The sequence below is a fragment of the Armigeres subalbatus genome, chromosome 3 (assembly GCF_024139115.2).
Source record: "Armigeres subalbatus isolate Guangzhou_Male chromosome 3, GZ_Asu_2, whole genome shotgun sequence".
Classification (NCBI taxonomy): Eukaryota; Metazoa; Arthropoda; class Insecta; order Diptera; family Culicidae; genus Armigeres; species Armigeres subalbatus.
The window spans coordinates 210,690,394-210,978,751 of NC_085141.1; the positions used below are offsets into that span (position 1 = coordinate 210,690,394).

General features: G+C 41.7%; 1 protein-coding gene and 1 long non-coding RNA gene across 9 annotated transcripts; one reads left to right on the forward strand and one right to left on the reverse strand.

The window, feature by feature from the left end:
• The first annotated feature begins 8,268 nt into the window (after positions 1–8,268).
• Positions 8,269–223,490, forward strand: LOC134228091 (rho GTPase-activating protein Graf). Of its 8 annotated transcripts, XR_009983833.1 has the most exons (17): positions 8,269–8,844; positions 13,073–13,651; positions 143,983–144,140; positions 144,410–144,583; positions 182,339–182,456; positions 182,523–182,620; positions 182,683–182,806; positions 201,998–202,095; positions 202,164–202,343; positions 202,407–202,520; positions 202,588–202,813; positions 202,870–202,975; positions 203,244–203,441; positions 203,736–204,698; positions 204,746–204,840; positions 219,228–219,396; positions 219,459–223,490. XR_009983833.1 is itself a non-coding variant. In XM_062709866.1 (16 exons), the coding sequence occupies exons 2-16, from the start codon at positions 13,489–13,491 to the stop codon at positions 219,317–219,319; spliced, it is 2,907 nt and encodes a 968-aa protein (XP_062565850.1). In that variant the 5' UTR covers positions 8,269–8,916; positions 13,073–13,488; the 3' UTR covers positions 219,320–223,490. The 8 variants fall into 8 exon arrangements, 7 of the variants coding, with proteins under 7 accessions (XP_062565850.1, XP_062565849.1, XP_062565854.1 ...); XM_062709866.1 differs by having other exon boundaries at positions 8,269–8,916; positions 219,228–223,490; XM_062709865.1 differs by having other exon boundaries at positions 219,228–223,490.
• Positions 94,893–95,528, reverse strand: LOC134224834 (uncharacterized). Its single transcript, XR_009983080.1, has 2 exons — positions 95,209–95,528; positions 94,893–95,138 (listed from the first exon to the last, which is right to left on the reverse strand). It is a non-coding gene; the product is annotated as an uncharacterized LOC134224834 (long non-coding RNA).
• Positions 223,491–288,358: the final 64,868 nt, after the last annotated feature.

The window sequence follows — 288,358 nt, forward strand, 5'->3', positions numbered from 1 at the left end:
CAGCAGCTGGAAGTGGCACTCCCAACGGAAGAGCAGGTAGGCGCAGCATCTCTTGAAGATGGCTGGAGAGATATTCGATCCGCCATTGGAAGCACCGAAACCGCTACACTAGGCACTGGTATGACGGCGAATGTGAGCAGTTAGATGAGGAGAAGAATGCAGCATGGGCGAGATTACTGCAACACCGCACGAGGGCGAACGAGGCACGATACAAACGGGCGCGGAACAGACAAAACTCGATTTTCCGGAGGAAAAAGCGCCAGCGGGAGAATCGAGACCGTGAAGAGACGGAGGAACTGTACCGCGCTAATAACGCACGAAAGTTCTATGAGAAGTTAAACCGTTCACGTAAGGGCCACATGCCACAGCCCGATATGTGTAGGGACATAAACAGGAACCTTCTTACAAACGAGCGTGAGGTGATCCAAAGGTGGCGGCAGCACTACGAAGAGCACCAGAATGGCGATATGGCAGACAACGGTGAACATAGGAGCACGCGCGCAGGACATGCGACTTCCGGCTCCGAGTCTCCAGGAAATCCAGGAGGAGATCGGCCGGCTGAAAAACAACAAAGCCCCTGGAGTTGAGCAACTACCAGGAGAGCTGTTTAAACACGCTGGCGAGGCACTGGCTAGAGCGCTGCACTGGGTGATTACCAAGGTTTGGGAGGATGAGGTTCTGCCCCAGGAGTGGATGGAAGGTGTCGTGTGTCCCATCTACAAAAAGGGCGATAAGCTGGATTGTAGCAACTACCGAACAATCACATTGCTGAACGCCGCCTACAAGGTACTCTCCCAAATTTTATGCCACCGACTAACACCAATTGCAAGAGAGTTCGTGGGGCAGTACCAGGCGGGATTTATGGGTGAACGCTCTACCACAGACCAGGTGTTCGCCATACACTACCCGCCAAAAGTATGGAAGCGCAAAAATAAGTATTGCAACACCTGCTTTGAATATTGCAACACTCCGAAAAGTTTAGCATCACTCCGGAACTAACATATTCGTGAAGATTTATCGTCGGATCCATTACATTTAGAATGGTGGAACCTTCTACAAAATTTATCACGGCGATAAGTGCATTGCGAAAGAGGACAATTTAGCTCTTTGGAGTGCCCTGGCCACCAGGTAGACCGCGGATTATCCGGATTCTGAACCACGTGTGAAGTCACCGCTTAATACATCTATTCATTCTAGCGACATGCCAAATGTTCATCATCTTTCGTAATCGCAATATGACAGAAAAATCAATGCTGATTGACGCTTGCTTGACCCTTGGCGTCCTCCCAGTGGTCCTCCGGGAGTTTCGGAACATCCGGTAAAGTGGTTAAATTTTGAAATTCTTCACAGAAAGCTGCGACTTTTCAAAGCCGATTGTTGCTGAATTATCAGAGCAAAATCAATGCAAGCATCACTCATTGACCTTAGATGGCCTCCCAGTGGTCCTCCGCAAATTCCGGAACATCCGATGAAGTGGTCAATTTTTAAAATTCGCTCCAGGAAGCTGCGACTTTTTCTAAACGGTTTGAGGGAGCATTGCCAGAGAAAAATCAATGCAAGCATCACTAATTGATCCCAAGTGGCCTCGTATTGTTCCTCCGGAAGATCCGGGACATCCGGTGAAGTGGCCAATTCTTGAATCTCGTCCTAAAAAGCTGCGACTTTTTCTAAGCCGATTGTGGTAAAATTGTAGGAATTCCTCCGGAAGTCCTTCTAGGAATTCTTGCGGAAGACTTTCCAGGAATTCCTTCGGAAGACCTTCCAGGAATTCCTTCGGAAGACCTCCCAGGAATTCCAGGAATTCATTCGGAAGTTCCTCCTGGAATTCCTTCGGAAGTTCCTCCTGGAATTCCTTCGGAAGTTCCTCCTGGAATTCCTTCGGAAGTTCCTCCAGGAATTCCTTCGGAAGTTCCTCCAGGAATTCCTTCGGAAGTTCCTCCAGGAATTCCTTCGGAAGTTCCTCCAGGAATTCCTTCGGAAGTTCCTCCAGGAACTCCTTCGGAAGTTCCTCCAGGAATTCCTTCGGAAGTTCCTCCAGGAATTCCTTCGGAAGTTCCTCCAGGATTTCCTTCGGAAGTTCCTCCAGGAATTCCTTTGGAAGTTCCTCCAATTCCTTCGGAAGTTCCTCCAGGAATTCCTTCGGAAGTTCCTCCAGGAATTCCTTCGGAAGTTCCCCCAGGAATTCCTTCGGAAGACCTCCAGGAATTCCTTCGGAAGTTCCTCCAGGAATTCCTCCGGAAGTTCTTCCAGAAATTCCTCAGGAAGCTCCTCCAGAAATTCATTCGAAAGTTCCTCCAGAAATTCTTTCCAGGAATTTTTCCGGAATATCCTTCACCTTCCAGGACTGCTTCCGAAAGTTTCTCCAGGAAATCCTCAAGAAGTTCCTCTAGGAATTCCTCAAGAAGTTCCTCTAGGAATTCCTCAAGAAGTTCCTCTAGGAATTCCTCCAGAAGTCCCTCCGAATTCCTCCGGAAAATTCCTTAAGAAGTTCCTCCATGAACTACTCAAGAATTTCCTCCAGGAATACCTCCGGGAGTTTTTCAGGAAGTGTACCGGAAGTTTCTCCAGGAATTCCTCCAAATGTTTTTCCGTCCGTTCTTCCAAGATATCCCCTTGAAATTTTTGCAGAAATTCCTCCGGAAATTCCACTGGAGTCCGAAAATTCCACTAGGACCTACTCCAGAAATCCCTCAAAATCTCTACATAAATTACTTTGAGAACTATACAGAAATTTCCTCTGAATTCGTTTCTAAATACACATGGAATTCTTTTAAGCCCACCTATCTCCGATCTCCGATATTTTTTCCTGAAATTTCGCATTCCGCATTCCGCCAGAAAACCGTTTGGAAATTTTTTAGAAGTTCTTTCAGGAATTCCCAAGAAATCACCCAGAAAACCGTTCACGATTTATTTTCAGGAAATACTCTTGCAATATTTTATAGAAGTTAACCTGAAAATACTCCCAGAAATGCTCCCACTTTTTCTTCCACAAGAAGGGGCTTGTATTCCACAAGGAATTCTGCCAAAAAATGACCAGGAATTTCTGCGGAAATTACGTGGAGAATTGTTCCAGATATCCCTTTATAGATTCGTTTCGAAATTCCCCCAAAAATTTCTCAAGGTATTCTCAAGAAAAATCCAGGAATAGCTCCGGGAAATTCCCCTTCCAGAAAGATTTTACGATAGAATTTTTATGCGAATATCTGAAGGAGTTCCTAAAAGAATTCATAACGAAATTCCTGAAGGATTTTTTAACAACGTTCTTAAGAAATTCTCGAAGATATTCCTGATTTGAATCTGAAGAATTTTTTACAAAATTGTTTGAAATAATTTTGGGTGATTCCGATTTATAAACTATATCGGAAATGAGATTATATTCTGCATCATTAGAAGTGGAAAAATGTCATATGAACATGGTGGAAAATATGTATTTCTGACAGGAGTTAGACGAAACTGGAAAACTGAACTTGACTTTACTGTTAATGCTCTTTTGGAAAAAAGTTCGAAATCCATAATCCTACTGCCTACAATAGCCATCGGCGGATTACTAAGACGAATTTAAAAAAATGGACCACTTCACCGAATGTTCCAGAATTTCTAGAGGACCATCCGAGGAGAACGACTGGTTGTTATATTGAATTAGCTCTGACATTTTTACAACAAGCGATTTTCAGAATGTTGCAGCTTTCTGAGTTGAATTACAGAAATTTACCACTTCTCCGGATATTCTAAAGCTCCCGGAGGATTACTAGGTGGCCACCAGGCGTCAATGGGAGATGCTCGCATTGATTTAACTCTGGCATTACTATTACAGTCAAACCTCTATGAGTTGATGTTCTATGACTCGATATCGACTCATGGAGGCAAAATATGCCATATTGAAAAAATATTCTGGAGTTACTGTGATGGTCCCTTCAAACAGATTTTCAATGATTCTCTATTCCACGTCTCGATATTTAAACGAGTCTTCATTATCGACTCATTGAGGTTTGCCTGTACAAACGGTATAGGAAAAATCGCAGTTTTCTGGGATGCATTATAAAACCATTAAATATGACCACTTCACTGGATTATCCACTGGTCAATGAGTGGTGCTTGCATTGATTTTGCTCTCACAATGCTACCACAGACGTTTTAGAAAAACTCGCAGCTTGCTGGGACGTAATTTAAAAATTGACCACTTTACCGGATGTTCCGGATCTTTCGGAAGAACACTGGGAGACCACTTAAGGTCAATTAGTGATGCTTGCTCTGATTTTTCTCTGACAATGCTTCCACAAACCGTTTAGAAAAAATCGCAGCTTTCTGGGACGAATTTAAATAATTGGCCACTTTACCGGATGTTCCGGATCTTCCGAAGGAATACTGGGAGACCACCTGGGGTCAATTGGTGATGCTTGGATTGATTTTTCTCTGACAATGCTTCCACAAACCGTTTAGAAAAAATCGCAGCTTTCTGGGACGAATTTAAATAATTGGCCACTTTACCGGATGTTCCGGATGTTCCGGATCTTCCGAAGGAATACTGGGAGACCACCTGGGGTCAATTAGTGATGCTTGCATTGATTTTTCTCTCACAACGCTTCCCCAAACCGTTTAGAAAAAATCGCAGCTTTCTGGGACGAATATTAATAATTGACCACTTTGCCGGATGTTCCGGATCTTCCGGAGGAATACTGGGAGACCACCTGTGATCAATTAGTTATGCCTTCATTGATTTTTCCCTGACAATGCTTTCACAAACCGTTTAGAAAAAATCGCAGCGTTTTGGGACGAATTTAAATAATTGACCACTTTACCGGATATTCTGGATCTCCCGGAGGAATACTGGGAGACCACCTGGGGTCAATTAGTAATGCTTTCATTGATTTTTCTCTCACAATGCCTCCACAAACCGTTTAGAAAAAATCGCAGCTTTCTGGGACGAATATTAATAATTGACCACTTTACCGGATGTTCCGGAACTCCCGGAGAATCAGTGGGAGGCTACCACTAACTGGTCAAGCAAACGTCAGTCAGCATTGATTTTCCTGTCATATTGCGATTACGAAAGATGATGAAAACCGCATCTCGCTGGAATGAATGCATTTATTAAATTGTGACATCACACGTGTTCCAGAATCCGGAGCATCCGGATGTCCACCCGGTGGCCAAGGCACCCAGGGAGCTAAATTGACGTCCGGCCTAATGCACTTATCGTCGTGAACAATTTTGTTGAAGGTCCCATTATTCTAAATGGAAAAGATCCAATGGGAATATGGGAGTTCTGAAGTGATGCTAAACTTTTTTGGGGGTGTTGCAATATTCAAAGTAGGTGTTGCAATACTTATTTTTGCGCTTCCATACTTTTGGCGGGTAGTGTACGTCAGTGTCGTATCTGAAGGCTTTTTTTTTTTTCTCAGCCGAAACGTAATCGGATGAAACGATCATCCTTAGACAACGCGTAGCGCACACCTCAAAACTCGTCAATCAACTGAAGACCAATTTTTTCTCATTCGTCAGCCAACGACGCATATGCTGTCCAAAACCGCACCCATACAAATATACAAGTATCATTCACGCAATCCACCATTGAAGCTACAGTGTGACAACGGAAATTACTCACACGTACACAATCCTACAGATCTCCGCAAAATGAAAGCACGGAAATGTGTTTGGATGAAGAGCTTTATAGGGTGATTAGGAAAATAATTTATCAAATAAATTAATTTATTCAATAATCACTTTCATTAATAAACTAATAAAATTAATATTGTTCTGAATGTAAACTATAATCACTACAGTCAGGTATTGCAGAAATGCCGCGAATACAACGTGCCCACACATCATCTTCATTTATCGACTTCAAAGCCGCATATGATACAATCGATCGGGACCAGCTATGGCAGCTAATGCACGAAAACGGATTTCCGGATAAACTGATACGGTTGTTCAAGCCGACGATGGATCGGGTAATGTGCGTAGTTCGAGTTTCAGGGGCATTCTCGAGTCCCTTCGAAACGCGTAGAGGGTTACGGCAAGGTGATGGTCTTTCGTGTCTGCTATTCAACATCGCTTTGGAGGGAGTAATACGAAGGGCAAGGATTGACACGAGTGGTATAATTTTCACGAAGTCCGTCCAGTTATTTGGTTTCGCCGACGACATTTATATCATGGCACGTAACTTTGAGAGGATGGAGGAAGCCTACATCAGACTGAAAAGCGAAGCTAAACGGATTGGACTAGTCATCAACACGTCGAAGTCGAAGTACATGATAGGAAGAGGCTCAAGAGAGGTCAATGTAAACCACCCACCACGAATTTCTATCGGTGGTGACGAAATCGAGGTGGTAGAAGAATTCGTGTACTTGGGCTCACTGGTGACCGCCGATAACGATACCAGCAGAGAATTTCGGAGGCGCATAGTGGCTGGAAATCGCACGTACTTTGGACTCCGCAAGACGCTCCGATCGAATAGAGTTCGCCGCCGTACCAAACTGACTATCTACAAAACGCTTATAAGACCGGTAGTTCTCTACGGACTCGAAACCTGGATGATGCTCGTGGAGGACCAACGCGCACTGGGAGTTTTTGAAAGGAAAGTGTTGCGTACCATCTATGGTGGAGTGCAGATGGCGGACGGTACGTGGAGGAGGCGAATGAATCACGAGTTGCATCAGTTGTTGGGAGAACCATCCATCGTTCACACCGCGAAAATCGGAAGACTGCGGTGGGCCGGGCGCGGTGAGCCGGTGGCACAGCGGGCAAGGTGGATCGATCAGGTTGAGGACGATTTGCGGATCCTCCGCAGACTGCGTGGTTGGTGAAGTGCAGCCATGGACCGAGCTGAATGGAGAAGACTTTTATGTGCAGCACAGGCCACTCCGGCTTTAGTCTGATTATAAATAAATAACAGCTGGAGGATCATAAACCTGAAATAGTTGACATTTTCAGAGTGTTAAAAAAGGCTGGATTAATTTGTTTAGTAAGAAAGCATTTGCGTATTTGTCTGTGGACTTTGAATTGAAATATTGAATTTAGATTGTTTTTGGTATTGGTTTTTAATGAAACATTTTATTTTTAAAAATGGATGAGGTAACATGATTCGGAGTTTCTTTAACTCAAGACTATAGATAATGGAATATATAGATGAGCGAAGATAAATCCTCTGTCATCTATATATTCTACTATCTATACTCAAGACCAACGTGCATAACGTGCAATAACGATGCCGGCCCCGTCAATTGACCTTTCCCGTCGAAAATTGTATTTCGTTTTATTGTCTTAGTCGATTCTTTGGGTTATTTAAGATCAACTTTCCCGTATTTCTTCAAGGCTCTAACTTTTTTAAAAATCGAGAGCAAAAACCGAAAAAGTGCTGCACGCGTGAACCGGCCTGAAAAAATTACCCATTATTTGGCCAATCTTGAAAAAAACATTTGTTCGATTTTTTCTTTAAATTTTTAAAAATACTTTGGGGCGTCAAAAAAATGTTTTTTTTTGGGAAAGTTGACCTTAAATAAAATAAAGAATCGATTAGGCAAATATACAATTTTGACGGGAAAGGTCAATTAGGATAAGAAGTGAATTTTTTAACAATAGAGGTGTTTTAGAGAAAAGTTGTGATAAGAAATGAAGTTTATGTTTAAAAGATTTATTCTTGTACTTAGTTAACCCTGATTAGTGGTTTTATAGAGATGAATATTCGTTGTGATTCGTTTTTACTACAGGTACCACTGAATCAACGCCATCTTTTGCATGAAACGTTCTTTCTTCGACTGGTATTTTTATGTTCCGTGTACTCACGAGAGTGCGTTCAATGCACCTCATTTTTTTCCAGCCGAACATAAGAACCGATTAAATCGGTTTTATGCTTCAAAAGGCAGTTGTGTTGGTGCGCCCGCCGATAGACGAATCCAAGTAAAAATAAGAAGAAGACACACGACGGTGTTAACTTTGACAGATCCTACAGCGCAGCATAGGGAGATCATTTTAAAATGCTTATAATAAATTCTAGACAAATTGTAATTAAAATCTGATTGATGTATGATACGGAAAAAGTTCCGAACTGTATGATTGATATATTTTTGCAAAATATTAAAAAAATGAGATAGCTTCCAGATATGTAATTCCGAACTTTTTTCGTACCGTACAACAATCAGATTTCAATTATAATTTGTCTAGAATTTATTACAAGCATTTTAAAATGATCTCCCTATGCTGCGCTGTAGGATCTGTCAAAGTTAACACCGTCGTGTGTCTTCTTCTTATTTTTACTTGGATTCGTCTATTGCGTGAAGGCGGTGGAATGTAATGTGACGTTTATGTTTCTTTCATCGATTCCTTCACTGCCCCATCAGCAACCAGCCAGTCAGTTCGGTTCCGTTCGTGAATGGATACGCGAGTGTTTTACGTTTAGCTCCGCGCCTGGCCGCTTGTGCAAGCATTTGGTGGTGTTGGTGTTGTTTTCCAGCCTACTGTTGTTATTCGCATTCTTTCTCAACCGTTCGTTCGGCTGGCCACTAACAGTCGTGGGGAAGAAGAGGAAGACGATAAGAAAAAAATATTGTTCGGTCGTTCAGTGCAACTACGATAATGTTTTTGCTAATTTTGCCTATTTGGCAGTTGTTGGTCAGAACCAAATCGTGTCCTGTTTGCTGGTGAACTTCGGTGCCGGAAGATAGTGTATCTGAAACCCCTTGTGGGGTCGTGAATGACCGTTGAAAAGGGACCCAAAAATGATGAATCGGTGCTGGTGATTTGCTTGCGTGAATCATAACAAAAGTGGCAGAAAAATTCCAACGAAGTGTGCTGGATCTCAATCACAGGAGGCTGTCGCTGCCTGTTGAGTTTCTTTTTCTTCTGGTGAGAGATGTTTGTTGGTAGTGTGCTGCTGAAGGTGCTTCGATGATGTTTTTTGGTGATGACGTTTTTGTGGTAAAATGACCGAAAAACTATAAGTCGATTCTGGGCTGCTGTGATCTTCACATTCCGATGTTGGAGATTGGCGCTTTGATGTTGCATGAAGAAGAAGAAGCAGAAAGATGATAATCGAAAAATTCTCCACGGGAAACCATACGAAGAAGTTTGTAAAACTCTTCTCAAAAATTCTAAAAGCAATTTAATTAAAAACGATAAGCAGTACGGGGTTGGACTTTTCTTATACTGTGTTTTAAGTGTAATATTAGAAAATAAAATTTCGAATAGAAATTGTGTGTTTATTATACAGTAGAAGGAAAGTCCAACCCCGTACTGCTTATTTTTTTTAATTAAATTGCTTTTAGAATTTTTGAGAATAGTTTTGAAAACTTCTCCGTATGGTTTACCGTGGAGATTTTTTCGATTATCATCTTTCTGCTTCTTCTTCTTCATGCAACATCAAAGCGCCAATAATTATCTTACTTTTGTTTTTACGATAGAGATGATCACGTAATTGGTGTGCAAATGTGAGTTGAATGACATTCGATAACAGAAAATGGGGCTAGCAGATTCCAAAATTTGAACAAACTCGCCAAAAATGTTCTGTGTTTTTAGAAATTAAGAACAATTCTATTGAATTTGATGTTCGACAGTACCTAAAATAAAAATTAATGCAACAATTCCAGTAGAAAATTTGTCTTTTCATCGCCATGATGGCACTCTCAATATAAGATCACAAATCGTGCATTACTTATATAAAGTATGAATAACTGATGAGCATCCCTGTTTTTTTATAATCTACCCTCACGTTACCCAATAAATCAACAATGTAGTAGGCAAGCGTGATCTTGATCGCGTTTCTTTCAAGACAAGTCCACTGATAATGATAATGGCCATTTGTATGCATCAGGTTTGAATTGCTAGCTACATCTAAATCTGTGGTTTTTTGGTTATTCAAATCAAGTAATTTATCATGTGATGCATATTTAGCAATCTCACGAGAATCAGTTTAGTTTACATTTCATCGGTTTGAAGACATTTAGTACACAGTGTCTTGATATGAAACGTTCTATACATCATCCTCAGTTAATTTGATGTACATATGAACTTTTGCATTATGTTACTCATGATTAAACATTTAAAAAAAATATACATACTCCAAAAGTTAAACTTTGCATTATACACATTAATTGCTAGAATACTTATTTTTTATATGGCTCTACATTCCAACTGGAACTTTGTCTGCTTATCAACTTGTAGATAGAAAGCTTTTCTATGATCGCCATTGCATGAGTATGCAATACTTGTGTGGCCAGTACACTATGCCGAGGGAGTCGAAAATGTTTTCCACACTGAGGAAAATGGACGTATGATTTTCAATCAAACGCCTTATGAAAATTTGCCACAAGGAATCGGTATGAATTTCAATATGTTGCCTTATGAATGATGATTTTCATTAAAAAAAAAGTAAAGCGCGGCAGACTGGGTTCGAACCGTGGACGTCGGGGTAGGGAGGCCGCTAAGTATACCACACGCCCATCGACGCTTGAATACTCGGGAAGGTAACTGCGTATAAGAAGCACTTTTTTTTTAATCTATCGTTTATTTGAAAGGCTCATTTGCCGTGAAGCGTTACAGAGCCGAAATCAAGTTTAACAATACATTTCTTGATACTTATACATAGTGTTAGTTTTGGGGAACCGAAAGACTCGCGGTTTAGTCGAGGTTAGGGAATACAATAATACAGTAGGAAAGGAAAGGATTTTAGGGTGCTTAAGTAATTACGATGCTGATGTTCACAAAGTTTACATCTGTAACGGGACAAACAAACTTTTTTTGGGAGACAACGACGAGAGGAAGACATACGGAAGGAATAAGATGCACTGTTGGTGGAATAATCAGTCGAAGATTCATAAGGCGGCAGTTATGAATTTCGATAGTCCAGTTCGCTAAGTGTAGTCGAGTTTGCTAAGTGCACCCGAAAACATCCTAGACCGAACCGAGAACTGACTTCGTCATCTCCGTCACGCCTTAGCTCGCAAGACTAACTAGAAATTCATAGACCTCTTAGAATACTTATTTATATCAAAAGATTCATCTACCATCTACCTTCATGACATCTTGTTCTTCTTATTGGCATTACATCCCCCCACGCCTCGCAGCTTAGTATTCATTAAGCACTTCCACAGTTATTAACTGCGAGGTTTCTAAGCCAGGTTACCATTTTTGCATTCGTATATCACGAGGCTAGCACGATGATACTGAAGTCGAGACAATTTCCAATCCGAAAATTGCCTGGACCGGCACCGGGAATCGAACCCAGCCACCCTCAGCATGGTCTTGCTTTGTAGCCGCGCGTCTTACCGCACGGCTAAGGAGGGCTAAGGAGGGCCCCACCTTCATGACATATAAATTACAAATTACCTTACAATCATCGTTCGATAAATAGCAGATTGAACAGAACGTAAGTTGTTGTAAATTGCTAAAGATGTTTTAGGATATTTTCAGCTTTTTCATGATTACTCGATTTTACGAAGAATTGATTTACGATTTACCGCACTGTTCCATTTTTTATTTTAAGATTTTATTCCAATGTGAATATAATGAAACGAACATAAATAGTTCTTCTTTATTTATAACTGAGCTACCTTACATGCGCGTTTACTAGGAACCCATTTTTTCAGTTTAACGAGACTTTACCCAAAAGAGGGTATTCGTCTCTCAGTAGGAACCCATTTGCTCTTCTGTAGCTATGAGAAACGTCTCCAGTTAGCTTTGGTAGTAAAGGCGTAGGACTGCCAATCTGGAGATGGCGAGTTCGATTCTCAGTTCGGCCCAGGATGTTTCTGAATGTAAAAAAACATTATTGGCTCCCAGGGCGTAGTGTATCCATTGTTCTTTTCCACATAATTACATATTGCATACTAATGCAATGGCGGTCATAGAAAAGTTTTGAATTAAAAACTGAGAAAATACTGATAGAATACAAAGTTTTAAACAGGCCAAGTTCCAGTTTGAACAGAGCAATAATAAAAAATATTGTACTTGCTTAATCCGTGGGATAAAATATTTATTTCAAAATATCAAATTTGTGAGTTTTGCAAGGTTTAGGAAACGTAGTTAATTAACAAAATTTATTTAGTAGAAATAAGGAGACTATTTTTATTTATGAAGGAATATCTCGATGTCAAATCAATGTGAAAATTAATTCAATTCAATACCACAGATAGTTGAAAGTAATCTAATACTCTTCTTTTTCTTTGTGGTTCCGCAATTGATAGCATTGTTTCGAAGAAGTTTTTAGTAATTGGACAATTGAAGGAACTTCCAATGCATGCCATTTAACCATTTTTTCCATGGTAACTGTTGTAGAGCTCTATTAATTTTGCGCCTTTTATCGAATTGTTTCAACAACAAAACGCAATATTTGGCACATTTTTACGGTATCATTAGACTGATTAAATAAACAATTATGTGAAAATATTGTTAATCTATTGTAAACAATGAAGTAATTAGTGATTTACAATTTAAAACTTTTGTTTGGTTTTGCACTAATTTAACCTATGCCGAATGACTTTTGTTCTGTCATAATTTTTAAAGGTGCTTCCTTTCTATTGAAATCTTTGGAAGAAAGTGGGAAAGAAAGGGTTAATGAATTAGCTCCTTATTTATGGAAAATTTAAATGTTTACCCTGATTGCACTATACCTCGAAATTTGAAAATCGTTTCCAACTGAAACAATTTTTGACTGCCAAGAGAATCAAACTCAACGCAGGATTAACTCATTTACAAAGCAACTGGAAAATCAAGTTGATTAAAACTCCTCTGCTCATTAGTATTTTGCATATCAAAGCATCCAATGATCAAGCATACTATTTTTTGCTTTTCATTCTCCTGCAACTAGGACATTGCCGTCTCATTGCTTAGTATCCATGAGTACTCTACTATTTATGGTATGATTTGCTTTGAAGGCGCTTATGTTATTTGCCAATACACAATAGAAACAAGTTATTATTTTTATATTCAAATTTACTTTAACATGATTATTACGAAGTTAAATTCATTAGGACCGATATTGTGTCATGTAATAATAATATCAGAATCGCGTTTAGGAAGTTTAATTGTTTTAGTTGAACATTTTTCTGTAATCTGTATTGTGTATCTATTTCTGCAGCTTAGTCAGCAAAAACTGTTGAAAATCGACAAAAAAAATCCAATCAGCCTTTTGTGACTGTATCTGCGGCCACCGGGATGGTCCGTAATGTGAGTGAGAGAATGCATATTGATTGAAGAACAACCACCAGTTGGTGATATTGGGGCCATATGTGTGTCGGGAAATGGAAGCGAAGCGACGAAGCGATGGCGTAAATAAATTCAGGAAAAATCACAGATAAGATAAGCAACATTTGCTTAGACCATCACCTCATTCACATCATTCGTGGGCCTCCATATGAGCTGGAAGTGCCGAGTTGCATGTGTGTAAATAGTTGTTGAGCAAAGGAGAGTAACCATCAATCGTGTAAAAAGAAAAAAAAGAAGAAGAAAAAGTGTAAGTGTGTGAATTACGGAACGGAACGTCGAGGCCACAATATGGTGATAGGGAAGTTACAGCCGTTGGAGTTCACGGACTGTCTGCTGGACAGTCCGGAATTCCGGGAAAATCTCAATCAGCATGAGAAGGAGCTGGAGAAAACAAGTCAACAAATAAAACGAATCATCAAGGAGGTGAAGGACCTGCTAGCCGCAGCGAAAAGTAAGTTATTTTTGAAACTGTCTGCATATTCCTATTCTGTCTATCACATAACGGTGGGCGTATTCGACGTCTGCTTTTGCAAGGTTGATAAGATTGTGGTGCAAAACGGTGGTGGTCTGTTGCTACTGTGCTGCATTCGGGGAAGTAAAGTTTTAATTGCTTGACTAAAATTCATTTCTTATTCTATTTACTAATAGTAATTTAATGTTGCTAAATTTAAAGTTCTGGAACGTTGCATAACAGGAGGAGACAATATCAATTTCTAGTCAAGAAAAAACTTTGAAATTTTAGCTTTTGGAGTTGCAGAAGACTAACAACATAAAAACGCTTTTTCAGAAAAATAGGGGAAAGTGGGGCAAGTCAACGATTGTAGCATCAGTAAGCATGATTTTCACATTATGAATACGAGGGAAGATACTCTATAATGTAAAAGGATAATGAAACTGGAGAAAACAAACTACTGAACCGATCGTCGTGACACCTCCCTCCTCTGTAAGAGGGGGCTCCCTTGCAATTGAAACAAAAATTTCTTCATGATTCGCGAACTAATCAAGCAAATGGAACCATAAGTGTTTTTGTGGTAATTTATGACGTTCTCTATGGAAGACGGGATTCTATACAAATGAAATACAATTATCTGGAAACACAAATTTGGGCGAGACAATATTCGACAATGGTCAGCTAGTCAACGAATATTTCAGGGTGAATTATTGAGTCATAAGCACAATGTGCTACTATTTTGCACCTCGCACTGTGAGTGACGGTGTGGCCAAGCGGAGGCCACTTGCGGCACGCTATCTCTGGCACTCGACAGCAGTCAACCTAGGACAATCCGTCACTCTCCAACAGGGTGTCTACTACCTGAAAAAAAACTGGAAAGGAGATTTCAATGCCCGCGGTGATCATGAGTGAAATTCTTCCAAAAGATGAAAAAATCATTAAAAATGTTTGAATAGATATACCAATCAAATTTACTAAAATTGTAGTGAACCATTAATCCATTAAGGATCGTTGTTCCGCAAAAAACCTTTTGCCATCTTCTAAAGAATTCCTGGAGAATTTCCAAAGCTATTCTTGGTGAAATCTAGGAATTTATCGGGAAATCAATTAGGGATTGCTTTGTAAATTCTTTTGAGTATTCCCTCGGAAATTGTTTAGGAATATTTAAAAAAATACTAAATTAGTTAGGATTTATCAAAGCAATTCCTGGAGGAACTTCCGAAGAAATTTCAGTTTTCCAAGGAATTATTCAAAGAAATCACTAAAAGAGTGTCCATAAGAATGATTAGCAATTTTCTAAATTATTTCTGGATGAATTTCCAAGATGAAAATCGAAAAGAATTCTCGGAGGAATTTCAAAACGAATTTCCGGACTATTTTTTGTATGGTTTCTTTAAGAAATTCCCGAAAGGGAACCTGAAGGGATTTTCAAAAAAAAGTGTTGGGTGATTTGTGAAGGATTTTCGCTAAAGGAATTCTTGAAAAAAAAAAAAGGATTCCCGAATGGATTTTTCAAAGGAGTTTCTAAAGGTATTCTTGAAGTATTTCCAAACAATTCTTAAAAGCAAAATATCCGGAAAAACTCCTCCAGGTGTTTTCTAAAGTTTTCCTGAGGATACTTCTGAATAAGTTCCTAAAAAATCCCAAGGAATTTCAAAAAAAAAAATCCGGAACATTTTCCGAAGGTTTTTACAGTTTACCAGTAATAGAACGTTAGTGGCGCTGTAACCATTGAAATTATTCTGCCAAAATATGCTTCAATAAGCTTTATAGCCTATTCAGATTACGATTAGATTATTTATCGTAATAAATATCGTGTTATAGTGGAGAAAGAAAATTGAATGTATGTGGTGGATAGCATCAGGTTGTTGTTTATCATGATATTTATGATCATAAATGGCGTAATCTGAATAGGCTATAATTTGGCCGTTTGACACTTATAGTACCGGTACCTTGGCTGCTAGGTCACAAACTAGAACAAATTAGATGTTGGTCACAAACTAGATGATGGTCACGCGATCATTATAAGGACGTTAAGCAAGCGTACGTTAGGCATAAAGGATGTTGAGCATAAAATGTCCCAAAAACAGCCCACGACATAAAGAAGGTATTATGCCTAACGTCATGTACCCAGCAATCTCATATTTTTGCATCAACACATTTCCTGAAGGAGTTTTCGTAAGAAGTTCTGAAGAAATTCCTAAACATATTTCTGGAACATTAAGAAATTGTCTTAAGTTTCTTAAAAAAACACCTGAAATAAAATTCAAAGAGATTTCCGATAGAATTCCTAACCAAGTTTCCAAAGAAATTCCTAAAAAAAATCAGGAGAATATCTGAAGAAATCAGCAAAGTATTTTATAAAGGTATTTCCGAGGGATTTTTACAAGACATCTTCTAATAAACACCAACCTAAAGGAAAAAAAATCGTAAAGGAATCACCAAATGCATCTCTAAAGGAATTTTCGAAACGATTCCTCAGAGGCGACTCGTCCATACGTTCTACCTGTTCATGGAACAGGTAACCATTTTTAGGTCAGAAGTAGGAAATTAATGTCTTGACTCTTGGTAATTAATTATTAGGGCAAATAATTTACTCAGTAAATTTTTTAAACAAAGTTTCACGTAATATTTCCAATGATTTTAACATCTAAACATCTAAAGAAACAAAATATTTCGTAGGCAGATCAAGTTAACGCCACATGCTTGGCGTACAGTCAATATGCAGCTAAATGTGTGTTTCCCCGACACACCACACACCATCCCAAAGAAAGCTTTTGCCAGTCGTACGATCCATAATGAAGAACCAACAGCAGCGCTGCCAAAAGACAAATTTTATGTTTTGCGCCATGACAAATGATTTGAAATAATTTCCTCCTTGGTATGCTCACTCGTTCTCCGCGCGCAGAGAACCAGCGTGAGCGTTGCCAGCTTTCTCCGTTTCCTCACATCATACTCTTTCGCATGCGAAGCAAGCACGTTTACATGCAAGTTCTGCTATGCGAGTCGAACCCGTTCGACGCGCTGCGAGAACAATCAACGACGCGACGCACCTTCGGTTAGACTCGATCGTAGTGTCGGGCTGTGCTTTGCCGAAAGGCGCACCGCCGTACGCTTTCGTTCATACTTCGATTATTAGAAAAAGTTTGTTTTTCTTTTTTTCTCCTGATGAATATGCAATGCATCAAGAACAATATTAAATTAATGTTTGCGTTTTCAAAAGAGACATTAAATAAAGGTTTTTTAAGAATACTTAAAATCAATCAACATAGAGAAAAAGGTATAGTTTTCACTAAATTTGAAGAATTAAATAACTGGAACACATTTCAGCTTCTAAATGTGACTAATTGGTCGTCACAATCTGGGGTCGCATCAAACAATAATTGTATACTAATTATATACTATAATTATTATACTAATAATGGTTAATAACATTTCTTTTATAGCAACAAAATATGTGAGAGTTTAAATATTAGCGGCGATGGGACCCGTGTACCCCGAATTGTGGAATGAGCCGATTTGAAAGATCTCTATTCTGAGCAATATCCAGTTATTGCCAACTGTTACCAAGTTAGATTTAAGACGATTTGCGAGAGTTTAAAATTTTAAGTGCATCTAAATTTAAAACATTTTTGTAACAAAAGAGATAAATAAGCTATTTATTGTTTTGTAAATCCTTTCTATTTAAATTGTTTTTTTTTTTCTAATATTTGGTTAAGTTGTACAAGAAAAGGTTGTAATATTAGATTAAATGCACAACTTTCATTCGAAACCACTCAGCTTGATGAATATTTTTTATCAGCATGGTAGAACAGGTGTAGCAAAAGTCCACGAGACGCCCCTGCAATTCCTTAAGATGTTTTCTAAAGTTTTAGCAAAGAAATTTTTATATTAAATCCTGGAGGAAGTTCTGAAGCAATTCTTAAAATCCGGAGGATTTTCCGATGGAATCTATGGAGAAACTTTCAATGGAATTCCTGGAGAAATTTCCTATGTGATTCCTGAAGGAATTTTGAGCTGGAGCAATTTCTGGAGGAATTTATTAGATAGTTTATAACATTGTTTTGTGAAGCCACCAAAATATTCTTTAAGATAATATTTTTCGCAATATTTACTTTTTTGAATTGATCATTTTGCTGCTAAAATCTATATATGGCTCGTTTGTTTTTGCCTGGAAATTAATGTAAAACACCTGGAAAAATCAGGGAATTTTGTTTTTACAGATGAGTAGACACCCTGTCCAAGTCTGCATGCACTACTTGTGCACAATTAAACACTTGAACCACAAGTGATACGTTGGAGGGAGTAATACGAAGGGCAGGGATTGACACAAATGGTACGATTTTTACGAAGTCTGTGCTGCTATTTGGTTTCGCCGCCGACATCAGATTGAAGAGGAAAGCAAAGTGGATCGGACTTGTCATCAACACGTCTAAGACAAAGTATATTATTGGAAGAGGCTGAAGAGAGGACGTTAGCCATTCACCACGAGTTTGAAAGGGTGGAGACGAAATCGAGGTGGTTGAAGATTTCATGTGCTTCTGCTCACTGGAGAAATTCTAAAACGCATCATGGCAGGAAATCTTACGTACTTTGGACTCCACAATACGCTCCGATCGAATAGATTTCGCCTCCGTACCAAACTGACTATCTACAAAACGCCCATTAGACCGGTAGTCCTTTGGACCTGGACGATGCTCGTGGAGCACAAATGTGCACTTGGAGTTTTCGAAAGGAAAGCGCTGCGTACCGTCTATATTGGGGTGCAGATGACGCAGCTGTCATCAGCCATCGTTCGGTAATCAACTAGCGAAAATCGTAAGTCTGCGGTGGGCCGGGCACGTATCCAGAATGTCGGACAACAACTTAGTGAAAATAGTTGTACGCTTGGCAAATATCCGTCGAATTTAAACTGCAAGATTCTTTGAAATATAATTGTTGCATATTATCTATAGATGCAGTAGAAAGAAGTTCCTTTAAATGTTGTCGCGAAAATCGCGGATTTATGTTCATTTTCTTGAAAATTGCGATGTTAGAATTTTCTGAATTTGATTGGATTAAATTCAGGATTCTAATGCTTTTATATGAGTGTATGAGGAGTAGGCAATACTTTGAGATTCAAACATATTATACCCTAATAATATTTTAGTTATCGTATAATTGTTGGTTGATATTCACTTGATATATATTTGATAGACCATCTGTTCACCTGACAAATTGATCATATTGTAATTCTGGTTACCCGAATTGTGTTTGGAAGTTAGTCCTTGTTTCCAATATTGTTGACAGTGGTTCCCATGAATGTTGTTGCGAAAATCGCGGATAATGTTTGCAATTTGAGGAACGACACTTTGTCTATTTTGCTCTCCAAGGGTGTTATTGTCTGGATCAAATACTTTGAAATTCGCACCTGGGAACGCAGAAACTGTGCTAAAGCATGCTGGATGTCGCACGTAATCTTGCCGGGTTTTAGCAACTCTGTCCACTCGGTAGAGCGACAGAGAGGCCCTTCATCTTTTCGACCTTCTGCTGCATCCAGTTCTGCTCCATAGTGACTCCCAGTACTCCAAGCTGCTTATTCCAACTATTTGCTATCTAGTCCTTTGTACTGTCATAGCTCAATTATCATCATTTCTTAGTTATAGTCTATTCAGATTACGCCATTTACCATAATCATTATCGTGTTAATGAAAAAGATAATGAGAAAGAAAGTTGAATGTATGCAAATTGGCATCTAGTTACTCTTTATCATGATATTTATTATCATAAATGACGTAATATGAATAGAACATTAAATATTTTTTTGGTTAAAAACGCTTTTGCCATTACACGATCCAAAATTCACCGTTTCTCATTTAACGAGCCCATAACACTTGAACGGTCCAAAATGTTTAACCAAAGTTACATTGCTCAAATATAACATCTGAGTCCTGAGAGTGAAATTTTTTTCAAAATGTCACTTGTAATTCGACATAATGCCATTTGTATGACTGTTAGACGCTATAGGTGCGTTCCACCTCACAATCTGATATCGCGCTCCTAAAAAAAGATTTCGGGAAATTAGATAAATGGATTGGGGGCCCTCCTTAGCCGTGCTATAAGACGCGCGGCTACAAAGCAAGACCATGCTGAGGGTGGCTGGGTTCGATTCCCGGTGCCGGTCTAGACAATTTTCGGATTAGAAATTGTCTCGACTTCCCTGGGCATAAAAGTATCATCGTGCTAGCCTCATGATATACGAATGCAAAAATGGTAACTTGGCTTAGAAACCTCGCGGTTTATAACTGTGGAAGTGCTTAATGCACACTAAGCTGTGAGGCGGCACGGTCCCAGTGTGGGGATGTAATGCCAATAAGAAGAAGAAGAAGAAGAAGATAAATGGATGCCAATGACATTTTACAACACTGCCCGTGCCTAAGCACATTACATAAATTGAGACTCCATGATATGCCATTGGTTGTTAATCCGATGATACATTGCTCGGGATAGATCAATAGGTCAATAGACGATGCAATCCCTCCGACTGGGTACTTGTATATTCAAGGAGGTGCAGAATCACGCAACTCCTATATTCCCCTCTGCTCCATTATGAATTATTTAGCGGAGGTGAGCGTGAGAGTAATTCTTCGATTTCCCCTCTTGGGAAAAAAATGTTGCAAATGCAGTTTTTTCGAAAACTAAAGCGAAAGACAACCAAATGAAGCATCCACCGGATATAGTTATATCTTCGCTATTGGATGATGTAGTTTTGAAACAAAAATCCTTCCTCCATCCAGCTGGAGACTGCTTTTTCTCCTGGGGGGTGGTAGAGGTTTTATTACTGGGGGAGGAGGGGGGGGTGGTAGGAGCACGTGGCTGTCTTTCTCGTCAATCACTGGATGACGGTAATTTGAGCCTTAAAGTTATGGATGAATAAACAGTGTTGATTATGTGCTTTTAGAAGTTTTTGCTGCTCGAAATATCATAAACCTGCGAAATGGGAATTGAAATTGTGATGCATTTTTTTTCGAACAGCATTTTCTCAATGTTTACGTTATGAATGTAGGCCCTTTTCACATGTTAAGCGAGAAATGTTTAATAATTTATGATATTCATTTTATTATACCAGAAAGCCACAGAAACGTTATGGCGTTATGCGTCGTAACTTGGATGCAATCAAAGCTTGCGTTTCAATTGTTGTACTAAAGTCGTGTACTAAATCGAGTAGAAGAGCTTGCATGGGTTGATACTTCAAGGCATTTTACGGCATGCTATAACTTAATTAGGGACCTTCCTTAGCCGAGCGGTAAGACGCGCGGCTACAAAGCAAGACCATGCTGAGGGTGGCTGGGTTCGATTCCCGGTGCTGGTCTAGACAATTTTCGACTTCCCTGGGCATAAAAGTATCATCGTGCTAGCCTCATGATATACGAATGCAAAAATGGTAACCTGGCTCAGAAACCTCGCAGTTAATAACTGAGGAAGTGCTCAATGAATACTAAGCTGCGAGGCGGCTCTGTCCCAGTGTGGGGATGTAATGCCAATTAGAAAGAAAAAATAATAACTCAATTACTATGTTTCATAACTATTTTATTATTCAATTTTTTTTTTTGAATGCGCAATTGTTATGAAATTCAATAGTGATCAAAAACGCTTTATTCTCTGTCGAATGTAACTTGTTGTGAGAGAATCGGTTTAGAATTACTATTTGAAAAATTGGCTAATGTTTTTATGGCACATGTGCACGCAGACACACACATACTCACGGACAGACAGACATTAGACATTTACTCAGTTCACCGAACTGAGTCGATAGGTATACAGTATTGACCCGATTTTGTCACTCCCCGATTTTGTCTACCCCCGATTTTGTCTACCCCCGATTTTATCACGTTTTCGACCCGATTTTATCACGTCCCGATTTTGTCACGTTTCCGACCCGATTTTGTCACCCCAAAAAATTTTGAAAATTTTAATAATTTTTTTTATTTTCGTAAATAATACCGTAAACAACATTGATTCCCATGCAATATCTATCACCGCCTGTAGCCTCTTCATAGAACTCGGCGCGTGAAGTACGTCGCTTAAAGTGTACTGCGGTGCCGGATTGAAACCAAAGTCGTGCGGAGGTACGTTGGCCCTTGTCCGGAGGGGAAAATCATCCTGAGACGCATGACATCCATCGACGCAGCTTTCTTGAGAAAATGGGAGGCCATGGCTACGGCTTTCATAGCTTGAAAGACGGAAGCGGTTTTGCCACGGTAATAGGCGCCAGGGGCGTCTCGTGGACTTTTGGTACACCTGTTCTACCATCCTGCTAAAAAATGTATCAAGCTGAGTGGTTTCGAATGAAAGTTGTGCGTTTAATCTAATATTACAACCTTTTCTTGTACAACTCAACCAAATATTAGAGAAGAAAAAAATCATGTAGAAAGGATTTACAAAACAATAAACAGCTTATTAATCTCTTTTGTTCCAAAAATGTTTTAAATTAAGATGCACTTAAAATTTTAAACTCTCGCAAGTCGTCCGAAATTTAACTTGGTAACAGTTGGCGATAACTGGATATTGCTCATAATCTGAATAGAGATCTTTCAAATTGGCTTTTCCACCATTCGGGGTACACGGGACTTATCGCCGCTAATATTTAAACTCTCACATATTTTGTTGCTATGAAAGAAATGTTATTAACCATATTATTAGTATACTTGTTTGATGCAACCTCAGATTGTGACGACCAATGAGTCACATTTAGAAGCTGTTGTCACATTTAGAAGAAGTGTTTTCCAGTTATTTAAATTTTTAAATTTAGTGAAAACTATAGTATAGTTACTTTACCTTTTTCTCTATAGTGATTGATTCTGAGTATTCGCAAAAAACATTATTTGATGTCTCTTTTGAAAAATCAAACATTAATTCAATATTGTTCTTGATGCATATTCATCAGCAGGAACAAGAAAAACAAACTGTTCCCAATCACCGACACTTCGACCGAGTCTAACCGAAAGTACGTCGCGTCGTTGATTGTTCTCGCAGCGCGTCGAACGGGTTGGACTCCTGCGCAGCATAGCAGAACTTGCCTCTAAACGTGCTTGCTTCGCATGCAAAAGAGGATGATGTGAATAAACAGAGAAAGCTGGCAACGCTCACGCTGGTTTTCTGAGCGCGGAGAACGAGTGAGCATACCAAGGAGGAATCATTTCAAAACATTTGTCATAGCACAAAACTTTGAATTTGACTTCTGGTAGCGCCAGACAGCATCTTTATTATAAATCGTACGACTGGGAGCTGGGAGCTTTCTATGTGGAAATATTACGTGAAACTTTGTTTGAATAATTTTACTGAGTAAGTTATTTTCCGTAATAATTAATTGCCAAGAAATTAATTTCCTACTTCTGAACTAAAAATGGTTACCTGTTCCATGAACAGATAGAGCGTATAGACGAGGCGCCTCTGATAGGCGCAATGGGAATCTCAGGAAACGACGCTGAACAGATTCTATTCTTTTGGCGCCGTTATTATAGTGTGGAGACCAGACCGAGCAGTACTCCAGAACAGAACGAGTTAGGCAACAGTACAACGACTTCAGGCAGTAGAACGGGCTTGGTGGTCATATGGCTACCGCTTCTGCCTCATACGCAGAAGGTCGTGGGTTCAATCCCAGGCCCGTTTCATTCCTCCTACTTTGTATCTTTTCATATATTTCTCATGTTCTAGCCATCGCTAGAACTGGAAATGGGCTTTCATACCGTTTCCATCTTCTATCCATATACCTACAACTTGATTAGTTCTAGCAGGTAACTGTTAGAATTCGAAATGAGCAAAAAAAAAGCTCGTTTCGGCATCCAATTAGTATATACTCCAACCTTTCATTACTATCACAAACCTAATCCCAGATTCCAATAAAATTCCGCATGAACTCGTGGCGAGTGCAGAGGTGTTCTCGGCTTGCAGTGGGCGAGTGACTGCATCATCAATTCCTTCCCATCCCCGATGACCGTGAGGACGTGGCCAGCGCCGTTATCGACCATCCAAAATACTAGAGCTCTCGGATTGTACACATTGAGGTTGGAGAGCAAATCCCATGCTTCCATCCATTGGTTCCCTGTTCAATTGCGATTGTTCTGGTCGATCACGGAGTAGCAACTACGAAATGCACGGTCATCAGCTCATGCTCATGCTCAGTACAACGACTTCGGACAGTAGATGTCCGTAAATTCTTCACTCAGCGAACTGGACTATCGAAATTCATAACTGGCGCCTTATTCCACCAACAGTGCTTCTTATACGCAGTTACCTTCCCGAGGATTCAAGCGTCGATGGGCGTGTGGTATACATACTGGCCTCCGGACCCCGACGTCCATGGTTCGAGCCCAGTCTGCCGCACTTAACTTTTTTTTCAATGAAAATCATCGTTCATAAGGCAACATATTGAAATTCATACCGATTCCTTGTTTGACAATACCGAAGAAGAAATCTAATATCTTTGATGCTTTGCTGACAACGTAGAAGACATGCTGCTTAAAAGTAAGTTTTGATGCTAAAATAACTCCCAGGTCCCTAACATGGTCGACTCGTTCAAGTTCCGTGTCATACAGGATGTACTTGTAAATAATTGCTCCCATTCAATTGAGCATGCACCAACTTGCAAAGGCATCTAGTTGGCGTTGCAGAGCGTGAAAGTCTTCAATAGAACAAATTCGTCTGCGTAGGAAAGCCGTGGTCCCTTGATTGCCAGAATGGCGTCGTTGAAATAGATCAGTGGTTTCAGGTGACTACCCTGAGGAATGCCTGAGGTAGTGGCAAACTGGTTCGACTGATGATCTCCAATAACCACGGTAAGGCTGCGACCGGTTAAATAGGACTGAAAACATCGGAAGAGAAACACAGAAAACAATTGATTCAAAGACAATCCAGTTGAGCAATAGCTATGCGATGATTCAATTTGTCAAAGGCTGCTGTTAGGTCGGTATAAATACCGTCCGTTTGAGTGCGATCCACCATGCTGCACCATGCACCATGTTGATGTAGGAGGTGAGGCACAGAAGATTTGTGAACATCATCACTAATATATGGTTTATAATGAGCGAGTAGATGTTCCATGATGACAAGCTCCCGAATAGCACACATGTTATATATCAGTCAGAGCAACAAAATCAATCTGAGCTGTGCTACTAGAGCTTGAACAATTTGGCAACAGCAGACAAATTACCTCATTTGCAACGACAGTCTGTTACCTTTCTTGTGGACTTAACGAGCTATGCTCTATAAACTACGTAAATATTTGAAGGTGTTGCCCACGTACAGTTTCCGGAACAAAAGTTCTTGGCAACAGGTCGTGCGATGTTCTCCACAGCATTCACCTAGCAGAGCATCGGAGAGGAGATCTCCCTCATATCTCCAGTGATGACCATCGATGACCGTTGACGACTACGATGATTAGCGATCTCTCGTTTCTTCCATAATATTTGCGACGGACGAAATCGGAGATCGTCCAGGGATGTAGTCTGAGGGATCAAGCTCATCACCGAGCACCGTATGAATTGTGTTTAAAGTAGATCTAGGTAGTAGTTTCGTTTTTTTTGTTTCAGTTTTAGCAATTGTTGGAAGATCATCCCGTTTGCTTTTCTGTTTCCTACGCCGATTATTTGCTTCATAGAATTTATGCCGGGATTTGTAAGCGGGTTGGAAGAGTTTGAGAATTTGAAGGGAGAGTAAAGTAACTTGGGAGGTGGCCAAGTTGGTGAAAACACTTGGCGCAAAGCGTCATTTAGGTTTCAGCCAGCGACCGTTCGAGTGACCCCTGAGGAGAGAAGTCGAGAGGTAGCCAGGCAAAACAACTCGACCGGTGGTCTTCCGGATTCCGGAAATGTCGCTTAAGCCACCTATTATAATTAGACTTCGAGCTAAAGCTACGAACGGTTATAAGTTGGATCTTCTAGTCGGAGTGTATTGAATCGCCACTCGAGTCTCTCCTCCCGCCGCAAATTAGAAGAGACTCACGTAGCTTTGTGCACTTGTCAATGGGAAAGAGCGATCCTCCAATTACCATGTGGTTATTACCCAAGAATTCTACAAACAACTCAAAAAACAATTTTTCGATGAAATTCAGTTCAGAGGAACTTTCACACCAGAGGAAGACCCGGAGGCACATCGTGACGTATCCTTCTTAAAGAAATAATATAAAAAGCTGATCAAAATGATCAGCCGTATTTTAAATTTTGATCAACGGCTTCGAAAGCTTTTAGCATGCCATAAATGTTGGTCTTATTTTTATCTTCGATAATTATGAAAAAATTAACAATTAAAAAAATGTTGACATCCCATTTATTCTGGGAACGAATATGATAGCGTAACAATATTTTCCACGCTTCATAGAGTTAGTCGTAAATCGTAAATAGGATATTACAGATTACTACATATTGTTATTCTTCCACTTTTCTTTTGTTTATAATAAATAGTTATGCATCAACGAGAAAACAATTACATCTTTTTCTTCGAACGCACGTCATCAAAATATCAAACAAACAAAACTTTCTTTTCGCTGATAGTCACTACTTTTCCCCGCAGAAGTGCAAAATCGAATAATGATGTACCTATGGGTACAACCAAAACAGCGAATGACATCACTGAAATGCAAACTTCCCCAAAAGCAGTTTCTCCTCTATTCACCCAGTCGAAGAAGCTCTCTCTCTCTCTGATTGGTTGATCCAATAAAAAGTCATTTAGCGATTAATAGCTAATTGTCGCGTCAAGCATTTTCGACTATTGCGCTGACGGTAAACAGCACTGGCTTCCTTCGCGTTACGGATCGGATGGACAATGGATGATCCGGTTGAGGTGGGTTGCGATGAATAAAAAATAGGCACTTGTTTTGCGACCATTGGGGATGCTGAATCAGCAAACCGCGTAAGTGTATGCAAATGATTTGACAAATGCTTGTATTGAATGCGTGACGGTCCTTTGCAGAGGTCAACTCGTATCGTTCGTCGGATGTTTTGTGAAATATGTTAATCAAAATAAATAGTTATTCAACATAAAATTTAGATTTACACAGATTTAAAAGACGAACGTTTGAAAAAGAAATTAACTGGGTCTTCGAAACCCATTAACCCATTTGAATATGTCATCTTTCTATTTCAAACTGAGATTTGCCATCCGAATTAAATTTCTGTTCATATTTTGCTAACGCTAAACAACGCAAACCATTTATCACTCACAGTTTTGGAATACGCTAAACGACAGCTCGACACTCACCGGCAACCACTTGCCTGGTGGACATATCCATACTAGTACTGAAAATTTGCATAAAAACTTTCCATCACGAGCGATCCGATTTGCGATCGTCAGAGTTACATCCGATTACGGCCTGTGCAGTAACAGACGTGAGGTTTCGGTGGCTAAGCGATATGTGCACTGAAGCTTAATTTTAATTTTCCCCACCTTGCCTCCTCTTGCTTGCTATTTTTTGGGTGCTTAGACAAGCCAACAAATTCAAAGGCGTTGTTTTTCGAAAAAAATACTTATCTTTTAAAATTGTTTTCGAATGAGCCGATTGTTTCATTACATTCATTAATTGTAATATCGAGAAATTTTGCTGACTTGAATATCTCATCCAACTTTTAATAAATATAAAAAACTTACCCTGTTAATCGATTTTTACTGAGCAGCAGCACAATATGTTTATGATTATGATTGGGGGTGTGCCGGCAAACAATTGAATGGACCAGCCTAGCTTTGTACTTCTCTCTGCAGTCGAAATCCGACGAACTCAGTACGGTACCTACATGGCCAGCGTGTGATGACAATCATCATCAGCGTCATATTGTTGGCGAGAAACCAGTAGTGGAGGCTGGCGATGGAGTTGATGGCACACTATTTAGCCCGGTTCCGTTGGTTGACACAGAGTGCGATCGTGAAATGAATAGATAATAGCGTTTCAAGGTAGTATCATGCATGTACTTTTCTTTTTTAATGATTTATTGCTCGCTTCGTTTCCGTTTCACATGGGCATTAATGCTGTGTCGTACAGGAGAGTGACAGAATACGATCATTGCCGTCAATATGCATTTGATTGGGTGGTATATGTTTGATTTCTAATAATATTTCAAGCTCGTTCCACGTAACATGTGTACGGCATTGTGAGGCTGTAAGTCGGAATGAAATAATGCAATGTTATCTATATATACTGGCTTTAAATGCATAAATGTCCTATACCAGCGGTTTTCAACCTGGGGTACATGTACCCCTAGGAGTACCTTTGCTGGCCCCAGGGGATACCTCGGACAACAACGCGTAATGGCGGATGTATTACAATTTCAATAAAAAGTATTGATAAAGTTTTGATAATTGTTAAATTTTTCAAAAAGTATATATTGTACATAACATGCATAACGATCAAAGCTCATTGAATCTTGTCCGCCACAACCAGCTAAGTGTATGAAGGGCTGTAGGACAAAAGATCAAAAGAACAAAACGTCTAGTGAGTAAATTTAAAAGAAAATCCCTCAATGTAACTACAGGCATTTTTCGATGCAAAAAAGTCCATATAATCGAATTTCCCAAAAACCGAAGCAAAAAAAAAATCTCAAAAAAAATTTTAAACTATGAAAATAGTTTTAATACAATAAAAGAAAATATCTATTTATTGCCTTACAGTGTAATCCGCATGTTTGGGCCCATTTTATGATGATTCAGAAAATTTGGATTTTTTTTATTAGATCGTAACCGTTTTAACCGTTCGCTAGTTTGCAAACCGTTCTGAGATTAAGTTAGTAATAAGACATTTTTTTAACCAGTTCATTGATTTGGTAGGCTCAGTCGTGTGTGACAATTTACGGAGCCACGAATCTCAAGTATGCTCATCCGGGCGTTTGACGTTGAAAACGGTTTTGCGCGGCGTCACGCTCGATTTAGGTTTGTTAGGGAGCATCTTTCGGATGGCCAGAGTTTCGTGAAACACGGTAGAGCGAAACAGAAGTAATAAAGACTTCATCAAGCTTAATGTGGACACAAAATTGCACTTGTTTAAAAATTATAAATACAGTGTACGGAGAGCTATATGTTCGCTTCAAAAACAAACTTTATATGGAAGCGCTGGCACTTATCCATATTCATTTTGATCGCAGCAAATTGAATTCGACGGAGATTTTTTCCCATTGTCTCCTATTGAAAATTGGCCGGATCGGACTATGGGTTCTGATGTTATGGCCTAAATACTTTATATGAAAAGTGGATATCAAAGTGGATCTGGATATCAAGGTTTATATTTTGGACTATGTACCTGGGTGCTTTTGTTATTGGCAGTCAATTTCTAACTGAACAACGGAATGAAGAGCTGGACACCGTAACCAGAAGTCACGGTTATTTTTCATTTTTTTTCATTTATTTAGTTAACATCTAAACAGATAAAACTGAATCAACAATTTGACGCCACAATGCACGGTTCGAGGCCGCATCTCTCCATCCTCGGATACGCCCCACGCTCGCCAAGTCGTTCTGCACCTGGTCTGCCCATCTCGCTCGCTGCGCTCCACGCCGTCTCGTACCTGCCGGATCGGAAGCGAACACCATCTTTGCAGGGTTGCTGTCCGGCATTCTTGCAACATGTCCTGCCCATCGTACCCTTCCGGCTTTAGCTACCTTCTGGATACTGGGTTCGCCGTAGAGTTGGGCGAGCTCGTGATTCATTCTTCGCCGCCACATACCGTTTTCTTGCACACCGCCAAAGATGGTCCTAAATACCCGTCCCTCGAGTACTCTGTGTGCTTGCAAGTCTTACTCGAGCATTGTCCACGTTTTATGCCCGTAGAGAACTACCTGTCTTATCAGTGTCTTGTACATGACACATTTGGTGCGGTGGCGAATCTTTTTCGACCGCAGTTTCTTCTGGAGCCCGTAGTAGGCCCGACTTCCACAGATGATGCGCCTTCGTATTTCACGACTAACATTGTTGTCAGCCGTTAGCAAGGATCCGAGGTAGACGAATTCCTCGACCACCTCGAAGGTATCCCCGTCTATCGTAACACTGCTTCCCAGGCGGGCCCTGTCGCGCTCGGTTCCGCCCACAAGCATGTACTTTGTCTTTGACGCATTCACCACCAGTCCAACTTTTGTTGCTTCACGTTTCAGGCGGGTGTACAGTTCTGCCACCTTTGCAAATGTTCGGCCGACAATGTCCATGTCATCCGCGAAGCAAATAAATTGACTGGATCTGTTGAAAATCGTACCCCGGCTGTTACACCCGGCTCTCCGCATGACACCTTCTAGCGCAATGTTGAACAACAGGCACGAAAGTCCATCACCTTGTCTTAGTCCCCGGCGCGATTCGAACGAACTGGAGTGTTCGCCCGAAATCTTCACACAGTTTTGCACACCATCCACCGTTGCTTTGATCAGTCTGGTAAGCTTCCCAGGGAAGCTGTTCTCGTCCATAATTTTCCATAGCTCTACGCGGTCTATACTGTCGTATGCCGCCTTGAAATCAACGAACAGATGGTGCGTTGGGACCTGGTATTCACGGCATTTTTGAAGGATTTGCCGTACAGTAAAGATCTGGTCCGTTGTCGAGCGGCCGTCAACGAAGCCGGCTTGATAACTTCCCACGAACTCGTTCACTAATGGTGACAGACGACGGAAGATGATCTGGGATATCACTTTGTAGGCGGCATTAAGGATGGTGATCGCTCGAAAGTTCTCACACTCCAGTTTGTCGCCTTTCTTGTAGATGGGGCATATAACCCCTTCCTTCCACTCCTCCGGTAGCTGTTCGTTTTCCCAGATTCTGACTATCAGGTTGTGCAGGCAAGTGGCCAGCTTTTCCGGGCCCATCTTGATGAGCTCAGCTCCGATACCATCCTTACCAGCTGCTTTATTGGTCTTTAGCTGTTGAATGGCATCCTTAACTTCCCTCAAGGTGGGTCTGGTTGGCTTCCATCGTCCGCTGAACTGACGTAGTCATCTCCTCCGCTGCCTTGACTTTCACTGCCTGTACTCTCAGCGCCATTCAGATGTTCTTCGTAGTGCTGCTTCCACCTTTCGATCACCACACGTTCGTCCGTCAAGATGCTCCCATCCTTATCCCGGCACATTTCGGCTCGCGGCACGAAGCCTTTCCGGGATGCGTTGAGCTTCTGATAGAACTTGCGTGTATCTTGAGAACGGCACAGCTGTTCCATCTCCTCGCACTCCGCTTCTTCCAGGCGGCGTTTCTTCTCCTGAAAAAGGCGGGTCTGCTGTCTCCGCTTCCGTCTATAACGTTCCACGTTCTGCCGGGTACCTTGCTGCAGCGCGACCGCCCGCGCTGCGTCCTTCTCCTCCAGAATCTGTCTGCACTCTTCGTCGAACCAATCGTTCCGTCGACTTCGACCCATATACCCGACGTTGTTCTCCGCTGCGTCGTTAATGGCTGCTTTGACTGTATTCCAGCAGTCCTCAAGAGGGGCCCCATCGAGCTCACCCTCTTCCGGCAACGCTGCCTCGAGATGCTGCGCGTATGCAGTGGCGACATCAGGTTGCTTCAGTCGCTCTAGGTCGTACCGCGGCGGTCGTCGGTACCGAACATTGTTGATGACGGATAGTTTTGGGCGCAGTTTAACCATCACCAGATAGTGGTCAGAGTCGATGTTAGCGCCACGATATGTCCTGACGTCGATAATGTCGGAGAAGTGCCGTCCATCAATCAGAACGTGGTCGATTTGTGATTCTGTCTGCAGTGGTGATCTCCAGGTGTACCGATACGGGAGGCTGTGTTGGAAGTAGGTGCTACGAATGGCCATATTCTTGGAGGCGGCGAAATCAATTAGTCGTAGGCCGTTTTCGTTCGTCAGCCGGTGAGCGCTGAACTTTCCAATAGTCGGTCTAAACTCCTCCTCTTGGCCAACCTGAGCGTTCAAATCTCCTATGATGATTTTGACGTCGTGTCTTGGGCAGCTGTCGTACTCACGTTCCAGCTGCGCGTAGAATGCGTCCTTATCATCATCAGTGCTTCCGGAGTGTGGGCTATGGACGTTGATTATGCTGAAGTTGAAGAACCGGCCTTTGATCCTCAACCTGCACATTCTTTCATTGATCGGCCACCACCCGATCACGCGCCTTTGCATATCGCCCATCACTATGAAAGCTGTTCCCAGCTCGTGTGTGTTGCCGCAGCTCTGGTAGATGGTATGATTACCTCTAAACGTTCGCACCATTGATCCCTTCCAACAAACCTCCTGCAGCGCTACGATGCCGAATCCACGGTCCTTGAGCACATCGGCGAGTATGCGTGTGCTCATGAAGTTGAGAGATTTGCAGTTCCACGAACCGAATTTCCAATCGCTAGTCCCTTTTCTTCAAAGTGGTCTTCGCCGATGGTTCTGGTCCGTACTCTCTTGTTGATTGTTCGTTGCTTATGATTTTTAAAGGCTGGCTTGCAGGGCCTGACACCAAACCCCTAAATTTCCGGAGGACCATTCCTCCTTATTTCCGGTGGACCATGGTGCACAGTTTCACAGTTTCACAGAGTCCCTCGCTGGCACTCGGACGATGATCAGCCGCCCCTAACATGGAGAACAGACGCTGTTGTGAGCCGATCCTGACATGGAGAACAGACGCTCAATAAGATTTGCACCTCCGGAGAGGAGCAAACCCCCCTTCCCTGTCAGCATACGACCATAGTTCCCACCGGGGTTGGTTACCCGATCTTCCCTAAGGTTGCTCGTATCCCGGCCAGCACCACGGGGAGGTAGGGATAGGAGTTGCTGGGTAAGAGGCTAAGGACCGCGAGATGGGGTCTATTTTATTCCTTCAGGTACGCGAAGTACCAATGGTACGCTTTACCCAGCATTTGCCGTGCCAGAAGTCACGGTTATAATGATTGGAAAATCTCGCTGAGCATATTCTTGATTATATTGTCGCAATTGAATCCTTCCTATCAATGTAAATTCATCATTAAATTCAAATAATTCTTGCTGCCTTCACCATTGGTAATTTTCTTTAAACAGCAATTCATTTAAGAACTGCTAACTTCGTTCCCGATATTCATTTTCTCTGCCTGCCTTTAAGCATCAGTATAATCCGCAAGCTTTGTGCTGAACGAACATAAATACCGGGATATTGGATAACTTTATTTTGAAAGTCTTCTTGTAGATTTTCGCGGCACTGACAGTGGGGAAAATAGTAATTTCTCACCAGGCTTTTTTTCTTTCCCGTAAAATAATTTCTCGGCGAAAATATGCATGTGAGTGAGCATTTTCTGCTCGTGAATATAAGTGAGCATTACGATCGCTGGTAACAGTCATTATAAAAACTCTTTCAGTTTCCTGGACATACTGCTAAAAAAATCAATCTCAGTGGTTCAGATTTACTGGATGGTAATGCTTCATCCGTTTTTCTACACCCAATTCCACGCACCAAAAGCAGAAAAAAGTTGTAAGTAAGGGTTTAACAGCTAAATACGGCAATCTCATTTCATCACTTGCTTCCCATACTGTCAGACTGACAAGCCGCTTCACGTTTTCTTTTATCAGAGATCACCTTCTTCTTCTTCTTCTTCTTATTGGCATTACATCCCCACACTGGGACAGAGCCGCCTCGCAGCTTAGTGTTCATTAAGCACTTCCACAGTTATTAACTGCGTGGTTTCTAAGCCAGGTTACCATTTTTGCATTCGTATATCATGAGGCTAGCACGATGATACTTTTATGCCCAGGGAAGTCGAGACAATTTCCAATCCGAAAATTGCCTAGACCGGCACCGGGAATCGAACCCAGCCACCCTCAGCATGGTCTTGCTTTGTAGCCGCGCGTCTTACCGCACGGCTAAGGAGGGCCCCAAGAGATCACCTAAAATACGTGTTATCTTTCCCCACAGATTTGTAAGGGCGTGGCCGTGGCTTTTGTTGATGAATGAAATACACAATTACAATGAAAGTTGCAATGTAAAAATGGTGAATCAATCTTAGCAGCGGACCATATGATTTAGTATGCGCTTTCATATATAGCTTCGAAAACATGCCATACTGGCCCTAATTTGCCCCAGTATACCTTAATAAATATAGAATCAATGTAAAATATGACGTGGAATATTCAATAGCTTTTCAAACCCTCAAAACACGAAAAAAATTTAGCTGAAAATTTTTTTTCCATATAATCGAGGTAAAAAGTCCATATAATCGAAGTCCATATAATCGAGGGTCCATATAATCGAGGTATACCTGTATCTGTCCGCAACCAAATTTTGAACAATATGTTAAGAATATGCAAACTGAATTTCTAAAGGTTCGAAGCCTTCAAAACTCTAGAATCGAAAGGTTCGAAAACCTTCATTTGAAGACATGAAGTTTTTTTTTTCGAAAAGTTCAGTAGCTTCGTTGTAAGAGGCTTGGAAGCCTAAGTGCATCGAAAGCCTTCTTCCAAGCAGCTCGTAAGTTTCCTATCAAGAGGCTTCGAAGTCTCCTTTCAAGAAGTTCGGAAACCTCATTTCAAGAGGCTCAGAATTTTTCTTTGAAGGGGCTCGGAAGCCTCTTTCCAAGAGGTCCGGAAGACTCGTTTTGAGAGGCTTAGAAGCATCTTTTCGAGACGCTCGGAATTCTTTTTTAAAGGGGATCGGGAGTCTCATTTCAAAAGGCTCGAAAGCGTTATTTCAAGATGATCAGAAGCCACCTTTCAAGAGATTCATTTCTAGAGGCGCATAAGCCTGTTTTCAAGAAGTTTGATATCCTTCTTTTAAGAGGTTTGGAAGTACCGTGCGGGACCGAAATCCGTACAGCACCGAAGTCCGTCCACCTCATGAGATATCAATAAATTAAAGGAGGTTAAAGGTAATTAGTGTAGGAATAATTAATCTTATCCTGTTCAGATACTTGACAGTAAGATTCTAGGGCATAGAATTGGAAAGAAGGCTTTGAAATTAAAACATCAAAAATCAAAAACAAATCTTCACCCACCAAACGCGTAGTTTGTGCCGCCATTTTGTTTTCGGGTAGAGCATAATTGCACCAAAAGTAACTGTGTTTAAATTGCTAATTACAATCATTACATAAGATAAGCGGAATGCAAATGGAAGGGATCGCTTCTCAAGGTGCGTATCGAAATATTTGCAGTGGTAGTTTAGTCAATCAGACTGTTTCAATTTAAATATTTAGTGAAGAAATAGCTGTACGGATTTTGATCCTTCGATTCGAAATCCGTCCACGGTGGACGGATTTCGAGTCAGGAGTAGTTGATTTAATTAATTATTTTATCAAGTTTTTCAAATTTTTTAATGAGTAAATGTGAAACACTTCAAAAGTAGAAGCCTTTATGCGCCTGTGTCAATGACAAACGTTTTATTTACATCCGATTCCTATTTTCTAATGACTTTTTCATATACTAAGGTGCTTAAGTGTACGGATTTCGATGCTCCACGGTATGCTCTCAAAAGGCTCGGAAGCCTCCTTTCAAGAGGCTCGGAAGCCTCCTTTCAAGAGGCTCGGAAGCCTCCTTTCAAGAGGCTCGGAAGCCTCCTTTCAAGAGGCTCGGAAGCCGCCTTTCAAGAGGCTCGGAAGCCGCCTTTCAAGAGGCTCGGAAGCCGCCTTTCAAGAGGCTCGGAAGCCTCCTTTCAAGAGGCTCGGAAGCCTCCTTTCAAGAGGCTCGGAAGCCTCCTTTCAAGAGGCCCGGAAGCCTCCTTTCCAGAGGCCCGGAAGCCTCCCTTCAAGAGGCTCGGGCCCCTCCTTTCAAGAGGCCCGGAAGCCTCCTTTCAAGAGGATCAGAAGCCTCCTTTCAAGAGGCTCCGAAGCCTCCTTTCAAGAGGCCCGGAAGCCTCCTTCAAGAGGCTCAAGCCTCCTTCAAGAGGCCTGGAAGCCTCCTTTCAAGAGGCTCGGAAGCCTCCTTTCAAGAGGCCTGGAAGCCTCCTTTCAAGAGGCCTGGAAGCCTCCTTTCAAGAGGCTCGGAAGCCTCCTTTCAAGAGGCCCGGAAGCCTCCTTTCAAGAGGCTCAGAAGCCTCCTTTCAAGAGGCTCAGGAAGCCTCCTTCAAGAGGCCTGGAAGCCTCCTTCAAGAGGCCTGGAAGCCTCCTTTCAAGAGGCCCAGCCTCCTTTCAAGAGGCTCGGAAGCCTCCTTTCAAGAGGCCTGCAAGCGTCCTTTCAAGAGGCCTGGAAGCCTCCTTCAAGAGGCCCGGAAGCCTCCTTTCAAGAGGCCTGGAAGCCTCCTTCAAGAGGCTCTGGAAGCCTCCTTTCAAGAGGCCTGGAAGCCTCCTTTCAAGAGGCCTCAAGCCTCCTTTCAAGAGGCTCGGAAGCCTCCTTTCAAGAGGCCTGGAAGCCTCCTTTCAAGAGGCCTGGAAGCCTCCTTTCAAGAGGCTCAAGCCTCCTTTCAAGAGGCCTGGAAGCCTCCTTCCAATCCAAGAGGCCTGGAAGCCTCCTTTCAAGAGGCCTGGAAGCCTCCTTTCAAGAGGCTCGGAAGCCTCCTTTCAAGAGGCCTGGAAGCCTCCATTCAAGAGGCCTGGAAGCCTCCTTTCAAGAGGCTCGGAAGCCTCCTTCAAGAGGCCTGGAAGCCTCCTTTCAAGAGGCTCGGAAGCCTCCTTTCAAGAGGCTCGGAAGCCTCCTTTCAAGAGGCTCGGAAGCCTCCTTTCAAGAGGCTCGGAAGCCGCCTTTCAAGAGGCTCGGAAGCCGCCTTTCAAGAGGCTCGGAAACCTCCTTTCAAGAGGCTCGGAACTTTGTTTAGGGGGCTCGGAAGCCTGCTGTCAAGAGGCTTGAACAATTTCAGGCAACTTTACAAAGAGCCATATATCCTGTTAGTGTTCAGGTCCGTTTTTCATATATCTTATGAGTTATGCTTATTTTCATTTACATCGGAATACCTTAATGAAAGTAAAAGTTCGAAAGGGTACCTCTCAGGAAAAAGGTTGAGAACTGCTGTCCTATATGAATAGAAAACCCAGCAAAGGTGAGGTAAATATGCAGCTACCGGCAGTATACAATTAATCAATAATCCTGTCATTCTTACTATTATATTCTGATGTGTCCTACCAATTATGAAATCAATTCTATTTTACTGGAAAGTAAACGGTCTTTGGAAGGCACACAAGCTACTCAACTTGGTTGATATATCATGTGTGCTCTTCTTCGGAAGTACCAGTCAGATTATTCGAACCATTTTTATCTGGATTGGTCTTCGATATTTTGATGACATGTCCGCAGTTTAGACTACCTATGCCATGAAATATATGTAAGATACGCTGCTCTGACATATACAATCAATTGCAGCCAAGATTAATGCCACACTTTTCAAAATTTAAACATAAGTTCTTCTAAACATACTTGACGCAACTGTTTCTATGCAGTTGTGTTTTGAATCATACTTACAGGGTCACGGTTTAGTAAAAACAAAATGACATGACTAAGTGCTTAAAACAAAACAAAATTGAAAACATGGTAAGTTTTAGTGAAAATGTAATGAAATGTGCTAAATGTTAGATATGCTATAGGCATAGAAACAAAACCATAACTAATAATTGGATATAGCCACCGCTAGCTTCTTTTCGAACCAACAGAAGCAACCAAGCAACACAAAATAGTAATCCGGAAAATATTGAAAAGCCAAATGGCCCTTGCTAGCAACGATCGAAGACGGTCGTGGACCTGTCTGTGGCTTCGGCTGGACAGCACCTACGAAACCGCCAACCGTCACATGTACAATAATACAGTTACCATTTGTGCAAACGCACTACGAATCGTCACACCGAGCGTGTCACGACTCATTAACGGTGGCGGAAAATTGAAAATTAAACACTGTCAAAGGAAACTCGGACTTTGAATTTTTTTCTGGTACGGTGGTGGTGGAGGCTTTCTCCGATTGGTGGTCGAATGGAAAGTTCGACTGCGGTTTCTCAGGTACGTGTACCCGGCGACATGCAAGTAGCGATGATAGGCGTGTGCATTTGCTCCAGCAGCAAGACTCGGAAGTACGTGCTAAATGTCGCCGTTTGTATTGTCGTGTGTCACAAATAGTAATACACACGAAACGCGACACACAAAAGGTGAATCATCGCGTTTTTTTTCTTTTGTCGATTTGCTGCCGAGCGACATGCGTTGTCTTTCGAGATTGCGTCCTCCAACATGCAGGCGAGAGGAAGAAATGAAATGATAAACCATTATTATACGTTCCATACATAATTGCCGTATAAGCCCACTTTCTTTTGTTTGGCGCACGTACTCATCTGGATCGTCAAGACATGCGATTCGATTTTTGTTTATTTTTTAATAGTGATATGAAATTCTTCGAAACGATACAAACTCTCCGATTGATGCATTATAACCCTGCATCGCAATCCGTCGTTCAGGCGAATTTAAAAAAAGTTGAAAAGTTTCACTCAAAGTATTGTTGTATAAGGTGAACTAATTTATGTCAAAAATAGCATTACAAAAATTATCCGTCCAAAGATCGGGTTGCCCTTCCGAGGGTTAATAAATTTCCATCGGCTGCGTTTCGTTTGCGTACGCATCAACTGTAGAAATCTGTATATGAATGAAACGCTCGAATGAATGAATGTTAAGGAGAAGTCATGCGATAGCATATGTAAAGGCAAAACCAGAAGGAGTTGACTGTAGCATTTCTTTGGGATATCACGGTCAGGGCTTTACAGAAGGCTGCAAGTGGAAGGAGACGAAATACACAAATGGTCTACCGTATTGGATAATTACGTGACGGAATGTCACTGACTCTGGATGAATAATGAGTATTCATATTTATAGACATTTTTAAGGCACCATTCAAGTAAACGACCACTACAGCAGACATTACAATTGCGATAAGAATTTTATGAATTGCGATTTTAGTATCATCAGAATAAAAATACATTTCAAGACTCAAGCCAGAATGGTGAATAACTACGTACATACATACATATCAAAATAAAAATACATTTAACCATCGTAGGAGAAATATATAACCTTTTCTTGATAAATGACTTGGAGCGAGGATTGCATGGTTTTCAATCTTATTAAGAATCATAAAGGGATATCCGTTTTAAACCAGAATTCTTCTTCAGCTAGTTATGGAATTCCTGCTTAACGCCGACAGAAATTCCTATATACACTGGATTTTGTTTTTACGCGATTTACATTTTCTCAATTTTTCACTCATCCTAAATGTTTAACGCATATTAATTATCATGTGATTTTTTGAAACATGTTGCGAAGAGTTTGGTGGTAAATTGAAGTCACACGATCAAAAATACGAGCGAAAAAAAATCGTGTAAAAACAAAATCCTGTGTACTAGAATTTCTTTGGTATTTCGGTCTAGAGAATTTCAGAAATGAATTTGAAATTTGACTAGAATTTTATTCTGTACGTCAAACAAGACCGAATATGTATGTCGAAGAAGCATTTTCCATCTATGTTTGAATTTCAAATTCAACAATGTTGATTAATTATTTTAGTCGATAACAAACACTGAAGAAGTTTCCAAGTAGGAAACGAAATACGTATCTGCTTGTTGATACATAAAAAAGTTAATAGTGGAAGTAAATGGAAGAATAATAGTCTTTTAACCTTTCAACAATGTTACTTTCGGCTTCTCAGTCTGAAAAATATGACGCGTTCAGGATGATTAGCCTCTTCGTTTCCTAAAAAAAATCGAATATCGATTCTTCATTTTAGGGCCCAATTGTTTGTGGCTAAGAGAGGGGGGTGGAATAGAACGCTAAGAGGAATGCCATATAAATGCATTCAAAAGAAACTTCTGTTCTAGATTTTTTTTGATTGATGACTTGTGAGGGAAGTCATATTTTTACTTTTTCTTGGAAAAGATGTTTACCTTTGATACACATGGTTATGTTTGCCATTTTAAGATGTTTTTTATGAGATATTGCGAAAAAAGATTCGGCTGCCGGTAGGGCTTGAACCCACACTATTCCATTAAGTACACGGACGTATTACCTATTATACAACAGCTGCCTTTGCGAGAAGTTGTTTCATAACCAGCTAATAACGATGGGTATCAATCAATTCTCCGTATCCATCGAATCTGCTTTGACAACATTTCACACCCTTTCCCTCTACCCAACTATGTGTATCATAATTGAACAACAGTCGGTTGCGTTTGAATCACAAACATGTGCTTCTACGACAATAGAGGCTCGCTTGCTGTGCATCCGACCAGCTACGGTGTGTAATACTGCGAAAAGAAAAAAAAGAAACGATGATACCCTGCAGTAGGAGTTCCTGGAGAAACTTCCTGAGAAATTCTTAAATGGAGGAACTTCCGAAGGAATTCCTGGACGGAATTTTGTTGGAATTTCTGGAGGGACATCTGAGGGAACCTCTGGATTTCTGGAGGAGCTACTAAATAGGAATACCTAAAGGAACTTCCGGAGAAATTTCTGGAGGAACTTCTGGATGAATCCCTGGAGCAACTTTCGGTGAAATTCCTGGAGGAGCTTTCAGATAAATTCCTGAAGGAACTTCCGGGAGAATTCCTGGATAAACTTCTTGGGGAATTCCTGGAGGAACTTCCGAAGGAATTCCTTGAGGAACTTCCGAAGGAATTTCTTGAGGAACTTTCGGGGAATTCCTTGAGGAACTTTCGGGGAATTCCTGGATGAACTTCCAAATGAATTCCTGGAGGATCTGCCGGAGAAATTTCTGGAGGAACTTCCGGAGAAATTGCTGAAGAAATAAACGGAGGAACTTCCACAAGAATTCGCAGTGGAATTCCTCTGATTTTCCCTCGGGATAATTCGCCTGAAACTCCTTGGATAATTTCCCTGAATTCACTTGAGAACTTTTTCTGATTTTCACTGCCTTACAGATACGCCGCCAGATACCGTTCTCCTGTTTACTGCCGAGTATTGCCCGAAGCACCGTACGCTCAAACACTTCGAAAGCTCTCCGATCAGCCTCCTTTAACGTTCATGTTTCATGGCCGTATAAAGCCACCGGAAGAATCAGAGTAGTATACAGCGCGAGTTTTGTTTTCGTATGCAGACTACGGGACTTAAGCTGGTTACGAAGTCCGTAATAAGCCCTATTTGCAGCTGCAATACGCCTTTTCACCTCGCGGGTAACATCATTATCGCACGTCACTAAAGTCCAAGATACACAAATTCTTCCACCACTTCAAATTTTTCACCATCCATTTCACTACCACCACCACTAATGAACCCACGTTGATTGCCAGCGACCATATACTTCGTTTTGCTGGTATTGATCGTAAGTCCAATCCTCGCTGTCTCCCTCTTAGAAGGCACAAAAGCCTCTTCCACGGCACGGCGATCAATTCCGATAATATCGATATCGTCCGCAAATCCCAGGAGCATATGCGATTTTGTGATAATGGTACCGCTTCTTTGCACACCAGCTCTCCTAATCGCTCCCTCGAGCGCTATATTGAACAGAGTGCATCACCCTGCTTTAATCCATCTAAGGTAACAAATGACGTCGATATTTCATCCGCAACCCTTACACTTGATTTCGATCCGTCCAACGTTATACGAATCAGCCGTATCAGTTTCGCCGGAAAACCATGTTCAAGCATAATCTGCCATAATTCATTCCGTTTCACTGAATCGTACGCCGCCTTGAAATCAATAAACAGATGATGTGTCTGCAAGTTGTACTCCAGGAATTTATCAAGGATTTGTCTCAGGGTAAACATTTGATCCGTCGTTGATTGGCCCTCACGAAAACCTGCTTAGTATTCGCCGCCGAAGGACTCTTCAAGCGGTCTCAATCTGTTGAACAGAATACGGGACATAATTTTGTACGCCGAATTAAGGAGGGTTTTTCTTCGGTAATTGGCGCATTCCAGTCTGTGCACTTTTTTAAATAGAGGGCAAATCAGGCCGTCCAACCAGCTAGCAGGCATTTCCTCGTCTTCCCATATTTTCGACATAATATGGTGAAGAACTTTATAAAGCTGCTCACTACCATGTTTGAGAAGTTCAGCCGGGAGCTGGTCCTTCCCCACAGTCTTATTGTTTTTCAGCTCTTTAATAGCTTCTTTAACCTCATCTAGTGTAGGCGACTGTTTGCTAGGCCCTTCTCAGCCGTGCGGTAAGACGCGCGGCTACAAAGCAAGACCATGCTGAGGGTGGCTGGTTTCGTTTCCCGGTGCCGGTCTAGGCAATTTTCGGCTTGGGAATTGTCTTGATTTCCCTGGGCATAAAAGTATCATCGTGTTAGCCTCATGATATACAAATGCAGAAATGGTAACTTGGCGGCATCCACTTCGGTTTTATCTGTCAGCAAATTCCCTTGTTGGTCGTTGCACATGGCGGGAGATGGCGCTGTTCTCCGCACGCCATTGACAGACTCAAGATGAATACACAGCTAGGTGTTCCAATCTGCCAAATTCACTATTCAGCCATCTTGGATTTTAGTATGGGAGAGCCAGCCGGTTTGTTTATGTTTTGCACCGAAAATGAATTTTTCACCCCCGCCTTCTTCTCGTCCATAAATTGGGCAGATTGAAACACCTAGCTGTGTATTCATCTTGGACAGACTCATAAAACCTCCGCATATCGTTCTGCTCCATTTTTCCTGCGCCTCCTGCAACTTCTCGTCTGTCACTCTCTGACACTCCACATCGAACCAACCCGTCCTGGGTCGCCTCTGTGCAGTGCCTACCACTTCTCCTACTGTTGTACTCACCGCTCCATGGATCGACTCCCATAGATTGTTGATGTTGTCGCTAACGTTGATTGCACTTATCCGTTCTTCAAGTTTCTGGCGGTACTCAGCCGACACTCCTTCCGCCGACAATCGCTGGGTATTGTAACGCATCGTTCGCTGTGATCTTTCGTTCGATACATTTGACAACCGTGATCGAATATTATTGACATCGAGGTAGTGATTAGAGTCAATGTTCGGACCTCTGAATGTCCGCACATCGATAACATCCGAGAAATGGCACCCATCCACCAGCATTGGTCTATCTGGTTGCAAGTTTCACCATTTGGGTGTCTCCAGGTGTGCTTTCGGATATTCTTTCGTACAAAGTAGGTGGTACTGATGGCCATCTCTCTGGCAGCAGCGAAATTTACTAACCGTAGGCCATTGTCATTGGTAGCGGAGTGAAGGCTCTTCCTACCAATTATGGGACGGAAAAAGTCCTCTCTACCGACCTGAGCGTTAACGTCTCCGATAACAATTTTCACGTAATACTTTGGGCACTCTCTATAGGCTTTACTAACATTCATAAAACGTGTCCTTCACGTCATCGGATTTATCGTTTGTCGGTGCGTAAACGTTGATTAGGCTGTAATTGAAGAATTTGCCCCGTATCCTCAACACATAGATGCGTTCGCTAATGGGTTTCTACCGCATCACTCGCTTCATCTGCTTGCTCATCACTACGAAACCAACTCCATGTTCTGATTTTCCGCCGCCACTGTGATAGATGTTATACTTGAATGCAGTGTTGGTCGTGGGGTCCACGGCTCGGAATTCATGTTCTCCGGATCTGGGCCATCAGACTTCTTGAATGGCGGCCACGTTCACTCCAACCTTCTGTAGTTCACGAGCCAGAAGGCTCACTCGTCTAAGTTCATTTAAGGTCGTGACATTCCAGGTACCGAGTTTCCAATCATAGTCCTTATTTCGTTGCCGGGTCGGTTGATAAAATAATATATATATAATGACGCAATAAGAAAACAGAACTGTGCAATAAAAATCCTATTCGACTAAATGCTGATGTCATATTAGAAATTTGGAGACAGTACTCGTCGATAGAAAATCTTTCCGCACGCGATGGCATATGAGCAAGTCAAACCACCTTCCTTTTGCCAGTGGAGATATATCAGCTTCCACACTGATATTCTTCCCTCCCCCTTCATACGGGAGCTTGGCAGAAGGAAGATCGTGTGATATGTGCCATCACAAATATTGCCCTCCGCTCGCTTTCAAATCGACTTCTATAAAAACATTCTTCATGCCTGCCGTATCCTAACGGAACTGTCAATTCAAGCAATAAAACTGGGGCATATCATCACGTTACCAATACACACAATTCGGAAACAGCGCCGGAACAGCCTTATCTTTTTTGGTTTCACTAAAATAAAACTACCAAAGGAGTGTTTATTCCACTGTTTTTTGAAGGAAATTTTAACTAGCTGTCATCAAAACAAATCTTCGCAATTCTCCAAAAAGGGCGAATTCCACAAATTTTTGTTTTTGTAAAAGTAATTTAAAAACCATGTTTACACGTTCAGGCATATCAATTGGCGAAGTGGCAAGATTACAGCTTTGACGCAAGCAGACTTGGAAGGTTTGGAGGGTAGGGGACCGGAGGCGATTCTAACATATCCGTCGGCAAGGGCGAATGACAGTTCGGCGGCAGGAAAAGACTGGTTGAATGAGGAATTCCAAAAATCCGGTGGCGGGTGTTATCGAGGGAAGAGAATCTCGTGGTGATAAACCTCTGGATTTCGGCTGGACTGCCCATTGCTTTCTATTGATCTCTTGGATTGGCTTCAGTCGGTGGTTTCGTATCGCCATGCCTCCGGGAGGTCTCCTAACACCAGCATTGGAAAGTTATTACTCCCTAAAAGGTCCGAAGACGATGGTCATTGGAGAAGGTGGATGAACGCCTGCAGATTGGCCGACTTAAAACCTTGTAGTGTTGTTAACTAATTTGTACTAGCTGGAATTTGTACATTGAGAGGTGCTCTCTACAGCTAATAGATGCACCTGGCCTGGTGAATCATTGCAAGGGAAGGTCTGATGCGTATGTACAGTTTAGTAAAGTATAACAAACTAGATTTGTCCGCGACCTACAGTTTGGAAATCTATGTTCTAGGGTTAAAGCGTTTAAGAATAATTTGTGGGCTTCACAGCCGTGCGGTTAGAGGCGTCAGTCGTCTGGGTGCATTTCTGTGCTATGGAATGTAGGTTGGATTCCCGCCCTAGTAAGGAGAAAACTTTTCGTAAAGCGGAAATACTTCACTGGTCCACTGGGTGCTGTGTAAGTGTCCTGTAAGTGTTAAGTATTCGTTCTTTGCGACCTCTGGTTGAAAACGGTGATTGGTTTGAAAATTTGTGTGCAGAGGCTTTTTGGGTCGGGGAAGGTTCTTAAGATGGTTCGAGACCCCTCCCCGCTTTGGAAAGGGGGCTCCCATACAAATGAAACAGATATTTCTGCATAACTCGAGAGCTAATCAGAGACTAAATCAATTTCAGGTGAAACGAAGTTCGTCGGGTCTGCTAGTATAAATTAAAAGTAACTGGTAATCCAGTTGCAGCAAAAATATCACGAATACTTTTGGAGGAAATAAGCCTACTTCAACAGGAATACAGCGGAATCACGTACAATTTTATTCATTTAGAGAACTCAATAGCCTTTGAGAAAAATGATGTGACTGTAACTAGTAGTACCCCACATCTGTCTCCGCCAGTGGATAAAAGCTTGTCACAAAGACATCCGCGTTTTAAGGTAACCAAAAAACCGTTTCACAAAAAGCAGCATCCTTAAGCATTAAGTATACAAAAAATCCTTAAAAAATGAATTTTAGCCAAAGCACATTGTCTTTATTGATGACCAGGTGGCAAGGTTAAGATCCCCTGCCGGTAATAATAGAAGTCACAATCCCAAAGCTCATAACCAACGAATCTGAACACTTCTGTTATACAGTCATCGAAAAAAAAACAACAACTCAGCAGAACAAACATGGCACTTCGTCAATGAAACCGATACAGCCCTCCACGACGTGAAACCGGAATCCAGTAGTTAGGATCGCTGCGGTCGACTATGAATGGAGGGAAGAAGAAAAACGATCCTCAGCGCGTCGCTTCATAAAACACATACACCATGGGCGACTGATAATATATGAGTTTGTGCTGCCGATCACTTGTGGCATCACTTTGGTGTGTTTATTCTAAACGGCCGTTACCAGCCACCGACGACGACGACAACACGTCCCGTCGTCATCGCATTGTGTGCATCGGCTTCGACAGGTACCTAACTACAAGGAAGATGTGTTATGTGACCTTGGGCGAACTTGATTCTGATGACTCAACGTTATTCTATCCAACTGTTTATTTTTTCTCAGAGTTACTGTTTGTTCTTGTCTCGATGCTGTTAAGCATTGCGGCATTTTTCGTTGTTTAGGATGGACATTGTCCTTTTTTGCCTTTCTTGTGCAGTTAAATTGTTCCAAAATTGTAGCATTACACTCCAAAAACAATATATTGCGATTATAGTTCTGTATAAAAACCTTGTAATTTTTTTCCTGCTATTTGTTTGGAATGGCCCTGCAAATTTGCTAGATTCTAATACAATCATTCTGAACAACCTTACATTTATTATATTTTTAAACAATATCTGTATAAAAAGCTGTTATAATGAATTGTAAAAACTGTTTTTTTTTGTAGGAAACTCGTACCATATACCGTATATATACCATTTGTATCATCCGTGAGAATGCAAATATTTCATATAGAAATCGCTGTCAGATTTTAAGAAACCAGATAAGACAACCAATATGTTATTTTTATCCCGATTCATCGTGAAGAAAATGGTGAACTGATCCGCAAGTATTGATGTCTTGATTTATTACGGGAAATACAGTATCACTACGAGATGAATTAATTAGTGAAAATGCGACGGCATTAGCTCAAAAACGATATAATTTGCTTACAATTACTTTTTTTTAATCATTAAAACTCACACATTAGTTCTATGTTTGTTGATAACCATTCAACGTAATTCCTGCAAGGTTAATGCAGATCACTTTATAAATTAATTACATTCAGCCATTAACAAAGATCTATTAAATTTTAATATGCAATTACTACCTGTCACCACCAGTAATCTAATCGCCCAGCGAGATTAAAAATCCCATTAACAACTAGATGCAACTGCCACACGAATTGGAAAATATGATCACTACCCGAGAGTGTGGTGTGATGGCGACACTCATCTGCTACCGCTTAGGTGACTTTAACGAGCGAGTGGAAATCCAGAAGGAAACTCGATTCGTGTTTTATTTTCCTTCCACGTGCCATATGTAATCAAGGCAGGAGCCGGCCCACTCCTTCTTTCTCTGCCAATGTGCACAGCGTCCCATCGGTAGGGAAAAAGCAAAAGTGCGTGCGATAAAACCAGAAAGTATATCATCACCACCATGCAGTCAGTGGCTGCTGACTGTACATATGGATAGATAGCACGATCACCTAATTCATTCCAATCGTACACTAATCACTGAGAAAAGTAGCAGATCTGCCCATCCCAGGCCAGACAGCGAAGATCGACCGCGGTGCCAACGACGGCGACGTAACGTTATCGATGTTTCCGTAGTTTTTTTTCCTTTCGTTGGAAAACGAGATATGGAGTTGTCCTGGTTTGTGAGATGTTTACAATTTTCTCGTCTTGTTGCTGGTTTAATTACCTTAAATGAAACTTAATTTATGGTAGGTGTGCGAATCGACTTCCGTTGAGGATAGGTTTCCATCATCATCGCTCTATAAACCAGGAAGCACTGTACATGGTGGCTATTGAAAGGGTGTATGTCAGTGGGGAATTGAAAAGATAGAGGCCTGATTTTGCGAATAATCATGCTTATATAATAGGCATATTAAGGATAAAACTTTACTCGTGTGATTGGTGAACAATTTTACTTAAGCTATGATAGCATGAAATTTATCGATTACCTAGAAACAATGCTGTGATGCTGAAAATAGATAAAACCTAAATTATTCACTTAGAATTTATATTGCCTACCATTTTGATTATAGTCATTGCAATGGTAAAACACAATTGAAATGTCCAATCTGTGCATCACTATCAGATAGATCTATCAAATAGAAAGTGCTTTTGAAAGCCTTTGAACAATATAAACTAATTGAATTCAAGTATTATATTCTATAATGGTTAGTTGAAATGTGGAGCGTATTTAATAGGCATATTTAACCTTATTTTTATTACAGATTGAAGTGTTAGAAATTGATTTACACTAGAGTAGAAATCCTAGTTTATTAGGAAGTATAATAAGGTAAAAAGCCTCCCAAATGATCCTAAATTATCTAAATGACTAATGAAAGCTTAAAATGTTTAGGATCACGCAGTGATTATCAAAATTGGCAGTTTATACCGTTTATACAGCGAATTGAGTTTCAAACAACACTAAACGTAAGCTAACTTCAAAGCCTGTGAACATCTATGTAAAATGAACTCATATTTCAGGGAAATTTGTTATGAAAATTATTATTAGGAGCCATAACACGGCATGTCCGATCGTTTTGATGTCTTTGGCAATGTTTTAGGTAATCATTGGGGCTTTGTGAAAAAAAATATACACAGTGAAAAAAAGTTCAATAATTGAAAATAAAACTTAAAAATCGATTTTCTCAAAAACGAATTTTTCAATATTTTTTTTATATGTTGTAGCAGGTAATATATGTATTTTTTTGCACAATAGGGCATAATTGAGAAATGATGGACAAAAAAGTTATATTTAAAAAAAAGTATTTTTTTTAGAAGGTCGAAATATTTTTTTTTTTTACTTTTTCATTGACTTGATTTTATGAAAATCCTACGTAAAATTTCCAATTTAAAAGGCGTACAGTTATTTTTTTCTAAGTGCTATACCGTTTCAGATAATCTATATACATAAAAATGAATTTCTGTCTGTCTAAACCTTATAGACTCGAAAACTACTGAACCTATCGGCGTGAAAATTTGTGTGCAGAGGTTTTTGGGGCCGTGGAAGTTTCTTAAGATGGTTTGAGACCCCTCTCCGCTTTGGAAAGGGGGGGGGGCTCCCATACAAATTAAAAACCAATTTCTTCATAACTCGAGATCTAATCAGAGAATCAGTGGCGTAGCCAGGGGGGTGGTTTTGGTCATAAAACTCCCCCCAGAGACATCATTTTTAAGAAGGATTTTTTTTTTCGAAAAAAAAATGTTCAGAAGCCCCCCCCCCCCAGACCAATTTTCTGGCTACGCCACTGCAGAGAATAAATCAATTTTGGGCGGAACGAAGTTCGTCGGGTCTGCTAGTGTAAGATAAAATATACCAATTTTTTAAATTATCAGCAGTCGTTTTCGAATGTTTTTATTCTACTTAACCTAGAATCAAATTGATATTTATTGAAAAGTGCTAATAATGGAGCAGTGGTTTATCATTTTTATGGTATGAGGTTGTGGAAAAAATACTTTACATCGAAAAATAAAACAAATAAGTTGTTTTTCGAAATACAACCTTAAAGTGAACCATCTTGGGAAAAAAATCAACTGTTCTAATTTTTGATATATGTCATAGCAAAAGACTAGTATAAATCGTTGCACAGTAGGTCAAGGTGGGCAAATAATAAATAAACAAAAAGACGGGTTATCTCCGAAACGTATATAACCATGTTTAGATATTTCAATACCAAACGAAAAATAATTGGTTATGCATTTGGTATTGAACTATATCATTAAGCAGAACGGTCATTAGGCCGTATGAGAAAAAAGTGAAATATGAGAAGTTCTTCCTTCACCTTACTCTTTCTTCCTTACCCCTTTTTGAATCTTTCTTCTTCTATCTGCCTTCTTTTTTTTTCTTTTTCGCTCTTCCTTTTTCTTCTTCCTTCTTCTTTCTTCTTTTTTCTTCTTCCTTCTTCTTTCTTCCTTCTTCTTGTTTCTATTTTCCGTTTTACTTCTTCCTTCGTCCTTTTTCCTTCTTGCTTCTTCCTTTTTCCTTCTTTTTTCTTCCTTCCTTCTTCCTTCATTCTTAATTCTTCCTTCTTACTTCTTCCTTTTTCCTTCTTCTTTCTTCCTTCTTCTTTCTTCCCTTTTCTTTCTTCCTTTTACCTTCTTTCTTCTTATTTTTTCTTCTTTCTTCTTTCTTTTTTCTTGCTTCTTCCCTCAGCCTTCTTCCTTCCACTTTCTTCTTTTTTCCTTCTTCCTTTTTCCTTCTTCCCTTTTCCTTCTTCCTTTTTCCTTCTTCCTTTTTCCTTCTTCTTTTTTCCGTCTTCCTTCATTCTTCTTCTTTATATTTTCTTCCTTCTTCCTTCTTACTCTTCCTCCCTGAGTTCTCCTTCCTTCTTCCTTTTTCCTTCTTCTTTCTTCCTTCTTCCGTTTTCTTTCTTCTTTCTTCCGTCTTCCTTTTTTCTTCTTCTTTTTTTCCCATCTGCTTCTTTCTTCTTTCTTGCTTCTTCCCTTTCCTTCTTCCTTCTTTTTTCTTCCGTCTTCCTTCATTCTTCTTCTTTCTTTCTTCTTCCTTCTTCCTTCTTACTCTTCCTCCCTGAATTCTCCTTCCTTCTTCCTTTTTCCTTCTTCTTTCTTCCTTCCGTTTTCTTTCTTCTTTCTTCCGTCTTCCTTCTTTCTTCTTCTTTTTTTTCCATCTGCTTTTTTCTTCTTTCTTGCTTCTTCCCTTTCCTTTTTCCTTCTTTTTTCTTCCGTCTTCCTTCTTTCTTCTTCTTTCTTTCTTCTCTCTTCTACCCAGCATCCTTTTGTAATTTTCAAATTAATTTTCTATATTTGTCCATCACTTGTCCATCCTGATCCACCTTCAATATTGAATACAAGTTCTCCGCTAAATGATATACCAAAAATTAGTAAGGTTCGGATTCGGATTTTTTCTAAGCAAAGAATTTTTTCTCCACCATCCATACCATAAAAATGGCCAACCACTACTCCATTACTAGCATTTGTCAATAAATTAACCTGTTGCGAAACTAGTTCCAACCTGAGCGAAAAAAAACGTTTTGACAGCAGATTGAAACTTTATAAAAACGAATTCGACATAAGAATGTCCCGAGGCAATTAGAAATAATTTCTCGTGAAAGTTGTATAAGGAGTTTACCGTGAATTCGAAAGATTTTTGCATGGAAAGAAGACATATTTTTTTAGAATATTTGAATTTTTTTAGAGAACATTTCGAGCGAATTAGAAAGAATATTTAGTAAAAATTGGAATAAATACGGTGGAAGCTGAAAAATAATAATTTCTCAACGAAATTTTAAAGTGTATAATTTTAAAGTAATTGTTAATAATTTATCGAGAAAAAATATTGAAGGCAAATTAAAGCAGAGAAAAGCTTCGTGAAATTTAGAGATTCTAGACATCAATTGCAATTACTTAGAGGTGTGAGATAGCTCGAGCAATACAATACACAGACTAGATCTCCGAGCAGAAAAAATCGATGGTCAAACAACAAATAAAATTCAAGAGAAAAATAAAAGTAGAGCAACAATAACCAATTGTTGTAATTACCATTTGTGCTTCTGAGCGTCATTCGTTTACCCTTAACTGCTAGTTAATGCTTGTGGCTATGTTACATACAGATTATTTATAGAGATCGCGTGAATATTTCTCAGGCCTCCGACACATGCATTGACCTCGTCGTAAACTAATTTTATTAAAAAAAACAGAATAATCCACCTAGCGGTGATGGTGCCTTTCCCGTGTATTATAAAATGTAACAAGAAAAGCAAATAAGGGAGGTCAAAATGTCACTTTAGGGAGATAGATTCAGTTATTTCCGTCAATTAACATTTATTTGCGTTCACTTAAATGCATTGCAGTTGAAAAAAAAATTTGGTTTTTGAATACTTTTTATTTTGACCCTTGGGAAAAATGGGGAAAAAATAATGTCTTTTTTTTTAAATATCCTCGGAACGCAATGGCCTATTGGGCCAATTTTCAATAGTGAAAAATGCAACCGCGTCGAATGCAACCCGTTGCCAAGCAAATCGGATAAGGCTAAGTACAAAAAAGTGTGTCTCACACACACACATACATACATACTAGAGTGGGGCGTCATGGTCATTTTTTCAAATCAATGGTTTTTCGAAGCCATTCTGGGTCCTGAACAACTGTGCAGAATTTGGGACCGATTGGTTGCTTCCCCGCTTTCCGCATCGCGTTTGAAGTTTGTATGGAAATTAGTATGGGAGAACGTATATTTTTGCATTTTTACTACTAGAGGTTAAAGTTCATCGTAAACAAAGTGGCACATTGCGTTAAAGTATAACCCAAAGGATGCCAAAAACTTTGCTGAAGAAGGCACGTTGCTGGAACGTCCACGAACAAAGTTATAACACTTCGAACATTGAGTGTTCAAACCATATGCAAAAAATCGTTTATTCTGCCAGCACTGCCGTACTACGTAAACCAATAATTTAACTGAGTGTTATTTCAAAATAATTGATCTTATAGGGCCTTAGAGCTAATATGAGCTATCCGAAATTATTTCACAAAGAAAAAAATCCTTCCTTCCTTCCTTCCAGCTACGTACCTTCTTCGGCATCTTCCAGACTATATGCTAACGTATTAAGTCACGTGATTGATGATAAATTGAAGCCGCTAAGAGCAAAAATGTAGAAAAGTACGTTTTCCCATACTAATCTCCATGTAAATTTAAAACGCGATGCGGCATGCGAGGTTGCAACCAATCGAGCCCATATTTTGCACAGTTGATTGGGGTCCCAAAACGATTCAGAAAAACCTTGATCTCACTTGATTGGATGAAGTTTGCGTTTTTCCATACAACTGCGCCCCACTCTAATACATACATACATACATACATACATACATACATACATACAGCTTGCAAAGGTCCGGACAGATCCAACAAGTGTTGGAAATGCGGAGAAGCAGGTCATTTTGCGAAAGACTGCACGCAAAGACCCAAGTGCATGCTTTGCACACCAGAGGACGGAAATGACCATCAGATGGGTGGCTACAAATGCCCTGTATATCAGAAGGCGATCGCAGGTCATCAGTAGTGGACATAATTCAGATTAATCTGAATCACTGCGATACCGCACAGCAACTATTATGGCAGTCAACAACAGAAACGATGTGTGACGTAGCGATAATTGCAGAGCCGTATCGAGTTCCTCCTGATAACGGAAACTGGGTGGCTGATAGAACGGGAATGGCTGCAATACAAGTTATGGCCAGATTTCCCATCCAAGAAGTGGTAGAGAGTTCATGTGAGGGATTCGTGATCGTCAAAATCAGCAGCGTTTACGTATGCAGTTGCTATGCGCCTCCAAGATGGACAGTGGAGCAGTTTAGCCAGATGCTAGAGCGGTTAACCGACAACCTGATCGGACGAAGGCCGGTAATTATAGGGGGTGATTTCAATGCCTGGGCTGTGGAGTGGGGCAGCAGAGTCACCAATACGAGAGGGTATATTCTCCTGGAAGCTCTGGCGAAGCTAGATGTACGACTGTGCAATGAAGGCTCCGTAAGCACATTTCGGAGAGACGGGAGGGAGTCTATTATCGATGTCACGTTCTGCAGTCCTTCGTTGATGGCGAACATGAACTGGAGAGTTAGCGAAGAGTACACCCATAGCGATCACCAGGCGATTCGCTATTGTATTGGGCAACGAAACCATGCGACAACACAGAGAAGAGTGACCGCTGAGCAAAAGTGGAAGACGAAAGCCTTCGACAAGGACCTCTTTATAGAGGCACTTCGACCGGACAACAGTTTCGAGAACGACGATGCGGCCGAACTGATAAGAAGGATGGTAGCGGTTTGTGATGCCGCAATGCCGCGAAAACTGGAGCCTAGGAGCAATCGGCGTCCAGCCTACTGGTGGAACGAGAGGCTCAGTGCACTACGCGCTGCTTGTCTCAGATTTAAGAGGAGCGCAAGGCGGCATTCCGGAAAGCTAGGACCGCATTGAAACGGGCAATCAAGATTAGCAAGCCAGATTGCTATTAAGAGCTATGCCGAGAAGCAAACGCCAATCCCTAGGGTGACGTGTACCGCGTTGTAATGGCAAAGACAAAAGGCTCGTCAACGCCAGCTGAAATGTGCACATTTATGCTGAAGGAAACCGGGAGGGTCCCTTTCTGAAACACGACCGATCACGTGGCCACCGATACCGTACGGAGAAGAAGAAGCAATTTCCGAGGGTCGGCAAGTGTCCAATGATGAGCTGGCAGATGCTGCGAAGCGCCTGAAAATGAAGAAAGCACCCGGTCCAGATGGAATACCAAACGTGGCCCTGAAAGCTGCAATTTTGGCATATCCGGATATGTTCAGAACGGTACTCCAGAAGTGCCTAGACGAGGGTAACTTTCCAGAAATGTGGAAGACCCAGAAGCTGGTATTGCTGCCAAAACCAGGAAAGCCGCCGGGACATACGGCCTCGTACAGGCCTATTTGCCTGATAGACACAGTTGGGAAACTTCTGGAGAGGATCATCCTAAACAGACTGACGAAGTGTATGGAGGGTGAGCGTGGACTGTCCAACATGCAGTTTGATTCCGCAAAGGAGTATCGACAGTGGATGCAATTCGCACTGTGCTCGAGAGTGCTGACAAAGCATCTAAACAGAAGCGAAGAGGAGATCGATACTGCGCAGTGGTTACGATAGACGTAAAGAACGCGTTCAACAGTGCCAGCTTTGAAGCCATTGCCGCTGCGCTGCATAGAATGCGGGTTCCTGAATATCTTTGCCGCATCCTGAAGAACTACTTTGAGAGCAGAGTCCTGGTGTACGACACGAACCAAGGGAAAAAGTCTATGCGTGTTACAGCGGGTGTTCCTCAGGGCTCCATACTCAGCCCAACCCTCTGGAACGGAATGTATGATGGAGTCCTGACATTGCGGCTGCCCAGGAAAGTGAAAATCGTGGGTTTTGCGGACGACGTGTCATTAACAGTGATGGGCGAGACACTCGAAGAAGTGGAGGCGTCTGTGACAGAGGTAATAGCCACGATCGAGAGCTGGATGAATGGAGTTAGCTCACCCCGAAAAACGGAGGTGCTATTAGTAAGCAACTGCAAGGTGATCCAGTGGATGGAAATCGTCGTCGGAGGACATGCGATTGCTTCGAAGCGATCACTGAAGCACCTGGGAGTGATGATCGACGACCGGCTAAATTTCAACAGCCACGTTGACTACGCCTGTGAAAAGTCGGCGAAGGCAATGAACGCAATAGCGAGGATCATGTCAAACGTTGGCGGCCCACGAAGCAGCACGAGGCGTCTGCTAGTTAGTGTCTCGTCATCGATACTGCGGTATGGGGTTCCTGCCTGGGGCAAAGCACTGCAAACCAAGCGGAACCGGGAAAAGCTGAAAAGTGTGTTCCGGCTGATGGCCATACGAGTTGCAAGTGCGTATAGAACGATATCGTCGGAGGCAGTATGCGTTATCGCCGGGATGGTACCCATTTGCATCACCCTGGCGGAAGACATCGAGTGCTACCAATGCAGAGACATCGGAAACATGAGAAAGGTGACGAAAATTCGCTCGATGGCGATTTGGCAGCAGAAGTGGGACAGTACGGAGAAAGGAAGGTGGACCCACCGGCTCATTCCAAATCTGTCGACGTGGATGAACAGAAAGCATGGCGAAGCAAACTTCTACATGACGCAGTTCCTGTCGGACCACGGATGCTTTCGGAAGTATTTACATCGGTTTGGACACACCAATTCCCCGTTATGTCCAGAATGGGAGAATGTTGAAGAGACGCCGGAGCACGTAGTGTTCTATTGTCCGCGGTTTGCGGAAATTCGTAGAGAAATGCCTGTCTCAAGGGTGGATAATATCGCAGAGCAAATGTGTCACGAGGAAAACAAGTGGAATTCGGTTAGCAGAGTCGTGACGCAAATACTGTCGGAGCTGCAGCGTAGATGGAGGCGAGATCAGCGAATAAGTGCCAATTCTGGGGAGTATTCAGCGCAGTGAGCAGTGTTTGGCTTCGGGTCGTCGCGGCGCCGGTGAACCGGAAGTTTTCTGCCAACCGGAATCGTCGGACCGACCTCGGCACTCGAACAGCCAACCTGCAGAAGAAAGAAGAAGAAAGCGATTTGGGTACGTAGGGCACCCGAGGACGATGTCGAGAAAATGCGTGAAAGCGTCCCCTGCGATAGCCGCCGGTAGTCGGGGCACCACCAGTGCGGAAGTTTCCTTCACCGGAACTGGTGGACCACCCTCGACGCCGCCGGGGGGAGTCAGGACGATTCGAGTCAAGAAGTTCGATGCATGACCGTCGAGGGATCGAGACTACGTTGCAGTGGATTAGCCAGCCAGTCGGCGAACTAGCATACGCTAGGGGCCGGAATTTTAGAAGAAGTGCATGAGCACAGACCCCCCCCCCCCCCCCGGAAGTAGTCGCAGCATCCCGTGGTCGCGGGGGGATCGAGGCAAGGAGGATAAGGGACCCGGTTTATCCGGGAGGCACATTTTTAGCAGGTCGGGAGGAGCCCATCCCTGTTCGCCTTCGAGCATAGTGTGGATGCTCGAGGTGTCTGTCGCGCAGATTTTTGATGGCCTTTAACCCTTGTAAAAAAAAACATACATACATACATACACACATACAGACATCATTGTGGCACGACCGCCGAGGGATCGAGACAACGTAGCAGTGGATATCAGAAAGTCGGTGAACTAGCCTAAGCTGGGGTCCGCAATTTTAAAAGAAGTGCATGAGCAAAGATACTTGCCCCCCCCCCCCCCCCCCGAAGTAGTTGCAGCATCCCGTGTTCCCGGGGGAATCGAGGCAAGGAGGATAAGGGAGCCGGTTTATCCGGGAGGAGCCCAGCCCTGTTCGCCTTCGAGCATAGTTTGGATGCTCAGGTGTCTGTCGCGCAGATTTTTGATGGCCTTCAACACTTGTGAAAAAAAAACATACAGACACCTCAAATGTCGAGATGAGTCGATTGGTATATAACACTATGGGTCTCCGAGCCTTCTATCAAAAGTTCGGTTTAGTAATGGTGCCTTTCTCATGCATTACAAAAATAGTAGTTTGACTATAACTGTTGAGTCCATTGGCGCATTATCAGTTGGAAAAAATAAGACAGGGTTCTCCGTTAACCCTTATGCGGCCAACAAAAAAACACACGTGGATGGCCGACAGGGTACCCGTGTTCCCATAAATTGATATTCTCATAACTTCAACAATTTTCAACCGATTTGGATAATTTTGACAGTTTTGGAAACAGAAACTCATATACTTTTTGCCCATTGTCAAGGTTTACAGCTTATGCCCATGGTTATACAAGAAATCTTTGAAGTAAGGCTTAAGAGTCTACACGCGTAACCAAAGGCCATTAAACCAGTTTCAAATATGCTACAAGCTCTTTGCGCTTCTTAGAATTGAATGTGTTCACAGTATATGCTTCGAGTAATGCAAACATCCCTGAAATGAGGTCTTAGTCATCCGAGAAATCTCTGGAGTAAAGCCTAAAGATCTACTCGCGTAACCAAAGGCCTATTATGCAAATTCAAATACGGTACATGCTCTTTGTGGTACTTAGCATAGAATGCGTTCACAGTATATGTTCCGAGTCATCCAAGAAATCTCTGGAGTAAGGCCTTAAGGTCTACACTCGTAACCACGGGTCTATGGACTTGTTTCAAAAGTGGTACATGCTCTTTGCGCATCTTGAAATCAAATTTGATCACTACATATGTTCTGCGCTATTGAAGAAATCTGTCAAATAAGTCATCTGGCGCCTTCATTGTATATATTCATGGTCATCCAAGAAAACCCTGGAAAAGGCCTTCAGGTCTACACGCGTAACCAGAGATCTTTTAGATTGTTTCAAAAGTGGTGCATGCCCTTTGTGGTACATAGAAAAGAGCGCTTTCATTGCATATGTTGATGGTCATCCAAGAAAATCCTGGAAAAGGCCTTAAGATCTACACGCGTAACCAAAGATCTTTCAGATTTTTTCAAAAGTGTTACATGCCCTTGGTGGTACATAGAATAGATTGCGTCCATTGCATAGGTTCATGGTCATCCAAGAAAACCCTGGAATAGGACTTTAAATCTGCATGGGTACCCAGAGATCTTTTGGCTTGTTTCAAAAGTGGTACATGCCCTTTGTGGTACGTAGAATAGAATACGTCCATTGCATATGTTTATGGTCTTCCAAGAAAATGCTAGAATAGGCCTCAGGATCTTCACACGTAACCAGATACCTTTCGGATTGTTTCAAAAGTGGCATATGCCCTTTGTGGTACATAGAATATACCGCTTTCATTGCATATGTTCATGGGTATCCAAGAGAGCACTTGAACAATCCTCAAGAACTTCACGCGTAATCAGAGTTCTTTCGGCCTAGTTGAATAGTTATACATGCCTTTTATTGTACGTAGAATATAATGCACCCATTTTAAATGTTCATGGTCATCCAAGAAAACCCTGAAGTAAGGCATTAGGATCTACACCAGAGATATATCAGCCTGTTTTAAATTTGCTACATGCCTCTGGGGCCCATGAATAAAATGCGTTCATGGCATATGCTGATGGTCATCCTAAAAATTTATGGAGTAAGACTTCTAGGCTTACACGAATATCTAGAGGATCTTTAATCTAATTTTAATATGGTACATGATCTTTGCGATATTAGCCCGTTTTTTCCCTCACGTTCTCGGCGTGAAGTTGTATCGTTCCAATTTATTTGCATTTTGCATTTCCAAAGCATAGACAACTTCATATTAGTGATATGAATGAAGTTTGTATACTACCTGGAACCAACAACAACAAGACAACAATAACTACTTGGAATGCTAATATATCAAGATGAGGTTTCACTTCTTGTTTATTCTTCAATAACTGCCCAGAGCTAATGACAACAACTTGAACTACTTGAAATGCAAACATATACCAATAGCCTTCCGTTCGTGGGTTGATCAACAGATCATTCCTATAAGAAGTTCATAGACTATCTAGTACCATGGCAAAAACAAAAACTACAGCAGACGTTCGATAACTGCAAGTCATTTAACTGCAATTCGATAGTTGCAACAGTTTTACAGTTATCGGACCGCTAAACTTCAAACCGATGTCAGACTCAATGACAGCTGCATTGCACTGCACATTTAGATGCACTTTTATTGCATTTAACGTCGATTGACAACCGTTTGACGTCTAGAGTGCGTTGCAGTTACCGAACGGCATTCGGTAACTGAAAAGTAAACATTTTGCAGTTATCGAACGGCTACTGTACTAGGAATGCGTACATTCACTCAGATGAGGTTGATCCGATTTTGTCACTCCCAGATTTTGTCTACCCCTGATTTTGCCTTACCCGATTTTATCACGTTTTCGACCCAATTTGCCCCAAACAATAAATATTTTCATGAAATAACTTTCACTGCCTGTAGCTTATTATGAATCATTTATGAGTACCTGTTAATAAGTTTGTAAAAAACAAAAACTGCCTCCATTACGGAGATTGATCTACAGAACTTCGGTGGGGTTTGATCCCACGAAACACGTACGCTAGACAGGTGTTTTCCTTACTAAGCTACGAAGGACCTCCGTCGTCCTCCGCAGCTTAGCGGGTACTGATGAAACCAAATTCACAGCACCAGGCATGTAACCGATTTTTTTTATTCTTTATTTAAGTGTTTTTTAAATTCTAGATTAAGTTCAACACCGAGCGCATGTAGCCGAACTCTCGCAATACATTCTCAGAACTAACTCTCTCATATATGTTTTTGTACAATGCCAACCAAGTAGGATGAGTATTTAGTATTATCTGGCTCCTACACACTTGCTTCATCACCAACGGCGCTCGATGAAGTAGGGTTGTGTGAGATTGTGCCAGTTGGTCGTCAGATCCCAACCCGACCACATAAGCGAAGAGAGATCGCCTTTCGAGTTCAGTACATTCAAAGTTAATTGCCTATGTTCCGGGTATTGAGTCACCCGGAGTGGAAATTAATTACTATGTCTGAAACTCGATTATGCATATGCACAACATGTGATAGATTAAGTTCGGAAAAGGTATTGGAGGAGTTGTTCTTCAATAACTGCATCCGTTACGGAGGTTGATCCACCGATCTTGACTCTATGGAGTTCGTAGACTACCTGGAGCCCACGACAACAACAAGAACTACTTGAAATACAAACATATACCAAGAAAGGGTCACGCTACTTGTTTATTCTTCGATAACTGCCTCCATTACGGAGATTGATCCGAAGATCTTGACTGTATGGAGTTCGTAGACTACCTGGAACTCACGACAACAACAAGAACTACATGGAATACAAACATATACCAAGAAGGGGTCACACAACTTGTTTATTCTTCAATAACTGCCTCCATTACGAAGATTGATCCACAGACCTTGACTCTATGGAGTTCGTAGACTACCTGGAACCAATGACAACAAGAACTACTTAGAATACAAACAAATACCATGAAGGCGTCACACAACTTGTTTATTCTTCAATAACTGCCTCCATTACGGAGGTTGATCCACTGACCTTGACTCTATGGAGTTCGTAGACTACCTGGAGCCAACGACAACAACAAGAACTACTTGGAATACAAACGTATATCAAGAAGGGGTCACAAAACTTGTTTATTCTTCAAACGCTGCTTCCGTTACCGAGGTCGATCCCCAGACCTTGACTCTATGGAGTTCGTAGACTACCTGGAGTCTTCGACAACAACAAGAACTACTTGGTATACACACATATACCAAGAAGGGGTCACGCAACTTGTTTATTCTTCGATAACTGCCTCCATTACGGAGATTGATCCGAAGACCTTGACTGTATGGAGTTCGTAGACTACCTGGAACTCACGACAACAACAAGAACTGCATGAAAATCAAACATATGCCAAGAAGGGGTCACAAAACATGTTTATTCTTCGATAACTGCCCCCATTACGGAGATTGATTCGAAGACCTTGACTGTGTGGAGTTCGTAGACTACCTGGAACTCACGACAACAACAGGAACTACTTGGAATACAAACATATACCAAGAAGGGGTCATGCAACTTGTTTATTCTTCGATAACTGCCTCCATTACGGAGATTGATCCACCGACCTTGACTGTATGGAGTTCGTAGACTACCTGGAACTCACGACAACAACAAGAACTACATGAAAAACAGATATATATATATATCAAGAAGGGGTCACACAACTTGTTTATTCTTCATTAACTGCCTCCATTACGGAGGTTGATCCACGGACCTTGAATGTATGGAGTGTGTAGACTACCTGGAACCAATGACAACAACAAGAATAACTTGGAATACAAACAAATACCAAAAAGGAGTCACACAACTTGTCTATTCTTCAATATCTGCCTCCGTTACTAAGTTTAATCCACAGATCTTGACTCTATGGAGTTCGTAGACTACCTGGAGCCCACGACAACAACAAAAACTACTTAGAATACAAACATATACCAAGAAGGGGTCACGCAACTTGTTTATTTTTCGTTAACTGCCTCCATTACGGAGATTGATCCGAAGACCTTGACTGTATGGAGTTCGTAGACTACCTGGAATCAATGACAGCAACAAGAACTACTTGGAATGCAAACATGTTTTAAGAAAAGGTCATTGGATGACCCGGAACATATACTGTGAAAGCATTATATGCTAAGCACCATAAAGAGCATGTACCGTTTTTGAATTTACACGATAGACCTTTGGTTACGTTAGCAGACCATAAGATCTTATTCCAGGGATTTTTTGGATGACTTAGGCCTTACTCCAGGGGTTTTTGGAGACCCAGAATATATACTGTGAACACCGACTATTCTAAGAAGCGCAATGAGCATGTTAAAAATTTGAAACTGGTTGATAGTCCTTCGGTTACGTGTGTAGACTCTTAAGCCTTACTTCAAAGTTGAGTCGGTTGAAAATTGTTAAAGTTATGAAAATACCAATTTAGTGGAACACGGGTACCCCGTCGGCCATCCACGTGGTAAAAAAAATCAGATGCCCCTCCCCACGACCCTCCTCACTGTATCAACGTGATTTTCTCACAGATGCTACATTTTATGGAGTTCTTAAATGTCACCGAGTTTCAGCTTTCAGCTATAAAAAATCATTGAAATATCACCACTCGAATTTGAAAAAGGAACACGGGTACCCCGTCGGCCGCATAAGGGTTAAGTAGATCGTCTAAGAATAAGTACCAAAGAAGTAAGCTAGACTTTGTTCTTATATATGTACATGGATCGGTATATAAACTATGGGTATATGTAGCCGTAATCTGTAAGAGTGATTAACAAAAAACATGAAAACCTGTAATTTTTATGGCAGTACGGGTCTTCTATCGAAAGTTTGTTTTTGGAACGAACATATAACCTTTCGGTACACTTAGTGTACGAGATAGACAAAAAGTGTCCAAGTTTTCATTCCGCTCAATTTTTCGTACGTAGTAGCTACTGTTAACAAAAAAAAAACGAGACTACAACCAGGGGACAAAAACGACTCGCGGATCAGAGGGCACGAAGAGTAAATACAAAGTGAAATTTCATCGCAGCATTGTTCAAACAAAATTGCTATGTCTGTTGTTGAGGACAAAATACGGTACCTTTCGTCACATCATAACAGCTCCTATTCAAATCGTAGCCGAACACACCCGGCCGTAAACCGCCGGGAAAGAATGCATGTGGACAATGTTAAACAGTGTATAAACTGTTTGGCCCCGCCACGCTGCTCGTCGTCGTCGTACACTGATCCAAGCTTCGAGCCGGAGTGGAGCATTTTTGAACGATTTCCCTCACGCGATATGTCTGTAAAATTCCAAACAGGTACACCACCGACCGCCAATGGTATGGAACTGCCCGCCGAACATCGCAGTTCTTGTGGTATGCTTTGGTTTCTCCTAAAAGTTTATTATTCCGAGCGTAGTTGTATGCAACACATCTTTCCAGTCGTAAGATTAATCAACAGTCAGTGTAACCTTTTTGTTTCCCTTTGGACGAAGTTCGTTAAACCTCTATCTGACTAAAATGTTTATGCATTCGCAACGAAAAAAAAAATCACAAAACAACCGGCTTCTCAGTTGATGGCAGAGAGAAGTTTGAAACTCTGTCTGAGGGTTCATCGTCGAGCACGATCAACTTTCTTGGCTCATGCTCAATGAGATAATTGTTGTCTGCGTCGTGCTAATTTGCCTGCTTTTACTAAGCATCAAACCGAAGAAGGCAACCTGCTTTTGGCTGATGAGCGATAGCCCTCCCTTCCATTCCCTTTGTACATTGCTTTTCATCATTTTTACGCACCAAACACAACCATTCTGCTGCAGTTTTCCGCTGTTTGGAGCTATCTGGTTGTTTTGCTATTCCGCGAGAGCGCAAAATGCATTGACCGTTGGAGGCAACCCTTTCTGCATGCCAATGATGTGCGCAATGCATAGCTTTTTTGCTAGATGCGAAACAACTAGCGTCGTGAAGTCTATCTAATGCTCGTGTTTCCAAAGTAGCCGGCAGATATCTTACATCTGTTTCGTTTGTGTGGTACAGATTGATGCTATAAATATCACGAGGAACAAAATGTTTTACTGGCGGGCGATTGCTTTCTTGAGTGCAAACTGCATCTACAGAAAGCTAATTAGAAATTTATCATATTCCGATTTCAATTGAAGGTTAATTAGGACACCTTACAGTGAGCGGACCTCGCACAACTGGGCATGATAAGTCAGAAGAATTGTGGAATGAAGTTATTTCATGCTTCGAACTTGCGAGATCGTAAAGCGGAATCGCTTACACATTCCATTTATTAATCACAACCAGATGAAATCTGCGACAACTGTTTGTTGGTAGCAGTTACCATCAAGGTAACTTAGGTAGTTGGGATTGGGACAATACTTCAGGGGAAGCTCTTACTTAGTGTGCAGAAGTTATAGATGTAAGGTGCTTCAGAATACCGAACATTGACTAGGATCACTACCTTGTAGTTGCAAAAAAATCGGGCGCGACTACCCAGCTAAATAACAGAACAATGGGTTTCAATATCCAACGCTTGGCAGTTGAAGGAGTTGCTGAGCAGTACCGCCAGAAGCAATACGAGCGATGCCAACAAATCTAGCGACGTCAACAGATTGTGGGAAAATATCCACGAAGCAGTGACTTCAACAACGCAGGAAGTGTTAGGCGCTGCACAGCAGCACCAACGAAATGCTTGGTCTGATTAGGAGTGCCAGCGAGTGACGGACGAGAAAAATGCTGCCACGTGTCGGATGCAAGTGGCACATACCTGTTGCATTAGAGAACAGTACAGTGTAGCGAAGAGAAGAATATAAACGAATCCACCGCAGAAGGAAAAAGCAGAACATAGAGAGTGTGATAGCTGAAGGAAGACATGAATAGAAACGATATGCGGAGGTTTTATGCGACTGTCGACGACGCGTGGCATAAGACTGCGTCAGTTCCCGCCATGTGCAATAACTGAGTGGGGAATTTGCTGATAGACAAGACTATGGTGGCAGCCATGCGGAAGGAGTACTTCCAAGATTTGTAGAGCGGTGAAAACGAAGGAGTAAAAAGGAGCATTAGGACAATGGACATATTCGGTTACGGGCAAGCTGTGGAACCACTAACGCTGGATGAGCTTCCCAAACTTGGAAGTGCGCAGCTGCATCAATCGATCTACTACATTATTAAAAAATATATGGGAGGATGAAGAACTGCTTACCGGCACAACTAGAGTATGCCAATTACAAACGGCCTTCGCCCTTCTGAACTCGGCGTACAAATTACTGTCAAGTATTCTGTTTAACAGACTGAGACCGCTTGGCAGGCAGGTTTTCGTGAGGGCAAATCAACGACGGATCAGTTGTTAAGCCTGCAGATCATACTTCATCCACAGCACTGCACCGCGGGAATGATGGGGTTCAGCAACTTCGCTTTCTCGACCTCTTCTAGGAGTTCTTCTTCAATTTTCACCAAGAAGGCTTCACTCCTATCTCTCAGATTCCTTGTGGGTGAGTCCTCTTTACAGCTGCCAACGAAGCCTTCCGCCCAGATAAAGCTATGTTATTTAGAATCCGGAATAATAAAACATAGATGTTTAGATGATGTCTGTATCTAGGTAACGGATTGACATACAAAAAAGCGTAATACATCAAAATGAAGGTAATTTACTGTACTTCAAGGAAAAAATATAAATGCAAATCATTTCTAGTTTTCTAGTGACAATTCGCATTTTCTTCTTTATTCCTCTCCACACCTCCGGAGACAACTTGCTTGGCACATTTTGGTCAACTGAGTCGCGTTCCGAGCTGTTTATCCACTTTTCCTAAGCTTCCGCTTCATTATTGCTCAAAATGTCTCGATGGGCCAGAACTGCGGGCAGATGGGTGGATTATTAGAGTGATTAAAATTTTGACTTTTTCGCTCCCCGGTGCTTAAACGATTGTTTTTGCTATTTTAATAGTCCTCCCAAATTTTTAGTTGATTTGAATGTAATTTGGTTGCGCACGTGCCGTTTGAAGGTTATATGAAAATTACTATGAGAATTGCCACTTATGTAAAGGATCGTTTCGTGAAGCAGTCCAGAATCTATTTGATTATATTTAACGCATTGCGATCATAGAATAGATCCTAAGCTGAAAGTCAGTTGTTGTTGCAAAGCAATCTGACTTTTGTGAGCAAAATTATAAAGAAAACAGAAATGCTCATTATTGATATTGATGTTATTCTTTTACGTGTTAAATTGAATTTCCCACAATTCAGTATTTCCCTAATAACTTTTGTTGCCGGCATCAAATCGTTTAGCAACAACGATGATATTTTCCCTTGTTAAGTTTCCTATGTTGCTAACGTATTCATATATTTTTAGATCTTAATGGGCAGTGATAGGGAACGGTTTTTCACAAAAGTTACTGTTTTCATAGTAATTTTCATACAAGTTTCAAACTACATGTGCTCAGTCAAATTACATCTGAATTAGCTAAAAATTTAGGACGAATCTTAAAATGGCAAATGCCATCGTTTAAGCATAGGGGAGCAAAAAAGTCAAAATTTGAATCACTCTAGTGGATTATGTTTTTATTCTTGAAATCTACGTTATTATCGCGGTACAACTGGATGACTTCCCGGCTGTAGTGGCAACTCGCCAAATCTGGCCAAAACTTCACGGGACCTTCATGGGCTTTCAAATCCGCCAAATTCCGCCCTGTCCATCGCACTATGAGGACTTTTTTTTCCTAAGCAATGGAGGGGGAATCTGCTCAACAGACATCCTGGGTTGTCCAGGAAGTGCGGGGTTAGGGATCACCTCCAACAGCAAACGAGGGAGGCAGGACTACATCCCCGACCCGCTAAACCGTTTCCATTGCCGCCAAGCCCATAGTCCCTTCGGTACAACCAGAAAGTAATGCTTAAAAGGGGGGGGCAGTGCACAACGCACCCTCGAGGTTAGCTGCATGTCCTTGCAGCACCGAACATCGTAACTCGCTTTTTTTAGAAGAACACCATGGTATCGTGCCAGCGCGTTGCCGGCTTTCCAGGTGGCCTTACCACGCCCTATGTCCTCGGAAGGTGAGCAGGGTCGACTTCGCGCCTGCTTCCCTCTGCACGACTGGTATCAAGAATGATGGTGCCGCGTGCACCCCAAATTGACCTTCCTGCGATAGGGCCTATTCGCCAGCACACAGAGGGACTTGCCGACGCGGTACCTACGCCTGCCCCAGCCTTGACGAGGACCCCTTTCCGTCCTCGGGCTCGGAACCCGCCCGGTTGACCGACGCCGCGAAAGCGACGATACCATGTTGTTCTTCGCGCGGCCACTTGTTCGATAAAAGGATCGAGTTCGACCACAGAGCATGACCACCGGTATGACCCATGAAGCCGACTCCGATCCCTTGGACCACCTCTTATTTGCACCTGAACTAGCCATCCTTGAGTCCACGCGCCACCTTCTGTGTAGCTCCGAGACAATTTGGCCGATAGCCGATAAAACGGCGTTCCAGCCAACTTCATCTTTACACATCTTCCGAACTAGGTTGTCCGGGGTAGTGTCCAGACCACATGTGGTAAGCATGTGGTCACACATTGCGCGAAAACGTGAGCACACGAACAACACGTGTTCCGCCGTTTCCTCTAAATCTACGCACACCAAACACTCGGGCGAGGCCGAGCAAGCCAGCTGCGTTACCTGCACTGTGATTTTGCAGCACGCTTAAACGCCGGGCACATCGAACCCCCCATGGGGTGCTTGCTGTTCACAGCTTTGCTGGAACAAATCAAACAATTGGGAGGGTTCGTGCAGCATTGTGCCTTATGTCCCTTCAATCCGCAGCGTCGGCAGAGATTGATTCTGTCAGGGCCTTTGCAGTCCCATTGCTTGTGCCCCGGTTCCAGGCACTTGAAACAAACTTCGGGTTGCTCGTATATGCCCACAGGGCATACCGACCGTCCCACCTTGACGCTCCCTAACTTGACTACCTTGGAGGCGTCCGCTGCAGATAGCCGAACCAATGCTACCTGCGTCCCTGCCGGACCTTTCCGTAGCCGAACGGCTGCGGTGGGCGTCTCCACTTCACACTGTCGCTGCAGTGCCGTGACGAGCTCTTCGACTTCGGTGATCCTCCGCCGTTTTGGAGCGGCCCCCAGGGAGCTCATCCCCTGGAGACTGTCTCCCCCGTTTTTGTGTCTGCTCCGTTGGAGGTTCGTCGGGCTTCGGCGCAGCTTCCTAGAGATAAGTGGAGTCCTTCCAATCGCCACCCACCATACCATCTGTTGGGTAGTCAGCTTACCTCCTTCGATATCGGCTAGTGGGATTCTTTCCTGCTGACTTCCAACGGGTTGGAGTCCGAGCAATTGTTTCTTTGCCTTCGGGGAACGACGGTAGGGATCCAATTCTTGTTCGGTAGATTTCTTAATTTGAACACACAACACTCCGAATTGCATTAAACTACCACAGTTAGAACAAACTACTTTATTTTATAAATTTAACTTTTAATGGTAAACAAGAACTTAACACTAAACAATGAATAATAGTTCCCGATAGAAGTCCATTCGTCCTCGACGGGCACCAAAACCAACTGACTTTCTCCCACCGAAACGCTGGTCATCTGTTGACCGATGGACATGTAGCGCAAGTCTCCCTATCTGGTCCGCAGCATCTCCAATCCATCTCGATGGTTCTCACAGTCGCAGGTATCTACTCTCGGCTTTTGCTATCTGCAACTCATATTTCACGCCGGCCGAAGGTGATCGTTCTTGATGATCCACATAGGTAGGTATGGTCGTTTACAGCGAAAGTAGTGCGAAAATCCAACTAGAGCCCTTGCCATCGACCAACAAACAGCTGGTCAGCTGTAGCAGCAGCAACGATTATATCTAATCCAGGGCTGTCTCCGGGTTGCTCAATATCACACATCCTCACCCACCCAGAAATACGCAGAATTTATGAAAGAAAATAAGAAAACCTCTTCTACGCGATGGGAAGGAGGACAGGGTACAAAAGCAAATGTTTACAGCAACGTCTCATCTTTATCGCTGTTGGTACTAGGAAATGGAAGAATACATTTTTTTCATCGGATGATTAATTTCTCTAGAAGCAGTTTTCATAGTTACTACTCTTACAATTTCGTCCTTGCCAGGGTGCACAGCGACGATTCTTCCCATTTTCCAACGCATAGGAGGCAAGTTATCATCCTTTACGACGACGAGCTTACCGACATCAACGGAAACTGCTGGCTTCCATCTCTTTGCTCTTGCTTGCAGTTGACTCAAGTATTCTCGACGCCACCTGATCCAGAAGTGCTGTAATTTCTGTTGCATCAATTGGTAACGATTCAGACGGTTCGCTGGGATTGACGTGAGCTCAGGGTCGGGAAGTGATTGCAACGATGATCCGACTAAGAAGTGTGCCGGCGTTAGAGGTTCTAAATCGTTGGGATCATCGGACATCGGTGTCAAAGGGCGGGAGTTTAAACATGCCTCGACTTGTGCTAAAAGCGTGGTGAAATCTTCTGCTGTGACCGGTGTTTCGCCAATCACTTTAATGAGATGATTCTTGGTTGACCGGACTGCAGCCTCCCAAAGTCCACCAAAATGAGGCGCGCTAGGCGGATTAAAATGCCACTGGATGCCGTCCTTTGCCAATTCACTGGTGACCTTTTCACGGTGGACTCGATCATTCAGTAGATTGTAGAGCTCTCTTAGCTTGTTACGGGCACCGACAAAGTTCGTACCGTTGTCCGAATAAATGTCCGAACACCTGCCTCTTCTTGAAGTAAACCTTTGCAACGCCTGTATGAATCGGTCCGTGGAGAGATCGGAAACCAACTCCAGGTGAACAGCCTTGGTGCAAAAGCAAACAAATACCGAAACATAGGCTTTCACTGCTGCTCGTCTAGGTGCTGATCGAATGTAGACCGGGCCAAAATAGTCAACTCCTGTTTTCATGAAGGGACGTGAAACGGAGACTCGTGGTGACGGTAGTTCTCCCATGAACTGCTGCATGGTAGTTGGTTTCGTGCGGAAACATTTTATACATTGATGAACTACCTCTCTTGCTACATTTCTTCCTCCCAGCGGCCAGAATCGTAATCTGACTGTCCCTAGCAATAGTTGTGGACCAGCATGCAATAACCGTTCATGAAAATGCTTGGTATTCTCAGACTCTTCGGAATTATTCAGCCGTCCTCCTACTCTGATGAGTCCTTCTTTGCAAATGAACGGATGAAACCATCTCAATGGTGATCTTCGTGACACAAACTCTCCTCGCAACAATACCCTTTTTTCTTCGGCGAAAACTTCACGTTGTACGTTCCGGAGTATTATATTCTCAGCTTTCAGCAGTTCAATTGTAGTTTGGAATCCGGTAGCGGACCGATCTTCCACGGGAATTCGTAAAAGCTTCATGAGACGAAGCCAGTAAGCTGTACGACGCACTAAGTCTGAATACGATGCAAATTTTCCTATATACATTTCGTTGAATTCGGCCATGGGTGATACAGCACATGCTACAACTGTGCGGCGCCTCTCTTCTTCTCCTGCTTCCTCATCAGACTCGATGCCTCCATGCCATAATTCGGGTGCTTCCTTCAGCCAACCGGGACCTTCCCACCAAAGTGCGTTATGAACGATATCTTCGGGCAGCACTCCACGTGATATCAGGTCTGCTGGGTTGTCCGTACCAGGAACGTGTCGCCAATTCCAACCCTCTGTAAGCGTTTGGATTTTTGCCACTCTGTTGGCAACGAACGTGGTCCACGTTGTTGGCGGTGATTCGACCCAACGCAACACGCAAGTTGAATCCGTCCAGAAAAAGGTTTGGACTGTCAATCTAGTTGATTCCTTCACTTTTCCGTATAGCTGTGACAACAGAACGGCACCACAGAGCTCTAAGCGAGGAATAGATTGGCAGCGTAGTGGAGCCACTTTAGATCGAGATGACAATAGCCGTACCATAGTCGTTCCACTGGAGTCTTGACTACGTAAGTAAACGCAGCCGCCATACGCCTTGCATGAAGCATCCGAGAAACAGTGTAACTCCACCAAAACTGCTCTGGGAAAGATTACACACCGATCGATTCGAATTTCATTCAAGAAAGGGAGTCCTGCATGAAACTGTTTCCAATTCTCACCCACCATTGAAGGTACGGGCTGATCCCAATCTAACCGATTACCTTCTCCGTCTACCAACGTCCAGAGCTGCTGCATGAAAATCTTGGCTGATGAAGTCGTGGCCCCAATCAAGCCAAGTGGATCGAATAATGTTGCGATCTGTGAGAGTATTTGACGTTTCGTCAAAGGAACTCCTGGTTCGATCGGTGGGACAGCAAACTGGAAACGAAGAGTATCGGTATGGGGTATCCAAGTTAGTCCTAAAGTGTTGACGGATTGCTCAGGATCCAGATTGATCCCCTTGGGATCTCGTATTGCTAGGTTTTCCTCGGGTACACCATCAAGAACTTCTGGAACATTACAAGCCCACTTCCGGAGCTTAAACCCACCGCATTGCATCATCTCCGTCAGTTGATTCCTAGTACTAACGGCTAGTTCCACTTCATCTGTACCGGTGATGACGTCGTCCATGTAAACATCCTCTTGAATTGCTCTTGCTGCGAGCGGGAAACGATCGGCTTCGTCAGCAGCCAACTGTTGAAGGGTTCGGGTGGCTAGATAGGGCGCGGGTTTTGTTCCGTACGTAACGGTGTTGAGTTCGTACACTGCAACTTCCTCCTCCGGGGCAAACCGGAATAGTATGGATTGGAGTGGCCGATCCGTTGGCCAAGCGATGATCTGCCGAAACATCTTCTCCACGTCCGACACGAGGAGCACCTGCTTTGTTCGGCTGCGTAGAATTATTGACCTCAAATCATCCTGTACAACTGGCCCTACCAGAAGTACATCATTTAAGGACACCCCAGAAGACGTTTTGCATGAAGCATCGAAGACCACCCTGACCTTGGTGGTACTACTGGCCTCCTTGACCACCGGATGATGCGGTAGAAAACATCTTTTAACCTTGTCCTCTGTAGCTTCCTCAACCTTGCGCAGGTGTCCCAATTTCAGGTAGTCGCTCCCGCAAATGAACGTCCCTTGCCAGTCTTCTTTCTGTACCAAGAAGACGTCGGAATGCGATATCCTTAGACTCGCCCAGGGTTGGAAGAACGTCCTCGTTTTTAGGTAGTGGAACAATGTAACGACCCTCTGGACTTCTCTGAACTCCCCGCTGGAAAATTTCTTCACACTTCTTCTCCTCTAGCGAACAGGTATCCGAAAATTCCACCTCCTCGCAGGACCAGAATCGCGCCATCAACTTTTCCAGATCCTTGGATGTCGAGAAGTGGCAGTTGATTTGGAGGGGTTCGCTAGGAACTGAGCACCCACCACAAACTACCCAGCCAAACACTGAGTCCGTAAGGCTTGGTAAGTTTTTACCGATTGTGATCCTTCGTCCTGACTCGAAGAATTCAAAGAAGGCCTCGATACCTAACACGATGTCGACTTCCTTCGACGTGAAGAATGCTGGATCCGCAAGCTCAATCCCTTTTGGTAGAACCCACCGCTCCGTATTGATTGAGGTTGTGGGTAGATTTGCGGTCACCTTGGGTAATACCAGAAACCTCATGTCTCGCGAGAAGTCCGAGACTCGCGAGCGAATGACTGCTTGAACCATGTGTTTGACCTTGGTAAGGACTGAAACGTCGATCTTCTTTCTGTTCACCTTCATCCTTTGTACCAAGCGTTCCGAAACGAAGTTGCTCTCTGAGCCCGAATCAAGAAGAGCACGAGCATGGTACTTCACGCCAACATCATCCTCCACGATGACCACTGCTGTCGCTAACAAAACCTGCGACGTAACTTGATTTGCCGCACCGCTCACCGAAACGCCTGTTGCTGCCATATTCACCACTGGAATAGAACTGGAACCTGATGAACCCTGGGAATCCTTGGAGTTTGAAGGGTGGCTACCCCCAGCAGCCTCTGCGACCGATGCAGTATTACCCTTCTCCGATTTGAAACAAACTAGGGTGTGGTGACGTCTTCTACAGATCCGACAGCGGAATTTGGATAGGCAATCCTTTGCCTGATGCCCCGGTCGGAAGCAATTCCGGCAAAGCCCATGGGATTTCAACAAAGCATCTTTGTCCGCCACAGAAAGTTTTTGGAATGCGGAACATTGAAATAGATGGTGGCTATCCTTGCAAGCCACACATCTTCCTGCTGATGCTTCGACCGAATTACACCTGGCCTTGGTTGTTGAAACTCTCGATTTTGCGACTATTTGTTGTGGATGAGTAACCTTGGAATCCGTCTGCCTAGGCGGAAGAGATTCCAAAACTTGGATTCGCTGGCGTAGGAATTCGATGAGGTCTGCCAGTGAGTCCTTTTTCTTGGAGGCTGAGCATTCCTCCCATGCTCGACGAGTAGACAGGTCCAATCGCATTGTGAGGAAATTCACCAACAGAAGATCCTTGTAATCGACAGGTTCCACAACTTGATCTAGTGTTTGAACGATTCGCTCAAAACCCTCTACCAGAGAACGCAGATCAACAACCGATTCTCTGCCCAAAGTCGGTAACATGAAGAAAGATTGCACCTGTTTCTTCTTCAATAGTTTGTTGTTATTGTACCTTTTCATCAACGTCTCCCAAGCTATTTGGTAATTTGCCTTGGTAATCTTCAGGGGATCGATTAGGCTTTTCGGTTCACCCTGAAGGCAACCCTTCAAATAATGAAGCTTCTCTACTTCCGGCAAATCGGTCCTCCAGTGGATGAGCGACGTAAACAAGTCTCGGAAGCTCAACCACTCATCGATGTCACCACTGAACGTTTGAAGATGAATTTGCGGTAACCTGACATGATCAACAACATTTGCTGCCGGTTGTTCGAGAAGAGACTGACCCACGGCCGAAGGGGCATGAAGGGCTTTGCTTTTGTCCAACAAAAACGATTTAGCTTCATAATATCGATCACTCATCTGCTTGCGCAACTTCCTAAGTTGATTCTCTTCGTCCTCGAACTTTTCATGAGATCGTAGCTCAACCAAGTTCTCGCTAAATCTCTCCCACAAATCGTCGATTCGCTCCAGCCGAACGTCTACCTGTGTACCAGTGATTGCATCAGAAAACTTCTAAATGAAACCAGAGATGTCGTCAAGTGAAGATCGCTTCAAAGACGATAATGTTTTCCGAATGATAGGCGTGATGATGTGTCGTCGAACAATCGGTAAAGAAAACGTTGGTGTAGTATTCTACGAGTATCCTTGCTTCGGCGAACATACTGCTCGCTTTCACTAACCTGGAAGAACAGGTACCTTTTCTTATCTAATTCCGAACCGAACCAAAGTAGCAAAGGTCCGGTGACGGCACATCAATCTTGCCTCAATTGAGTTCACTCACATTTGGATTTGTAATTCAAGAAGAGGAAATACCAGGGTGTAATATTCAAAAGTGTATGCCTCGGCAAGGCATATACTGTGGCAGCCTACCTGGAGGTACCATCAGCAGTACCGATGCAACTATGCCGAAACAAATCCAAATCACCACGAATATCCAATTTTCTCAAAGTGTGCGCAGGTTGTAGGTCGAAGAGAAATAATCGGTATGTAGTAATCGTAACGTTTGCTTCGGTAGGACATATACCGTGCAACTAACCTGGAGGACTAACAACTCCACCAACCAATGAATCAATGCAGTCGAGAATGTAACTTGGGTTTGCAGCAGACTTGCTCTAACGAGCAGTTCCAATGCAGGAATTGCGTGGTGTTAAAGAAGAGGTTGTACAGGAAATTCCATTAAAACAGTATATTTCTACTGTGCCTAGCTCGGCAGTGACATATACAGTCAATTTTCACTCACCCGGGAGGAAGAAACAGGTCGCTTCCTCTTCGATATTCACCCGCAATTATCGTCCTTCTTTGGAGAAACTGTGGTCGATTAGCTATGCGGCATGCACTTAAATGAACCGTCCGTTCGACACTGAACCGTCCGTTCGATGCTGAACCGTCCGTTCTAAGCAGAATTCAGTCGACCCTCAGCGTAGCAATGGCACCGTAGAAATTCCGTCTCATGCAACGAATACAAAACGTGCGGTCGAAAGGTTGGCGTTAGAATTTAGTAGGCCAATGCTTCGGCTGGACATACACCGAACTTTTAGTATTTACCTGGACAAGCAGATATTTCTGCTGATTCGGTGCTCCAGCGAAGATACAAATAGATGCTCCAGGCTCTGCATGCAAAAGTGCTCCAAATTCACAGCAAACTTCCAATACCAACGAGCTATGATGGCGTAGCTTATCCAGCAACAAACGTCAATTGTTCATTCCGTGCCGATAGCTTGAACGAGCCAGACGTGTGTGCTGTGTCTCATCGCGGATTGTGTTCGGTAGTGCAAGTATTGTGTGGTGCTATTCCCCCCTACGCTCCAAGGCGATCGCTCTCGGCGAGGGAAGTAGCTGCTTCTGGCGATGCCAGTGAAGCAGGCTATTGTTACTGCTGCTACCTACAGCAGCAGGCGCAGATAAGTGGAAGAGACTGCTTTATTGTTCTCCCGTCACAGAGCGGAACTAATAGAAATAAATTGAATTGATTTTTTATCTTGATATATATTCTAATAAGCTATTAGTTGTAAGTTAGCATAAGCAATAATTATCCTTCCACCTTGCGAGGTGAGAATGGAGGCAGAGACAGTAGGAGGCAATGGGCCTCCAAAAGATAGTACTCGCACACGATTGTACCATGCGGCTTCGCCTGGGCCTTGGGTTGTTTACTTTCGGCAGAAAGTGAAGAGCCTAGATTTCCTGGGCATAAAACGAGATTTGACGCGTCGTTTTACGAAGCTTGAATTCAGTCAAATCAACAGAAACAAATTACGCATCACCGCACCTACATACCAGGTGGCGAATGAAATTGCGAAAGACAAGGCGTACAATATTGAATATTTAGTTTATGTGCCCTCGCGGGAGGTCGAGATAGAAGGTGTAATCAACGCAGCGAGCCTGACTTGTAAGGATGTGCTTGCAGGAAAAGGCCGCCTAAAGAATGCCTGCAATCTACCGTGGATATTCTGGACTGCAAGGAATTGCATTCAGCAACCACGGTAGATGGTAAAAGGTATATTCTAAGTCAGGCTCTCTTCGGGTGACATTCGCCGGTTCGATGCTCCCAAAATATGTCGATATAGAAAATATGTTGTTTCCGGTGCGTCTTTTGTGCCAAGGGTATTTAATTGTACCAATTGCAAACAACTTGGTCACACTGCCGAGTTTTGTGACAACAAACCACGTTGTGCTAAATGCTTCGAAAGTCATCGGGAGGAGTCCTGTCAGCAACAAGCCACAAAATGTGCTTATTGTGGTATGGCTCCAGCCCATGGTTTGCAAGATTGCCCGGTGTACAAAAAGCGCACCCAAAAAGTGAAGCGCTCGTTGGTACAGCGCTCCAAGCAGACTTATGCGGAGATGGTTAAAGCGCAAGACTCATCCGCCGATACCACTGCAAAGCCTGCTATTTCAGCTACCGTTCAAGTAAGTGATTACTACGATTCCATTTCCATTGACGAATTGGACTCTGATGTAGCCGACATGGATGATTCTGCGGAGGTACACGTGCCCGAAAAGAGGAAGCAACCGTCTTCCCCGGGATCGCGCCGAAAGAAATCAAAAGTCATCCATAAAAGCTTGCCAAAATCTGAAGGCAATGGGTGATTATTTAAAATCCCGAAGCAACCTGTCTTCACTGCTCCTTTAGATCCTAGTTGCAGCAAGACATTCCCGCCATTGCCAAAAACCGATGTTTCAAAGAAACATCCGATTAGGACTATCAACGAAAAAAAGAATGTTACTCGCACTTCTAGAAAAAGAATTCCGTCCAAGCGAGGGTTGATCTCCTTTAAGGACCTTGTGGACCGTTTTTTGAATTTATTCAATATTCCGATTTCATTGAGGCCAATCATTGACCTCTTTATACCAACAGTGGAAAGTTATCTGAAGCAATTGACTGTTTCATGGCCCCTTCTTGCAGGAATTGTATCTTTCGATGGATAATACGGCCAATACCCAAGATACAATCACTGTGCTGCAGTGGAACTGTCATAGTCTTAAAAATAAATTAGACGTGTTCAAGTTTTTGATTCGCAATTCCGATTGCGATATATTTGCACTCTGTGAAACATGGCTTTCTTCTGAAGATGAAATCAACTTCCACGATTTTAATATTATTCGCCAAGATCGGGATGATCATTATGGTGGCGTTCTTTTGGGGATCAAAAAATGCTACTCCTTCTACAGAATTCCCATTCCGACTGTTCCCGGCTTAGAAATCGTCGCATGCCAAGTAAATGTGAAGAATAAAGATCTTTGCATAGCTTCAGTGTACATTCCTCCAAATGCCTCTATTAATCGTCGACATTTTTGGAGCGCAGTCTCTCTCCTATCATCTCCAGTATTGATATTGGGTGATATGAACGCACATGGTATTGGATGGGGCGAAACGTATGACGATTATAGAGCGCCTATTTTCTATGATTTGTGTGACGATTTCAATTTGAATATTTTGAACACTGGTGAAGTAACTCGAATAGGACCAAATGGTCAACAAAGCCGTATTGATCTGTCTTTATGTTCAAATTCACTATCATTAGATTGCACGTGGAAGGTATTTCAAGATCCCCATGGTAGTGACCATATGCCGATAGTCACCACAATTAAGAGTGGCTATCAACAATCTGAGCCAGTTAATGTTCCTTTCGATCTCACGAAGAACATTGACTGGCAAAAATTTGCATCGGCGGTAAAAATTGGTATTGACTCAACTGACACTCTTCCACCTTTGGATGAATATCGATTCCTTATTGAGTTGATTCAAAAAAGCGCACTAGAAGCTCAGAAACGACCCGTTCCAAGTGCATCTGTCATCAGAAGACCAGCCACTCCTGGATGGGATGATGAATGTACTAAGTTGTATTCTGAGAAATCTGATGCCTTCAAGGCCTTCCGTAAACACGGAAGGTCCGAGCTTTTTGAAGAGTATTTGAGGCTCGAAAGAAAACTCAAAAATCTTCTCAAGGCAAAAAACGTAGCTACTGGCGACGTTTTGTTGAGGGACTATCACGAGAAACCTCAATGACAACACTTTGGAAAACGGCTCGCAACATGCGGAACCGCATTTCCACCAATGAGAGTGAAGAATACTCCAATCGATGGATATTCAACTTCGCAAAAAAGGTCTGCCCAGATTCCGTACCAGCAGAACCGCTATTTCGAGAATCAGTAACTGATCCCGGTTCTATAGGTGGACCATTCTCAATGCTGGAACTTTCTATGTCTCTTCTTTCATCGAATAACTCTGCTCCGGGATGCGATAACATCAAATTCAATCTTCTGAAAAACCTCCCAGATATCGTAAAAAGACGATTACTTGACCTGTACAACTGTTTCATGGAGTACAACATTGTGCCACCTGAATGGCGACAGGTCAAAGTAATAGCTATTCAAAAGCCTGGGAAACCAGCGTCTAATCACAATTCATACCGACCGATTGCCATGCTATCATGCATGAGAAAGTTATTGAAAAAAATGATCCTTTCAAGAGTCGACCATTGGGTCGAACAAAATGCATTGCTTTCAAATACTCAGTTTGGATTTAGAAAAGGGAAAGGAACAAACGATTGTCTAGCGTTGCTCTCTTCAGATATTCAGCTGGCCTTTGCGCACAAGGAGCAATTGGCTTCAGTATTCTTGGATATTAAGGGCGCTTTTGATTCAGTTTCCATAGAAGTACTGTCAGACAATCTGCACAGTAATGGATTACCAGTTATTTTGAATAATTTCTTGTACAATTTGTTGTCAGAAAACAAATGAACTTCACACTCGGCACTCTGACAACTTCCAGAACTAGTTACATGGGCCTTCCCCAAGGTTCATGTTTAAGTCCCTTGCTTTATAATTTCTATGTTAAAGATATTGACAATTGTTTGGAAGAACAATGCACGCTGAGACAACTTGCAGATGATGCCGTGGTCTCTCTAAGAGGTCCATGTGCAGATGTCTTGCAAGGACCATTGCAAAGTACCCTGGATAATCTGACTGTTTGGGCCAGACATTTAGGGATCGAGTTTTCACCGCAAAAAACTCAGTTGGTTGTGTTTACTAGGAAGCGGTACCCTGCTCAACTGAAACTAAAGCTGTTGAATGATGACATTAACCAATCTTTATCTTCTAAATACCTTGGGGTCGTGTTTGATTCCAAATGTACCTGGAAACTCCATTTTGAGTATTTGATAGAAAAATGCCGGAAAAGGATCAATTTTCTACGTTCTATCTCCGGAACATGGTGGGGTGCTCACCCGGAAGACCTCATCAAACTCTATAGAACGACTATTCTCTCTGTTTTAGAGTATGGTTCTTTCTGCTTCCTCTCAGCAGCTGATTGCCACCTGATCAAATTGGAACGTGTTCAGTATCGTTGTTTGCGTATTGCCCTTGGCTGCATGCATTCAACGCATAACATGAGCCTGGAGGTGCTTGCTGGAGTCACTCCTTTAAAGCACCGTTACTGGGAGCTCTCACTTAGAATACTCATCAAATGTGGAACAAGTAACACACTTGTCCTAGATAACTTCGAAAAATGCTTGAACTGACTTGCCGTTCAAGATTCCTTAGAGTTTATCTCAACTACATATCAACAGATCTTTGTCTTCCGTGTTATAATCCATCTCGAGTTCACTTCACCAACGACAGTTCCTCCATTGAATACGATCTATCCATGAAACATGCCATTCAAGGAATACCAGATCATCTTCGAAAATATCCATTCCTCTCTTTTTCCGAAAAATATGAACATGTCAATTGCAACAACAGATACTTCACTGATGGTTCTCGTATTAACGGATCCACTGGCTTCGGTGTTTTCAATGTGACTTCAACCATCTTCCGAAAACTTCAGGAACCGTGTTCGGTTTATGTTGCTGAGCTGGCAGCAATTAACTTCGCTTTGGGGATAATTTCCAATCAGCCCGTAGACCATTATTTCATCTTCTCGGATAGTCTTAGTTCTATCGAGGCACTCCGGTCGATGAAACCTGTTAAGCACGCATCTTACTTTCTTACAAACATAAGAGAGCAGATGTGTGTTTTGGTCGAAAGATCATTCAAGATTACCTTTGTTTGGGTCCCATCTCACTGCGCAATCTACGGCAATGAGAAGGCGGACTCGCTAGCAAAGGTGGGCGCACAGGAAGGTGAGGTTTATAATAGACAACTCTCGAACAACGAGTTTTTCCCATTAGTCCGTCAGAGTACTCTTCAGAGTTGGCAAAGGAATTGGACACACAACGAACTTGGACGGTGGCTATTTTCTATAGTTCCTAAAGTTTCTGCGCGAGCGTGGTTCAGAGGTGAGGACTTAAGTCGAGGCTTCATTCGCACGATGTCGAGACTTATGTCCAATCACTATTCACTAAACGCACATCTGTACAGAATAAACCTTGTCGATAGCAACTTATGTAGGTGCGGAGCCGATTATGATGACATCGATCACGTAGTTTGGTTCTGCTCGGAAAACGACGCCTCCAGAGAGCGACTATTGGATACCCTTGTGGCCCGAGGTAAACAACCCTTCAGGGAAGTTCGAGGTGTTTTGGGAGATCGTGATGTAGTCTATATGCAGGCCATTTATGGTTTTCTTTGTTCTTCTGACATCAAAATCTAATACTTTGTTTTTTTCTTTCTTCAAAGTTTTTTTTTTAAGTCTCTGCCTGTCTGTTCCGTAGAGCTCCGTAGCTCTGGCCATCCGGAAGATGCTCCCAGTCGAACCATTCTTCGAGCACGACGACACACCACATCGTAACTGACACCAAATAACCGGATGAGCAGCTGACATTCTTTGATTATGATGATTCCTGATTTCCGAATCCTAATCCCTTCCATCCCTGAACATTGTAAACCTAACCTCGAGTCACCACGAGTACGTTGGCTTCTTCCCTTCTCTTATTAACTTCATAATAAAATGATATTGATTGTACATATCCCAAAGAACCATGGCTCCGTAAAGTGTTATACACGCCTGAGCCTACCAAATAAACGAAATTGGAAAAAAAAAAAAAAAACGTCAATTGTTCAATTATCCACCAGGTTGCGATGGCGATCCTTCAGTGTTGCCTAAGATTGGCGATGGCGAAATTCCAATTGTGTCCTTATGGTGATGGCGATGTTTCCAATGCGATGGCGATTTCGCACGCGCAACTTGGTTGGCACTGTTGGTTTCGGTGTGGCTATATCCTCCAACTGCTTCCCTGATCCGGTTCGATGGGACCAAATGTTGGGTAGTCAGCTTACCTCCTTCGATATCGGCTAGTGGGATTCTTTCCTGCTGACTTCCAACGAGTTGGGTTCCGAGCAATTGTTTCCTGGCCTTTGGGGAACGACGGTAGGGTATCCAATTCTTGTTCGGTAGATTTCTTAATTGAACACACAACACTCCGATTTGCATTAAACTACCACAGTTAAAACAAACTACTTTATTTTACAACTTTTAATGATAAACAAGAACTTAACACTAAACAATGAATTATTCCAGATGGGAGTCCATCCGTTCTCGACGGGCACCAAAACCAACTGACTTTCTCCCAGCGAAACGCTGGTCATCTGTTGACCGATGGACATGTAGCGCAAATCTCCCTCTCTGGTCCGCAGCATCTCCAATCCATTTCGATGGTTCTCACAGTCGCAGGTATCTACTCTCGGCCTTTGCTATCTGCAACTCATATTTCACGCCGGCCGAAGGTGATCGTTCTTGATGATCCACATAGGTAGGTATGGTCGTTTACAGCGAAAGTAGTGCGAAAATCCAGCTAGAGTCCTTTGCATCGGCCATCAAACAGCTGGTCAGCTGTAGCAGCAGCAACGATCATTTCTAATCCAGGGCTGTTTCCGGGTGGCTTAATATCGCACACCATCTTTAGTTCGGTCAGAACTGCACGGGCACATCAGCTTCGCGTGATACTGCATCTGGGTGGTTCTTCAATATCCGTTGTGCTGGCGAACCCAATAAGTCGACGAAGAAGAAAACCTGCGCAGGTATGTGGTTAGTGTGTAGACATGGCCGTGACCTAAATTTCGTACAACTCGAACAAATATGAATTTCTGATAAAATAGGTCGAGTAGTTCCGTTTACGTTTCTTTTAATTGGAACAATCTTTGGAAGATCATTCCGTTTACTTTTCCGTTTCGTTCCGTTCCTACATCGATTAGTCGCTTCGCAAAATTTGTTAGCGGGTCGGAAGAGTTCGAGGGGAGTAAAATAACTTGGGAGGGGTTGTTGTTGAAAACACTTGGCCCAAAGTGTAATTTGGGTTTCAGTCGCAGAAGTGTCGCTTAAGCTATCGTTTATAATTAAACCTCGAGCAGAAGCCATGCACGGTTACTCTACCGCTGAGGCACACCAGGACGGACTTGGATCAAGGAACAATCAGCCGTTAGCGCCGTCTCTCGTTGAGCAACTTCGGTAGTTCACCATTACTGCCAGTAGGCACGTCTGTTGTGCAAGATACTAATTGTCCGGCCCGAACATCAAGTCTTGGGAACTTCCTATCTCCAACCGCAAAATTGTTGAAGTGCTTGGTGTCTATCGACCGAGGTCTAACTTCCCTCCTTCACTTTCGTAGGATTAAGGGCAGCTGTAAAACCAGGTATAGTTTGCTCCGAACTCCGCTTACTGATCTGTCAGGCTATCATAGACAGTCGCCTTCTCTACGGCCAGGAATTAAACTGCCTTATCCACCGTAACCTCATCGATACCCTGTAGCCGATACTAGTTCGTGAGAGCTGCTTAAGGATTATTCTCATCCACACCTGCCGATGCCGTGTGTCCAGGGGTAGGGATCCTGTCATTCCGCCATCGTGCGCTGGCGGTCTTCTACCGCAAGGCCGCCGCATCCCCCTCTTCCACATCTGGAGATCATAGGATCCCTTTCTTTATTGAAGGGGATCGGATCCCACGCACGGTGGCTGACGCTAGTCACCCCCAGTGACTCGGGTCCACTGGCAAGGAGCGAAGAGCTCGCACTTCTCTTCAGCCACCATAAACAGCTCCATTTAGCAACGTTTTCGCAGAAGATACAATTCAGAGGCAATTAGAAGGTCGGCGGTAGAACTGGTGAAAACAGTAACTATAAACACAGGTTTACGGATGGGTCGGTTTGAAGCCATAGAGTTGTAATCGGGGCTATTGGTCCCAACATTACAATCTCGGACAGCTCTCCCAGCATTTGCAATATCTTCTCCGCTGAAGCTGTCGCGGCTTTCATTGCAGCCACGTACCCACCGAGGAAGCTTTTTGTATCCTGGTAGACTCAGCCTATCATTTCCGCACTGCAGAGCGAGCAGCCTAAGCACCTCTGGAACCAGACCATTCTCGCTAATGTAAGTTGTCTTTCAACGGTAAACAAGATTTTCCCCTTAATTTATTTGCTTACATCTCCTTGCTTGTGTCATATTCCAAGGCTTATACTTCGGATGCTTGATTTGCCCAATTGGTTGGTACTCGGATTCTGGTGGCTTTCCCTCAAACGTGATCTTCAAATGGCCTTATTGTGTGATATATGAAGCAACTTCATCCGACGGAAGTTTACAGGAAACCATCGATTCTAGTTTTTAATTTAAGATTTTGCTCAGCGGATCCATCATACGCATGGGGTGCATTACTAGCACTCACTCGCTATAACCCTTACAGGAAAAATCTTTTTTATTTAAAAATATTCTTACATTCTAAGTTATCTTCCGTATCGGCCCTTCAACTCTGCAACAGCAATGAGTGGAATTGATCATCATAACAGAGGAAATAGTCAAATACAATTAAAATTATTGTTAAACGGAACGGAATCTATCATGAACAAAAATAAATTCAGCTGTTGCATTGACGATTCGATGAGTGCGAAAAGAGGTCGCGAAGAAAAAACACAACAAGCAGAAATGCCATCAATTCCGATGTCCTCGTCGTGTCATCGTCGCGGCCAGTGCACTGAAAAAAGGTCATTTCTATTAAAACGATTCAGCTCATGATAATGGAACCCATTGAGCAAATATTTTCTCTTTTCATAAAGTTGCATGGCTCGGCTTGTCGTTTGGTGGAATTTATTGTGCAACTGTTATTGTCCAGCATAAAAAGAATTCTAATCGTGAAAAAATAATACTTTCTTGCTATCCGTGGTATTGGATTATTTCACCGACACTTTTTGTAAGCCGTTTCTAAATTTAATAAATAACTGAATCGACAATGATTGATGCTGAATATTTTCGAGTATATTTTTAAACGGGTACCTACACCTGCGTCTCCATTCGATTAGATATATTTTTGTCAACAGTACTCTTTCGATTATCAGTACTCAGGATTAAAAATCATCATAAACGTGTGCAATCTTGTTCTGTTTTTTTAGCAGCATTGTTGATGTGTGACAGTGTGCCACAAAATACGCCTGAGTGTAATTTACTCGTGTCCAATGAAGAATGCAGTTTGAGTTATGATGTGATGTATCTTTGTAGAGCTGCACCCACTCCTTTCTGTTGACATTTGTTGCAATGCACATCCATCCGGTTACTGGTTGAATACGATGCTTTCCGTAACAGCCGCAGCCGGTATATGTATGGAATAATTAAAAAAAATACGTGACATTCCATCTAATGCCTAGTTGAGATTAAAAAATGCTTCCATAGAAGGAACGGTACCTTGTGCCGGAGTTGAGTGATTACATCAATGCACATCCATATGCAACGCCGTTCTGACAAATTGCAAAGTCCCGGTCCTTAATGAACGGTTCTGACCTTGAGAAATGCCGAGCCTTCTATCCGACGACTACATACGTTGAGCCAAGTGGGCTGTTCGAAGTAGACAAGCAGACTGTCTCAATTGCCTTCCGTACATGGCTGCCGAAATGGTTTTCCATTAGCGACTCGGCGATTTCACACATTCACCTGCTATAACATCGATGACAACAACGGCGCGGTTGTGTTTTGCGTTTCAAATGTGGGACACTTGAGCACGATTCCGTTTCATTTTCAACCACTTTATACTCATGTTAACCAGCGCAGCAGATCACTGCCACCACCACCTCCACCCAGCACCATGTTGACTGTAGATTTCGAGCAAGGCAATAATAGTTATGGGGTAGCTGTGATCTATTGTTGTGCGCTTCCGTCGTAGTCTCACTCGCGGGAAATGGAAAACGATTAGAACAATTTTCTTAATTGCTCCGGGGTGAGTGCGCATAACCGATGATGGGCGCTAATGGGGGAGAGCGGAATTTCTACGCGCGCGAGCTACTGCTCAGTTACTGTATGGAACAGCTACTGTCTTAGAGATTACTCGCTTAACTTTTCGAAAGGACCCAAGTAACATTTTTCCATGAATTAATTTAAATATCGCAGTCAACAGACCAATATGAAAGCTTTTGATTGCAGTACTCAAATTAATTAATGATAAAAAAAATGTTACTTAGGTCTTTTTGAAAAGTTAAGCGAGATTACTTCTTTTTATGATTTGTGTAGCTTCGCATTGATTCTGTTGTTTTTTTTTATTAATGCTTATTTTTTTCTATCTTCCACAGGTAAGCGATGTTTTCAATTGTCGTTTTCAAACATATTACAGACAACTGGAGGTTGTGTAAGTCGTTGCAATTTAGTTCCACTAAACTTTTAGATCATAGTTATAATCATCAACCAGTAACATTGAAAGGAAAAAATAAATAATTCTGATATCTGAGAAACAATTTCATTTAAATGCCGTAATTTGAAAAAAAAATGACTTGTACACCAAATTCAACAAATGAGTAATTCTCGCTGAAACCGGGCCACTATTTGCACGAGGTTCTTAAAAATGCCTAAATTTATATTCTTTTGAAAGCTTTCGGCGAGTATATTAAGGATCCGAGTTAAATTCTACAGAAAGATGAGCCCCTCGTTAGTTATACACGAAATCATTTTAATGAACCTCTCGATTTTTGTCAATTCTTGACTCGCCAAAACTGTCATAACTCCAACATTTCTCAACCGATCATAGAGACCAGCATATCATTGGAAAGAGGAAGAGTGTATCCTCAATTTGCAATAATAAAAATGTAAGCAGCCATATTGAATTTGGCCGCCATTTTGGTTTTCTTTTTGAAAACTATTTTTCCGCCAGGTTTGCAACCACCAATTAAGAATATCAATACATCGATGGAAAGCTTAGCTTATATTGTGCATTGTGTTCGAAAATCTCAGGTGTAGGTTTTTTCTATCGAAAGTTATGTACGATTTACCAATACCAATATTGTTGAATTATTTAATACAATAACTTGAATACGGCTCCGTTATGCTCAAAACTTTTGAGCCTTTTAAATAAAATACTGTGGTAGATATGCTTTTCATTTTTGAAACATATTTGGCTTAGAATAGTGTATGAAATCAAGGAACTGACGTCGAAGTACCATATTAACCATAAAAATAATGTTCGTTGGTCAGATGGCCCTTCAAAATATAATTTGGTAAATCGAACATAACTTTTGAAAAAAAAACATACACCTGAGATTTTCGGACAAAATGCACAATATAAGCTAAGCTTTCTATGGATGTATTAATATTCTAAATTGGTGGTTGCGAACCTGGCGAAAAAATATTTTTCGAAAAGAAATCCAAGATGGCGGCCAAATTCAATATGCCTGCTTATATTTTCATTAATGCAAATTAAGGATAAACTCTTCCTCTTTCCAACGATATGCTGATCTCTATGATCGGTTGAGAAATGTTGGAGTTATGCCAGTTTTGATGAGTCAAGAATTGACAAAAATCGAGGGGTCCATTAAAATGATTTCGTATATAACTAACGAGGGGTTCATCTTTCTGAAGAATTTAACTCGGATCCTTAATATACTCGCCGAAAGCTTTTGAAAGAATATAAATTTAGGCATTTTTAAGAGCCTCATGCAAACAGTGGCCCGGTTTCTGCGAGAATTACTCAAATCAGTTATTTTCTTCTAAAACGATGTAATGGCCAAAATACTTCTTTTATAATGCACGAGAAAGGCACCATCACCGCTAGGTGGAATTATCAGTTTTTTTTTAAAGGAAAGTAATTAGTCGTTTTTACACTTTTGGAAATCCTTACAGACTGCTCTAAAGGCTACCTTGAGTTTGGTAGCGTTGACGCACTTCGTTAATCGTTGTTTGATGGTTCTGGTGGTTGAACCGTTTGTGGAAGTCGAGGAGAATAAGTTTAGTAATTGGGTGCGTTCGAGGGAGGACGATTGGTCGAGCTGCATCGCTGGTGATGTATTTGCAGGCTTGCGTTCTACCTTGAACTCTGACGACGTTTGCTTCATCCAAAAAGATGCATTGGAAAGAATGGCAATTTCATCGGCAAAGGCAGCCTTCTGGGCTTCGCGGTGCAAGAGGTTCTCGGCATTACTCAGCTCCCGACTTTGCAGTGGACCAGTGATGCGATTCTTCTTTCCTATAGAGAAATTCAGGTTGCGCACGTAGCGAAAAACGTATGCGGTAGAGCGAAGTAATTTCCGCCAATTCGAGAAGCGATGAGCATCGATTATGCACGTATTTAGCTTCACATGCAGCAACAGATGTGGACGAAGTTCTTCGGTAGTGCTTCCGATGCGATGTTTCGCTGCAGGCCAATATTCAGCAGACTTCCATAAAAACTCTGGACCGTTGAACCAGCGAGCTGAAACTGATAGATCAGTATTTGGGCTCCACTTTGTTCTCTCATCCGCCACGTTCTGCTTGCTTGGAATCCAATGCCATTCCCGGATATCTGATGATTCTAGGATCTCGCTGACCCGGAATGCAACGAACTGGCTGTAACGGCGGTGGTCGGAGTTTAGCCAACACAAAACATCCTTGGAATCAGTCCAAAAAAATCTTTGTCTAACTTTGATCGTCAGCGATCTGCAGATAGTATCTGCTAAGCGAACACCGATGATGGCAGCCTGAAGCTCGGATCGTGGTATGGATAAGAACTTAAGTGGCGAAACTCTTGTCTTGGACCCCAACAATGTACACTCAATGTTCAACCCTTCTTGATATCTGAGGTACGATACTGCGGCGAATCCCGCTTCGCTTGCGTCGACAAAGGTGTGTAGTGTGAATGTCATTGTCTTCAGATACGGATGTTAAAGAGCGATAACATCAAGGAATTTGGAGTTCTGTTATACCAGGGAGGGCTGCACACCAGATTGACCACTTCTCAAAGTGTTTATCGTTTATAGTATCGTCCCATCCGATCGAAGAGCGCCATATTTCCTGAAGAAGTGTCTTTAATACCATCAAAAAATGGCCAATAAGGCCAAGGGGATCGAAAACCATCATCAACGTTCGCAATACTTCTCGCTTTGTGGGTCGACGGTTTCCCTATAGAAGAACCTCGTCCAATCGAGTAGATATTTTGAATGTGAAGTAGTCTGAAGACGTGTTCCACCACATTCCAAGGATCTTTTCTGCCGAGTTGTCGTTGCAGAAGTTGTTCTCTGCTGCTGAAGGTTCGTTCAGCTGCTCAAGTACTCCGGAAGAATTAGATGTCCAGTTCCTAATTTCAAATCCAGCCGACGCATGTATTTTTCTCACGTCTTTTGTCAGTGCGATAGCTTCTTCCTCATATTCCACACTTAAAAGCATATCGTCGACATAGTGTCGCTTGACGATTGCTTCAACAGCGGCCGGGTGGTCCTGTTGGAACTTACTTGCGTGCAGATTCTTTACGTACTGTGCCGTGCTTGGTGAGCAGCAGGCTCCGAAGGTCATGACCTGCACAATGTACGTGCTAGGCTCAACGTCCGTTACGGTCTCTTTCCAAAAAAAGCGTTGGCAGTGTTGGTCAGCATCTCGAATTTGGATCTGGTGATACATTTCCCGTATGTTACCGCAAACTGCGATCCTGTATTCTCGGAACTGTATCAGCACTGCCAGTAATGAGGTTAGAAGATCAGGACCCTTAAGCAAAACGGTATTCAGGGAAACGCCATGGACAGTGGCCGCAACGTCCCAAACGAGCCTAGTTTTACCTGGTTTGTTTGGGTTAACTACCGGAAACATTGGTAGATACCATACTCGTAGATGTTCTGCTCGTAACTCCTCGTCGGTCAGCTTCCGGATATATCCTTTTTCAATGTGGTCTTCAATTTTCGTTCTCACCGCGTTAGCTAGTTGCTGATCGTTCTTCATTCTCCAAGGCATTCTCATCTTCTGAGCGCCATTACTCTGCTATCTGGAAGCCTAACGTTTTCGTACTTCCAAAGGAGTGCGGATTCATACCGTCCATTTCGATACTTAGTTGAGGATTCCAGAAAAGTCTGTGCCCTTTGGTCCTCTTGCGATTGAGGAAGTTTATCCGGGATGACAATTCCGATGCTGTCTAGAGAAAAGAAGTTCTTCACTGCTTGATGTCGGTCTTCCCCCGCGTACTGATTGCACTGACATACTTGGAGAGAATGGAAATTTACGGAATGTGTATTTGCTTCGACGGGTGCACAACTGCCGTAGACTGTCCAACCGAGCCGTGTTTTCACGGCTATCGGTTCGTGCGGCCGGCCTTATTGACTTTTTAACGGATGGCCAAGGTTGAGCTTGTCAAGACCTAATAGAATCCGTGGATATGCATTCTCGTATGATTCTATCGGTAAACCGGCGAGATTCCGGTATGCTTCTGCGATGTCGGCGTACTTTAATGTCTGTGGGCGTATCTGTACAGCAGATAACTGGTACTTCCTTGACGGATTTCTATTGCAGGAAATCTGTAGACTCACCCTCTGCGAAGAGTTCTCCAAGCGCTGTGAAATTCCGGTCCACTTCAAGCAAAGCGTTGTTTTTTGTCCTTTCACACCTAGTTCGTCTGCCAGATTCTGTTCCATTATGGAAAGTTCGGACCCATCATCGATGAATGCGTAGATCCTCACTGTCTTAACTAGCCCGTACAGAATCACTGGTAGGATTCGAAAGAGAAGTTTGGATTGACTTTGGTGGATATTGCAGCTCTGTTGGGTTGCTTCTGTAGTACCAGAGTTTGTTGTCGATGTTTTTGGTGCGATGGCTTGTTGTCTTTCAGCAGACATTTCCTACATAATTTGCATTCACGAACAGCTGCCCATTCGTAGCTGAATTCCAAAAACCTTTTGCACTTCACGACGTTCTGACAACCACCTTAACATACCGGGCATTGTTTCTCCGAAACGTTGGAACTTGTTTGCTTCGCCTTCGATAATTCCACAGGGATCTTGCTATAGCCGGAATCGCCATATGCATGTACGTTTAGAAAACCATCCTTCTTATTAGAACGTGGCTTCCAGTCTCCAGTGGCTGATGCCATTACTGCACTTGCATCCTCCGCTGTTGAATACATCCATGCGCTGAAACCTAACAGGTTTGGATTCGGTGTGTTCCTAGAGTATTTTGCCCAGTCAAGCTTCAATGATGATGGCAGTCTCTCGACCAGTTCGTAACGTAGCGAAGCGTTGTAGACAAAATCATTTACTTCGCAAGCTTGGATTGTTGCAACCAAGTTCTCCACAGCAAGGGCGAAGTTTACCACCGTCTCTAGACGATCGATATTCGGTGATGGTAATGCCCGCACTTTTTTCACGACTGCTTGGACAATTGCTTCCGGCCTCCCGTATAGCATCTTCAACGTGGACAGTACCCTGTTCGATCTTTGATTGATGGTCGAGAATCGATTCACTATCACTCACTATTGTTGACGACTCACTTCCGAAGTTCAGAAGCGCTTCTCCAGGAACTGCTTCTCAAGTATCTTCTCCTCTTCAATCTTCAGCAACTGCAACTTCAGCCTACTTCTCGCTTCACTTTGTCCACTTTTCTTACTGCTCCCCCCTCGGTGCGACCGGTTGAGACCATGATCCATTGGAAGTTCTTCTGGACACTCCGGTACTTGTCCGGTTCCTAGGGGTACCAACGAACGACGAACAATGGCTACACATTTGACACAACTCCAACTCTCATTTTCGACCTCCTCCGTCACCTCTACACAATCACCGTGAAACCAATGTTTGCACCCATCACACTGAATCATATTCATATTATCGGGCTCATCACACAACTGACAATTTGACTGACGAACCGGACGCGCGTCTCGTGGTGGATTGCGTCTCAAAAACCAACAGTACTACCGGCTTTATTTCCGAGATTCTCCGATGGCTCTTTTGGGATTGCACCTGTTCCCGACAGACCTTGCTTATCTACATTTACCTGGATGTTTATATTAGGACCTGCTGTATTGCCCATCGTGACCGCGACATCTGGGTGGTTACTCGTTAATACTGTCCTCGCTCCGTTCCCGGATCCGACCTTGGAATGCTTCGACATTTTTCGATTCGGTTAAATGAATTTATAAAATGTTGGAAGAATAGTCGCGACGTTCGCCCAAATTGTTGAATTCAATAATACTTTATTGAGAGAATTATAAATTCCTGTAGAAACAGAGATTTAGTTGTTCAGTGTGATCTCAAAAGTGAAAAGAAAAATAAGAGCTTACATTTAGTAATTCGCTAATCTTCTACATACAGGATCCAACTATATTGAGCACTCCAACGTTCACGTTTTTCTAGATGTTAAAAGGCATGTTCTTAATTGGTCATTTTATAACTATATGGGTGCTTCATACCGGGTTTCAAGGATTTTAACCAGTTTACTATTTTACATAGCAGTTATTACTAGTTCCTACGTCGAAATGTGGGTTGGCTAACACTTGAAGAAAAGGCAAACTATTATAGGACTCATTCTAGGCACAGACTTCATTTTTACCTTAGAATAGTACTGGAATGATATGATCACTTGTAGGAATATAACTACTATCAATAATAATTACAATTAGGTTTAGTTTAGGTAATAATTCTAGATATAGTTCACTTGCACGCTATCGGCTTCGGGTTAGATAATCGTTTTCTCCTTATCATCATGCGTGACACGGACGTTGTTATTTACTCGTCTTTGACGTAGATGACGGACGTTGTCATTTACTGGTAGCACAACGATGGGAACATTGGTAGTGTACGGTGCACAATGGGCTCGCTGATCTTAGGGCGCACTAACACGTCCATTTCTTCAGAAATTCATCCTCAACCTTACTTGGAAAATCCACCGGGCATATCTCCAAAAACTCCTCCAAGGATTTCCCTGGCAAATGGTTCAGGAATTTTTTGAAGATGTCTTCAGTAAATCCCCTGGAAGTTGCGTTGCGTTGGTAACGGAGTATTTCGTAGATTGCATACTGCTAGCTGTCATGTATATCTTTAACTTCCTTACTCCAAATGCTTATAGAATACTATTTGGGAATTAATAGCAATCCAAATGGAGGTCCGAGAAGAGAAAGCATGAAAACTACCATTGCTGGCCACGCCCATCTTCTCCGTTACAAGGAAAGGGAAGGAAATGATGATATGACATCTACTTAACAAGAGGCCAGCGACTCACCGACGCCCTCATAGATGTCAAGGAGTTGGATGGTTGAGAGGGATGTTGTACGGGAATCATCACTATAAGCAAGTGTTAACAGAATGCATTTCGTAAATACGTTGGGAGTTACGTTGCTAAGAAAGTTATTGTAACTCCGTTTTCCTTTGTCGTCCTCTTCCTGGGATGGGGCAAGGTATTTAATCTGTGCCCTGGCTAATAAGCCTAGGTTCAAGCGCCATTGATCGCTCTCTGAAACGAGATATATATACACTTGCAAACTCAATTCCCTTCTACAACAACGTTATTATATATAAAAAATAATAATAATTGTGATGTGATTATAAACGCTACGATTATGATTATTGGTTAATCTTAGCAAAGTTTTCAAAGAGATTTCAGATATGAAATATTTGAAGCAACTATTAAACCAAGAGATTGAGCAAGAGAAAAATGCAAAATGCATCAGCAATTTTATTTGTTAAATAAATGTGATCTTCTAGTTTGCCACTACATTAAGATTGATAATAAGTATTAAAATACATGGAATGGAACAGAATTTTCTGTTAAGAAAAAAAACGGTATTAAAATGTTGTTACAAAGGGAGTAGGTATATTTTATATGATGTCAAATTCTAACAAAATTGTTGTATATTTAAAAGCTTCGCTAGTTCGTTCACTTCAACAAAAATAAACTTTTTTTTCAATTATGTGATAATGCTTTAGATTCGCAACTTATTTAAAATTACTGGAAATATTGAAAATCAAGCAAATCAATGATCCAATTGATTCTAGAGTAAGTGAAAGCAGTAAAATTTTGGTCATTTTCTACACACCGGATCTAACGCTTAAATTGTTTTTTTTTGTCATTAAACAGAGGTACCAAGGAACAAACTCACCGAATTGTCGTCTTTTTCCTATATGACACAGACAAAACACTGCACTTCACTTTATAAGGCACTTGAAAAAAAATCCCTCGATCAACATATCGTTGTTACCACAGAACTCTGCGAACAGCTCCGAACTTTTCATAGTCATAGTCCGATAGTCATGTCGAATCCGATCTTCGCATTGAAGACAACCATGACATCAATCCAGTTCAATCTACGACGACATTGAGTGGCTGGAGAAGTTCTCTTTGTCTTGCGGATCGGGAGCATCGGTTGGCGTATTGGATTATTGTAAGGTTTCGAACTCTTGTTCTAAATCTGGCATCAATTATTCGTTCATCTGTAGGTTCCCACTTTGACTTCATAAGAACAGAGTGTGTCTTGGCGCGTTGTAGGAAGCCAACTCTACGATACCGGGGAGCGTGATCACCACCATGCTCCTATTCGTGCCCGTTGTTTCACGCTAAGAGTCGTTGCCGTAACATAATTTCGTATTCTAGGAAACTTTTCTAGTTTCTTCCAGATGAGTCAGTGGACAGCACTACTGATCTTGGAGCTCTTGTTGCTTATCCTACTACATATCAGTACTTGTAGTTTTAGTGATCGTCATGTGAAAGCGAAAACAGTTGCATTTTCGTTTTCAAGAGACCAAATGAAAATATAGCGGGCTCCCGGTCACCTGTCACATTACAAGCAGTCATGATGGGAATGTTGCTTAGTTTGGAAATGTAAATGTCTAAATAGTTTTAATAGATCTGTGCAAATAACGATGACTAGTCGATAAAATGATTATATTGTTCATGATTTTCGAGAAAATAACATTATTAAAGTAGAAACAGCTTGTTTATAATAGTTTAATGCGTTTTCATAAAATAAAAATCCGTGAAAATTTGACGGAATTCCTTTCATTGTTTATGTTTTCTATAAAAGCGGGAGAGTATAGAATCTGAATATCGCATGACCTCTCTTAATGAAAATTAAAATCTCAGCACTGCTATAGATACATGGCCATTGTTAAAGTTCGATCTCCAATTTCCAAAACTATTTTGTATACTGGTGGCGGAAGAAATTGGATCCACCATCTTCGGCTTGGTAATTCCATGCATAGGCTATCTGATGTGATGCTATTGTTTTACTAAATCAAAACATCGAAAGTCTCCGGTGAAAAAACAAGACTATCAATTTGTAAGCCAAACAAAAACGATTTTGAAGTTTGAACTTTTATTAAACGTTACATTACGTCAAACGCATTTAAATTCTACTCAGTTTTTGCATTCACTTAAATCGCATGAACCCATTTGTAGTATCTCGTTTAAATGCTGAATTGCAAATTCAGCTCCTACCTACTGTGGAGCAGCTACGGTTGCATAAGTGAGTCGAATTTGAATTCCGAATGCCACTGGCACCCAGCGTAGTTAGTTGCCTTCGGTGTAAGACGGATCATAAATGGACCCATTACGGTTGGGCTTCAGTCACATCTCCACCGTCAGTTGTAGTGCTTTAAGCTGCTGAGTGTCGTCGTGCCAATTATCATAATCATTTGTAGTTGGATTATATTTCATTTCCTTATCCGGCAGCTACCGGCGGAAAGATTTGTGAGGCGAATTTTTCCCTTGTTCGGTCGATACGTACTGAAATGGCAATGTGATTGCGACGCGACATCATTGCATTGTCGACGGCACGACTAGAAATTGCCCCCCTTTTACGCTTATTAAAATCATTTTTCTTGGTTAATTATTTTTAAAACGAACGCATGGCAATCGAATTGAGTTATTTCCAGTCTGAATAATTCGTCGAACGTGAGCAGCCTGTTTGTTGCCCCGCGTTCAATTTGCGCTTTCTATCATTCCGTTCAAGAACCTGAATGATTTACATTGCCAAGATGTTTTGGAGTTTAGACCTATTTGGAAATGAATAATTGTTGTACATCGACCGTTTGGGGTTCTCGTTCGATTGGTTGTTCGATTGTTGAGTGCGAGATGCTATTAATAATTGGCAAGATTGCGCAGGTTTCCCAAATGCCTATGATCCTCGATCTTTCGCTGGGGTGAATGCGTAGCAACGTGGATCTCCCTTCGATCCGTATTTCGGCCGCCAGCGTTACGTTCGATTTGCGCACATTCGTAATCGACTCAAGTGTTGTTGTTGATGTTTTCATCACGTTTGCTTTGGGATGTAGATTAATCGCGTAAAATGTAGTACGCAATGGTATAAAAATTGATTGATTCTTTATTGCTTCATGACTAGAATAATTATAATTAGGCAAAAATACTAAGTGGGGCCTTTCGTAGTTCAGAGTGGTACGTTACTGGGTTAGAATTCGGATTCCAAAAAGTTTTTCGATTTTTTAGGGCAAATAATATATTGTGCAAGCCTCATAGGAATCTTTAAAATTTCATTTAGCATGTAGCATTTTATTAGTTCGGAATAAAAACATATTTCTCACGAAAAAGTTTCAGAACATCACCTGCCATGAAAGAAATACACTTACCGGAGCCATCATCAGATAAAAAAAAATCTTATTTCTATGATCACACCTCTTTCCGAAGTAGGTTATTCCCGTCAAAGGCCACCAGCGAGCGGCATTATCGCTGCAGCATTCCTAGTGATGTTTTCAATTGTTGCCGATTCAGTTGCCATTTGCTGCCGAGGCCGTCATTGGCTGCGGTTGCTTGTAGTAGCAAGTGCCACAGCAATGCCGAGCGTCACATTATTGCTTTGTATGAATACGATCATAAATTTAGTTGTTGTTGCAGCGGGTTGGGACGGTGGGCTCTATCTGCCACGCTGTTGACTACAGTTCGCAGATGCATTCGCCGCGTGCAGCCTTGTGAGCAGTTTTTTTTTCATTAGACACTGCCGCTGAGGCTGCAAGCTCGCCACGCTTAGATCGAGATCAAGTACCGGCGCTGTGCCTAACTTGTACAGCCGATCGATCGTTGATGTTGAAATATTAGCCGAGTTGGTTGATGATGATCGTACCGAGCAGATTTTGCGAATTTGTTGGATATACAAAGTGTGTGTTTAACCAGGGGTTATATAAATTGTTAATTTCTTAAATTTCGTTGTACCATCATTCGTTGTCGCAGCGTGAGATCCTCTGCTGAAATGTAAACACCATTAATTCAATTATGTGATCCACCCTACTGCGGGTACTTGGCCGTAATCACCGTATGAAAGGTATGGAAAATAAAAACATCGAACAGGTTGTTTTGTTTGCTGTTGAGCTAATGTGCGATGTTTGATCCGTACGAGATCTGACGAAATAATGGACTCACGTGCATTCGAGAGACCTGAATTGTTGTCACTGTAGTCCGGCTTCAGCTGTTGTTGTCGTCGTTGATGTAATGGGTGTAGAACAGGTTTTTAGTACTGTCCGACCGGTCTGTGACGGGGGTTCTCTGTCGGTTAATTACCCATGTGAACTTTCAAGCGCGGCAATGTGACTCGGGTAGAGTCACTTGTTTGTTTGGGGCCCACAGAGGTTGATCATGCCCATTTAGTAGATGACGATGATGATGATGATGGTCGAAACGTTCGTGCTGGTTCGGTTCGTTAGTAGTAGATGCTACTAAGTATATGACAGTGACAGCGATCTGTTGGCTGTTGGAAACTAATTTCAGGTGAACGTTCATTAACATAGTATTCGCTCTCACTGGAAACAGTCGTTTACGTGTGAATTTTTCGTTTACGTAATTTTTTCTTTGACACCGAATACATACAACGCAACACTAATAAATTGTCGTTGAAGTCTGTAGATGTGACTATCTCTCAGTTACATACATATTTATGTTCATTCTCAGTTTGTATAAAAAAAAGGAACAAATTATGGATGCCTAACACGATTTCTATTCCAATCTGACACCTTAGGACATAGAACTTCCGCGTTGAAAAAAGACACAATTGCTATTAAGGAATTTTCAATACGAATCTAAGCAAAGGTGTAATGTGGAGATGGCGAGTTCGAGTTCGAATCTTCTCTTCCTCTTCAATGGCTGTAAATTCCAACTGGAAATCCAATCCAAACCAAATTCAATCCAAATCCAATCGAAATTCAATCCAAATTCAATTCAAATCCAACCCAAATTCAATCCAAATCCAATCCAATCAAATCAATCAAATCAATCCAAAGTCAATCCAAATCAATCAAATCCAATCAAATCAATCAAAGTCCAATCAAATCAATCAGTCAAATCAGGTCCAAATCCAATCAAATCAGTCCGTCAATCCAAATCAATCAAATCAGATCCAGTCCGGTCAGTCCAGTCCAGTCTCCAGTCCAGATCAGTCAGGTCAGTCAAGATCCAGTCCAGGTCAGTCCAGGTCAGTCAGGTCGGTCCAGTCGATCCAGTCCAGTCCAGGTCAGAGTCCAGTCCAGTCAAGTCCAGTCAGATCAGTCCAGTCAGATCCAGATCCAGGTCCAGTCCAGGTCCAATCTGAGTCCAGTCAGATCCAGTTCCAGTCCAGGTCAGTCAAGGTCCGGGTTCAGATCTGAGTCCAGATTCAGTCCAGGTCAGTCAGTCCAGGTCAAGTCCAGTCAAGTCAGTCAAGATCGGTCAGTCGGTCCAGTCCAGGTCCAGTCAGTCAGTCCAGATCCAGGTCCAGGTTCGATCCAGGTCGGTCGATCCAGGTCCAGTCGATCAGTCCAGGTCAGTCAGTCAGGTCCAGATCCAGGTCCAGTTCAGGTCAGTCCAGATCCAGTCCAGGTCAGGTCCAGGTCAGTCCAGGTCAGGTCAGTCCAGGTCAGATCCAGGTCAGATCCAGTCGGTCAGTCAGTCCAGATCCAGTCCAGGTCAAGTCCAGTCGGTCAGATCCAGTCAGGTCAGTCAGATCCAGTCAGTCCAGTCCAGATCCAGTCCAGGTCAGAGTCAGTCCAGATCAGTCCAGATCCAGTCAGGTCAGTCAGGTCAATCCAGATCAGTCCGATCCAGTCCAAGTCAGTCCAAGATCAATCCAGATTGATCAGATCCAGTCCAGTCCAATCCAGGTCAATCCAGGTCCAGTCCAATCAAATCCGATCCAGTCAGTCCAGGTCAAGTCCAGTCCAGATCCAGTCAGGTCAGTCCAGATCGGTCCAGATCCAGTCCAGGTCAGTTCAGGTCAGTCAGGTCGATCCAGTCCAGATCCAGTCAAGTCCAGTCAGAGTCGATCCAGATCCAGTCAGATCGGTCAGGTCCAGTCCAGATCCAGTCCAGGTCAGTCCAGAGTCAGTCAGATCCAGTCCAGATCCAGTCCAAGATCGGTCAGGTCAGTCCCAGGTCAGTCCAGTCGGTCGGTCAAGATCGGTTCAGTCCAGTCAGGTCAAGTCAGATCCAGGTCAGTCAGATCCAGTCCAGATCCAGTCAGGTCAGTCCAGATCAGTCCAGGTCAGTCAGATCCAGTCCAGATCCAGTCAGGTCAGTCAGATCCAGTCCAAGATCAGTCCAGGTCGGTCAGATCCAGTCAGGTCAGTCCAGGTCAGTCCAAGTCAGTCCAGATCCAGTCAGGTCAGTCCAAGTCAGTCCAGGTCAGTCCAGATCAGTCAGGTCAGATCCAGTCCAGTCAGTCAAGATCCAGTCCAGATCCAGTCAGGTCAGTCCAGTCAGGTCGGTCAGATCGGTCCAGATCCAGTCCAGGTCAGTCCAGATCCAGTCAGATCCAGTCCAAGTCAGTCCAGATCAGTCAGGTCAGGTCAGATCCAGTCCAGATCCAGTCCAAGTCGGTCCAGGTCAGTCCAGGTCAGGTCAGATCCAGTCCAGGTCCAGTCCAGTCGATCCAGTCGGTCCATCGGTCCAGATCCAGTCCAGATCAGTCAGATCAGTCAGGTCCAGATCAGATCCAGGTCAGTCGATCCAAGTCCAGATCAGTCCAAGATCCAGTCCAGTCGAGTCCAGGTCAGATCCAGTCAGGTCAGTCCAGGTCGATTCCAGTCCAGGTCAGGTCCAGGTCAGTCAGGTCAGTCCAGATCCAGGTCAGGTCAGTCCAGATCAGTCCAAGATCCAGTCCAGGTCAGTCCAGATCCAGTCCAGTCCAGTCCAGGTCAGGTCAGTCAGATCCAGTCCAGATCCAGTCCAGGTCAGTCAGGTCAGTCCAGGTCAGTCCAGTCCAGTCCCAGATCCAGTCCAGGTCCAGTCCAGATCCAGTCAGGTCAGTCCAGATCCAGTCAGTCAGTCAGGTCGGTCAGGTCCAGTCCAGATCGGTCAGTCGGTCCAGTCCGATCAGATCGGTCAGGTCGGTCAGTCAGTCAGATCCAGTCCAAGTCCAGTCCAGATCGGTCCAAGGTCAGTCCAGAGTCAGTCAAGTCAGTCAGATTCCAGTCCAGATCGAGTCAGTCCAGATCAGTCAGTCCAGGTCAGTCAGATCCAGTCAGATCCAGTCCAGATCCAGTCAGGTCCAGTCAGTCAGTCCAGATCGGTCAGGTCAGTCCAGGTCAGTCGATCCAGTCCAGGTCAGTCCAGATCCAGTCCAGGTCCAGTCAGATCCAGTCCAGGTCAGTCCAGATCGGTCAGATCCAGTCCAGATCAGTCAAGTCAGTATCGGTCAGGTCCAGTCAGATCGAGTCAGGTCCAGTCAGATCAGTCCAGGTCAGTCAGGTCCAGGTCCAGTCCAGATCAGTCAGGTCAGTCCAGTCAGTCAGATCGGTCAGATCCAGTCCAGTCAGTCCAGTCATCCAGTCCAGAGTCGGTCAGTCAATTCCAGATCCAGGTCAGTCGATCCAGATCAGTCAGGTCAGTCCAGGTCAGTCCAGGTCAGTCAGATCGGTCCAGATCCAGTCAGATCAGTCCAGATCGGTCAGGTCGGTCCAGTCCAGTCCAGTCAGTCCAGGTGGTCAGTCAGTCCAGGTCAGTCTGGTCAGTCAGGTCCAGTCCAGGTCCAGTCAGGTCAGTCCAGATCCAGTCCAGATCAGGTCAGTCAGTCCAGATCGGTCCAGGTCCAGTCGATTCAGTCCAGGTCAGTCGTTCCAGGTCAGTCAGTCAGTCCAGATGGTCAGGTCAGATCAGTCAGTCCAGATCCAGATCAGTCAGGTCAGTCCAGGTCCAGTCCAGATCCAGTCAAGTCAGTAGATCAGGTCAGGTCGGTGGAGTCGGTCCAGATCCAGTCCAGGTCAGAGTCAGGTCAGTCCAGGTCAAGTCCAGTCAGGTCTGGCCAGATCCAGGTCCAGATCGTCGATCCAGTCGGTCCAGTCAGTCGGTCAGGTCCAGGTCAAGGTCAGTCCAGGTCGGTCCAGATCCAGTCCAGGTCAGTCAAGTCAGTCCAAGATCAGTCCAAGTCCAGTCCAGATCCAGTCCAGGTCAGTCCAGGTCAGTCAGGTCAGTCCAGAGTCCAGATCAGTCAGTCCAGTCCAGGTCGGTCCAGATCAGTCAGGTCAGATCCAGTCCAGGTCAGTCCAGATCCAGTCCAGATCCAGTCCAGATCCAGTCCAGATCAGTCCAGGTCAGTCAGATCGGTCCAGGTCAGTCCAGATCAGTCCAGATCCAGTCAGGTCAGTCAGATCCGGTCCAGTCAGTCAGATCCAGTCCAGTCAGTCCAGGTCAGTCCAGATCAGTCAGGTCAGTCCAGTCAGTCAGATCAGTCCAGGTCAGTCCAGGTCAGTCCAGATCAGTCCAGGTCCAGTCCAGAGTCGGTCCAGGTCAGTCCCAGGTCCAGTCCAGTCAGTCCAGGTCAGATCAGTCCAGATCAGTCCAAGTCAGTCCAGATCCAGTCCAGATCAGTCCAGGTCCAGTCCAGTCCAGTCCCAAGTCCAGTCCAGATCCAGTCAGGTCAGTCCAGGTCAGTCCAGATCCAGTCCAGATCCAGTCAGATCCAGTCCAGGTCAGATCGTCCAAGTCCAGTCAGATCCAGTCCAGATCCAGTCCAGGTCAGTCCAGATCCAGTCCAGTCAGTCCAGGTCAGTCCAGGTCAGTCAGTCAGGTCAGTCCAGATCAGTCAGATCCAGGTCAGTCCAGATCGGTCCAGTCAGGTCAGTCGGTTCAGTCGGTCAGGTCAGATCCAGGTCAGGTCAGTCAGGTCAAGTCCAGTCAGGTCCAATCCAGTCCAGATCCAGGTCAGGTCAGGTCCAGTCCAGTCAGATCCAGTCCAAGTCAGGTCAGATCCAGTTCCAGGTCAGTCAGTCAAGGTCAGTCCAGGTCCAGTCCAGATCCAGTCGGTCAGATCGGTCAGGTCAGTCAGTCAGATCCAGTCAGGTCAGGTCCAGTCAGTCAGGTCAGTCCAGAGTCAGGTCAGATCCAAGTCAGTCCAGATCCAGTCCAGGTCAGTCCAGGTCAGTCAGGTCCAGATCCAGTCAGTCAGTCAGTCAGTCAGGTCAGATCCAGTCCAGGTCCAGTCAGTCCAGTCCAGGTCAGTCAGGTCAAGTCAGTCCAGGTCAGTCCAGATCCAGTCCAGTCAGTCAGTCCAGATCAGGTCAGTCGAGTCCAGTCAGTCAGGTCAATCAGATCCAGTCAGTCAGTCAGTCCAGATCAGTCCAGTCAGTCAGTCAGATCCAGGTCAGATCCAGTCCAGATCAGTCAGATCAGTCAAGGATCGGTCAGTCCAGTCAAGTCAGTCAGTCAGTCCAGATCCAGTCATCCAGTCCAGTCCGATCCAAGTCAGTCCAGATCCAGTCAGATCCAGTCTGGTCCAGTTCAGATCTCAGTCAGTGGTCAGTCCAGTCAGTCAGTCAGTCCAGATCCAGTCAGGTCAGTCAGATCAGTCAGTTCAGTCCAGTCCAGTCCAGATCCAGTCGGTCGAGTCCAGTCAGATGGTCAGTCAGGTCAGTCCAGTCGGTCAGATCAGTCAGATCAGTCAGGTCGATCCAGTCAGTCCAGTCAGTCCAGTCAGTCCAGTCCAGTCCAGATCAGTCAGATCAGTCAGATCCAGTCCAGGTCAGTCCAGGTCCAGTCCAGTCCAGTCCAAGTCAGTCCAGGTCCAGTCCAGTCAGGTCAGTCCAGATCCAGGTCAAGTCGGTCAGATCGGTCAGTCCAGTCAGATCAGTCCAGGTCAGTCCAGATCCAGTTCCAGGTCAGGTCCAGGTCAGATTTGGTCAGTCGGATCCAGTCAGTCCGTCGGTCCAGTCAGTCAGGATCAGTCCAGATCCAGTCAGGTCAGTCCAGGTCAGTCCAGGTCCAGTCCAGGTCAGTCCAGGTCAGTCAGGTCAGTCCAGATCTAGTCCAGGTCCAGTCCAGATCCAGTCCAGGTCGGTCCAGGTCTAGTCCAAGGTCAGTCCAGGTCAGTCAGGTCGGTCCAGGTCAGTCAGGTCAGTTCCAAGTCAGTCCAAGGTCAGTCCGATCCAGTCCAAGATCCAGTCCAGATCAGTCCAGATCGGTCAGTCGGTCAGTCCAGATCCAGTCCAGATCAGTCAAGGTCAGTCCAGGAGTCAGTCGAGTCCAGTCCAGATCCAGTCCAGGTCAGTCCAGGTCAGTCCAGATCCAGTCAGGTCAGTCCAGATCAGTCAGGTCCTAGTCAAGTCCAGGTCCAGTCCAGTCGGTCAGTCAGGTCAGTCAGGTCAGTCGGTCAAGTCGAGTCAGGTCAGTTCCAGATCCAGTCCAGATCAGTCCAGGTCCAGTTGGGTCAGTCCAGTCCAGTCAGGTCAGTCCAGTCCGATTGGTCCAGTCCGGTCAGGGTTCGGTCAGGTCAGGTCGGTCAGTCGGTCAGTCCAGGTCCAGGTCCAGTCAGGTCAAGATCCAGTCAGATCGGTTAGATCCAGATCCAGTTCAGTCAGATCGGTCAGGTCAGTCCCGGTCAGTCCAGTCTAGATCAGTCCAGATCGGTCCAAGTCAGTCAGTCGATCTGAAGTCCAGGTCTAAGTCGGTCAGATCCAGTCAGTCAGTCAGGTCAGATCGGAATTTGGTTCCAGGTCCAGTTCCAGTCCATGGTCAGGTCAGGTCAGATCCAGTCCAGATTAGTCTAGTCCAGTTAGATCCAGTCCAGATCCAGTCGGTCCAGGTCAGTCCAGGTCAGTCCAGATCCAGTCAGGTCGGTCAGATCCAGTCCAGGTCAGTCCAGGTCAGTCCAGGTCAGTCCAGTCAGATCCAGTCAGATCCAGTCCAGGTCAGTCCAGATCCAGTCCAGGTCCAGTCCAGATCCAGTCCAGATCCAGTCCAGGTCAGTCCAGGTCCAGTCCAGATCCAGTCAGATCCAGTCCAGATCCAGTCCAGGTCAGTCCAAGGTCCAGGTCCAGGTCGATCAAGTCAGTCCAGGTCAGTCAGGTCGGTCATGTCAGTCAGTCAGTCCAGGTCAAGTCAATTGGTCAGTCCAGATCCAGTCCAGATCGAGTCCAAGATCCAGTCAGGTCGGTCCAAGTCAGTCCAGGTCAGTCAGGTCCAGTCGGTCAGGTCAGTCCAGATCCAGTCCAGGTCGGTCCAGGTCAGTCCAGATCCGGTCCAGGTCAGTTCAGGTCGGTCAGTCCAGTCAGTCAGATCCAGTCCAGGGATCAGTCCAGTCAGTCAGTCGATCCAGATCCAAGTCAGGTCAGTCAGGTCCAGTCCAGGTTCCAGTCCAGTCAGGTCCAGTCCAGTCGGTCCAGAGTCAGTCCAGGTTCAGTCCAGATCAGTCAAGTCAGTCCAGGTCCAGTCCAGGTCCAGTTCAGTCCAGTCAGATCCAGTCCAGGTCAGTCCAGGTCAGTCCAGGTCGGGAAGTCCAGATCAGTCAGAGTCAGGTCCAGTCCAGGTCGGATCAGTCCAGTCGGCTTCAGTCCATGCTGATCAGGGTTCGATTCGGTGCCAGTCTGGGCAATTTTCGGATCCAGGTCAGTCTCGACTTCTGGGCAGTCCAGTGTCATCGTGTTGGCCTCATGATGTAGTCAGATGCAGGTCCAGATCAGTCCGGTTAATGGAGGTCTTAATGGAACTGAAAGTCCGATCGGCTCTAATCAGTGAGTCCAGGGATGTAATCCAGTCAGAAGAAGAGTCAGATCCAGTCCAGGTCAGTCAAGTCAGTCGAAGTCAATCAAATCCAGTCCAGTCTATCAAATCCAGTCCAGATCGGTCCGATCAGTCCAGATCCAGTCCAGATCAGTCCAAAGTCAGTCCAGATCCAGTCGATCAAGTCCAGATCCTGTCCAGTCCAGTTTAAAGTCAGTCCAGGTCAGTCAAGTCAGTCCAGATTTCGGTCCAAGTCAGTCAAGTCCAGTCCAGATCCAGTCTAAATCAGTCCAGTCAGTCCAGGTTCAGTATCCAGTCTAGTCAGTCGAGTCCAGTCCAGATCAGTCAGATCAGATCCAGGTCCAGATCAGTCAGATCCAGTCAAGTCCAGTCAGTTCCAAGTCAGTTCGGAGTCCAGATCGGTCAGGTCAGTCCAGGTTCAGTCAGATCAGTCAGTCCAAGGTCAGTCCAGATCGGTCAAGTCGGTCAGTCAGGTCCAGGTCCAGTCCAGGTCCAGTCAGATCCAGTCCAGATCAGTCCAGGTCAGTCCAGGTCGGTCCAGATCCAGTCCAGTCAGGTCGGTCAGTCCAGTCCAGGTCAGTCAGGTCAGTCCAGATCAGTCAGGTCAGTCCAGGTCAGTCCAGGTCAGTCCAGATCCAGTCCAGGTCAGTCCAGGTCAGTCAGATCCAGTCAGGTCCAGTCCAGGTCAGTCCAGATCCAGTCCAGATCAGTCAGATCCAGTCAGGTCCAGTCCAGTCCAGGTCAGTCCAGATCCAGTCCAGATCCAGTCAGGTCAGTCGGTCAGATCCAGTCAGAGTCCAGTCAGTCAGATCCAGTCAGTCAGTCCAGATCCAGTCCAGATCCAGTCCAGGTCAGTCAGGTCCAGTCCAGATCCAGTCAGGTCAGTCCAGATCCAGTCCAGGTCAGTCAGGTCAGTCCAGGTCAGTCAGGTCAGTCCAGGTCAGTCCAGATCAGTCCAGGTCAGTCAGGTCCAGTCCAGGTCAGTCCAGATCCAGTCCCAGATCCAGTCCAGATCAGTCCAGGTCAGTCCAGGTCAGTCCAGATCCAGTCCAGATCGGTCCAGATCCAGTCCAGATCAGTCCAGATCCAGTCCAGGTCAGTCCAGGTCAGTCCAGATCCAGTCCAGATCAGTCCAGGTCCAGTCAGATCAGTCCAGATCCAGTCCAGTCAGTCCAGTCCAGTCAGTCCAGTCAGATCGGTCAGGTCAGTCCAGATCGGTTCAGATCCAGTCCAGTCCAGGTCAGTCCGAGTCAGTCCAGATCGGTCAGATCCAGTCCAGGTCAGTCCAGATCCAGTCGATCAGTCCAGATCAGGTCCAGATCCAGTCCAGGTCAGTCAGGTCAGATCCAGTCGGTCAAGGTCAGTCCAGATCCAGTCAGTCAGGTCCAGTCCAGTCGGTCAGGTCAGGTCCAGTCCAGTCAGTCAGATCCAGTCCAGGTCAGTCCAGATCCGGTCAGATCCAGTCCAGATCAGTCCAGATCCAGTCCAGGTCAAGTCCAGATCCAGTCAGGTCAGTCCAGGTCAGTCCAGATCCAGTCCAGATCAGTCAGGTCAGGTCCAGATCCAGTCCAGGTCAGTCCAGATCCAGTCCAGGTCAGATCCAGATCAGTCAGTCCAAGTCAGGTCCAGTCAGTCAGTCAGTCCAGTCAGGTCCAGGTCAGTCCAGGTCCAGTCCAGATCCAGTCCAGGTTCGGTTCAGCAGATCCAGTCCAGGTCAGTCCAGATCCAGTCCAGATCAGGTCAGATCCAGTCCAGGTCCAGTCGGCCGGATCAGTCCAGGTCGGTCAGGTCCAGTCAGGTCAGTCCAGATCCAGTCCAGATCCAGTTCAGTCGAGTCCAGTCTAGGTTCTGATCCAGTCCAGGTCAGTTCGGTCAGTCGAGTCCAGATCCAGTCCAAGTCAGGTCCAGATCCGGTCAGTCAGTCAGTCCAGATCCAGTCCAGGTCAGTCAGATCGAGTCCAGATCAGTCCAGGTCAGTCCAGATCCAGTCCAGGTCAGTCCAGTCAGTCAGTCAGGTCAGATCCAGTCCCAGTCCAGAGTCAGTCAGGATCCAGTCGGTCCAGGTCAGTCCAGGTCAGTCCAGATCCAGTCAGGTCAGTCCAGGAGTCAGTCAGATCCAGTCCAGGTCAGTCAGGTCAGGTCCAGGTTCAGTATGAGTCAGTCCAGATCAGTCCAGGTCAGTCCAGATCCAGTCAGGTCAGTCCAGGTCAGATCCAGTCAAATCCAGATCAGTTCAGTCAGGTCGAGTCCAGGTCCAGTCAGGTCAGTCCAGGTCAGTCCAGATCAGTCAGGTCAGATCCAGGTCAGTCCAGGTCAGTCAGATCCGGTCAGTCCAAGGTCAGTCCAGGTCAGGTCAGGTTGATCCAGTCGTCCAGATCCAGTCAGTCTAAGTCCGAATCCAGTCCAGGTCAGTCAGTCCAGGTCAGTCAGGTCAGTCCAGGTCAGTCCAGGTCAGTCCAAGGTCAGGTCCAGATCGAGTCAGGTCCAGTCCAGGTCAGTCCAGGTCCAGTCCAGTCCCAGATCGGTCAAGTCTGAGTCCAGGTCAGTCAAGGTCCAGTCCAGTCCAGTCAGGTCCAGTCCAGATCGGTCAGGTCAGTCCAGGTCGGTCCAGATCCAGTCAGGTCAGTCCAGGTCAGTCAGGTCAGGTCAGTCCAGATCAGTCAGATCCAGTCCAGATCCAGTCCAAGATCGGTCAGGTCAGTCCAGGTCAGATCCCGGTTAGTCGGTCCAGATCCAGTCGGTCAATCGTCAGTCGGTCATATTGATCGAGTCAGAGATCGGTCCAGATCAGTCGATAGAGTCCAGTCCAGGTCAGTCCAGATCAGTCAAGGTCCAGTCAGGTCGGTCAGATCGGTCAGTCTGAGTCGGTCAGTCCAGTCAGATCCAGTCCAGGTCAGTTCCAGGTCAGTCAGTCAGTCCAGTCTAGAGTTCTGTCCAGTCCAGGTCCAGTCCAGGTCAGTCCAGAGTCAGTCCAGGTCAGTCCAGATCCAGTCCAGGTCAGTCCAGATCCAGTCCAGGTCGAGTCAGTCAGAGTTCAGTCAGTCCAGGTCGGTCCAAGATCAGTCCAGGTCGATCCAGGTTCAGTCCAGGTCAGTCCAGATCGATCCAGTCAGGTCAGGTCAGATCGGTCAGAGTCGGAAGATCCAGTCCAGATCAGTCCAGATCCGGTCCAGGTCAGTTCCCAGTCAGTCAGGTCAGTCAGGTCGTCCAGGTCAGTCCAGAATGGTTCAGTCAGTCCAGTCAGTCAGGTCAGTCAAGATCCAGTCCAGGTCAGTCAGATCCAGTCCAGTCAGTCAAGTCCAGTCCAGATCAAGGTCAGATCCAGTTCAGTCCAGATCAGTCCAGGTCAGTCCAGATCCAGTCAGGTCAGTCCGGTCCAGTCAGGTCAGTCCAGTCCAGTCAGGTTCTGTCAGTCCAGGTCAGTCAGATCCAGTCAAGTCAGTCAGGTTCAGTCCAGGTTCAGTCCAAGTCTAGTCCAGATCAGTCCAGATCCCAGTCAGTCCAGGTTCGTTCTGTCGGTCCAGATCCAGTCCAAGATCAGATCCAGGTCAGTCAGGTTCAGTCCAGATCTAGTCCAGGTCGGTCAGTCAGTCGATCCAGTCAGTCAGTCAGTCGAGTCAGTCAGTCAGGTCGAGTCCAGTCCAAGTCGGTCCAGGTCCAGTCCAGAGTCCAGGTCCAGTCCAGATCAAGTCAGATCAGTCCAGGTCCAGTCAGATCGGTCCAGGTCAGTCCAGGTTCAGTCCAAGAGTCAGTCCAGGTCCAGTCCAGTCAGGTCAGATCCTGTCAGGTCCAGGTTAAGTCCAGTCAGATCCAGTCCAGGTTGGTTCAGGTCAGGTTTGGGTTCCAGGTTGATTCAGGAACCAGTCCAGGTCCAGTCTAGATCAGTCCAGGTCCGTTCCAGATCCAGTCTGGATCGAGTCTAAGTCAGTCTGGATCCAGTCTAAGTCAGTCCAGGTCCAGTCAAGGTCAGTCCAGATCAGTCAGGTATGGTCCAGATCAGTCCAGATCTAGTCCAGGTCAGTCCAGATCAGTCAGGTTCAGTCCAGGTCTAGTCCAGATCCAGTCCAGATCCAGTCCAGGTCAGTCCAGATCCAGTCCAGGTCAGGTCAGATCCAGGTCCAGGTCAGTCCAGGTCAGTCCAGGTCAGTCCAGATCAGTCCAGGTCAGTCCAGGTCAGTCCAGATCCGGTCCAGATCCAGTCCAGATCCAGTCCAAGGTCAGTCCAGGTCAGTCCAGATCCAGTCCAGGTCAGTCCAAGGTCAGTCCAGTCAGTCAGATCCAGTCCAGGTCAGTCCAGGTCAGGTCCAGATCAGTCCAGGTCAGTCAGGTCAGGTCCAGTCAGGTCGGTCAGGTCCAGTCCAGATCCAGTCAAGTCGGTCCAGATCCAGTCCAGATCCAGTCCAGGTCCAGTCCAAGTCAGTCAAGATCCAGTCCAGGTCAGTCCAGTCCAGTCCAAATCAATCCAAAGTCAGTCAGATCCAGTCCAATCCAATCCAAATCCAATCCAAATCCAATCCAAATCTAATTCATTTTTTTTTATTCAGACTAAGGCCGAAGTGGCCTGTGCGGTATATAAGAGTCTTCTCCATTCGGCTCGGTCCATTGCTACACGTCGCCAACCACGCAGTCTACGGAGGGTCCGCAAGTCATCTTCCACCTGATCGATCCACCTTGCCCGCTGCGCACCTCGCCTTCTTGTGCCCGTCAGATCGTTGTCGAGAACCATTTTCACCGGGTTACTGTCCGATATTCTGGCTACGTGCCCGGCCCATCGCAGTCGTCCGATTTTCGCAGTGTGAACGATGGATGGTTCTCCCAACAGCTGATGCAATTCGTGGTTCCTTCGCCTCCTCCACGTACCGTCCGCCATCTGCACCCCACCATAGATGGTACGCAGCGCTTTCCTTTCGAAAACTCCAAGTGCACGTTGGTCCTCCACGAGCATCGTCCAGGTCTCGTGTCCGTAGAGGACTACCGGTCTAATGAGCGTTTTGTAGATTGTCAGTTTGGTACGGCGGCGAACTCTATTCGATCGGAGCGTCTTGCGGAGTCCAAAGTACGTACGATTTCCAGCCACTATGCGTCTCCGAATTTCTCTGCTGGTATTATTTTCGGCAGTCACCAGTGAGCCCAAGTACACAAATTCTTCTACCACCTCGATTTCGTCACCACCGATGCAAACTCGCGGTGGGTGGCTCACATTGTCTTCTCTTGAACCTCTTCCTATCATGTACTTCGTCTTCGACGTGTTGATGACTAGTCCGATCCGCTTAGCTTCCCTCTTCAGTCTGATGTAGGCTTCCTCCATCTTCTCAAAGTTACGTGCCATAATATCTATGTCGTCGGCGAAACCAAATAGCTGGACGGACTTATTGAAAATTGTACCACTCTAATCCCTGCTCTTCGTATTACACCTTCCAAAGCGATGTTGAATAGCAAACACGAAAGACCATCACCTTGCCGTAACCCTCTGCGGGTTTCGAAGGGACTCGAGAATGCCCCTGAAACTCGAACTACGCACATCACCCGATCCATCGTCGCTTTGATCAACCGTGTCAGTTTATCCGGAAAACCGTGTTCGTGCATTAGCTGCCATAGCTGGTCCCGATCGATTGTATCATATGCGGCTTTGAAGTCGATGAATAGATGATGTGTGGGCACGTTGTATTCGCGGCATTTCTGCAGTACTTGACGAATGGCAAACACCTGGTCCGTGGTGGAGCGTTCGCTCATAAAACCCGCCTGGTACTGCCCCACGAACTCCCTTGCAGTTGGTGCTAGTCGACGGCATAAAATTTGGGAGAGTACCTTGTAGGCGGCGTTCAGCAATGTGATTGCGCGGTAGTTGCTACAATCCAGCTTATCGCCCTTTTTGTAGATGGGACACTCGACACCTTCCATCCACTCCTGCGGCAAAACTTCCTCCTCCCAAATCTTGGTAATGACCCAGTGCAGCGCTCTAGCCAGTGCCTCACCACCGTGTTTAAATAGCTCTCCTGGTAGTTGGTCAACCCCAGGGGCTTTGTTGCTCTTGAGCCGGCCAATCTCCTCCTGGATTTCCTGGAGATCCGGAGCCGGTAGAATTATGTTCTGCGCGATCTCCCAGGTCCATCACTATACCGCCATCTTCGTCTGCCACATCGCCATTCAGGTGTTCTTCGTAGTGCTGCCGCCACCTTTGGATCACCTCACGCTCGTTCGTAAGAAGGTTCCCGTTTATGTCCTTACACATATCGGGCTGTGGCACGTGGCCCTTACGTGAACGGTTTAACTTCTCATAGAACTTTCGTGTGTTATTAGCGCGGTACAGTTGCTCCGTTTCTTCACGGTCTCGATCTTCCTGCTGGAGCTTTTTCCTCCGGAAAATCGAGTTTTGTCTGTTCCGCGCCTGTTTATATCGTGCCTCGTTCGCCCTCGTGCGGTGTTGCAGCAATCTCGCCCATGCTGCATTCTTCTTTTCCACTAACTGCTCAAATCCAAATCCAATCCAAATCCAATCCAAATCCAATCCAAATCCAATCCAAATCTAATCCAAATCTAATCCAAATCCAATCCAATCCAAATCCAATCGAAATCCAAATCCAATCGAAATCCAATTCAAATCCTATCCAAATTCAATCCAAATCCAATCCAAATCCAATCCAAATCCAATCCAAATCCAATCCAAATCCAATCCAAATCCAATCCAAATCCAATCCAAATCCAATATAAATCCAATCCAAATCCAATCCAAATCCAATCCAAATCCAATCCAAATCCAATCCAAATCCAATCCAAATCCAATCCAAATCCAATCCAAATCCAATCCAAATCCAATCCAAATCCAATCCAAATCCAATCGAATCCAAATCCAATCCAAATCCAATTCAAACCAATCCAAATCCAGTCCAAATCCAATCCAAATACAATCAAAACCAAATCCAATCCAAATGCAATCCAACCAGTCCAAACCAATCCAAACCAATCCAAACCAACATAAACCAATCCAAACCAACTCAAATCCAATCCAAACCAATCCAAACCAATCCAAACCAATCCAAATCCAATCCAAACCAACCAAATCCAATCCAAACCAATCCAAACCAATCCAAACCAATCCAAACCAGTCCAAACCAATCCAAACCAATCCAAATCCAATCCAAACCAATCCAAACCAATCCAAACCAATCCAAACCAATCCAAAGTCCAATCCAAACCAATCCAAACCAATCCAAACCAATCCAAACCAATCCAAACCAATCCAACCAATCCAAACCAATCCAAATCCAATCCAAATCAATCCAAATCCAGTCCAACCAATCCAAATCCAATCCAAACCAATTCAAACCAATCCAAATCCAATCCAAATCCAGTCCAAACCAGTTCAAACCAATCCAAACCAGTCCAACCAATCCAAACCAGTCCAAATGCAATCCAAACCAATCCAAATCCAATCCAAACCAACACAACCAATTCAAACCAATCCAAATCCAATCTAAATCCATTTCAAACCAGATCCAAACCAATCCAAACCAATCCAAATCCAGTCCAAATACAATTCAACCAATCCAAATTCAATCCAAATCCAATCCAAATCCAATCCAAATGCAATCCAAATGCAATCCAAATCCAATCCAAATCCAATACAAATCCAATTCAAATCCAATCCAAATCCAATCTCAATCCAATCTCAATCCAATCTAAATCCAATCCAAATCCAATCCCAGTAAATTCTTTTTAAAACACAATCCGAAACTATGATTCCATTCCATACTCAGTGGAATCCAAATACAATCCAATTCAATCTTAATTCAATTATATTTCAAAACAAAATAACAATTCCAAATTAATTTGAAGCAATTAGATAATTTTAATTAATTTTGTGCAGTTCTATCATGTTTATGACCCATTTTCGACATTGCAATAGTTTGTTGACGATGTGAGATTTTTTTGTTAGATTTGAAAAAAAATGAGAACTCTGCATTTCTTGTTCTCAAGCTTAATGCAGAAAAACCCTAGCGGGTTTAACCGTAGCATGTGTCGCTTGAACTCAAATTTTATTATCATAAACTTTTGATCAATATAATAACGTTGTGTTATCATATCAATTTTGTAGATTTTTTTTCTATCAAATGGTCACACCTTTAAGTAATCCATATTCGATGGGGTATTATTACGCTATTTTTGCTACCTGTTATCATTCACTGGTTAGATCATGGTGTTGACAGTAATGACAGGAAAACGGTAATGTGAAAACTTACTGAAACGTAAATAATTACGCTCTGGATCGCAATTCCTGTGGTATGTGTCTGTGCAAAAAAAAAAAAACTTCACGGTGACGAGAACTGGCTATCTAGACGAGCAGATGGGTAGGGAGCACTTCATATCGTGGCAACTACACGCTGGTGCGGCGATGATGATGGCATTGCGCGATGGCAAACCCCTTCAATCAGCACGAGCCAAATGCCTTCCTTGGCAATGGATGCTAACATTTAGTTGCACACCTTCGCAATTGTACCTCATGGGAAGTGACGTGAGTGATTGGATGTTCTGCGTGGTGTAGCGAAATAATAAATACACCTGTGCCAAATCGGTTCAGTTCCACATAATTATGTTATTATACCCAAATTTAATTGAAAGTATCACGAGATTTATTTTTTAATACATATGTGCCTAATAACCGACTGACCCGTATCAGGCCAGGGGCCGTGCACAAATCACGTAACGCTGTAGGGAGGTTTTGCGTCAGGTGATGTTACATAACTTTGAAATTGGAGCACAATTCAAAGAAAAATTTCTTCTACGGTAGAAAATAGGATAAAAAAACAACTCTGGCTCATAACTTGTATACAGTATAGGATAAATTTCCAATCGGTGATCGGATCAAAAGCTCGATTATTGTTGTGCAGTTTATTATTTGAATGTACCTACATGTACAGCAAGTTATTATTGAATATTTGTCACACATTAGTCATAGTTGCAAAAATTTGGTCACTATAGCTCCAGCGAATTCGAACTTATCAGGTTGGACTAGTAATCGATCACACCAAGTCAAGTGTGTTTCCATCGAATGCAACCAATCATTTTCAGCCTCAAAGTTCAAGTTTGTGGCGTGCGTTGACCGCGATGAGTCGGTCGGACGAACGGTCAGTCGGTCAGATGGTCATCGACGTATCCAACTTCATTCACCGCCAACATCATCATCATCATAATTATTATGTTCGTCGTCAGGTGGATCATAAATCTCATAAACGGCCATAAATGGTATCAAGCGATCATTAAGTAGGAGCCACTCCCCGCATACGTATTACATAACTTGGAAATTTACATTCATCGATTGTGCCACTCGGGTTTGGCTTCGATTCCAATCACTAGCAGCATAGATATTTTTTTTGTAAAACTCGACTCCTAATGGGTAACGAACGCTGAGAGAAATATTTTCGGTGTTTTTCCTTATTGCATCAACAATAAGTCAGTGGGAATTTCGTTTTTCTTGTCCAATTATCCTGACAGGGTATGTATTTTTTTACCTTTTGAAGTCTAAAACCTATGCTTCACATAAGTAATTCATCGTATTGTTATTCTGCGGAAATCTTTGGTTTAACATAAGAAGATCTGAGTTCAATATGGTGCAGCGCAAGAAGGACAATACTGCAAGCCGGTGGATTAGTCAGATTTGTTTCTATACTGACTTTCTTTCTTGCAATAATCGGCTCCGTGGGACTCAATCATTTGCTTCATTTGCTCGACTATGAGCAATTCATCGGTCGATTTCCGCGAGCCACACCAGTGTGTCTATTAGCGTTCACGGTCATTAAAGCAAGTGATTTTCTATGGCGATAGCTCTGTTGGGTATCCGCCACTAGGAAAGACCTGCTGCAAAAGATCTCTCAATCGGATTTAATGCAGCGTTCAGCGTAACTCCGTGGTGAGAGTGTTTGCGGAATAAACAAAAACTGCGCGCAAAGACAAAAGGTTATAACATTTTTTTTTCAATTTTGTTTGGTTGTAAGACTATGTAATCGACGGCAGCTCCTTGTTCGTTTATTTAATACCAGAAAGCTATTATTGTGCTTTTAAAAATGGTTTTGATACAAGAATTGCACATGTAATAAACTACGCCATTGATTTCAATTCCTCTGTGTCATGTGATTCAGGATTAAATTGACCGTGATGCGATTTCTCAACAAACTATGCTTATCATTTACAATATAATCTAATCTGAGCCAATCTAACCTAATCTTAAACATAAATACGTAACCAGCACAAATAAAGCATGCTGGAAGAAATTGAGATGCCTGATGACTATTTATTTGTTTGCCTGGATTTTCTTAGGATCTGACGTTTGTATATTTTCAATATGGATGAATCCAACAAATCAGTTATAATTGGGAACACTCCAGTTCGTTCGAATCCTGCCGGAGACTAAGACAAAGTGGTGGGCTTTCGTGTCTTTTGTTCAATATTGCGCTAGAAGGTGTCATGCTTAGAGCCAGGGTACGATTTTCAACAGATCCAGTCACTATGTTTGAAACTCTGAAACTCGATTTATGCATATGAGTAATTTCTCGCTACGAGTAGGCCACTATTTGCACGAGGTTATCAAAAATGCCTAAATTTATGTTCGTTCGGAAGCTTTCGGCGAGTATATGAAGGATCCGAGTTAAATTCCTCAGAAAGATGGACCCAGGACAACCCTTCGTTAATCATTCACGAAATCACTTTTATGGACCCCTCTATTTTTGTCAATTTTTGACTCACCAAAACTGTCATAACTACAACATTTTTCAACCGATCTGAGAGGTCAGCATCTTCTTCTTCTTCTTATTGGCATTATATCCCCACACTGGGACAGAGCCGCCTCGCAGCATTAAGCATTTCTCGCTTAACTTTTCAAAAGGACCTAAGTAACATTTTTTTCATGAATTAATTTGAATAGCGCAATCAACAGAAAAACATGAAAGCTTTTGATTGCACTACTCAAATTAATTCATGAAAAAAATGTTACTTAGGTCCTTTTGAAAAGTTAAGCGAGATTTCCTCAGTTATTACCTGCGAGGTTACTAAGCCATGTTACCATTTTTGCATTCGTATATCATGAGGCTAACACGATGGTACTTTTATGCCCAGAGAAGTCGAGACAAAAATCGGCACCGAGAATCGCACCCAGCCACTCTCAGCATGGTGTTGCTTTGTAGCCGCGCGTCTTACCGCACGGCTAAGGAGGGCCCCTTAAGAGGTCAGCATACCGTTGGAAAAAAGAAGAAGTATGGCATCAAGTAGCAACAATAAAAATGGAGGCAGCCATATTGAATTTGGCCGCCAACTTGGATTTATTTTTGAAAACTATTTTTAACTCATTGTTGGAAAGCTTTGTGTCCAAAAATCTGAGGTGTATAATATTTTTGAAGGCCCATCTGACCAACGAACAATATTTTATGGTTAATATGATACTGCGACGCCAGTTCCTTGATTTCATACAATATTTTACGCCAAATCTGTTTTGTAAAAAAAAAAATTCAAGAATCTTGGTATTGTAGAGTTCTTTTTATAATTTTGAACATTTTTCATAACATATCATCAATGAAAAAGAGGTCTTGATAATTTGTTATAAATTTGAAAAATTTAAATTTGGAGAATTTTTTTCCAGCGCGTTAGGAAATTCAATTTTGTACAAATTTATTAAAGAAACAGTGATCCAATAGGAGGAATTGTCGCCTTGGCTTTTTTGACGTAGGACTACGACTGTCCTTCTTATATTGGGGTACACTTCACGATTGCAAAAATCGAGGATCGTCACGAAAATATGATAGACTTTAAACTTTAATATCTCAGCCGTTTCTCGATACATTTTCAATTTTTTTGGACCATTCGATCAAGGATAAGTTAACGCTTGTTTTTTATTTATATGAAAATACTAATTTTTAACTATTTATTATCGATAATTGATAAAAAGTTGAGAAATATGTAAATTAATCAATCACGTACATGCATCACTAGCACATACATTAAAAATCAATCATTCGCGGGTTTGGATCTAATCCTCAGTTTGAACAAGATTTCACGCAGTGCGGACGCATCAAAGCAATCGCAGCGGAGCGGACACAGCATCACGGAGACGCTGGTAACATTTTCAACGGAAATCCATCGCATTGGTGGTGGTGCTCGGTGTGTTGCTGCAGATCATTCAACCTCAACGAACCAGCATTTCATATGTAAAAAGTGTTGGCCATAAAAATACCACTGTGGTGATCCCACACCGCCAGTGCCGATGCTGAACATTTATTACAAATTGTGGTTTCAGTTAGTTGGAAAGGCGCATTGGGAAAAGGAAATTGGTTCTTCTCAGGACCAACATTTTATGGAATTATGGAAAGAAAGAGTTAATGGCGAAAATGGACTGTTTCGGTGGCATCGGGTTTGGCGTGGTAGCTTGGTTGCTGTTAGTGTCCCATCCATTCAAATTTACTGCATCATCTCCCTTTTAAAACCGCATCAGCGCTTTTAAAACCGCTATTTACGATTGAATTTTGCACTTTGAATAAAGTTTATTTCGGATAGTCGGATCAACCTTCTTTTGTATAAAATGGTGGCTTTTGTATAAAATCAATGAAGACGCCACCTCAGTGGAAACTATCTACAGCAACCTCCCATCGGTGAACGTCGCTCGGACAGACAGATGCCAAGAGATAATGTTTGGTTATATGAAGAAACTTCATTTTTTTTTCACTTATAATGCGTTTTCCAACTAGGACTCTTCGCTAAAAGTGTAGCGTGCCTTGTTGTGATTTGTTTTACGTAAAACCTATTTTAAAAAAATCTTTTATTTAATTTTGTTGTTGGTTTTCTCCCGCTTGCAAGTCAGTGGCAAATAACATTCTCTAAACGGCCAGTTGTTTGCGGAATCCCGGATTGGCTCGCGCACGCCGGAAAGCGGCTTTCTTATCTAATGAAGTTATTCCATTAGCCCCGCCCCTTCATTAATCGATATGAGTGCAAATTATATTTACACCCATATCAGAACACAAAAGGGCGGGGCTAACGGGCTTAATTTATTGAATACAAGAAAGCTGCTGTCCGGCGCGCGAGAGTCATTTACATCTTGATTCCACAAAGAGCGGTTCGACAAAATTTGATGCAGCGGAGCGGACACAGCAGCACGAAGGCGTGGGTAGCAGTGACAATGCTGAAAATTTATTCCAAATGGTGGAGGCTTAGCGAAAAATCATCGAGTGGCGGTCGGACAATTTCAACGCAAGGTGCTGACAAGCGTTTGGATGCAGTTAGTTATTGGAAAGACGCATTGGGAAAAGAAAATTGGTTCTTCTCAGGACCAGCATTTTATGGAAAGAAAGAGTTAATTGCGAAAATAGATTGTTTCGGTGGCATCGGGTTTAGCGTGGTAGCTTGGTTGCTGTTAGTGATTCCATCCGTTCAAATTAATTGCATCATCTCCCTCCGCCGCGCTATCAAATTTGCTAGTTACGATTGAGTTTTGCACTTTGAAGAAAGTTATATCGGATTATCGAATCAACCTTCTTTTGTATAAGGACCTGTTTGGAGGACACCGAAATAAAGGAGAAATAAACAGAATCAGAAGTGGCGTGAAACCAAACGCAAATTTGCAACGTTTGGTTTTCGCCCGCGATGTAAGCGTACGTGGCAAAGCAAGGACTGTGATGTCCCCGACTGAAAGACAGTCGAGTGGCTTCAGCGGCCGATGAGTCATGTTAATTCCACGGTTAGAGACTCAAAGTCCATCCAACTGGAAACAACTATTCGACTTTCTGTCAAGAATTTTGTAAGCCGTTTCGACAAGAAATTACGGGTCTCGTTCACGTATTTTGCCTTCCAAGGCATAAACTGATTCATATTTGTGAATCAAATGAAAAAAATGATTGAAAAATTCGCGAGCAGCCGTGACTATGTCCAAGGGCTGACGATCCCTCCTCAGGCCATCTGCGAGTTGCGGGGCTTGCCTAGGATGTGGTGGGGTTTGATAATGGGCCCTGTTAAATTCTTAAAAAAGCTGCATGTATCCGCAAGAAGGCCTCACCAAAGCGACCGTGTGCCGCTCAAAGCGCACAAGCCCGAGTCCTGGTGTCAAGTAGGACACAAAGCAGACCTGACACGATGGCCCTTCGACGAGACAGGAAGTTTACGCAGGCCCAATAAGCCGCCTGGAAAACCAATCATTACGAGCAAAATAAGAGATAATACGACTCGATATAATCGGCAAAGACGACGAATAAAGGATCACGATTGGAAGCTTGGAACATGGAACTGCAAGTCGCTAGGTTTCGACAGGATGATCTACGATGAATTACATCCCCGCAACTTCGACGTCGTGGCGCTGCAGGAGATTTGCTGGACAGGCTGGAAAGTGTGGAAAAGCGGGCATCAAGCGGCTACCTTCTACCAAAGCTGTGGCACCACCAACGAGCTGGGAACCGGCTTCATAGTGCTGGGTAAGATGCGCCAACGCGTGATTGGGTGGCAGCCAATCAACGCAAGGATGTGCAAGCTGAGGATAAAAGGCCGTTTCTTCAACTATAGCATCATCAACGTGCACTGCCCACACGAAGGGAGATCTGACGACGTGAAAGAAGCGTTCTACGCACAGCTGGAGCAGACATGCGATGGATGCCCACTGCGGGTCGTCAAAATCATCATCGGCGACATGAACGCACAGGTAGGAAGGGAGGAAATGTATATACCGGTCATCGGACCGGATAGTCTGCACATCGCATCGTATCAAATGACAACGGCCAACGATGCATAAACTTCGCAGTCTCCCGTGGAATGGTAGTCCGAAGAACTTTCTTCCCCCGTAAGAATATCCAGAATGCCATATGGAAATCACCTAATCAAGAAACGGAAAATCAAATCGACCACGTTCTAATCGACAGTAAATTCTTCTCCGATATCATGAACGTACGCACTTACCGCAGTGCGAATATTGAATCCGACCACTACCTCGTTGCAGTATGTATGCGCTCAAAACTCTCGGCGGTGTACAACACGCGTCGGAGTCCTCCGCCGCGGTTGAACATTGGGCGGCTATAAGACGGTAGACTAGCCCAAGACTACGCGCAGCAGCTGGAAGTGGCACTCCCAACGGAAGAGCAGCTAGGCGCAGCGTCTCTTGAAGATGGCTGGAGAGATATTCGATCCGCCATTGGAAGCACCGCAACCGCTGCACTAGGCACTTTGGCTCCGGATCAGAGAAACGACTGGTATGACGGCGGATGTGAGCAGTTAGTTGAGGAGAAGAATGCAGCATGGGCGAGATTGCTGCAATACCGCACGAGGGCGAACAAGGCACGATACAAACAGGCGTGGAACAGATAAAACTCGATTTTTCGGAGGGAAAAGCGCCAGCAGGAAGATCGAGACCGTGAAGAGACGGAGCAACTGTACCGCGCTACCAACGCACGAAAGTTCTATGAGAAGTTAAATCATTCACGTAAGGGCCACGTGCCACAGCCCGATATGTGTAAGGACATGAACGGGAACCTTCTTATAATGAATGGTGGTGGCAGACAACGGTGGCGGTATGGAAATTAACCTAGGAGCACGCGCGCAAGACATGCGACTTCCGGCTCCAAATCTCCAGGAAATCCAGGAGGAGATCGGCCGGCTGGAAACAACAAAGCCCCTGGAGTTGACCAACTACCAGGAGAGCTGTTTAAACACGGTGGTGAGGCACTGGCTAGAGCGCTGCACTGGGTCATTACCAAGATTTGGGAGGTGGAAGTTTTGCCGCAGGAGTGGATGGAAGGTGTCGTGTGTTCCATCTACAAAAAGGGCGATAAGCTGGATTGTAGCAACTACCGCGCAATTACATTGCTGAACGCCGCCTACAAGGTACTCTCCCAAATTTTATGCCGGCGACTAACGCCAATTGCCAGATAGTTCGTGGAGCAGTACTAGGCGGGATTTATGGGTGAACGCTCTACCACAGACCAGGTGTTCGCCGTACGTCAGGTATTGCAGAAATGCCGCGAATACAACGTGCCCACTTCTTCTTCTTCTTATTGGCATTACATCCCACACTGAGACAGAGCCGCCTCGCAGTTTAGTGTTCATTAAGCACTTCCACAGTTATTAACTGCGAGGTTTCTAAGCCAGGTTACCATTTTTGCATTCGTATATCATGAGGCTAGCACGATGATACTTTTATGCCCAGGGAAGTCGAGACAATTTCCAATCCGAAAATTGCCTAGACCGGCACCGGGAATCGAACCCTGCCACCCTCAGCATGGTCTTGCTTTGTAGCCGCGCGTCTTACCGCACGGCTAAGGAGGGCCCCTCACAACGTGCCCACACATCATCTATTTATCGACTTCAAAGCCCCATATGAAACAATCGATCGGGACCAGCAATGGCAGCTAATGCACGAAAACGTATTTCCGGATAAACTGATATAGTTGATCAAAGCGACGATGGATCGGGTGATGTGCGTAGTTCGAGTTTCAGGGGCATTCTCGAGTTCCTTCGAAATGCGCAGAGGGTTACAGCAAGGTGATGGTCTTTCGTGTCTGCTATTCAACATCGCTTTGGAGGGAGTAATACGAAGGGCAGGCATTGACACGAGTGGTATGATTTTCACGAAGTCCGTCCAGTTATTTAGTTTTGCCGACGACATAGATCTAATGGCACGTAACTTTGAGAGGATGGAGAAAGCCTACATTAGACTGAAAAGGGAAGCTAAGCGGATCGGACTAATCATCAACACGTCGAAGACGAAGTACATGATAGGAAGAGGCTCTTAAGAGAGGTCAATGTAAGCCACTCACCACGAGTTTCTATCGGTGGTGACTAAATCGAGGTGGTTGACGAATTCATGTACTTGGGATCACTGGTGACCGCCGATAACGATACCAGCAGAGAAATTTGGAGACGCATCATGGCAGGAAATCGTACGTACTTTGGACTCTACAAAACGCTTCGATCGAATAGTGTTCGCCGCCGTACCAAACTGAGTATCTACAAAACGCTTATAAAACCGGTAGTTCTCTACGGACACGAGACCTGGACGATGCTCGTGGAGGACCAACGCGCACTTGGAGTTTTCAAAAGGAAAGTGCTGCGTACCATCTATGGTGGGGTGCAGATGGCGGACGGTACATGATGGAGGCGAATGAACCACGAGTTGCATCAGCTGTTGGGAGAACCATCCATCGTTCACACCGCGAAAATCGGAAGACTGCGGCAACGGACGGCAATCCGGTGAAAATGGTTCTCGACAACGATCCGACGGGAACGAAAAGGCGAAGTGCATAGCGGGCAAGGTGGATCGATCAAGTTGAGGACGATTTGCGGACCCTCCGCAGACTGCGTGGTTGCTGAAGTGCAGCCATGGACGGAGCCGAATGGAGAAGACTCTTATATACCGCATAGGTCACTTCGGCCTTAGTCTGAATAATTAAATAATATAATGCTAAAGCGTTGCCTCTTCCAGGTAAGACACTTATCGGGAACCAACCTTATGTTCCGGCTATGGAACAAATTCGTATTTCGTCAGCCTAAGGGATTCGTTCCAGAGCGCCGTCGAGGGAGGGAAACATGCGGTCCTAGTTTCTCTGGACAGCTCGAAGGTGTTTCACAGCACCTGAACACTCTAGTGCTTAGACAGCTGGAGTGGGTTTTTTGGGAACAATTTGACTTTTATACGGAACTTTTTCTCTGACCAGTTCTTCCGGGTGCTTATTGGCAACTGTCGATCCAGGACATAAATGACATATTCAAGAAGAGGCTAGGGACCAACTGAGGTCTGTTCTGTCGTTAACTTTGTTCCTTTTTGCTATGAATGGAGTTTTCATCTTTCTCTATGTCGAAGATATTCTACTTGTAGTTGTTTGAGACGTAGTTGTTTTTAACGCCGTCCAGCGATGGATCTCCTCCGTGGGTGTCACCATGTCGGCCAGTAAAAGTGCTCGTGGATATGTATGCAATTGTTGCCACCGCCTTTCCGGTCCCAGTTTAAACTGAACACACATCACCCACATTTATTTAAAGACTTTATTATAGTGTTTTTAATCAATTCTATCCCACTACTTCTGCGGTGGCCCCTTTCGATCTTCATGTGAGGTTTGGGGGCTTCTAAACTGGATAGAGAACGTTTTATGCAAGTACAAAGTCCCGGAAGCCAATTATGGCATCCTAATCAGCATTAGGGATGCCCTTGCCGATTAGCAGTCCTATTCTACTTCTTAAAAATGTAGGACTGTTCTACTCAATTCGATACTGCGTTTTGTGGGAAAGAAAAAAGGTCTGATAAGAAATAACCATTTTCCCTCACTACCGACTCTAGTACAACTCATTCTCATGAGCTCGTAAGTTCGAAAACAGAATCAATCAAATCCTCAGCTGGAGCCGTATGCATTCGGTTCAATTACACTGCATGGTGCTGCATAGTTCTCTGTTGTTTTTTTTTGTATCCTGTCGAGGCTTAAGCACTGCATCAGAGCCCCTCGTTTGGTTGGTCGACAGTCAGCGTAGGCTATTGGAAATTAAATCCGCACGATTGCCGTGCGGTTTGGATAGATTGACTTTCTCCAGATCAACACCACCGCAAGCAAACAGAGCAAGCAGAGTAGGTGCCTTCGATGCAGACAGACAATCAGCGAGCCAAGCGACCGTGCATGTTTCAATTAACTTGGCAAGCTAAGCGCAAAGAAAGAGGATCGAATTAAGTCTGAACGATTGGCTCTCCTCGGTGGTTGCAGCAGGGGTGGTGCATTTATCGCATTTATCATTTTCGTGCAAAAGTACTGCCAACGTAGCTACTTAGTCATTATGGATTTGTTTTGTGTTGACGTTTTCATGTTGATGCATCACGTTCTCAAACTGAGCTCTGCAAGATGGATGTTTTCGTAGCGGGGTATGTTTAGCATGAATCTTTACCGACGTTTCATCTGTTGCTGGTAATTTCATCTTTAATATTCATCGTCGTCAATGGCTCTACATTCCAACTGAAACTTGGCCTGCTTTTTTTTTTTTTTTTTTTTTTTTTTATTTAATTTATTTATCATTTGATAATATACATAAACACTTAACATTAATTCATCTTCTTATTCACCTATGTCTAACTTTAATCCACAATGAACAATTCTTTTTAAATTCCGAAATATTTCTTGCACTTTTAATTTCATCTGGTAGCTGATTATACATCCTTATTCCATTATAATAAACCGATTTTTGTGTACTTGTCATTGTGAATGGAACAACTCGTAGATCGTCAATCTGTCTAGTACTATATGTATGTATATTTCGTCCACATGTAATAATATTCGTCAGGTATTCTGGCAAGAGATTGAATTTTAATTTATAAACCATTGTCAGTACGTTAAATATAATTCTTTCTTTGATCGAAAGCCATTGTAAGGCATCTAACATGCACAAGACAGGAGTGTATTTATTACAGTTGAGAATGTGCCGCATAAATTTGTTTTGTAATCTCTGTAATCTCTTCAGATGTGTATCACTGGCAATGAATAATACGGAAGAACAATAGTCAATATGTGGTGCCACCAGAGTCTTGTAAAGAAATATCTTACTCCAAAATGTCAACTGGCTTTTCAAACGGACTAACATTCCATATTTTCTGCAACTTTTTAAATTAATTTGACAATGTGTTCTTTGAATACTAATTTGTTGTCAATGTAAACTCCTAGATATTTAAAAAATTTAACACGTTCAATTTCTGCGTCAACAATGTTAATTTTTAATTCGGAATAGTTCAATTGTTTTCTGTTACTTATAATCATCACTTTTGTTTTTTGAACATTTAATTTAAGTTTTTTAATTTTCAGCCACTTGCTTAGCAATTTAATATCTTCCCTTATTTTTCTTATTGCCACCTTCTCATCTTTTTCTCCAATGAACAGAACTGTGTCGTCAGCAAACAAATTAATGTCACAATGACGGATGGCTTTCTTCATGTCATTAATATATAAAATAAATAAAATTGGTCCTAGAACGCTGCCTTGTGGAACACCAAGAGGTACCAGTTTCGGTGCTGAAGAAGCCTTCCCATATTGGCATACTTGAGTCCGATTGGATAAATAGGATTCAAACCACTTGAGAACGTTTCCTCCAATTCCATATTTTCTCATTGTTTTTAACATTATCGATCTAGATATAGTTTCAAATGCACGCTTGAGGTCCAAAAAAAGCACAATAATGGTTTTCTTCTCTTCTATCATTCGCTTCCATTTGTACAATAATAAATTCAAGGCAGATTCACAAGAATGGTTTTGTCTAAATCCTGATTGCTCACTTATTAAAATGTTATGTTCGTTCAAATATTCAAGCAGTTGCTCTTTTACAATAATTTCCAACAATTTTTCATAAACGGGTAGCATATTAATAGGCCTAAATTCCTCCGCTTTTGTAGTTCCATTCACTTTAGGTATCGGTATTACTATTGATTGTTTCCAACTACTAGGGAACTTACCCTGAATAAGAGACTCATTAATTATGTCCAGTAGATATTGTCCCGTTATTTCTAAAGAATCTTTGAGTACTTGTAAATTGACATTATCTATGCCTGAAGAACTACCTATTTTTCCAACAGCCTCACAAAGATGTTCATACGATATCTGATGGAACATATTCCAACTCTCAGGAAACTGGTTGCAATCATTCTCAAAACAGTCTTGCACATCTTCTATAGTATTATTAATTATTTGAATACTATCTAAGAAATAGTCGTTGAATTTTGTACAAATGCTTTTCAACTCACTGTTCTATGTATTAGCATCTACACAGTTATTAATTGAGAGCTTCTCATTGCCCACCAATTGCATGTTTATGTATCTTGTGTGGCTATTTCCATGGAGTCGAGAATGTGTCCTACTCGGAAACATCCTAGGCCGGATCAAGAATCGAACTCGCCATCTCCGGATTGACAATCCTACGCCTTTGCTCGCAAGGCTAACTGACTCATCTTTAATATCATTGCCATTTCTTACATAATTGTTGTAAGGCTCCAAGCCTGCATTGCAGACAGAGAAACATAAAAGTGATTGTAGTCTTTTATAAGTCGTGCATATTTACTACTAATTAACATCCAGGCTTAACGTCTTCTTGCAAATCAATTTCAATAATGCAACGTTCTTGCCAGTGAATTCTCTTCATAATCATGGGTTGTTTACAACCTGAATCTGACAGACGGATACCAGCAAAGTGACTGTGTTCTTATTGCATTGTTTGTTTGCCGTTACGCGATGGAAAGATAAAGTTGTGATGTAGTGACTGGTATGTTGCATCGCATTTGTTCAACTTTAGCGCACTCCTAAGCTCAAGCCAAGCTTACATTAGCGAACACCGGATAATTGCAACTCAATATCGAATCATTGAACTAGATTTACAATCTTCACCCTTCTCAGTACCCAGTGCGGGGACGACGATCGGTTCGTAGGAGCTGTGCCGGGAGGTGGTTTTGTGGTTTGTGCTGATGCTGAAGCGTTGATCGACTTGTGCACAGTCATAGTCACAGTCACATGATATTAGTCGGCTGCGATCAAGCGCAACATTACTTGAAAGGTTTCAGTTTCAGACCGCGGACACTTTCGGATTAAATCGTTTTGAGGTTTGAGGAGACATTTTGGAGGACGAGAATAGAATCGGGTTTATGTAATGATGAAAGGCAGTGGTTTGATATTTGTTCTATGTTGTATCATGTCTCATGGTTTGTTTGGAATTCGATTAAGTGGTCTTATTCATTCTTGTTGATTTTGTGATGTTTCTATACATAGAACCATAACAGGTGCTCCCAGCAGGTGTTGAAGTTTTTTGCTTACTCGATAATTTACGATGCCACTAGTTTAAACTTAACGCACCTTAGCACTAGCTTAGCTTAGCTTAGCTTGATTGACCGTACCCATCGTAGTTGCTAGTCGTGATTGGCCGAGAAACAACAAATAATGCACAGCTCACCAATTGAATAGTTTTCTCGGGCTTAGAAAGCTATTCTCGCTATACATGCTTCGGAGTCAATTAGGATAAGGGGAGGAAAATTAGTTCGACACACATTGCTACAAGAGACCGAAGAATCCTCTGCATCTCCATGAGCGCACTGGAAAGAAATAGTATGTTAGTTGGGAAGGAAATATATTAGAAATCGCCTTGGTAGGCAACTAATTATTTCTTTTGAACGACGCCATATTCATGATGATTCAAAAAACGGAAAAGCTGATTAACTTTATTACCGGCCGCGCAATGCAGAGCACAATATTTCGGCAGATCGCGCGATCGTTCTGCTGTCCGAAATAAGAGAAAACACGCACTCACTTAACCCATCTTAGGACTAGGCTACAGAAGTCTTCTTTGGAAGGTTGTACCGCCCCAAATTATATGTCTCAAATATCGGTCACTTCGAAATATACGGATAGGTTGTTTCTCTAACTGTCCCAATGCGTACTTTATCTTTTTTTTTAATGCACCTCGTTTTCCCTTTTGATGCATTGATAGTCAATTTTATCAGAAACTTTTTTTATTTTTCTGTGTGCTTGCGGAAGAGGAAAAGGAGGTCGAAAACATTCGTTTGAATCCATCTTTCGATTAAATCCAAAGTATCAAAAATAAAAATAAGGACTAGATTTACAGTTATTGTTTCTTCACTTTAATAAAATAATGATAAAAATATTGGTTTTCTTATGTGTTTACTGAGGAAGGTAAATGTGGTTACTATTTGCAGTTAAGTATGAACTAATTCTACTCGGTCTAATGGTATATTCGTCCAAAGAAATTTCCAGTTTTGGTCAAAAGGCTTTTAGCCGAATAACTTGGCGAAACGGCCGCGGCCCTTTCCCGTCCAAACATCTATTTTATACGAAACATTGTTTGGAGTTCAACAGGAAATCCTTCGGGATTTTTTAAGTCGAGTTCTTCGATTTTTTTTTAATTCCCGTAGGAAACTCTTTGAGAAGTTGGTCGAAATTTGTATGGATAATATTTTAAAGTTTTCATTAAAATTGTTTGGAATTTACTTGGGAAGATTTTCGGTATGTGCACTTAAATGCTTCAAAATATCCAGGGGAAATTCTTCCAAAATTTAACGGAAACTTACTCGGGATTTCATAAAGAACATTTTCGGAATTTCGAAGAAATTTTTCCGGGTTTTAACCAGGAAATCCTTCTAAATTTCCACTGAAATTTTAAAATTGAAAGATTTTAAAATTTTACACTTTGAATTTTAAAAATTTTAATAGGGGGAAAGACGGCTTTGGCATGTTTTGTTCTATTATTGGCAGGGGGGTTTTTGTCGACCAAATTTTATGAAATTTGGCCACAATATTCTTTGATATGCAAAGAATGTTTAGGCCAAATTTGAGCCTAGTCAGTCATAAAAAAACCCCTGCCAATAATAGAACAAAACCTGCCGAAGCCGTCATTCCCCCTATTTTAAAATTATGAAATTTCGAAAAAAAAATTGTATTTATACCTTTGAATTTTGACGTTTAAAAATTTTAGTATTTTAAAGCTTATTTTTCAAACTTGAAATTTTAAAATTATGAGTTTTTGAATTATCATATTTTTAAATTTGTTATTTTAAAGTTTGAAAATACTAAAATTTTGAAACTTTAAAACATGGAAATATTAAAATTTTCAAACTTTGGGATTTTAAAATTTTGAAATATTGAAAACTGTATACCAAAATTTAAAGATCTCAAATTTTCAAAACTTTTAAATTCAATCTTAATAGCAAAACTTAAATCGTCAACTCCCAGATAATTTAAATTCAAATATTTTAATATAGTAAAATAAATAATATTTTAAAAATTTTAAAATTTCCGGATCGTTCAATTTTAATATATCTATATATCTAGACCAACATTAGAAAAGAGCGTACCAGCCAAATATTATCCCTTTCGATTTCTCGTGTACATGTGGGCTACGTGGCCGTGCGGATAGCGACGTCAATCGTCTAGACGCATGGACTATGTAGCGTGGGTTCGATTCCCACTCAGGTAAGGAGGAAACTTTTCGTGATCGAAAAATTCTCCACCGGTCCACTGGGTGTTATGTGTCCTGTCCGTTGTCTAGGTGTTAAGTGTTCAGTCTGCACGGCTTCTGGTCGAAGAAGGTGTTCCTGTCTTAAAATGCGAAGCTATATACATAGACAAGAATTGGAAAGACTGAATTTTGGCGATTACGCCCTTATCAAATGTTGTTCTAGATATATAAAACACAATGTTTGTATATTTGTTTGTATGTTCCAGCATAACTTCTGAACCCATTGGCCGATTTCAATCAAATTTGGATGTGCACTTAAATGCTTCAGAATTTCCCCGGGAAATTCTTCAAAATTTCAACGGAAACTTACTCGGGATTTCAATGGGAACATTTTCGGAATTATGAAGGATTTTTTTCGGATTTCAACCGGAAATCTTTCTAAATTTCCACAGAAATTAAAATCTTGGGATTTTAAAATTTTATACCTTAAAATTTTATACAGGTATACCTCGATTATATGGACTTTTCCGATGCAGTACATATTCACATATGAGTTTTCATAACATTGTAAATTAATGTCCAAGTCGGGTGGCTTAATCCTCGGAATATAGGCAATTAACTTTCATTGAACTGATTTATCTTAAGGCGATCCGCTTGCAACACGTTGTTGTAGATGAGGATTCTTACAGTGAACTTAAATGAATGTGAATTAGGAGTCTCATCCACCTATCAGTGCCATTTTTACCAGTGCCAATTGCATCTATCAAGTATATCAAGGTTTTAAAATAAAGTGCTGTGAATATTTGGACACTGGGACAGAGCCGCCTCGCAGCTTAGTGTTCAAAGCACTTCCACAGTTATTAACTGCGAGGTTTCTAAGCTAGGTTACCATTTTTGCATTCGTATATCATGAGGCTAGCACGATGATACTTTTATGCCCAGGGAAGTCGAGACAATTTCCAATCCGAAAATTGCCTAGACCAGCACCGGGAATCGAACCCAGCCACCCTCAGCATGGTCTTGCTTTGTAGCCGCGCGTCTTACCGCACGGCTAAGGAGGGCCCACACTATGTACGTATGTTAAAACAGGATCGTATTTTCCGACGGGCTTCGAAACTCTAAAACGTTCTGGGTACATAATATCAAAACCGGGTTTTTGCAAGTTTTAATTTCGAACTAAAATTATTGGCAGTTCACTTCTAACTGAACACCGGAATGAAGAACTAGACACCGCAACCAGAATTCACGGTAATAATGGAAAATCTAACAGAGCATATTCTTTATTATATAGTCTCAATATAGTATTCAATATCTATCAATGTAAAATTGAAATAATTCTTGCTGACTGCACCATTGGTAATCCTCTTTAAACAGCTATTCATTTGAGAACCGCTAACTTACGTTCCGATAATCAATTTCTCTGCCAGCCGTCAAGCCTCAGTATAATCCGCAAGCCATGTGCTGAACGAACATAAATACCGGGATATTCAATAACATTTTTTAGAAGTTTTCTTATAGATTTTTAAGTTTTTTACAGTTCAAATTATAATCATGTTCGTCCAGAAAAAGTAATGTCAGATTTGAAGACAGGGTTCGTACTTTTCGTTTCTGTGAGACAAAAACAAGTGGGTCGTAGGTGAACTATTTTGCAAAGTTTTTTGCGAGACACATCTTTCACTCGCTACTTTTTTTTTCTCTAGGATAAGAATGAAAGATGAACGAAAATCGTGCCTTCTTGATGATTTTTTTTCATCGTTCTTACGCTTCACTCATATTTTGCGAAAATTTTGGGTCCGCATTTATAAAAAAAGACCGCAATTGGAATCGAACCTGCTTATAGAAGATTGGTTATTTGCTCCACTAAGGCAAACATTGGTGAAAGCACGAAAAGGTTAAGTGAGAAAACGATCAAATCAACTTTTCGCGGCACTGACAGTGAGTGAAAAAATAGTAATCCCTCACTAGGCCTTTTTTTCCTTCCCGCAAAATGATTTCTCTGCAAAAATATGCGTAAGTGAGCATCTTCTGCTCGTGGGAGCATAAGTGAGCATTACGATCCCTGGTAGCAGTAATTGAAAAAAAGCTCTACCAGTTTCCTAGACAAACTGCTCACAAAAATCAGTCTCAGTGCGTCAGATTTGCTGGATGGTAATGCGTCATGCGTCCTTCTATACTCAATTCCATGCACCGAAGGTTGGAAGCGAAGATCTAACAGCTAAATACAGCAATCTCATCTCATCTCTTGCTTGCGCTTTCATATATAGCTTCGAAAACATGTAGCACTGGCCCTAATTTACCGGGACCCATAATGACATTCTAGAATGCGCGAAATGTTCTGAAGTTCAGCTCGTAAAACCTACGCAACAACGGCCTCGAAAATGTTTTCGGCAGCTATCAAAACCCTTCCCAACAGATCCTTGGATACTTGCCAAGAAACGTTACGCCAAAACGTTCTTGAGTTCAGGTCGTCAGATCTACAATCAGGTAGAAGCGCAAATGCTTGTTTCAAATCAAGCTGAGGTCGTCCTGCTCGGTTCGAAGAAATCAAATGACTTATTGGATTTTTTTTACCTGCTTCATAATGACATTTTAGAATGCGCGAAATGTTCAGAAGCTCGGCTCGTAAGACCTACGCAACATCGGCCTCGAAAATGTTTTCGACAGCTATCAAAAACCTTCCACACAGATCCTTATTCCTTAGATACTTGCCAAGAAACGTTATACCGATCTTTCTGCATTTCAATACACTGAAGGCCATCCAAAACGTTCTTGAGTTCAGGTCGTCAGATCTATAATCAAGTAGAAGTGTAATGCTTGTTTCATATCAAGCTCAGGTCATCCTGCTCAGCTCAAAGAAATCAAATGACTTATTGGAAATTTTTCTGCGTGCTCCATAACCACCTGAATTCAAGAACGTTTTGGATGGCCTTCAGTGTACTGAAATGCAGAACCCAAGTAGCACACATGTCCCACATAGATTACTGCAACGGATATGCGACTAGATTTGGTCACTATCAAGTTGCTGCAACCATTTTAGTCTGACTTGTGCTGCTCGGGAAAGGTCGATATAACATTTCTTGGCAGGTATCCAAGGATCTGTTGGGAAGGGTTTTGATACGCAGTAGAACGATACGCAGAAGAATTTCCAATAATTCATTTGATTTCTTTAAACTGAGCAGGGCGACCTGAGCTTGATTTGAAACAAGCATTGCGCTTCTACTTGATTGTAGATCTGACGAACTGAAATCAAGAACGTCTTGGATGCCCTTCAGTGTATTGAAATGCAGAAAGATCGGTATAACATTTCGTGGCAGGTATCCAAGGATCTGTTGGGGAGGGTTTTGATAGCTGTCGAAAACATTTTGGAGGCCGTTGTTGATTAGGTCTTACGAGCCGAACTTCAGAATATTTCGCGCATTCTAGAATGTCATTATGTAGCAGGTAGAAAAATTTCCAATAAGTCATTTGATTTCTTTGAACTGGGCAGGATGACCTGAGCTTGATTTGAAACAACCATTGCGCTTCTACTTGATTGTAGATCTGACGACCTGAACTCAAGAACGTTTTGGATGGCCTTCAGTGTATTGAAATGCAGAAAGATCGGTATAACGTTTCTTGGCAAGTATCCAAGGATCTGTTGGGAAAGGTTTTGATAGCTGCCGAAAACATTTTCGAGGCCGTTGTTGCGTAGGTCTTACGAGCTGAACTTCAGAACATTTCACGCATTCTAGAATGTCACTATGGGGTACGCAGAAAATTTTCCCATGATCTCATCCTTTTGATATCTCTGAACTAAGTAAGCACAATTAGGTTTATTTCGTGATGAGATTTTAAGAAATTCATATATGTTCCGATTTTATCACGCTCCGATTTCGTCAACAAAATTATTCCGTTTTTATCAACAAGAAAATTCAATCTTTTTTTTTTAGAGATTTAGCTTTTAAAATTAAATAACTTAGGTTAGTGTCTGGCCAAATGTTGTATTTATAGTATTTCAAGCACTAGCGGTAATAAAGCCGTAACTAACAAGACAAGGTTTCTTTTCACCGACTTTCCCCCATCGAAATAAAAGAGACAAGACATCTTGAAGATGCGGATTTGTTGGCACTTTATTACTTCATGACGAATTGTTATTGTTATCTGGCGTTCTGATATAACTGAAAAATTGTTGAGAAACTTTTTCGGATGTTCTAGGCCATCCAAACTGTTCTGGAGTACATATCCTCGAATGCATTAGGAAATATGTCTACAAACAAAATCTCCTAAGCTGGGATTTATGTCCAAAAATATCTTTGGGATCATAAGACACAAATTGATCGAGTTTTAAATAAACGTGAACTATTTCAGGGTCTCCAAAACGCGCTGGAGTTCAGAACATGTGATTAACCTGATCAACCAAGCCTTGAACGACTTATTCGTGCATCGTTGAACATCTTAGCCGGTACATTGAGCCGATAAGATTTCAATAATTACTTTTACACGCAACTGTAGGCCTTTTAGTTTCTCCAAAACATCCTTGAGTTCAAATCAGTTCAGAACATGTGATCTACCCAATCCTGAACGATGTATCTATTCATCGTTGAACATCCCAGCCCGTCCATTTAGCCGATAGCATTTCACTTATTATTTTTACAAGCTACTACTGGCCTTTTCGGTTGATCAAAACGTCCTTGAGTTCAGAACATGTGATCTAGTTGCTCAACAAAGTCCTGAATGATGTACCTGTGTATCGCTAAACATCCCGTCGAGCCGATAGAATGGTAATTATTACTTTTACAAGCTACTACAAGTCTGTTCTGTTCTTTAAAATGTCCTGGAGTTCCGAATATGTGATCTACCCGTTCAACCAAGTCTTAAATATTCGTGCATAACATCACAAACATTCCAGCAGTTCCATCGAGCTAGTAGGATATCACTTAATTATTTTACAAGCTACAGTGAACCCTCCATGATTTTTTGTTCTAAGACTGTTCTGTTTGATATCGAATCGTTGGAACAAATGATGCCATACAACAATATTTTCACGGTTAGATTGATAGTCTTTTCGAACAATTTTCCAAGAATTTCTGTTCCACATCTCTATACTGGGGCTGCGAAATGGTGAGTTGACATCCGGGAAGGGGCGCCTAACATAGCTCTGGTCCTCACAAGTTCCAATACTCACGCTTCCACGGGTCTTCCGATGACAATTGACCGCCAGCTAAGGGTTGCGTACTTAGCTGGTAGTGCAGCCTGGGCACTGTTGTCCTTCTGACATCAGCTAGAGTGAGAGGGTGCGTCCTGTGGGGTCTGCCTAGGATGTGGTGGGGTTCGACAGTGGGCTCTGTTGAACTCCCATAAAAAGCTGCATGTGTCCCCAAGCAGGCCCTATCAAAGCGACCGTGTGCCGCTCAAAGCGCACTAGCCTAGTCCTGGTGTTGGGTGGGACTTTAAACAAATTTGACCCGACTGACCGAGCGTCTGTTCACCAAGGAGGTGCGGCCCCAACAGCGTCTGTTCTGGCATCCAGCGGCTGAGTATGAAATGCTATTCCCCGGAAGCTATACCTAAGATGGCAGCCCCATCCCGGTGGATAGGGAACCTTGGGCCAACAACCTATTGTTCCCGAAACATAAATTTGTTCGAGAATCCGAAAATTGAAAGAATACGGACTGATTTTACGGCGACGGCTCTTAGCGCGAAACAACGGACACGAATAGGAACATGGAACGTTTTAACCCTAGCCCAGCAGGGTAAATTGGCACAACTTGCCAATGAGGCACGCCGCATGAAGCTTGAGATCCTGGGACTGAGTGAAGTCCGTTGGCCAAACTTTGGAGAACACGCTCCCCGGCATCGCGGAGTTGGCTTCCTACTAAGCGCTCAGGCACACTCTGCGCTTATGAAGTGGGAACCTATAAGTGAAAGGATAATCGTTGCCAGATTTAGAACACGGGTCCGAAACCTTACTATAATCCAATGTTATGTGCCAACCGATGCTGCCGACCTGCAAGACAAAGAGAACTTCTACAGTCAACTCAATGCCGTCGTAGATAGAATTCCGAAGGGTGATATCAAGATCTGTTTGGGCGACTTCAATGCGAAGATCGGATCCGACAACTCGAACCATGAGCGCATTATGGGACGCCATGGTCTCGGAGAAATGAGCGAAAACGGAGAGCTGTTCGCAGAATTTTGTGGTAATAACGACATGGTGATCGGGGGATCGCTCTTCCCTCATCGACCGGTTCACAAGGTCACGTGGGTCTCCCGTGACGGCTTTACAGATAATCAAATCGACCACATCTGCATCTGCCGAAAATGGAAACGGAGCCTTCTTGATGTACGGAATAAACGTAGTGCCGATATCGCGTCTGATCATCACCTCCTCATCGGCGAAATACGCCTGCGCATTGCGCGGATTCGTCGGCAGGAGGAAAGAGTTGGACGACGATTCAACACACGCCGACTGGAAGATGCCACGGTGAAACGGTCCTTCGTTGAAGAATTGGAGACGCGTGCTGCAGATATTCCGGAAGGTGGCAGCGTGGAAGACCAATGGACCGCCATCAAGAATGCCTTCATCACCACCAGCGAGAATAATCTGGGCGAACTACGCACCCAGAGAAAACAATGGACCACCGATGAGACCTGGAGAAAGATAGAGGAGCGAAGAGAAGCCAAAGCCGCGATAGAGCGATCGAAAACCAGAGGAGCCAAAGTCTTAGCCCGTCAACGATACGCGGCTCTTGAGAAGGAAGTAAAACGCTCATGTCGACGGAACAAGCGAGCGTGGGCAGGCTCTCTGGCCGACGAAGGAGAGAGAGCCGCCGCAACTGGGGACATTCGCCTCCTCTACGATATCTCACGACGCTTAAGCGGGGCGAAGATGAATGCAACGATGCCTGTGAAAGACGCGAATGATCAGTTACTGACCAGCTGAAACGCTGGTTCGAGCACTTCGAACAACTTTTTCAAGTGCCAGCCAGGCCATCACCACCTCGGCATGATCTGCCTAGGATCCGACGTATAACACGCGTCAATACCGAAGCTCCATCACTGCTAGAGATTCAAACAGCCATCCAAAGCATGAAATCGAATAAAGCCCCAGGGGTCGACCGCATATCAGCCGAGATGCTCAAAGCTGACCCCATGACATCCGCTCAACTACTGCATCGTTTATTTCGTAATATCTGGGACACCGCAACTTTCCCGGTCGACTGGATGCTTGGTATCTTAGTGAAGGTGCCCAAAAAGGGTGACCTGACTGTATGCGATAACTGGCGAGGCATTATGTTGCTGTGTACCGTTCTCAAAGTTCTGTGCAAAATTATCCTAGCCCGGATTCAGGAGAAGATTGATGCGACTCTCCGGCGGCAGCAAGCCGGATTCCGTGCCGGAAGATCCTGTGTGGACCATATTGTCACGCTCCGCATCATTTTGGAGCAGGTCAACGAATTCCAAGAGTACCTTTACTTGGTATTCATTGACTACGAAAAAGCTTTCGACCGTCTCAATCACGAGAATATGTGGGGCGCCCTGAGACGCAAGGGAGTTCCTGAGAAAATCATCGGCCTCATCGAGGCACAGTACGAGGCCTTCTCGTGTAGAGTGCTGCACAATGGGGTCTTGTCCGACCCTATCCGGGTCGTAGCTGGTGTAAGGCAAGGATGTATTCTATCACCGTTACTGTTCCTCATCGTAATCGACGAGATTCTGGTAGATGCGATTGACCGTGAACCAAACCGCGGGCTGTTATGGCAGCCTATAACCATGGAGCACCTAAATGACTTCGAATTGGCGGATGATGTTGCACTCCTCACGCAACGGCGCTCTGATATGCAGAGTAAGCTCAACGACCTTGCCGAGCGCTCCTCTTCGGCAGGTTTAGTCATCAACGTCAACAAAACCAAATCGTTGGATGTAAACACGGTGACTCCTTCCAGTTTCACAGTAGCCGGGCAACCAGTGGAGAATGTTGAAAGCTTCCAATAACTTGGTAGCCAAATGGCGTCAGACGGCGGTACCAAGATCGACATAGGCGCACGGATCAAGAAAGCAAGGGCTGCCTTTGCGAGTTTGAGAAATATCTGGAAAAACAGGCAGATTAGTGAACGCACCAAAATACGAATTTTCACCTCTAACGTGAAATCTGTGATGTTATACGCCAGCGAAATATGGTGTGTATCAGTGGAGAACACTCAACGGCTGCAGGTGTTCATTAACAGATGCCTGCGGTATATAATTCGGGCCTGGTGGCCTCACAACTGGATCTCAAACAACGAGCTCCATCGTCGTTGTCACCAGAGGCCGATAGCAACAGAAATTCGGGATCGGAAGTGGGGCTGGGTCGGCCACACTCTACGTAGGGGCGAAACGAAATCTGTAAACAAGCATTAGACTGGAACCCAGCGGGACATCGCAGCAGAGGCAGACCCAGAGGCTCATGGCGGCGAAGCCTCAATAAAGAAATAAAAGAAGTCGACCGAAATCTAACCTGGAAACAGGTTAAAGCGATAGCCGGGCAACGCTCAGGATGGAGATCTTTCAAGTCGGCCCTTTGCACCACCGGAGGTGTACAGGACCCATAAGTAAGTAAGTAAATCTCTATACCGACTGTATTACATCTCTTCAAAACGTCATGGATCTCAGAGCATTTCAATAACGAATTTTCCAAACGACTTTGACTTATCCAATGATCCAACTTATAAATGATGTTAGATATGATACCTCAGTCAGTCAATTTAGCTTATATGAATTCAATAATCACTTGTACTAACCATTGCAGGGCTTTACGGTTGGCTTAAATATTCTAGAAGTCGTATTGTTTTATGTAATCATTCAAGTCCGTTATACGCCTCAACAAAAAAGTCCGCAGCTAAATTGCTCGACACAAACACCTCCTTAGTTATTGTGAATCTAGTAGATATCTTGATCTTAAATCAAGATCATTTTGAACTTGGGAACGTTTTGGGATACCTTAAACATCATTGAGAAAACTGGATTTAAATGATGCGCATGTGCCTATTGGACTGGATTGTGTATATGTGATGATGAAGACTTTGCATAAGGCTTGCTTGATTTGGTAGAGACCGTGGGCTGAATTCGAGAACGCTTTGGAGAATCTTGAACATCTCGTATTCCAGAAAACTGATCACTGTCTCAACGATCAAGATTACTAAACTTGATTGAGTGTTCAGATTTATTAAACAATGTGGTATAGGATCCAAATATTTCAGATTCATCTGCAAGCTGTCAGAAGCAAAATCTTCCCAAGGTTTTGGATATCTAGGTCTTCAGGGTATAGTCAAACTTGATCTCCAATATTTTTCCTGAGTAGCCGACATCCTGATGAACATTTTTGCTGAAGAAACTGGGGACCTAGCTCTCTTCGGTGATTTTTCACAGCCAATCTCAAACGCTGGGCATATATGACCCATCCGTCCCGAAAGGGTTAAGGAGGTCAAATATTTTCAAATTTATTGTTATGTTATCAACGGATGTCACCTTATCCTAAGGAAAGTCCATAAATTACGTCACGCTTTTAGTGGGAGGGAGAGGGTTTCTAAAAGTGTGACTACTCATATCAATTTATAAGAAATTTCATACAAAAAGCGGGACAATAAATGGAGAAGGGATTGGAAATGATTATTTTTTCGCAACATCATTTATGGATGTTCCCTTGATGCAATCCTTACTTGCCAGTCACCATTGATGATCAATATACAGTTACAATGTCTTTTCACTAACCCTTGCCTCCCACTAGTATGTTCACGTGGCTTATGGACAGTCCCTTAGCATTTAAAAATGTTAGAACCTGAAAATCTCACATTTTACCAGCAACAAATCATTTTTACCAAATTTAAAGTAAAAAAGTTTTAGTCTAAGAAAATTATTCCAATTTTGTCACTGTTCCGATTTTATCAACTGAAACTCACGGACCGTGTTGATGAAAACGGAACATACCTGTATGACCATAACTGTTAGATAAGGGATATGGCTTCGAATATAATTACAGTAATTATATTAATCAGATAACGTGAGAATGGGAACGTTCAAAATTACTTCTACTTGATATATTTCATGTATTTACTTTATTTTATGACGCCAGAACTTTATTGCATTTCCTGATTTTGCAAAAAAAAACTTGCAATTCCAAGCAAGGCCGGGTACATACAGCTAGTATCTCATAAATTATTATAAAATATTAAAACATCCAAATTTATAGGCATTGAAACTTCAAGTTTTATTCAGAATTTTTAGTTTATAAATTTTAATGTTCTAAAATCTACAATTTTTCAAAACTATAATGTCTTAAAACTTAAGGCTTGAGGCTTTTGAAAATTTCAAATCTCTAAAATTTCCAAATTACAAAATTTTAATTGCCATCAATAGTCTGCCAATAGTCACTGACGGTGGATCTACCGAACTCCCACGGAGAATTCTTTGCGGTAAAGGTTGTTCTTGAGCTTTTTACGGCGACTCGCCACAGTTCACTCGAAAAAATGACGAACATTCTTCCTCGAATTATTCCCCGTTACAGTTTTGCTCAACTTTCGGTCCTTGTGCAATTTTTGCTGTATGTTGTCATCACTTGCTTAATGGCTCTGTTAATCGTATTCCATAGGACTGACTGACACCATCCTTAGATTTTTTAGCATAAGAAATATTAGAAAGTCAGATAAAATACAAGTTCCATTGAAGAAATGAGTTCGGATCATCTGTTGAAATTGTACATTTACGTAAATATTTACTTATCTTTTTATTTATTAACTAAGATTGCAACTTTCAATGTCAAAAATACGATTCAAATGCTTTTGTATTCATATTTACTATCAGTTCCTCAACAAACAATGACGGTGCTCTATTTTATGTTACAAAATTTCAAAGACACTATCTTACCCTCTTTACATAATAACTACAGGTTGAAAAAAAAAAAAAAACTCAAACCAAAAGCTGCTCAACCGAAACGCAATCAACCTAACGTCGCCGTTCGTCAAGAATGAGAGTGAATACGGGTCGCCTGAGGTTGCGCATACCGGTTTGGGTCCGAACGCTATTTACTACAGCTACAGGTGGACCCCGTTCTTTCAACAACTCCGCCACACTGATTGAGTCGGTTGCTTTTCCTTTTAACTCACACCGGAGCTGCGCTGCACCGACTGCCGACTCTGGTCCGTTCCGTTGAATTCTTATGCTCAACTCGAACCCAAACATATAACCGATCGGCCCCGCACCACATGCCTCCGATTTGCTACCGCAATAGTAAACAAATGATCGATCAGATGTATGCTCGGGGAACGGTCCCAAAGCGAAATTGCGGGAATTCCTATCTTGCTCCTGACCTCATTTGTTTATTTTATGGACGGTTTTATGAACATCATTAGTATTAGATCCGTTGGTCCGCCGCGCGCCGCCTAGGCAGAGAAATAGTTCACATGTTAATTTTCCTTCAAGCCCCAGCTGGATTCGCCGATTTTCACTGAATGTGCTGAATCAACTATGGCTTGTTTTGATTTACGCTGATTGTGGGATATTTTTGGATGGAGTTTTACGACGCCGATGGCCGGTTGGCGCTTGGGAAAGCTTCCGATTGCACACATGGTTGGCGATGATTATGGTCATTAAATGGGATGAACATGTGTTTATACAAAGCAAGACGTCGCGTCGATTGTTTTTATGGTTATGGTTTGTTGACGCAATACAATGTAGCCCTTTTTCAGCAGCGCATGTGTATTCGAATTTTGGGCTTTGAATGCTTCTAGTACATGACAAAAATAAAACAAGTTTTTCAATTGCATTGTTCACGAATATAAGAACATCTAATAAATTTATTAATAAAAGATCCGGATGATCGAGCTATGAGCCAATCTCGTCTGTTAATGCCTTAGCACATACTCTTGAATTGGTTTTTATTGTTCGCTAGAATCGGTTGACAAAACCGACCTACAGACCGATTAAGGCACAACCAGTTTCTTTTGTGGATAATTCAAATTTAATCTTCGTATTGTGATGCCGATCACCGTTTCTCCTTGCGCTGACAAGGTTGTTGTTATTTGCTTACATGCAAACCCAGTCTGTCAGTGTTCAGCTTTAAGGCTCGACGCAACTGAACAGTTACGCAGTTCGTTACTTTTTTTTTCTTTGGTGGTGCCCAAACAGACCTATTAAATCGTAATATACCTCAAGCTCTAGGAGCACGTCATCACGTACGGTCCCACGAATCCGAATGGTTAGTAAGAGTGTGCGGGGGAGATGAGTTCCTCATCTGCACCGACCAACCCGGCACCATGAAGACTCGTGGGACGTGAATTGCGGATTTAAGCAAGGCAGACTGACAAAAAGCGCCGTCGATACTGGGCGACACGATTCGCCGGAAAGAGAAATTAGCTTATGTGTGCTTTTGCGTCGCTTCGTCGTCATTTGGAGTTGGTTTTTGCTTGTTGATCCCGTAGGCATCAGCTGAGATTTATAGAAAAGTTGTGGTGAGTGGGTAGATGATTGTATAATTACGGATCGTGTGTGTCATCTGGAAATATCATGATTGACCTACATAAAATCGTTGTGGTGTATTATGATGTGAGTCATTCATCGCATCTTTATTAGCTCTGTAGTACGACTGCTTTTTCACTAGACAGTATAACTATATTCTGATTTTATATTTAAAAGAACCAGATTAAATCACCTAGCGGTGATGGTGCCTCTCTCGCGCATTATAAAAAAGATCAATACGAAACTGTAGACATCTCGCTTAACTTTTCAAAAAGACCTAAGTAATATTTTTTTCATGAATTAATTTGAATAGCGCAATCAACAGAACAACATGAAAGCTATTGATTGCAGTATTGAAATTAAATCATAAAAAAATGTTACTTAGGTCCTTTTGAAAAGTTAAGCGAGACATCTATAATTTCTTCTTCTTCTTCTTTTCATTGGCATTTTCATCCCCACTAGGACATTGCCGCCTCGCAGCTTGGTGTTTATTCAGCACTTCCACAGTTATTCACTGCGAGGCTTTTTTTCTTTATTACCTAGACTTTCAGCCCGAGGCTGGCTCGTCTCGCACTGTGAGGCTAAATAACATGAGGCTAATACTATAATATTTTGATGTCCAGAGAAGTCGTGAAAAATTCCTAGACCGGACCAGGAATCGAACCCATCCACCTTCAGCATCGCATCTTACCGCATGTCTAAGGAAAACTCCGGATGGCAGATGCCTACGATTAAAGACACCATCCACCACCCCCTCCCCTTTTGTCAGCTGACTATGTAACTTCAGTTTATCATTGAATAAACACTGGACGAGATGGGTCTTAAAGCATATGGGACTGGGAGATACCAGGGGAAGCCTGTTCGCCTTCGGGGAAGTGAACTATGGCGCATCTCCACGAATTCTTGACTCGACTTATGAGACATTGAAGACGACCTTACTGTGGAGATCGATCGTATCTGTCAAAGGTACAATAAAGTGGTGGAATTGTACAAACTCGTCTTATGGCAAATAAATACATTCCACTAAAAGCTTAACATAATTTTCGTATATATATTAATGTTCAAACGTCACTGCATCCCGAGCAGACGAAAATAGCTCAATAATATCAAATGTTGATAAGATAGCAAAATGAGATATGGACCTGATTGATATAAGAGATAAAAGATCAGACGACAATATCAATATTTTGCACTGAAATATCACGAGGAGATCAAGTTATGCTATTTGTAATAAGTGATCAGATATCATGGTTTGTTATTCTGTTCAGGGCTTCTGCCCGGGATCCTTATTTAAAAAAGTAACAAATAGAGAAGGGCGTATCATCAAAGCCAGAATGATTTATCTAGTGATGATAGTGCCTTCCTCGTGTATTATATACGAATTATATATATTATATACGAGAAAGGCTTAAATAGCACTTTAGAGATTATTTCCATCAGTTCAATTTATTGTGCATTCATTCCAATACACCTTCACAATACCGTATATAAACTTTGGTACTTTTCTAAAACTGGCTTACAGTCATCACTAAGGATCCCGTAGCGACATTGGGGAACGTCATACTTCAGACACCGACTAACCATGTGTTCGACGGAGTTCAACACAACACAGATTTTTCAAATAGTCCAGGATAAACTACCACCGAAATTATCCGAAAATCGGGTGTGGCCGGTGCGAAGATGGGGAACGATTTGTTGATCTATGTGGCGGGGCATATTGTTCCAGGGTGCTGTTTTTTCTTCAACCTTCCTTAGCTGATATAGAGACCGAAGGCGATTCGAACGTAGCTGTTGAAGGTTTGCAGATAGAACGTTGATGAGCTTGCGGTGAGATCTATGCCAATATGGATTTTTTGGTTCCATGAATTTCCATCATTTACTTTCCCGAAACGACCTAGCCAAATATTACTCCTCGGAACTGTCATACTCATCGACCAGTGGATCACCTCATGAGAGAGTACGTGTTCCAGTTTCACGTCATGCCAAGTGTGACAAGATACGATTTACGTACGAGTAGTAGTTGCACAGCTCTGTTCCATTTGAGCTTGCCCATAGGATGCGTAAACCTAAAAGCACAAAACAAAATGTATGCAAAATAGACTATAAACGAGGCAGGAAAAGAAGGCCAGGCCACGCCGCCGCCGCATGAAATTCCTGGAAGAACTGTTGGAGAAATTTCTGGTGGAACTTCCGAAGGAATTCCTGGAACAGCTTCTGAATGAATTCATAAATACCTTTATGAGGAATTGCTGGAGGAATTTGGATGAAATTTTTAAGGAATTTCGGGAAGAATTCTTAAAGAAACTTTCCGAGAAATTCCTGGAAAAGCTTCCCCCCGATGAATTCCTGAAGAATATTCCAAACTAATTTCTAGACCTTCAGAGAAAATTCCTGGACGAACTTTCAAAGAAATTCCTGGAGGAATTTGCGGAAGAATTTTTGGAAGAACTTTCGGAGGAATTCCTAGAGGAACTGCCTTAAGAATTGGTGGCGGAATTTAGGTGGATTTTTTTTTACAAATTTTTGGAATTTTTTCAGGAGTAGAAGAATTCCTAGTGAAAATTCCAAACTAATTTCTGGAATGAACTTCCGGAGGAATTCCTGGAGAACTTTCGGAAGGAACTCATTGAGGACCTACCGAAGGAACTCCTGAAGGACTTTCTGCAGGAACTACCGGAGGAATACCTGGAAGATCTATCAGAGGGATTTCTGGTAGAATCACCGAAGGAATTCCAGGAGGAACTACCGAAGGATTTCCTGGAGAGACTACCAAAAAAATTCCTAGAAGAGCTAACGAAGGAATTTCTAGTAGAACTTCCGGAGGAATTCCCGGTGGAATCTCTGTAGGCCCTTCCGAAAAAATTTCTGGAGAAACTCTCGGAGGAGTTCATAGAGAAACTTCCGAAGAAATTCTTGGAGAAACTTCCGGAGGAATTCTTGGAGGACTTTCCGCAAACATTTCTGAAGAAACTTGCCAGAGGTATTTTCAGAGGAATTTCTTGATGAACTTCCTAACGAACTTGTGGAGGAACTTCCTGAGAAATTCTTTGAGGAACTTCTGAAGAAATTCCGGAGAAATTTTAGCGCTTGAAACTAGTTCATGCCGACCCACCCCGCTGCCGCCGCCGATCACCAATGGCGTGACGTCGCCACGGCTCTGGCTGAAAATAATCTATCATGCCGCCGCCGGTAAAATATCAATCGGCCAATTCTTGGTCTTTGTAACAGTGAGCATTGAAAGAAGTTGTCTGTTTAATGTTATTCGTTAAAATTAGTATTGTTAAAAGTGAAATAGAATGGATATGTGTGAATTAAAAGCAATCCTGTTCAACACCACAAACCATGCAATTAATGACAATGTCAAACAAACTAAAATAAATAGAAAAAGGATCACGCCAAAGGGACCTTTTTCTTTTATACCTTTTTACCAATTTCTTGACAGTGCAGTACGACGGAGGTGATTTCGGAAAAGATTGTGCGAGTGAATGATGTTCCGGCTTTGATAACGTAGCGTCATGACTTGGCGAAGTATTGCCGCCATCTTACAAGCTCAGCGTACCAGAGCAAACACTAGCCCTGTTCGCGAATAAGTTTCCTGACTGTGTAGACCCAGACGTCACAAAATAAATTGTTAAAATTGTAAACCAGTGGCATCTTCCGGATATACAATAGAAAGAGCAGCCCTGAACTCTAAGGTCTTTCACCATTCTCGTTTGCGTCGGTATCCTGGGCCTACAAACGAATCGTCAAGCCTTGTCCTTCTTGGATCACTGCGTAGATGCACACCTTTGTGTTATAGATTTGCCTGTCCTAACGCATAGACACCTCTTGGTGACAGCTCTGTTTGCATTACGCTCCTGCGAAGAAGCGAATCTTCCTCAGCTTGGATATTGGGGTGATTGAAATAGCGAAACGACCTGGTAGAATACAATCCCTTGAGTTAGACAGTTGGTGCCTTCATACGTTGCCGCGTACGCATTTGTTGGCAGTCATGCAAAATGTAAATGCGGCCGGATGAGTCTCTGACGACGGTCAATAATATGTCTTTGGCATAAATTAAGACATTGGGCGGCAAGAAACGGAAGATCCCATATATAAAGTGACCGTCAGGACCGATCCATGAGGTACATCTGTTTCCTCTTGGTAGATTATTGAAGCTTGCTTTCCGATGATGACCATAAAGGGAAGACTCCTATTGAATGTTGTGCCCTTGAAATGGCGAGTACATTTAGTTTTGGATTCCGTGAGGATTATCCTTAAAGAATTTAACGGTTGATGAAGCTTTGAAACCTCACTAGATAGGTATTTTTATATGCTTTTCTGCTAGATCTTTTTTCAGAAATTCTATTAGAATTTATCCACAACATATTTCTGTAATATTTTTGCGGTTTTTTATTATTAAATTGTTAAATGATGTAAATTGTGTGAGTATTTAGAAATATCGACCTGGAATTGAAACTGATTATCTAACTTCTCATGGTATCCATTGCGGCAGCTATATTCAGCATGAGTTTATTTTCATTTGCTGCAATTCAACGAGCCGTTTGTTGATTGACCCGTTTTCCTCGTTTTTGCCTTCACACCTCTAATGCGGATGGAAGCATGTGTTGAATTAGTTTACAGAGTCTCTGTGTCTGCACCGCACTAACATAATATCGCATTTCCGCTTTTTTCCTACTTTGCTCTTCGCAGATCTGTCCCGGGCGCAGCGAACTCTGTCCAAGAGTCTGAACGAATTCAACTTCGAGTGCATCGGCTCGACGCAAACAGACGATGAGCAGGTGATAGCAGATAGCCTCAAACAGTTTAGCAAGCTCATATCGGCAATTGAAGAAGAACGCGATAATATGGTGAGTATCTACGCGTGGCGTTCCTCTACTATCAACACTAAACACCCCCTCTCTTCTACATCATCAACTCGTTCCGGGCTTCACAATTTGTTGCTGTCGGCTTCGACGGCCGGCCGTTCGAAAGTCAGCCAATAAGGTGCAGCAGTGTAAACATTTGCCGAGCTGTGAACGAGTTGCATCATCATCCGCGCACTTGAAATGTTTCGTTTTTCATCTCCTTCCTGTTTCTCGTTTTGTTTGCTATTTCCACACACATACGCGCGGCTTAGCTGGACCGAGCCCACGACCAGATCGTTGGGCCCCTGGAGGAGTTTCGCAAGCTGCATATAGGGGGCGTGAAGGAGAACAAGAAAAAGTATGACAAGAAGACGGCCAAGTTTTGCCAGGCGCAAGAAAGGTTCCTAAACATGTCCTCCAAGAAGCCTGGAACTGCAGTAGTAGAGGTAAGTAAATCAATTTCAAAATTTTCTTTTTTTGGTCCAGTTCAGACAAAAGTACAATCTTTTAAATACTTTTGGATCACAGCTGTGTTTTTGAATTAGCTTAAATAATATTTTTATCGCGTTCGAAGTTTTGTGTGATAAATGTGTATTTTGCATTGCTGGTACACTTACAAATGGTATAAGTCATTGAATCGATAGGCTCCGCTCGACGCAAGAACCATAGAAGGTATTTGAAAATAATGAAGTGATTGTGTCATGTTGTACCTCACCTTTTTCTCCGCCACGGGAGTACTCTTAGAGCAATGAACTGACAAGTCCCAACAAACTGGAAACTCTAGATGCAATAAAGTTATTATCATTTTTACACGTCCTGCAATTTAACCGAATTTGTTTATAACCAAGTGAAAAGCGATGAAACTCTATCCCTAAATAATCAGATTTGGTCTAACGACCCTTTGTTTGCCACCCCTAGACATGCCCAATCCAATTAACCGCGTATTCACCCTACCGTCGTCGGTCGCACCCTTCTTCCTTCTTCCGGCGGGACGTGCGATTTGTGAGCACGGTCGTTATAGGAAGCCGATTTCACTGCCTCGCGCGCGTGTCACGCATTTTACCAGCTCCCATTGATGTCGTCATCAACTTCTGTGCAGTCTCAATAGGTCTACCCACACACAGTATTGACAGCTTCAATACTGCCGTCTCGATGACTTTGAATGATAAATTCGGTGCTCGCACACATTGACTGACTGACTGAACTGGTTCATCGTTGACAATGCTGGGAATAATTAGAGGGTGATTTCTATTTGGGTTGTAGAAAAATCGCATGCGCGATTTTTACTCTACCATTTTGAACTTCCACCATCTGGATTCATTCATGCCAGGATACGTAGGCGAGAACTGGCTGCTTCGTGTATTTGCCGCTCAACCTGTGCTAGCGTTTCTGGCGAATGAATCTTGTTTCAACATTGAATCGCTTTCTGTTTGCGGGGCTTTTTCTACAGTACCTTGTCGATTTTCGTACCGAACGGGTCGTGCTACTGGAATGTACTTTACGATTTCTGTGGTTGAATGACATTTTCAGTGCTGTTACAACAGGCGCGGATTTCGCGATTTTCACGTTTTTCGTGAATTTCGCGGATTTGTCGCGGATTATCTTTTCCAGAAGCGATACTTGCGGTTCCGTTAAATGCTATCGCGAAAACTGCGGATTTACATTTAGGCACTTACTTGGAGAATTCCTTTAACAATTCTTTTTTTTTACAACATTTTCGAACGATTTAATAAAATAATTGAAGGAGGAATTCCTGTATGGATTTGCGATAAGCCTGACTTTTTTACTTTTTTGAATTCCTCCAAGAATTCCTTTGGACATTCCCCAAAAATCCCTTTACGGATTCTATTGAGAATTCCTTCACGAGATCCTTTGGAAATCCCTTTGTTTACTAAAATATATCTACAGTATTAATTGCTTCGGGTGGCAGCCAATCAAGGCAAGGATGAGTAAGCTGAGGATTAAATGCCGTTTCTTCAACTATAGCATCATCAACGTGCACTGCCCACACGGAGGGAGACCCGACAACGAGAAAGAAGCGTTCTACGCACAGCTGGAGCAGACAAACGATGGATGCCCACTGCGGGACGTCAAAATCGTCATCGGTGACATGAACGTACAGGTAGGAAGGGAGGAAATGTATAGACCGGTCATCGGATCGGATAGTCTGCACACCGTATCGAATGACAACGGCCAACGATGCATAAACTTCGCAGCCTCCCGCGGAATTGTAGTCCGAAGCACCTTCTTTCCCCGCAAAAATATCCACAAGGCCACATGGAAATCACCTAACCAAGAAACGGAAAACCAAATCGACCACGTTCTAATCGACGGTAAATTCTTCTCTGACATAACGAACGTCCGCACTTACCGCAGTACGAATATTGAATCCGACCACTACCTCGTTGCAGTATGCCTGCGCTCAAAACTCTCAACGGTGTACAACACGCGTCGGAGTCGGACGCCGCGGCTTAACATTGGGCGGCTTCAAGACGGTAGACTAGCTCAAGAATACGCGCAGCAGCTGGAAGTGGTACTCCCAACGGAAGAGCAGCTAGGCGCAGCGTCTCTTGAAGATGGCTGGAGAGATATTCGATCCGCCATTGGTAGCACCGCAACCGCTGCACTTGGTACGGTGCCCCCGGATCAGAGAAACGACTGGTATGACGGCGAATGTGAGCAGTAGAGTGATTCAAATTTTGACTTTTTTACCCCCTGATGCTTAAACTATTGCTTTTGCCATTTTAATGATCCTCTTAAATTTTTAGCAATTTTGGTTGTAATTTGACTGTGCACACGTCATTGAAAGTTTGTATGGAAATTACTGTGAAAACTGACCCTTATGTGAAAGACCGTTCCGTGAGGTGGCCCATGAACTATTTAAATATAATCAACACATTGACTACACAAAATACTTCTCAAGCTGAACGGCAGTTGTTGTTGCGAAGCGATTTCTCGTTTGGAAGCAAAGTTATGAAGAAAACAAAAAGGCTCATTATTGATATTGATGTTATTTTCTTACGTGTTAAATCGAATTTCCCACGATTCAGTATTTCCTTAATAACTTTTCTTGAGAGCATCAAATCGTTTCGCAACAAAGACGGCCTGTTTCCTTGTCAAATTTCTTATGTTGCCGATGTAATTATATGTTTTTAGAGCTTAAAAGGAAGCGTTGGGGAACGGTTTTCCATGAAACTTACTGTTTTTATAGTAATTTTCATACAAACTTGAAACCGGGCGTGCTCACTAAACTTACATCCAAATTAGCTAAAAATGCAGGAGGATTAATAAAAATGCAGATGCAATCGTTTAAGCATCGGGGGGCAAAAAAATCAAAATTTGAATCAATCTAGTGAGCAGTTAGTAGAAGAGAAGAATGCAGCATGGGCGAGATTGCTACAACATTGCAACGAGGGCAAACGAGGCACGATATAAACAGGCGCGGAACAGACAAAACTCGATTTTCCGGAGAAAAAAGCGTCAGCAGGAAGATCGAGACTGTGAAGAGACGGAGCAACTGTACCGCGCTAATAACACACGAAAGTTCTATGAGAAGTTGAACTGTTCACGTAAGGGCCACGTGCCACAGCCTGATATGCGTAAGGACATAAACGGGAACCTTCTTACGAACGAGCGTGAGGTGAACCAGCTATGGCAGCTAATGCACGAACACGGATTTCCGGATAAACTGACACGGTTGATCAAAGCGACGATGGATCGGGTGATGTGCGTAGTTCGAGTTTCAGGGGCATTCTCGAGTCCCTTCGAAACCCGCAGAGGGTTACGGCAAGGTGATGGTCTTTCGTGTCTGTTATTCAACATCGCTTTGGAAGAGGTAATACGAAGAGCAGGGATTAACACGAGTGGTACAATTTTCAATAAGTCCGTCCAGCTATTTGGCTTCGCCGACGACATAGATATTATGGCACGTAACTTTGAGAAGATGGAGGAAGCCTACATCAGACTGAAGAGGGAAGCCAAGCGGATCGGATCATCAACACGTCGAAGACGAAGTACATGATAGGAAGAGGTTCAAGAGAAGACAATGTGAGCCACCCACCGCGAGTTTGCATCGGTGGTGACGAAATCGAGGTGGTAGAAGAATTTGTGTACTTGGGCTCACTGGTGACTGCCGAAAATGATACCAGCAGAGAAATTCGGAGACGCATAGTGGCTGGAAATCGTACGTACTTTGGACTCCGCAAGACGCTCCGATCGAATAGAGTTCGCCGCCGTACCAAACTGACAATCTACAAAACGCTACAAAACGCTACGGACACGAGACCTGGACGATGCTCGTGGAGGACCAACGCGCACTGGGAGTTTTCGAAAGGAGAGTGCTGCGTACTATCTATGGTGGGGTGCAGATGGTGGACGGTACGTGGAGGAGGCGAATGAACCACGAGTTGCATGAGCTGCTGGGAGAACCATCCATCGTTCACACCGCGAAAATCGGACGACTGCGGTGGGCCGGGCACGTAGCCAGAATGTCGGACAATAACCCGGTGAGAATGGTTCTCGACAACGATCCGACGGGCACAAGAAGGCGAGGTGCGCAGCGGGCAAGGTGGATCGATCAGGTGGAAGATGACTTGCGGACCCTCCGTAGACTGCGTGGTTGGCGACGTGTAGCCATGGACCGAGCCGAATGGAGAAGACTCTTATATACCGCACAGGCCACTTCGGCCTTAGTCTGAATAAATAAATAATAATGCTTCGGAAATTGCTTTGCATATTCATTCAGGGACTACTTCAAAAATTTCTTTGGAAATTTCATCGAACATTGCTTAAGGAACTCCTTCGAAAATTTCTTTAGCGATATATGCGAAAATTTCTTTGGGATATCCTTTAGGATTTTTTTTTTGAAATTCCTTTGAATTTTTTTTCAGATATTCCTTTGGAAATTATTTCAAGAAATCTTAAAGAAAGTTGCAAATTTCTTCAGTATGAAAATACCTCCAGGCATTTCATCAAAAAAATCCTTTACAAACTTCATAGAAATTTCTTTTTCTGAATCCAATAAAAAAGTCAGTCGGAAATTCCTTCTGGAACTTCTTCGGGAATTAGAAATTCCTTTGCAAATTATTGTAGGAATTTCTGTGCAAGTTTCTAAAAAAATATCTTTGGAAATTCTTTGGAAACTTCCATTGGAAATGCTTTCATGAGTTCTTTCCGTAATGCCTTAAGAAACTTCTACGGAAATTACTCCAGCAATTCCTTCGTAAAGTACTTTTTATCAGAAAAGATTTTTTTCTCAAAAATCATAAAATTTTGAAAGAACTTCTGCCACAATTTTAGAAAGAATTCCTTGGGAAATTGTGTTTGGTTTAAAGAACGGAACTCTTGAAGTAATTCCTGGAGAGCTTTTCAAAAAAATCCAGAAAATTTTTCGAAGGATTTTCCTAAGAAATCTAAGAAGAAATATCCGATGGTTTGTGAGCATCCTACCGCAGTCCTCCGATTTTCTCGGTGTTAACGATGTATGATTCTCCCAACAGTTGCTGCAACTCGTAGTGCATTCGCTTCCTCCACGTACCGTCCGCTATCTGCACCCCATCATAGATGGTTCGCAACACTTTCCTTCCAAAAACTCCAAGTGCCAGAGTGTGAATCCAGTCGGGAAAAGCGGGAAAAAACCGGGAAAATGCGGAAAGTCACGAAACCAATTGGGAAAATGAACTATCGATCAAATCATAAACATTCATTACTAAAGTTATGAACTATTTTTTTCTTGTAATGTCTTGAATAACTATCATTTGAAAATAATATGTCTGGTAATAGTGTGAGTCACCCAACAAAATTCACCAATTCTGCCGTAATCTGACAAAGTGACGTATGCGCCACATTACAACATGCATGTTTCTGTTAAAGAGCTCAATGAGTACTTCTCGTACTTTCAGTGCATCGATGTAAAAACAACTTTATCCTTGTTGCAAAATATGCACCGTCTAAATATCGCACACTGCCTGTGCTACGCGGGTGAACTCAGTTTTCCCACCCTCTTCCGCAACCACTCAGCCCACCACACCGCTGCAAACCGGTGAACAACATCGCTACATCCGCTTTGGTTGACGACCACCACACCACAACACACTGCTTGCTGGAGGCATTGGTGCTAGGATGTGTGGAAGGATCATCATAAATATTCTCGGTTTTTCACTTTCAACACATATCCTGAGTTTTTCCTCGCGTGTGACGATTTTTCACCCGATCGAAAAAGAAGTAATTTTGCACTTGGTTCCCGAGTTGGATGTCGGTCGTGTTCGCACCTGGATTCGTGAGTGCTGTGCAGAATTTCCCTCGAATTTAATCAACAGGGCAAAAGTGAGCAAGTGGAACGAGTGTACGGTCGTTGGTCGATGCTAAGAAGAAAATTCACCTGCAAATCAATCGCTTGGAAGTGTTCAATGGTGGAAAATTGTGAGGCTGATGTGCCAAGCGAACGATTACAGCATCGGGTGGAATATCGCTGCCAGGAGTAAATGTTTTATGAAGATGATCAAACTTTGAATAAAAACGGTGAACAATGTTTGGAAATCCTGCATTCGCCTGCATCAAATAGGAAGGAAGTCAATATTATTCTGGGTGCTAGAAAACGGTGTAAGAAAATTTTTCGATTATCAAATATCTGTTATATAGTGTTGTTCGAAGCAAGTGAAACTCATCATTTCCCCTTCATTTGCAAAATGGTTCATAAAAATCTTCATAATATCCATCTTCCATTGATAAATGCTAAAGTTGAAGCCTAAATGGACTTTGTGTGCGTGTGTGGGACAAGGAATTTTCTCTGCCCAAAATGAGTGTGCGTAAATATTTCCATCATCGATCAATGGAGTTCGTTCGTAGCGTCGGTCAAGTGAAGTCGAAATCATGGCAAACACGCGTCCGCGTTCTGCTATGGATATGCGACGGTATCAGTCAAAGAAAGCGTGAAAATGGCATGCCGCAAATTAGGCAGTCACTGGATCCAATTTGGTGCGGTCGGTTATATAACCCTATTATACGGTTGGTAAAATTAGCCACCCTGCCTAAAAGCGAACTCGGTGGTTCTTGTCACTGCTCCCCAATGGCCGCAAGGATGGTTGGCGTGACTTCCACTGATGACATCATACCTGGCGTGAACCTGACTGACGAACTTGGGGAGTATTAATGGTTCGAATGATTTGCATCGGTATGGGTGTGTATCCTGGCATCTGTTTGTATGCGGATGCCATTGGAACACGGCGAAGAAGCTGTTGCGAAAATGAAGAATCTCAAGCCGTACAGCTGTTCTTCGTTAGGCAAGCCAGAATGATGGAAATCTTGTTTTGAGATATAAGTTATTATCATTTGGCGTTGTCTGCAATCATTAGATACCGCATGAGGTTCCTCAAGTGGATGTCTATTATGGACTGAAAAATCGATACTTTTCTGATGTTTGGTTGACTTTGGGTTATACTCTTAACATTATTTACTATGGTTTAAGATATCTTAACCCATTTTTGGCAAAGTATCATTATATGAAATAAGCTACAATACCACCGATAAAGGGGTTTAAGTTGAAATTAATAATGTTTACACACGTTAAATCTCAATTCTAAGCAGTACTTGAGCAGTTATTCCTTTATTGGTCTTTAGAGTCTTGAACATGGAGAACTTCAACGGCATAACATGTCATAGATTTAATTCGAAAAATGTATTATTTATATAAAAAGCTACATGTATCCGCAAACAGGTCCCACCGAAGTGACCTTGTACTGCTCAAAGCGCATTGGCCCAAGTCTTGGTGTTTGGTAGGACCCAAGGTGCCATGCGGTCCGTGCCGAGGGGTTGAATGGCATGGGGTTGAAACAATTAGCCAGACAGTTAACAGAGCCTGTAATGCAGGGTAGACAACTTTTTGTGGTGCGTTACGGAGTAAGATCTACCACACTGTGCTCTAGTTCTTACTATTCTTTTTAACACTTATGAGTGATGGTCGGAAGAGAATGGAAAATTTCTACTAAAAATTTTGTCTCTGGGAATTTTTATGTCAAACCAATCTCTGTGGCTACGCCACTGGGTGGATCTGCTAGTGAAACCTCCGGAGGAATTCCTGGCGGAACTTTCAGAGAAATTCTTGGAGGAATTTTCGGAGAAATTCCTGGAGGAACTTCCGAAGAAATTCCTGGTAAAGCTTCCGGAGGAACCTCCCGCGGAACTCCTGGAGGAATTTCCAAGTTAATTTCTGGTAGAACTTCCTGAGGAATTTCTGGCGGAACTTTTGGAGGAATTTATGCCGGAACTTTCGGACAAATTCCTTAAGGAACTTCCGGCGAAACTGCTGGCGGATCTTTCTTTTGGAACTTCGGGTGGAAATTCCGGAGGAATTCCTGGTGGAACTTCCGGAGGAATTTCTAGTGGAGAAATTCATGGTGGAACTTCCGGAGGAATTCCTGGTGAAAGTTCCGGAAGAATTGCTGGTGGAACTTCCGGAGGAATTCCTGGAGGAACTTCCTGGAAGAACTTCCGGAAGAATTCCTGGAGGAACTTTCGGAGGAATTCCTGGAGGAACTTTCGGAGGAATTCCTGGAGGAACTTTCGGAGGAATTCTTGGAGAAACTTCCGGAGGAATTCCTGGAGGAACTACCGGAGGAATTGCTGGAGGAACTTCCGGAGGAATTCCTGATGGAACCTCCGGAGGAATTCCTGATGGAACCTCCGGAGGAATTCCTGATGGAACCTCCGGAGGAATTCCTGATGGAACTTCCGGAGGAATTCCTGATGGAACCTCCGGAGGAATTCCTGATGGAACCTCCAGAAGAATTCCTGATGGAACTTCCGGAGGAATTCCTGGAGGAACTTCCGGAGGAATTGCTGGTGGGACTTCCGGAGGAATTGCTGGTGGGACTTCCGGAGGAATTCCTGGAGGAACTTCCGGAGGAATTCCTGATGGAACTTTCGGAGGAGTTCCTGATGGAATTTCCGGAGGAATTCCTGATGGAACTGCCGGAGGAATTCCTGATGGAACTTCCGGAGGAATTCCTGATGGAACTTCCGGAGGAATTTCTGATGGAACTTCCGGAGGAATTCCTGGTGGATTTTCTGGAAGAATTCTTGGTGGAACTTCCGGAAGAATTCCTGGTGGAACTTCTGGAAGAATTCCTGGTGGAACTTCTGGAGGATTTCCTGGTGGAACTTCCGGAGGAATTCCTGGTGGAACTTCGGAAGGAATTCCTGGATGATCTTCCGAAGGAGTTCCTGGAAGAATTCCTAGAAGATCTTCCGGAGGGATTCCTTGAGGAACTTCCTGAGAAATTGCTGGATGAACTTCCGGAGAAATTGCTGGAGGAACTTTCGGAGGAATTCCTGGAGGAACATTGGAAGAAATTTCTGGAGGAACTTGCGGGGGAATTCCTAGTGGAACTTGCGGAGGAATTCCTGGTGGAACTTCTCGTGGGATTCCTGGTGGAACTTCCGGAGGAATTCCTGGAGGAATTCCGGATGAATTCCTGGAGAAACTTCCGGAGGAATTCCGGTAGGAACTTCCGGAGGAATTCCTGTAGGAACTTCCGGAGGAATTCCTGTAGGAATTCCTGGAGGAACTTCCGGAGGAATTCCTGGAGGAACTTCCTGAGGAATTCCTGGAGGAACTTCCGGAGGAAATCCTGGAGGAACTTCCGGAGGGATTCCTGGAGGAACTTCCGGAGGGATTTCTGGAGGAACTTCTTGAGAAATTGCTGGAGGACGTTTCATTGTTGGCTGAATCCAACGATTTCCGCTTACCCAGCTCCTATCCGTTATGGGTAATCTGAACTTCGATGAGTAGGACCTCTATAGAGAATCGTACAAGGTTTATATGTTTAGTGCTTTTAAACAATTTGGTCTTCTCGGTTCCCAATCGGCGGATTGGGAACTAGCTGATCGATTGATATTGATGAATGTGCCGATAGATTAGAAGCAAACATATTAAAAGTTCGCATTAAAGAAACGTGTTCTGAAGTAAAGAAACCATATTTTCGTGGTTTTCTTTTTAAAGTCGCGGATTTTATTTTGTAAAAAGCGGTTTATACGGATTGAAATTTGATTAGCTGTTTCAAGCTCTGCAATTCAGAATGATCTTAAATCGCTTAATTCCTACCTAAACATTATGATTAGGTGTTTAAATCAATGCTATCACTTCCAGTTTACCTTATTATGTTATACATGCTGGTTTAGGTTGATCGGCAACCAACAGTATGCCATTTTTTTCACTGATTTCAAAAAGGTTCAAACCATAATTGGATACCTTAGAAGAAAAACCCGGAACACCTCCGGTACCTATATATGTACCGATTAAAGATTCAGGATAACGATACAAAACAAAACTTGAAGAATTTATTTCGATGCCTCTAGTTTTACCAAGAAAGCATTATTTTAAGCAAAGTTATGCTTATTTGAACTTCGATAAAATTTTGCCTATCTCAAACATCTTGTCGAAGCCCTATGATTATATCATGTAGAATCATCTTTAAATCAAATTTTATAATGCTAATATGGAACCTGTCATAAATATAGACAACTTTTACGAAAATCCCTCTTAAGCATACGAGTTAAAACCAGCGAGGTTTACCAATTTGCCTCGGTTTGCGGCTTCGCCAACTAAGTTCATTGTTTCCATTTTGAAGCGGCATACCATCGCAAGTTCAAAATCCGCCTTTAAACCGGGGGTCTAAATTCCGAAAGCGAAAGTAAGAAAAACACTCCAGCGCTCTTTTGTAGGGACGGTTGTTATTTCCACCGCCAATGCGTTCCAGTCAGTGTGTGGCAAAGAAAAGGTGCAACCCAAACATGCCCACCCGCCCGGCGTCGGTCGTCGGATCCGATTGTGTTGCTCTACAGCTTTGGATCAGGGGATGAGAGTGCCGGGGTAATCAACCAAAACAATGAAGCGTCTTCCGAATGGTAATTGTTTGAACATCTTGTTATTATGAAATAGTGGGGTCTATGGCTGCCAGGTGATGTCATGGAAAACGGCAAACGATCTTCGCAGTTCAAAACAATTGCCCAAGAAGTTACCACGGTGCTCTTTTCAAGGTTAAATTATAATGGTTGCTAGACATCATTTGGCATAATACTTTGTATGGAGCGAATTATATCTACTAACGGCGAATAGCTGTACTGGTGAGACTTTTCTGCAGCCAATTTTGTTTGCAGTTCTTCTTATCGCGATTCAGGTGCCTCGACACTGATGGCGAATGGATGCTTCCCAGCAAATATTTCATTGTATAAAAGATATCCTAGTATTATCTTGGCCTTATTAAGAAAGAACCCAGTTTGTCTCGCAACCAAAATGATCGTAAAAACTATTAGATTACTCTAAAAACAATCCATTGATAGAAGGACAGATTGTTTTATGCCATTCGACTAAAAAATGTAAGATATTTGCAGGGCTGTTACAACAGTCGCGGATTTCGCGATTTTTGCGTTTTTTCGCGAATTTCGCGGCTTTGTCGCGGATTTGCTTTTCCAGTCGCGAAAATCGCGGTTCCTTGAAATGTTGTCGTGAAAATCGCGGATTTATATTCATACTGCGATTTTGGATTTTTTTAAATTGATTGGATAAAATTAAAATGCTTATGTTTATGTGAGTGTATGAGGAGTAGCAATACTTTGGGATCGAAACACATTATACCCTTATAATATTTTAGTTATCGTATGAATATGCACACGATGTTTGATAGACCACGCCGAATTGTGTTTAGAATTAAGTCTTTGATTTCAATATTTTTGACAGTTGTTTCAATGAATGTTGTGACAATAATCGCAGATTATTATTACAATTTGGAGAACGATACTTTGTCTATTTTGCTCTCCAAGAGTGTTATTGTTTGAATCAAACGCATCGTACCAGGGAACGCTGAACTGAGCTAAAGCATGCTGGTTGTCGCACGCTGGTTTTTATCAACTCTGTCCACTCGGTTGACCGATAGCGAGGCTCTTCATATACTGGATCCACTTTTGTTCCATAGTGCTTCCCAATACTCCAGGCTGCTTATCCTAACTGTAAGCTTATCCAGTTCTTTGGCCTGTCATAGCTCAATTACCATCATTGCTGCATTAGATATTTTTTCAGTTAAAATTCCTCTTTTTTTCGTGTTGTTAAAGATCATCTGCATGTCATTTGACTAATTTATCTAAAACATTTTTTTATAAGCCTAAGTAAGGCCGTTACAAATATTTTATTGGGTCTGGGTCATTTGGCATAACGCCATTTGGCATAAGGTCATTTGGCATAAAGGCCATTTGGCATAGAGTAGAGTGGGGCAAGAGTACGCACTTAGTTTTCAATCGATCATGTGGCCCTTATTAAGCAAGCTTCTGCATATCAAATCAGTGCCGATGATTTATATACTCTTCCTTTATGTTACCCAGTGTAAAAAATATTGAAATTATTGAGATTCGTTTTAGTAGAACCCTTATTGCCAGACAAGTGAAAAACGCACTCTTACCCCACCGGTGGGGTAAAAGTGCGCATCGGGTGGGGTAAGAGTACGCATTTATCCAATCATGTGCTTTAAGTATATATTGACACAAATAAGAGTTGATAACATTTAATTGATGTTTGATGAGCATATATTAGGGAATGCTTAAATATTACGTAGCTCTTGAAGGGGGAGGGGGTCCTAAAAATGTGCACTTTCATACGAAAAACCATTGTTTTTTTTTATATATACAAAAAACTACAGAGGTGAGGTTTATATCAGGTTACGCGTGGCGTATACAAAGGCATTTTCCTTAAAGAAAGTCCACCAATCACGTAACGTAAAATTTGGATATTTCATCACCCCTCCCCCCCTATCTTACACTATTTGTATGAATCCTCTAAAAATTATATGGATCCTCTCACATCTCGCAACCCCTCCCAGCTAAACGTTGCGTAATTTATGAATGTTTCTTTTGATTAAATGAAATTATTATTTAGATGAAATTGTGTTTTCGTACTATGTTTTGTTGTACAACAAGTCCTAATACAATTTCATTATTTCGCTGCAGTGCTTTGTTCGCTAAGTCCTTTCTAACACCGAATCACTTCAACTTATCCTAAAAACTTGTGATAATTTCAAATTCTGTCCCTTTTTTCTTAGTTGTGGATCTTTACGGTTTGGAAGACGTCTTATTTCGGCCAGAGATACGGGTTTGACATCATAACTTGAAGATTCATATGTGTACTTTTGCATCACCGCTTACTGCGTACTTTTTCCCCACAGTCCCAAAAATTATTCAAGTCATGGTTTTGACTACTTGGAAAACCAACCGGATTGATGTTCTGTACCATAAAGTACTCTATACAATAGGTTATCGAAATGGTATAATGTTCACCTGATTGAACGTATATATGGTAATGAAATACTAATTGCGGAAATCCTATTATTCTTAGCAAAATGATCAAAAAGTTATCTAACTCCATATCTCCCTTGTTGTTTATTCAATTCGTTTACAATTACACATGATAATAGTTGGCCAGAATACCTGTCAAACTGATGCAGTGCTGCTAGTTTATCTTTTTTTATTACTTCAAAAAATCGAAAACGTACTCTTACCCCACGCGCACTCTTGCCCCACTCTACTCTAATGGTCATTTGGCATAACGGACATTTGGCATAATTTTGAGCTGCAAGAAAAAAGTGGGTCATTTGGCATAATTTTGAACTGTGAAAGCGAAAGGGATATTTCATGTATTGTTTAGCGTAGATAAAGTAGGTCGAGGCTGTTTTCGGATAAAATTTAGACTGATGGTAGACATTTTCCGGAAAAACGAAATAACAAAAAATAACAAAACGGCAGAATGGAGGGATCACATCTACCATTGACTTATTTCGGCCACATGCCTACTTTTAAAATAGGGATTACACCATTGCTTCAATCCGGGCATGCGCCTTAAGATTGGATCAAATCCACCATTGCCTTAATTCGGGCAAGCGCCCAACTTTAAAAACTCATGCAATACACTTGTCGTAGACGAGTTACTTAAACCATCCAAGTCACATATGAGTTACTGCAACCAAATCAATCTGAATTGTGCTACTCGGGGAAGAGATCACATCTACCATTGATTTATTCCCGGCAAGCGCAAAAAAAGAGTCACATCCGCCATTGCCATAATCCAGACAGGGCCTACTTTTAAAGAAGGGATCACATCCATCATTGCCACAATTCGGGCCACACACCTACTTTTAAAGTAGGGATTATATCCACCATTATTTCAATCCGGGCAAGCGCCTACTTTTAAAGAACGAATCAAATCCTCCATTGCCATAATCCGTGCAATCACCTATTTTTAAAGAAGAGATCACATCCACCATTGCCTTAATCCGCGCAAGCGCCTTCTTTTAAAGAAAGAATCACATACACCATTGTCATAATCTGGGTAAGCGCCTACTTTTAAAGAAGGGATCACATCCACCCAGTGGCGTAGCCACGGGGGTGGTTTTGGGCATAAAACCCCCCCCCCGAGACAACATTTTTAGAACAAATTTTTTTTGAAAAAAAAAATTGTTCGGAAAACCCCCCCCAGACCAATTTTTTGGCTACGCCACTGCATCTACCATTGCCTCAATCCGGGCAAGTGCCTTCTTTTCACGAAGGAATCACATCAACCATTATCATAATCCGGGCAAGCGTCTGCTTTTTAAGAAGGGATCACATCCTCCATTTCCATAATCCATGCAAGCGCCTACTTTTAAAGAAGGGATCGCATCCACCATAGCCTTAATCAGGGGATGCGCTAGGTATCACATCCTCCATTTCCATAATCCATGCAAGCGCCTACTTTTAAAGAAGGGATCGCATCCACCATGACCTTAATCCGGGCAAGCACCTTTTTTTTGCCTTTCTCGTATACTAAGTATACGTAAAGGCTATAATTTCACTCCAAAACCAAACTTTTGATAGAAGGCTCGGAGACCCATAGTGTTATATACCAATCGACTCAGCTCGACGAATTGAGGTGATGTCTGTTTGTGTGTATGTATGTATGTGTGTGTGTGTGTATGTATGTATGTGTGTGTGTGTGTATGTGTGTATGTGTACAAATTTTGTAGACACACTTTTTGGAACTTAGCATTACCCGATTTACTCGCAACAAGTTGCATTCGACGGGGAATGCGGTCCCATTGTTTGCTATTGAAAATTGGCCTGATCGGACATTGCATTTCGGAATTATTGAAAAATCATTGTTTTTTCCCAAGGGTCCCCCCTTGGAAAAAAAATTTCAAAATCGAAAAAAAAAAAATTTTCAAGAATGGTGGGAATGCATAGTAATTAATGCAAAAACATGCAAAATGATAGAAAATATGCGATCTATCCCCCTAAAGTGCTTTTTTGACCTTTCCTATGTGATTTTTCAGTACATTTTACGATGCACGAGAAAGGCATCATCGCCGCTAGGTGGATTAATCTGGGTTTTTAAAAAGGAATCACATTCACCATTGTCATAACCCGGAAAAGCGTCTACTTTTAAAGAAGGGATCACATCCTCCATTGCCTCAATCCGGGCAAACGCCTTCTTTGAAAGAAGGATCACATCCACCATTGTCATAATCCGGGCAAGCGCCTACTTTTAAAGAAGGGATCGCATCCACCATAGCCTTAATCAGGGGATGCGCTAGGTATCACCCCAGCCAGCCAGACATCGTATATGAATGTATAAAAAATATCGCATATTGTCATGAATAAAATCACAATCGTTAATATGGATGTTCATAGTCGTCATATGTATCAAGTGAGTCGCAAAGCTATGATAACATTGAACTATTTACGACTTTGGTAATAGAATATGTATATTAGTGTGTATATAGACACACACAGTCGCATGTACTCGCAAATGTTGATTACCACCCGCACTATAAGACTTTCATCTCAGAGCTGTCAAAAATCGTACATAAGTTCGAATAAACTCGAATATGTATCGTATTGTACGTTGCTTTGTCGTATTAAATTAGCTTGACTAATAGATGATTTTATTCATGTAAGTTGTGTTTTGAACGAAAAAAAACGCGATGAAGGATATTTTGCTAAAAAATAAGCTGAAAATTATGAGAAAAAGTGGTACATACAGTCGTTTACGGAGAAAGTTTTGTCAACGTTACAAAGTTAGCTCCGTAGCAGGAAAACCGGAAGCAGACAGTATACCAGCGTCCGTCAACCAAGGCGCTCCAGAACCGATTTTTTCGGATGCCTCTTTGTACGATCCAACTGGAAATTCACCCAACATTCCAGAAACTTTGGAAGAACACGAAGGTAACATTATAGCATTTTTGCATTACGGGTTTGTAATATGTTACTCGGATAACTGGATTGTAATTTTAATAATGTTATTTAGTACGCAGTGTGAACCATTAGATTCTAATTTCCTTGTAACTATCTTTATTTCGTCATAATTTAGATTGCAGAGCAACGTTACTCAACTCAATCCGACAATGGGCTACCGACTTCCAGATATCCCATTCTGCATTACAGGCGCTAACCGCTGTTTTGAATCAAAACTTGAACCTGAACCTCCTGAAAGATCCTCGTACCCTATTGGCCACACCACGAAACTTGCACCTCGAAAAATTGACGAAAATGGTTCATACTGGCATCAAGGACTAGAAATTTGCCTCAGAATGGTTTTACAAAACATTCCACATTCTACAACCATATCACTTAACTTCAATGTTGATGGCTTACCAGTGTACAAAAGCTCAACGAAAAACTTTTGGCCCATATTGTTTAACATTCAAGAATATCCTGAAGTTAAACCGCTCGTCATAGGCATATATTATGGCATAAGCAAGCCAAAAGATGTCGCTACATATTTAAATTCCTTCATAGATGAGTTACTACAACTATTAGATTCTGGACTAACTATAAATGGGCATCGTATTTCAATCAAAATAAGGTGCTTTATTTGTGACACGCCAGCGCGCGCATTCATCAAAGGCGTAATAAATTTCAATGGCAAATATGGCTGCATAAAATGTACTACTAAAGGTACATATTCGCATATATCCAGAACCATGGTATTTCCTGACAGTAAAGCATCGAAAAGGACAGACGAACATTTCAGGGCTAAAGAATATTCTGATCATCAACGCTGTGACTCACCTCTTATCAGACTTCCTATTGATATGGTTGAAGATATCGTTGTTGCTGACTCGCTACATTTATTGGAACTTGGAGTTATGAAGAAGTTACTAACTGGGTGGCGAACTGGTTGTATGTCAATGAATACAAAATGGAGCACGTTACAAAAGAAGGAGATATCAGAACTATTGGTTGCTATACGATTTCCAAATGAAATTCATCGAAAGATGAGATCCTTAGATTTTGTTGCTCTTTGGAAAGGATTAGAGTATCGCAATTTCTTGAATTATGCTGGCATTGTTGTAATTAAGGATTATTTGCCTGAACGATATTTCAACCACTTCCTTTCTCTCTTCTGTGCTGTTCGTATTTGTTCAGTTGAAAAGTATTCAAATTTATTAGAAATAGCACGGTCCTTATTCAATGATTTTCTCGATGAATTTAAATTATTGTATGGTGTTGAATTCATGACAAGTAACATGCACAATATATGCCATGTTGTAGATGAAGTTTCCCGATTTGGTATTCTGTCAACTATTTCTGCATATCCATTTGAAAATTGTCTGCACTCATTAAAGAAAATGATCAAAACAGGTCCAAATCCACTAGCTCAGATAGCAGGTCGTATAACAGAGAACATGCAAACATACGAACCCGGCGTCGAACTTCAGCGGAATGCCTCAGCAACAACAAATAGTCAAAGACAAAACTCAGTAGACATAGAGAAAACCGTCGAAGGAAAACTGGTATTTTCTTCTTTCATACTTACAAACAACTTCAAAGATAAATGGATACTAACACATGATCAATCAATTGTAGCTTTTTCCAAAATGGTCAAGTCTGCAACCAAATATTTTGTAGAGGGCCAAGTAATTTCAAAGAAACAAAACTATTTTGAAAACCATTTGATTCATCACACTTGCAAATTTTATCGCTGAACCAGTCTTTGCGAAAAAACTGCTCATCGACGTGGATTGTATTTTTTGTAAGTTAGTTGCAGTACCCAGGAAGGAGGGTGTAGTATTTTCACCCCTTATGCATACTATACTGTAGTGATAAAATGTGTATATTTCTGTTTTCTGTCCTTAATAAAGATAAAATTACCCAAAACTTGTTTTTATTGGTTAAAAATCAACAACGTTACCATTTCATTACGTTTAAGATATATGTTTTTTGTGTTTCACATGAGTTATTCCAACATATCGTTACTTGAATTGAAATCATCAACTTCTTCATCATCATTCTCAATATCGGCCTCGATTGCCTCTCGATCCATCGTCTCATCCTGATATTCACTTTCTTCAGCACTGTCGCTTTGAAGCACATCAACTATATCTAGTGGATTTTCATGCTTGATATCTTCATTGGCTCGAACATCCTTATGTTTACGTCCCGGGCGGCATGCGGACCTGCGCAGTTGTTTATTCGAGCTTCTTGATTTACTGTAGCGGAAAAGGCGGGTTCTACAGAACATCTCCAATTGTTGAGCACTATAAGTAGGGTCTCCGATGCCAACTAGTTTGACAAGAAGTTGCAACACATTTCCAAACTCTCTGAATCCTCTTTTGGATTTTTGCCCACGACTGATTCCGGTCCACGTAAAACGGGTCCAGAACTCCCTTGTGAAAAGGCAATCGACGATGGTATAGCAAGCGCTGTCGCCATTATTCGCATATGAGTTCGGTGGAATGATCCGTGTAAAGTAAATCAGCTAAAACAAAAAAAAAACAAAATAAATGAAAATTATGTTTCAGAATTGTAGTTAATCGAACCATACATATTGTGCGCAGAGATCGTCATTTCCTAATTTAACGTTCCAGTCATGTAGCTGAGTTTCATTATCTATACGTTTGTGATTTTCAACTGGATCGTCGATTTCCGTAGGTGACTTATTCACATGCTTTTTATTCATTTCCGTCAAGGCCGCCAGTTTTGAGAAATGTTCATTGAAGCAATTTTTTACTACATCTTCTACTGTAGTTTGAATAAAATCACGAAGGTCTCTCTTCAGCTCCTCGTATGTAACGAACCCGTCGGAATCTGTAACATAAAATTAAGAGAGATACATAATTAATTAAATAGAAATCTATTTAGAGCTTAAAAGTTATAAGTGTAAAATGTGGGTACTATTTTTTGGATAGATTGGTAAAAAATATTTTTAAATTTTACATCATTAAAATGAAAATGAAAATAATTAGAAAAAAATATTTTTAAATTTATATCATCACAAGATTGTTAAAACTAAATTGATTAGTTATGGCTTGTAGGGTTGAGCAACCGCCACTAAAGTTTTTATATATTTTACTACGGCTAGGTTCAGATGATTGACCCAATCGAGCTTCACGTGCACTGTAGTGTCCATCGCAATAAAATGTTGCATAAGCAGTGGAATTCAGTATAATGCATCCGTCGGACTATTGTGGAATTGTACCAGTTTTTTTTAAAGATTGGTTGTTGTTTAGGGTACGAACGTAATTTATAAGAGGACAATTTCAATGAACCTAATAAATGCGTATTTTCAATATTTTCATTATGTACCTTACTTGGAACCTTAAAAATGTCTTTTTTTTAGACAACCAAACTAACTGCATATTAACATAGTTCAGAGTGTGAAAGTGCTCGTTTGTTATTGTCTATACTGCATGTAGTCGCATATTTGTCCCATATGAATAGGAAAACCAGCAAAGATGGGAAAAATATGCGATTATAGGCGGTACAGTCTTTCATTATGAAAATATATAAAGAAGCAAAATATCAATAAACGCGATTCAAACATCAGCATGATTCTAATTGATTGTGCTCGTATTTAGATTTCATAAAACAATACATGTGAAACAACAGTTAGTGACCTAGAATTATATTCTAGAGTGTTAACTAGACTACCAAATGATCTTACCTGTAATGGGATGGTTTGCCATGCTTGTTGTATTTGTCTCCGGTACAATGATAACTTCTTCTGCATTGCAATAATTCGGCGCCGACTGCCGCTGGTTCACCTCGTGGGTTGACACTGTATCTAAAATAGACATAAAAAACATTTAGTTTCAGGCCGCCAAAGAGAAATGAGTTACATGTATCACCATGCACATTTCCCGTTGTATGGGTTATTCTGAATTGCGTGGGTGGATGAAGCTATGTTTCACATTACGCATAAGTGGTTATCCATAAACCACGTAATATACGTTTCAAATAATTGATAATAAAAGTGAAACGAATATTTGATGATACATAGATAAACAGACGCAAAAGACAAACAATGTAACATTTGAAAATAAAGCAATTCTTTGTTACTTCATTCATGAAAATACACTGATCCCACTGGGCCACTATATAACAATAATTAGGAACTGCATTTCGCATGGTAATCAAATAGGAATCACTCATACTAGTGTTTGACCTACAATTGTGGGGTCAGTGTGGGCGTATTATGAATTTATAAGAAAAAAATGCGTTATACTGGTGTTATGTTTCTTTGTCTGTGATACATTATTAGTCTTTACAATTTAACTCACCGATAGGCATAGCGTTGATCGCTGCTTCGCTAAACAGTTCAACGGGCGACTGTATAATCGAAGGTAACTCGGACGGCATCAAAGTGTTTACAAAAAATGAAGTGGATGCTGATGTCACGACGGATGTTTCTGGAGTTCCTTGTTCCTGTAGCATCGGTGGTTGCCGCCGCAACGACTGTGACGATGGTGACTTTGCTTGAGCGAATCGTTCTCCGGGTATGATTTTACGTGTCGAGTTTAACGTATCAGTACTACAGTTTAGCGCCATTTTCGATGCAGCCACAAATAAAGGAACGTTGGGAGCTTGGATGTGTATCTTTGGCTTGACTTGATTTAACAATGGCAGTGAGTTCTGCATTTCAGGTGGCTGTGATACGAGCATCGACTGATTTCGCTGGACATTTTCGAATGGGGCTTTCAATTGAGCACTATTCACATTGATACCTGGTTGCGCAGTTCCTGATGATTGTGGAGAGAACGAATGATATTCGCCAGATGGTTTCTTGAGAGCTTTAAAAGTAAATAATTAATATCACTGATTTCCAAAACTTAATGTTTTTACCTGTGAGCATAGCGTTGTAATCCTTGGTTTTCCCGGCACTGATAGCTTTTGCGCTTTTAGCTTTTTCTTTTTCCTTCCACATCGGATACGTCTCTTTTAGCCAGATCATCTGCGGCTCTTTCTGCCGCATCGAAGTTGCGGAACTTCTTAAAAATTATTATTGGAATCCGTTTTGAAGTGCCGTGGAATTCCGCTCCACTGACACGCAGGTTTTCGATCTTTTCGTTGGACATTTTCGGCCATTGTAGAATTCCGCCCTTGATCCACGAGATCGGTACCGCCAGCACTTGAAATTTTCGGTTTTCAATGAATTGCACTACCGCGAACATATTTGAGACGATTCTTTAAATTAGGAGCTTAACCGGAAAACAAAAATTTGCGTACAGCAGAACGCGTAGGAATATTTTGATTCTGATATATTACTTTTTGATTCTGATTGACTCTTTGATGACGTTTGGTAGCAGTGATGCCAACAATATTTTTGTTAATTGTTTCGATTAATAAATTGTTCATAGAAATTAATTTATTTCATGTTTTGTATTTTTACTAAAAAACATTACAAACAACAATGTTTAACCTTCCCATATTTTTAGATTAAAAATTGAACAGATAACGATTCAACAGAGTAAAATAGATTATGTGATTTTATTGAAATTAATTCAAGATTTGATGATTTGACAACACTGATGATAGGTAAAATGTTGTCATCGTATATTTATCCATTCGATGTCAATAAATTTGGGAAAAGTCAGTAAAGTCGCATAAACACGCATATTGGTCAACGCAATCGTATTTGAATCTATTATATTCTATTCACAAACCTTAATACGATATACATGTTAAGGTTATCGTTTATATGTACAAATGAATGACACATTAAACACTATGCTGGGCCTCAAATCTTATGTTTCAAGTGAAGGCCAACATTTTGTATAATTTTAGTGATACAGTTGTAGCTTTGTGTAACCATACGTGCCTCTCAATGCAGATGTCGAGGGTTCGAGTCTCATGGAAATCATATGTATACTTCTAATATAAAATCTAAAATAAAAATTTAAAATCTTCGATGCTAAACTTGAATTTACCAGGTAGAACGAAAATTATAAAAGCTAAAATGTTTTTTTCAATTATTTTTCATTTTCTCCAAATCGTATATAACTTACAAAAATCGTATATGAGTAATTTCATGATAGTTGTATATGTGTTTATGCAAAATCGGTTAAATTAAAATCTGTCGTGAAGTCGTAATAATTGTAAAAGATTATCGTCGATATCGGATTATATGATGTAAATGGCCTCCACTTTGGTTTGTATATGGCTTATTTGAGTAGTATATCCGATTTCGTCATAGGTATATCATGCTGTAATTTCAATTTATAACTTCGCTTTACCAACTAATTTGTTGACTGGGACATCCTCCATTTCCATAATCCATGCAAGCGCCTACTTTTAAAGAAGGATCGCATCCACCATGACCTTAATCCGGGCAAGCGCTTACTTTTAAAGAAGAGATCATATCCTCCATTTGCATAATCTGGGCAAGCACCTACTTTAAAAGAAGGGATCACATCCTTCATTGCCATAATACGGCCACACGCCTACTTTTAAAGAAGGTATCATATCCTCCGTTGCCATAATTCGGCCACACGCCTACTGTTCTTCGGATGGTCAGCGGAGAAAATCGAAGTGGACTGTAAATTTAAAACTTATCGAACGAAAATTAAACACGTCTTAACCCCGCGAGTTTCAAACCCTTTTTTTATTATTTCTCTTCTTCTTCTTACCCATTTCCGCTCTAGTCGAGCAAACTCTACACTACACAAATCGCGTACCCAAAACTCTCCAATACACTGAAATTAGAGAGGGTGCAAATAATATATTGATTTACATTTTCTTATCTTATTTTAGTGTAACATCCACCCCCCGGTGAGGCAAGGCGCCTCAAACTTCCTTGGATTCACTTTGATCAATGTGTCATTCGATAGGAAGAACAGCAATCTGGGTCGTCGGACGTTTATACGTGTTAGTGCCGGTGCGGATGGTGACCACACGTACAACTCCGTCTTTTCCTGGATGTATTTCAATAATGCGACCTAACTTCCAGGTTTTAGGCGGCGTATTATCTTCCTTCATAATTACCAGCAATCCATTCCGAAGAATAGTGGGTTCGTTGTTCCATTTGCTACGCTTCTGTAGTCCAGTGATGTATTCATTCGACCACCTCTGCCAAAAATGCTGCATCCGTTTTTGTACTAGCTGGTACCGCGACAAACTTGTTTCTCTCAGGTCACCATACAGTGGTTCTGCTACTGCCGTCAATTCTCGTCCAATTAAGAAGTGCCCAGGGCTCAGCGCTTCGTAGTCGAATGGATCGTCGGTCATCTGCACCAGCGGCCTCGAGTTTAATATGCCCTCTATCTGGACCAACAAGGTGGTCAGCTCTTCGTACGTCAGGTAGCTCTCGTTCAAGGTCTTGCTCAAATGCGATTTCATACATTTTATATTAGCCTCCCATATTCCTCCTTGATGTGGTGCTTTGGGAGGATTAAAACTCCATTTAATTCCTCTCGGTTGGCAAAATTCGTTCACCTTGCTGTTCAATATCTGGGATCGTAGTTGTTCAATCAGTTCAGATAGTTCCCGTTCTGCTCCACGGAAATTTGTTCCGTTATCGGAAAACAATTCGGAAGGGTTTCCACGTCGGCCAGTAAAACGGTGGAGCGCCGCCAAAAACCATCTGTAGTTAATGAACTCACTAGTTCAAGATGTATGCATTTCGTTGCCATGCATATGAACAAACAGACATACACCTTCACCTTTGCCTTCATTCTTCCGACCTTAATTAAAAAAGGTCCGGCGTAATCCATTCCTGTTCGAGCGAAAGGTTGGGCGGCAGTAACTCTACAACTTGGTAGGTCTCCCATATACTGCTGTACATCTTTGGGATTTGTCCGAAAGCAGAGTACACACTTCCTCAGTACCCGATGAATGGTTCGTTTCGCGTTAACTGGCCAAAATTTCTGTCGAATCACTGCGAGGAGCCCATTCAAACCAACGTGCAAATGCTCTCGGTGTAAGGCTTCAATAAGCACTTCGGTGAAGTGGTTGTTCTCCGGCAAAATCATCGGGTGCTTCTGGTCCTTGGACAAATCAGAGTTTCTTATGCGACCGCCTACTCGTAGCAGCCGTTCGTCGTCGTCGAATATTGGCTTCAAATTTCGTAGTTTCCCCTTGACAGCTTGCTTCTTCTGGACAGAGATGATTTCCTCCTTGTAGACCACTTGTTGAACAATAATTACCATCGCCCTCTGCGCTTCGTTGTAGTCATCACTGCAGAGCTCTCCTGTTCTACGTTTCATCAGATTCCGCTTCGAACGGCAATTATTGATAAACCGTGTCACGTGAGCGAAAATACGTTGCAACTTGCGATAGCTGCTGTGCTTCAGAATTACATCGTATGGATCAAGAAGTTTCTTCGGTGCAACCACAGTAACTGATTGGTGCGATACGACTACTACCGCAGTTTGATGCACTGACGTTTGCTTTTTCTCTTCCAGTTGCACCATCTCAAGTTCGGGAGCTTGATTTAACACAACTGGAAAAACACTAGGACCACACCACCATTTTTCACTACGCATGAGATCTGCCGGAATACCCCGCGGGACACTAAATCCGCTGGATTATGCTGCGTCGAGATGTAGCACCATGCATCAACGCAGAACAGCCTTCGTATTTTCACTACGCGGTTTTGTACGAACACGGGAGTATTTGACTTCATCTTTTTCAACCAATTCAACACAATTTTTGAGTCCGACCAAAGCACAACCTTTGCGGTTGTCAATGCTAAGGTTTCGCGCACTTTTTTCATTTGCTCGGCTAACAGCAATGCAGCACATAGTTCAAGCCTCGGGATCGTCATCTCATCAGGTGTAGCATCCACCTTGACCTCTCGTTGTATCTCCTTCATTGGGGCGACCCTCGACTTTCCGCAAATCAGATGAACTTCTTCTTTTCCATCACATTTCACACTTCTCATATATATGCAACACCCGTATGCCATCTTGGATGCATCGGCGAATCCGTGCAATTCCATAGCAACCGTGTCATCAACAGAAATTCGCCGACTGATCCGCAATGAATTCAGGTTACATAACTCGGATCTAAATCGATTCCATATTCGTAGTTGCTCCTTTGGAATCGGATCGTTCCACCCTACGTCTTGTTGCCATAGCTGCTGCATAACAAGTTTAGCGATAAGTATTGTTGGAGCTAGTAGGCCATGCGGGTCAAACAACTTTGACATTTCAGACAACACCATTCTTTTCGTTGGAATTTCAGAGCACTCATTCAGTGGTTTCACGTGAAACAGGAATTCATCTTCGGAGGGATCCCAAAGTATTCCGAGAGTTTTAATTACCCCATTGATATCGCTGTCTTCGAATTTCAACTGTTTTTCCTGTTCGTCAACTGGGATGTCTTCGAGCAAGAATTCGTCGTTCGCACACCATTTATGGAGCTGGAATCCACCTCTTTTGAGTAGTGCAATCAAATCCTGCTGGAGCTGTTTTGCTTCGCCAAGTGTATCAGCACCAGTCATCACGTCGTCGACATAGAAACATTTCTCAGCCACTTCGCTTGCGGCTGGAAAGTCCTTCCGTTCATCGTTAGCCAATTGAACTATTACTCGTGTCGCCAGGAACGGCGCAGCAGCTGTTCCATAAGTCACAGTATTTAATTCCAATTCTTTAATCGGCTGATCTTTACTGTCTCTCCACAGGATACGTTGATACTTCCGATGAGCCTCATCAACCAGCACCTGCCTATACATTTTCGGTACATCGGCAGTGAAAACGTACTTGTGCAAGCGAAATTTCAATATAATGTTAAATAACGACTCTTGCACCGTGGGTCCGATCTCCATCACATCATTCAACGACAAATCAGTGCTGCTCTTCGCCGAAGCGTCAAACACCACCCTCAGTTTTGTGGTAGAACTGTCAGGCTTTATTACGCAATGGTGCGGGAGGTAGTAGGCAACCTCCGGCTTCTCATAATCATCACTTGTTAGAACTCGGCAATGGCCTAACGCTAGATACTCGTTTATAAATTCAACGTACATTCGCTTCAACTCCGGTTGTTTATCCAAGCGGCGCTCCAACGCCACAAATCGTCGGAACGCCTGCTCCCTGGAATCTCCAAGCTCCTCAACGGTATCACGAAACGGTAACTTCACCACATAACGACCATCCTTTGTTCTGTTGTGAGTCTCCTTGAAGTTCAACTCACATTTGTCTTCTGGCAAAAGTGACGAATCGCCTCCAAGTTCATCGATGGTCCAAAACCGTTTAAGCAATTCACACAGTTGCTCATTATTTATCTCCGCCGTACTAGCTTGAGATACTTTCACAGTTTCGATAGAAACAGTGTCGGCCACCGGTCCAGAAACAAGCCAGCCGAGTTTACTCTCCTGCAACAATGGCAGATTCGGAGATAATCTAATTTTACCTTCTTGCAACACTTCGAAAAATAGCTCCGCACCGACTAGCATGTCAATGCGACTTGGCTCGTAGAAGTTCGGATCAGCTAGCAGTATTTCCTCGGGTATATTCCAAGTCTTCGGGTCGATCTTCGTTGCTGGCAACGCACTGGTTACTCGAGGGACAACCAGATAATCCAACGACGATTCAAAGCTGGTTGTTCTGGATACCAATTTAGCACTTACTTTGTACTTCACCACAGTCTTCATTCCGTTCACTCCATCTATGGGAACTTTAGCACTCTCCTTTCGCAGCCGCAGCAACTCCGCCATTCTTGTTGATATGAAGTTCGCCATTGCCCCGGAATCCAGTAGTACACGGCACATGTGCATGTCTCCACTGGAATCGAATACCTTCACCACAGCTGTCGCCAACAAAATCTGCTTCGTCTGCATTGGAAGAATCGGGATTGTGCACTTCGCCGCAGTCAGCGGTTGAGTAGAACTGTTGTCCTGCACTGCCGCAGGTGGCTGTAAGGTTTCAGGTGGAACAATTTTCTTCTCTTCGGGATGCATTAGTGCATGATGCTTCTTCGAGCAGGTTGGGCACGTCTTGCTGTTCTTGCATGTCATTGTTCGATGTCCTCGTCGCAGGCAACCGAAGCATAATCCCAGTTGTTTCGCCTTTGTATAGCGTTCATCAATATTCAACCTTTTGAATGTCCCACATGTGTCGATCGGATGAGCGTTTCCACACGGGACATCCATCATTCTCTTTCAGAACCGTCACAGTGTGAATCTTGCCAGTGATAGTAGGCGTCTGGTTTTTCAGTGTCACAGTTTTGGTTTTCATTGTTATGACGTTTTGCTCACAACGTTCCAGGACGTGGGAATGTTTCCGCAGAAATGTGATCGTATCATTGAATACTGGTAACTTACCATGTTCGCAAGATGCTTCCCAGCTTCTTCGGGTGCTCGGGTCTAACTTCGATGTCAGCAACGCAATTATGATGGCCTCGGACATCTTGTCCATCTTGAGTTTATGAAACTCAAGAGACTCCACACGCTTAGTACAGTCGTCGATCAACGCTCGCAATTCAACAGACGATTCTTTGGCCATCGGTTTCAAATTCAACAGCTTCGTGACGTGGCCATGGATCACCATCGGAAGATTCTCATACCGTTCAGTTAGAATCCTCCAAGCGCCATCGTAATTGTTGTCGTTTAGTGTCTGCTCATCAATTGCCCTTTCGCTTCTCCTACCAATGCCTTATCTAAATAGTGGAGCTTCGTCGCTGGTGAATCCTGTGCACCGGTCTACAATATCATGGAATCTTGCTTTGAATTTATACCAGTGTTCATACCGACCATCGAACGTCGGCAACGGTGTTTGTTGCAACAACAGAGATGGTGGCATTCTATACAGTGCGCTACTGGTTTGTTCGCCGCTAGTACCAGCGCGTACATCCAAGGATACTGCATTGCGCTTCACAACGAAAAGTTCCCTTTCCCGCTTCAAAGCTGTCTCTTCTGCAACAACCTTCTCGATATCCTCGAAGTGCTGGATCATCTCACACAAAGAAATTCGAACAAACTCGTACAGTTCTTCGAATTCAATGAATTTCGGTTCGAATTCCTCTCTTCTCATGGGGTCCGTGAGGTAAATACGGTTCTGAAAGTTGTTATACTCCTCATATGCAGAATCCACTGTCTTCAAGTACAACTTCAACCCATGGTGCGTAAATTTGCTAGCATCCTGATCGGCAGCTAAAATGGCCGACCTAATACGACTCACTTTTGACTTTGCCGCCTGGCAACACTGATCTAAAGCCTCCACATTTTCCGCCATTTTCTTTTTCTTCAACCGATTTTCAGCTTCGTCCTTCTGCTCACGCACACTACGAGCCACAATGGGTAAACCGGTTGGCGTTACAAATGGCGTCGAAGGAAATAACACTTTCCTCACTTTTCCAGAATGTAGGAACATCACACCATAAGTTATTGTTCTTTTCTTCTTCTGGTTCGTTCTAGCACTTTCGAAGTTCTCCCAACTCACTATCCGATGCAACGCATGCAAACGGATTCACTTCACGTTTTACGACCGTCGCACAACTGCAGTGGTCCAACTTCACTATCCGATGCAACGCATGCAAACGGATTCACTTCACGTTTTACGACCGTCGCACAACTGCAGTGGTCCAACTTCACTATCCGATGCAACGCATGCAAACGGATTCTCTTCGCGTTTTCCGACCGTCGCAACCGCCGAAATTCGCGTCAATTCTTTCACGGTTCGCGCACAACCATGAATCAAGATTTTTCATCCACTAATCCGACATCCGGCTCGATTGGACCAAAATGTTCTTCGGATGGTCAGCGGAGAAAATCGAAGTGGACTGTAAATTTAAAACTTATCGAACGAAAATTAAACACGTCTTAACACCGCGAGTTTCAAAACCCTTTTTACATTTTATTTCTCTTCTTCTTCTTCTTACCCATTTCCGCTCTAGTCGAGCAAACTCTACACTACACAAATCGCGTACCCAAAACTCTCCAATACACTGAAATTAGAGAGGGTGCAAATAATATATTGATTTACATTTTCTTATCTTATTTTAGTGTAACACCTACTTTTAAAGAAGAGATTACATTCATCATTGCTCTAATCCGGGCATGCGCCTACTTTTGCATTGCATTGCAAATGCATTCTTTCCACGAGAGGATAATGTCTTTTTAATATTGTTATCGACGGGTGAAAGTTGTGTTAGTCACCATTTAACAAACGCAAAAATAATTATGCCAAATGTCCGTTATGCCAAAAGACCCTCACTTTTGACGCTGGTCACAATTATGCCAAATGTCCGTTATGCAAAATGACCGTTATGCCAAATGGCCTTTATGCCAAATGACCTTATGCCAAATGGCGTTATGTCAAATGACTTTATGCCAAATGGCCCGCTACCATTTTATTTGAATCATGCCCTACTGGCATTCGAAAGGTCAAGGGAAAGGGGTGGTCTTAATAAAAAATAAATAATAATATTGAAAAAATCAATAGAACTTATTATTATCGTCTTTATTTAAGAGGTTTTCAGCCCTTGGCTGGCTCACCTCTGGTATCAGAAAAAATATATATAAAGGGTATTACATATCATTTTTACAAATTTGTTATTCTAGTTGTTGTTTTTAATAAAAAAGGGAAATCTTCAGTGTTCCATCATGGATGGTGCGTATTCCGGAGGGTGTCCATTGTCGTTGCGGGGTCTATTGGGGTTCCAGGGTTAACTCGATTTGTGTTCCATTTTTTAAGAGAGTAGTCCAATTTCGTTGCCGGGTCGGTTTATTTTCGAGGGGTTCAGGTCGTGTTCCGTGGTTTCTTGAGAATAGTCCAGTTTCGATGCGGGGGTCTTCATTCGTTGGGTTGTCGTGGTGTGATACCAGGTTTTCTATTATATTCTAGTGTAGAGGTAGGCGTCTTTGAGGAAGTTGATTGTGTTCCTCTCGTCCAGCGGGTTGTTTTGCAGGGCCGAGTAGATCAATAGAACTCTTCGGATTTGCTAAAGAATGTTTTGAATATCCTCAAAATTGTCCGATTTTTTTTTGTTGCCGCTTCAAAATATTATTTTTGGGCAAAAAAAACCGATGGGGGCGACATAATTGTTTTTTTAATATTTGTATCGGCCTGACTTTATATTTTTTAATGAACCCACAATTGAGGTACCGAAGGTAAATGGCTCTAAATATAACATCTGAGGCTGAGGCTGAGAGTGGATTTTTTTTTCAATATTTGTCATTTGACATAATATCATTTGAATGACGTTTTGCCTCCGACGCCTTAGATAATTTGATATCGCGTTTCTGAAAAAAGATTTGGAGAAATGGATGCCATTGCAATGACTGCTCGCGATAGATGGATGGTTAATAGACGATGCAATCATTTCGACTGGATACCGTCGTGCAGGGCTTCTTTTGACCACTCGAGGGCTACTTTGGACATTTTCACCATTCAGGTGTCTTGGATGTCAACTTTCTGTTTCAAACCTGGTATTTTCTTTCGTTTAATCTATGTATCTGTGTATATAAAAATGAATTTTCATTTTCTTTGAGGCAATATAACTTACGAACAGATGAGCCTATTGGCAAGTTAATTAATCATTAATCGATTCGTTTGGGATCAGTTGTGTTTATATATACGAGAAGATAGAACATTTCGTTGGGAAAGTTAAACAAATGTATAGATACTATGATTTCAAGAGTTCTGAAGAAAACTATCGAGTTCAAACTGAAATCGATTTATAGTGCGACGCTGCAATAAACTATACGATTGACAAACTGTCCGAGCAAGATCTATGTCTAATATTCATTGCGTGAAACGCTAGTATCATTTGATATACTAAATGATAATAACACTTAACAATAACACTGCGAGTCGAAGCTTGGTGGTCATTAAGCACTTCCACAGTTATTAACTGCGATGTTCTTAAGCCAAGTTACCATTTTTGCATTCGTATATCATGCTAACACGATGATACTTTTATGCCCAGGGAAGTCGAGACAATTTCCAATCCGAAAATTGCCTAGACCGGCACCGGGAATCGAACCCAGTCACCCTCAGCATGGTCATGGCGTCTTACCGCACGGCTAAGGAGGGCCCTTTCAAAACATTATATGGCATAAATTATTTCATTTTTCTAACGATCAAAGTTTAGAATTTATCCGCAGGGTGGCAATAGTGTATAAGAGAGACCAGTTTGGGTCGTTATCTCGCGATCTATGAGAACTAGAAGGTTGCCATCTTCTACAAAGTTGTTCGGGGATTGGAGTCCAATATGTTGAAAAACTGCTTAGTTTGGAATTCATCCACAGAGCGGTGTTAGTTATCAATTCAGTTCAATATCTGGAATCTGTGGGACTTATGAAGTTGTCGTCTTCTCCAAAGTTGTTAGGGGATTGCAAACCAATCTACTGAGGAACCAGTCTTGTTAGATATCTCGGGATTTGTACGATTTGGAAAGTTGCCGTCATTTACAAAGGTGTTTACCTATATTGGATCCCAGGACATACGGGTCTAGAGGGAAACGAGATTGCTGATGAGCTAGCCAGGAATGGATCTAATGAAAGGTTCATTGGCCCTGAGCCCTTCTGCGGGATCTCAGACTGCTCTGTAAAAATGGAACTGAACAAATATATGGTCAGTCAAATCACATCAAACTGGAATGCACTTCCCCATACGAGCCAATCCAAAAGGCTCGTAACGATTAACCCCAAGAAAACCCAACAACTATTAGGTCTCAAATCTCAACATCTACACCGGTCTAATAACTGGACACTGCCCTGCAGATACCATCTACAAAAGATCGGAGCAATCCAAACCTCAAATTGCCGCTTCTGTGACGAGGAGAGAGAAACATCAGAACACATCCTCTGCTATTGCAGTGCACTCACCCAACGTAGGTTCAAAGTTCTCAGCAAGCCCTTTTAGGGCCTGCTGACATATCTTATCCCCAAGGACGTGGTTGGCTTCATAAAGCTAGTCTCGCCAGAATGGGGAGTCACATACTGTAACTCAGGATCTCTATTCATCAATAATAGATGGTCTTGAGTTCAGTCGATACCAAGGTATCTCAGTGACAAACATGTTACTGAGATAACTTGCGTATTTCACAGTAAAAGGGTATATCACAATAGTCCTAAAATCTGGACGCAGTGATCTTCACCCGACAAACGAGGAAGGTGTTTGGGAATTTGAGAGCAATATGTTAAGAAGCTGGTTAGTTTTGATTTTATCCGATGGGCGGCGCTAGTGTACATAGAACTAATAATTTGGTTAGAAATCTTCGGATCTGTGAGATTTTGGAAGTTACCGTCTTCTATAAAGTTGTTCGGGGATTGCAAACGAATATGGTGAAGAATTGTTTGAATACATCTGCAGGGCAGTGCCGCATGTGAGATAATTCGGGAATTGGAAATAAATATTTTGAAAATCTGTTTAATTTGGAATTCATCCACAGGGCGGGGCTCGTGTATATCAGACTAATAATTAGGTTGGATATTTCCGGATCTCAGGGATTTAGGATGTGGTCTTCTACAAAATTGTTCGAAGATTAGAAACCAATATGATAGAAAATCGTTAAGTTTGATGGAATGCTTCCGTTTGATTGCGTTAGTCTATATGGGACAACTACCAGTTCAGTTAAATATCCGTGGAAGATGACGTCTTCTACGAAATTATTGGGGGATTGAAAACCAATATGTGGGAAAACTGTTTAGTTTGAATGGAATGCGCCCATTTGGTGATGCTGGTATATACGAGACTGTCGGTTTAGTAAGCTTGCGTGTCCGATAAAGTCGATCTCAAATTGTAATCCATGTTCAATCTGCTTTTCACTTTGGTCTTCATCTGAAGATGTGTTGAAAATCCACTATTGCATAAGTAAGCAGAAGCGAACGGTATTAGAATCTCCAAAGCTTGAAACGCTGATATGGAGTTCACTTCGTATATTCCACACCAAAAGTGGCTCAAGTTTTTTTTCCCACTGAATGACCGTACAATTCGTAGTTGCTACTCCATGATTGACTGGAACTTGTGAAATTGCACAGAGAACCATGGGGATTGGCATGGGATTTGCTAGCCATTTCAATGCACACGTTTCAGAAGCTCACGTATTTCAAGTCAATAACGGCGCCGACCACGTTCATTACGTTCATATAGGAAAGGAAGGTTTGTTAGTTCGACTCTCGTTGCTACTAGAGACCGAGAACATTTCTGCATCTCCACGATTGTCTTGGGGCGTGGTATTGTGTTAGTTGTATAGGATATTTTATCTGGATTCACTGAAGGGGATTATATAAAATGCAATTAAAAACGCGCATGGAGTGCAGATGTTAGACGGTACGTGGAGAAGGCAAATGAACCACGAGTTGCATCAGCTGTTGGGAGAACCATCCATTGCTCACACCGTGAAAATCGGAAGACTGCGGTGGGCCGGGCACGTAGTCAGAATATCGGACAGTAATCCAGTGAAAATGGTTTTCTACAACGATCCGACGGAAGCAAGAAGGCGAGGTGCACAGCGGGCAAGGTGGATCGATCAGGTGGAGGAAGATTTGCGGATTCTCCGAGTTTCGTGTTATGAAACATAAAATTGCTTGCAAATATGTGCTCTGATGATCCCAACTTTATTTGCCATATTGTATATGCTATTTCTGGGGAAATTTATCCCTCTAGCGGTCAGCGGCCCTCTGGAAGATCCGGTACTTCCGTAAAATTGGCCATTTCTAAAAGTTAATCCCAGAGCTTCGCGATTTTTTCGTAAGCATCCATTCTGACAAAATGTACTTGCAATCAATAGTGAAAGTCTTCTGGGACCCCTAAAAGTCTCGGAAACGGTCCTTCAGTAGATCTGGAACATCCGTGAAAGTGATATTCCAAAAGTTCAACCCAGAGCATAGCGATTTTTTCGTAACCATCCATTCTGGCGAATTGTGAGTGCAATCAATAGTGAAAGTCTTCTGTGGTCTACAAATGTCGCAGAAACAATCCTTCGAAAGATTTGGAACATCCGTAAAAGTGGACAATTCCATAACTTCAACACAGCGATTTTTTTCGTTACCTTTCATTCTGGAAAGTTAATAGGGAAAGTCTTATGTGACCTCCAAGTGCTTAAGAGACGGCCCTCCAGGAGATCCGGTTCATTCGTAAAAGTGGTCAATTCCAAAAGTTTATCTCAGAGCATCGCGATTTTTTTATTACTGCCTATCCTGGCGAATTGTGTTTGCAATCAGAGAGAATTTCTGGAGGAATTCCCGAAGGAACTTTCGGGAGAAGTTCGGTGGAGTTCCCGGAGCAGCTCCCCGGGGAATTGCTTGATGAACTTCTGGAGGGACTTGCGGAAGAACTCTCAGAACTCTCAGGAGAACTTCTAGAGAAATGCCCTTAGGAACTTTCCAAAGGATTACTTGATGAACTTCCGAAGGGATTACCGGAGGAACTTGTGGACGAAGATTTCTCGCTTAACTTTTCAAAAGGACCTAAGTAACATTTTTTTCATGAATTAATTTGAATAGCGCAATCAATAGCTTTCATGTTGTTATGTTGATTGCGCTATTCAAATTAATTCATGAAGAAAATGTTACTTAGGTCCTTTTGAAAAGTTAAGCGAGATTTCTTGAAAAATTTCCAGAGGAGCTTCTGGAGAAGCTTCGGAGGAATTCAAGGAGGAACGCCGCCACCCCGCCGTCGCTGTTGGATTTGGCCTCTTTTACGGATATTCCGGATTTTACGAAGGAATTTTTATTATTGATAAGAAAATTATTTTGAGCTATTAGTGGAATTTATTTACTTGTCATCAGACTTGTTTGTACAATTCCATTTAGTTCCACCACTTCATTGTACCTTTGACAGATACGTTTCTGACTTTAACGGTAAGGCCGTCTTCAATGTCTCGTACTTGACTCGGCTTTTATTATTGTCATTGCATATCACGGACGATTTTCGCTATTGATTGCATACATAATTCACCCATATTAATGAAAGCGAAAATTAGCAAAGCTGTGGGACGAACTTTTGGAATTGATCATTTTCACTGATATTCCTGATCTCCCGGAGGACGATTTTGTGGACATTCAGACGTCATAGAAAATTCCAACTATTGATTGCACAATCATTTCCCCGCTATGGATGTTTTCGAAATAAAATGTGAAGCTCTGGGATAAACTTTACGAATTAATATTAGCGGATGTCCCAAATTTCCCGGAGAACCGGAGCCGTTAACAATGTTTTCTAAAAAATCGAATGCGATTAACTTTTGGTAGGTCACAGAAGACTTTCACTATTTACTCCACATATAATATACCGTTACTACATGAATGCTAACAAAAATGCTCAGCTCTGGGATCAACTTTTGGGATTAACCTATTTTACGGATGTTTCGGGTTTCCTGAAGACCGTATTGTGGTCATTTCGGGTCACAATAGACTTTCACTATTGATTGCACAATCAATTCGCTGATATAAAGATAAATATTTGCTTTGAGATGCACTTTTGGAATTGGCCACTTCTGCGAATGTTCCGGATCTTCCGGGGGACCGTTTCTGGGACATTTGGGGATCACAGAAGACATTTACTATTGATTGCACCCACAATTTGCCAGAATGACTGATAACGAAAAAATCGCGAAACTCTGAGATAAACTTTTAGAATTGGCCATTTTTACGAATGTTCCGGATCTTCCGGGGACCGTTTCTGGGATATTTTGGGGTCACAGAAGACTTTTACTATTGATTACACCCACAATTTGCCAGAATGACTGATTACGGAAAAATCGCGAAGCTCTGAGATAAACTTTTGGAATTGGCCATTTTTACGCATGTTCTGGATCTTCCAGAGGGCACTCCGATGACCGTTAGAGGGATAAATTAGCATATACAAGATAGCAAATACAGTTGGGATCATCAGAGCACATATTTGCAAGCAATTTTATGTTTCATAACACGAAACTCTAAAATTTGGTGTCAAATCGAGAAGCTCAAACAGTACCTCTTTAGTACAGGTTCCCCGGGGACTAGAGTGGTCAATTTGGATGAATCACCACATGAGCTTGTTTTAAGTACCTACAGATTTCGTTTGGTGCCTAAAGATCGAAAATCGGTTGAAATTTGAGTTTTTGTGATCGTGATGAAATCTTGGGTCCAAATGGACCCCAATGCAAAATGTGTAACTTTTCTCTAATGCATCAGGAAGGTTAAATAGATATGAATTAACTCCCAGGTCATTTTTAGAAATGATTTAGTAAAAATTGCGCTGCTCTAGGACGAATTTTACGAAATGACCATTTTTACGGACGTTCCGGATTTTATAGAAGGCCGTCTGGTGGCCACATGTGGCCGTTGTTGGAAATGATTTAGAAAAAATAGCACTACCTTAGAATTAATTGTTACAAACATCAATGAATATTTTCGAGGTAAACCGGCCCAGGGCCGCAAACCTCACTAATAAAGATAATAATAATAATAATCAATGAATAATTCATTATTGGTTACTTTTTCTCGTGCACCCTGAGCCATTTTTCAGTATTATTTATCCGAGCCGAATCGAATGATCGAGAATCGAACTTGCCATCTCCAGATTGTCAATCATACGCTTTTGCCCGCAAGGCTACTGTAGACCCCATTCCAAAGTTATGGTCTAAAAAAATCTTTTTAAAACAATATGATACATCGATAAGAAGTTTATCAAAATACTTCAACACGTGTAAATAAATGGAAATAATATACATTGATATGGTGTCGTACTCTTATTACTTTAGCATTGTTTCTGGGTTCTTCGAAACACCCCCTTCTCCCATGTAAGATTTCTTTGATACAAATGATTTTTTATTTACATTGTGCGTAAGAATACGGCAGACCCTACCATACACCCCCCCCCTCACACTCTTCCCATAAGTGCTTACGTTATATGTGTACAATCTCGATAATGGGAGTCCCCAGGAAAAGCTGTTGTTTACCATCCTTATAGGGTTTTTTTTTACGAGAAACGCATTAGTATCAAAGGTGGGTTTATCGAGGTATTTGTTTAATACCTAATTAAAAAAAAAACTGGTTTAATTGATATGATTTCAGTATGTAAGCCTCATTTCTAATCGAATGGCTCGCAACAAAAATATTTATTGTATTTTCTCAGTGTGTGTATCAGAAGTTTCGTAAAATACCTATATTTGAACTGTTTTTTGTTCATGGCAAAAGCCTGTCATATGCACTAGCTTAAAATATGAAATATATTTTGCAATCTATATACATAAAAATGAATTTCTGTCTGTCTGTTCCTTATAGACTCAGAAACTACTGAACCGATCGGCGTAAAAATCTCTGGAAGATGGGGCTTCCATACAAATCAAACTCAAATTTCTGCATAATTCGGGAACAAGAAATGTATTTATGATTGCTTGAGACCCCTCCCCGCTCAAAGGAGGGGGTTCCCATACAAATGAAACGTAAATTTTGAAAATAATAATTTTTTGGCGAGACGAAGTTCAACAAAACGAAATCAATGAATTTCAAACAACCATCCACATCATCGTGTCCTGTGTGCAGACATAAAACAATCCATCAAACATTGATTGTCGTAGACGGTGCGTATTCAATCATTTAATCTAACAACCACGTTACCGGCTCGCTGATCGCAAAACTTTGCTCGTTTGATGAAAGTTTCCTTGAACTTCCATTATTGCAATTATCTGCGCTATTCGTACGCTTTTTGTGTACTGAGTAAGTTGGTGGTTGGTGTATCTGCATGTCGGTGAAAGAAACCGACACTTGACGGGGCCGATTAATGCTTCTGTTGGGAAGGGCATTTTTTAATTCTCACTCTACAGTAGTAATAATTTCACCTAAAACGTATTCATTGGTTAGCGTTCCCTATGAAAAAATACATAAATATCTGAACTCTTATAGTAGCTGCAAGAAAGCCTATTTTCTATTTTATCAGCATAATTTCACACACATCAGTTCAGCTGGACAAGAATCAATTTACTTCAATTGTTGTACCTCCAAATTCAATTAACAAAAGTTTTATTTTTTATATTTCCAGGCGGATGCATCATTAGGAATGCTAGAAAGAGAATACCTGCAGGAATCCCTCAGTTATGTTCTGGGAATTCAGGAAGTACAGGAAAGGATAAAGTTCGAGTTTGTGGAAATTATTTTAAGTAAGTATTGTTGATGATTGCAGCATTGAAACAATTGACAACGTTCGTGTTCTCCGATTCTCATAGGATTCATATCCGATTGGCTAGTATTTTATCACCTCGGCCATGAAGTAGCAGAAGATGCCAAAGACTATCTATCAGATCTCCAACTCAAAGTTCAAAAGGTAATTGTAAATGATGATGTACACTGTAATGAATTTCTCATAAGACACTCATTTCAACTTAGACAAGGGAAAACTTTGATGAGACTCGGCAGAAAGCGCAAGAACTAAAACACAGATACATGGAGAGTAAAATGAAACCAGAGAGTGAATTCACCAAGCAGGGCTATTTATTTCTTATGGAAAAAAGTAAGTTCCAATTTTTATGCATACTTTATTTATCTCATTAAATACAGTGCAGTCAAACATGTTTGCGGTTTAATCTGTCAAATTAGAATGGAAGCTTTCATATCACTTATTCAAACCAAAGCTTAAGTATTTTGCGATTTGCGAAGAAACCAATCAAAAGCGACTAATAAAATTATAACAAAGGAAGTTATTTGTTTCAAAAAAATATTCAAACAAAATTTGTTATGAATTCGCTAGTTGTTGACATCACAAAACATGACAAAAATTCCTCTAGATGTAACACAATTACAACAGAGGTTGATACCATTATATCAATATTATAACAAATTTAGGCATAGTTATTCGATGCCAACATCTGAATTGATGTTCAAATTACCGCCAGCTAGTCATCCACAAGAAAACCAACCACGTGCCCATACCACCCTCCAGGAAAAAATCCGCCCACCGAGGAGAAAATTCTGTCTCCAGCAAGAATGTTATCGCGATCATTTAGTAATTTGCGTTCGATCATGTAGTAGTAGTAATAACTCATTCCAGAAGTTGAATTTGAATGTGTTGTATGGTGGACTTCTAGTGCGAAGGTTTTCCTACAACTCTGTATAATGAAATCTGTTAGGATCCATGTGCAGATTTCTCCAGTACATTGATCCGAACAATACATCTGGACCATTGCATTGCAGACGGACAACTACCATAACACCCTTTCCTTATTTGCTCTACATCGAAGTCCTATCTTGCCGGTGCGATGGAGGTTGCGATCAAGGAGAACAGAGGGGCTACCTAAGATCTAAATGCCAGAAGCCAAAAGCAGTTCGAACGACTGTTTAAAATTGTTGAGTGATGGAACTCCAGTATTCATTATCGAGCATCCGCAACTGAATTCGGCAAGGTGGCGTGGTATCCAACGCCGACGCCATGTCACTGCCGGATGACTATTTGCTGAGCCAGCTGAAGGACCAGGGTATGCGAGAAATACATCGGATTCAGGAGCGAACGCCTGATGGACCAGGTTATGGTTAGTTAACAAACACGCAGAACAATAATATTTACCCTCTTAGGTACGGTCATCCCGGATTTCATCAACTTCATTTGGTCCCAGTGCATGACCCGAAATTACTACTCGAATCCAATGCGCTATTACCGCTGTTGGGAATTCGGGCATACCAGTAAGAGATACACCAGTGCAGTACAGCTTTGAGGAAACTTCTCCAAGCACCTCCCAGTGGACACCACCATGATCACCGTCGATATACCAACACCCTCGACCAACCATCCTCAGTGCCCTGATCGAGCTTACTGCAAGTTTTGCAAATTCGATAACCATCCGACGTCGAGCGTCTCCTATGCCCATGCCCGGATAGAGTTAGAAGCCCGTTCTGGCTCAGGCCAAGTTGGCTCTTATGCCATAGTGGCGAATGCTAGCAAGGACCAGGAGATTGAAGAACTCAGGAAGATCATAGCAAGCTTGGAGTAAGAAAACCGTCGAAGGAAGTTAAAGGCGCAAAGTTCCAAGAATTTTCTGGAATCGGCAATAGGATTGACTCCGTACCGTGTCACGGTACCATAGAGAAACTCGTATAGAAGGTTGCCGCCCCTACTGAATCGGCTAGCTAGCTACAATAAATGGTTTAGTAAATGGTTTTACAAGGTCAGTCAGCCGTTCCTAATCAGCTTGTACATAGATTAAGATCCTATCTATCTATTATCTTCGATAGTACACAACACATCTACAACTACATGAAAAATGTGCTGGCGGATCTTCCTGAACGTGCACTTTTTGTACAAATCACAGAACATGAAAACATCGCATTAAACACCCCGAAGAACACCAATGACATAGCCCGAAATCTCTTACAACATTGCAGTATCCGGGTAGCCGGACAATTAGCCAGACAACTCCCGACGCCTGAGTTCTGCTCAAGCACTAGATACTACTCCGGGCCCGCGTCAGTCTCATCTGAGCTCCATAAATCCAGGTTCGGCATGCACTGCGATATTCTCCCCGGATCGTCTAGGAATCGCCCAACCTCCCAAACTTCTGCAGCTTCCCTTCCGATACAACATTAGCTTACTAACGGTGAACTAGCATCTGCTTCCGGTGGAGCTCTGGGGGAAGGAGTGGTTGCACTTCTTCTGACTTCAACGTGACTTCAGCTCTGTCATATTTTTCCCGTTACCTCCCCCATCTTCGGTAGTTGTGGGTCATAGACCCTGGAGCTTCTGGAACAACCCTGTAGCCATCGCACTGCAGAAAATCCACCCGCACCACTTCAGTGACGATGGATAGGACTCTGAGCCCGAAGTATCGGTTGATCACCAACGTTGTATACAACATCTACCAGTCGGTCGCTGTAGGGATTCTGAATGAAATAAATTTCTCTTTCGAAAAAATTGATGTCAACGCAAGCTTCCCTATTGTTGCTGTGAAGCTGAACTGGCCCTTCACCGTCTCCATCGCGTCGGTCTATCTCTCCAAGGAAAACGGAAAGCAACCTGCCTTGCAGAGGGAATTCGTCTATATCTGCAAAGATTTGCCATCGCCGATGAACCTTGCCACCAACGTCTGGAGTAGCACGGTTTTCAATACTTTGGGGATTAACAGTCTTGAACGACGGCTCACTCACATTTCTCAGAGGAAGTGTGAAATCAGCCATTGATATGCTATGGTTAACTGATGGTGAACCCAGAGACAGCGACCACATGTCGATATCGCTGGCCCTCGACAGCTCATGAGTAGAAGTAACCAGGAGATCACGATGGATGTATGAGCGAGCAGACTGGACTGGACAACTTCCAAGACAGGATCGAACGTGAACTGAACAAGAAGCCCCTGCCACGGTGATTGAGCTGTCGGACGTTATTCTCCGGGCAGCCAACGGCTTCATACCGAAGACCAGCCCGACCCCGGGTAGGAAAGTCCTCCACTACTGGATGTCACTGTAACCGTTCGCGAATTGTTTCAAGGTGATTTTAAAACACGGTGGCTTAAGCGCCACTCTCGAAGAGAGACCACCGGTCGTGTTTTCTATTTGCCCGACTTTTACAGACCCTTTACCTCCGGGGACTCTCGAACGGTCGCTGGCTCTAAAATTACTTACGCTTAATATTTACTTCCCCACTTCCCACCTACCTGAACTCGTTCAACCCGCTGTACTGTAAACGACAAGCAATCTACGAAGTGAACTCAAGAAACTGTAGCCACGGCCAACGCAATGGGAGTGAATTTTCCCAGCCCCGTGAAACGCAATACAATTATAGACTCAAGCTAACTTCGAATTACTACACAACATTTATTATACCATTCGGGTTGGACTACTTTAATCGGTACGGAATGGGAAAAAAGAGCTAATCATGGCCATGAAATAACAAGCTCACATACCTGCGCAGGTTTCTGCTTCTTGATGCACTGATGCGTTGAAAGTACTCCGCCGAGAAGATGGCGACGATGTCCTCCAACCAGGTTGTGGCGATGGCGGCCGATTGGGTTTGCCGCAGATGTTGCAGATTGGAGCGCAGCGATGGAGATCGATATCGAGCGATATGGCCGAGACTAAAGATGCGGAGAGAGTGGCGGCTGGACGGAAGGCTTCCGATTTCGGAATCGAGAGGTCCGGAATAACCGTTCTCTCAAGCTAGTAGCTCCCTTTCCCTAACGACCCGACTTTGCGTACCTTTCCGGTTCACCGAGCGAGGACTAAAAGGAAAACTACTAACCGTCGGTTCGGGTTCGGTCCAGCGTACGATTAGTGACGACGTACGGGGACCGCACTCTCGGGAATGATCCACGATCGACTTCATTCCTCCTCCGTTTGACTGCCTTTACATGCGGCCCTTAACGCACGCTCGAGCTCTCGATGTCCGTTGGACGAAATGGCGGGCCCTGTAGACGCCACACGTATTCCCGTACCCGACTCCGGTCGAATACTCAAAATCCAGCCCGTTGGGAAAAATTCAAATTCTCTCATCCACGATTAAAATCAAGCGCGAGTCAAAACTCACTCGACTCGTGTGCCGGAAAATCGTTCATGATTTGCATCATTGCATGATTTGTACGGAAAATCGTAGTAGGTCGCGAATGGAAGTGGACGTAAAAATTTGACGTCCTTCAATTTTCAATTTTCAAACTGAAGTTAAATTATATTAAAAAAAATCCTTTTATGTTATAAGCATAAAAAGTCGAATACGATGTTCCCCGGGAGATATAAAGTGAATAAAAAAACGACAGTGACAACAAAAATCAAGAAATCAAGTATTTTATTAACGACCGGGATCCAACTGTTCGTGCCTATCAAGATGAAAGTACGCGTAGACGTCGGCGGATTTGCAATGATAGCGTATCAAAACATAATATATGGCATACCTGCGCTGCTTCCGGAATTTGGTAACAATATGATTATGTGTGCCCATACAGGTATGTAAAAACATCAATCAATAATTTTCCAAAAAATAGTATCATTTCTCCTGAGCACTGCTGCCATATGCATATCTATGCGCTGTCTTCCGTGCTAGAGGCTTTGAATACTTCATCCGCGAGAGTCAATTCGTGGTTCAGTTTAGGATTTTCCTTTCCACTAGATAAATGCGTGGCGGAATTGATCATTAAATCGTATTTGTGGAACCTCAAAGGCGGAAAAATAACAGTTGTTACTGATTAAAAAATATGTTGAGCCCTTAGTAGAATGTCTTCACTTGTCTTACAACGAGTTAATACTTAAATTGTAGTTTTACAGGTACGTCACTAATAAAACGCGACGCGAGACAAGACATAACACTTATCGTTTTTACACTCGTCAACTAGGATTTTTTTGAATTACCTTTTAGGTCGACCGGTTTCGGGCGCGATGTTGCCCATCATCGGGACTGTGTCCAGCTGACTACTTTTCGTGCGTTGCTCGTACACGTTCGGTTGCGGTTGTTGTTGGGGAGTGTTCTTTTCGGTCGGCCCGAGGGGGTTGGGTGCGATGGGTGGCTCGTCTTCATTCATCAGCGGTTCCTTGGAGTTTGTGATGAGCGTCGACTCCCATGCGTTGAGCTGGGAGTTTTTTCTTACTGCTCTCAACAGTTTTGAATTCTCTGTTGAGAGCAGTAAGAGGAACTCCGGCTCAGCGCATGGGAGTCGATGTTCATCGCGGATTCCGGGGAGCCGCTGTTGGATGAGGACGGGCCGCCCATCGTGTCCAGCCTTTTCGGGCTGACCGGGGGGAGCATTCCCTAGCAACAGTTGCGGCCGAGCGTGTACGAGCAGCGTACGGGGGGTGGTCGGTTGGACGTGGTCCTGATGATGGGCGGCATCGCGCCCGAAGCCGGTCGACTTGAGGATTAATTTGGAAAAGTCTTGGTTGACGAGTGTGGGAACGATAAATGTTATGTCTCGCGTCGCGTTTTATTAGTGTCGTGTTGATTTTACGTTAGCATAAACCATAAAAACCAAAAGTGAAATTACAGGTACGTATTTCGTATTTCACGTTACAACAGTAAGATCGTCTTCAGTGTTTGAGTATTTATTGAATTACATGTTAATATCCACACTTTACCCACCATCTTCTATAGTCCTATTAACATTTAAAAAAATGTTTTGAACTTAAACATGCATTAGGTATCTTTTTTTTATATATTTCATTAGATTATGCACGAATGATGATACTTCCAAAATTGTATTTTAAATGTTGATTTGTGATCACTTATCATAAACGTGACTGAAATATTCTACTGTATGGGCGAGTAAATTGATAAATTGAAAAGTGAAACAATCAGTTCAGTGCAGTGCAGATTTGATCGTGTTTTGTATTGAACGTAGAATGATCGGAGATCGCGTCCAAACGTGTTTTCTTCAGTAAGCAGAACGATCGGCCGGTCATTAAAATTTTGTTGTGCTTTGTGCGGTAAGCAGAACGATCGGCCGGTAACCGAAATTTTGTTCTGATTCGTGCGTGTGAGTGAATTAATTACAAAATTAAAGTTTGAATTGCGTCCAGACATGTTTTCTTCAGTAAGCAGAACGATCGGCTGGTCATCAAAGTTTTGTTCTGCTTTGTGCGGTAAGCAGAACGATCAGCTGATCACCGAAATTGTGTTCTGCTTTGTGCGCCCTAAATAAAAAAGTTTTGTTTTCATCGATCAAAATACACGCTATACACGGCATACCGTTTACCAAAACGAACCCTGCCACACTCCCTACCCCAAATATCCAACATCCCAGTGATTTCTCGTGGAAGTGCAGATGACTCGTCGGCTTCTATCAAAGCGAGTATCACGTCAACAATTTCCTCCCCTTTCCCTAATTGACCTGCATTCGGACACGGCCGGCGCTGGTATTGCTTATGTTTGGGTCACCAGTTCTTACACATTGAAGATGATGTTAGTCCCAAACTTCATCTGTTGGTTCTCTGTGTAATTACAGCTGACCTGGCAATAACGGAGTAGCAACCGTGGGCGGTCAATCATGCTCATGCTCATGCTCATGCTCATGATTTGCATCATTGCATGATGTGTTCGTGTTCTTCTTCGTTGAATTAATCGAATTTATTTTTTTTTGCTAAGAACAATGGATAATAAATCCATACGTAAACGTAAAATACGCTTCTCTTGGATTTTGGCGCATGAGGTGTGATGATTAAAATTTGAGCATGATTCTGCCAACACTGGCCATCAGCGCCCCTAAGATGGGTAAGGGAAGTTTCACACCAAACAGCCCCGATCTGGCGAACTTTCTCTCCGTATTAAGTCGCCCGGAATGACTGCCGCCAACCAATTCGAGAGGCGAATGACAGTGAACAGTCGTCAGTTGAGCTCTGGAGACTCATCTGTATGTAGGGGGAAATAAGCTCCAACGGAATCGCGTTGTCAGTCAATGGTGTAGTAAAGCGTGGGGTGGTTTACCGGTAATACCGAAACCGGTAAAACCGGTATTACAGGCCAATTTTTGGATACCGAAATACCGGTTTAATGAAGGTCTAGAAACCGGTATTTTCGGTATTCCAATTTTCATCAAAATTTAGTAAACAAAATACTTTTTTATATGGGTGGCTAGAACTGCAAGGTGTAATTAGTGTGCTCTTAATTTTCAGACCACTTAAAGAAAAGAAAATAATAAATACCAAAAATTATTTATTATATTCTTAGAGGGAAACAATTGTTTAAATTTATCATACCATGTTGAAGAATAATTAGTTTTTGCTTTTGGAGAATCCACTCACTATAAAAACTCAGTTCTGCATGAGAGGTAAATCTAACACAACACTAAGATGCATTAGTTTCTTTTCCCTTTAGGTAAATCTGGATAACAATATTAATTTCCAAATTTGTTTATATTTTTCCCTTATGCATTTATATTTGAGACATCCAAGACATGCAGGAAAGAAATTCTTTTTCCAAAATGAAAAAAAAAATCTTTATTTTAGAACAGTTTTAGATAACGCATTTGGTAGTTGGAATTAAAAAATGACGGGCCCTGTGTGGAAATCCGACGCACTACTTTTTGAACATGCTTGCTTCTCAGTTACAGAAAAACCCAAGCGTCAGAGGTGAGCCAGCCTCGGGCTGAAAACCTCTTAAATAAAGATAATAATAATAAACCTGAGGACAGGGGCGTAAAAGATGTACCTACATGTTATAGACAAATGAGTTTCGATGGATAACGCTCCTAGGATCTGGAATCATAAATAATGGTTGCAGTGTAGTAAAACGTTATCTACATGACAAATTCTTTCAAAACTTTTTTTAGAAGCCAAATTCACTTTATGACTATTGATGTACTCATAACGTGCATTGCTCTAAATATAGCATCTCAGGCTAGAGTGTAAAATCTGTTCAAAATGACACGCGTCATTTGACATTATGTAATTTTGACTCCCACACATTAGATTACATATTTACATCATTGTTTTGTTAGACAAAGTTATAGGCAGCTTTAAGTGCTTTAAGTTTGTCATACCTCATTATTTGATATTTAGTTTCCGAAAAAAGTTCTGGAAAAATTGAACAATTAAATTCCGACGACACAACACTGAATGGTTGCGATAGTCATGATTTAATAAAACAAAACAGGAAAAATTTAATGAAATAACAAAATAAACTATACCCAATTGGTAGTTTAGGTTTTATTTCATTTTTCGCCAGATTTTATTCGCAAAATATAAAAACTGCCATTAAATCTTTACATTACACAACAGTACATAATAATTTCTCGATTGGATTTTGAAATTATATGCTTTTTCAGAACTTAAAATAAAATCTTCAGAAAATACTTCAATACCGGTATTATACCGGTATTACCGGTATCAACATCGTCAATACCGAAATACCGGTTTTCACTAAAAGTGGTCAAAACCGACCACCCTAAGCGTGACCCGGCGCTAATGGCCGATGCACTGGCTGCCCAGTCAACACAAGATCGTATATGATGTCTCATAAAATGCTAAAGTGGAGGTCATATAGGTACTTCCCCATACAATATGTACGTATATCGCCTCCACTTTAACATCTTATGTTGCATCATATTCGATTTTGTGTTGACTTGGTGACCACTTCTGACTTCAGACTTCTACGAAAAGTATCCAGTCCTGTTCCGCAAAAAAACATCTTCACCCTGCCTCCGCGACTTCAATCAGTCCTTTTCCATGGAAGAGCTGGACTTCATCTTGCAAAGAAAAATTCGCGAGACCAACCGGCGGAAGAATCGAGTGGATCTCGGGTACCCTCCCCGAACAGTGGAGATCGTCGTGCCGTTCCTCGTTAACCGAGGTTCCCACAGCGAGGCAGGGAGCGTCAAGGCTAAGATCATAGAGAGGATGGTCAACAGACGGCTTACGGATTTCTTGGAGGGAACTGGACGTTTTGATAACAGGCAACATGCTTTCCGCTCTGGGCGCGGTATCAATACATACCGCGCGTCTAGGTGAAATCTTTAGTGATGCAAGGAGTGCGGAGAAGCATGAAGATCTAGTTTCCATTGATACAGCCAAGCCCGAGTAACACACTTGTCCCAAACAAACTACATACAGCGATTGATACATGATCTGGTCATAAACAAGTTGCTGTATTCAAAAGTGGGTGAATTGTGCTACTAGGAAGGCCTATAACAGAGGAAGGCCTGCAGAAACTAAAATCCTGAGGGAACTCCGGGAATCTCCTTTAAATTCATCAAACACTTTTTATCTGACCGCTCCTTTTGAGTGCAGCTTAGAGCGCAAACATCAAAAACTGGATTGGACTGGAGTTCCCCAAGGTTTAGTCATAGCCGTCTCCCTCTCCCTGGTGACCATGGAGGAGATTGAGCAACCTACCCAAGGGAATTTCTATACAAAAGCATGCCAACGACGTCCTTCTGATTGCGGTCGGCAAGCATCCAAAGGCTCTGCGAAGAAAACGTTAGCACGAACGTATAACTGATGCCGCATGTGCCGATGCAGAGGTTCTTCCCCCGTGTAACATTTTTAGTTGTATTACGGACATGAAAACCATTATGAGCTCAACATGACTTCTTTAAAACCAGTATTATAAAACCATAATGTTATTGGGGCCATTTAGGCATAATACCATTATGGCAATTTGCTCCAAATCAATCGGCTATTTGGTAAAGTCTAAAGCCAACTACAAAAGATGCGCCTGCGGCAATCTTTCAAGCAATCGTCGAAGCAAGAGCTCGCCAAGCACTGATTGTCTCGAACTCCGGCAGCGTGTTGGCTGCGCATACTTTACCAACCAGTAAACACCCATTCAACCAAGCCATCCAAGCTGTATTCGACATATGAATTGTTAATCTGTTAATGCAAAAGAAGAGGAGGTTTTTACGCCCGTTTGAGGAAGAACAGTTCGTTCCACTCAACCAGGCTTTTCCTGCCCCTAATAATAAAAAGACAGTAACACCTCCCTAATGTGGGTCCCTGCTGCTGCTGTGAAGACCTGTGCGCCGCCGCGCCGCGCCGCCGACAATTTTGGGTCGGCGCGCCGCCGATCATAATTTTGCCACGCCGATGACTAATCGCAATGAAAAAATCAATTAACTTAAGTCGAGTCGAGTAAAGTACAAACTGAAGATGGCCTTCCAGTTGAAGACGAAATACGTATCTGTAAAGCAATACAACATGGTGGAGTTTATTGGAATAGTACTAAACTCGTCTTATGATAGTTCATAAATGGTGAAAAGGTGGAAATCGTCAGCATTCAATTTCAAATCTACCTTACGAGATGATGTCTCTAAGTCAGTGTGGTGAAATACATTGTCTGTAATAAATTTATTGGTTGATTAGTTTATGAGTTTGCATGAGGCTTCATCTAGTGGATTTCTTCTACCAAGTAGAATAACACAAACAATGTTTAACTGATCTTTGGAATTCATCTAAGCCAAGCCTTTGGCATTCAGACGAGCACCTAAACCTGTGAGTGACTTCAGAAATTATTTTTTCTCCGAAAATTCCTTCAGAATTTACATTACGAATTTCTTCAGAACATCATTTACGAAATTCTTTAGGAAATTCCTTATGGAATGTATACAAAAAAAATATTTCAGGAGTTCCTACGAAAAATAAGCTAGAAATTTGTTCCAAGACTCCTTAAGGAATTCCTCTAGAATCTCTATAATGAATTTCTTCGGAAATTGTTTATCAACACTTTTTTTAAGCAATGCTTTCGGAGATTTTTTGAGAATTACTTCGGAAAATTCTCCCATGAATTTTTTTCGGCAATTATTCCATGAATTCCTTAACCCTTAAATGCGCAATGTTGTTTTAAAACAACAAACCGAAAATACGTTTATTGTTAATAATTCCAATGGTTATTTACTTTAAAAATATTTCCGACGAATTCTAAAAAAATCGCCTTGCGCCTTTAAGGGTTAAATTAATTCTTTCAGATATTACATTATAGATTTCTTAGAACTTTTCAAGGAACTTCTTCGGAACTTCTACCAGCAATTCCTTCAAAACATTCTTCGATTATCCTTCCAGAACTTCCTGCAAGAATTCCTCCAAAAATGCTTTCACGAGTTCATTCCGAAATTCTTTAAGTAATACCTTGGTAATTTTTCAGTATTTAATGTTTATTTTTTTGTCGTTTTACTCTTTCGAAAATTCAATTAGTAACTCAATCGAAAACTATTTCATTCTCTAATTATTTTTCAAAGGATTTCCGGAAAGAAATTCCAAAAGAATTTCTTAAGAAATCTACGAAGGAATCTTGGATTTTTTTTAGATTATTTAAGGAAAGAAATCGTGAGGAGTTCTCAAATGATTTTTTGGAGAAGTTTTTGAAGAAATTTCTGCAGGGTGTAGGATAGGGTGGCTCAAATTAGTATGGGAAAAACTTTTTTCATTTTTTTTGGGCCGCCCTCTTATTCGGTTCTATTTGTTGCCTTAATGCTCTGGACAAAATTTCAGCCAAATCGGTCAATGTTTGGGCGGTGCTAAACTCATTGGAAATTTATATGGAAAAATGTATCCAGAAACATCCAAAAACAGTGATTTGCAGTTAGACGGCACAATTTACGATGAAGAATTGTGATACTCATTCAGATCGTGAAGCATTTAATTCAGAATATAGCATAGCATAGCATAGTTACGGTGTACTTCGTAGATTGGACACTAGTGATACTCATGTTTTTCTTTTGAAATCCTTATTCAGATTGCTATCAGAAATCAAGGTGGGTGTGGTCCTTGATTTCAATCTAGGATAAAAATCACAAAACCATGAGGATTACTACTCCTGGCCACGCCCACCTTCATCGTAACTTGGGAGGGGAAGGAAGTGTTGGTGTAGTACTTACTTAACGCAAGGCTCCCGACTCAGCGACACCCTCATAAGTACCACGGAGTTGGATATTGGGGAAGGTATTCGTTGGGTCAGGATTTGCCTGTAGCTGACAATGTGACCGTGGTAGATCTGTCTACCCAGCGTTACGGGGAGTGAAGCATTTAATACAGAATATTATGCTGAAAACCGCGAAAAGATTAGAGTTTGTCCTGCGAAGTTATTAGCATTTCTCTGAAGAGGGGTTTGAGCACATTTCGTTTCTTTTACCTTCGAAAAGAAATAAATTCACCCCTACAACACTCCAGTAAAATGCTAATATCTTTGCCTAAGAAACTCTAATCTTCTCGCGGGTTTCAGCATGACAACCTGTATTCAACTCTACAAGAACTGAATGAGTATCATAGTTCTTGAACGTAAATTGTGCCGTCCAACTGCAAATCACTGTTTTTCGATGTTTCTTCATACATTTTACCATATAAACTTCCAAGGATTTTAGCACCGCCCAAACGTTGACCGATTTGGCTGAAATTTTGTCCAGAGCATCAGGGCATTAAATAGAACCGAATAAGAGGGCAGCCCATCAAAAAATTTGAAAAGGTGTTTTTTGAGCCACCCTAGTATAGGAGCTTCCAACAGAATTTTCGAAGGCATTTTTAAAAGAGAACCTGAATTGATTTTCAAAAATAATTTCCGTTGGAACTGCTGAAAAAGTTTTTGGAGGCATATCTGAAAGACTTCCCCAAAGAATTGCTAAAGGAATTTCCAGAGAAATCCATAAAGGAATGTCTGCAAGTATTTTTGAAGGAATTTCATAACTAACAGAATTTCAGAGGAAATGCCTTCTGGTATGTCTGAAATAATTCCGGAAACGAATTCCAGAATGTCTTTCGGATTCTTTCGGATATTCCTTGGAATTTCCCTCAGGAATTAGTTCGGAAATTCATCCACGCATTCTTTCAGAAATTTGTTAAAGAAAACCTTGAGAAAATCGTTGAGATATTTCTCCGAAAGTTTCTCTCTAAGAACTCTTTTGGTACACCTTGCAAAGTTCTAGGGTAAAATTTCCTTAAGAATTATTGAACAGGTTCTAGAAAGAATATCCAAGAAACTCCTGAAAGATTTTTCAAAGTAACTCCTGAATGAACTTCTGATATTCTTAGATTTCTCCGCAAGTTCCTTTGGACATTCCGTCAAGATTTCGTTCAGAAACACGGATATACCTTCTGAAAATACTTTACAAACTCTTTTTGAAATATCTACGAAAAATGTTTGAGGAGTTCCTTAGGAAATTGTTTCAGAATTCCTCCAAAAACTCTCTTAAAACTCCTACAGAAATTCAATTACGAATTACTTTGGAAATTTCATCAAGTTTTTTTCTTCGAAAATTAATTGAGAAATTCCAGCGGAAGATACTTTTTGTATTTTTTTTGGAATTTCCTCTAGGGGTTCCTTAGCATCAAGACATTTTTCCTGAAATTACCTTAGGGATTCTTTCAAATATACCTTAGGCAATTTCTGAAGATTTTTTTCCAGGTAATCCTTTGAAAATTCCAACTAGTAAATTTTTTGGTTACTTTAAGAAGCTACCTACAGACACTGAGAAAACTACCTTTGTAAAGGGGAAGGGTCGTTTGGCCGAAACCCATTCAGCCGAAAGCCATTTGGCCGAATTCCACTTGGCCGAAATTTGGCCGAAAGGGTAATTTGGCCGAAAGGGTCATTTTGCCGAGAGGGTCATTTGGCCGGAAGGGTCTTTTGGCCGAAAGGGTCATTTGGCCGGAACGGTCGTTTGGCCGAATAGGACATTTGACCGTATAAGACATTTGACCGAATAGGTCATTTGAAAAGTGAGAAATTGTGAGTGAGAAGAGAAACGTCTCAATTCTCATTCCTCATTTCTCACTGTGAAAAGAAAGAAGCGTGAAGTTAGTAGTGAGACGACTCTTCACCCACTTCGGACTATTCACTTTTCACAATGAGAAAAGAGAAATGAGGAGTGAGAAGTGAGACGTCTCACATCTCACTAAGAAAATTTGAAGCGCGATGTGAGCAGTGAGACGTCTCACTATTCACTTCGCGCCTCCCAATTTCTACAGTGAGAAGAGAAAAATGAAGAAAAAGAAGTGAGACATCTCACTACTCACTTTCATTTCTAACTGTTCTCTGTAAAAAGTGAGAATTGAGACGTCTCCCTTTTCACTCCTCATTTACCACTTATCATTGTAAAAAATGAGAAGCATGAAATGAATAGTGAGATGTCTCATTACCCACTTCGTCCAACTCACTTTTCACAATAAAGAGAATAGTGAGACGTCTCACTTCTCACTCTTTATTTATCTCTTCTCATTGTAGAAAGTGAGACGTGAGATGACTCACTTCCCATTTCTCACTTCTCACTGTGAAAAGTTAGTAGTGCGAAGTGGGTAGTGAGACGTCTTACTACTCACTTCATGCTTCTCACTTTTTACAGTGAGAAGTAAGAAATAAGGAATGAGATTTGAGACGTCTCTCTTCTCATTCCTAATTTCTCACTTTTCAAATAACCTATTCGGCCAAATGTCCTATTCAGCCAAATTACTTCTACGGCTAAACGACGTTTTCGGCCAAATGACCCTTTCGGCCAAATGACCCTTTCGGCCTAAAGACCCGTTTGGCAAAATTACCCTTTGACCAAATGACCCATTGGTCAAATGACCGTTTCGGCCAAACAACTTTTTTGACCAAATGACCCTTTCGGCCGAACGACCCTTTCGGCCGAATTACCATTTCTTTCAAACGACCCTTTAGGCCCAAACACAATGTCAGCGGAACGGCGACAACGGCAAATTTTACAGTTAGCCCATATATTTTCTGTCAGATTTGCCGTTTCCGTTGCCGTTCCGCTAACAATGTGTTTGGGGCTTTTCAGCCAATCGCCCCTGCGGCCAAATGACTTTCGGTCTAATGGTCTGTTCGGCAAAATGGTATATTCGGCCAAACAACTATCAGCCAAATGACATTGGCAAAAAGATGCAGTGTTGCAGTGATGCAGTGAGCAGAAAATACTGCGCAGTGGAGAATAGTAAATGACGCAGAAGAACGAATGAATCACGATTGTACAAGCACAGACAAACAGACATAACACATTGAACATTTACTCATCAAATTCATCGTCGTTTAAATACTGACGACATCTGTTGATTTCAGTAAGTTGGGCAAATCGCGAACCAGATGGCAGTAGTGAGCAAACGTCAAATTCGAGCAAATCCGATGGGGGCGCCACTAGTGATCGATTGGCCAACTAATGATTATTTGAATTAATCAGTAAATTAGTGAACGATGGAAATTTGACGAGTGTTATGTCTGTTTGTCTGTGGTACAAGTTTATAAAAATGCAGACAAAGGCAGGATGATAAAATATGGTAGATTACAGTGGGCTGAACATGTACTGTGTATGCTGGAAGAGAGACCAGCAAAAAACCTTCCGGGAGTGTGGAAGAGACGTTGGCTCCGGGGTAGACCCCGGACTCGGTGGCTGTGAGCAATCGAGAAAGATGCTCGTGCAGCCGGTGTGCAGGGAGACTGACGACAGGCGGCCCAAGAACGAGCAACCTGGAAATTAAATTCGGGTTTCCTCCGGACAACAGGGAGTGTACGACCATCATAGGTATAGGTAATTGAAATGAAATTTTTGGACATTTTCCTCAGGAATTTCTTCACAACATTCTCCATTTCTTTTGATTTTTTTAGGATCAACGCTCCTTTAAAAAAATATTGGGAAATTTATTTGAAATTCTGTTAGGACTTTAAAAATATCTGTGAGGATTTCTTCGAAATTTTCCTGAAGGGTTTCTACTGATTTTTCTTTGAGAATTCCTTCAGTTCTCACAGTTTTTTCGGAAATTTCTTCAAAAATGTTGCCGGATTGCCTTCAAAAACTTTATCCGACATTACTTCAGGAAATCGTTTGGAAATTCCTTTGGAAAACTCTTTTAGGAATTCCATCGGAAATTAGTTCATTGTTGAATAAATTTCCGAATGAATTCCTGCAGGATTAGCTCTACTAAAGGAATTTCCCAAAGAGAACGTGAATGGATTTTAGAAAGAACACCTATACAAATTTCTGTAGGAATTCTCATAGAATTTTACGAAGGAATTCCTTATGAACTTTACTTAGAAATGTCTGTAGAAATTTCCTAAAAAAAAATCTAGTTTCCAGAAATTCCTTCAGGGACTACACCAAGAACTTTTTTGGCATATTTAACCAAATTTCAGGAAAAAAATAAATTTGGTTGGTCATCCCAAGTCTTACTCAGCTAGTATTTATTTTTATTTATGTTGATCATAACATTTTAACATTAATAACATTTTGAAATCAGGTATTGATTAGTGTCGCCGACAATTGACTATTTTGAATGTGCTGCTTGATGATCGGCAAACGTAGAATATTGCAATCAGAGCATAAAATATTCATCTTCATTAAGCAACTTCGGTCCGAATTTTGACAAACATCGCATGAATATTCAAAACATAGAATGACATAGTCAGACGACTACTCCAAAAACTCATTCATTCGACTGTCACTGAGTGTAAGCACACAGGTGCAGAAAAAACATAATTAGCATTGTTTATGTTGATGTTTACAGTTGAAAATGCCTTGCGGATGAAAATCGGATTTAGTTCTATGTGATACATTACTTTACTCGTTTGAAACGTGTTCAGATTTCAGATAATTTATCAATTTGTAAAATGTGCATAAATATTCAATGACTAATATTCAACTGAATATTGACAGTCCAGAGACGACTATGAATGTGTCTGGAAGTGAGCTGACAAGTGAAGAAAGGTGTAGTTCACCAAAAAATTTCGATTATTTTACACTCTGATTGCAATTTTAATCCACTGAAGTTGATTTGTATACGGGCGATTCCTGTCGTGTGAATCAAAACCGTATGAATCCAAAAACCCGCATTAAAATTGATTTTTCCAGTCATTGATTTTTTCATCCAGGCCGGTTCACGCCGCCGCCGATGAAAGTCAACGGCGCGCCGCCGGGGCAACAGTGACCACCACGCCGCCGCCGCCGATGATGATGAGACAAACCAGTCTCGGGCTGAAAATTTCGTTTAAAAAGTTTAAAAATAACTTTGTATCGTTACAATTCAATCAACTCGCTATTGTCGTTATTGCTCTTATCGCTGTTGACATGGCATTATTATATTCAAGTTCACATCATCGGACAAGGTTGCCAAATTCTGTACTGTATAGCCAACAGCTGCTATAATCTTTCCGATAAAGCTACTAACATCCAATTGGTTTCGGCGGTAAACCGGTCATACAACGGGATCATAAGGCTACTTCTATCGTGTCGTCCTTTTATTCGGTCACCTGAAGATGGAAACCGTGATTGAGAAGTGCTTGCTGTTGTGTGTGTCCATCAAGGTTCATCAAGCAAACCTGCGAGTCAGGCTCTCGGTATAGATGGTCACCTAAAATAGTCAAGGTATTCTCTTAGACGAGTCATTCGAGTGTCCGAGCAATCGACCATCAACTGTTTGTCCAAAACCACCTCGGCGATGAATCGATTTATTTATTTATTTATCATCAGACTAAGGCCGGAGTGGCCTGTGCTGCACATAAAAGACTTCTCCATTCAGCTCGGTTCATGGCTGCACTTCGCCAACCACGCAGTCTGCGGAGGGTCCGCAAGTCGTCCTCCACCTGATCGATCCACCTTGCCCGCTGTGCACCTCGCCTTCTTGTTCCCGTCGGATCGTTGTCGAGAACCATTTTTACCGGATTGCTGTCCGACATTCTGGCTACGTGTCCGGCCCACCGCAGTCTTCCGATTTTCGCGGTGTGAACGATGGATGGTTCTCCCAACAGCTGATGCAACTCGTGGTTCATTCGCCTCCTCCACGTACCGTCCGCCATCTGCAACCCACCATAGATGGTACGCAACACTTTCCTTTCGAAAACTCCCAGTGCGCGTTGGTCCTCCACGAGCATCGTCCAGGTCTCGTGTCCGTAGAGAACTACCGGTCTTATAAGCGTTTTGTAGATAGTCAGTTTGGTACGGCGGCGAACTCTATTCGATCGGAGCGTCTTGCGGAGTCCAAAGTACGTACGATTTCCAGCCACTATGCGTCTCCGAATTTCTCTGCTGGTATCGTTATCGGCGGTCACCAGTGAGCCCAAGTACACGAATTCTTCAACCACCTCGATTTCGTCACCACCGATAGAAACTCGTGGTGGGTGGCTCACATTGACCTCTCTTGAGCCTCTTCCTCTCATGTACTTCGTCTTCGACGTGTTGATGACTAGTCCAATCCGTTTAGCTTCGCTTTTCAGTCTGATGTAGGCTTCCTCCATCCTCTCAAAGTTACGTGCCATGATATCAATGTCGTCGACGAAACCAAATAACTGGACGGACTTCGTGAAAATCGTACCACTCGTGTCAATCCCTGCCCTTCGTATTACTCCCTCCAAAGCGATGTTGAATAGCAGACACGAAAGACCATCGCCTTGCCGTAACCCTCTACGGGTTTCGAAGGGACTCGAGAATGCCCCTGAAACTCGAACTACGCACATCACCCGATCCATCGTCGCCTTGATCAACCGTATCAGTTTATCCGGAAATCCGTTTTCGTGCATTAGCTGTCATAGCTGGTCCCGGCGATGAATCGATTAAGACCGTTTAATTGATGTAACCACTCTCACCCTTCGCCTGCAATATAATGCGCAGTAAAGTCACCGCCCACCAGACCTTCTAGCTGCTCGAAAAACTCACCGAAACCCCAAAGCTCAGAGATGTCATATAAGAAACATAGAGCCAGTACTCGTCGATAGAGACCCTTGCACGCGATGATATATGAGCAAAACAAAACATCTTTTTTTGCTGGTGAAGAAAATGTCAGACTCCATACTGATACTCTTCCCTTCTCCTTCATACGGAAGCTTGGAAGAAGGAAAGTCGTGCGATTTATCACCAAAATTTGCGTCACCAAAAGAATCCCTCCGTTTGCTTTCAAATGCACTTCTATATTCAAATAACTCCATGCCTGCCGTGTCCCAACGGAACAATTAAATCTCTGTAGTTGTGTCTCTTATTTTAGATGATAATATTAGCATTTATACATTTTAAATGATAATATTCACATATAATACATATTAAGTAATGAAATAACAGTTCAAATTAAATAAATGTGATATTTGGACGACATTTGTCGGACGGTAGAAAAATCTTTTCGAAAAAAAGCGCGCATCGCACACATTTTGTATTGAAAACTAATTCTTTTTTCATTCTTTATTAACGAGATTTTTGGCCCGAGGCTGGCTCATCTCGTAATCTCATTCTTAATGTTTGACTTCGCACTCTAATATAGAAAATAACTTGTGAACAATTTAGTTTCATATTCTAAAACAAACACATTATAATTAAATACTTCAAATTCACTCCAACAGAGGCATTCACTGCAACATGGTCCAAATATTATTGTACGTACAAAAAGCAGAACAAACGGTTCTCAATGCTTCAATTCAACCAAATGTCGGGACGATCGGTAAGTACTACATATTTTTTTTCCCTGGTCGGTTGAATAACCACATTTATTTTCCGATTCTTCCTAAGCAGCAAACATCGACGGAAGTGCTAACGTTGGCATCGTGCACGCGGAGGTTATCCGAGTTTGAGAAGCGGTACTGTTTCGATTTGATCTTCGACGAAAGACCTGCCATTACGTACACATTTCAAGCGCTCAGCGAAGAGGATCGCAAAGCATGGTTAAATGCGATGGATGGCAAGGAACCGGTAAGATGAGGGCGCCTAAATCCGTACCGAGAGTGTTGATTAATGAAGTTCTAACTATTATAGACGTATCCAATACCATCGACGCACCACAACGAGGATGGGAATCTGGACGATGTTGGTTTCGCCTTTGTGCGAAAATGTATAGAAGTACTGGAACGGCGGGGGTTGGAGGAAGAGGTTAGTAATTTTTTCGAACTTATTGAAGTCATGCCTTACTTCATTGATTTTACGTACCTTTCCTTAGGGTCTATACCGCATTGGCGGTGTGAGTACAAAGATAACGAAGTTATTGAACATGGGACTAGACAGAAAAAAGACTGAACAGGATAGATTGATGTTTTTCAATGATGAGCAAAGCTCGGATGTGTTAGAGAGTAAGACGATAGCGAGCGCACTGAAGCACTATTTAAGGAACCTAAACGAACCGTTGATGACCTTTCGGTTGCACCATTCGTTTATCGCTTCGGCCAGTGAGTGTTATCCGATCAAATATGTCTCAACATTTCTACTAAGGTATCATTTTCAGAGCAAGAAACCCGACAGCAACGGATAAATGACGTTCATACGTTGATACATAGGTTACCCAAAAGCCACCTTGAAATGCTGGACATTGTAATAAGGCATTTGAAATCGTAAGTACTTAGTAATCTTGGTAATAAAAACGTATAGCCTATCATTTTATTTTTTTTGTCATTCATAGTTATTTTTATTTTCGATTCTGATTGTCTCATTTTTTGTTCTTCTTTTTCTTGCATTTTATTTTTGTATTATTTTTTTTACTTTTCTTTTATACTACTTATTTTATATTAAATTGTGTACAAAAATTTCCTGTGAAATATTATTGATGGCCACGTAACCACGAAATGTTATTCAGTCGATTCAACTGTCACCCTATTTCAGCGTTTCCCTGAAATCGGACAAGAATAAGATGTCGGTGTTCAATCTAGGAGTAGTCTTTGGACCAACCCTGCTGCGTGCAGCAGAGGAAACCGTTGCTGCCATATTAGATATCAAGTTCAACAACGTTGTGATAGAGATGCTGATCGAGAATTACGATAAAATCTTCAAATCGCAACCTGGGAAGAACACGGAGTACCTGTAAGTAATTCGTTTTTGCGTTACTTTTAGTTCAAGGATCTAAATACTTTCAATTCATTTACAAACCAGACACTTTCTGTTACGAAGAAATAGTTTTGTTTTGAGTTGCTCAGACGCACGAAGATATTGTTCGAAACGATTTTCTTTATCTCTCGGGGAGCCTTACCAAATTATGAGGTATTCCTTTTTAATGATGTTTGCCTTTGTAGGAAAACGCTTGCCTCTCTTGTTCTATTATTGCATTTTTCTTAAATAAGCTACACGAAATATAACAATCAAATACGACTTTTACAGACCACACACTAATACTAGCCCACCGTTAGCAATGCCACGTTCCTATGGGGGAATCGGTGGTGGTGGCGGTGGTGGAGGAGGTGGCGGTGGAGGAATCATCGGAGGAAGTTACGCCAAAGAACGCGGTTCCACCTACTCACAGCCTGTTGTGCGGGTCGTGGCCAAATCCAACTACACCGAACCCGTAATGTCCTCTAGCCTTCAAAACATTTCCAACGGATTATCCCTGTACAGCAAAGGAACAAACCACTATCCCACCTACGAAGCCAAACCGAAGATTATCACGACAATGAATAACTCCACGCCATTTCTGTTGCGGGACACAACCCTGTCGCCTCGTGAGATAAGCATAGACACGCGGGAGACTACCTATCTGAAATCCGCGCCATCCACAATCACCATCAGTAGTCATAACAGCCCTCCTCCCAGCCATAACCATCACCTGGCTCGGCAGGATGGCGGGGGAGGAGGAGGTGGAGGAGGAGGAGGAGGAGGAGGAAGCAGTCAGATTTATCAGAGCGCCTATCAGACTCACCTGCTGCACAGTCGGGGTGAGCCGATGTCAATGGTTCGGGGAGGCAGCGCGGGATCGGATAGCATTTACGGAACAACAACGGCCATGCACAAAATGGGTCATCCCAATCCGATGACCAGCAGCGATTCCAATCTCACGAGTACTAGGAAAGACCTGTCCCTCTACGATCGGATAAATTCCACCAGCAGTTCCAACGAATCGGTGTGTTCCTCCTCTAGTCGCGATTTAAATCACTCATACGGAGGAAGCACCCGGGTGATGCCCAGCTGGGAGTATGGTACGGGTAACGGAAGCATCGGTGTAGTCAGCAGTGCGCTCAGCAAGTTTTCTATTCGGGACGATTCTAGTCAAGGTTATATCCCGAAGAAAACGCAACGCACGAAAGGTCTCACCCGCCATACGAAACTTGTGACGCCTAGGGATAATCTGTAAGTTCGGAATTGTGTGGATAGATGTGATAAGCGTTTAATCAAAGGTGTATTTATTTCAGTCGAGTGAGGACGCTATACGCATGCTTAGCGGAAAATGATGGAGAGCTCTCGTTTGAACCCAATCAAATCATTACTAATGGTAAGTTGATCGAAAACCTTGCATTTTAAAGCTTATTTCAGGGAAATTCACATGTGTTTATATCAGCAAACCAAGCGAATTTGTCTTAAATCCAGCCGGTTGTTCCTGAGTTAATTGATCTGATACAAGACTGACCGTCTGACACAAACAACAATTTGGTTAGATATATAGGTAGAAACCCTTTTCCGAATTCCATGCCCTTACTTTCGGTTTTTTTTCGGACTCGTGGTGTAGTTTTCATCTACTTTTCTTTTCAATTCCGAAGAGGGCTCTAAGTAAATGATGTTTTGACACTAACAATAATCTCAAACTCCAGCTGATGACTTTTTGCAAATGAAGCAGAAGCAATGGCCTTGTTTCCTCCCCCTAGAACGGTTACTGACTACACTCTGAAAAATCTTTACGTCATATTTACCTGAAAACAAATGTGGTTCTCATCCACCCTACTTTTCACGTAAGAGTGACCTGAATGACTAGTAACCTGAACAAAATTTAGTTTCCTTGAGTTACGTGATTTATCCGGTGACTCTGACTGGATCTTCCAGTACTAATGACGTGAAGCTTGAAAGTAGTTACGTGTTTTATCAGGTGAACCTGACGTGATTTGTACGTACTGGCTACGAGAAATTTTAGTGAAATCTACAAGACAGCAGGTAACCACTACATGTTTTGAAATGTATTGCAATATAGTGATTTTGGAATGAATGCAAAAATGAACAGGGACTGCCCATAAAAGGGAAGCTTTTTTGCGTTATTGACAGGGAATGTCGTCATTTTGTCATTCCGCTTTGGAGTTATCGCAGAAACACTATTGAAGAAAAAACAATGTAATCGGCGGATGTTGTATTAAATTTATCAGATTTGTTGAGAAATTATGTCAATGAGAATCGCTGAAAATTTGAAACTAGTTGCCTGCTCGAAAATTGCTAATATTGCCGGTGTTAATTAACCAAAAAGTAGTGGAACCTAGGCTGTAAACTGTAGCTCTAGACTTCCATGTAGCTTCCTTCTCTTTTTCACATAATTTTTTAACGAATCTAATAAATTTTATCCAACGTCCGTTGCTTTTTTTTCAAAGAGGAGAAATGCAGTCACGGAAAATATCCGCCTAGATGCACCTGAAATATCACTTACCTCCGCCCGCGAAGTCTCATTATGTTTAGGTTATGTATTATTAATTCTTGTTTACAATGGAGGTCTTCCGCAAATGCCGAAGCTGCAATCACACTAACACAATCTCACTTAAATTGTTTACGTGGATATACAGTCATTGTTGCAATAATAAAACTCGCGATTATATTTACAACTAACGAATTAAAACTTTATTAAAAGAAGACAGACATGTGGACTTTGATTAAAGGCGAGCAAGTTGCGATTCTATTCGAGGTGATCACATTTCTCCGCATTGGCTAGGCGCGGACGACGTCTGTCAATCTGACGGCTGTCAGATGATGAGCCACCGGCTGAGTGCTGGTTGCGAATAGGGGTGTCCTCTCAACACCTCCCCCTTTTTAGTAAAGATGGTAAGGATCATACCTCACTGGCACCTTTCGATTTCGCGAAGAGTGGCGAGGTTGAATTTGATGTTCTTCAGCTCTTTTTGGAAGGCGTTGAGGTCTTCGTTGACGATTACTGTTTGAACTTCTCGGCCGCTGTACAGGTTCTTCCAAAATACTGTTCGAATCAAGATCAAACAGTGGTTCGATTGGTTGTGTAGGACGTTGATTCAGACCCCACGAATCAAGCAGTATATCCAATGGAATTAAAGATGTCTTCTGTTCTTCTTCAGTATGAACTTCATCGGACTCCGACCTACTTCGTAACTGATTACAGTGCGAACGAATAAGTATGTTTTTCCCTTGCAACCAAACGTTGTAAACGACACTTCCTACACGTTCGAGAACCTGGCCAGCTTCCCACTTCCAACGATTATTTTTGTAGACTTTCGCCCAAACCAAATCTTTAGGACAGTAGTTGATGATCTTGGCTCCATGTTTGCGATTGTATTGACTATCTTGCTTGTTGTTCTCAATTTTGTGGTATGCAGTTGGTGGTCTCAACAAATCTAATGATACTACCAAGTAGTAACTCCGCGGGGGACTTTCCTTCTGGAGTGCTTTGGTTGGGTGTAGAATGGTAGCACAATAGGAAAGTGTTAATTGCTTCACTAAGGCTCTCTCCTCCCGCCGTAATTTTCTTGAGAGTTCGTTTGAAAGTGTCAACGAACCTTTCCGCAAGCCCGTTGGATTGCGGATGGAATGGTGGTGTCTTGAGATGAAGTATACCGTTGCTGTCACAGAAGAGTTCGAACTGCTCACTGACGAATTGGTGACCGTTGTCGTTGACTAACGTTTCTGGCATTCCGAAACGGGCGAAGATGCCTTGCAGCATTTCTAGAGTTGTAGACGTAGTAATTCGACGGGTAGGTATTACTTCTGGCCACTTTGTGTATGCATCGACTAAAACAAGGTAGTACCAATCATTGACTGGTCCGGCGTAGTCCATATGTAGTCGTTGCCAGGGTTTTTCGGGTACTGGCCAGGATTCCAGCTTGACTCTGTTGTTGGTTTTGGCAGCCAACGCACACTCATTGCAAGAACGCACTAGCTGGGCTATACTGTCGTCGATTCCGGGCCAGTATACATAACTTCTAGCAACTGCTCTCATCCTTTCAACGCCGGGGTGACCTTTGTGCAGCATCTGGAGAACTTTTTTCTGGAACGGAATGATTAATCGCTCACCATATGCCAGACAGTTGGATATAACTGATAATCCATCTCTACGAAGATAGAACTGCTGACAAGATTCGGCAACGTCACTTTTGTTGGCAGGCCATCCTTGCTGAACATGTTGAACAACTTCTTGGAGGATCGGGTCTGCTTTAGTTTCTGACTGGATCGATTTGTACGTCAGCGGTAGGAACTCCAGCGATTGATTAACAGCATCCTGAAAAATTTGTTCCAGTTCGATTGCCGCAATTACATAGTCTTCTTCAGGACGAATGTGATTGTTTATTAGTCTCGGCAATAAATAAGCCTAACCAATGCTCTTCGTGGATACATATTGAATGTCGAATATGTATAAAGGAAGTGCTAACGCTCAGCGTTGTAACCTGTTAGCGGTATAAACGGGTATGCCCTTTTAGACCCGAATATCGCCAACAATGGCTTATGATCGGTTTCAAAGTGAAGTGTCTGCCGAACAGCATTCGATGGAAACGCGTGACTCGAATATCAGGGCTAATCCTTCCTTTTCTATCTGGCTGTAGTTTTCCTCGGCTGGTGTACGGCTTCTGGATACATGAATGATTGCTTTTATAGTTCCGTCTGGGAACCTGTGAGCGATCCTAGCACCGATTCCAATAGAAGACGCATCTGTTGACACCACTATGTCCAGTCGAGGATTGTAGCGTGTTAATACTAAAGATGACATCAATACCTCTTTGAACCGATGAAATGAGTATTGACAGGCTGCATTCCATTCCCATTTGACTCCAGCTTTCAGTAGCTTATTCATAGGGTAACGCAACTTCTGCACTTCGGGGACGTACTTGGCATAATAATGAATAGAACCTTAATGATTGAAGATCATGTGGTGGTGGCATGTTGACAATGGCAGTAACTTTGTTCGGGTCCGTCCGAATACCATCGCCATCTATAATTCGTCCCAGGTAATTGACTTGCTCCATGCTGAAGCTGCATTTTTCAATCCTCACCGTAAAACCATATTCCTGCAGACGGCTAAGAACCCGTTCGAGATTCTGCTTATGTTCCTCTTCCGTTCTGCCTCCTACAAGGACGTCATCGAGATAACCACTGGTGAATTCGAGTCCTGCGAGCATTGCATCCACCACTTGCTGGAATGCCCCTGGGGCTGACTTGATGCCAGGTGATAATCGCGTAAATTGGTACAGTCCTTTGTGGGTGTTTATGGTTAGAAGCTGTTGACTGCCTTCTTCCACCTCCACCTGGAGATAGGCATCGGAAAGGTCTATGTGGCTGAAGTATCGACATCCTGACATCCTTGAAAAATATCCTCAGGTAACGGGAGGGGGTATTGATTAGCTTCGAGAACATCGTTTAACCCCGTTGAGAAATCCGCACAAATGCGAATTTTCCCGTTCGGCTTCCGTACAACCACTATAGGTGCAGCCCAGTCTGAGAAATCTACTGGCTTCAAGACCCCCAGATTGTGGAGACGCTGAATTTCTTCTTCAACTGCGCCTTCCATGCTGTAAGAGACGGGACGTTTTGGTCTGAATACAGGCCGGGGATTTCCTCGAAGTTGGAGCTTGACTTTCGTTTTGCTGCATAGCCCCATCTTATTGGTGAAAACATTCGGGAACAGCGTCTGCATCGATGCCATGAATGACTGGGATCGATTACAAACGTGATTTCTAAACGAGTTGATAGACACATCCCATAGGCCGAACTTATCCATCCAATCGAAATCCAAAACCGACAGCTTGATTTCTGGTACCATAACACGACACAAACCTTTTTTTCTTGGAGACAACGTTTATCGCCACGGCACACCAAAATTCGGACGCGATGTTGAGCGGCTCTCCTGAAGCTGTCACTGGCATAGTAACCTTCTGTTTAGCGATTTGCTTCCACATTTCGTCGATAATGATGCTGATGTCCGATGCTGAATCAATTTGAAGACGAACTGGAACATTATTTATTCGTACTTCTGCATACTTTCGTACACGACTGACGGTGTTTACGGAGACGACCTTGGTTGATTTTTGGTTCCGGGCGAAGGTTTTCTTCTTACCGTCTGCTAATTTTCCGGTGAAGCAAACACAGTACCCTTTCCTTGTGTCCTTTCTTCCCACACTCACGACATACGTGTTCCCGAAAGTGGCAATCCTTGGAAAAGTGCATTCCTCCACACGACCAGCATGGAAAACGCGGCTGATTTGCACTGCTGCTGGTTCCAGCAACGGATGATTGAAACTTTGACTTGGAAAATATGTTCTGCTTTACCGCATGCACACCTGACGGAGATGTTTTTCCACCAGCACGTTGTCGTTCTTCAAATTCACTAGGCTTTGCAGTCCTCCACAATTTTCGCCTAAAGTGATATCCGATGATTCATTGAGCTTCGTTATTAGCCGCATCCGGATATCGGAATCCTTCGACGACTTGAGACCACAAACAAAAATAAGGGATTTGAACTGCTCCTCAGACAGATCAGCAAGTTTAAAGTCCACACATGCACGATTCACTTTACACGAATACGCTACGATGTCCTCCGTATCATCTTTCACAGTTTGCAAGCACTGATACCGCCGATGAAAAATAGATACAGCTGATCCAAAAAGCGATTTCAATTTTTCGATGGTTTCGATGAAAGTGAATTCCTTGGGTTGCTTTGGAAGGATGAAGCTTGTGTATCGCTCGTGCGCCGCTGGGTTGAGTTTCCTCATTAGGAGTCGAACTTTCGCAGAGTCGTCCAGTTTTTTGGCATCCTTATCAAATAGTTCCGAGTACCGGGAGTACCAAGAATCGAACGTGCATCCCTCTTCTGGGGCGTATCGGAACTCAGTGAGGTTACTGGCCAAAGAATCTAGAGCGATGTCTTCACGAGAAAGCTCCTTCAAACAAAGTTGCGTTGCCGACACTTGCTGTGACAATTGGGTGATCAGTCTCTGTTGTTGAGTGAGAATCTGAGTCAGGGCCTGCTGGAATGTGATGGCTTCCGCTTCGTTTTGACCCAGACCCAATTTGATGCTCCATCTTGTGCCATTGCAGCTAATCTCAATTTTCAACCACTGTTTACACGATATTCCGCGAACCGACCGGGTTTCCTCGTCGCCAAACTGTTGCAATAATAAAACTCGCGATTATATTTACAACTAACGAATTAAAACTTTATTAAAAGAAGACAGACATGTGGACTTTGATTAAAGGCGAGCAAGTTGCGATTCTATTCGAGGTGATCACATTTCTCCGCATTGGCTAGGCGCGGACGACGTCTGTCAATCTGACGGCTGTCAGATGATGAGCCACCGGCTGAGTGCTGGTTGCGAATAGGGGTGTCCTCTCAACAGTCATATTCACCAAGATTTTTAGTAAAAGTTACGTGAATTTCTGGTGAGCATTACTAACGTCACGTAACAATCGTCATTTGTTCGAGACAGATCAGTTACGTGATTTTTCACGTGAATATGACGTGATGATTTTTTAGAGTGTACTACTACGACCAGATATTTGCTCTAGGGGAAGACGGGGCAAGATCGCCACCCGGGGCAAAAAGAGCACCCCCTAATTTTACTGCTACATATTATGACTTTTTCTCTTTAAATAACCCCACACGCTGTAAAACTATAGTCCAACAAAAGACTTGACACTGAAAAAATATGATAAAAATAAAATGAATTTGAAATACAGATAAATTAGCAAAAGTTGGTGAAAACTTGCATTTTCTTATAAGGAAGCAGAAAAACTTTTTTTAATGAAAATATTGATCAAGTACACATCTTATATGTCATCAAAGAATGTTTTAGGGCAATTTAAAATATTCACAATGAATTGTTTGACCATGCCTAATTAGATTAGAATAATTAATCTCAAATGGGGCAAGATGAGCACCCCATTTTTAAACATTGAAATAATACACAAAATACTGAAATAGTTTTGCACAGCCTACAATTATTATTCACTGTGCGCTGAATTTTTTTTTTATTAAAGGATTTTAACTTTGAAGTTATTTATCCTCTCGTTTTTACATTTTTACATTACTACATTTTTGATATCATAGCTTACTTATCAAATCTGTTTGTTTTAGAAATCTAATAAGTTTATCTTTCTCACATTTTTCAAAACTAAGGATCTCACTCACAAGGATTATCCTTAAGATTTATCTCTTTTCGCTTTTTTTCGTATTTCCTACAATCTACAAGTATGTGTTGTACTGATAATTGAATATTACATGTTTCACAGATATTTGAGTCCTTATTAAAAAGATGTTTGTGTGTTATATTCGTGTGTCCTATCCTTAGTCTACTTAGAGCTCTCTGTTCAAGTGATGAAGGGCGATCTGACCATGGAAGTGTAGAAGCTTTTATGGTTCGGAGGAAACTTGAGTTTTGGTGCCACTCATTTTCCAATTGAAGTCGAAGAACATCTTTACAGAATCGCCGGGCATCGTCTCCTGGTATTGGGACACCCATTATTTCTGCATTAGTTCCTTGCTTAGCTAAAGTGTCTGCCTTTACATTTCCCGTTATACCCACATGGCCGGGTATCCAACAAAGCACAACACGTGTTGTTTCTAGGTTGGACTGCAATCTTTGGATCTAAGGATGTGTAGACTGACCATTTTCTAAAGCCTCTAATACACTGGCTGAATCCGAAAAAAATACCGTATGCTCATTATCATCTATGATGTTTTCGACAGCATAAAGAACTGCCATTGTTTCGGCCGAAAAAAATGAACATTCTTTAGGTAACCCAATAGAAACGTTATTTGATTCGGAGGCAATGCCAAAACCGACATTGCCTGAGTTGACAGAACCGTCCGTGAATATTTTCTTATAATGCTTGTATCTGTTGTGCGTCAGGTGCAGGTAAATTTGTTTTGCTTTGTTGGCCGGTTGTCCTACCCTGTATTCGTTTTTTACCGACCAGTCGATACTTGGTTTCTTAGTATTCCAGGACCTTCCTCTTGCACTAACTGAACGTTCGATTTTTGGGAAAAGTTTACCTGTAAGGTTTTCGTAATCCAATATTGTCCTATACACCGAGGGATAATTAGCTGTGTCGCTTACTTCCTCTTGTTGCGCTGTTATTCGTCTGTCACCGAGAAGATGCTCCCTTTCTATTAAACGAATGGATTTGAATACGGATTTTTGGACAACCAAATAGTTAAAAGGTAATTGTCCTGATTCTGCCATTATCGATTCGACGGGACTTGATCGATAGACTCCACTTGCTTCTCGTATTCCTGCATTATATATGGGTTGTAGCATTTTCATATTTGTGGTGCTACCGCTATTCACAAAACTGATTCCAAACAATAGCTTTGGTACCAAAACTCCACTAGCTATTTGAAGTAGTGTTCTTCTTGCTCCTTCCTCCATCCGGTTTCCAACTGCCTTGAGGAAATTTAAAGTTGTCTGACATTTGCTGCGTACTTCTCCCACATACTTTTTGAGATTCAGACGTCGATCGACAGTAACTCCGAGAATTCGTGCGTGCTGGACTTCCGGGATAGGCCTCTGCTCCATAACTAAGACGGGAGTTTCGGGGTGTTTACGTTTCTTACACAGGTGCATGAAGTTAGTTTTTTTCCGTTGAAATACTCAGACCGATACGTTCACTCCATTTCTCAAGTAACTTTGCAGCTTTTTGAAGATTTCTTCTAACAGTTTTAGGGTTTGAGCCGGACACAACTACGATGACATCGTCGGCGTACACAAAAATTTCCACTCCTTGAAGTACGTATTCGAAGATTGACTCCATTAACACAAGAAAAAGGGTTACGGATAGAATGGATCCCTGCGGAACTCCTTTCTGTTGTACACGTTTTGATGAAAGCTTGTCGCCTACTGCTACCCGGAAACAACGATCAGTCAGGAAGTTCTGAACAAATTTCAACATTCTTCCTTGAAACCCCCAAGACTTTAAAATTGCTAGAATTTTGGTTTTGTCGGCGGTATCATCATTAGCGATATCTATCATTAAAATTTCACAATGAGCATTGTTGTCCAACGGTTTCCTTAACGACTTTTCAAGAGCGGCTAAGTATAAATCAACGCCACGGCCTTAACGAAAGGCAAATTGATTATTATTCAATAAGGTACAGTGGGGTAAGTGGGTAAATGGGGTAAGTGAAAAAAAACGCAACTATTTCACTAATGAAGTACAGAATTATTCAATTTCACTTCACAATCATACAAGGCCATTCAAATCAATGCGTTGAATAAGTGAAACATGAAATAATGAACCATTTCAACATGCGAGAGTAAAAGTTTATTAACCTTTCAAGTTTATCTTTTGCACAAGTTGTTTTGCGTGTCAATAAATACAAATATTTTTTTTATGTTGGTTTCCATAACACATTCAATTAGTCCATTGATAAGTTGGTTTTCTTTTGTAGTTTTGAATTCCAGCCACAAAAATATTGAACATCAAAAATTAAAAAAAAAATATTTTTTATTGCTTTGCCTGTTTTTTACCATGGGTGGGGCAAGTGAAAATTTTCCGACACTGAATGCATTTCTCTATTTTTCCAAACACAAATAATTTCTATTAAGCGTATATAAACAAATGATACCAATTCGAACTCAATTGAAGGCATTTGGTTATTACAGTGATACGTGGTAATACTAAATCAGGAATCCAAAGTGCCAAGCGTGTCAGTGTTTTAAATAATCCATGTTTGATAAATAATTCGTGAAAAAATGTTATTTATATAGCTTAAATACAAGAATCACTACTATTGCAAATATATTAACAATTAAGATTAATTTAATTGAAATTTATAAAATTATTTATGTAGACTCTTTAATGAAATCATAAGTGGATTGTTAATGAAACACAATATGATTCCAGGTTTTATGAATATTTCAAAGATAATTTCTCTGCATTATCGCCAAGGTTCATTATCTTACTATAAACCTGAAGTAGAAAGTAGTGTTAGACACAAATGGAGATGAGATATTAGATCTCAAAAAATTCAAGTAAAGAAAACATAAAAACATAAAAATCATTTAATGGAGGCACTCTAGTGCCCTTTGACTTTCATGAAGTGTCAAAAAGCATCACAACAGATCACAGCACAGTAGCCTATTCAGATTACGCCATTAATGACATAATAATTGGCGTTTCAGGGTAAATACGCTTTATGATGTCATTATTTACGTAATATTCCATACATTTTGCGCTGTCAAAAGATACCCGCTAAAAAGAGTCATGAAGAATTTATTACGAACAATTATTACGAGAGAGCTTTCGTTCTAACTGGAATGCAGGGAGAAATTCAACAAAACAAAACTGACAAGCGTCACGCTCTCTTTGCCAGAGAGAAAATTCTCTCTGTTTTCATTTCGTTTCGTAGTTGACAGTCATGCTCTTTCTGTCGCAGCAGGGTCGAATGCATGTTCGATGGAAATCTTCTGAGCGCTGAAGAATAACTCGGATTGTGATGGTTTTGTGGAAAGCATTTTATATGATGAAAAATAATGATGATAATTATTTATTCTCCACTTATTCAACATGAATTGTTTAAAAAACAGATGCTTTCTAGAATTAACATGAAGTATTTAACTTAAACCTAGATTTAATAGAACAAATCGAATAAATTTTCAAAGTTCAAGGGCCAATGCGGAAGACAATTTAAAGCGTAGGAATGGTTGTAAAACGAATATATGTGATGAATAAACATGATTTCATAAATTGTTTTAATTCTGCTCCTTGAATGGCTTAATATACTTTGGATTTCAACATTTTTCACGTGGGACAACTGTACGATTTGAATGAGATGTATATATAAAGTAGAATAACCTTAAATAAAACATGCATTGGTAATGCATTAATTCATCCAAAATCCAGTTTAAATTATATCACATTCACACGATTCGATTTTGTTAGAAGCTGTATCATTGATTGTCGAGTAGAACGCAATGGTTCAGTTTCCATTTTTGAAAAAAAAAATAAATTGCTGAGTTGCCCTTCATACATGGAGATACTGGTGGAAATACATTTTAGTTCGATAATATTTCTTGAAAATTGGTCCAATCGTCCATTTTTTATTTATTTGTGAGAATTCCCAAAAGTATCTAAATTTTTCTATCAAATCTCCGTTCGATCATAGTACAGAATCAAAATACTTTTTAAACTTAAAAATAAATTGAGGAATAGTCTGATTCCCCGAAGAACGGCGCACCCAACTAATGAATGTAGCTTCGCTCATTATCCTTAATGAGAGCTTCAAATATTCTTCGAAAATTCCTTTTCATATTTTTTTTTATATTTTTTTTCGTAGAAACTTTGATCAGAAAAAATGTTCAATTGTCGCCACACAAATGCTTGATTTCGCAAATTAAATTTTAAAACTCTCCTTGAATTCAACCCTGTATTAGCGTGCAAATGAGGAAAATGGAAACGTCAAGATATATTATCTTGCTACAGTCTGAACACCTCGTAATAATTGGATACCCTCTCACTTAACAAAGTCATAAATAGCCCAATCTGAATAGGCTATTATGTTCTATTCAGTATAATTATCATTTGCATGAAATATATGAACAGACAATGTGTTCTTATACTAAAAAATCTTCTTTTAAAATCATTTTTTCACTTACCCCACATGTGGGTCAAGTGAAAAATTGAAACCGATTTTTTTGTTTTCCAAATATTTTGTATCCTAAAAGTATTTTTCAAAGATCTTGTTCGCAGGCATATAAAGATTGGATAGATGATTCGTTATGTCATAAATATGATCATTTTCAATATTATATTTAACTTATATGACTTGATGAACATGAAATATACGATTTCCTTTACCCACTTGCCCCACTGTACCTTAGTTGTTGTTGTTCTAGCTTTCCCATGAGCCGTCTATTTACCATGCGTTCAACTGTTTTACCTGGATGTTAACTGTTTTAATGGATGATTAAATTTGTTATGATTAAATCATTCAACTCTATGATTAAAGATTATGATTAATGATTTATTCATTTTTGACAATGATTAATGATTATGATTAACGATTAAATTAATTTTTGACAATGATTAACGATTATGATTAATGAATAAAACGTTTGAAGTATGATTAACGATTACCGATCGTGATTAAATGTTGTCACAATATGTGTATGATTAATGAGTAACGATCGATATGATTAATGATTAATGTATATGAATAATCAAATTAAATTATTTGCATAGTGATCAATAATCAAGTAACCTTTCTACCAAATTATGATAAGAACATTATTTTGAGCTTTTTAGTGGAATGTCTTCACTTGTCATAAGACGAGTTAATACAATCCCATTGAATTCCACCACTTAATTGTATCTTGACAGATACGTATTTCGACCTCAAATGTAAGGCCGTCTTCAGTGTCTCGTCGAGTCGAGTCGAGTCGAGTCAAGTACGAGACACTGAAGACGGCCTTACATTTGAGGTCGAAATACGTATCTGTCAAGATACAGTTAAGTGGTGGAATTCAATGGGATTGTATTAACTCGTCTTATGACAAGTACCAAATTATGTTATTAAAGGTATAAAAAATGTATGATTAGGACTTAACATTAATGAATAAAAGCGATGTATGCAATGATTCAAATTGATGATTAATGAATAAACTCAAAAAAAATCATGAATATCATTAGTGATTAATGATTAAATGCAAAAATCTATGATTAACGATTAGTGATTAATGATTGAATCGTATTTTTTGTATGATTATGATTAATGAATAATGATTAAATAACCCATTATTCATTAATCATGATTATAGATCTATGATTAATCACTAATGCTCTGATGGTATGTTACCGGTTCTCCAGATGTCGTTAATTGTGTCGAGTAGTTGAATTTTAACTCTGATGGGGAGGCGACATAACATGGGATAGCTAATATCGCCGATCCCCACCGACTTAGTTCCAGCTTTATCCAGCGCCCACAGCAGCTCATCAATCGTGAAATCTTTGTTTAGATCGTGGTCTACCGGTGATTCATCAAAGATATTTGTTTGCAATTCTTCATCTTGCTCAGGGCATTCTGAAACTTGTTGAAAGAAATCGGCCAGGTGTTCAGCGATACATTCGGCTTCGGTTTCGATTCTATCGTCAATTTTCAGTCTAGGATGCTGTTTCCGCCGTTTACCGCAAAATGCATTGAAACGCTGCCACATTTCGGTACTGGATGTGTGTGGGTTTTTTTCAACGCCACGTGCACGCAGCGTTGCAAATACGCTACGTGGACATCGGCCCTTAAAGTCTCCTGCTAATACGAATGGAGTTGGAAGCTCACTCAGCAATTTCCCTAGTTCTTCTCTCAAGATTTGAGGTGGCGTATGACACGGAATGTACACGCTAGCGTAGGTGGCTGAAATAGGGTATACGACTTGTGCGGCTACTTTTTGCAGAGGTGTTTTCAGCTGGAGAAATTTGTACGATGAACTTTTATGAACAGCGAGACCAACTCCGTTTTGCGATGCTGATCGTGGTCCCGGACGAATGGACCATTCGTACTCTTCACGACAAAATTTCTCAAGATATGATTTGTTCAACAAGCGCGTTTCCTGCAGTGCTATGACCGTTGGCTGGTATTCATTTGTGATAAGTTGGAGTTCAGGGTTAGAGATGTCGCAAATTAATCGATTACTTCGATTAATCGATTCATCGTTGTGATAATCGATTAATTTTGAATCGATTATTACCCAACGATTAATCGATTCAGTAATCGAGATGAATCGTGAGTAATCGATTAGTTACTAATCGATTAATCAGAATTTTACGACATCATAAGGATGTCGAAAATTAATTGATTATTTCGATTAATCGATTCATCGTTGTGATAATCGATTAATTTTGAATCGATTACTATACAATGATTAATCGATTCAATAATCGACAAGAATCAAGAGTAATCGATTATTCGGGATTTTACGACATCTCTATTCAGGGTATCGCTCTCGCACTCCATTGTCTGGCGGCTGTACACATTATTCATCAGCAACTGTACTGATCTGTTAGTTTAATTTTCGGGGGTCAGTGTGTCCTGGTACCTGAGTTCGTAGGTGGTTGTATGGATCTGGCCATAATTTTTGGCTATTTTGGTGGCACTGCGGTGAAAACCGGTCTCGCATCTTTTCTTGCGATTGGAAAAATATTCCACACTCGCTATATTGACATTTGTTTGGCGCTTCGGTGAATACCGTACTCGGATCTTTTCTTGTACTTTGAATTACTTTTGGACTCATTAATTTCTCAGTTTTGTAGATGGTGGCGCTACCTTTCATACCGGATTCGCACTACATTCGGCGCTACAGTTATAATTGGACTCGCCTCGTCGTGTACTACAAGAAACCACGGGAAACCCCGGTCTTATCATCACAATGTTAATCAGCCTCGTAACCAAACGCATCATTGCAATCAAAACCAGAATCAGAAGAATTTTCCTTACTTGTAGTTGCAAGCACAAACGCAATAAATGCCATACTCACTCTAAAATTGTACCGGCTGCGCCAAATTGTTGACTGTTGGGTCTAGTCGTTTGTTTATCACTCAACTCCTCGCCTACTTTTTATTGACAATTACACATTCAAATGCTTTTAGTTCCATCTTACTCAAAAGGTTGACCTTTTTATAGTGTGCTTTTTCATATTATTTTATTGTTAATCTATTGCGTTGTTTGTTAATCTATTGCAGTAAAACGTTCCAATGAACCGGGCTGGCTTGAGGGCACCCTACACGGTAAGTCAGGATTGATTCCTGAAAACTACGTAGAAGTACTAAAGTAATCCGAACGACAGCTGCTTACCACTAAACCACCAAAAACAAACAAAACACGTGAGCCTACAATCGTCAGAATCGAATTGTAAGTTCAGCACAGAATCGTACCATATATTGTGTAGTTTATCGATTAAGTGTTAACTGTAGATGAGCATAACGGGAGAGCTCTGTGGACAGCATTCATCTAGGGTTCCGAATTCGCCTTGCCAACCAGGGGGGTGGAGTATGAACGGCTAGCAGGTAAACCTCCTACTTAAGCCAGTAGGGAAATATCAGGATATCATAATCACCATCCCGACAAATTATGAAGAATTCTTACGTATTTTATCGACGAATTTTTCTCACGTACTTTTAATTTTTGAAGAATTTACTCAAACAACTGAATGCATGGCGATAAATCAGTAAGACTACACATTGCATAAACGAAGGATACATTTTCCATCATTTTACCACCAGACAAACAAAAATACACACATCTGTAGAAGGTATTGTTGGATGAAAATATAAAAAAACAAGGCTGTTATCAAAACTTTTAGTATTGGCACTATAAGGATCACAAATTTGCTAAATCTTTTATTGATTTTAACGCTGTGGTAACTTTAGATGTAGACAGATTCTGAACAATCGCTAGCTAATCCATTGTTCCGTACTTAAAAAAACAATTGAACGATCAAAGTAGTGGACCGTCATGGTAAAACCGATTGAAGGAACATTCATACGAAACAAAAAGGCACTAAAAATCCGGAATCCCAGCTGTTCCAATGGACAACATCGAATGAACTAGCCGCGATGAGTGTAATGTGTGTAAAGACAGCATGACACAAACTTGCAGGATCACGATAACAAACAAAACACCAATTCATATGAGATAGTAAAAATCTCTGTATAGTAAAACAAAACAAGCAGAAAATGAATTTATGAATGGTTAACCGTTAAATAGCACATTTAATAACCCAACAAAAGAAATAATTCATTCACAATGGGCATACACACATCAACAAAATCTTCTGAAACAATTGCATTATTTCTTATGCTTATTAGAGAGAGCTTTACTAATGTAAAGTATTAAAAGCCGATAGTCGGTTATCTGTGCACCGTCCAAATTTACAACCGCCTGGTTTAAATCGTTTTTTTTTTTGTTTCTAATTCATGTGGATTCATGATTTTTTACAAACAGGTTTACAAAAGTTTCCGCAGTCTTAACTAACAAATAACGTTTGTGTTTGCTCTTCAGGTCTGTTGTTGTTTTTATAGAGTTTTGATTTATGGACTCTTTAATTTAGAAGGCTAAAGAATTAAAATTGTCATCAAAAATTTCTAACAATTTTCATAACATGCATATTTAATAATTTTTTTCATATTTTCTTTTCAAATTTTCTAATAGTTTCACCTGACGTAAACAATTTTAGGTATAGTTTTGTTACTACTATCTCAACATTTCAATATTTATATTATACTAGTCGGCAGACATTGTACTGCATAGTAGGCAAAAATACGCGTTGTGAACTGCCCTTGCGAAATTTCCATACGAATATTTATATTAGTTTTTCACGATTTACTCAACCCTACTCGTGATTTTTGCATGAGGAAATATATAAAATCCATCCAGCCGTTTTCGAGTTATGCGGATACGAACAAAGACCATTTCATTTTTATATATACAAATGACGGAATATCAAGAATACGGATGGTTTGAAGAAGCAAACATTACTATAATGAATCATGGTAACATCTTCTGCTCGCTGCTCTCACATGTCCAAATCAAGCCTCATATTATATAATTTCTCTCGCACTAACGCCATCTTGAAGAGCAATACAACATTTTAACTGCCCCGATTCGCATAAGAGTCCCGTGCCTATTTTAATATTTAGTATTGCCTTCTGTTTCTGATCAAATCAAATACTTTGTTCAAGAAATTTGGAAATCAAAACCCTTTCGTGTTGTCCTATCTTGCTAATTATTCGCATAATAGTCACATTCCAGACTTTGATACTCTGCTACATGAAAATTTAACATATCTATTATCCAATCAATAATCCCCTAGCATTGCATACAGACGAAGAATACTATGTCAAAGTTTCAGAAAAATGCAGCTTTTATTATTTTATTAGAATGTTTTGTATTACGCCATGTAGGACGAGTTTGAGAACTTCTTCAGCAAACCCTCAACATGGAGAAAACTCACATGAGACTGTTATGCGAACAGGGGTTATTAAGCAATGACATATTTTTTCCGATTAACATAACAGTTCTCCAAATTGATTAAAAGGCCGACGTAGTTTTTAAACTCGTTTTGCAAGGAAAAATTAAAATAAATCCAATAAATTGATACAAGCTACAATGTTTCTGAAATTTTGTATGTAATAATATTTTTTATTTGTTCGCTTTGCTATAAACTATGCATTATGTTTTTGTTTTGTGTTGCAAAGTATGAAAATCTAAAAGGAGACTGATTTGAAAATAAATTGCACGATATGACTTGACAACTGGCATTATTAAATTATTAAACTTATTTCTAAAAGAAAATTAGACATGGAATTTTTGTGCGAATTTGGAAAGCATCCATTTCTTTTATTAGGAATCCAAGTAAAGTAGAATTTGTTAGATTGAATCATGCTTTTGAATTTGATTGAACTCCGAAAGAACTGATCACGAGTACATCCAACCAGACACAAAATGCACTGTCAAATAGACTCTCATCGTAGACCAAACACGCGAGTAACACGCCCCCAATACCACGAAGACATAATCTAAGGTACATTTCTGAATAGGTGTAATATATGTAAATTAACTATAACATAAAATGCTATTTAAATGGAATCGCGGGAAAGCGTCATCCATTGAGATTGCGTCATTCGCGAATCGTATCCTCTTATCCCTCATTGATTCCCTGCCAAACGCATTCCAATCATACAACTAGCATAGCGCTCGTTCGTGGAGTGATACATTCTCAGTAGATGACTTCTGGAACGAAAGGTAATGAGAAGGAAGGGCAAAAAATGTGAAAACAATGACACCAGAAGAAATAAACTTCTAGCATTAAGTTTAGTGTTATAAGTGTAAAAAAGAAGACATATTAAGCAAAAACTCTAGAAAATGAACCACAGCAAAAAAAACAATGGATAAGTGACGCTAGCAGATAACCTTGAACCAATATTAAACTTTCTAACGGTAGTATTTTGTTTTCCATGAGTTGAAAAGCTCACATTTTGATAAAGTTTTTTTTATTATCAAACTAATTGACTTCAAATAGGTAATTTTGTAAAAAAGAAACGAATAAATTACATATTGCCTTTTTTAGTAAAGATACAAATCAGAATTCTATTCCAATCATATGTTGCCATATAACGTACAAATAAATTTCATTTTAAATGAAATTTTGACTTTTCGTTTCTGTAAATTTCATCTCGATTACACACAATTGTTTAAAAAATTAATTGAAAAAAAGCATTCCTTTATTTTAAGATAGAACAAAAAGCTCCTTAGATTACAATTTCTTATAATTTTATTTCAGATGCAAGAAATTTAAAATTTTATCCTTCGTTTCACTTCTCTATTTACTAAAAAGCCTGTGATAGAGTCACGCAAATTATTAAAGAAGAATTGGACCTAGTAGAACCATATTTAAAATTGTTTTAATTGCTCCGTGATTTCCTCGCTTCTCCATGTTTTACCATCGGTTTAGTTATCATTGTGTACATATTAAGTTGAATAATTTAGATGATTATGTTTAGTCTTGTTGAGTTTTAGTTCTTTTGGAGCACATTATTACTAACAACCGTAAACCCGGAGACACTTTAACATTGCGTCTGAAGACTCCTGATCGAAAAGATTAGAGTTAAACAAACTTTCAGTAGCCAAGTATTATAATAACAACGGAAAATAGACTTCTAGCAGCTGGAACCGAGTTGCTTTTTTTCTGATTTGGTTATAGTTTTAAGCACATTGTAAAGCCAATCATTCTTGTGAATCTAGGATTTAACGTGTAAAATATATATTGTTATTTAATTTTATGCTTTTTATAGTCATTTGTAAAATCTTTTACGACTACACCGTAACATAGAGAGTACATTGAAAGATGTATATGTATTATTTTATTTATACAAGTATCTCGATAAACGATTCCTCGGTATGTGAAAGAACAGTCAAAGACAAAATAAAATCTGCAAATAATACAACTTTTCTTTCATGCTAGCTAGTGATGTACCACAACCAGGGATTGAATCCAAAAGAGAATGAAAAAGTCTCGCACTTATCATCTCTGTATACATAGGCACGGCAAATGCTGGGTAAAGCGTACCATTGGTACTTCGCGTACCTGAAGGAATAAAATACATTATCACATTTTTTTGCGTCTAGTTTATGTTATAAATGGTTCTATGACACTAACCCGAATGTTACTGCCCCGAATGTCACTACCCCGAACGCCAGTACCCCGAAAGGTCACTACCCCGAATATTCCACTACCCAGAATACCCCACTACCCAGAATAGCCATTACCCCGAAAATCATTTAAATATATTACGCAATAATTTTAATTATTACTTTTTCATATGCTAACAATTATCCTAATATCTGAGCTCGGGATAATGCGAATTCCAGAGACCTTGCCAGAGACGGTGGTTATATAGAGACCAGCGGAGAGAATGAAAGCCAGTATGGCTTCACGAGAAGTTTGTGAAAACGTGATGTGACTTTCAGAATAAGCAATTATTTCTTCTACTTTAATACATGTCCTGTCTATGAAACGGATATAAATATCTTCAGCAAGAAATAATATTAATGCACTTGCCCGGAATAGGATTAGAGAGTAAATGTCACCTTCTTGTAAAGCATGCTTGCCCAGAATAATGCAAGGGATTGAATGCCTCATCATCTAGTACCACACAGCATCTGCCCGGAAAAAGGAAAGATAATGAATGACACCTTCTTTGAAAGCACGCGCTTGCCTGGAATAATGCGAAAGAATATATTTCTCACACGCATCTGCCCGGAATAAGTTGGAAGAGTAAATGACACCCCTTAAAACACGTGCAAGCCCAGAATAAAGAGTCCGGCACATGGGGTACGTTTGCGTTACGTTTTGCGCATGTCTCGCAACGCAAACGAATTCTATGTGTGGGCCTTTTAATGCGAAACAGTGAACGTCTCCTCCTTTTAAAGCACACATTTGCCCGAACTAATGCGAAAGTGTAAATGACACCTTCTTTTAAAGCATCCGCTTCTCCGGAATAATGCTTCCTTCTTTAAAACTAGTGCTTCCTTCTTTTAAAGCACGCACTTGCCCGGAATATGTAATACAAAAGAGTGAATGCCTCCTTCTTTAAAAGCACGCATTTGTCCAGAATGAAATGAAAAAGTAAATTTTTGCTTCCAACGCGGTAGCCCGGAATAAGACTCATACTTTAATTATTTTGAATATGCTTCTTTTGACTGAACAGTTTCTATTTTCAACTTCATTATTGAAACGCAATCTAATAAAGTAAGTGAGTACATATTTTTTATTTTATTTTTTGGCGAATTCGGGGTAATGGTCATTCGGGGTAATGATAATTAGGGGTAGTGACCATTCGGGGTAACGGGTTATTCGGGGCAATAGCCTTTCGGGGTACTGGCGTTCGGGTTAGTGACATTCGGGGCAGTGTCATAGAATCGTTATAAATATCCACAATAATTATTTACTAATATTTTCTGCTATATAGGGGAACTGCTCCTTGAATTCATACCATGTACACAAATCAATACCATTCGAAAACAAAGAATTGGTGCGCAAATTGTTTTATTTCTCATTTTTGTGATTTTTTTTCAGCAGTGAGCACGCCGGATAACAAAAAATTCAGCCTAACTTGCCTGTTTGCCTGTTAACTTGCCTACGAATGTTATTGATATAGGAGCATGCTATTAATAATGGAACAGATACCCTATTTGTGCACTTCACCAAGTAATGTGATGTGTATGACAGACAGTACCGTGACCTGCCCTAATTCCGCGCATCGCCTAATACCGTGGTTTTCATAAAAATCAGAACCTGGCTATCATGGAGATCGAAGTGTGCCGCGCTCGCGATTATTTTGCCTCTGTCTTGCTTCCGTCATTTTTATCGGATTTTTGTAATAGGGGTAATGACGGCTTTGGCAGGTTTTGTTCTATTATTGGCAGGGTTTTTTTTTGTGACTGAGTATGCTCAAATTCGGCCCAAACATTCTTTGCATATCGAAGAATATTGTGGCCAAATTTCATAAAATTCGTTCGACAAAAACCCCCCTGCCAATAATAGAAACAAAACCTGCCAAAGCCGTCTGTTCCCCTACGTACTTATAATTATTTGATAATTAAAACGTAAATGAATAAAAATTTAAACACGCGTAATAAATCTAGTTTCTTTGGTGGTTTAATAATTAACATAAAAAGACCGAAGTGTTCCTTGTGCATGGTGTTCGAGTTGAATGAGAACCATTAAGATCAGTTTCTCATTTTTATTCGTTTTGCTTTAAGGTCACTCCTGACGGAATCCAAGTTCCAAAGTGCTCGCGTTTTCGGGGGCACACCACTCGATTCAGAGGCGGCGCACAACTGTCATTTTGTTGATTTAGCTTTGCTGCGTCGCAGCATGCGTGAAATAATAAAAATGACAGTTGTGCGTTGCTTCTGTATCGAGTGGTGTGTCCCCGAAAACGCGAGCACTTTTAAACTTGGATTTCGTCAGGAGTGACCTTAAACAGCAGGCATTAAAGAATCGTTTGCCCAATTTTTTTGTACGCACCGTCATGTGCCCTAATTTCGCGCGCGCCCTAACTTCGCGCATTACAAAATCTTTTTTTTTTTTTCAATTTTTAGGTATCAGTCAAAATTGAAAAATCTGGAGGATTACATTGTTGTTAAATGTTTTTCACGAAAGAATTTGAAAAACAAACTTGGTTTAGTACACCAAATAAAATTATTTCAATTTGGTCCTCCTATCGACCGCCATATTTGCTTGTGCTTAGCACAGAGACGAAGAACATGACCCAAGTAAACAAATGATTTTACTGTACAAAAGTGGCAATTTTTTTGGAAATATTTGTACCCATTATGGTCTGTTGGATATGTTTATTCGTCATTACTATTGAAAAGTGTGAAATTTTATATATTTTGTGTTTATTTAGACTTTCGCTTTGTGCGCGAAATTAGGCATATGAGAGTAATTAGGGTGCCTAATTTCGTTTATTGTTGTTGCGTAGTTTAATTTGCAACATTCTAATGAAACAAAAGCAATATAATGCACAGGACAGTTTTACACTGAATAGATCCCGAAGAGTTCATTCCCATACGCTTTTTATCTAATTTTCAGGCGGATAACCACCGACATCTACTAATGTTGACTTGAAAAATCTTATAGATTAGTGCCTGCAATAGCTATCAATTTCGATGTGTAAAATGATGCTAAACATAAATCGAGGATAAAACTACAGCAGCTTGTTCGATAATGTATAAAATATTGAAGATGTCTTATAAATATGAAACACATATTTGAAGATGTCCTATGTAAGAGATAGCTGAATTTAAGACTTTCATACATGATGTCTCTAAAATTGAAACTTTTTAATACACCAGCAAAGCATTGCTCATACAATGCCTTTTTTTGTCCTAAAATACGGTTTATATATAAAACGATATATTAGGAATTATGACTTGTGTCAACTAAAATTCATGAAGTAAAATCTAAGCAAAGCTCCAGAGGATCGAAATATTGGGGCATACCATTTCGACTACCCGAGTAACACACATGTCTCATAGCAGTTTATGTGTCCTATATACAATCAAAACAAGTCACATATGACTCATATGATATGAGTCTCTGTGACCAGATCGGACTGAAATGTGTTTCTAGGGTAATGAATGGGTTACTGACGGCTGTCTGATACCGTTATCTGCTTATTTAGAACAATGGATGCATGCTTCTGTTGGTCAACTGATTATATTTCATCAAACCAATAACGATATTCAATTCCAAACATAAGCGAAGTTAGGAACATTTTTACGTGAAATTAGGAACTATCCTATTTTCATGCGCGAAATAAAGAGCATACAACGGTCTCAGATTCATACCGCAATTTTTTTTTAATTGCAGCAAAGTTTGCAAGTAACATTTTTTTGAGAACTTAGAATCCTTCTACTACGTGATGCAGTAGCAAATGTTCCCAAATGGCCACTACATGTTTTTCAATGAACGTTTTAACTTTGTCAGATCTTAAGTGCGCAAAATTAGGGTACTTCACGGTATTTGTAATTTGTATGGAGTGGGAAGGCTCAAGTTTCGGAAATGTTTGGTGGCTCTGGCAACGGTGAGTTTGTCAGCATCTTTTTGTTAACTTGGGAACAGGCGGAGTTCCGGAAGGGACGATTCTGGGGTAACGCGAAGGCGATTTGTGTTTGTGCGAAGATTTGTATGGGAAGCAGTTGATGTTTCTATATGTAAGGGCGGAACAGGAGGCTCACTTGTTTTGAGTTGATTTGCCACTGCTAAATTGAGGCCAATTGTACCAATTTATCCATTTTACACTGTCAGTAAAAACGTGAATCGACTCAGGGCCAATAGGTTATCCACTGGGTTCGTTTATGCCGATCCCGGGTAGAGGTGAATAACAAACAAATAACATAATAATAACAAATTTTGCTATGATATCAGATTTAGTTATTCTTACGTTATTCATAAATAACATAAAATAACATTCCAACAACAAATTTTGTTATAATAGTAAAATAAGTTATTTATATGTTATTGTAAGAAGGAGCAGAACAACAAATGAAGAACACATTTTGCAATCATAGCAAAGTTTGTTATTTATTTATCATTTGCATTCTCCACATACCAATAATAACTGATTTTGATATTTCCTTTTCTTCAAATATTTTGCTATTGGTTTGTTATTATAATAGCAAAATGAGTTATTTGCTAGAGCAATGTCTGTTATTATTTTTGCCATTTTAGCAACTATATCAAACAAATTAATAGCATATTTTGCTATTTAGTTATTCATATATTAATAGTAAAATTTGATATTATTTTGCTGTTTTCTTCTACCCGGGATGTGAAACTACCAGTGACGTCCCTACGTCTGGGCAGCGGACGTCCACACGTCCCAAACTAGCTCACCTCGGGACTTACTTCTCAGGGCCGGCTATGGGCCTGCTAGGAGGACACTTAAAACAAATCGAAGCGGACGTAACAATGTAGAAATAGGGCCAACGAACTTACATGCGGAAGGACAGTTTTGCATAATTGAAAGAGTTGAGGTACATTTTACTTATTTATTATTTTTCATGTTAGTGTTAGGGTGAGATTAGTAACCGGTGCGGCCGATCGATGCAGTTGGGGCCCATAGTTGATAGGCGAGAGGGAGAGTTTTTCGGAACATACCTAAGCTGGGCTTGCAGTCGCTGTAGACCTTGACGAGAACCAGGTCTGGGCTTGTACAGCTGCGTAGAGGGGTACCCCGCCGGCTTGTCGTAGTACAGTTCTCCCAAAAACCTTGTTTCAATATTTCTTGACCCGCATGATGATACAATCCAGTCTTACCGTCATAAATTAAACACTTACTCAGCGTGACACAGAAACCTACAACCAAATCCCTTACTTTTCAAACATGCAGTCAGTAACGAAACCTTTTCCTTATTTCCATAACCTTCTTAAAGTGCTTCCATATGCGCGCAATAAATAACACGCATATGCAAGACCCAAACAGTTTACCAAACAATGCTAGCGCGTCGTTCTTTCATTATTGTCTTAAACCATCAGCCTTCTTCCTATTTTCTGTTATGTTCAAACTTACTTCTTAAGTTCCAAATGAAAATAAAGTCATTCCTATTCTCAACTCTAGATCGAGTAGTCGCTCCGTTAACCGTTAATTAATCGTTAATATCCGAGATGCCTCAGGCTTCCGGAGATGGACGGCGATCAATTTTAGATGTCCTTGGGCAAGGATTACCGCATCCGAGTTGTAGGCCGGATGCCCGAACGACGAATCCAGGTCGGGGTGACTCGTAACACCGAAGGTGGCGTGGGTTGAACACGATGAGGGGGCGATGTACTTGACTAGTTCCCGTACTTGAAATGCTTCCCGCCGGCTTCCCACAGAGGCAGGGTATCGAGGTCGGGTGGCAGCGGTCCGTGAGCACCGATTTCGCCTTAAAGCGGTCCTGTTGAAATTCTGATTCCTGATGGCACCCGGTAGAGATGTAGTGGGTGCGGGTTCGAACGCACATGGGTGCCGAGGAAGGATAAATCTAGAACCGACTTCTGGCCGCTTCCGCGAGGGGCAGGAGATCGAAAACGGGGCTAGCTGTCCCGGGGCACAGAGTTCGTATAATGCGACCACGCTGGAGATCGGATTCCCGATGGCGACCAATGGAGCAAGAGTAAATGCGGGGTCGCTCACACACACACACGGGGGCCGAGGAACGGCAGATCGACCAAAAATGCCACAATTGCTACCAGGCCTCTCGGCGAGCGCGGTTTGCTACAGCTTTCCGACTTTGGACACCGGCTACACCTTTTCCTCCAAACTTTCTAAAACCGTTCTTCTGGTCTTTCACCATGCGTTCTTCACTTTTCCTTTTTTTTTCCAGCTGCTCGTCGTAGATACGTCTGCTACCTTCCGAGTTATCACACTTTCTCCTCGATTTTTCTCCACTCCTTCTTCACCTTTTTTTATCTCGTTTTTCGCCCCGGATTTGGTGTTGCCAGCGAACCATTCGCCTTACCATCAGGGATGTCCGTCATGTAGCGTTAGTATTTTTTTACACGTTTATTTCTGTTTCCCCATTCATTTATTTTTATTTGGGAGGGGGGGGACTACATGCGAAGTTTAACAATTCGTTTTCTAATATTATTAGTAATAAAGTTAACAATACTGCGACCGCGTAAGTGAGTTGGCTTGATTGTTATCGAATACGGTAACAGATGCCGGGTGGATTCTGAGGTTGTATGTTTAAGTTCGTTATGATTTTACTTTGAGTTGTAGGAGAGCTTTAACTGATTTTAGTGTTTTCCCATGCAGGTTCCCATATACCCCTAGATTGCATTTGCGTGGCCCCTGAATCGCCGCCGGGTAGCTTGTTGTTCTGCCAGTACTCCTGGATTCTTGGAGTGTTGGAGGGATGCTTGCGGACATAGGGGAGTTGGAGTTTTCAAGCATTTGAACTTAATATTGAGCTTATCCTTCCCTCATGTATGGTTACAATAGCTACCCTGGGAACAGCGAATATCATATTGCCATAACTGCACTGTAATAAGATTTGCTTATTCCAGAATTTTCGATGGAGCTTTCTTCAAACGATCTCAGTGATGCAGTTGCTTTTCAATGGATGTATCGAAGCGTGTAGGTCTACTGACAAAACCTGGCGTTTCTCATTTTTTTTTCAACATTTCGATCATTTCATGCATACTTCATATAGGGGAAAATACCTATTCTTGGCAGTCTAAGACATTCGCCAAATAGAATGATAAAAATAATGAATAAATACACTAAAACCCAGGTATAGTTCAACTGGTATACATTTGTATGCTCTTTCTTTGATGATTGGTGTTCACTAAATATAACAGCTTTTACCACAAACTCAGTAAATTTAATATAAAGTAACAGGTCAACGTTTCTTCTATTGGCATAGCAATTTCTATTATTAGCAATGAGTTTGCTCTCTTTAGCAACTAGACATGGAAGTAGAAAACTGGTAATGTATTGGTGCCAAATGCTGGTTGTTTATATCCTCCAGTAGTAAAATTCATTCATAATTATCGGCCGCACGCTCATCTCGCTTTACTCAATTTTGGAACAAACTTTATTGTTTATCAAATTGGCTTAAAACAAAACATCAATTTTATGTGATGTAGACATATAGGCAAAAGCATTTAAACACATTGTAAAGCAAATTTAACCCTTATGCGGCCAACAAAAAACAGACGTGAATGGCAGATAGGGTACCCGTGTACCCAGATATTGATATTATCATAACTTTTACCATTTTCGACCTATTTGAATAATGTTGGCCATTTTGGAGAAGGGAACTTAAATGGTTTTTGTCCGCTGCCAAGATTTACATCTTTTGTCTTTTGTAATGCCTTAGAGTCGTAAGCAAAAGTCTATCAACCAGTTTCAAATATACAACTTGCTTGTTGCGGTCCTTACATGATATGTTTGTTTCATCAAAAAAATCATGGTGGTTGTGTACAAGACACGACCGCTCGACGTAAACTACGTAAAACCAAATCTCTACACATAAGAATGAATTTTTGTCTGTCTGCCCTTGTAGACTAGAAAACGTCATGAACATTTGTATGTAGAGGTTTTTGGGAACGATGAAGGTTCTTATGATGGTATTAGACCCCTCCTCTTCTGGAAGGGGGGCTCCCATACAAATGAAATACAAATTTCTGCTTTAATCGAAAATTAATCCAAAAAATGGAATCAAATTTTGCAAATTTCGAATACTTAATCGTTTTTTAAATAATGTAAAAAATATATAATTAATCAATGTTAGGTGAAACGAAGCTCGTCGGTTCTGGTTGTATAGTATATTAACAATATATTCCATCTAGTGCAGAGCTTCCCAAACTTTTGGGTATGCGACCCACCTAGCAAAATTCTATATGTCTCGCGACCCACCTATGAAAAAACGCATTTTACCAAGTAGTATTAAGCATTCATTGAATCAGAATGTTATCTGTTTCGGCAAGTTTTACATAAATATTCACGTTACCCTTCATGTATAAATGCAAAAAATGACAAACATGATATTGTTTGTCAAAATGTTTTTATTTTACTTCATTAAGGGGACAGCTTTTAGGCGTAAATGTTTTCTAAAATAGCGTGGTGATGAATATCTAACTTGAAATTATGTTCCTGAAAAAAATGATCAAAAGGTTAGGTATTCGAGCTGCAATTAATATTTGTTCTACGCGACCCACCAACAATCCGATCGCGACCCCCCTGGGGGTCGGGACCCACAGTTTGGGAAACCATGATCTAGTGAGTCTTCATATATGAATAATGGGCAGCACTGTCCTATCCAGCCGCTGGAGCCACCCCATTCTTACACTACGTTTCACAGTTGAATAATAGATAATACCCTAAAAGTAGGCAATTATTTATGGTTGAAATACGCTATGTAGGAACGGGAATGGTTATGATTGTTTTTAAGAGCTTGGAAAGTATTGAAGTTGCAAATGGAAAACGGTTCTGTCAGCCACATAAGGGTTAAAATACTATGGTGTGGCTATCACTTTTGATATAATTCATGGTCTGCGTACAAATCTGAAGAAGCATTTGTATTTTAACATTTTTTTTTAACTAAATGCCATCGCCGGATATTTTGTTTGTATTTTTGCTTAAATAAAATCACATAGAATTGTGCGTGGTATCTTTTAGCGTGTGTTTGATATGCTCACAAACACATTCTCTCGCTCTATTCCGAAGTGTGCTGCTGTCAAAGAAAACGAACAGTCCCGATTTTATTTAGTGAAACATAGAGCAAATATTGCATAAATTTGCTCTTTGTGGTGATAATCAAGTGTTGATAAAGTGTAAAAAGTAGTTAACGTACTCAATTTGTCGTGTCATACGCAATAAAGAGGAGAAACAGGCGATCCAAAAAAGTAAGTAACAGTTTGCTTTTCGTGCGCTGCTTTCTTTGGCAATGCAATAATAGCAAGGATTTCGTACGTGCAAATTTGTTTCGGTGATTAACACATCAGATCTTGCTACTTTTACACAAACAACTTAGTCAAATGAAAGCTTAGACATGAAATTGTGTGATTGAATCATAATTATGTTCATAAATAGTGTATGTTTGCTGGAAAACGCAAATATTGTTGAGGGTGCCAACAACCGTCGCACCCTGCCAATGCCGTATTCTACCCTATATTGAATATTTTTTTTTGTTTTGGTTTTTTTTTTGACAAAAAAGAATATTTCGTAATGTGCAAACAGCGAGTAAATTTTATAAAGAACTAATTCTCTCTCTCCAATGGCTCTGAATAAAGTAATTAAATAATAATTCAATGGCTCTACGTAGCATACACTGGTGGAAATAAGTATAAGGCTCGATTTCTATATAAAATGGCCATGTTTGGTGGTTGATTCTTAGCGATTCGGTTGGGATAATTTTTTGCCAGCAGAACTAAAATGACTTAAATTATTATTCAATGAAAGTTACATTTATGCATATATTCTGCTTATAAACGTTTTTGTTGGAAATAATTATAAGTACGGATCTGTTGTAGGGAGCTCCATATAAAAAAGTGGTGTCTTTATAATTATTTCAAGATTCGGAGGTAAAAATCTAGTGAGATGTATACAATTCACTCAAGCATCGAAAGTTCGAGTTGAAAACTGGAATTTTGCTTAGATCGAGTAACTGCGTGTCAATATTTCGATTCTAAAGCATGATGAAAATATATGAAAATCATGCATAAGTATATCAATTATTTCCGGCGGTATATGTTTATTACATATCATAAATATAGTTCATATTTTTCCTAAATCTTCCACGTATCGCATCACTTACCAAGGTGAATCCTGATCCATGCAATTACTTACCCCGTCCCACTAACAAAACTTCCTCCTGTGGCAACTGTGGAGATGCAGAGGTGATCTCGGTCTCTAGTAACAACGGCTGTCACACCAACATTCCTTCCCTTCCCAGATGACCGTAAGGACGTGGCCGGCGCCGTTATTGATCCTTGATTTGGTGAACTCTCGAACTGTGCACATTGAGGTTGGAAGCTAATCCCAAGCCCCAACTATTGGTTCCCTGTGCAATTTCGATTCTTCTGATCAATCACGGAGTAGCAACTACGAATTGTGCGGTCATCAAGCTCAAGCTCAAGCTCAAAATCAGAACCTGGCTATCATGGACATCACATTATTTGGTAAAATATTCATTTGGTAAAAAAAAAGATGTCGATGATAGCCAGGTTCTGATTTTTTATGAAAACCACGGTATAAGGCGATGCGCGGAATTAGGGCAGGTCACGGTACCTCTATATTCATCAAATTGGATAAAATCCACGGTATTAGACAATGCGCGGAAATAGGGCAGGCCACGGTAATTTTTAGCAGTCACCTCACCACTAGGTTGTGTTTCGTTATCTTAATGAGTCGACTGCTGTTCAACATATTTGTGAATGACCTGTGCGTTAAGCTGACCTAAGTTTCATAGCGTCATTGCTCGTAATCTGAATATAGCTTGGAACCCACTGAATTGTATCTCCCCAGCGGTTTGCTATTCGCAATATTTCTGCAACCATAGTTTCACCTACTCCTTGGTCAATTGCGTTTTCAAGTATTTGTCAGGACGATCTTGAGTCTTTGAACAGAACATGGTACGTAAGCTGTTCTTCCTCAACTATTTTTAAAGTCACACAAATAGCTGTGAGTTCTGCTAACGTTATACTGGTGTCATGGCGTAGACGATAATGTTCACGTTTTCGACTTCCTTCGAAGTATATTCCAATTCCGCAATTATGTTCATCCTTCGATGCATCGGTCCATATTCTGCCTCTCCCTTTATATTTACCGTGGATTATTCCGAGGGTCAACTGCTTCAATCTAAAGTGAGTAAATTCTTGTTTTTTTTATTGATTCTTTATTTAAATACTTATTAATTTCAACTTCTTCAACGCCCGTAATCTGTTCGCTTTAGTATAGCTGCTGTGTAGCTGTTGAACAACATCGGCCAAAATACATCTCCTTGTGGTGATCCATTCAAAACTTATCTTGTCGTATGTCCGTTTCGCTTTTTTCTTGTTATGCCTGGTCCATGGTATCAGTCCACCAAAACTTGGGTTTTCTGGTATCTATTCTTCTGTTTAGGCTGACCAGATCATTTCGGTGAAAAAACAGGACAAACGCACTTCCAAAACGGGACATGTCAAAAAATCTTGTTACAAAAGTCAAGAGCTGTGGATATTTCAAAAATGTAATTTTCATTTACCGTGTAAAAAAATAGAGATATTTTTCAGAGAGAATTATTAACCAGAAGGTTATGGTTCTGTTGTATTGTTGTGGAAAAGAACTGCACAGCAAATAATTTTGAAAATTCAACGACGTGTAAAATTGCAGCTAACTCTATCAAACGAATAAACATTCTATATTCAATTAAATTTGATTGATTTTTACAAGCAAGCACAGTTTAAATTTATTTCAATTTAAAATAACATTATTATTATTTATTCAGACTAAGGCCGAAGTGGCCTGTGTGGTATATAAGAGTCTCCTCCATTCGGCTCGGTCCATGGCTACACGTCGCCAACCACGCAGTCTACGGAGGGTCCGCAAGTCATCTTCCACCTGATCGATCCACCTTGCCCGCTGCGCACCTCGCCTTCTTGTGCCCGTCGGATCGTTGTCGAGAACCATTTTCACCGGGTTACTGTCCGACATTCTGGCTACGTGCCCGGCCCATCGCAGTCGTCCGATTTTCGCGGTGTGAACGATGGATGGTTCTCCCAACAGCTGATGCAATTCGTGGTTCATTCGCCTCCTCCACGTACCGTCCGCCATCTGCACCCCACCATAGATGGTACGCAGCACTTTCCTTTCGAAAACTCAATGTGCGCGTTGGTCCTCCACGAGCATCGTCCAGGTCTCGTGTCCGTAGAGGACTACCGGTCTAATGAGCGTTTTGTAGATTGTCAGTTTGGTACGGCGGCGAACTCTATTCGATCGGAGCGTCTTGCGGAGTCCAAAGTACGTACGATTTCCAGCCACTATGCGTCTCCGAATTTCTCTGCTGGTGTCATTTTCGGCAGTCACCAGTGAGCTCAAGTACACAAATTCTTCTACCACCTCGATTTCGTCACCACCGATGCAAACTCGCGGTGGGTGGCTCACATTGTCTTCTCTTGAACCTCTTCCTATCATGTACTTCGTCTTCGACGTGTTGATGATTAGTCCGATCCGCTTAGCTTCCTCTTCAGTCTGAGGTAGGCTTCCTCCATCTTCTCAAAGTTACGTGCCATACTATCTATGTCGTCGGCGAAGCCAAATAGCTGGACGGACTTATTGAAAATTGTACCACTCGTGTTAATCCCTGCTCTTCGTATTAACCCTTCCAAAGCGATGTTGAATAGCAAACACGAAAGACCATCACCTTGCCGTAACCCTCTGCGAGTTTCGAAGGGACTCGAGAATGCCCCTGAAACTCGAACTACGCACATCACCCGATCCATCGTCGCCTTGATCAACCGTATCAGTTTATCCGGAAAACCGTGTTCGTGCATTAGCTGCCATAGCTGGTCCCGATCGATTGTATCATATGCGGCTTTAAAGTCGATAAATAGATGATGTGTGGGCACGTTGTATTCGCGGCATTTCTGCAGTACTTGGCGAATGGCGAACACCTGGTCCGTGGTGGAGCGTTCGCCCATAAAACCCGCCTGGTACTGCCCCACGAACTCCCTTGCAGTTGGTGTTAGTCGACGGTATAAAATTTGGGAGAGTATCTTGTAGGCGGCGTTCAGCAATGTGATTGCGCGGTAGTTGCTACTATCCAGCTTATCGCCCTTTTTGTAGATGGGACACACGACACCTTCCATCCACTCCTGCGGCAAAACTTCCTCCTCCCAAATCTTGGTAATGACCCAGTGCAGCGCTCTAGCCAGTGCCTCACCACCGTGTTTAAATAGCTCTCCTGGTAGTTGGTCAACCCCAGGGGCTTTGTTGTTCTTCAGCCGGCCAATCTCCTCCTGGATTTCCTGGAGATCCGGAGCCGGGAAAATTATGTCCTGCGCGCGTTCTCCCAGGTCCATCACCATACCGCCATCTTCGTCTGCCACATCGCCATTCAGGTGTTCTTCGTAGTGCTGCCGCCACCTTTGGATCACCTCACGCTCGTTCGTAAGAAGGTTCCCGTTTATATCCTTACACATATCAGGCTGTGGCACGTGGCCCTTACGTGAACGGTTTAACTTCTCATAGAACTTTCGTGTGTTATTAGTGCCGTACAGTTGCTCCGTTTCTTCACGGTCTCGATCTTCCTGCTGGCGCTTTTTCCTCCGGAAAATCGAGTTTTGTCTGTTCCGCGCCTGTTTATATCGTGCCTCGTTCGCCCTCGTGCGGTGTTGCAGCAATCTCGCCCATGCTGCATTCTTCTCTTCCACTAACTGCTCACATTCGCCGTCATACCAGTCGTTTCTCTGATCCGGGGGCACCGTGCCAAGTGCAGCGGTTGCGGTGCTACCAATGGCGGATCGAATATCTCTCCAGCCATCTTCAAGAGACGCTGCGCCTAGCTGCTCTTCCGTTGGGAGTGCCACTTCCAGCTGCTGCGCGTATTCTTGGGCTAGTCTACCGTCTCGTAGCCGCCCGATATTAAGCCGCGGCGTCCGACTTCGACGCGTGTTGTACACCGTCGAGAGTTTTGAGCGCAGGCATACTGCAACGAGGTAGTGGTCGGATTCAATATTCGCACTGCGGTAAGTGCGGACGTTCGTGATGTCGGAGAAGAATTTACCGTCGATTAGAACGTGGTCGATTTGGTTTTCCGTTTCTTGGTTAGGTGATTTCCATGTGGCCTTGTGGATATTTTTGCGGGGAAAGAAGGTGCTTCGGACTACCATTCCGCGGGAGGCTGCGAAGTTTATGCATCGTTGGCCGTTGTCATTCGATACGGTGTGCAGACTATCCGGTCCGATGACCGGTCTATACATTTCCTCCCTTCCTACCTGTGCGTTCATGTCACCGATGACGATTTTACGTCCCGCAGTGGGCATCCATCGTATGTCTGCTCCAGCTGTGCGTAGAACGCTTCTTTCTCGTCGTCGGGTCTCCCTTCGTGTGGGCAGTGCACGTTGATGATGCTATAGTTGAAGAAACGGCCTTTAATCCTCAGCTTGCACATCCTTGCGTTGATTGGCTGCCACCCAATCACGCGTTGGCGCATCTTACCCAGCACTATGAAGCCGGTTCCCAGCTCGTTGGTGGTGCCACAGCTTTGGTAGAAGGTAGCCGCTCGATGCCCGCTTTTCCACACTTTCTGTCCTGTCCAGCAAATCTCCTGCAGCGCCACGACGTCGAAGTTTCGGGGATGTAATTCATCGTAGATCATCCTGTCGCAACCTGCGAAACCTAGCGACTTGCAATTCCATGTTCCAAGCTTCCAATCGTGATCCTGTATTCGTCGCTCAGGTCTTTGCCGATTATATCGAGTCGCATTATCTCTTATATTGTTCGTAATGATTGGTTTTCTAGGCGGCTTATTGGGCCTGCGCAAACCTCCTGTCTCGTCGGAGGGCCGTCGTGTCAGGGCTGTTTAGCGTCCCACCTAACAACAGGACTTGGGCTTGTGCGCTTTGAGCTGCACACGGTCGCTTTGGTGGGGCCTACTTGCGGATACATGCAGCTTTTTATAGAGGTTTAACAGAGCCCACTGTCAAACCCCACCACATCCTAGGCAAGCCCCACAACTCGCAGATGGCCTGGGGAGGGATCGTCAAGCCCTTGGACATAGTCCCTGCTGCCCCCGATTTAAAATAACAGTGAGATCGATTGAATGTTACGTTTATTTGCATGCTCCAAATATGTGCATGAAAATACATTTAAAATCACAACATATTTTTATCTGTGTGAACTACAAATATTTCATTCTTCAAAGGGACGGGAACAAGCGGGGAGGAACAAAAAACGCATTTTTCAAAATATTCTAAAAAAGTATGTGGGCTTTTGAAATTTTATTTTAATCTACTCTTAAACATGCATTAAGGATTTTATTACTGACCAAAAATAGTCAAAAAAATAGTCAAAGTACCCTGCCTAAAGCCGGTCTGGGCATTAGAGAGAAAAGAAAAAAAATTAAGTAAAAAAAAGGCAAAGGACAATACACGGTTCGAGGCCGCATCTCTCCATCCTCGGATACGCCCCACGCTCGCCAAGTCGTTTTGCACCTGGTCTGCCCATCTCGCTCGCTGCGCTCCACGGCGTCTCGTACCTGCCGGATCGGAAGCGAACACCATCTTTGCAGGGTAGCTGTCCGGCAATCTTGCAACATGTCGTGCCCATCGTACCCTTCCGGCTTTAGCTACCTTCTGGATTCTGGGTTCGCCGTAGAGTTGGGCGAGCTCATGGTTCATTCTTCGCCGCCACACACCGTCTTCTTGCACACCGCCAAAGATGGTCCTAAGCATTCGTCTCTCGAATACACCGAGCGCTTGCAAGTCCTCCTCGAGCATTGTCCATGTTTCATGTCCGTAGAGGACAGCCGGTCTTTTTAACGTCTTGTACATGACACATTTGATGCGGTGGCGAATCTTTTTTGACCGCAGTTTCTTCTGGAGCCCGTAGTAGGCCAGACTTCCTCAAGAGAAAGCGCCTTCGTATTTCACGACTAACATTGTTATCAGCCGTTAGCAAGGATCCGAGTTAGACGAATTTCTCGACCACCTCGAAGGTATCCTCGTCTATCGTAACACTGCTTCCCAGGCGGGCCCTGTCGCGCTCGATTACGCCCACAAGCATGTACTTTGTCTTTGACGCATTCACCACCAGTCCAACTTTTGTTGCTTCACGTTTCAGGCGGGTGTACAGTTCTGCCACCTTTTCAAATGTTCGGCCGACAATGTCCATGTCATCCGCGAAACAAATAAATTGACTGAATATAATATAGGTGAGGGAAAATCTGCAGATAAGAATAACGAGAATCTCACCAAGGAGAGAATATTAATAAAATGTGATTTCAGTTACTTCCAAGAATATGGTTGGCGCATGTGAATAAATGCCAAATTTAATCAATTCACAGTTCTTTTTGATTGAAATTGATTTAAATGCCGCTAAAAGTAGCCTCACATATCGGGAATTTTATCCATCGATTTTGTTCCCATATGATTCCAAAAAGACAGGACTCATGCAGTTTCGTCGCGAAAATTAAAACAAATCCTGGCTCATTTATAGGCTGGTTTACAGCTCGGCCTCTCGGAGATTTCTGACAGGACTGTATTTTAAATCGGGCCGAAATTCTAATATTCTACAACGGAATCCCATAGATCCCGCTTACACATATGGAAGGGGAATTTGCAAACAAGCTCCTGATCTGTAAACTAGCCTTAAAGAACGTGATGACCGAAATCCGAACAAATTTACCCTCGGTTTGAAACTGCCTTAAACTCGATTTTGTTCATCTGATTTATAAATTATTTTATAATGTTGTCGTTTTTTTACAGTAAATGATTTCGCAATATTCAGAATTATTCAGACAGACTTTAAATGGTTCTTAATGTTTCGAAAAGAATCAAACAATGGAAAAATATGTGGTAAAGCAGATTTGAAAAAAAAAGAATTACCTACTTCGAAAGAAAAAAAATTAAAGCGAATCTAATCTCGAAATTAGAATTTCTGTCCCTGCGTTTCATTTTTTCAATGTTGAGGCCTGACCTGATTTTCAGGATATACCTACTTGCCTACCAAGTTACCAGTTCCGTTCAATCCACGAATGAAATTGGTCAAATTGTAATGCCTTCAGAATAAGCAGAAAAAAATCATTGAAATGAAACTGTACGAAAAAATCTCCCGTTGTCACCTGTTGTCATTAAGAAGTCGATCCATACCTAACGGCATAGATAGCATTCTTAAAAAAGCAACACTAATTTTTTGATGAGTTTCGTCTATTTTCTTTGTAGTTGGTTTCAGATTTCTGTCTAAAATATTGAATTTGTTAGAATAATTGGAAGAATCAACGAAAAAACGGGACAAATCGAGGATTTCTTAGATTACGACGGGACAGCACAATAAAGTCTAAAAAACGGGACTGTCCCGTTAAATACGGTACGTATGGTCAGCCTACTTATGTTGCACTTCCGCGTATTCTTCACTGCAGATGTCAAATTGTTTACGTTGCACATTTCCGTTTTAAACGATGCGATTGTTGTCGTGGCAGTACTTTGTCCGATCGCCTTTCCCGTTGCAGATGGCCATTTAAATCGCTATATGATGACTGCCGATGCCATATGTTATTGTCCAAAACCGAATATTCGAGAGAACTGTAGAACACATGCTCAAGTCTATAGCTGATATCCTTATTACAAAGACCGTGGATCCTCAAGGGAGGATCTTTATCTCGGGTCGTCGGCCCTAACCGCAAAAGAGATTAATCCTCTCAGCTGTTCAAGATTGCTAAGCCACGGCCGGCCGATTGTGTCTACGAGCGAAGACGCCTGCAACGTACCGTTCAGCAACGCCCGCTGGCCCCGTCGGACGAATATAGTCCACATGGCCGCTCGCCTCGTTATTCCGGCTAGAGTACACTGGCCGCACAGCTGGACAGGAGTCGCTGTGCTGACTATTCCGGCATCAACAACGAGCAGCAGCGGTATGTACCGGTACAAGAACTAGATCTAGGTCACAAATTTACACACAAACTTATTACATCGAACAACACGCCACAATTAGGAAAAATAAAATGGTATTAGTAATGTGAAAGTTCCCAGTGTTCGCTATTGTTTACCGTGAAAAACCCTTCATTACCCAGTAGTGAGCCGACCTTGGGATTACCGGAGAGTCTCATCCCAAGTAGCACAGATCAGATCGATTTGGTTGCAGCAACTCCAATATGACTGGATTTGGTCGCATATGAGTCACAGTGACTGATATGTGACAAGTGTGCTACTCGGGATGTGTCCTGGTGTGGCCAAGGTACTGCTAGTTGTCGAGTAGATTATTACATTCTGTACGATGTAGTGTTGACGGTGAAGGCGAGAAATAAATAAATGTATGGTGAATATCAGGTTGGGGTGAAGCGTTTGCTCATGAACTACGCCTAGCACTGTCTCGATACTTGTCTGAAATGGCAAAAATATCAATCATCATTGTTCATTCTTAAAGCAATAACGACATCACGAACAACCTACAAATATTGCAGCATACTTTTCTCTGGTAGAGGGGTAGATTTCTTATCCACACTTCTTAAATTGAACAAATTTCACCCACCCTTATTTGCGATGAAGTGCTATGAAATGGCGAAACAACCTTGGCGCAATTATTGTTATACATTTTCAGATGATTAATTAACCATAGTGTCTCTGAATGAATAAAAATATCACCATCAGATTAGACGCCTGGGACAGGAAAAGTTATTTTGAAACGGCTTAGGTTCGAGTATGAATTATGTGAGAGGGATTGATACTGGTTCAAGATGCGAAATGAACGAAGGAGGTATCCTTGCTTGTAGGATAATAAATTGGCGCATAAATAAATTCTTGAACCGAGGGCAGCAGTTTATCTGTGTCGCACTTAATAAAAATATTAACTCAATATATTAAACCTAAATTAGTTACTGCTGTTGGAGAAATTTTCTTATCTGAGTACACCTTCGAACGTTATTTTACTATCGCATAAGACAACGGATTAGAACACCATTACATACAACATCTCTAAATAAGGTTGTACAATGTACATAGCTCTGTTTCCTTATGACCAGAAAGCCAGAACGACTCAATTAAAAGTACCGGAGAAGTAATCTCTTCTCAGCTAATATGGTTCAGCCGATGTCTTCGAGGCAACAATAAAATAAATGAAGTGAGATAATTGTGAAAGATAACATTATACTGAAATAATTATGCGCATACCTTATTAGATGTGTTTAATTTACTTCCCCCTTTGTTGCTCAATCCATAGGAAAAACTCTTAGAAATACTGCTATTGCTGGTGTAAATAAAATATAGAAGAAACCTCATCTCCACATTCGTTGGATCTCAATCACCGAGGAAAAATCCTTTTCTCCCGCAGTTTATGGTTACCCCTGCTCACGGTGAGTTTCTCAATGAATTCAATTTCTATCTGAGTGCTGGTCATTGTTGCAGGCAGGCGCTTCTCGGAACATGGTAGAGGATGTCGATTGATGCTATCGTGTAGCGAGTTCGTTCAAAGGGTCTGATTGGGTTTTCATTGACCAACCTCGAGATTAGATTTGAACACAACAAGAACCATGTTGGTGCTTATCGACCAGCAGCGCAGCGGCCGGATATTTCTGAACCATTCAGTTAATGTTTGAGCTAAACGTCAATCAAGCGGTGGTCAATGATGTGGGGGAAGAAATATAAGAGGACATTAGCAGATCTAATACTTGGCATTAAAAGTGTGTCGACCGAAGTGGCCTCGGGAGAAAAAGGTTGTGGGTTGATTAGAATAAATGATAAGCGGGAGGAACCACCTGGAGCCAATCTTCAAAACAATCACTAACCTTTGTGAACCTGTTAGTCCCACGAACTATTTATTTTCGAATTTACCAGCGGGTCAAAAAAACCTACCTTTTGTAGCTCATAATTTCGTCGCTAGGTGCCACTCCGTAACAAATATTTGAAAATGAGCATTGGCAAACAGTTCGCGCTAAAGGCGTTTATAATCGTTTAACATGCAGTATGAAGTAGAATTTCATCTCACCGTTTAGAAGTGCAAAAGCGATGTATGATTTCATGAAATTTAGCAGATTAAAGTAAAAGTTGTTAACTTTTTTTTAGGTCGTCCGGGTTTTTTTTTTCAAGAATCCAGTAAGAAACCTTCGTTTTATTCGGTAGCTAAATTGCAAGGAGTATATTTCTATTTCAATCAGGAACAATAATCAACATCCATGTGCCCTGATCCAATTTCAAATCATGCCAATAATTTATGTTGATCGACCAAAAAGGCGGACACATGCACGTGGGCATTTGTGTCCATCAATAAAAATAAAAGGAATTATTTATGATCTATTCCTTTCAGCTTTAGTTTGCAGAATTTCCACTTGCCTGTATGAGGAAAAAAGGAAATGAAATGTTCCGGACGAAAGTTCGTTTCTGGTAAATAAATGCACCCTTCAGCTATAAAAGAAAAGCAGTTGAAAAAGGAAAAGTTTTCTTCTACTGATTCGGTTTCTATAGGTGTTGATTGTAATAGGATCAATATTACCACATGTTCGAACTTCCTCCTTCTGCTTCGAGATGTGAAGAATAGAAAATAATGTTTATTGGGCTGGCTACTACTGTTTACATAAGTTTCCACGCTGATACTTTTCCCTTCCTCTTTAAAATGGGTGCTAGGTTGCAGGAATGTCCTTTGGCTTATAACAAAAATTGCTCTCCGCTTATTTAAAAAATTTGCTATTGACCGATTAGAGGTCCATTTTAATCTCCCTATTCCAAACCAATAACAATCGACAGCAAAGAATTGAGGCGCAATTGTTTTGTTCCTCATTTTTGTGATTTTCTCTAGTAGTGGGGTTGCTCACAGCAATAAAAACAGTTATTAAATTAAGCAAAAAAGCATTCCTTTTGTGAATATTCTCAGATATCGCTCAGCTTCTGAGACAGCTCTTCTGCAAAGCGCTTAGTATCTGCCAACCCAATTGTTCTAAAGGGAAATTTATAATTCCTCTGGAAGTTCTTTTAGCGATTCCTCCATAAGTTCTTCCAGGAAATCTTCCGGAAGCACCCTCACGAATATCTCCGTTAGTTTCTCCAAAACCTACTTCGGAAGTTCCTCCACTAGTTCCCCCATGAATTCCTCCAAAAAGTCCTTCAGGATATTCTCCGGAAGTTCCTGCATGAATTGCTTAGGAAAGTTTTCCAAACATTCATTACAATTATTTCTTCATAAGGTTGTTCGGAAGCTCCTCCGGGAAATTCCTTACAAAAATCCTCCAGAAATTTCTCAAAGAATTTCTTCATAAGATCCTCCAAAAAATCCTTCGAAAGTTCCTTCGAGAAATCCTCTGAAAGTTTCTCCAGAAGTTCCTACAGGAATTCCTCTGGAATTTCCTCCAACAATTCCTCCGGAAGTTTCTCCAAGAATTCCGTCAGAAATTTCTTCAGGAATTCCTCCGGAAGTTCCTCCAGGAATTCCCATGGAAGTTCCCCTTGGAATTTCTCCGGAATTTCCTCCAGCAATTCCTTCAGATTTTTTCTTGAAGTTCCTCCTGGATATCCTTCGAAAGTTCCTTAAGGACTTTTTTCGGAAGTTCCTCCAAGAGTTCCTCTGAAAGTTCCTCCAGAAATTCCTCCGGAATTTCCTCTAGCAATTTCTCCGGAGTTTCCTCCAGCAATTCCTCCAGGGATTTCCTCCGAAAATTTCTCCGGAAGTTCCTCCAAGACTCCTTATGGAAGTACCTCCATAAATTTCTCCGGAAGTTACTATAGGAATTCCACCTGCTCGATCCTCCTTGCTCGCTGTGCACCTCACCTTCTCGTCTTCCCTTCAGTTCGCCTGGTTATTGTCCGACATTCTGACTTTGTGTTCGGTTTTCCGCCGTCTTCCGATTTTCGCTGTGTGAACGATGGTTTCATCAGTACCCGCTAAGCTGCGACGGAGGTTCTTCGTTGTTTAGTTGGGAAAGCACCTGTCTAGTGTACTGGTTTTGTGGAATCAAACCCCACCGAAGGAAGTGAAGTGAAGTGAATTAAAATTAAATCTGTCACATGTTGTGCATATGCATAATTCGAGTTTCCGACATAGTAATTAATACCATCCCGGGTGGCTCAATACCCAGAATATAGGCAATTAACTTTGCATGAACAGTTGAGTTCCTTCAATCTTAATCTGAACAGTTTTCTTCAGTTGAGAACACATTCTCATTTATATGGCTTCACTTGTGATTCTCAATTCTCGTCCGTTTGTCACAACAATACTCAGCAAACTCAATTGGTCAATTGGTTTCCTGAACATTAAACAAAAATAACACACCAGCCCGAAATTCTGTTGCAATTGCACAGGATCTGAAATCTTCATGTACTTCAAAGTGGTTGGGATATAATTTATTCCAATAAGCTACTTAATGCTTACCTAATGCAAATTGCAATTTAATGTTAATGGTTCTTACAAATCGCCGAAGAACCTCCAACAAACAGAATTGCTTTTCCCGCGAAAATGCTCAAAAGAAAATCCATTTCTTGCATCGTCGTTCCCATAAAAAGCCAAAAAAGACATTATACTTGTCGTCCCCCAGCAACAAAGGTGAGACACGTTTTTGGGGTTATTTTGAATAGATTAAACAATTTGGGTGTTTGTAATCAGATTAGCCAACCCAGACTTGTTGGTGGCTTCCCCCTTAGGATGACGATGTCTCCAATAATGAACTTGTGCTCAAATCCTATTATCTATGTCATTCATCTTATTTCCCTCAGTTGACTTCCCTCTGCTAACACTGGTGGATCGGAAATGAGTATGCAAATTTAAATGTGCTTCCTACGGCAAGACATTCCATCGTTTCTTGATCATTTATGAATTTATTTTCATCGAATAAGTTTTTTCGACAATATTTCTAATGTTGTTGTGGCCAAACATGATAAGAGCAAACAGCTTTAGTGCACCATATCAAATATGTTACATGGCACGAGTGCAACGATTTGACTTTGATACCATGGCGCTTTACATTTCGAAGATGAAGGAAGCTTTTACTTCAGACTAAAAGTAGTGCCTAAGCGGATTCGACAAGCCTTCAATACGTCGAAGTAGGAAGAGATGCAAGAGAAAACAACATTAGCCACCCGCAACGAGTTTGTATCGGTGGTGATAAAATTGATGGTTGATGAGTTTGTAACCGACAAAACGATACCAGCAGATAAATTTGGAGACGCATCATCTTCATAGAAGAAAATCGTACTTTTTTTAAAACTAATTTTATTTGCTAATTATCTAATACATGCATTCATCTCTTAGACTATGTGTTCCGTGTTTTCTTAACACATCATCCTTATTTGCTATGTTACATTTTTAGTTATTATTAATACATTTTAATTGCCGCAGGCAGTTAGGATTTCTCCTCTGGTTAAATTGAACCATGTAGGAATTACAATGTTTTCAACTTAAACAAAACTTAACCTAATTTATACTAAGGGTACAAGGAGCTAATCGTTGCAATAGAAGATTGTAACGATTTTTGTCTAAAATTGGAAATTATTTTGTTGGACATTTGTTGCAATGTCTCAATATTAGAAATTCTATGAAGTTCATTGGTGCTATATCACGGAGGCAACTCCAGAATAATTTTCGAAATTTTATTTTGAACATCTGAAGTGCCTTCTTTCTGGTATTGCAGCAACTAGTCCATATTGGCACAGCATACAACATGGCAGGTCTAAAAATTTGTTTGTAGATCAAAAGTTTGTTCTTAAGACAAAGTTTTGATTTTCTGTTTATAAGTGGATATAGACACTCAACATATTTGTTACATTTGGCTTGAAAGCCTTCAATGTGATTTTTAAAAGTTAATTTTTGATCCAGCAGAAGTCCTAAATATTTAGCTTCGCTAGACTAATTAATTAGAACCCCATACATAGAGACAATATGTCTGCTAGAAGGTTTCAAATAAGAAGCTCTCGGCTTATGTGGGAAAATTATAAGCTGAGTATTGGAAGCTTTCGGGAAAATTTTCTATTTTTGCAAGTAAGTGGAGAAAATACCAAATTTTTTTGCAATCTACTACAAATGACACGAAGGTTTCGGCCTTTGGCTGAAAGGCCCGTGTCATCTGCAAACAAAGATTTTTGACACCCTGGTGGTAAATCAGGTAAGTCAGAAGTAAAAATGTTATATAATATGGGCCCCAGTATGCTGCCTTGGGGGACACCACCACTTACAGGTAATCTATCAGATTTAGAATTCTGATAGTTTACCTGCAGTGAGCGAACTGATAAATAATTTTGGATCAGTTTAATAATGTACAGAGGAAAATTAAAATTCATCAATTTTACAATCAAACCTTCATGCCAAACACTGTCAAATGCTTTCTCTATATCAAGAAGAGCAACTCCACTCGAATATCCTTCAGATTTGTTGAGTCGAATTAAATTCGTAACTCTCAATAACTGATGAGTGGTTGAATGCCCATGGCAAAAACCAAATTACTCATCAGCAAAAATAGAATTGTCATTAATATGAACCATCATTCTATTTAAAATAATCTTTTCAAACAGTTTGCTAATTGAAGAAAGCAAACTGATTGGGCGATAACTAGAAGCCTCAGCTGGATTTTTGTCCGGCTTCAAAATTGGAACAACTTTGGCGTTTTTCCATTTATCTGGAAAGTATGCCAATTGAAAACATTTGTTAAATAAATTAACCAGAAAGGATAAAGAGCTCTAGACCTAGACTAAAATTATGGGCACTCACGAACTGCTGAGCAAGGTTTTGAGCCTTTTCGCCATTTGTTAATAAAACTTTATTTCCCTCTTAGGAATTGGCTTCTGACGTTTTTTAAAAAGAATTTTCGTTAATTTCCAAAAGGGGTTCGAATTGGGATCCAACTTCGAGACATATTCTCAAAATTGGTATTTCTCAGAATAGCGAAACGGTTTTTAATTTCATTTTGCAAATCTCGCCAAATAACTTTCAACGCGGTATCGCGATTTCTTTGGTATTGCCTTCTCCTCACATTTTTAAAAACGGATCAGTAGCTGAAGATCGTCGTCAATAATAATGGAGTTGAATTTAATTTCACATTTAGGAGTTGCAATGCCTCTGGCTTCGACAATTAAATTTGTACGACAATTAAAATAGATACGAGAGCATTATCAATATCACTTTTGGTATCGAGAGGAATATCAACATCAAAATTCCTATCGATATACGTTTTACGTAGGGGAAGGTGGTTAGACTTGATCCCCGGGGAGACTTGATCACCCCCTGTTTTATCGAAAACTAAAGTAGTTCTGTGTTAACGTATTTTTTAGTATAGATCCTCTAGGCAAATGACCTGTATGTGGTGATTTTTTTGGATTGACAGCCTTATTAATTCTGCAGGGCGGTTTATATATTTTGACCTTCCTAAAGATTTTATTATTGGCCACGCAAATATTGAAAGATTTGACGAAATATAGTAGATTTGACGGATTTGATGAAGGGTTGGCTGGAAAAATTATTCATTGCGTAGATCTCATAGAAAGGGGATCAAGTCACCTCAAATTTTAAAATTGCATGTGCTGTCGAATTCAATAACAAAAATCGTTCAAGTATACGCACAGCAATTCGATAATTCCGCGTATTTTAAAGGGAAAATATTTTAAAAATCTGAGGGCACCTTTCTAATTTTATCAGAGCAAGTTCTTGGAGAGGGATCAATTTCCCCCAAATATTTTCAAAGTCGATTTTTGACAGCACTCCAAAAAATCGATTGTGTATCAATAACAACAATAATTTAAGGACTGTCATACATCAGTAAAGTTAAATACTATATTTCTTAGAGAGTACGTGTGGAAATCGCGTATGTTTATTTATTTTTGGTTGTGATACATCGGAAATCAGAAAAGGGGATCAAGTCTACCCAGTCTCCCCTAAATCCCAATCAGCTCTATGGTAATTAAAAGTAGAGCTGATTGGATTGTTAATGGCTTCCTGTGAGATTTCAAACGTCACAGGAAGGTGATCAGAGTCAAAGTCAGCATGAGTTACCAATTGCTCACACAGCTGACTTGTATCCGTCAAAACTAAATCGATTGTAGAAGGATTTCGTCTTAAAACAAGTTGGGCCATTGGGATATTGAATAGAATAATATCCCGCAGAACAATCTTCAAATAAAATTTTACCATTGGAATTGCTTTGAGCATTATTCCATGAACGGTGTTTGGCATTGAAGTCACCAATTATGAAACATTTGGATTTGTTGCGAGTTAGAATTTGAAGATCAGCTCTCAACAAATTCCTTTGCTGCCCATTGCACTGGAAGGGCAAGTGAACAGCAATAACAGAGAATTGTACAAAATTTGTTTCAACAGAAACTCCCAAGGTTTCGAAAACTTTGATTTCAAACGAAGAATATAATTTATGTTTGATACGGCTATTTATGACAATGGCGACCCCACCACAGGCGCTGTCAAGACGATCATTTCGGTAAATAAAATAATTTGGATCTCTTTTGATGAAAAGACCAGGTTTCAAATTTGTTTCAGTTATAATGGCAATGTGCACATTATGAACTGATATAGGAAGTTGAATAATACATCTTCCGTTACCCTTTAAAGAGCGGGCATTCGCAAAATGCATTACTGTCAAATACTCAATTCGGGTTTCGAAAAGGTAAAGGAACAAATGACTGTCTAGCGTTGCTCTCTTCAGATATACAGCTGGCCTATGCGCACAAGGAGCAACTGGCTTCAGTTTTCTTGGATATTAAGGGCGCTTTTGATTCTGTTTCCATAGAAGTACTGTCGGAAAATCTGCACAGTAGTGGATTACCCGTTATTTTGAATAATTTCTTGTACAATTTGTTGTCAGTAAAACATATGAACTTTACTCTCGGCACTCTGACAACTTCCAGAAATAGCTACATGGGCCTTCCCCAAGGTTCATGTTTAAGTCCCTTGCTTTATAATTTCTATGTTAAAGATATTGACAATTGTTTGGAAGGACAATGCACGCTTAGACAACTTGCAGATGATGCCGTGATCTCTCTAAGAGGTTCATGTGCAAATGTCCTGCAAAGACCATTGCAAAATTCCCTAAATAACCTGACTGTTTGGGCCAGACATTTAGGGATCGAGTTCTCTCCGCAAAAAACTCAATTGGTAGTGTTTACTAAGAAGCGGTACCCAGCTCAACTGAAACTAAAGCTGTTGAAAGATGACATAAACCAATCTTTATCTTCTAAATACCTTGGGGTCTGGTTTGATTCCAAGTGTACCTGGAAAACCCATATTGATTATTTGTTAGAGAAATGCCGAAAAAGGATCCATTTTCTCCGTTCTATCTCTGGAACTTGGTGGGGCGCTCACCCGGAAGACCTCATCAAACTATATAAAACGACTATTCTCTCTGTTTTAGAGTATGGCTCTTTCTGCTTCCTCTCAGCAGCTGATTGCCACCTGATCAAATTGGAACGAATTCAATATCGTTGTTTGCGTATTGCCCTTGGCTGCATGCATTCAACGCATAACATGAGCCTGGAGGTGCTTGCTGGAGTCACTCCTTTAAAGCACCGTTACTGGGAGCTCTCACTTAGAATACTGATCAAATGTGGAACAAGTAACACACTTGTATTAGAAAACTTCGATAATATGCTTGAACTGGCTCATCGTTCAAGATATCTGCGAGTCTATCTCAACTACATATCGACAGATCTCTGTCTTCCATGTTATAATCCACCTAGAGTTCACTTCGTCAACGACAGTTCCTCAATTGAATACGATCTGTCCATGAAACACGCTATTCAAGGAATACCAGATCATCTTCGACAAATATCTATCCCTTCCATTTTTTCTGAAAAATATGAACATGTCAATTGCAATAACAGATATTTCACTGATGGTTCTCGCATTAACGGATCCACTGGCTTTGGTGTTTTCAACGTAAGTTCAACCACCTTCCGAAAACTTCAGGAACCGTGTTCGGTTTATGTTGCTGAGCTGGCAGCAATTAACTTCGCTTTGGGGATAATTTCCAATCAGCCCGTAGACCATTATTTCATCTTCTCGGATAGTCTTAGTTCTATCGAGGCACTCCGGTCGATGAAACCTGTTAAGCACGCATCTTACTTTCTTTCAAACATAAGAGAGCAGATGCGTGATTTGGTCGAAAGATCATACAAGATTACTTTTGTATGGGTCCCATCCATTGCCTAATCTATGGCAATGAGAAGGCGGACTCGCTAGCAAAGGTGGGCGCACAGGAAGGTGAAGTTTATGATAGACAAATCTCGAATAACGAGTTTTTCCTATTAGTCCGTCAGAGTACTCTTCAAAATTGGCAAATGATTTGGTCACACAATGAACTTGGACGGTGGCTATTTTCCATAGTTCCTAAAGTTTCTGCGCGAGCGTGGTTCAGAGGTGAGGACTTAAGGTGATTACAGAATGAAGCCCGTGGTGAATTTCAAATTCACCACACGTTTATCGGCATACATTTCCAAAAGCCCAAATCTAGCGTAATAGTTTTCGTACAGTTCCGAAACTCAAATCATGATTGTTCAGCATAACTAAGCAAACGATCTACCATTATTTCAGCTGCATATGCGTTATGGTTGTTTCATCTCGTGCTCTTGAAAAAAATATTGGAAAAGCACGTGGTTTACAAAATGGCCGATTTCTGGCTTCATTCTATAATCACCTTAAGTCGAGGCTTCATTCGCACGATGTCGAGGCTTATGTCCAATCACTATTCACTAAACACACATCTCTACAGAATAAACCTGGTCGATAGCAACTTATGTAGGTGCGGAGCCGGTTACGATGACATCGATCACGTAGTTTGGTATTGCTCGGAAAATGACGCCTCCAGAGAGCAACTATTGGATACCCTTGTGGCCCGAGGTAAACAACCCTTCCGGGATATAAGAGGTGTTTTGGGAGATCGAGATGTGATATATATGCAGGCCATCTATGCCTTCCTTTGCTTGGCTGACATCAAAGTTTAATGCCTATATTCTTTTCTTCCTCAGTTTTTTTTCTTGTTCGATTCTGTTTCTCTGTACCATGTACCCCGAAGCTCTGGCCATCCGGAAGATGCTCCCTGACGAACCAAAATCGAGCACGACGCCACGCAAAATCGTTTTCAACGTTCAACGTCAAACGCCCGGATGAGCAGCTGAAATAACCTAAACCCAAATCCATACCCCGTCCGTCCTGTATTAAGTTTTTTAACCTTGAGTCGCCACGAGTATTATGGTCTATGTCCCCTCCCAACTAACTGTTAAGATAAGATGATATACCATGTAAAAATATCATACTTGAGAATTGCGGCTCCGCAAAGTGTCACACACGACTGAGCCTACCAAATAAATGAACTGGTAAAAAAAAGAGCGGGCATTCCAATTTAAAATTTTCAAAGAATTATTTGGATCCATTAAAACGAATTCCAATAACAATTCTTTGAGTAAATTTGATACCAACCTGAACAGCTTCAGGTTTGGTATTTGCTTTGAACATTGCATCAATCATGTGATCATCGTCGGTAAATTTTCAAAAATGAAATTTTGTCTGTCTTCAGCGATGCTTGCGTAGGTCGGCGTGTTTGAAAAAATAGAATTCGACGAACTGCTTGTTACCCGGTAGAAGGTAGGAGCAAAATTTGTTCGTTGATTGTGGTGAGTATGAATTGCTCGACCGGCAAATGATTGCGGATTTTGAGCGTTTGAAATATGTTTACCCGGCGAATCTGGGATTTGATGGGAATTTCCTGTCATCAATTTTGCACTGTAACAAAGTTACAACCTATCCTATTAGATTCATTTAAGAGTTAAATTAGATCCCTAATGCTGTTTTTTTTATATAGAAAATTATATATATCATGGTCCTGTTCCTGTGTATTCGAAGTTACCCTTCGCATACAAAACCATAATAGCGATAGCGTTTCCCATCTCTGTTCTCGACCCATCTGACAAATCGAAGGAGGTTCAAGTTGGCGGTTTTCGATGTTGAAGCCGAGCGGATGGAAGCACGAGAACAGGAACAATAGCCTCGGGATCGAATAGGGACGAAAGGTTCCAGCCTTGGGTCGAATGAACTCTCTCTCAAAGTTTGACCACAGAGTAGGAAGGTTGTGCCAAGTAAAAATTTATGCAAAATTGTAATTTTTTGGTGAGGTTGCCATTAGTGCATATAGTAGACAAGAGTGACACGATAGCAGGCAATAGTGACAAGAATTGACATAAAAGTGGGTGCTGTGTCGGGTGGAACTCCACCGAGAACACCGGCGTGTCAGATGCCAAGTGGTGTCTAAAAAAAAAAATAATAATAAAAACTGTAAGTCACATGGTTCAGTTACAACAAGCCAATTCTTAAGCTCTTGATATTACGCTAGGCTAAAATTGTGATTAGGAAGTTGACTACCCAAAGCACTACCGAAGAAATCCAGTTAAAGGTAAAAAGTTCGATATTGAGGTTAGATTTCCTATGCTAATTCGTAAAAAAAAACCGTTTGAAGATTTTCCGAAGGTCTAACCCCCAGGGACCAGTCTATTGCACCGCTGTGCCACCCCTCACGACGCCAGTGAGTCACTACTCTGACCGATGTGGCTATACCGAGGTTCAAGGGTTTACGATACTCCCGGTGACAGATAAGCGGGAAAAGCTCTGGTGTTGACCACGTATGAATTCCCCTACCGAAACCGCCCTCACCACTACATCGGTACATAACTTGCTGTGAGTCTCATGACGTGAACCGATAGTTCGAAAATTCACAACCAGGGGCGTTCTCGATCTGCCTCGTGACGTCATCGTGAAGTGCAAATTTAGCAGCGCGCGCAGCGGCAGTATTGGGCAAGTAGCGCTAGTAAAATCGAAAAATTGTAAAACCTACTAACCGTAGATTAAGACAAAAATGCAACACCGGGTAGAGAGAGACGAAACTATTAAACGAAAGTTGTTAAAAGCTACGAAATGAAGCCCTGTATTCTTTGTATCGATTGGTGGTCAATTAGAGGGAAAGTCTTACTGTGGCTAACTATCGAGTTCGAAATAGTATAGGCTCTGGATCTGGAAAACCTTCAAAGGACACCAATCCACCCTAGAGTTGTAATATATTTTGCGGGTTAATTGTCGTCGGTTTCGGGTTTTGCTGAAGTTCGGTGTCGGATTGCAGGTTTAAGATAAGGACTCGCCCTGAAGTCTTCAGCCGGGTACGGGATTTGAGATACACACGCTCCTTCGCGGCAGGTTCGCACCTGCCTGGCGCTTAAGTGAAGGTTTTTTCATTCTTTCTTTTCCCCCTTCCCCTCCCGTTACAGCACGGGAATTCAAAACTTTTTTGCGTGAAGGGCATTCCCAGAAATTGGATTTATGATTGCCCCCACAATTGGCACATTTAAATTTATTGGAATCTGTTGGAATATCAGGTAGTGTGCGACGCTTCGCTGTAGATCGAAGATGGATAAGAAGCGGGCGCCGATTAGTTGTAGTTGCTCTTTGGTATAGATTAAGGAAGTTTGTTATGGATTATTGTAGGGGAAATGTTCCGATCTTCATCTCACTTTACATATATCCATCTCATCGCTAAACAAAGAAATACGGCACCAAATTCATCGTTTCTTTTGCGTGCTCACAGCTGAAAAAATCACAAAAATAAAAAACAAACCAAGTTCTTTTCCATTGCTTTGTTTTTGATGGGATGGAAATAGGAACTATGAGATGAAGTGGCGAACCGTTCCCCTATATACCTATTGTTGAATAAAGAGAACTGCAGCTGCTGGCAGAAGTATCAGTCAGTAGCCTGCCGTGATGTAGAGAGCTCTAGTATTTGTTCTTTTTTTTGTGAGGGGGTTCCCTTGCTCCGGCCAACAGAATCTTCTCTCACAGGACAGGCGTCCTTGGCGTGAGAGTTTGCACCACAAATCATGCATTTAGCATCCATGTGGCAATGTTTTGTTCCGTGACCGCACTTTTGGCATTTACGGCACTTAAGGCACTTAATCTATTGAATACAAGAAAGCTGCTGTCCGGCGCGCGCGAGCCATTTTGATTCGAGTGGTTTGACATAGGGATGTCGTAAAATCTGGATTAATCGATTAGTAACTAATCGATTACCTTCGATTCTTAACGATTATTGAATCGATTCATCGTTGAGTAGTAATTGATTCAAAATTAATCGACTATCACAACGATGAATCAATTAATCGAAGTAATCGACATCTAAGCGTTGTCGTAAAATCCCGATTAATCGATTAGTAACTAATCGATTACTCTCAATTCTTGAGAAGTAATCGATCCAAAATTAATCGATTATCACAACGATTAATCGAAGTTATCTATTAATTTGCGACATCTCTAGTTTGACATTAGATGCATTGGAGCGGACACAGCAGCACGAAGGAGTGGTTGGCAGTGTGGCAATGCTGAAAATTTATTTCAAATTTTGGAGTCTGAACGAAAAATTATCAAGTGGCGGTCGGACAGTTGCAATGCAAGGTATCGACAAGCGATTGGATGTAGTTAGTTATTGGAAAGGCGCATTGGGAAAAGAAAATTGGTTCTTCTCGGCACCAACATTTTATGGAAAGAAACATTGCGTTAATGGACTGTTTCGGTGGCATCGGGTTTGGCGTGATAGCTTGGTTGCTGTTAGTGATCCCATCCATTCAAATTTACTGCATCATCTCCCTCCGACGCGCTATCAAATTAGCTATTTACGATTGCGTTTTGTACTTTGAAGAAAGATTATTTCGGATAGCCGGATCAACCTTCTTTTGTATAAAGACGTTTTGGAGGACACCATCCTAAAAAATGCCCGAATTAAAGGAGAAATAAGCAGAATCAGAATTGGCTGGAAACCAAACGCAAATATATTTATTTGCAACGTTTGGTTTTCGCCCGCGATGTAAGCGTACGTGGCAAAGTAAGGATTGTGATGTCCCCGGCTGAAACCCAGTCGAGTGGCTTCAGCGGCCGATGAGTCATGTTAATTCCACGGTTAGAGACTGACTCAAAGTCCATCCAACTGGGAACAACTATTCGACTTCTTGAATCAGTTGGCTTCCGAGCAGTTTGCTCAATGTTACTAAAACGACACAAATTATTATGGCACTGGCATACCATCAATTTCGAATAGCTACGTAGTCCTACGTCACCTTTGCGTACAACCCGATTGGGCTGCACCTTTGAGTTTTTCAACTTAATTACTTGGACTGGTGAAAATCCAAGCAATTCAGAGATTTCAATTTCAATCTCATCCAGTAATTTGTTATCACTGGGGAGACCTTTGAAGACGACTTTGAACAATTGCTCAGTTTTGTTGTCGTATGTGAAGAATTTATGGCGTTTCTCAGTTAAATACTGAAGAAGACGTTTACGATCGTCAAAGGATCCCGGCAAAACGCGGCGGTCACCCTTTCTGGCAATCTGAATGATACCTTGATCCCCCGATGGTTACTCAAAATCTAATTCCTGAAGCCAGAAAACTCGGCAACAGATACCACAATTGGCGGAATCCTTTGCTTTTTCGCATGGATCGAATCACCTGGGCTAGAGGTAGATTCGATTTGCTCAATTTCATCATTAATCAAATCGAACTGATTGCTCAGTTCGATAGGAGAAGAATTATTTTGAATGTTAGAGTTAGAAGGAATATCTGAAGTCTCCAGCTTCCTTCTATTTTTCGTGCTTTGGCAGGACGGTTTTGAAACCTTGTTTCTTAGAAGGAAGTGGAGAATTCAGAGACTCCCCCTTCCTCTTGTTTTTATTAACGCTCATTGCTTAGCGTGGAGTGGAGACGTGACCTTCTAAGGGCCGATGTCCACGTAGCGGTTTTGAACTTGCGTGCACGCGGCGTCCACGCATTTGCGGTAGGAAGTACCCAACATCACATAGAATCATGCACACGCACTTGCGTTAACGCGGCGTCGACTCGTGTCTCATTTGCGGCGAAAGTTACCGCAAAGTCACCGCTTTTCCCCACAGGAACGCAGCGTGCACGCGAGTAGTTTTTGACATTTCTCTATTCTTTCCTTCCAACAAGATTTCTAATGGGAAAATCTGCAGAAAGAATCTGTCAGAGCAAAATCAAAACAAACAAAAATACTTCGCAAATCAGTTCATTTTGGTTTCGCAAATTAGTTTGCAAATAACAAAACGTTTCAAATCTAACTTCTTTAAATAATAGTGCTAGTAATAGTTCGGAGCAGCAAATGTTTCTTTCGCTCCTATGTTAATACCAGCCGTGATCAACACACCTTTGGAAAGAAGTGACAAGCAAACATCCCAGGCTGGCGAATAGTGTTAAAGTCAACCGAAATATGTGCGCGATAGTGACGTTGATTGTACCAACTTTATCAGAATAAATTGATTTCCGAACAGACAGCGATGTGACAGTTTTGGACTGAATGACGGAGCAGGCAAAATTCAACCAACAAAGTGTATTCCGCGGGACCCTACACCAAGGCAGGCGATACCAGTTCCATGGGAAGAATAATAAATGTAAGTTCGATACCGAGATTCCTATATGTTAGCTTTTCTATTGCTGATAGATAAACATGTTTTTAGGAATGTTGACGGAAGGATGTCGTCAAACAATGTGGATTGCGATTGCAAAAAGAAACTGGACCACATGATGAGATGGTGGCGAGCCACAGTAAGACTCCGGGATCAGTGCGACTCTTCTAGTGTTGTGGGCAACGCTATTGCGATCGGTCCGTGTTGCAGTGGAGTGAAAATCGGCTGCAGTATCTGACCAAAATGTTTAATGAATTTTTATTCCAGAACAAAATAATGATTCGTCCCTATCTAGCCGATAAATCCAATTAATAAAGAATCGTACCCCATAGACAACATATGATGGATTCAAGATAAAAACAATTAAATGACTGGATCCACAATTATTCAAGATTAATCTAACCCTATGAAGTAATAAATTTAAGTTGGAAATAAAGAATAAAGAACATTATGAAATTATAACAATAATTATTTATTATAATTGTAGAAAATACATTGGGATAAAGCAAAGCAATGCCAAATTTTTGCCTCTCTGTATTGAAAACGTGTTTTCGGATTGTGTGGCATGATTTCAATTTCACAGCTCTACAATTAATTTCGGAAGTTCGAACTTTTCATTTTAGAAGTAGATAATGGGTGACTTTTGAATCGACAGTGAATTGATTTTTCTACTCTCTACTAGATAGTATCAATGGAACTTTTTATTTTGGGCAAATACTGAGTTACTTGTTCTAGTCTGCCATCATATATGTAGGTAAAAGCTAATGACATGTTTTTAATAGCATTACCCATTGATTCTTGTTCGGGGACAATAAGCTTCATACAAATCAAAATCAAACTTTTAAATTTGTAATTCTTTACATATTTCACGTTTGATGTCTTTTTGTGAATCGATAACTCGATTCATATTGGAACAGAATGGAAAATGACAAACTGACAACAGCTGGCAGGCGGATGACATTTGGCGTGACAGATTGGTTTGACGTTAGAAGTTTTGCGGCAAATTACCGCTTGTCGTGTGCATTCATAGCCTGATTCAACGCTGACTAACGCTGCGTCAACGCAGCTTGAAAACCCGCTACGTGGACATCGGCCCTAAGAGGTTTTTTCCCAGAACGGTGTCCTTGCAAAGATCGTAACGGGATCAGTGGGTACAATTAGCGCTGAGAAGCACCGTTGAAATTAAAAAAGGGGTAGTATTAACCCTTTATAAGGCAGTGACAACTATATTGCCACCAACAAATTATATTTTTTCCTATTTATTAACAAGAGCTCTGCTTATAATTTCCCATGTAGTGGCTTTATTTGCTTCCTAGTAACACCCCAGATGAATTTGAGCCATAAAAAAATTGAAATGTCAATTTGAGAACAGTTTTTTTACGAACAGATCGTAAATTTCGAGTGGAAGAAGGATTTTCAGTTATAATTTGTTAAAAAAAACGACAAAGATATATTTTTTTCCGTTGGTATCAATTATTTTGAATCTCCTGTGTTAGATTCAGTGATGGGAAATGTCAAAAAAATGTCATGGCAATGCTATTACTAATTTTCTAATAACTTTTTCCAAAAGTCATTTACATTTCGGATTTTTTGATTGACATGGAGTATTAAAAGAGTCCTAGAACTTTGTCTAACAGATCTTTGTTCTAAATACAAAGTGTGAGACATCAGAGCGAGATTTAAAAAATGTCACAAAATGTCATGACATTAATGTCATTTAACACTAATTCGGCTCTCACGTCGCCAATATCATGTTTAGAGAAATTACCTGTTAGAAAAAGTTTTCGGGACCTTTGAGGGCTACATGTTTACATCTAAAACAAAATTAAAAATGACTTGTGAAAAAAGTTATTAGCAAATTAGTCTCATGACATCGAAATGACATTTCCCGTCACTGGAGATTACTACGTGATTAGCGGGAAAAAAGCTTTGCCTTCCAGTATATTTGGTTTTTGGATTTTCGACGAAATTGTGTTTTTTTCCCAAGGGTCCCCCCTTGGGAGAAAAAACGCGAAAATTTGTTTTTTCACTTATAATGCGTTTCCTAACTAGGACTCTTTACCAAAAAATGTAACGTACCTTGATTTGACTGGTTCTACGTATAACCAAATTTTTAAAAATCTTTTTATATTTTTGTTGTTGCCTGTTTTCCCGCTTGCCGGGCAGTGGCAACTACCGTGGACCCCCGATAATTTGAACGGTACCTCATTCAAATTAACGGGGTTCATTTTTAATTTGAACTTCTGGTTACTCTATTTGCATCAGAAGAACTGGTTTCTGGCTGCTCTCTTGGCTGGTTTGTTTTGATTCTGCATTCCGTTTCACGATGTTCCATTTTTCTTTTCTCGATTCCTCGTGTTAAATGACGTTTGAACCATTTTTAATTTGAACGATGTTCAAACGAACGGGGTTCAAATTAAAAAGTGTTCAGATTAAAAGCGGTCATATTACCGGGGGTCCACGGTATATTGCCACCAATGTTGTCCCGCTTCGCGGGCAGTGGCAACTATATTGCCACCAATGTTTTACCGCTTGGCGGGCAGTGGTAACTATATTGCCACCAATTTTTCAATGTTTCTGAATTGTTTAATGTACAACAAACATACATTTGAGTTTAATACCATGTCAACATTGTGTCCTATTGTTGTTTTTGTTAATTTATTGTTTAGATTCGTCTGCCTTATAAAGGGTTAAAAACTTCCTTCCACAAAGAGCGAAAAGAACCGCACAGCACGAAAGCACGATGCGGTCTGAGTAGCGATAAATCTTAAACCTCATCTGCAGAGGATAAAGACAATGTTGCGTTCCATTCTATTTGCAACAAACATGGAGAGGTAATTGTTGTGAACTTTTCCAACTGCGATAACTTGTATATTTCAGAAGTAAGACACAAATCATGTTAACAGATGGTTAAGTTTATGTCTAAACATTGATAACTGATACTTATTTTACCAAAAACAACATAGAAAGCCGACTACTTCTCGAAATGCGCGGCAGGCGATTATTGTCCTATTCCGTTGCAGTTTTGGACAAACGCTCAAATAAAAAGTCCACCTCGCGCAAGTAAATAGTTCACATTTTCCGGCTTCTGTTTCGTAGCCGTCGCTTCAGTAGTGGGGGTAAATTGGATTCTCTGATAACTGCTGCTGTTTATCAAGTGGATATCAAGAAATTGCATTGTTCAATGTCAGTGTTGTGCTTAATCATTATCAGACGAGCGTGATTGCAATTTTCATGTGAAAACTTTTCACGTGAAAACAGTAGGCGAGTTGTCGCCGGCGACAGCTTCTTAATTTTTGTACTCGAACGATAATAAACACAGAATCTTCATTCAGTCATTAATCTTCACTAATATCAGCTAATTGTCAACAGTCCCGTTATATCTTCTGTTTGGCGTAATGGTTTCATGGTAGTTAGGAAAAAGAGTTCAAAATGTAACGGTAAATGCTTCAAATCAAGATACGATTTTCAAACGAATCTTAATTACTGGCGAGCTTTTATCACTTGATAATTTAAAAGTATAATCGCGGGCGAGTTTGATCATTTTCGATTTTTCGAAAATTTGATTTTTCCCATCCCTGTTCAATGTATGTGTGTCGAAGCTGGTTATCAAAGCATGTCGTGAAAAAAAAAATAAAAATTATTCAAATATGTTATTTAAATGATTAAATCATTCAAATCAATCAATTAGTCCAAAATAATTCAATTTTGTTTTGGGCGGGGTAAAATGGTCAGGCGGTGGGGTAAAGTGAACAATCTTGTAAATAATGCAAATAAGTCGCTCAAAATGTTTCAAACTAAATACACATTCCTAATAACATTCAAAGTGTTACCTAATAAGTATACATCCTTAGTTTTATTACAGACAAGCAGAAGTTCCGTAGCAGATGGACAAAATGATAGGACGGGCATTTTTTTAAAATTCAATTGACCATTACTCTGTGAAATACCAACCGATTCCTTTGGTTTCGCATGGTTTGGCAGGAAATTTATCTAGTTTTGAAAAACTGGTTCAAAACCATGTTCTGACCGCAGGAGATATTCCAGGTTTCTTGAGGGCATAGGTTTGTGTGCCTATATTAATTACATGGGTGAAATATTCGCCCTTGTTACATATATTTTTACAGAAACTAGAGCTTGATATCACAGATCCGATGACAAACATCTGAGATATGGCAGTTTCCGTGAACGTGGTGCATTGTATGGAAATATTCGCTCAGAAATGTAGAAATTGTACGAAAATGTACATGGAGCGTAAATGACCAGATCCCCCTTCTCTTCACCCCTTCTACACAGTCTCAATCTGATTTATAAATGATCCCACTATTAGCCGTACCGATTTAGGTTGAAATTTGAGCTAGTTTGTTTCCATTTATCTGTTAGAACATTGCTCACTTTACCCCCAGGCGACATTACCAATTTACCCCCATAGTTACATGTTTTTTGAATCACAGCTAAACTCCGAAAAAAAGTTGAAAACTATCTTACACCAACCAGTACCGTTTCACAACAAGTAACATAAATGACGTAAACGATATTTTGGTTCAGAACTACAACTTCATGGCTTAAATGCCACAGTGCCGAAATTACATCAAACTAGCATTTTGGGAAAGCGCGCAGAATTTGGCTAAAATCTAGCTGTTAAATAGTTAGTTTAATATGCATGACATGAAATGCCTAAATCATGATGTAGCATGAAAAATAATAAAAGAAATGCATTTTACCCCGCCTGTAAAGTGCCCTGGGGTAAAGTGCCCCGGCACCCCTATGCAATCATACACAAGGACGATCGAATGCAACTTACCGGTTCGTTGAATGATTTTGCTGATGGATAGTTTTTTTCCGTCCAAATTTCTATCATAGGAATATTGTAATGATCATAAATAGCAGAAATAATCAAAATGTATAGAACTGCGTACAGTTCTCGTACTTGCTTTATCTGAATGAACATAATAAAGGAGCTTCAATTAGCAGTAAATACACCATATCACTTGAGCAATTATTGACAATTCGTTATGCCAGAGAAAATACAACATCATATTTACATTCAACAGAACATACTTCAATGAAAACATATTATTTATTTGATTGGACAAACTATTATACTGAAGTCGTGTTCCTTTCCTCTTAATACCATTCACAGAAAATAACCCGGCTTGTTTACAAGTTTTCGAAGGTGGCTTACATAAAACATATTTTTAACCCTTGTGTGGCCGGCTGGGTACCCGGGTACCTTTTTGGAATTCAATTCGCGATATCTAAATAAATGTTCATAGTAGGATGTTGAAACTCTGTCATATCCACAATAATGACGGCCAAAATCGATTGTACGGGTTAACTGAAATTTTGATTAAGGAGAAGTGGAGGGAGGGGTTCCGACATTTTTTTACCCTTTAAATGGCCGGCAGGGTACCCGGGTACCCACGAAACTAAAATGCTTATATCTTTGGCAATTTTTAACCGTTTTCAACCGTTTTGGGCTCATTCGATTAAGAATTTTGTCCTTTATCATGCTGTTTTAGGATGGGACCGGTCAGGTCCCTCGGATCACCGGGAAATCCGGATTTCTGAGGACATGTCCTGCATAGATTATACTGATCGTGGATTTCGATAGGTAATCAGCAATATGAGTATCAAACTTCTTGATATTTCATCAGAAGGTTGATTTTTATTGATTTGGGTCCATCAGACGTGCAGATCTTCAATTGGCCATCTTCAATTCCAGAGCAGGTTCCTCGAGGGGTCATACATGGCCATGAACAATTTTCAAGGGAACATCAACAATATGGGTATCAAACTTCTTGAAATTATTTCCAGTGTGTGTTTTTGACAAGTTGACTCCGGAGTGGCCATTTTGGAACAAGTTTCCCTGGAGAGGAAGCGGGGGTGTTTGGTCAAGGTAGGCCAAAAACTTTTCTCATTGGATCCCCAACAATATGGAAGTCAAAATTCTTGAAACTTCCACACCAAACTGTTTATTATCTTGGTACCAACAGATGTGTGAAAATTTGAGTGGCCATTTTGGAACAGGTTCCCAGTGGGGCCAAGAATGGTCATAAACAATTTTCAATGGAACCTCAACAATATGGGCATCAAACGTCTTGAAATTGCCTCAGCAGTTGGTTTCTCATCGTTTTAGAGCCACCAGACGTGCTGACTTTATTGTTTCCATTTCAGAACAGGTTCCCCGTAGGGTCTTAAGTGGCCATGAATACTTGTCAATATAAATAAATATAAATAAAAAAAATAGAAAGCTGCAGTTTTTTGCAATCCGTGTGTTGAGAGCAAAATCATAGCAAGGACCACCCTTTGACACCAGAAGGCAACTAAGTGGACCACCGAAAGCTCCAAAACATCCGGAGAAGTTGCCGATTCTGAAAGCTTATCCTAGAAAACTGAGACTTTTTAGAATTTTAGTGTTGTAGCAATGAGGGAGCAAAATCAATACAAGGACAACTCATTCATTCCGGATGGCCACTAAGTGGTTTTTAGAAAGTGCTGAAACAAAAGATATTTTAGTTACCAGATAAAGATTGTCGCTGTCGTCGCTGCCCGGAACATCTTTTGCTGGCGAGGATATGGGATCAAAATGTCAATGAAGGAAAAATACATACGGTTTGACAGTTAGGTACCACACATATTTGGGACAGCAGAACAAAGGGAACCGAAGCGACAATCTTTATCTAAACTAAACTAAAATATCTTTTGCTGGAACATCAGGAGAAATGACCAGGTGTAGAAGATTATATTTTGAAGCTGCGATTTTTTTATAAATCTATTGTTGGCGTAATGCCAATTCCGGAAATCCGAAACTATTACTTTTTGTAGCATTGTGAGAGTAAAATCATTGCATGAACAACGCATTGACCACCATTGGTCATCTGGCACTGCAGGTCTGGAACACCCATAGTAAAGACAAACTCTTGAAAATCGTCCTGGAATACAATGGTTTGTTATGAATGTGAGAACAAAACTCCGCTAAATGGTCCTCCAGGGAACTCCGGAACATTCTGAGAAAAGGGCCAATTTTCATCCTCGTAAACCGTACTGTTTCACAAAACGATTTATGCATCAAAATGAGACCAATATCATTTCAAGAACCGAACGTTGACCCCGGGAGGCCACTAAGTGGTGCTCCAGAAGCTCTGGAATAGCCGAAAAGGAATTCAATTCTAGAAACTCGCTCTAGAAAGCTGCGACTTTTTTGTAGCTGTGTGCGATCAAAATCAATTCGAGAATCATTCATTGACACCGTGTGGCCGTTAGGTGAGCATCTGGAAGCTTCGGAACTTTCAAAGATCTGCCAATTTTTAAGTCGTCATAGAAAGTTGTGACGTTTTAGAAATCGCTTGTTGAGAAATGTGAGAGCATAATTGATGCAATCTAAACGGATAGCCACAATACATCCAATAACGCTGCGACTTTCAATAAATAGTTCGTTCACTTCAAATGGTGGAATAAAATGGGATAGTACGAAATCGTCTTATGACAAGTGAAGACGCTCCACTAGAAGCTCTAAACAACCTTTGACTGCCGTATTGTAGAGCTTCACAATTGTCAATCTTGGGTGGTGTTCCTCCATTTTTCATAAACGTTTAGGGTTCCCAGGTCCGATTCCACCGCGTGCAGCAGCTAGCGCAGCGTGTTCGTGGCCTTCCACGAAGTCACTGGCCTCTATCCGGAACTGTGGTGAATATTGTTTTTGCTATTCTTTCTTCCTACATTCGCACTAAGTGACCGGCCCACTGGAGTTTGTCGTATTTTATACAATTCACAATATTTTCTTCTTTATACACTTGATACAGCTCGTGATCCTTGCGTCTGCGCCACACATCTTTTTCTAGTTTCCCATCGAGAATTGTACGTTGCACTTTTCACTCGAAAACGTCAAAAGCTTTCCTGTCCGCCTCTTTTTACATTCTTATGAATCAGAGCAAATTTCGTTTCCAATATTCGAGGAAGCCCCTGTTCGCAGCAGCAATACATATTTTCACTTCACAGGAAACGTCATTGTCACATGTCATGTGTTCGAAGATAAACAAATTCTACAACAACTTCCCCATAAAGCACTACCTCAGCACTAACACCAATAGGTCTACTTTTATCTTTACCCGCAACCATGGACTCCGTCTTGGTAGAGTCGATGATTTAGCCTATCTTCGCCGGCTCCCTCTTCATTAGGGCAAAAGCCTCCACTACTGCCCTGTGATCGAGGGTAGTCAATGTCGTCCGCAAAGATCAGGAACACATGCGACCATGTGATGATAGTGTCATTCTTCTGCACACCAGATCTCCTAATCACCCCCTCGAGTGCAATATTTACAATAAATTTGAAAGCGCATCACTCTGCTTCAATCTCTCCACGGTTGATACGTCGTCTGCAACCCGAATACTTTATTTCGCGTCATCGTAATCAGCTTCGCCGGAGAACCATGTTTAGACATTTTCTGCCACAGTTATTTTCTTTTCACTGAATCGTACACTGCTTTGAAATCAATAGACAGATGGTGAGTCTGCAAGTTGTACTCCCGAAATTCATAAAGGACCATCTTCAGGCTAAACATCTCATCCGTCGTTGATCGGCCTTCACGGCCAGACAAGTAGATTTTGATAGGACTTACCAGTTTCTTCATCTACTGAGGGAGCCCATCTAGTTACAGATTTTTTTCACACAGATTATCAGTGGATTTAGAATGCAAGTCAATGTAGGGAAGGGAGATGAAATGACGATGCAATCACTCGCCCACTGCAAGCCGATTATACCTCTGCACTTGTCACGAGTTCGTACGGAATTTATTGGAATTTTTGGGTTAAGGTTCAAGAGGCAGAGGTCCGTCTTGGTAAACGAACTGCCAATGTTATAGATAGAAAGCAACTGATGGAATTTCTAATTAGATGTAGGAAACGAGTTCATTTCCAATTCTAGCAGATACTGCTAGAATAGTCAAGTTGAAGGTATAGGAATAGAAATGGAAATGGTATGGAAGTGCATTTCCAGCTCTAGCGATTGCTAGAGATAAATATAAAGAAAGATTCAAAGTAGTAGAATGGAACGGACCTTGGATTGAACCCACGACCTTCTGCGTATGAGGCAGAAGCTCTTCTCCTCTTTTTACTTTGTTACAAAAAAATTGTTCACGATTACGCAACTGTTGAAAACAAAATGTAAGAAATGACGATTGCTTCCGGAATTTCGTAATTTCAGGAGAACTTCTTGGTGACCACTCGGGATCAATGAATGATATTCGCAATCTCGCGCTTAGATTCATAAGGGCGTAACTGTTTTGATCGATTTATCTTCCACGAGTTCATGGTTGTAATGAAGGATGATTGCATCTTCTACCTGAAGTAAATATAAAATCGATTATGAGAAATCGATCAATACAGTTACGCCCCTATGATTCTAAGCGCGAGCAAAGACTCTGCTTCTATACTGCTATTACAAACGATTTTTGATAGTTTATAAAACGAATTCCAATAATTGACCACTGCTCTGGATGTCCCTGCACTTCTGGAGCATCATTTGGGGACCACCAGGTAGCCCTTGCATTAATTTTGCTCTCACAACAAATGACGAATTTCAAGAATTATCCACTGCTCCAGATGATTCGGAGCTTCCCAAGGATAACTTAGTGTCCACCTGGAATCAATTGATGGCCCTAGACATTACTTTACAACGGATTGTTTATAAAAAAGCCGAAAATTTGTAGAACAAACTTTCGTAGTATCAGATAGAGGCCACCTAGGATCGAAGAGTAGTGCATGCATTGGTTTTGATGTGACAATGTTAAAACAAACGGTTTATGAAAAGTCACATCTATCTAGAAGAATTTCTGGAATCGATCATATCTCCGAGTGTCCGGAATCTTATGGTGGATCTCCTGCTGGTCACCCGGCGTCAATGAGTGGTCCTTGCATTGATTTTGTACTCACATTGCTAGATAAATTGATTTAAAACAAAATGCGGCTCTGAAAATGTTTATGAACACTCTTGACTCCTCTTGACAACCTATTCCGGAATTGGCCATCCGGGGTGAACTTGTTTGATGAACCCAAATAGATCAGAAATAAACGCTTGAGACAATTCCAAGAAATTTGACACCCATATTGTTGGGGTACCAATGAGAAATGTTTTTGGCCAACCCCGGCTCCCGGAGAACCTGTTCCAGAATGGCCACTCCGGAGTCAACTTGTCTGGTGAGCCTAGGATCATGAAGGATATACGCAAGAGTTAATTTCATGAAGTTTGATACCCATATTGTTGATGTTCCATTGAACAATGCTCATGGCCACCTATGACCCCTCGAGGAACCTGTTCTGGATTGGCCAATCGAAAGTCTGCACTTCTGATGGACCCAAATCGATAAAAATCAATCTAGTGATGAAATTTCAAGAAGTTTGATACCCATATAGCTGATTAGCTACTGAAATCCATGATCAGTATCATTTATGCAGGACATGTTCCTGGAAATCCGGATTTTTCAGGAATCGAATTGACCGAATCGGTTCATCCTGATAACATCTTTATAGAAGAGAAAATTCTGAATCGAATAAGCCCAAAATTGTTGAAATCGGTTGTAAATTTCCAGAGATATAAGCATTTTAGTTTCGTGGGTACCCGGGTACCCTGCCGGCCTGTTAAGGGTGTTTTTTTGCCGGCCACACAACGGTTAAATAACTTTCACTTACTAAAATTGAAGATAAATCACTCTTATTATGTTTAACTTGCTCAAAATTCACCTCATTTCGAATGATTAGATTATGTGGTCCATTCTGCACCTAGATTGACTAGTAATTCTTTTTATAGGGCTAACGATGGCTATTCCAAAATGCTCAATGATTTTACGACATTGATTGAGGTATATCTCAAAATTTCGACGTGTTAGAGCAAATATGAAGACAGATTCGGATTCAGCGAACCAAAATCTATTAGAAACACATTATTTGGTGTTAGGGACAAACTCTTGTTGAGCAGTGTAATAGATAGTTAGAACCACTAATTTCAGATGAATACGAAGAAGCGTTGATTTATTTTTGATCGAATGGTCCAAAAAAATGGAAATCCATCGAGAAACGGCTGAGATATTAAAGTTCAAAGTCTATCATATTTTCGTAACGGTCTCCGATTTTCGCAATCGCAAAGTGTACCCCAATACAGAAAAGACAGACGCAGTCCTACGTCAAAAATATGTCCCATTTGTCCTAATATTGAACTTATCTTTATCAATATTGCTCATCCTATTCACCCAAGCTTCTCTGCCCTGTTTTACTTCATCTTAACGGAAACACCTCAATTTCTGATGTCATCTTACTTTTGGAAATCAGTATGCAAATTATGTGCTTCCTTACGGCAATAATTTTCTCCCAACTTTTGATCGAACTCTGGATTTATGAATACATTTCCATCGATTAGCTATCCAAGAAACGGTTTCGACGTGATGCTGAAGTTCTCAGCCGATGAATGGAGCAACCTTCTTAGCGAACGCATGTGTGATTTTAGGGTGTTCATACCATCTTAATGCTGATTAAAATTTCTTCAAAGTGCTAGAGTAAAGTAAAGCAAGAACACTAGGATTTGCATTTATGTTCGCGATAGCAAGTTGAAAAGCTGTCTATGGATCCACATGGATGCTTCGTTGAATGACACTCTTCCATAATTTACCATTGGAGTAAAACGTCCTTACCCTCACCCCCATGTCCGTACAGCATGATTATGCTTATTCGTGTTGCAATGAACCGTTGCCAGAAAAGAAAACAGAATTTGAATATTTAATCCGAGCGGTAGGACCAGCTAGATGACGACCTTCGACACGAAGAAGACTTTCGAAATGATTAGGGGTTTTGTCTTGCTACGATTCGCTCTATTATTGGGGTGTGTTTCCCTTCCTGTCAACATTGCCAAAACTGATTGTGGCAGTTTTAATAAGCATGCATTGTGTACAATGAACCCCTCATTTTGGATTCTGAGCGGATTTCAATTTCCAATCACCCGTCATTGTTAGATTTTGCGACAGTTTCCGGATATGGTACATCGATAACACTGGGCTTCAAAATGTAACAGAAATTCGTGAAACGTGAAATGTCTTTAGAAGTGTACGCGAAAGGCATTATAGTCTATATATACCGTGACTACATAGTATATATATTAGCTATCTGTTATCTCTATAGTATATATACTAGTTATCTGGCCATTGTTCACTGAATACGTTTATCCTAGATAATTTTTAATTGTTTGTCTGTTTGGCTCTACAATGATAGCAAGAAAACACAAGTTAGTAGACTACAAAGAAAAGCATTGAAAAAGCCGGTTTATCAACATTGGTAAAATGTTTGGTTTGCTGCTGCTCTTTTGATTACTAGTCCGGTTCTTCAATGTTTTACTGATAGGGTTTACTGACCAAACATGATGCTCGCCCTATCAGATTACACAAATTTGAGTTTGGTTGTCTCTAATTGACTTGTTCTTCCCTGACCCTCCTTCAATCTGGGAACCACACAGAGCTAATTAAATTTTCTGGTTGAAAATTTGAGGGAATTAAGTTTAATTTGATTTCATTCAAATTTCATCATCCTCTGTAGAACGACGTAGTGTAGATAAATGCCTGAATGCCAACAGGACTACGATGGCGTATCCTTTGTACACAGAGGGATATCCCTTTTCACATTTATTTTTTGGTTCTGGTAGTCAATACTGATGTGGATGATCAATGTAAAGTAAATGTGTAGAAATAAGTGTGTACACTTCTTCTCTCCGACTTCTTTCGACTAACGTATACAATTTTTATTTCTTCAATAATTAGGCATCAAAACATGGGTTTTCGGAAAGGTTGACCTTGAATAAGTAGAGGAATCGATTGAGCCAAATCGTGAACATATTTTGACTGGAATAGTCAGTTTCAACAAACACCGATCTCATAATAAATTAACGGTTAACGGTATGAGAGCTATTAGTCATATTTTTACCAACACAGTATTACATTTGCACAAATGAGAGTCCAATATTCCATGATGCATATGCCCTGCTCTCACTAATGAAACTCTAAAGATGTGCTGAAGGCGGTAAAAGAAGGTAGAGTTCTTATGGTAATGTTTTATAGTTTCTGTAGCAATCTCTAGCCATTCACTCATCCAGTAGGTATCGCAGTGAAAACGAAGGGAGATGGGTAACGGTAGTAATAATCTGTAGATGGGAAAGGGCTCAACAATTATACTTTTACAGGCAAAGGATTTCAAAAGGAAACTTAATTAAATTAGAATAAAGTCATATCAGAGGAGCAGTCTTCAGGTATGACAAATATGATCTTTATTGTAATTTAAATTTATGAAACTGTTGTCCCAACAGAATTGAATTTTTGCTCCCCATTCTTGTGGCCTTTTTACGGTGCAGAACGGTATATGCAGCAGGTTTTGTAAGTTCCCACATAGTGGTGTGGAAAATCAGTCATACACGAAAAATCATCTTGCGGATTGACAGCGGAACCATGCGGACTGGAAGGCATATGAAAACCACATTCATTAATTTATTTAGTCTACATCTAATCAGATAACACTGAATCAACAGTTTGACGCCACAATACACGGTTCAAGGCCGCATCTCTCCATCCTCGAATACGCCCCACGCTCGCCAAGTCGTTCTGCACCTGGTCTGCTCATCTCGCTCGCTGCGCTCCACGCCGTCTCGTACCTGCCGGATTGGAAGCGAACACCATCTTTGCAGGATTGCTGTCTGGCATTCTTGCAACATGTCCTGCCCATCGTACCCTTCCGGCTTTAGCTACCTTCTGAATACTGGGTTCGCCGTAGAGCTGGGCGAGCTCGTGGTTCATTCTTCGCCGCCACACACCGTCTTCTTGCACACCGCCAAAGATGGTGCTAAGCACCCGTCTCTCGAATACACCGAGTGCTTGCAAGTCCTCCTCGAGCATTGTCCATGTTTCATGTCCGTAGAGGACAGCCGGTCTTATTAGCGTCTTGTACATGACACATTTAGTGCGGTGGCGAATCGTTTTTGACCGCAGTTTCTTCTGGAGCCCGTAGTAGGCCCGACTTCCACAGATGATGCGCCTTCGTATTTCACGACTAACATTGTTATCAGCCGTTAGCAAAGATCCGAGGTAGACGAATTCCTCGACCACCTCAAAGGTACCCCCGTCTATCGTAACACTGCTTCCCTGGCGGGCCTGTCGCGCTCGGTTCCGCTCGCAAGCATGTACTTTGTCTTTGACGCATTCACCACCACTCCAACTTTTGTTGCTTCACGTTTCAGGCGGGTGTACAGTTCTGCCACCTTTGCAAATGTTCGGCCGACAATGTCCATGTCATCCGCGAAACAAATAAATTGACTGGATCTGTTGAAAATCGTACCCCGGCTAGTACAACCGGTTCTCCGCATGACACCTGTTAGCGCAATGTTGAACAGGCACGAAAGTCCATCACCTTGTCTTAGTCCCCGGCGCGATTCGAACGAACTGAAGTGTTCGCCCGAAATCTTCACACAGTTTTGCACACCATCCATCGTTGCTTTGATCAGCCTGGTAAGCTTCCCAGGGAAGCTGTTATCGTCCATTATTTTCCATAGCTCTACGCGGTCTATACTGTCGTATGCCGCCTTGAAATCAACGAACAGATGATGCGTTGGGACCTGGTATTCACGGCATTTTTGATGGATTTGCCGTACAGTAAAGATCTGGTCCGTTGTCGAGCGGCCGTCAACGAAGCCGGCTTGATAACTTCCCACGAACTCATTCACTAATGGTGACAGACGACGGAAGATGATCTGGGATATTACTTTGTAGACGGCATTAAAGATGGTGATCGCTCGGAAGTTCTCACACTCCAGCTTGTCGCCTTTCTTGTAGATGGGGCATATAACCCCTTCCTTCCACTCCTCCGGTAGCTGTTCAGTTTCCCAGATTCTGACTATCAATTTGTGCAGGCAAGTGGCTAGCTTTTCCGGGCCCATCTTGATGAGCTCAGCTCCGATACCATCCTTATCAGCTGATTTATTGGTCTTTAGCTGTTGGATGACATCTTTAACTTCCCTCAAGGTGGGGGCTGGTTGGCTGCCATCATCCGCTGAACTGACGTAGTCATCTCCTCCGCTGCCTTGATTTTCACTGCCTGTACTGTCTGTACTGTCATGTTCCTCGTAGTGCTGCTTCCACCTTTCGATCACCACACGTTCGTCCGTCAAGATGCTCCCTCCCTTATCCCGGCACATTTCGGTTCGCGGCACGAAGCTTTTGCGGAAGCTTCTGGTGTTTCTTGAGAACGGCACAGCTGTTCCATCTCCTCGCTCCCGCTTCTTCCAGGCGGCGTTTCTTCTCCTGAAAAAGGTGGGTCTGCTGTCTCCGCTTCCGTCTATAACGTTCCATGTTCTGCCGGGTACCTTGCTGCAGCGCGACCGCCCGCGCTGCGTCCTTCTCCTCCAGAATCTGTCTGCACTCTTCGTCGAACCAATCGTTCCGTCGACTTCGTCCCATATACCCGACGTTGGTCTCCGCTGCGTCGTTAACGGCTGCTTTAACTGTATTCCAGCAGTCCTCAATAGGGGCCCCATCGAGCTCACCCTCTTCCGGCAACGCTGCCTCGAGATGCTGCGCGTATGCAGTGGCGACATCAGGTTGCTTCAATCGCTCTAGGTCGTACCGTGGCGGTCGTTGGTACCGAACATTGTTGATGACGGATAGTTTTTGGCGCAGTTTAACCATCACTAGATAGTGGTCCTCCTTAGCCTTGCGGTAAGACGCGCGGCCACAAAGCAAGACCATACTGAGGGTGGCTGGGTTCGATTCCCGGTGCCGGTCTAGGCAATTTTCGGATTGGAAATTGTTTCGACTTCCCTGATCATAAAAGTATCATCGTGTTAGCCTCATGATATACGAATGCAGAAAAATGGTAACCTGGCTTAGAAACCTCGCAGTTAATAACTGTGGAAATGCTTAATGAACACTAAGCTGCGAGGCGGCTCTGTCCCAGTGTGGGGATGTAATGCCAATAAGAAGAAGAAGATAGTGGTCAGAGTCGATGTTAGCGCCACGATATGTCCTGACGTCGATAATGTCGGAGAAGTGCCGTCCATCAATCAGAACGTGGTCGATTTGTGATTCAGTCTGCAGTGGTGATCTCCAGGTGTACCGATACGAAAGGCTGTGTTGGAAGTAGGTGCTGCGAATTGCCATATTCTTGGTGGCGGCGAAATCAATTAGTCGTAGGCCGTTTTCGTTCGTCAGCCGGTGAGCGCTGAACTTTCCAATAGTCGGTCTAAACTCCTCGTCTTGGCCAAACTGAGCGTTCAAATCTCCTATGATGATTTTGACGTTGTGGCTTGGGCAGCTGTCGTACTCACGTTCCAGCTGCGCGTAGAATGCGTCCTTATCATCATCAGTGCTTCCAGAGTGTGGGCTATGGACGTTGATTATGCTGAAGTTGAAGAACCAGTCTTTGATCTTCAACCTGCAAATTCTTTCATTGATCGGCCACCACCCGATCACGCGCCTTTGCATATCGCCCACTATGAAAGCTGTTCCCAGCTCGTGTGTGTTGCCGCAGCTCTGGTAGATGGTATGATTACCTCTAAGCGTTCGCACCATTGATCCCTTCCAACAAACCTTCTGCAGCGCTACGATGCCGAATCCACGGTCCTTGAGCACATCGGCGAGTATGCGTGTGCTCCCGATGAAGTTGAGAGATTTGCAGTTCCACGAACCGAGTTTCCAATCGCTAGTCCCTTTTCGTCGCGGTGGTCTTCGCCGATGGTTCCGGTCCGTACTCTCTTGTTGATTGTTCGTTGCTTATGTTTTTTAAAAGGCTGGCTTGCAGGGCCTGACACCAAACCCCCTAAATTTCCGGAGGACCATTCCTCCTTATTCCCGGTGGACCATGGTGCACAGTTTCACTTAGAGTCCCTCGCTGGCACTCGGACGATGATCAGCCGCCCCTAACATGGAGAACAGACGCTGTTGTGAGCCGATCCTGACATGGAGAACAGACGCTCAGCAAGATTTGCACCTCCGGAGAGGAGCAAACCCCCCTTCCCTGTCAGCATACGACCATAGTTTCCACCGGGGTTGGTTACCCGATCTTCCCTAAGGTTGCTTGTATCCCGGCCAGCACCACGGGGAGGTAGGGATAGAAGTAGCTGGGCAAGAGGCTAAGGACCGCGAGATGGGGTCTATTGTATTCCTTCAGGTACGCGAAGTACCAATGGAACGCTTTACCCAGCATTTGCCGTGCCATATGAAAACCACCTTCGACGCGAATTTGAACGAAACACACTCACAATTCATCCTGATTTCAGCAAAACCGTCCTCGACAATCTAGCACTCGGCTAGCACAAAAGGCACTCCGCTGGTGGTCGATCGACACACGCCGTGTGGTTAAGGTGAAGGTGGGTTGTAACAGAATCCGGGACCTCGGCTTCGGCCGACACGATACGATACTTAAGAGACTAAGGAATTGCTTCGACCAAGGTTGCCCTGCTTCAGTTAGGGCAATTTTTATAGTGTGCTGACGTTCTAAACGAACGAACTAAACAATAAAACCATACCCGCTCAGCACACTCCTATTGCGACCGACTTCCTCCGACCCTAATGGAATAGGAAACGATCTCCACTTAAGCGCCAACACACCTAAGTGTAATGTAAAAACGCGTGTTTAACCGGGATTAGGGTTAATTACTACAAATTGTCATTTTAAAAGAAACAAATGGTACTTTTTTCAAACTTTTTTATTTCAGTTAATATAACCATGTTTCATGATAATTTCTACATTTGTTTGTGTATTATTCAGGCTTGGTAAAAAATACTACACATTATGTTAAAAATGAACGTAATGCTGTTTTCAGTGTATGATTCAAAGCATGAGAGATAACTTTTTCTAAATCTTCTTTGTTTACGAAACAAGCATTTTTTATTTACTCTATCTCATTCAAACAACTCCATGTACCTCTTCAAGAGTATTCATATCAATCTGTAGAACACGCAAGACATACATTTGAAGAAACCTCAGAGTGCACCACAGTACGAAGAAGTCAACACGAAATGAATAATTTATCATCACCACAGACTCCCTTAAGATGGTTATGGTCTGGCGCTTGTTTTTTTCCTCATTTCAGCGACATAAGTCGGGCTCCGTACCATCCATATCGGGCGAATCCGACAACAGACACGCCAACATGGAACAAAAGGCTTCCTGACACCCGGCACATACTGATTATGTTGATGATGATCAATCTATTATTAATTGAGGTAATTGTGGTATTCTCATCACACAATCGGTGGCAGCAAAGTGGTTCAAAGCATACAGTACCCTACCTGTCTGAGGAATTCCGAGATGACACCGATGGAAAATGTTGGAAATTGAAGCTACCGAAGATGTCGTGTTATGAATAAAACAAGACCTACATGGTAGCTACGCGTGCTATGCTTCAGATGGGTTTGGCTAATGAGAAAGTGTAAAACATATTTGAGTGCAGTCTTGAAAAGCGGTTGTCAAAATATTCAGCGATCTTTCAATTGAGCATTATTTAAGGCAGCAAAATAAAATTTCCAAAAAAATAGAATCCTGAAGCGGCTCGAACGAAAGAAACTATAAGCCGGTGACAGAGTTTCGGCAAGGTTATGGTGGGCGATACAGGTCAGTTCGAGGCCATAGTTAATAATAGCCTGTCAGATCTTTAACCGGAGCCTTCTGTTGTTGGTTCGATGAGGCTTAGACAGGGTCCAAACTAGGTTGATACTGGTTCGACAGTTTACTTTAACTTCACGGAAGTAAGGAAGGAATGAGAGGCTCCGGTGGATGGAGACTCAGAAAATTTTCACATTTTGTTGTTGTTGGGGATGGGTTGGTCACTCAACTTGACACTCGGTTCAGACAGCTGATACCTCCACCGGCAGACATTTCCTTGTACTCATTTGCTGTATGCAGTAGGGGAAGTAAAAAGTTTGGAAATAAGTAACCCCTTTGAAAAATGAAAATAATAGTTAAATTGTGACCGCTACGGTGGCATTCAATTTTGAATCACAAAATAGACTAAATTTGATTTGTAAATACGTAATGCGCTCATCCCTTCTTAGCCGTGCAGTAAGACGCGCGGCTACAAAGCAAGACCATGCTGAGGGTGGCTGGGTTCGATTCCCGGTGCCGGTCTAGGCAATTTTCGGTTCGGAAATTGTCTCGACTTCCCTGGGCATAGAAGAATTATCGTGTTAGCCTCATGATATACGAATGCAAAAATGGTAACCTGGCTTAGAAAACGTTCAAAATCACTTCTACTTGACATCTATCTACTTTATTTTATGACGCCAGGACTTTATTGAAATTGATTACTGAAAAAATATGCCCGTCATAGCCAAAAATATGAAAAAAAAACGCAGACGTTTTCGAAATTCATGAACGCGGGGAGGGGTCTAGCGGGGCGGCAACTATGTAAAAAGAAAGCTCTACTAATCCCCTTTGAGAAAAGTCCGGGTCATGAAATTTGGTCAACGTTTTACTGAGCACGAGCACTTTGAAGGAGGTGGCTGTCGTTCGGGCTTTTAAGGGTTAAATATGTCATGACGTGTCTTATACCTTAGAAACATGGGCAAATATTCAATCAATCAAACTCCAGATTTTGATGCGAAGCGGAACATAAGAAGACTACAAATAACGACTCGTCCTTATAAACATTTATAAAGATCAAAACCACGTGGAATCAATCCACAGCAGTCCTATTCCAAATCCTGCATCAAGTCGTTTACGATCAGTGTGTGCTCAGAAACCATCCGCAGTCTCCATAAATTGAATCCAGCGTTCAACAAGAACTCAGTACTGATGATTGAGTGCACCCCTCTGCAACTGCTCTCAACGTGTATCTTACTATCGTTGAGTTTTTATCACATTTTGCCATTTTTATGATTTGGCTGGGATTTCGAGTTCTTGTTGGTTTTGTTTCTTATTTATTTATTTATCATCGGACTAAGGCCGGAGTGGCCTGTGCTGCACATAAAAGACTTCTTCGTATTATCTTCTATGTCGTTCGTAAGGCGGCTTATTGGGCCTGCGCAAACCTCCTGTCTCGTCGGAGGGCCGTCGTGTCAGGACTGTTTAGCGTCCCACCTAACACCAGGACTTGGGCTTGTGCGCTTTGAGCGGCACACGGTCGCTTTGGCGGAGCCTACTTGCGGATACATGCAGCTTTTTATAGAGGTTTAACAGGGCCCACTGTCAAACCCCACCACATCCTAGGCAGGCGCCACAACTCGCAGATTGCCTGGGGAGGGATCGTCAAGCCCTTGGACATAGTCCCTGTTGCCCCCGGTTTTGTTTCTACTTCTACCCTAATGTTTTATTTCCGTTTGTGGCATTTTGGGGATTAATTTATGAGTTATCTTCTGAGTCATTGTCGTTGAAGGTAAGTTATAAGTTATAAACTATTTAAAGCAAAAAGTAATAAAAATTGAAGTCTATTAAAACAGAATATGAGAGAACAAACAATTGATCATTAGAAATAAAAAAACAAATTAGGCCTAAAGTCATTCTAATATTAAATAGCACCACAACACCCAAACAACGACTGTTAGATTTTTTAACAATTTTGTATGAAAATCTAACAACACCTGTTTAAGAACTGGACAAAATTTTTATATTCTTATAAATGAAATAAAACCTCATTAAAATATATTGTTAGAAAAGCTTGCAATATCATGTAGAATAGAAGAATCTAGTATCTTCGTATCTGCCCAGTTCTTGTACAGGTTTTAGAAGGTACTTATAGAGAATTGTTAGTAAATCTAACAATCACTGGTTTGGTAAACTAATTTATTTTTTGTGTGCTCTAAAAGTGTGCTTATGCAACTATATTTCGAAATAGACCTATGTTGAGCAAAATTCGAAATTCAGCAAGGTTTCGGTGTATTTTTGCAATCCAAAACATTTCGTGACAAATTGAGCGGATAATGTATGCTGCGAATTTCTCCGTTCCAGCATTTGCCGTTTTTATTATACGCTGTTCACATTTGATTTGAATTGATGATGAAAAATTTATCACCCTTCGATTGATTGGAACAGAGTACACTTTATGCATAATACTGCTGATTTTCGCTCCCCCTTCACAATAAGATTGAATTTCTTCCCTACTTCTATCGGAAAATTTCTGCACACCTAGTGGCGAGTTACGGGTGTGAAAAATGGATGTTTTGGTTCGTTCAAAATTGCATTTCATATGTGATGATGATCAACCCCTTTTTTATTATTCGCACAGGGAAATCGTATTAGGGCTCTAAACACCGATATATCAAACAAGCGGCTTCGGTAGAACAGATAACCTTTCGTGTTGATTGTAATCTGTTTAACAAGCCACAATTTCGCCTCATGTTTGTTATCTATGGCAGCCAACAATGCGGTCTCCTGTTTTCAATGTTGATTGGATTAAACACATTGATTAAACTTCATTAAACATAGTTTTGCTCAGTTCAATCAAAGGTAAATGCCTACTTTCTGTTTATTGACCAGCTGAATTGAAAAGTAATTACTGGGTATGTTTGAAAAGTCGATTCGTGCAATGGCACAACATGTGAAAGATTTAGTTCGAAAAATGTATTGAATAACCATTTCCTTCGACGGGGTTTGAAACCACGACTCCGGTATACTAGAAAAGTGCTTTCCCTACTACGCTACGAAGGACCTCCATCGTCCCCCCCAGCTTAGCGGGTATTGATGAGCCCAACACCAGCCGAACACAGCCCAACACATAGCCGAACACTCTCAATTCATTCTCCGAACTAACTCTTTCTCACGTATTATTTGTACAATGCAAATCGAGGGAATGAGTATTTAGTACACTGAGTGAAATTAAAATAGCACCACCATGTTTTTACCAATATTTTCTGTAATTATGAGCAGATTATGGTAATTTCGACAATGCGAAATAAAAATAGTACCATTTTGGACAAAAAAAAATATAATACTTCTGACCGTTATTTTTTTCTAATTTGAGTCAGATGCTAACAACTAACACGGAAAGGAAAATTGTATGCAAAAACTGATGAAAAGAGTTTTGTTTTCGATAATTAAGCAGAAATATGCCGATTCCAGCAAACCAGAGACTTGTACTAGTGCAATGCTGGAAAAGCAAATTGAGTATTAGATGAGCAACGATAATTAAAAGAAGAATTCAATAGGAATAACTACGGCAACACATTTTCTTCTTTTTAAATTTGTTGGATTTATTTCCTTTTTTAAAAAAATCTTGTTTACGTGCGAACACGGTTTCGACTGAAAGTTGATGTGCATTCTCGTTTACGCCAGTCAAATCAAATGGGGAAATTATTCAAACGAATCGCATTTGTTCGAAAGTTTCGTTTCTCCGTTCACAAGAATGGGGATACATAATCAGACCCAGATTGGATATTGGAATTATTGAGATTCGTTTTAGTAGAGCCTTTATTGCAAGACAATTGAAAAACGCACTCTTACCCCACCGGTGGGGTAAAAGTGCGCATCGGGTGGGGTAAGAGTACGCATTTCTCCAATCATCTGCTTTAAGTATATATTAACACAAATAAGAGTTAATAACATTTATTGATGTTTAATGAGCATATATTAGGGAATGTTTAAAGATTACGTAACTCTTAAAGGGGGAGGGGGTCCTAAAAATGTGCACTTTCATACGAAAAACCATTGTTTTTTATATATACAAAAAACTACAGAGGTAAAAATATATATCAGGTTTCGCGTGGCGTATACAAAGGCATTTTCCTTAAAGAAAGTCCACCAATCACGTAACGTAAATTTTGGCTATTTCATCACCCCTCCCCCCCTATCTTACACTATTTGTATGAATCCTCTAAAAATTATATGGATCGTCACACATCTCGCAACCCCTCCCAGCTAAACGTTGCGTAATTTATGAATGTTTCTTTTGATTAAATGAAATTATTATTTAGATGAAGTTGTGTTTTCGTACTATGTTTAAGTGTACAACAAGTCCTAATACAATTTCATTATTTCGCTTCAGTGCTTTGTTCGCTAAGTCCTTTCTAACACCGAACTACTTCAACTTATCCTAAAAACTTGTAATAATTTCGAATTCTGTCCCTTTTTTCTTAGTTGTGAATCTTTACGCTTTGGAAGAAGTCTTATTTTGGCCGGAGATACGGGTTTGACATCATAACTTGAAGATTCATATGCGTACTCTTGCCCCACCGGTTCCTGCGTACTTTTACCCCACAGTCCCAAAAATGATTCAAGTAATGGTTTTGACTTCTTGGAAAGCCAACCGGATTGGTGTTCAGTACCATAAAGTACTCTATACTATAGGTTATCGAAATGGTATAATGTTTACCTGATTGAACGTATATATGGTAATGAAATACTAGTTGCGGAAATCCAATTATTTTTAGCAAACTGACCAAAAAGTTAACTAACTCCATATCTCCTTTGTTGTTTATTCAAATCGTTTACAATTACACATGATAACGGTTGGCCAGAATACCTGTCAAATCGATGCAGTGCTGCTAGTTTATCTTTTTTTATTACTTCAAAAAATCGAAAACGTACTCTTACCCCACGCGCACTCTTGCCCCACTTTACTCTATATAATGGCTATATATTCGCTCCAAAATAGTAGTTTGTGCAACAAGTTGCAAAAAGATGATTTTTTCAGCACGAGTTGTATCGAATTTTGCAACGAGTTGCACACGCTATTTTTTGCAATGACGAAAAATGGACTTTAATTTGATAAATCTGTACCAAATTGTACAGTCTAATTTACTCCACATGATCATTCTTGCCAATAAATTATGTTACTGCAGAGAACAATCTGATTCCATGTTACCGTGCCACATTGCATAGTTCGATAAGCCGTAAAGCGATAGCTGTACTTGACTGTCTTGCTGTCGTCTCCACCAAACTATTCAATTTATTACGGGGCGCAAAGAATACAATATTTGAGTACTTACCGAAGTTAATTTAGCAAAATGTAGTCATGTAACTACTGTTCTGATGTTTGTTTTTCATTATAGCACCCAAATGAGTGTTATAATGAATATTATGCAACCCATTTGAGTTGCATAATGTTCATTAAAGCACCCATTTCGTTGGTATGGAAAATCACTCAAATCACTCAAAGACGAACTGTAATTCAGTTATTATGATCAGGAATTGCAAAAATAAACTTTTTATAGAATGCTATGAAGGTTATGTCGATTCCGTTACCAACCACCCCATTCCAGGGATGTTCTTGATTCGACTAAATCCGACAACGACTCTGACCATCGGCCATCTTACTGCAGAGTTGGATTTCATTGGTCCAAAGGTCCAGTAGAGGTTCAAAACAACCAAAATCAATGAAAAACTTTCAGCAAACTTCCATGAACTTTTAGATTACATTAGATTACATGTTTGGCAAATAGTCAAACTTTAGAAGGGATTTTTTGAAATCCACATAGCCTCTCAGGTACTAGATTCTTATAGACCATTGATTTGATTGCTATTTTAAGCACCTTTGACTGTTATTAGAAGTATTATTAAATATTTTAGATTTAGGGTTCAAATTCTTTAAATATAATATACTGAACATTTTACTTTCCTTAGTAAGTAAAGGAGACCACGCTACGGCTTTGACCATACATTTTGTGTGATCTGCATCAAGAACTGATTGCCAGAATTATCCGAAACCTTGGTGATGAAATGAATTCCGACGATGGTTAAGTCGGAGGATCACATCGAAATGCTAGCGATAAGCTTAACTAAAAATGGCGAGTCATTAATGGATCCATAACTAACTTTCCAACGCAGTTCCACGAACCGAGTTTTTAATCGCTAGTCCCTTTTCGTCGCTGTGGTCTTCGCCGATTGCTTCAGTCCGTACTTTCATGTTGATTATTCGTTACGTGAGCTTTTTTAAGACTGACTTGCAGAAACTCCCATCGGGGTTGGTTACCCGATCTTCAGTGCAGTGCACGTTTAAATGATGTAGCCAAAAAAAAGATGATGATACTCAGTTTGCAAATTGGCTGTCACCTGATCACGCGTTGGCGTATCTTGCCCGAGATCGGTTCCTAGTTCATTAGTAGCGGCATTGCTTTGGTAGAAGGTAGCCGCCGCTAATACGTCGTACGTAAGCCATACAAAAACCGAGCGATTCAAAGTTTCGTATTCAAACCTTCCAAGCGTTTCGTATCATCTTTTATGTTGTTCGTTTTTGGATCTTCTGAATTATTGGGTGGATTTTGATGCAGATCTCCTAGACAGGTATGCCATATCGGATTACGGGAGGATGCTGGCTCTGGCAAGGCCCTTTCGTATGTATAGTAGGGTGGCTCAAATTAGTATGGGAAAAACTTTTTTCAAATTTTTTTGATGGGCTATTTGATGCCCTGATGCTCTGGACAAAATTTCAGCCAAACCGGTCAACGTTTGGGCGGTGCTAAACTCGTTGGAAGTTTATATGCAAAAATGTAAGCAGAAACATCCAAAAACAGTGAATTGCAATTAGACGGCACAACTTACGATGCAGAACTACGATACTCATTCAGATCTTGAGGAATTTAATACAGAATGTTATGCAGAAAACCGCGAGAAGATTAGAGTTTGCCCGGCTAAGTTATTAGCATTTCTCTGAAGTGGGGTTTGAGCAAATTTCGTTTCTTTTACCTTTGAAAAGAAATAAATTCACCCCTACAACACTCCAGTAAAATGCTAATATCTTTGTCTAATAAACTCTAATCTTCTCGCGGTTTTCATCATAACATTCTGTATTTAATTCAACAAGAACTGAATGAGTATCATGATTCTTGATCGTAAATTGTGCCGCCCAACTGCAAATCACTGTTTTTGGATGTTTCTGCATACATTTTTCCATATAAACTTCCGACGAGTTTAGCACCGCCCAAACGTTGACCGATTTGGCTGAAATTTTGTCCAGAGCATCAGGGCATCAAATAGAACCGAATAAGAGGGCGGCCCATCAAAAAAATTGAAAAAGTGTTTTTTGAGCCACCCTAATGTATAGGTTACACGACTTCGTCAGTGGATGAAAATAACCGCGCGGGGGGACATCAATTTTCAGTGCAAAACGTAAACAAACGAGCATAAATTCCATACAAAAATCCAAGATGGCTGACAGAACACCCCCCAATAAATACATCTTGGGCTCTGGCACATCGGAGGTGAATAGGTTAAACAGATGGGTGCCAAGGAAACTATCCTGGGGGACGTCTGCGATGATGTCGTATACATTGTAATTAACTCTGCTAATTGTGACCTGGAATGCCCTTAGTTCTAAAGGTTCAGAAGACGAACTTGTTCCATCTGAGGATATTGGTAGACGTAGAAGTAATACACTCATATAGTGTACTAACTTTGGTGGGAGTGGGGGCATCCATCAATTCAGCTGTTGTTGGTCGACGGTACAGCAGCAGTGCCTTTACTCTGCTTTGTTCTCATTGCACTCTTTGCACTCATTATGTTTACAAGCTACTACCGACTTTTTAGGTTCACCAAAACGTCCTGGAGACCGAAACGATTGAACTACTTGATCATCCGTATTCAAGAAAATTAGATTTGCATGATGGGTTTATGCTTATTGAACCAGATTGGGTGTATGCCGACGATGAGGACATTGCTAAAGCCTCGATTTATCTGGTAGACACCGTGGGATGAGCTCCAGAACGTTTTGGAGTACCTTGAGCAACTCGTATTCAAGAAAATAGGGTTCGTATGATGCGTATATGCCTATTGAACCGGATTGGGTATATACCGGCGATGAGATTCCCTAGCAGCATACATGTTCCTTAAAGATTACTGCAACTCATGTGTGACCAGATTCATTCACAATCAAGTTGCAGTAACCATTTAGGCGTGACTTGTGCTGCTCGGGTTGGACATCTCGTATTCAAGAAAATTAGGAGGAACTATGAGGACACTGCCAAAGCCTTGATCGATCCGGTAGATACCGTGGCCTGAACTCCAGAACGTTTTGGAGTACCTTGAGCATCTCGTATTCCTGAAAATTAATATCGAGCATAACATTCAGGATGGCTCAACTTGTCTGAGTATTTAGAAGTGTCAATCCATGTGATTTAGTATTCAAACATGTCAGATTCATTTGCATGCACTCAGAAGAGAAGAAATCTTCCCAGGGTTTCAGATATCTGGATCAGGAGGGGATCTGGAGGGGAGTCATCAACACCTCATCCACTAGCTGACGACATGCCACAAGGATCTCAGTGCGTATCTGTTTTTTAATACATCAACAGCATCGTATGTAGTATCGAAGGTGAATATCAGTAAGTACAGGATGCAGCAAACTAGAAAGGTCATTCGTCCTGCCGCCAGTATAAGGATAAATTTAAATTTGATCATCTATCATTAGTTGTGTAAGAATTTCAATCGAAAAATATAGAGAATGCATTACCTTCTAGTTTTTCTAAAATAAATTTATTCATGAGAAGTTGACAAGCAGAAGTCAAATCAGCCTAGTCACAGCGTGGAATTAGATAGTGACGGACTGTTGGAAATGAAAAATGACCATCGCCATTGTTGCCAAAATCCTTCCGTCGCATTCCTGTAACTCAGCAAAAGAAAATTCTGCAAACGAAGTTAAAGTTGACCGATAGCACATGAAAGTTTATTTATCACCAAGGGTTATCTTGATCCGAGCGTGCAAAATTTATTCAAATCACGCAACAGATACACTTTGTCGGCACTCGGCAGTAATATATGGTCGGCTTTTGCCATGGCCTGTACGAAAACTCATCATTTATTTCGATGCACAGACAGATGGTTTTGAGAGATTTTACCAATGCCACCACCATTCACTCCTATAAGGCAGAATTGTGCGATAGAAAATAAGTCTATACATGTCTTCGGAATGAAGAACAAATATTCTTTTTCCTTTCGGGAAAGGAATTATTGTTGCAGGTCGTAGAGGAATTATCTAAATTATCTTTTGTAGGAAAGACTTTCATAAAAAGTTTACCCATATTTTTGTAAAATATTGCTTCAAGGATGGAAACACATGTTCTGAACGATCAATTCGATTCGACTCAAGTGATACATTTTTTAAATGTATCGTTTTATAAGTAGGATCGAATATATTAGCATTTTAAATAAAAGACAATGGTTCTTCCGAAGCAGGCAACCGTATTTTTGATTCAACACCCCAAGGCAATCAGTGATGTACGCTCAATTTAGGTTACGACAGAGAAAAGTCATGTTGGCTATAATTACGTAATTGAACCGTAATTGGGTATTTATGAAAATAAGTTTTTCGCACGATGCCGCCGTGGATGCAGGAAGCAAGAGGGAGGAATCAAATTATCACGACCGCTAGACAATTTTGCAGCAGAAGAAAAATAGAGGGGTGATGAAAAACCGATGAAATGAGGACGTGAGTGGGTAGGTATGAAGCGTTTTACGAGTGCGAAAAAATTAAAAAGTTTATGGCTTACAACTTTATTGTATCACTCATCTCGAGGCAGAAAATCTAAACTTGGGGCGCGCAATCTGTCTATGAATGCCTGAAAGGGTATATTTTTGGAATTGATTACGAGTAAAAACTGAGTGAATTAGGTTGGTGTAGTGGCTAAATGCGAGAAAGTAGCACTACTCGGTGAATTCAGTTGGGTTTTTTTCTCATAATATGTATTTCTGGTCATTTTGATGTTACATGTGCAGTTTCTCAAACAAACGACTCAATTAGTCTACCGCTCCGAAAGAAAATAAAATCACCTTTTCGTACGCATACCCTCACATAATCAAGCCGAAGGCTCACATTTGACCCTCATTAGATAGCAAATCGTTCGACATCGATTAAGATTATTGGATGCGATACAAATCGATTGCCCTTTTCCGTTGACTGACCATAAATAGATCCGTTAGGAAAATGTTGTTTTTTTTTCTACCATATCGGAACGCTATCCGTTGGTCGTTTCAATTTGCAATGCAAAAGACGATGAACCTTTTGAGACAAAAAGCAGAAAAATTGAATATATTGGACTCGAGGGGCATTCAACAAGCATATGACCTACCTTCTTATGATTATGTCTGGTCGGAACAAATGCTAGGGATTTTGATTGTCGATATTCTCACATGTAAAACACCACCGTGGAACATTTTGCTATGGTTGCGACACTCATGGGACACGTGTGGCATATGGCTTCCGTGTTTTACATATAGATGTTTATCGCATATGAAAAATTGCCCGGAATGGAGTCCCCCATCGCCATTTCTCGCATTCTCCCTGCGGTTCCGAAGATGACAACGTTTTCCCGCAATCGCTCATAGCATGTACGATTTTTTCTTGGGTTGACAATTTTCTTTTGGGCGGCGTGAGCTTTGTTAGGTTTTTCCCCTCTGCGGAAAGTCATGAACTGTGCTAATAAAAATGTGCCGTTTTTAAGATTCACTTCAACAACTGTTCGATAGGGGTTAAACCGAAGAACTTGATCTGCTGGTGTTTTTCTTTTTTCTGACGAGTTATTAGATTGATATCCCCAAACTTGAATGTTAGGGAAATCCCTCAAGTATAGGACTTATTTATATTTATTTATTTATATTTGCTTATTTCATCTGACTGTATCGTCTACATGAAAACTTCAAGCTAAAGGTCGGTTGATAAAATATCTGTTTAGCCATTGACGAAACGCGGATGAACTGATGTTGAAGTCGAATTGGTCCGACACCTCGTTGAAATGGCGGATCATAGCGACAAAGCAGCTGTTGGCAGTATAATTAGTGTTATGCCTTTCTTCGAAGAGCAAATCTCGAGGTCGAAGGGATCGTGAGGGTGCATACAATGGAATTTTTGCCAACAAATCTGGCACGTCGTACTCGGATAACATAAGTTTGGCGATGAAAACGGCTTGCGCCACGTTTCTCCGCTTATCAAGAGTATCTAGCCCCAGCAGACTACAGCGATCAGCATACGGTGATAAATTCAGCGGGTCCGTCCATAGGAGATGGCGCAGGGCATATCGTACGGACTTGCGTTGCACAGCTTCGAACCGAGCAGTCAAAACAGCTTGATATGGGTTCCAGACAGCAGAAGCAAATTCGAGTTGAGGGCGTACCAAAGAGCAGTATAAGGCTTTGTAGCATAAAGGATCGCGGAATTCATCTGAGATTTTAAAAATAAAACCAAGCTGGTGATTCGCTTTGTCGATCGTAGTTGAAAAATGACGTCTATAAAAGCTACGTCTTTCACGAAGAGC

Bases quoted from the DNA above. Each gene is read 5' to 3' on its own strand.
- LOC134228091 (XM_062709866.1), top strand. From the start codon at position 13,489: ATGGTGATAGGGAAGTTACAGCCGTTGGAGTTCACGGACTGTCTGCTG. The intron at 144,141-144,409 runs GTGAGTATCTAC...CGCGCGGCTTAG, and splicing joins AAGAAGAACGCGATAATATG to CTGGACCGAGCCCACGACCA. The intron at 204,699-204,745 runs GTAAGTTCGGAA...GTTTAATCAAAG, and splicing joins GTGACGCCTAGGGATAATCT to GTGTATTTATTTCAGTCGAG.